At 42.0% G+C, this 288,358-nt stretch overlaps 5 protein-coding genes across 13 annotated transcripts; 2 read left to right on the plus strand and 3 right to left on the minus strand.

Moving 5' to 3' along the window:
- Positions 1 to 1,004: 1,004 nt before the first annotated feature.
- Positions 1,005 to 82,670, minus strand: WDFY2 (WD repeat and FYVE domain containing 2). Its single transcript, XM_080375099.1, has 10 exons — positions 67,987 to 82,670; positions 64,039 to 67,859; positions 30,381 to 30,448; positions 25,049 to 25,122; positions 17,863 to 17,917; positions 10,381 to 10,531; positions 7,801 to 7,913; positions 6,744 to 6,870; positions 4,756 to 4,861; positions 1,005 to 1,320 (listed from the first exon to the last, which is right to left on the minus strand). Exons 2-10 carry the CDS (start codon positions 64,413 to 64,415, stop codon positions 1,192 to 1,194), a joined length of 1,200 nt encoding a protein of 399 aa, XP_080231225.1. The 5' UTR covers positions 64,416 to 67,859; positions 67,987 to 82,670; the 3' UTR covers positions 1,005 to 1,191.
- A 110-nt stretch (positions 82,671 to 82,780) lies between these two features.
- INTS6 (integrator complex subunit 6) lies at positions 82,781 to 128,480 on the plus strand. 5 transcript variants are annotated; one of them, XM_080375036.1, is made up of 19 exons: positions 82,781 to 83,004; positions 83,318 to 83,478; positions 83,722 to 83,799; positions 84,589 to 84,738; positions 103,079 to 103,168; positions 111,106 to 111,289; positions 112,282 to 112,407; positions 113,274 to 113,428; positions 116,181 to 116,333; positions 116,473 to 116,605; positions 117,100 to 117,194; positions 117,610 to 117,720; positions 119,381 to 119,596; positions 119,705 to 119,831; positions 121,119 to 121,261; positions 121,897 to 122,131; positions 122,849 to 123,220; positions 123,691 to 123,784; positions 127,907 to 128,480. In XM_080375036.1, the coding sequence occupies exons 2-19, from the start codon at positions 83,368 to 83,370 to the stop codon at positions 127,998 to 128,000; spliced, it is 2,667 nt and encodes an 888-aa protein (XP_080231162.1). In that variant the 5' UTR covers positions 82,781 to 83,004; positions 83,318 to 83,367; the 3' UTR covers positions 128,001 to 128,480. The 5 variants fall into 5 exon arrangements, with proteins under 5 accessions (XP_080231162.1, XP_080231163.1, XP_080231161.1 ...); XM_080375037.1 differs by lacking the exon at positions 82,781 to 83,004 and having other exon boundaries at positions 83,041 to 83,478; positions 126,607 to 128,480; XM_080375035.1 differs by lacking the exon at positions 82,781 to 83,004 and having other exon boundaries at positions 83,042 to 83,478.
- Positions 128,481 to 128,583: 103 nt separating this feature from the next.
- Positions 128,584 to 154,959, minus strand: SERPINE3 (serpin family E member 3). The gene is made up of 7 exons (XM_080375140.1): positions 150,931 to 154,959; positions 146,419 to 146,652; positions 144,752 to 144,949; positions 139,387 to 139,585; positions 138,217 to 138,317; positions 134,733 to 134,819; positions 128,584 to 132,363 (listed from the first exon to the last, which is right to left on the minus strand). Exons 1-7 carry the CDS (start codon positions 151,295 to 151,297, stop codon positions 132,230 to 132,232), a joined length of 1,320 nt encoding a protein of 439 aa, XP_080231266.1. The 5' UTR covers positions 151,298 to 154,959; the 3' UTR covers positions 128,584 to 132,229.
- Positions 154,960 to 167,432: 12,473 nt separating this feature from the next.
- On the minus strand, positions 167,433 to 231,977 carry FAM124A (family with sequence similarity 124 member A). 3 transcript variants are annotated; one of them, XM_080375074.1, is made up of 4 exons: positions 231,871 to 231,977; positions 211,266 to 211,297; positions 192,088 to 192,827; positions 167,433 to 180,047 (listed from the first exon to the last, which is right to left on the minus strand). In XM_080375074.1, exons 1-4 carry the CDS (start codon positions 231,915 to 231,917, stop codon positions 179,244 to 179,246), a joined length of 1,623 nt encoding a protein of 540 aa, XP_080231200.1. In that variant the 5' UTR covers positions 231,918 to 231,977; the 3' UTR covers positions 167,433 to 179,243. The 3 variants fall into 3 exon arrangements, with proteins under 3 accessions (XP_080231200.1, XP_080231199.1, XP_080231201.1); XM_080375073.1 differs by lacking the exon at positions 231,871 to 231,977 and adding an exon at positions 221,918 to 221,978; XM_080375075.1 differs by lacking the exon at positions 231,871 to 231,977 and adding an exon at positions 212,976 to 221,907.
- Positions 225,948 to 271,624, plus strand: LOC308058773 (uncharacterized protein C13orf42; the record flags this gene model as incomplete). Of its 3 annotated transcripts, none has more annotated exons than XM_080375131.1 (4): positions 225,948 to 226,039; positions 250,190 to 250,573; positions 254,324 to 254,471; positions 255,301 to 271,624. In XM_080375131.1, 3 exons carry the CDS (start codon positions 250,277 to 250,279, stop codon positions 255,540 to 255,542), a joined length of 687 nt encoding a protein of 228 aa, XP_080231257.1. In that variant the 3' UTR covers positions 255,543 to 271,624. The 3 variants fall into 3 exon arrangements, with proteins under 3 accessions (XP_080231257.1, XP_080231256.1, XP_080231255.1); XM_080375130.1 differs by lacking the exon at positions 225,948 to 226,039 and adding an exon at positions 249,742 to 249,857; XM_080375129.1 differs by lacking the exon at positions 225,948 to 226,039 and having other exon boundaries at positions 250,160 to 250,573.
- Between the last annotated feature and the right edge of the window lie 16,734 nt (positions 271,625 to 288,358).

Below are 288,358 nucleotides of genomic sequence, written 5' to 3' on the forward strand. Positions count from 1 at the left end.
CCCTCCCAAGCTCCAGGATGACACCATACCCCACCCAGAAAACGATCACTGCCTCCACCACTTGGCATCTGTGGATGCAGCTGTGAGTCAGGGCTTCTGTGTGTGACCTGTGTTACAAGGGGTTTTCAACAGGGTAGAAGGCAGAAGGAAGTCTAAGCTGTCCGCTTTTCATTAGTGCATCTAGAGATGGGAGAACAGGCCAAAGAGCCCCACCACGCACCCAGGAGACCTGTCCCAGCCAGCTGGGCATTTGCCACAGGGCTGGGAGCTATAATTACCCCTGTCCCTGGGAATCTCACTTTAGGGGTGTAGGGGATGACACCACTACTCAACAGCACGTGATACATTAAAACATCTCCAGGTCAAGCTAGTAGAGGGTCACACTAGCACAGTGTCCTTCTGGAACCCCATCCCAGCCTCTAAGTATAAACATCTACCATCTAATCATCTTGGACAACTCCTTTGTCATTTTCAGCCCCAGACACAAGAGTGTTTCTGCATTTTGACCCGCCTTGTGTTTTCTCATCCACTGGCTGTGTAGGACCACAAGGCTGCCTCACTAGCCACAGGACAGCCAGGCTCTGTGGTGACGAGCATTACCTAAAGAGAAGATGCTGCTGAGCTCTCCCCCAGACACCTGACTTCTCTAAGCTCCACGAGAACATCCCTTTCAGCATTTTTATGCCCTTCTCTCAAAAGTATGCAATTCACAGCCCACTCCTGCTGGGCAAGAAAATGCAGCAGTGTGTTCCAAGCAGCCCAGTAAGCCTTTTCCAACACAGCCTGAGCAGTTACAGATGTTTACTCAACCTCATGGAAAACAGCTTTGGTTCCAGCAGTCTCCAAAAATCAGCTGAAAATTTCTGTCTACATCACATTCAACTAACAATGAGCAAAATCACACATGGGTAAAGCCATGGAAGGCCCAAAAACAATTTAGTCAGCCCAAGACCTATTAAATGCATTTGCTATAAAAAAAAAAAAGGGGGGGGGGGGGGGGGGGGAGAAAAAGAAAAGGAGGGAAGGAAGGAAGAAAATAGAAGTGTGCTCCTTCTGATCACAAAATCAACCCTTATCAGAGGGGAGCCCACTGTCCCACTCAAGTGGAAGAACAAAGTGCAAGTTCTCACATCTTCAGGGGAAAAAAGGTTACCATGATCTATTACGAGAGAAAAACCTAATTGCATCATGTTAACACACTAAAGAATGCATACAAACCTGCCTGAGGCCTATTTTCTTACTGTCCCACATTTGCTTGAAGTTCCAGAAGAACGGCTGGTCACATTTTTGACAGGAGTCACTATCCAGCCATTCAGGGGTCTGCAACACACAAACACAAAGTGGGAGTGAGCAGCAACCAGAACAGCTTCCAGTGGAGACTAGAGACAGGACAACAAAGATGTATTGTGGTGCAGTAATGTGGCCAACTAAACTCGAGTAAAAAAATCCTCATTTTCACAAGATGCTATTTTGACTGTTCCCTGGGATGTCTTTTTTGGCTCAGCTCTGAGCCTTGAAGGATACGGGAGGACCACTCTCACCCAAATCATGAAGCACAGTTTGATTATAAGGCCATAAACGTAACCCAGGAACAAATAAGCCTCCCCCACCTCTCCAAGTCAGGAATTAAGCATATAAAAAATACTCTGTCCTGTCTGGACAGCATTTACAATCTGCTGTTGCCTCTGGTGAGAGCTGGGGGCAATTAGTACTTCCAATAGCCAAGCTTCTAACGAGGAGGGAAGGGGAAGATATCAGAAATGCTGATGTGGTTGGGTTTTTTTTATTATTTCTTTCTTTCTTTAATACTTTAAGGACCATTCCTGCTGTCAGAGGTTATCTGGGCTACAAATCACACATAACAGGGAGAAACATGAGATTCACCTGAACAAGCCTAAAACTCAGAGCAGCCCTCTTCCCTGCTTTTACACAAAGATGATAGAAGGAAGGTCTTCTATTTCCTAACATGGTATGTAGCTTTGTACTCATGCTGTGGATGAAGTGGGCAAGAAGATTTAAAGAAAAACAAAAACAAACAAACACAACCCAAAACTTTCTCCTGCAACCAGGTTTTGCTGTACAGACTAGCATGGACCAGATGTCCTGTAGGGAAGCAAGTCTTGCCACATCCTGAAAGAGCTCAGAAGATGCCTGAAATGGCAGAATGGCACGTGGAGGGGGCAGTCGATCTCCTCACATACATTTGGCTCCCCAACACTTGTCTTGCACTGAGCTGCTGGGGGACACCCAGTGCACCTTCCCACAATGTTTAGGAAACCATCCTGTGGATATGAGGAAGAATCTTGGTTCTTGACCCATCTCCAGCTGGCTGTCAGTCTGTCTAACCTGGCCTAGCAAGAACAACACTTCTTCCCAGCAGAAGACTTCTGCTTCTTTATCCACCCCACCAGGACAAGAGTTCAGCCCAAAGCCAGTGCTGGCAAGCGGGTCCATCCTGTCCCACAGCGGGGCAGCCCCAGTCAGACCATGGCAGCCCTGCCAGCACTATCTTGACACCACAGTGATCTCCCCCTGTTCTTATCTGACCCATGAGCATTTTGCTATATTTTCTCTCCCTTGTCTTCTTGAGAAGGGAAGTTATAGAGCAGTTTTGGTGGGTACCCATCATTCAGCCAGGGTCAAACCACTACACCCACCCAACTCCACCAGGAGATTAAATAAATACTAAATAATGTTTAATATTTTGTGAAGAGGTGCTATTAGCAAACTACAGTTATCTTATCAGAGCCATTGGCTTCTCACATGCTGCAATTTAAAGTGGCAAGAAACACAGTTAAGATTAAGAAATCAAAATAATACAAAAGCCAAAAATACAATGGCAAAGATAAGGTAAGGCTGATGGAAACTCTCAGCTCCCAGGATAGCTTTGACCCCCAGTAATAAAGCAACTGCCTGCTTCAGCTTCTCCTGCCAGTTATTCTGAAGGTAATTAATTCTGCTGGAGAAAATCCTTGTCTTTTCTACCCACAACAATCTTTCTGTTTAATGCCTACAGATTTACATCTGAGTGTCTAAGTTTTTATCTCATAAGCATCTGAACACTATAGATGAAGACGACATTTTGCTTGTGGCAAGTAACTGCTTTGTAGTCAAATAGAAACACAGCTTCTAGCATCTTTCAGATCTTGTTTTCTTACAGCTTTTTAAAAACAGAGATGAAAATAAAGAATCAAGGGCTAAAATGGCATAATTCACTCTAATGCAACCTCAATCTGACAGCATCAAAGTGAGTACTGAGCACACATCACATGGAGAAAACCCTTCAATACAGGCAAAATACTAAAGCCAAAATCCAGAAGAAAATACTCTAGGACTCCAAACCACAGCTTGGTATTAAAATCTCTAAAGGTTCACATTTTGAAGATGGTTTAGCACCACGAACACCCTATTGCATTACTGATAACATGAACAAGCCCACATAGCCATAGTCAGAGAAAGCAGCGCACCCGTTCACACCTGCTGCTAAGCCCTCCTTTAGCTAATTATATTTCTCTTCCACTTTTTAAACCAGCCTTCTCACAGCACTGCTGCCCATTTTGCAACAAGCCAGTCTTAACTCTTACTGTAGCCCTTCAAAGGCAGCAAATAAAGAGTTTCATTCAGGTTATTTGAGTTGCAGCAAAAAGGAAACATCTGTTGGGAAGGAGGAAGCTGCTCTGCTTTCCTTTCAGTTTTGGAGCTGATGACATAATTGACCATTAGATTAGCAATTAAAAGGGAGCCAACTGGAATGCTAATTCCCATTAAAAAGGCAGCTCAGTTCCTGCCTATGCCTATTTCAGTAGTTCTCTTAAATCCACTTTTCCACTTAGCTTTCCCCCTTGCTCAAGGGAGACACACATGACCCAGGGAGGCCAAAACCCGTAAGAACCAGAAAACCTGGTGAAAGCCCACACTGCCAAAAGCCCTTGCTCAGACCTACCCACTGTGGGGCCTCGGATGCTTTCCTACCTCCTGCAGGAACAGGGCAGAGGCTTGCCGTGACTCACGTTACCAGGATTTGCCATGCTGCCGAGCAGGGCTGATGCCTGACTCACTCAGCAAAGTGCTCGCTCCCCCTCTCTGAGTCAGGTCTCAGAAATTGCCGAGCGGAGGCTGCTCCCACAGCGCCAGAGACCTGGGGTGTGCTTTTGAACCCACTTACATTTGTTGGCTGTGCAGCACAAAAGCCATTAGGAGCATGTGGGTGAAATCTTGCTGTCTGGATCAGCAAAGTCATCATTTACACCACTTCTATGTGGTTACACCAGAGGGAAGCAAGACCAAGTAGCAGGTGAGATTGAAGCCCTAGTTAAATGTCTTTTTAGCAAGAACAGGAAAAAAACCAGGGTTGCAGGTTTCCAGAGGTGACAAAGAGCTTTCTTGTTTTGTTTTCTTAAAAACCCTTAATAATTATCCACCCGTCCATTTACCTCTGTACTGATAATATTTCTCATGATGTACAGAAAAACAAAGCAGAGAATTTCACGATAACCTCCTTAGAAGATGTCTTTCAGAGCAGCAATGTGAAGGGTAAGAGCCATTTAGCAGCCTACTTAATACACATTTTCTGCCAATCTCCCCTGTACCATATTATGAAAGGAGCAGCATAATTGCTGTATAACAACTGGACCATGTCCAAAAAACATTTTTAAAGCCTGGAATGATCTTGTTCAGGTTAAAAGTTACACATTTTGGAAAGCTTCTTCTTCCCAAGACTGTTTCAGATCAAACTGACAATAACCGAGGATCTACCTCCTGCCTCTCGACGTCCATGTTCCAAACGACGATTCCCCCATCCGCACCACAGGAGATGAGCTGCCGAGTGTGGTGAGCATAGGAGAGAGACTGGACTTTATCACTGAAAAAGAAACAAAACAGTTACGAATCAACCATCTATAGCTAGTACACAAGTAAGCGTAGAATATACAATAAGGCAGTACAAAGCCATTTGTTTGGCTATATGTTTCCCTCCTCTCCTCACCGTACACGGCATCCATTGGATGCAGATCAGGCTTTGCTATCCAACTTGGACCAGAACCAAAGTGTTGCTCATCTGGGCAGCATCCACAAAGCCAAAGACCTGTTCTGATAACTGTTTTTGCTGTTCCTGAGATGGGAGGTCCCAGCTGCACCGGGAAATCTAAACAGAGCTGCAGCTCTGGATCTCTCTGAAGGCACATCTGGATGCATAAACGCAGGTCTGGTAAGGTACCTTCTTGTCAGAAAGCCAGTAACAACTTTGTTTTCATAAATCTCTGCAACATCTAGGAATGAAGCACTGAGAAACCACTGAAGATTTTGTTAGCACTAACAAGCATAGAGAGTTGAAAAAACTATATAGGAATCACTAAATTGCTGCTAAGCCTTCTCAAGGTAATGTTGAAGATTTAGGTGCTTCTGCTTCTTCTAAGGAAAAAGCAACATGGGGGAAATTATTCAGTTTAAAGCCCCAAAGCTGGGCTCAGTTCCTCATAAAAGAAAATCAGGCCTCATCCCAAGCTATTTACAACCTGGTAAACAAAGACCATGTAACGCTATTATGGAAAAAACGAAGTTACAAAGTGAGAGTAACTGAGCATACAGAGGCTGGAAACAACCCACAACATTTGATTTTCTTTGCTGCCATCACTGGTCTTGTCTACCTAAAGGGCTTCCACACTAACGCATTTGCTTATGCACATGGCTGCTCCTCCAGACGGGAACACATTTATGGGACAGTTTGGTACCACACAGCCTGCCTTCACAGCACCTGCCTGCCAACACCAGTGGCACCATCAGCTGAAACACTTCATAGTCCCTGTTGTCCTTAGGAGCTGCTCCCACAGCTCCTGTACAGTGCCAGCCAACAGCCATGCTACAGATTAGGATCCAGAGGCTAACTTCATATTAGGAGAACTAATTTCCACAGCAATAAATCTAGCAGTGGTGCATTGGCAAGCACCACTGGGTAGGGTACAAGGGTGATCCGGGAATTTCAGCAAAAGCTCTGCAGTGCTCTGAAATCCAAGCAGCATCCAAATCACTCTGCAGAGCACAGCATCACTCAAAATAAACTTACGAGTATGTAAGAAACTGTTAGACCAAAAACACCATGGAATTTTGCCTCTCCAGACCTGACCCTGGTACACAAGGCTGGGAGGTCACTGCAACTAGAGCCATGCTGATCTCTACTCAAAGCCTAGCACGCACTTAATCTTTTTCAAAGACATTTACTACGGTAAGCAAATTTGAGGTCTGTACATGCAAAGATGAAGTCTCTTTGCATTGAGGGGATGGTGAAGGCCCCTATGGGTGAAGCACGTTAACCCGAAGCTGCGGGTAAAGTGGCATGGAAACAAGTTAGCGCGGAGGAAAAAGGGACCAATTGTCCAAGCCTGATGCGCCCTCTAGGGGAAGAAAAGATCTTGACACCTAAAAGCGAGAGAATTTCCCTGCAGCTGTTCCCACTTGAGGACCCTCCTCTTTGCAACAAAGGTGCAGGCTCTGACATAACACATTCGGCACCACAGATACTGTGCTTTCCTTCACCACCCTTTGCAGACTCTCAAACCAGCCTGTGGGCCCAGTGCTGAAAAACTTACTATAAGCAACTTATTCCTGTTGTATAAGGACCACAGGGAGTCACACATACAAGCTTGAGGCTTTATGAAGACTGTAACCTTTGGGCTGTTTGTTTCCGCATGTGGCTTCTGCCTTTAGCTTTTCTCCCATAAAAACAGGGGGAAGGGCTTTGAACCTACTTATGTCCTTGCAGCTCGATGGCTGTTCCTTTTCTTCCTCCAATATCCCACATTATAATGGAATGATCAGAACTGCCCGAGAATAAAACTCGCTGTATCGGGTCCCAACAGAGAGCAGTGACACCACCTGAAACAGGAGAAGCACACAAAAAGTCATTTCATTACAGGAAGTGGAAGGCAGGATTGTAGCTATATATATACATATATATATAAAGATACAACAAAAAATATGGAGATGCAGTGATTAAAACACAGCACTCCATCCAGCAAAGGCCAGGCAGCCACTGTGCTTGCCAGCTGAAAACTAACAGCCTGGAAAGCCTATTGAAGCGCCACCCTGCTCTTCTGCAAGCAGAAGGCTACGCTGCCACTCACATGGATGAATCCACTGAGCAGTAAAGCATAGTAGAAGGATGGTCACTGTGTGACTACACAGCTTTTCCTCTCCATCATTCCCAGGACATCACAAGAGAGAAGCAAGTGTGGAATACTATGGGCATCTTTATAGTATCCTAGTGAGAGGACTGAACTACCTTGTGCTGCCTTGTGATTGAGCTGTCAGTGGTCAGAGAGGAGGGCTATGAAGAGAAAATGCTGAGAAACGACCATCATTTCTTCTGGTAGATGGCAGGATCACATCCCAGGACTGCTGTTTTTAAAGTGTGATGGGGCACGATTCCCAGCAGTGAAACAAGCAGTTAGCACCTCCAAGATGTGCCTACTCCACTTGGGCAAAAATGCCTACCAGTATGGGTCTTTGTGGAATGTCCTGTTCCCCCCAGAATTACCACTACTTGTTCTAGTCTCATGCTGCTTTAAGTAGCAGCTACTGATGGTGGTGTTTTTCTGCCATAGAAGTTTTCTGATCGGAAGTCTATCACTCTGGTTTTTACCAATAAAGAATAAGCTTCCCCGAGCTGCAGTGACAGTTTAAGGTCTATTTCCCTTTCATGCTATGCATTGACAGAAGCCACCCTAGGGTTTCACAGCAGAGTCAAACCACCGCAACACGGAGCACAGATGAAGAACAAAATTCAGTCTCCTCCTGAGGCCTTACCTGTGTGTCCCTTAAATGTCGTAACAAGGCTGCAGGACTCTTGCTCTAGTTTGAGTATGGTCACTTGCCCAGAGTGATCACCAACAAACACATGCCGAGTTTCCACGTCAAATCTGATGGATAAATGCTGAGGAAAATATATTGCTTACACAAGCTCTGCATTCCTTTCATGACTTGTTAATTTAACACGAGTATACTGCAACCTCGTGAATAGTGCTCCAGGTCTCAAGGAAGTATTCAGAGTGTACTTTTAGGCACCAAGTTCATAGGGTGAGGAAGAAAACACAATTTCTTTTTTGTTATGAAACACCTTTCAAGTAGCCCTTTGCCATAAACAGAGGAGTCATTCCCACAGGCTCTCTAACTTAGGTGCTAGAGTTGGACGGTGTCCACTCTCTCTTCCCCTTCACAAAATTGTATAAAATAACTATTACTAGTTTTCTGCTTGTATTGGATTTGCATGGCAAGGTTGGTTTTGTTTAGTTGGTTGCTGGTGGTGGTGGCTTTTTTTTTTTGGGGGGGGGGGGGGGCTACAGGGGTGGCTTCTGTGAGAAGCTGCTAGAAGCTTCTCCCATGTCCCACAGCGCCAGTGCCAGCCGGCTCCCAGAGGGACCCACCGCTGGCCAAGGCCGAGCCCACCAGCGATGGTGGTAGCACCTCTGGGATAGTGTATTTAGGAAAAGGGGGAAAAACCCCAACAACTTCAGCCAGAGAAGAGCGAGAACGCAGGAGAGGCCCATCCCCGCAGCCGCCACGGCAGCGCAGGAGGGGCAGGGGGCTCCAGGCCCGGAGCAGAGGTTCCCCCCAGCCCGCGGTGAAGCCCACGCTGAGGCAGGCTGTCCCCCTCAGCCCGGGGAGGCCCACGGAGGAGCAGATCCCCACCGGCAGCCCCTGGAGGCCCCACGCCGGAGCAGGTGGGTGCCCGAGGGAGGCTGTGACCCGTGGGCAGCCCACGCCGGAGCAGCTCCTGGCAGGGCCTGTGGCCCCGCGGGGAGAGGAGCCCGGGCTGGGGCAGGTTTGCTGGCGGGGCTGGGGACCCCGGGGGGACCCGGGCTGGAGCCGGCTGTGCCTGAAGGACGGCACCCGTGGGGGGACCCGGCTGGGGCAGGGGAGGGCTGTGAGGAGCCGCCCCTGAGGGGAAGGAGCGGCAGAGACAAAGCATGATGAACCGATGGCAGCCCCCATTCCCCATCCCTCTGTGCTGCTGCAGGGGAGGAGGCAGAGAAAATTGGGAGTAAAGTTAAGCTGGGGAAGAAGAGAGGGGTGGGGGGAAGGTGTTTTTTTAAATTTGGTTTTATTTTTCATTATCCTACTCCGATTTGTTTACGAATACAAAAGGGTTTTTATGTCGTATTTGGGGAAGTGTCAGCTACATCAGGTGCATCACACATCATATTCTAAACTGAATAAAATCTTGACCCATTCAACCATGTGCTGGAACCACCTAACTGGACAGGTTCTGGAGCTCTTCAATTTAATTCCAGATTCAGAGTCCATAGTGGATATTTAAGGAGCAATTGCTTAGCACTGATTTTATGCATACAGGACACGGGGGGGGGGGGGGGGGGGGGGGGGGGGGGGGGAGGGGAATAAAAATCCATGTTCCTGGTTCTGCCAAGTTTTTTTTCAATATTTGTCAATGATTCTCCTTCCCCCTGCCCTCCACCAGCATGATCTGATGACCCAAATTAAAGCATCCTCCAAAAGTCTGAATTACTCAAAACAGTCCATTCTCTAGAGAGATTTAGGAAATACAGGACAAATTCCTGATCACACTTTCAAAACTATTTATTATTTAATTAAAAATTAAGTTCAGTCTCTATGCCATTTAGATTGGCTGAATGACCAGATGATATAAAACAAGTCCATACTCAGACAGTCATTTTAAGTCATCTTACTTCCCATGAACTAGAAAAACACACATCATCTATACCACATACCTTACGGGGCACTAAAAAGTCTGTTTATGCTAATCCCTGGTTTCAAACTAAGAGCTCATATTTTTACACTTCCCTTTTAATTTGCAATAAAGCTGAATTAATTTTTATTTTATTGTCAGGCAGCTGGGGCAGCTCTGGGTGAATAAGCCACTTGAGTGCCATTTTTTGAATCATTTACTCTTTAGTTAACCCAAATTCCCAATACGTAGTGGGCAGTTTCAGACTGAAGGACATGTGCTCATTATTTTATATTAAAGCTTTTTAATTTTTACCATGCATGCACACAAGCACACTGACCTGATCACTGACCTACTTTGCTACCATCAATTCTTAGAAGAAAGCATGTGCTGTGTGCTTAAATGAAGGCCCTGTCCATATTTATTACAATAGCAGGCCACAATAGATTGCAGATCGGCCATTGTTTTGCTGGAAATGCTTAGACCTAAATATGTCACCGTGCATTAAGGAGCCAGAGCAAGGAGAACAGACATTTTTTTAAATTGGCTTTAAATAATTTTCTCTCACAAAGCACTGAACCTATACGGGGCACAAAATTTGGAGGACAACTAGAAAAAGAAACTAAAAGGGCTATTTGAGTGCCAGAGATAAGAAATAAAACAGAGAGCTCAGCAAAGGATACTGCAGGCCACAGGCACCTGCGCTGGTGCGGTACCCTCCCAGCCGCTGGCCGCTCTCCGAACAGTGCCACGTGAAGTGTTTGTCTTGTCCGGTGCTTAACACCCACTCCATCTCCAGGACAAACAGAATCATCATGACTCTGCTTTGATGAGCTGAAAATTAAGCAGACATATAATCACATTGTAGAGAAGGACACGGGGGCAGAAGACTACTGCAAGTACCAACTGCACCCAACTCCTCCACTCCCTATTCACCTGCTCCCCTGTCCTTACAGAAGAGGCTGGTGTTTAATAATCCTATCGACACAAGCTACCAAGCAAGCTCGTAAGGTCCCCGTTCAGCATTTGTGCAAGAAAGGGTAGAAATAAAACTTGATTTCTTCTGTGCCTACTGCAGTCATTTATGTTCTACAGTAGCACAAGTCTTCCTTCCATCCCTGTATCATCACCAACAAAGCTGCCATTGTGGAAAGGACTCTGGGCTCTACTTCAACCCCTTCTGAGCTGGTTTTATGACAGCAGTACAGACGCCTACGCTGCCACTCCTCCCACTGTGAGGTCTGGTGGATCTGGGCTGTAGATTGTGGCATGCCAGCAGAACGATGAGTTACAGCACAGGCACAATGCTGCACCAAAGGGAAACTTTAGCATTGCGTGCAAACCAGCTAAAAAGAAAACTGGAATAAACCAAAATAAAATAAAAATAAACCTGAAAAATATCACAGCTGGGCAAGATGAATAAAACAGTAGAAGGAATAAATTTCTACTGCTACCTAAAAGCCATCAAAAGCTTTTCATTAAAACAAGGGAACCCAGGCTTGTACAGATGTTTTTTGTATGAATGACCGGTGGGTTTGGTTGTAATCAAGCCAATTTTTTAATAAAACAAGTGGCTGGAAAGCCACGCAGAATTATTCCCAGCCATAACTTAGTAGCAAATGCCATACTCCTCAATCTACAGGCCTACTGGTTTATTACTGTTCTGAGACATGGCAACATGTGTTGCACAAAGCAGGCTGCTTGTATTTGTTTGTGTAAAAGCTGACACACTGGAAAGATTAAACATCTCTGGAAGCTTAAAAATCAGCCCGAGATCTCTGTTTGAAATGCAGAGATTCCTCAGAACAGCATGGGAGGATTGCTGCCTGCCCTGTACAAGCACACAGCCCAGATGAGAGCTGTATTCAAACCCTATATGGGGGAGCTAGTTGTAGCAAAGAATAGGAGGCTTGCACGAGCCGACATCTGCCCCTGACCCACACTGCTTTTTAGACCCAGATTCCTCAAGGAGAAAAGTCAACAGGTGCTTTGACACAAGTTGCCATAACTGTGACACACAGCTAGACCATTTTATAGTGTCAGATATGAACTGTGTCCAGATGCTTTCACCCTTGCCCATAGAAAAGCTCAGATTTTGGTGCTTTTTTCCACACACTTTTTAACTCCACATTTGTAATGAAGGCAGAAGGATGGGGACCACCCAGGAGTCACTTGAGCTCTTTTAATCAGATCCTCTCTCTCCTTCACCCTTTGGATTTCTCCAGGAAGAAATTCAGTGACCCGGTGGGTGACTAATGCTTGTCTTTACCTACCGCTTGGTCTCATCGGGAGCACCTGCACTAGCTGGAGGAGTGGTGCACTGCAGAAAGGGCCACAACAGGACACCTGCTGCTACAAGCACCTGATGGGCTCGTATACATGTCCCAGGGGCTTGTGTGCACCAGCAGCGCTGTAGAGAGACCCATGCACTTCCACAGGATGTGCAAAGCTGGCTGAGATCAGGCTGTTCAAGGGGCCTGCCCTGGAACGTTTTCTTAGCACGTGGCAACTACTACTGCTAGTGCCAGCTTCCTGTGTTTTGAACTGGCTCTGGGGATAACCGGCACCACCGGACTCTCCTGTCTCCTCCTAAACCTCCCAAAAGGCAGGGCTTGTACCTTTTGCCAGAAGTACTGCCTGTGGATGGTGAAGCAGCTCTCTCTGGCAGGTAAGGAGTAGGCTTTGGAGAAATATGTACGTGCCAAGAGGTGGAAGGAGTGTACGTGATAGCTTTGCTTATCCTCCCTCCCCAAAAAGAACTTTCAATTCAGCACTCTGCTATCCGCCTGCAAGTGCTGCGCATATTAGCTGGTGCCCCCCCCCCACACGCTGATGGCAGAAATATCTGAACAAAGTGAAAGGGCACAGTGGAGGTCATCTAAGTAAGGGAAGAAAGAGAGGACAAATGTAAATAAAAAGTCCTTGTCATTTAAAGGGAATTTGACCCATGTAAGGATTAAAGAAGCAAAATGTCAGAAGATTGGAAGTTGATAGGGGAACAAGGAATAGGTCTGGGCCCTAGGATTGACACAGGTTCAGGGCTGTGAAACAGCAAACAAAAAACCAGCTCCTTCATCCATGGAGGGTTTGATCACCATTTGTGTGCAAAAAAACTACTGGAACAAATGCTTCCAAAGCTGCTCAGTGCAACAGCAGTGACATGGAGAAGGGAGGATGAAGGGTGAATGTGGTCACAGTACAGAAAAAGCCACAACAAGCAAAGCTGTGCAAGCCACCATGAGAAGAAAGCCCATGTGCAGGGGAAGATTATGCTGTACAGAGGGTAGAGAAGCAGCAGACAGGAGAAGTGAGCAGGTCCACCTGCAGCTGGATGGTGGGAGGGAGCAGGGGGGCTGCACTCCTGCTATGAGAAAGCAGCAGCAAGCACTGTGCAAAGAGCAAGTTGGAGAGAGAATAGAAGGGCTGTGCCTAGAGAAAAGAAGCTGCAGCCAGGAGGTGCATGCTGAGATGTCAGCAGCCAGAGCGCAGGGGAAAGGAGGCTAGGTCTGAAAAGCACAGCCAGTGCGTGGCTACGCACAGTGCAGGGCAAGAAGCTGTGATGGGTGAAAGGGAGGGTTACAACAGTGAAAAGCAGCAGCAAACACTAAGAGAGGTAGAAGCTAGCAGTAAGAAAGAAAAACTTAGCATGTGCAAGAAAAGCACAAGAGAAGAGGCTGTGCATATGGGAAAGCAGAAGTAAGGGTACTGTGTGAGCTGACCTGAAAGCAAGGAGGCAGGGGGACACCCTCAAAATGGGCAACCTGCAGAAAGCATAGGGCAGAAGCCGGTCTACAAATCCTGCTTGGTAGAAAAAGCACATGTTAAATAGTTGTTGTTTTTTTTTTTAAATAAAATTAAAAAAGCAGGAAGTGTTACATCATCCAGAGGGGGCGTGGACTGGAAATGTGGCCCCTGGCAAGAAGGTGCAGTTGCAAGGAGCTGGGTGGAAAAGGCTGCGCACAGTGGGAAGCGGCAACAGCTATACGGCAGGACCAGCTTGTGAGCGGCTTGAGGTGGCTGGCAGGGGCTAGAAGCTGAGGCTGCTGAGGGAAGGGGAGGGTTTCTTCAGCACCTGTAGTCTTGCAGGAATGTGAGAGGAGCTGCCCGGGGAAAGAAGTTGCTGTGAGCGGAGGTTGCCCGTGCCTGCAGCTGGTGCTATAGCTGAAGAAGAGGGGATGATGACAGTTATGCAAGACTGACACAGAATGGAGTTTAATCTCCCAGAGCGTCCCAAACAGCACTGTTCAAATGCTTGCACTACTCCTCCTCACGCAAGGGAGGCCAATGCCCCATGACCCACTGACTCCTCACTAACACTGTGTCACATCCCCAATCTTGATGTTTTGACCCCTTTCAAGAAACAGGAGATTTCAGAACTCCAGACACAGTGTCGCAGCAAAACCTGCACGGAGCATGTCCAGCCACATGTGCTGGTGGTACTGGGCCACCGTACAACACTGGATCTGGCCACAGACTCCTGCCAAGACCATGTGCATAGGCTGTGCTTTGCTGTCACTCTCTGTTACTAGCAGATTTCACAGACATATCCATGGCTTTTCAAGACAAAATTAATGTTCTTTAATAGCTACAGCAGCTTCAGCTACTTATAATAATACCTTGTGGGAGATTATCGATAGCCCACCAGTCACTGGGCAAGATGCTACTTTTAACAGCACTCTTGAACATTTGCAAAGCTAGCACACACAAAACCAGCCAGCACAGCTAAGCTAAAGCCCCCTTGTAGGCTAAATAAAATTATTTACTCCCCTAAAATATTTTTTAAAAGAGGCCTTACTTGAAAACTTTAAACAAAACCAACAGGTTTTAGAAGTGAGGTTTTTAACAAATGAACCACTAGAAGGCCACCATACCCAACAAAACTACGTGTTCCTTTTAAATTATGTTTTTCCCTGCCCCAGCACTTTGCCAGGATGCTTATGGCAATCCCTATACCTCAATACAGCTATATGAGAAAGGCGATGGGATTGTCCACAGTAGTCCTCCTGGACCAGGTGAAGAAGGTTCATCTATTTGATCATGACATGCCTACCCAAAGGACTATGTGGCCCTCCAAGCATATTCTCCAAGAGAGTTCGGTGGACATGGGGCTCTCTCCTCCTTGCCCTGTCCCAGCAGCACTGCTGGACTCTGGCCCCAGTAAGCCCAGATCCAGTGTCCTGGATGGAGGCAACTGTAGCAAGAGTAGCATGGAAGTGCCTACCACTGCGTGATCCGATGGATCCACGGGAACTCATGACTGACAACAGCTCCCAGAGATCTGACTTTCACAGCATTTCCCCAGCACCCCAGACCTCCAGTACAGGTCCAGCTGTGCTGTGCTCCCCCACCAACATGTGGTATGAAGAGCAGAGAATCAGAGAGCATGTCTCTAGGGATGGGCTGACAGGAGGCACTGTGCTGCAGAGCAGCAGGCAGCTTCAGGTCATCAGCGTACTGCAAACAGTGGGGAACCTCTGCTTTGTTTTCCTCCCTTGCAGGGTCAAAAACCTGCCAGCTCAACTGCCCCTCGGGACTTTGGGTGACACTTTCCAGTGGAGCTGAGGCAACCCAAGATTGTTCCTGGGTTGCTGTAACTTACTCTGTGCCATGTCATTTCTGGTCCAGACAGAGCAGCGGCCCAGAGGGGTTTCTGTAGTCAGCATGTGTAGCACTGCTGGTAAGCTGGGCAGAGCATGTCTTCATGCAGAAGCTCTCCTCCATCCCTGTGTCCTGCCTAGCTGCATTATGGCAGCTGTTGACCACTGTTCCAGGGAAAGTTTCCTACTGAATTTGTCCCTCCCGTTGCAGTGAATTGAAACCCATCTTTCCCCCTGTCTGGTTGCCATCTCCATTTGCAGCACTAACAGCAGTCTGCTTTCCTAGCCAGCAGCAGGGGGAGAAAAAATAAAAGATAAAACAGCATCTCCAACAACATCGGAGGGCATATTTTTCCAAAACCAAACTTTTGCCCCCATGACTGGCAATGTGTAGAACACCAGCCCTAATGCTTCTTTAACCCTTGCACAGAGGGGATTACTATACAGACACCCACACCTACATGATTTTTTTTTCCACTCCCCAAACTAGGTCACTTGCACACTGCCACTATTTTTTTAAGCTAGGGGAATAGAGTTTTTATCAGCTTAAACAAGGAAAAGACCAAACATCAAACCCCAGAAGCAAGAGAGGAAAATGTGAGGGACACAGCAGCAGCGAGTGTCGCTCACACTGGCTTAAGTGTCTGAAAGCAGACACCGTCTGCTACCAGCGAACACTGTGGTTTGGACTAGAACTGAAATTATGCCTATTCTGGGCACAAGTATTGCTTCTCTTGCCCTAAAATAAGTCCACAGCTTTCAGATAAAATCTTCCAACACGTCTAAGAATCCTGGCACAAAGTGATCCGAACTGATCAAAAACCTTCCCACACTGAGACAGGCAGTCTTAGGAAGGTGACTCCAGCTGGGACTCTGGTCAGTTCTACCACCTCTCTACTGGTGTTAATGGATTCTTATTAGAGTCTTCTATTGTCCAATGTTTGGGGGATGCCACCTGGACTCCTGGGATTCATGCACAAGACAACCTGTGGAGGTTCTCCATGGCATCTTCCTATCCAAGGGCCCCCTCCAAAGCTCTGCAATAGCAGCACATCTGGTAGGCTGCAGCAGACGGCCATGAGAACAGCCTTTATTTTCATTCATTTTTTCTAATTTATGAGGGGTGCTCCCCAAGCCTTGGGTGGGCTGCCACAGTCAACTTCCTATTCTGCCATACTGCCAAGATGTATGTTCCCTCCTTCCAAAATTTTCAGCTTTTTCCCGGAAGAGCTCAGCAAGAAAGATGGTCTCATGCACACATTGTTCTGCATACAAAGAAGAAAAGACTTCAGCTCACCCTTCCTGGGCTGCAAGTAGCCTGCAAGATTGAATCCAAGCATGCAAATGGATGAGCTAATAAGAGAGGGGCTACAGAACAGTCAGTAGGACTTACCAGTGCAACAACCCTTAAAAATGAAACCTAGGTGCGTCAAACTTTAGGGATTGTGGAGCAATCACAAATTCGGATAACAAAGACTTGTACAGTCAGACTGCAGAACTCTTATTTAAGATTCACATACACATTTTATCATCATTGGATATTTTTCTCCAGTTTTTACAAGCTAAGAAAAAATGCAGGCATTCTACCTTGATTTTACAACACACCAGGCATTCATGAAACAGCTGAAGTAAAACGCTCAAAAGCTGATGCATGTTAGCTGCGCTCTGCAAAAATCAAGATTCTTGTCATACCTTAACATTTAAATGTTACAAAGTGATCCCCAGAGCCTCCATTTAGATTTAAATTATCCTCTCAGCATTTCAAGGTATAAAATTAAAAATATATGAGTGAATACATATTTTAAAATGTACGTGGGAAATCTCAAGCCAACATATTAGAGGCTTCTATACAGAAACATAATGCTTCGCATATATTATATGATACCATATAATATCATACTACCTCTTAGAGATATAAGAATAAATTATCTTAGAGATAAGAAATTATTTTATCTTAGAGCTAGAAGAATAAATTGTTGCATGTATTTGTTACTTTTGTAAGAATACTTGTCCCAAGCAGTGTGTCCTTTAGAGGTTTGAGAAGTATAAATAGCTAGGTTTCTTAAAATATTACATTAGTCAACACCAGAATGTATTAGAAGATTAGCGTTTCTTGACCTTTTTACCATGACAGGTATCCACTGATAATCTTGAGATTACTGAAGCTGACAGTTATCAAAATATAACCAGACTAACCCCAAAAGCTACAGTCCTAAACGTTTCACCCTCAAAGATGGGTTAATTTCCTAAGTTGTTTTGTTAAATACCCTGGATGACTAAAGATTAATACTTATTTTCCCCAAACAGTCTGGATTTTGGACAGTTTGCTCAAGAACTATATTCCAAAGGAGCATTTAAAAGGAAAACAGAACATGAACCAGCTTTTTAAAAGTCTTGTAATCTCAGAACAAAGCACATTATTGATCTATTGATAAAACCAGCATTTACATTAGTTAAAAAAAAAGTCAATCACTATAAAGGAGACTTCTCTCCATTCACACTCCTTAAGAGAACATTAACAAAAATTAATGACAACACAATCCAATTAAAATTGATCATGGTTCTTACCCTGGTAACTTTTCACTAATGTCATCTTGTTGTAATCTTCTGATAAAATGAATTCCTGAGGGTAAGGAAAGAAAAAACAAAAGAAACAGTGCTTAGAGGTAGAAAGTGTTTTGGAGTGTTTTCATTTTAATTCATTACCAACGTAAACTCTCCCTTCCTTCTTCTTTGCAACCACAGTCCCATCTAATTTTTGCTAATTTTGAGTACCTTCATCTAAAAAACTAAAGTATTTCATTTTTTAAAGCTTCCTAAGAAACAACATCACTAGTGCTTCTGAACAGAACGGTGGAGATAAAAGAGGAACTATTAAAAAGAGGTCAAAAAAGCCGACAGAAATGACTGGCTATGAGCTGAGGTACCAGAAAATGAGAGACCTCAGGTCTGGCTCATAGCAAACACCTATTGCTTGGGACTGACTGCGCAGACACCTACATGTGTACACAGCTATATGTGCAGAAGCATGCACGTGTGTATACACATGTAGCCATGCATGTTTATACACCACACCCCAACCTGAACACTCAGAAAACTCAATAAAAAGGAGCCCCTTGAAGTTGCTTAGTCCAAACTAGGTACCAATAACCCATGATGGGAACACATTTCAGGTTTCTGTTGAGAAGTCTCAGTGCTTCAGACAAACAGGAGCTCTGACTTTTTCCTCACTTGATTTTATTCCACTATTGGTTAATACTTAATTTCGTGCCTCAGAAGCAGACGTTCTTCCTTTGCTACTGCTTCGTTGTGGCTAACAAGCAGTTGTGCGTGGGATGGAGGGTGGCTTAGCATAGGCTGTGGCTGCCTGGGGAGAGATGTGTGGTGTGACCAACCTGGCTTGCTTCTGCAAGGGAAGAGCACACTTATGGGGGGGGCTGGTGCTGCACTCCTGCTGCTTTGGTGCTACTGTTTAACCACCGATATGGCTTTTGCATGAGGAAATGATGAAAAGAGCAGCTAAAAGTCTGCACCGGAGCCTTAGCTCTTGGAAAAAAATCCCTGTCATTAAATTGGCAGCACCTGGATGTCCCTGCCACTCATTTTGAAAAGAAGAATAGCTCAAAGCTGGGGAATGGCCACAACAAAACTCCTCCAACATCTCTCTCGAGGATACACTCAGGCAAAGGGTAGGCTCTGTGGCACCACCGCATGAATTAGCTTTCAAACTGCTGTCAGGTTTCTACATGTGTACACCACATACTTAGAGCAACACAAAGGAAAACTGAGGAGTGTAAAAACACATCACATTAATAATTTATAGCAAAATACACAGAAATTCCCTGAGCTAATATACCTAGGGGATAGAAGTAGTAAAACTTAACTCATTTGATCGGAAATAGAGTGAAAAAAAAAAAAGAAACACTACAAACACAAGGTAAGTAAAATTGTAAAGCACAGTTGCAAAATGTTCATGTATAAACACTGCCAAACACATTGGGCAACAGTAGAGAAGACTGGACTTGAGCACCCTTACAGCCTACATTTAAGGCAAACCAAATGTTTAATGCAAGAGCATGAGAAGACATTCTCATCAGTGAAAAGCCAGTGTTTACCCCCAGTTTCCAACCTGGAATCTTAAAAAAAGTCACTCTGCATTTTCTGTGTCATCACTGTGGGTAATCTGCATGGCTTTCCAGCACCAGGATTACCCTAACACATCATTGCTACTGCTTGGCACCAAAATGGGGAGGCTACAAGACCCATCTGTGGAACATCCAGAGATCTCAGCTTCCAAGAAAACAACTGTGAGTGATTTGACACAGCTATATATTTTGCTGTTTCTAGGTTTCTGTTCATAACTTAGTTATAACTAAGTTTTCTTGAATTGCTCATCTTCCTTTCCTTAATCTGCTCCACCTCCCATTAGCTTTCCCCAGCAGCTAAGGACTACAGCAGGGAGTGTTATTTAAACAGCAGTAACAAATCAATTAAGTCAGCTGGATTTCTATGCCAGGGTCACCTTAATTCTACATACCACAGAACGTTAAAAAACTGCTATACCTCCCTAGCTACTTACAGGGGAAGTGGCTTTCATCACCCACTGCCTGAAGAATACTAAACCACCACATGCAATGCTTTGCTACAAAGCCTACTTGAAGCAAGACCCTTTGCTATGAATGCTAACTTTCTGCTGTTAAAGAGAAAGGGCCTCAATTGCTGTGACACATGGTGGGAGAATATGTCTGCCTTTCCCACCAGTTTGATTGTCCCCAAGTTTGCCTGTGGTGGCACACAGATGCTGGTGACTTCAGGTGGGACGAAGAGCATGGCTTGTATTCTTATTTTTCTTTGCATTTTATCCTTGATAAATTTGACATGGCCGTTCTGTTCCATGATACAAACAGTCCCACAGTTTCAGTGGAAGTCTGAAAAGGCTTTTGAGTCTCTTCGTTATAATACAGTGAATCAAGCAGAACTGCAGTTCATAAGGTTTACCCAAGTATTGATTAGCTCTGTATGCTTTAGTACAAACTACAGCTATGCACTATAAATACACCACTCCATCCAAGGAGAAAAACAAATACAGGACAAAATAAACACAGCTCCAATTAATGTGAATCCCGGATATAATTTTTTCTTCCCTTACCTCCCCCTCGCCCCCCTCAAGCCTTCTTGCTTCTCATTTTCTTCTTTGAAAGCATATAATCTGTGATGCATTTTCTTGTTTCGCATTTTCTGATCTTTCTCTAGGTCTTTTACTCCCTGCTTACCCTTACACTGTCACGTGTTCTTCCATTGCACTCATCTTCTCAAGGCCAAATGTATTAGTTGCATCAATAGACAGGTATTTTAGCACAGGGCACCTTGCTCAAGAAATTCATGCCCTACTGCACATACATTGTGTCATCTGCACTACAAAACCACCGACTACATCTCCTTAACATTGTACCAGCAGAAACTGTTGTGGTTTTTTTTATTATTATTATTCCATACGTAGATGTTTTGCTCCTCTCAAAGCTGCTGGTGCCCAGTTCTCATTAGGCAGCTTTTTGGCTCTTGTTAATGAGCTAGGAAGTCTGAGGTCACCCACCCAGCTCAGTTGGTGCTTATTAACAGAACACAGAAAGATTTCAGAGTCCTGTATGAGCCCTTTTGCATAGGAGGGGCTGGAATCTAACAGAGTGCTAAGATTGGCAAAACCAAAATCCCTCCTTGCAGGATTAAAACCATTTTTTCTGGCTCTGCTCTTCAGAGGTTCTTTTGGAGCTACTTGCTACCTTTTCTACCATACTGAAAACATTAAGTGATTAGTCCCAGCTGTTTCAGGTAAGCTTATTATTACAACAGTGGCTTGGTACCATGAAAGCCTTCACAAAGCATCTTAAGCATCTGAAAAGACTGTCCAATCTAGTACCCACTATTGTACAAAGACTCAGCTGCACCTTCACAGAGCACATCTCCTTCACTCTGAAGCATACACACACCCCCACAAACTTCTCTTGAGCCCAAGACCTCTGTAAACCATCCTGGAAATACTATCAGCATCTTGTTTCAAGTTGCTCTTGTTAGGGCAAAGAAAACCCATACTCAAGTGTGTGCCATTTCAGAGCCCTTGGCCATGGGGATAGCTGAGGTGGCTCAAGGTCTAAGGAAGACACACGCCTTTCCAGAGCTGCAGGTGGATGCCAAATGATGTATTCCAAAATAGCACGAGAGACCTCTGCTTTGGCAACTGAATCAATTTCTGAGAGTTAATCATCTTTATATATTAGTTACGTGTTACCCATTCACAACCTAGTTCCCACCCAGGGAATTTGCACTCTGTACTCTGACAGATGATGCCACTTTGACAGCATGCTGCAGGTCTCCTTAAAGACTTGACTTCATCCTGTTAACACAAGTGACCAACAGCACTCTCAGGCCTTCCAGAGGACAAACTCACTTCAGAAATGCAAGAGAATGAAGACTTTTAAATCTACTGTTAGACCCTACATCCGTGTCTGTTGCAAAGAAAGCTCTAGAAAATTATTACAGTGTTTTCACTTTATAAAGTAAAAAAAATGAGAGATGACCGACACCATCGTGTAATTTTCTTGAAGGAAAAAATAATAAGTTTCCCACAGTGGTAGAGGCATACATCAGCAGGTAGAGCCTGACTCAGACTCAGGTATTCAAAGTATTGTTTATGGTCAAACCTGTAGACACCTGCAATATCAGATGATGTGGAAGATAAATTCCTCTTAATAAGTACCATCCCTAAGGAAGAATTCTGAAGGGATTATTCTGGTGCCCTGTTGTTCTTCTGGCCCTGCCTGAAGCATGTAACAGCTTCTAGACACAAGCACGGTCAGCGAAAAAGGTCAATTTAATTCAGCTTCAGCTACCTAAAAATTAAATTCTTCATTTAAATGACCCCAGAAAAGGGGAGAGAGACATCTGCAATTCTAAAAGTTTCTAGGGTAAGTAGCATTGGTGTCTCCAAAGGCGATTAATCTCTCCTCTACTGGCTCCAGAACCTAATGATTAACTTTATCTAGGAAGCTAACATCCAGATGGATGAAATTAGGTGAGGAGTCTTGTCTGTGAAAGTCTCCTATCTTTTGGAAGTAATGGATTTTTCCTCTGTTTCTTCCTGTGGTATCTTGAGAGGCCTGCACCCATTAAAGCATGCTTTTCACCACTTCACAGCAAGGAATTGGTGACCATGATAAAGTCTTTTGGCATCCAAAAGGGACCTCAGGCAGTCTTTTAGACATGAAGTAACAGAAATGCCATTTCTTCTCAAAAAAGTTTCAAAGTGGGAAAAAAAAAATTGAAGCTTTTTTTCCTGCTTTTCAAGCAAAATGCTATACAGTGTTTTGCTTAAGAGAATGGTCTACTGTGCTGCACAAATATTTGTGCAGCCCTCATGTTGATGAGTTACAAAAGGTTGAAAATCTCTTCTTCTCTATAGAAGCAAAAACTGTCAATCTATTTCGCAAGGAAAGGTGGCCATACAAGCTCACCTCATGGTGGTTTTGCAGGAACATCTGTGACAATAGCATTGCTGCCATCCTCAAAATGCACCATACAGGATTTCCAAGGTGCCAGGCTTATAACCAAAATCCATAGAGTTTATAAACATTTCATGTAAAAGAAAAGGCAGTTCTACTTTCTTATCCCCATTTACATCTGCAAGCAAAAGCAGTACTTCCTTGTACTGCAAAAAGATTAGTTTGAGATTATGTGGCACTCCCACAAGTATTGTATCACCTTACAGCTCTTGCCAGGATTCTTTTTCTTCTACACAGTCAAAGTGAAGAGGCAGAATGATTTTCAGCATTTTTTTGGCCCTGCACCCAGTCTACGCAAGGGTGCTGGGCACTACCAGAAGTGCTAACATGGAACAGCTGACTAATTCCCAAATATTTCAAGCTACTCAAGTAAATTGCCTGTACTTTCCCTTTGAGGGCCACACAATTAAAAATCAGGGCACTAAGGTCACCTTGCTGCGGTAAGTTCCCTTATTCTGTAGCCAGCGTGCCCTGCTTGTATATTCCTCTGCTAAACTAATCATCATAGCTGTGCCCAGGAAGGAAAATTTATCCTTTCCTCCAGAGGGTAGTTGTAACCCACTTTGAAGTACCAGGGGATTTTCTCTTAATAGCCCAATATTGTTGAGATTTGAATATGGGGCTACTCTTGCTCTTCTGTTCCCACCTCCACCACTTCTTGTAGTACATGACAATTATGGCTTCTCTTACAAGCCTTAGTTTTGCCACAGAAGGAAACATTTCATCCAACTTCTGGAAGTTTGTGGAGCATATTTTCTGCACCATCCTCTACCACACAACTGTCTGCAGCTACAGGGACTAAATTAAGCAACAGAGACAAGCCCTTCCCCCCTCCCACGTACTTGTATCCAGAAAACTGTGAAAAGCAAAGCCCAGCTTAGCAACAAACAGAATCCACTTTAGACATGCCAATATCTACCTGTAAGTACCCAAAGTCACATGTCGGTTTACCACCTGCATATCTCATTTACCTTCTTTAACTTCAGAATGGAAAATACTTGACTCCATTCAGGCTCAAGTACCCTCTGACTCTTCAAGGCAAAATTCCCTGAAGACAAAGGACACATCCCTTCCGTCCTGCCAGAGCATTTAAATACCTTATTCACAGTCGCCTTCACATGCCTCAAAGGCCTAGTGAAAACAAAAGTGCCTAGTAGGACTGGCAAATTACAGCTATTTCAGAGAGTGGGAAGGAGGGAATTTCAAAGGTGCAGAGAATTCTCTGGCAGCTGTCCCATCTCCTAGATACAAGAGGAGAAATCCCCTACAGGCACAAAAAATATCTCTGCTACTAGCAATTAATAGCTTTATAGGTTAAAACCTTCACATCTTTGATACGGCTTATGGGCAACAACTAAAAGGGTCACACACCCTTTGCTATCTTGGCTTTAGTGCAGGCAGCTGCCCTTGTGTAAAGCTGCAAACATGCATTCGGTTATAAAGCATGTAAGGCAGAGACAACAGCAGTAAAAATCTGAAATGATGGCAATATGATCTTAAACTGGAAGAGGAGTCTATTGATGAAGCATAGATGAAAAATAGCTCTCTTGACCCATGACCCTTCCACAAAGTGATATGGCTCTTTACTCATCGTCCCACAAGGAAAATCCAATGAATAAGGTCAAATGCTACCCTCTGTCCCAGATCTAAGACAGACTCTTGTTTTAATACCCTGCTTCCTTTCCACACACATATCTCTCAGATATTCATGAATCAAATCTTTCAGCAACAGCACTGCCAGTTAGGAGCAACTCCTCAGATGGAGGTGAGAGGAAAACAAAATCTGAACCCTGAAGTTTGGAAAAGCAGCTAGATATAGAGCAGAAATCCACCTTCTGCCTCCCAGAAGATGATTTTTTCCTCTTAGTGACTGCTTTCAGAAAACTTTAGTATGGTATGATTAACAAGGCACTCAAATTTAATAAAACAACAGCTGTTTTTTGGCATTGTTATTTTTAAGAGATACGCAAATTAAGACAGTTTGTTGAGATGCCTAATAAATACTGTAAACCCCATTCCATCCCTTTGTGGCAGTTGGCAGATTATTATGAATTTCATCCCATTGTCTACGCTACAGTTTCAGTTCCACTAGCAGTAAAAAGTCTATCTCCCAAACACTAGAAAAATACCTTCACCACATCACACATATACTTCTCAAAAGGGAAGCATTTCAACTAGAAATCTTTGGATGTACTTACTGAGATTGTACCATTGTCTAGACCTATGGACAGCCTTCTGGTTTCCGGGTTAAAAGACATGCATGAACATGGAGCTGAAAAAAATGAACATGTTGATGAAGTTAACAAAACTGCGATTCTCATTTTCTTGAAGTTCTGGAAAGCCTAAAACTAGTTAACATGCTTTATGATGCTGTTCAGCATTTTGTCCCTTCTAATAGCAAGCATTAAAAGAAAGAAGTGCTCTTGCAATTCATTCAACCTTATCCTATTAGGACATGGAACAACAGCTATTTCTTGCTTCAGCTCCTTCATTTTTTCTTACTAGTTATCTGAAAGCAGACATGTCATACAAGAGCAGTTGTGATGCTTTGATATAAGAGGCACCTGACATTTCAGTATAAATCTGGGAGATTACTTAGCTGAACAATTTAGCTTTTTCATGTGCCTGAACTTTACTGACAATAAAACACTATATTATGTCAGAGGCATATATGCATACGCACCCTACACCCGCAGTAAGAAAGTTAACCTGTAGGAATCAACATATCAGCCAATATTAAGGACTGTAAGTTCCACTGCCCACTACTCCAGTTTCACAGCAGACAACACTATGACAGTATCACATACTATGGCCAGAATAAAATATTTTATCAAAAATTAGCAGCTGTTCTATTATATCAATATTACTCTAATAAACACCAGGACATACTCTTAAATTGCACACACTGTCAGTCATACTATGCTCCTTCGAGGATCTGGCAGTGTTCGTATCAAAGATAAACCCAGAATCTTCTTGCAAGAATTCAAGAGCTATGCTTGGTTTAATTAGGAAATTGTGAAGTTGCATCCAGAAGGCAGGGACTGTTTTTACTGCTCAACACAGCAGCATGCAGCTGGGAGTCCTGCTGTCCCAACAGAAACCTTCAGGAATTATTTTTCAGCAGCAATTGCCAACCACAGCTGGGGACAGGCATTCTTGCTCCTTCGGTAGTCATAAATGGTTTTTAAACCATATTCTTGCGATAAGTATAGAATAAAGTCAGATGTGCTTTTAGATCTGCTTTTTTCCCCCTCTTGATTTTTACTCTCCACTGTGATTACTCACAGTGGTTTTGTTACTAACAAGCTTGGAGTTCTCTCATGTGCAGTACTGTATATCTGGTATATTCTCAATTTGTGTAATGCCTTACCTCAGGTTAAACAGTCCATAGCTCAGCAAATCTTCCTCAATAGTTTAGCTCGCAGCAAGGCTATGTGAAGAAGAGGAAAGTCTATGCTGACTGCTTAACAAAACTTGTTCTACCTTCAGTATGGACTCCCCCTTGAAACACTTCCTAAAGGACAACCAGCTGCCAGCAGAAAGCCTACCAGATCCACATCCAGGCAGGCACCTTGACTTACTTCTTTCCTGGAAGGGTTGACTGAATGAAATCAAAGAAAAGGTTTCGGTTCAAGGAGAGTGCCAGAAAGGAAACACATTACTATTAACAGTGACAAAATTGTTCTTTCCCATACCTCTGCCTCAGAAAAGGTAAACTGGAATCATCCCTTCGGATGGTGGTGTGTTACTATTACATTGAGGCTTCTACTAGGGTTGTAGCAGAATGAGACAGTTGCAGGAAAAACAGACAGAAAAAAAGCAATTCTAAGCAGAATAAACACCAAATCCTTTTAAAGGCACTTAATGCCAGAATGGGCATATTCTATGTATCTGCTTTCAAATGCTAGATACTGTGCATGCATTGAAAGAGCTACGCGTAACTCTGAAGGCAATAAACTCTGAAGGCAATAAACAGATTGCAGAGAAAAAAAAAAAAGAAGTCTCAGGTATGCTTTTCCCAAATAGCATGTAACACTTCAGACACAAAAGGTGCAAGAAACTGCTTGACATGGGCTGATTATAAAAAGTCACTTCTAAATTCCAGACCTGTGTATACACAGTCATAGCAGTGTAAAGACACTGATTTTGCCGTAATCATTTTCCTAATGGAATTCTTCAGTAGCATGTGCTTTTGGAAAAAACATTATGTCAGCACTAAAATTACATCCACACTAGCTACGCTAATGTAGTTAAAGTGATGCCAGTTGTAACAAGACTGTAGCAGCTTACTTTGTAGTGAAAATAAGATGACATTCAGATATTTAAGCACTTCAGCTCATTAAGAAGAGGGGAAGAAAAAAGAAACAAAAACAAAACCCCCAACTCCTAAGCTCCTGAGATGTTTAAGATCCTTTTAAAATAATAGCCAGGAAAAATAACAGCACTCTGAGTGCCCTCTGCTCCAGTACCTAGCTATGATTTGGATTTCAAAATTGGGAAAAAGATTGATCTGAACTACTACAGAGGACAGGCAGGATATTTCTGATACAGAAGTCTGGCTGTAGTCTTCATCTTAAATACAGGGCAAATACACACTGATTTTAGCCTTCGGAAAATGAATTATGAAGAAAAAGCCCAATTACATACTTCATGCTCTTGACAGTGGGTCACCTCTATTTAGAGGCTGACAGAAGTAGAAAAGAAATACAAACTTTTTTATCTGCAGTTTTAGGGACCTCCCTTTGAAGTTCCTAAAAGTGGCATAGTTTAAGACCAAAGGAGCATGTTTTGCTTTGCAGTTTTTTTAGCCTCCTGTTCAAAGCAAAGTGTTAGCTATGAAAACCATCATAAGACAGACAACGTATTATCTGCCTCAGAGACTGGATACTCCACTGTTCCTCACTACAATAAATCCTTTACTCCCACATCTGCAAGGGGGTTTTGTTTGCTTGGGTTTGGGTCTTTCTGGGTGGCTTTTTGTTGTTGTTGTTGTTGTTGGCAAAGCTTACTTCTTTGGCTACAATTCCTTACCTTTTCATAAATTTGAGTCTACTAAGTTGTGGGGTTTTTTTCTCCTGTACAGACATTGCCCAAAAGTCACACATCTAACCATGGTTACTCATCTATAATCTGTGTTACATATGTGTAACCAAGGATACACGTCTAACCATGAGGAGGGTTAACATGCTTGTCAGAGGTCATTGTTAACACAGTTGAGACAATGCTGGTGTGAAGGAGACACAATTAGCCAGGCTTCCAGATTACCTAATTTGCCTTACTGATGATATAGCAATGTGTATAACACCCACAGCTCGCTCTTTCTTATGGGCTAGAGGAAATGGTAAAAAATGTGGCCACCATGCTGTCCAGAATTTTCCAACCACAGAAACACCATAGGCAGGCACAAAACTTTGTAACTGGGGAAAATTCACCTCTAAACAGCAGCAAGTGTCTATGTGGAAGAGATCTACAATCTTTATCTTTTTTCCAGGTATTTAACAGGTTTTGTGCTCAGAACGCACTGATGGCCCCACTTAGGTGCGAAGCTTGACCAAAGCACATAGCTGACTCAGCCCAACTCCTCAACCTCCTCATCTCCCAGAGTACCCAGGATGCAAATTCAGTTATTATGGCTACCTGATATCAAATCATAAAACAGTGTAGGTCACGCACCACTGTAACCAAAGTCAGGTAATGCTAATGGGGTATCTGTAGGTGGGACTGCCGCTCATACAGCTTGCTAAGAAGCACAAAGAAGGCACCACTGTGCCTGCTACATTTTTACATAGAGAACCTCTGGGCAGTCCTTGTTCTCTAAACAACAAAACCCAATACAAATCTGAAGCAGAGTACCATCAAAAAGGTGATCCACACAGAAACAGACAAAACAGTCATTTCCAGTCAGGTATGGACTCGTGCAGAGGCTGACTCTGAGCCTTTCCTGTGATTTCCAAGCTTAAAACCACGGCTGATAACAAGATAACTGGCATTGCTCCAGTCATTATACCCGATCGTTCTTGAAGCTGGTGAATAACACAGCATAATTTTAATATCTCATGGCTCAAAAGCTTACCAGCCTTCCAAGTGAAGGAGCAGCGTCAGGTGTTCAAATTTATAAAGAAGCTTTAAAATAGTCCCCTTTGAGTGGATCTGGATCTACTCCATGATTTCCAGTGAAGCTGTTAGTACTGGCATTAATGCAGCCTTGTTAAGACCAGAGGAGGACCTAACAAGATTTTAAGATGCAAATCTATGCAAAAACACCATATGAAAAAGAAATGCATCAATACCAAACTGCTAAAATAGCCATTTCATAAGAGTTTAACTGGGGAAAGCAAACCTTTTAGGACAAGTCAAGGGAACTCAGACCACTGCTAGTGATCATGACAGAGCTCCACAGACTGCCACATCATCAGCTAGTTTCCAATAACTTTCTCTGCAAAATCTTTAGCAGAAAGTACCTTTGAGGCTTGACATATTCTTATGAGCTAGTCCATCACCAAACAAAGAAGAGAGATCCTCCTCTCTACCAAATGAACGCTTTCTTAAAGCGGGCAAACACCACGGCCATTCTAGGGTCCCAAGCTGGTGGTGTTGTGGTACTAAAACTAATATCTATTAAATTTTACATATAATGGAGACAGATGTCCCTTCCAAATCTAGTTATCTTAGCTTAAAATAATTTTTTTCTCCAGACAGTTATGAATACCTTGATGGGACTTGATAAATGCCCCTCAGTCTGTGGGTTCAAGGTCAGCTTCATAAGTTTTCCAAAGACAAGCTAACCCAGCACATCTGAAACTGATAGAGGAGCATCAGCGTACCCCTGCTGCTGGTGACCTGCACAGTTATACTCCTGCGCTCAATGCAGGTGTTACAACAAACAGCTAGGGCCAGTGATTTCTTCAATTGCCTCTTGAAAAAATGGATCTGCAGTTTCTTTTAAAGCACAATCACTCTTTCTGGGAGAGGAGACATACAGCAGATCATTCTGGAGGGATCCATCAGGGAGATTTGGTTTTCCACATTTAATAGCACAGGTAAAATGATTCTGCTTTTTCACTGGAGGAGCTGCCTTCCCCGTTTAGTGTCCTTTCTATCATATTAGCTGCCGCAGGATATTAGGTTCTCACCAAATAAAAACATTTACCATTGCACTCTAATGGACGGAGCACATGCAGTAAGAAGGGCAGAGTGATTTATACTGGAGACTTACAAAGCTTTATGGACTCCATTAGTGGCAGAATGCAAGACTACATTTTGAGCTCCCACATTTCTTAATCTATGTTTGCATTAAATGCTCATCCCTTACTAGCATATCTGCATCCTTTTGCTGCTGTAATCCCTGATGGCTCTCAGAAGCATTAGCATGCAACTTGGTAAAGCTTTGCACAGACCAAGAGGATTGTTCAAGAATATTTAATATGGAATGGTAAGCTTGAAGCTTCATGTTTATGACCATTTGCATCAAAACCAGAAAAAGCCATACAGCAAATGCAGAGCAGATAGCAAACATCTCCTTATACTTACATGGCATTGCATGGTATATGCTGGGCCAGTACTGACCACTGTCTCTCTTCAGCCAGACACGAACTGTTCTACAAAAGACAAAATACAACACACACGTGAGAAAGAATGAAAAAGTAGCCATGAATGAAAACAAAGCGGTGACGATGAATGCACAAGACCTTCAAAATTAAATTATTTTGCTGAGAGGGAAAATAGAGATGCAAACTCCTACAGCAACCTTATATATCAACCTCAGATTAACCTCTGTAAGGCGATGAGGGTAGCCCATTCCTTGGTTCCATGCAGTACTCAACACCTTGGCTGAACACATCACAACAGTATTTGGAAACTGCTATGGCTTTTTTTTCTTTGCTTTCCCAAGGACTGGAACATGACTGTTCATTCAACACCCCACATGAGGATTTGGGACACTAAGTAACCCAGGAAAGCACTCCTGTACCAGCCCACCCAGTTCCCCTGCTGTCAGGGCAGGCCTTGGTCTATCTGCTGCGTGTTGTTTTCATTGTTCTGCTTCAGGAAAAGCTCTAAGCAAAGGAATGAAGTTCTGAGATGTTCAGCTTCTGTTTACTAAGATTACGTCAATTTGTGCCAACAATGAGCTCTTCAGCTTCAGGACCTTCCCACTCCTCAGTGCTTTCATAGTGGGCTCAGTGCCCATTGAGCAGCAGGCTGAAGAAGTCAAATTCTTATCCTTCTCTGAAGGGCATGATCAAGGCAACAGACAGCCTTTCAGTCCTCTTCTGCCCATCCGTTTAGAGTTCCTCATCCTCAAATAGAAGGCATGTAGAACCACACAGTGCTCCTCACAACCACATCATACTGGCAGCATCCTGTCACTCAGTCCATGCTCTTCACACACTTGAGACGCTTGGTTGCATGTTTCCTGAGCAGAGGCTCCGAGACTGATGTACCATCTGGGTCATTAAATATTTATTATTTCAGTCCTCATTGCCATTCGCTTGTTCTGATCCAATCTCTGAAGCCTCTTTCTAACTGAAGCTCCCTCTTTAGTTCTTTGGGCAATTTCATTAAGGCATGCCTAGTAAGTGTCATCACTTAAAGCAGCGGGCAACCAGTAATCTCCTGCTTGTTCCTGCATAGCCCACTATCATCTCACAGCCAATTTTTACCTGCCTTATTGTTCCTCAAATCCTTACCACCCCCAGTTTTAACTAGTAAACTCTCCATATAATAGCATATCTCATGCTTTACTGATTTGCACCAATTGCATTAACCTTCTCTAGAAAATTTAGTTATCCAAAATAGCATTGTATTAGTGTAGCACAACAGGTTTTAACGCATCACCCACCTGATTTAGTCTTTTCCACCCATGTTAGTATGCAATAGTAGATACAAGAGGGATCCAAAAAAACTATTGTTAAACATAACCCTTATTTTCCTGTAGCAAATCTATATTCTGTACATGAGAATATTAAGGAAAAAAAAAACCAAGCGAGAATGTCTCATTCCAGTTCATGAAACATGTGGAAATATAGCTTGATGAGAAGACTACATGGACATTCCTTCCATTACCTCATTGTCAGGGAAAAGCAGATTTCAGCCAGTAAAAGTTTAGGACAAATTGATAATAAAATGGAATATAAATTGATCTAAGATACTACATACACAAATAGAGTCTGAACAGAGATGCCATGCAATACAATAAAGCAACTCAAATCTGTCCTCAAACTTCAAGCTAAGGGCTGCACTGCTATGTGTTCCTGGATTGCATATATCTAAAATCAGGTTTCTACTCATCCTGCCCTTCATCTGAACTCATTTTTCAACAAATAGTTTGGAGACCTGCATATCTGGGCACTACACAACCTGCATTTTAGCAATGTCTCATGTGTATAATTTGACACAGCAAGTTGCTCTGAGAACTAACATTTCACTAGGTCAACAAGTCCCACAGTTAGAAAGCTCCCACAAATTATTCAAGTGACGAAATTCAGTATTAATTACCTCCTAAGTCTAATGGCCTTTTTGCAACATCAGCAGCTCTTTCGCAGATCTGAAGCAAAATCACTGATAATTTATCAGGGATAATTCATCAGCTGGTAATAACACTACTGTATTTTTCATAGCAAGAAGGCAAAACCTTTCTGTCATTTCTCATTACAGCTAACCATAACTATTGTCAGAGCAGCACTCTGTGTGTGGACCACATCACAAGTCTGGGAAGATGTCCACAGCCACGGGGCTGTACGCCAGGTTTGGAACAGGGTCCAAAGGTTTTGGGTCCACCTTTGCTAAGAAGGTTGTCACTGTAATTCTGGAAGCAGATCAGCCACTCTGTTTCCCAAACAGGCAACTGTTTATCCTTAACAAGTGAAGTTATCATGGGAATGAATGAATGTGCACAAAAAAATAATGGGAGTAATCACAGGGAGCTGAAATAATATGGAACAGCTCTGAGGAGATACACCAATATCCTGTGAGAGACTCTTCTTTCTTGACCACCCCAATCTATACATTCAGCGTTACTGGTTTCAAAACTCCCAGGCTTCGACAAGATTGTCTCTTTTCTCCACTTTAAGGCTCTGCTAAATAATACATCCAGCACAACATCTTACAGATAGTTCAGCTTGTTAAAAAAAGGACTATATACAAAAAAAGATCTTTCTAAAGCTGGAAGAAATAATAATCAATTTATTTGCAAAAATGGCAATAATTTGGATGCCTTGGGTTGTTTCTGTTGCTGTTTTTTTTCACTGTAACCACTGTGAGCTTACTAATGAATTGATAATTAAGTCAATGTTAAGATTGTTAGATGAATGATATTGAAGCAAAAAATATTTTCTGCTTAAGCTTATAAAAAAAAAAAAACCAAACAAACAAACAACCACACACACAAAACCAAAATCCACCAAAAAACTGGTAGAAGTTCCTAGTTAAGAATGAAACTACTTCTACTAGCATAGGCCCCTTCTGTACATACATAGTATGCTCATTTCTTTACATAGTCAAATATATTCCCATTCAATGACTAATTCATGCAAAATGAGAAACAAAGCATTCCAAGAATAAAAAGACTATGAAAAGATGTTATCTAACTCTTAAGATGTGCAAAAGGGAACATAACCAGCAAGTCAGTTCATGTAACTCATTACAAAAACACTTATCTCCCCAGTAAATCATTTTAAATAAAGCAAAACAAAAGATCTTGTAGACAATTTATTTTAAAATTAAGGACAATTATTATGCATATCTTTAAAAGAAGCATTTAAAAGTTACGTTAAGCATTATAATGGAATTCCAGTATCTATGTATAAGCTGATGTAAAAGAGTAAAAATTCTTCCTTGTGTCAGAAAATGATGCCTTGTGATTTTCTTCTTTTAAGATCACTGGATTAGATAAGGCATTTTATTGAAAGAAGAAAAACTGACCTCAGTTCATTAAACTTTTCTGGTTAACTTTTTCTCAAAGTAGGTTCGGGCTAAACAACAAACTGCACCAACTGAACCTGGGAGAAGCCAAACGTTCTTGGAAAAGTGTCTTTTTTTCCAGCTGCAGTTCTGCACATTCTTGTATACTTCTTAACACAATACTACCCACTAGACGTGAAACCCAGAGCTTCTGAAGCTTTTAAAGAATGCAAAGAAAAAAACCAAGCATGAATGAAAATAATCTTTTTAAGGATATATAGCACAATGAGTATTTGCTGGTTGCATGGTTACTGGACTTAAGCACAGCACCCACCCAGGGCAGGATCCATTCTTCAACTGCTCTAGAGTGATTCAGTTGGCATCACCATGGAAATGAGTTGTCCCTTCATTTCGTTACCAGTGAATCGCCTTGGAAAGATTTTTAGAATCTGTCAAATCAATGGATACTCTTCTAGTCTTTTCATAACAGAGATGATTTATTTTTAAATGAGACAGGCTATAGAGAAATAGTTCTGCCATACAACAGGCAGGCTGTATCTTCATATATAATAAAATATATTCATATAAACCCCATATTTTAAAATAAAAATTGGTTCTCTCTGTTATGCTCAAGAGTATATGACAGCTCTGGTTGTACCAGCAGGTCTCAAACGTACTGCTATGCTGTGCATGTATGCAGGATCTGAGCATTACTGCTCACGGAGCTGTAAATGGTAGCACATCCACCCCAGGATGGCAGCTCTGCACTTCATCCTCTATAGAAACGTATTCAATCAGTGGTACATGCCATGGTATTTTCTTTCTGATAAAGCCGTTTTCTCATACAAATCCTAGCTTATGCATTTAGGTTGCAGTGTGCTCCATGAAAGTCTGCACCACGCTGCTGGGCTGGATGCAAGCTTCTCTACTCAAATCCCTAGTCTGGCCTGAGCAGCCACCTCACTGCAGGAAAACTCAGCATCACTTGGAGTTGTGGACTTGAGTCTCTGTGACTGACTCATAGGCAGGGGCTCTTGACTTTTCTCCTTGGTGCCTTGCATGAAATTAAGGTAAAAGGTAAATACTGGTGTTGCATACAGGACAGGCATATTAGACATATCTAAGCACTGTCCCAAGATGCTTGTATGTTGCAATACCATGAACTCTGTTGTAGGGAGATCCAACACCATCATTACCCTGAGAAACAAGTTATCCCTATTCCACTCCACTTCTCCAGAATATCCATAAAACCATCAGTTCTGGTTGTACAGTTTGAGTGAAGAAATCAGCTGTATCAGTTTCCCATAACAGATCCCTCCTCTCCTGTTTGTGAATGTTTTCCTTCCTCACTCCTGCCTTTTTTAACATTTCTCTTTGCTGAGATGCACTTGTGTAACGCACTATCGCCTTCATGCCCCAGGCATACATATCATGCAAGCTGTGTAACAGCAGAGGTAACCCTCAACACATACAGTTGACTACAATATTTTGTCAGTATTCTTGAGCTTCAGAAGATTGTTAAATGGAATTTTAACATACTTGTAATTATTTTTTATACCTTGGACCATATATTGTGGGGGTTTTTGAACTCCTGCCTTGCTGAGGGACCATGAGGGGTAAGCACCAAACCCAGTACAAGGTGCGAAGTTATTTTTTTCCTATTTGTAGTGAGCATCCAATACATAAATTTCCATCTGTCACTTTCTAAAGTCATATAAGGCTCATCCAGACATCAACACCTGCCCTGTGCACATTAATGCTCCTTGCAAAAGGGAGACAGGTTATCAATGCAAATGACATTGGGGGATGTTTTTCTTTTTAACCATTTAACCATGTACTGTCAGCTGTTCTAACCACAGAACTGATTTAACACAGTTACAGAACAGTTTGCAAATCCCAAAAGGAAGAAACTAAACTATTCTGGAAAAGTCTTTAAAATGCTCATCTAGCTATTTAATTGACAGAAGAAAGGAACAGAGATTAGGATACTACTACATCCAGGGTCAGTGCAACTTGTGAGGTTTCAAGCATACCTAATGGAGAATTAGCACATATTCTCACCATGAATATACTGAAGTTGTCTTTAGTGTTGAAACAAAAAATTTAAAAACTCCACGACTTCCTAAATACCCAATAATAGACAACTTAGAAGTATTCAAAAGCCATGTATCTCTGGAAACTAAATATCTGCATTGAAAACAGCAAAAGCTTTATTTTCTGTCATTAATAAACATGACAATAGCAGCATTTTAAGATCAAGTACAGCACTGAGGGTTCCACTGTCTCTAACAGAGAGACATTGTCATTAGAAGTAGGATAAGGAAAACTATTTAACAGCTGCATTAAAGATATTACAGTACTATAAACCCTCCAACTTCTCCAGGGACTTCTGTGGGCAAGAGATGTGAAGAGATTCCAGCTCCCACCAACTAATGACATGAGCTGCTACTGGGATTTTCTGAAAGAATAAAAGATCTTTCATGTTTAGTGTCAGCTCATGAACCACTGCCAGTGTACTGGAATCAGCGACGAGGAGTTTCATTTCTTTGATAAATTTGGAAAGAAAATATATGAAAGCAAAAGTAAAAAAACCAAAAGTGATTTCTGAGCCAGACTGTGTTTCAGGGAAAACAAAAAGAAATTGAATTGCAGAGTGGCAAAAGCTCAGGCACCAAGAAGACTTCATCTAACAGGTTCTCATCCTATATCCTGCTGAAAAACAAAACAAACCAAAAACTAACCCAACCCAACCCCCCGACACTTCTACACCACCTCCCCCCAAACCCAACCCCAAAGACCCAGGGAAGTGCATGATTGTGTCTCTCAGGCTCACCCACACTAGTTCCCACAAGATTCGTCACAAATTCTGACAAGAGGGTTCTGCATAAACCCTACGATTTTGGGGCACATGCCAGGTTCTACCTCATTTTCACTGGTTTTGATGAACGAATGTACTTTTTAAACCAAACTATTCAAAGGCTCACTCACTGGAGTCTTTCCAAGACTATGAGACAGTGTACAGCTATATATCGCTGTAGATCTCGTCTAGGTTCTTTTATATTACAAAAGGGCAGGTTCTATTTCTGAAATGAAGCGCAAAAGCCACTGGTTCAGGAAAGGGGGACAATGCGTGGGGAACAGATTAAGCGGTTTTGAAGAACAGGCTTTTCTTCAGAGCTGTTTTACAGAGATTCTCTCCTAGCATTGGTTACATTTGTAGATGATACAGTATATTCATTGTAACTTCGGTCTGCAACTCAAGCATTGGGCTTCCTATAAAATAAAAGCCTTTTAATCAATAATTGCACTTCATTCTGTGTGCCTCAAGCCCTGTGACAAAGCCATAGAAGCAGTAAGGTCTGACTTCAAGAGGAAGCTGGGCAACCTCCCAACAGCCAACACCTTTGACATTCTACTGCTGTACCCGAAACACTGCTACCATTGCTGTCAGTCCAGCAACCTTCATGCACAAAGCTCAGAAGCACCAGGGAAACATGATCACTGCAAGGGAGATGAACCAAGTAACGGCTGCACGCAGCCCTAGACGTGTACAGCACAGGGAGTGCACCGAAATCTATGTGGAGGCAGCTGGATCTGGCAGCAGTACCTCAGGCACCAACCGTGTAGGGGAAAGGAGTCTGATGAGTCCTTGAACGCTCAAGTGCACTGTCAGTCCCACCCTAGTGGCATTTATATGCACTTGTCAATCCAAGTGATATAAACCACCACTGCTTTGATTTTATACATGTCCGGGCTAGCAGAGAATGTTTTAGGTGAGGTTCACCACTACAGCAATCTCCATGATAATGATCTACACAGCGCTTTTATCAACCCATGTCTGACAGAAGTCCAGGACATCATTTCTACTTCTGCCACACAACAGTGATGCCAGATGCAGAATTTACAATGCAGGCACGCACCTGATGCTGAACAAGGACCTCAGGAGCAACTCTGCAGTCTGGTGTAAAGAGGAGAGTAGGGGAGAAATGCACAAGGGGGTTCACACATGGACTTTTTTGACCATCAGCTGGTGGCAATGAATCTGACTTCTGCTATCTTTAATGTTCTTCCTTATGAAATCTAAAGTCTTATTTGCTCTCTTTAATAATCCTCCCCTGTGAATGTCTCTTGCCCCATCCACTCTCAAGGGTCATTACTATAGTCACTTGCCATGGACCCCAGCAAGACCCTGGATCCTACAAAAATTAAAGTATATATATATATATAATATATTTTGATCATGAATAATCTTATATTTTGACCCAACATCTCCGGAGAAAGAGGGAATGAGCTACTGAAGTGCTGTGCAAACCAAGCTCAGAGGTTAATGATCTCACAGAGCACTTTACTAGTTCCTTTCTGCTTAGGAGGAAGGTGGTGGAAAAGTCTTGGAATGAAGCTAGTGCAAAGGTCCATAAGGAAGAAACTGAAGACTTGAAGTACAGTACACTTGCCACCTATCTTCATAAAAAACATTGCACAAAACAGTATGCCAAGCAGGCAGGCAGACTGAAAGGCAGGAATTTTTTCACACAAAGCTTAGACAACATCCTAACTCAAACCATGCTTTATATTTCCAAATTTAACTCATCCCATTGTAAACTAAATGCAAATGCATATTGCATAACAAGGAAAATGTCAAAGTTTAGTAGGTTATATGCAGCTATAGAATTGCATGGGTTTGTCATTGAAAAACTGTTATAACCATCAATAGCACTTAGACCTAAGAGAAAGAGACACCACTTCATTTAACAGTTTTGGTTTACATAGGAGGCTTTTGGGGTATTTCAGGGGAAGTGACTAGAAAACAAAGATTCACAGGAGACAATCTTGGGAGAAACAGATTTTTATGACTCAAAAAACATTGATAGCAACACGACAGTTTTACTACTCAGCTGTGAAACAGTTTCCACCCATTTTTCAGTTTTCTGGACAATGAGCAATGCAGTTCAGTGATTTTTCCAGTTACCCAAGCACATATGCCTGGAAGCAGTGTACGCTCTGCTGTTGATGCACTGAAACAAAATCAGTTTCTGACCAGTTTCCACTGCAGAAACTTCAGGCAAGTAAAGAAAGATCCAAAAAAACCTGAACGAGAAGTCACAGCCACAGAAAAATATTGTTACCTTGAGGCTACTAGTACAAGGTTCAGAGAGCTGAGCTGCCTCAGGTCTTCAGCAGCTCCACAAAAGCACCATGTGTCATATGAAGTAGTGCAGCGACTACACCATATTCCAACATAAATGCTGTCAGGAAGCTAATATCTACAAATGGAGGCAAACGCAGAGCTGGAGTTCTCAGTGAGCACCAGCCTACAGCTTTAGAAATTATTAAACAACGAGTGTTATATCACACCAGAATTTTTTTCAAGCAGTTTCAAAACTAACTTCCTCATTAAAATCTGTGCATCGATCTTCCTTACAGAGCTTTGGAGTAACAAAAAGATCTTTATCTCTCCCTCTTACCCACAGCCCTTCCCCCATCTGCACCCTACAAAACGACTTCCCTTCCAGAACAGATGCTGTTTCAGTGCTTCTTGTACTGATCGATTCCCATTTGCATTCAGGAAGCATAAACACTCAACCTTTTGAAGGTAATCACATTGGATGATTTAATTATTGCAATCCAATTACTTTCACCTCCTTCCCACATTCAAACGTTTCGGGAATGGAAGTTATTAGAAAGATCCTCATTAGATTAAAGCACAGGCCTGCTATGCAATAAGTGACTCAGTTGAACCACTCTAAAAATGCCTAGCAGATACATGATTTGCAAGAAAGCAACCTTCCTGCTCCCTTCTAAATTGTCCGTGTAGCAAAGGCAAAGAACGAGAAAGCACCAGCTCTCACCAGCCCACTTCCAGCTGCCCAGCAGGAACATCTGTCCAGCAGAACACTTCTTTTTCTTTTTCCCAAGCTGCTATGAGCTATCAATTAAATTAGTGGTCACTGTTAAGTTACACATACTTCACTGCATAAAAATGATTACTCAACAGAAAAACAGTAAGCTTATGCTTTTGAATCAATGAAGTGAATGCTGGACATATGCATTTTCAATACACATACCACCAGCATGACATTTCTAAGAAATTATATTGATATATAGGTTAATTTACAGGAAAAGATTGATACTTGATCCCAAGCACTAAATTAAGCACTTAGCTGGAATTTACAACAAATACAAGTTTTAGTATGCTGGAGTAGAAAGAACTTCCTCACTTTTACTCTTCTTTCTCATTCTGCTCCAAAATGATACCACGGCATCAGTAAGAACACAGCACAGCACTTGGGCAGAGGAATGAATGCAGAAGGAAAAGGTTTGCAAGCAATAAAGGAATATGGAGGAAGACAAGAGATCCTGTCTCAAACAGTAATACCCTTAGGCCTCTATTTTTCATATAAATGTTTTCCTTGGTTAACTATACAGTGCAGTATCTAGTAAATTATGCCTTTACTGTGGGGGAAGGAACCTACATTTCCACATCCATAGGATGATGCTCTCTCTCAGCATTTTAATTTCTGGATGCAAGTCATCTGCATTATCCATCACAAAAGACTAAATTAAATCATTAACTACTTCACTGCTTCTTGGAGGCGATTTGACGTATTAGAGTATAACAATTTATTGCAGATACTTGAGAATCCTACTGTAAGGCAAATAGGGTCCTAGCTGTGAAAAGACAAGAGCACACACAACCTGTAAAAGTGTTATTTTCCCCTGACAGTATATTTTATCACATTCAGTCAGAAAGCACTTAACGTTTAATTCATACTACACAAAGATGTATGGGAAAACTTGTGTTTCTTGGATTTTGAGAAGAGCATCAGTCATGTCCTGATGCAAATGAACGCCTTTCCAAGCAAACAGCTGTTATGTCCTAACATCCATACAGTTCCCATAAAGCTGAGATGTAACAAATTGCACATTTATTTGTGTCACTATATGAGATTTCACTTTATTAATTGTTTCTCTGTCTGGTTTTATTCTTTGAGAAAAAAACCCACAAAACCAAAAAACCCAAACTCAAGCCAAACCCCAGCCCTCATACCTGTATGGTATAGTTAAGTTCCTTAGCCAATAAATACGACAATCAGCTGGCCACATGCAGCTGCAGATGCTGAAGGCTTACTGGAACACTCACTCTAAGAACAGATAGGCTTTTGTTTTTCAAATACTGATGAACACTGTTTTTCCAGAGATGGCAAACACATCTACTTGGAATATATTAGCATGCTCTGCACCACACCAAGATGCCTCTGGAAATGATCTCCTTGAGGCATCAAGCGCCTTCTGCAGAGAAGTCCCATTTCCAGTTACTCCAGTTTACCAGTGAACTTGAACAGTGATTCACGGGTGATAAAACATTCCCTCAGCTTTTCTGCTCATTGTTGTTTTCCTCTCAGGGCAGCCTGACTCAGAAATATTTTCACTGTTCTTGCACAAACCCAACTCCTACCTGTTTCGCTCTGCTAGAGGAGGCAAGGGGCTCTGTTGCTCTGACCCAGAAGGGCAACTTTGGCTGGGGTGTCACAGTACTGTCTCTGGGAAGGAAAGCAGCAAGCCCAGCAGCTTTAGTGCCCGCAAAATGGGATGGAGAAAGCAGGGCAAAGCAATGCAAACCTAACACCATCCTGAAAGGTTTGTTCTTCAGCTGCAAAGGACTGCAGCCCTGAAGGGTCTTGCCAGGGTTTCTCAGATTTCTTCTTATCACACATACTGAGGAGTGCCTAGTGAGGTGCCAGCAAAGCCCAAACCTCTGACTCCGTAATTTAGAGGTGATCTGGCATTTCAAGGGCTTACAAGACAGTTTGTCACCTCTGCATTCCTGTGGGGAATTGCCTAAGGAGATGGAAATCAACACAAGTGAATAGAAACTGTCTTCAAACCTGTATTGCAAGACTGAACATCATATCCTAAACTTTAAATTTTATTATTAAAAAAAATCCACCTCAAACATACAGTGCCTCTTTACATCACCTTGTTACAGCTTTCCCATTCTTCAGCATTCAACTTCATACTGTGCTGATTTTATTTTATCATCTTTAAGGTAGCTAACTGTGAATTTCAATGAACATAGTCTTGCTCTTGTGGTACGAGATTAGAATTTTCTGTTGTCTGTACTTTTCCCACTGATTAGTTGCTATGTATACTCCTAGCATTTCTTCCTTCTTCCTCTTTAAGATAATCAATCTTTCCAATCTCTTGGGAAAGCTGTTCTTGTGCCCTGTTCTCCTTACCTGACTTTCAGTCCCTCTAGTGAGGCAATATCCTGGTTGAACTGGCGTCTTCTGTACTAAACACAGCAATCCAGACACAGACAAACCTGCTGAATTATAAGAGCATTATCACTCTTCTTCTCCCTGTATGTATCCTAGCAGCATTTGCTTATTTGGCAGCAGTTGTACACAATTTTTATTCACACTGGCATGATTTAGAAATTTACAAACGATGGATGGCAGGAAAATGTATATTTATCAATATTAGAGTCTCTCTGCAATACACTGCTATCCATTTATTATGTTCTGAGTTGTTCACATCTCTCTAGACCCAATCAGCTTATCTGCTAATTTGAGGTAGACAACTGGCTCAGACTGCACTGGTAGGGGAGGGAACAGAGGATTCAGGCTCAGCTCCTAGGGGCAGTCCCAGAACCATGTCTACCTGGCAAGAGAGGTGGAAAGAAAATGATAGAGAGCAATGGGCAGAAGCAGTCACATGCCAGGGAAAAACCTTGACAGTATACATCACACTTTCTCCTTGTGAAGATAGGACAGGAAAGCTACATCTATTATATAAGCGTAGGAGGACACAAGACAACTCTTTCCTCAGGTATGGAAAAATACAACATTTAAATATGTGAAACCATGCAGTATATTACAATGCAGCTTTGTAAAGACCACTGCTACCCATCCATCAAACAAATAAAGCTTGCAGCAGCTTCAGTTCATTTACCTAGTCATTGCCTTATAGGTAATTTCTACTTTGCAATAAGGGAAAGCTTCCAGTTCATGGCAAAAGCATCAAACATTATTAAAACCTCTCTGCTGGCACCTTGTTACTAGCTTACTTTGGTGCCTTATTTTTCTCTAGAGGCTTACAAGAAGAGTCCTTTGCAATTCCTGTCCAGATGCTGTCTCAGCTTGCATTCTCCAGATCTTTACTGCTGCCATTCATAGGGGAATTACCAGTATTATTTTGAAAGAAACATAATTCAGGTTGTGAAATAAAATCAGCTCTAAAGATCTGCTCCTCTGCTTTGCAGCCCCTCACATTTAAATCTTATTCCAAGCTAATACAAAAGGCAACATCCTGAAGTTCAAAAATATTAAGTTCTTACTAGGTCATGCTATTGGACATGGTGATCACAGTATTTATATATAAAGGTGTCAGTATTTATATTCACAAAAGTCAGGGATTCGAGACAGAGATCTTTCAAAGCAAGGACTTTCAATGTCATTGCTGATTTAACTACTGATCAGTTGTACACGATCACTGGAAAAAGCTGATCACCTTGCCCCATCCTGAATAAAGATGAGGCTCCTTACTAGGGACCCTCCTTTCAGTAAGCTCCCACACCAGCCTGCCCAAATTCAGACAGGTGAGGATTCTTGAATTCATATAAAAGAACACTGACAGCTGACAGGTATGGAGATTACAACAGATGTGAAGTATTTATAACACTTACCACAGAGCCAGCCTACAACAGCAGCCCAGAACATGTGCAGGTATGAAGAGCACATTACCCACTATGCTACACCATCAGCGTATGCTGCAGGTGCTGTACCATCCATCCCTATCACGGTCAGGATCGTGCTATGCCTGTTAGCACTATAAATAAATCAGGCAATCCTCTTTAAAGAACAGTAAAGATTTGGAGAGTAAAGACGTAGAGAGACTAAGCTAATAACAAGAGGATGATTTCTTTTTAGGAAAGGGTAACTTGGTGTGAACCAAGACAACTACATATCACCAGGCTTTCAGTCAAGTAATTTTCACAGTGGCCTGAAGTTACCTGCAGAGGAGTTACACGCACATGAACACAGCTTATACACCACTTCATGTGGTGTACTTCCACATACTTTGTGTACTTTCATGACGTTGCCTTCCAACAGGATACTATTAATTAGCATAAGCATGGACAGTGCAAACAAAGGTGTCTGAAATAATGACTTTGGGCTGTTTGAGGGCCAATGGAAGCAGAGGATGACAGCAGATTGGAGCAGACTAGATCTATCACTGACCTTGGCAGAGGACACCAGATTTTAAATGGTAATACAAGGTAGAATACAGCTAGAGACCACCCATTGGGCAAGTAAATCCTTGTGCTATTAGTTAAAGCGTAAAATCAGCTCACAGCATCTGCCAGGGAAAAAGATGAGTTAAGATGGGGTAAAAGTAGTAAATAAGGGAAGGGTCCTCTTTAATCCTGCTGCCTTGCAGGCTCAGCACTGTCTGAAAAGTTAAATCAGGTTTGTAATTCTGGCTCAGCTATTCACAGGTCAGACAGGATTGCTTCTTACACAGAGGGCAGGGAGCGGAGGAACAGCTTTCCTTGCAGACAGTTAAGCTACTATGCAAAAAGTATATGCTGAGACGATACATCCAGTTACCTCAAGCCATGAGATATGCTTCCCACAAACTAAACCCCACTTTTTTGGTTTCAAAATCCATGCATGTGTCAAGCAGTTCCTCCTCCCACTCTCCTGTTCTGGTATCTTGAGACATGCCGAAAACATCCAGGTGGCATGACCTGGCAGTCCAGTAAGTCTCTTCTACATGTCAGATTATCTAATACAAGTGAATTGTGTCTTCTTATCAAACACACAGAGTAAGCTTTGGAGGGATATGTGCAATTTGTGAGCAGTTACCAAGAAATGTAAATCATTAACAATCTGCAGCAAGTTAAGCAATTTACTTAAGCAAACATGTCCCAACTACTGAGCATCCTGAGGAAGGCAGTGCACATGGAGGGCAGTATTTTAATAATTTACTCAGAGGCCAGTGGCAGGTAACAATTTTTATAATAGATTTTTATTTCAGTTGGAGGGGAGGATGGAGAAGAGATCAGACAGAGCTGTGCTATCCTGTGAACAGGATCTGGCCCCTAAAACAGATCAGCTGGACAGATTGCCCTAAATAATAAACAGGAACAGCAAATTCACAAGGAAGACCTGACACAGTTACAACCTTGAATACTGCAGTGAACAAATGGGTTGCTTTGAAAACACACACAAATTTTTATCATCTGCACTGCACGGTAGAAATAAATGCAAACTAGCAAGTGTTCTTAGAAATGCAACAATCAGATAATTTCACAAATGCACCTTTTTCCTGCTGACACTGCACCTTTAAAATTCTTGCTTCACTCACACAAGTCTGAAAGATCAAGGTTTATCTTTGCTTTTCCCACTCGCCTTTTTTTTTTTTTTTTTTGGCCAGAGGACCGAATGGTTTTGTTTAATCAGTTTTTGAAAGGAAAGTATTTCTGTAGAAGGAAACAAAAGTTCATGGTGTGGCAGCTACATGCTAATTAGAAGCCACGGAATGCCCAGGATCTACATCCTAGCTTTCCCAGTGATCAAGTAACCCCTACTTAAGACACAGGAACCAAAGACAACAGTTCCAAATCATGCACTTAAAATCTTAAATACACTTTTCTGTACTCTCATCAGTTCTCCCAGTCATCCCACACTGTCTGCTCTGCTGGCACCCTTCATTTTTATGCACATTTCAACCATGCTATTTCTCTCCCCAGAGTTTTGGCTCCAGCAAGAGCTGACAGTGATTTACAAGTCCTGCTAGACTTGGCCTTTTAAAAATACCATCAAGAACATAAGCTTCAGATGTGTATGTATCTGTAAGAAAGGTAAAGGTATTCCCTCCGCATCCCAGTCCTCTTGTATGTGGAGACATCCATTAACCAGTAGGTACCAGACTACCAAGGTCACTTCTCCTTGACAGTAGCAAGCCTTCAGCATTTGTGCACCCCCAAGCAACTGCAGAGGTAGTCCACATACCTGCTCAAGCAGCTGTTGTCCCCTTCCTCACCAAGTCACTTGTGGCTTTGGAGCAATAAGGCAAAGGCAAATATTGCTATTCCATCCACCTCACTGCAAAGGAAAGAATCTCTTCCCATTTCTCTACTGCACGTAGCATCCCAGCCCACTCCCCATTGCCTGAGAGGTATCACACATTCACCATTTCTCTATTATTCAAAACAAGTGAATGCATTTAAATAATACTTAAACAGGTTAAAAAAAATATCCAGTAATAAACTGGGAATTACTATGGACTGCTGCTGGAACACAGAAGGATACAGCAGCTACTTAAGGTTTTCAGAAGGCAACATCTGGCAGACAAAAACAGCTAAACACACCAAACACCTTTCACCTCACCAACACACAAGGTGCTTTTAACCAGATCTCTGGTGCCAGTGTTTTTCCCAATCCAAGCTGTCCCATTTCACTTTCAACTCAGATGACTGCTGGATATTGGTATTTAACTGCATTCAGCATTAACAAGGATGTGCAGCTGCTCTGAGTTCAAGCACGAAGGAGACAGCCTGCCTTTTTTGAATTCCAAATTGATAAGAGGAGGTCACTGAAATAATTAATAAACGGGAAGGTGAGGAAAGGAGAGAGTCAGTTGAGAGGAGCTGTGAGAGATAAAACATGAACGGGAAGAATAAGCAGCAGGGAACAGGTTATAATGTACAACCAACACCAAGCCTGCAGTAAGGATGGCAGCAAGCATCTGGTTCAGTAACAGCCAGACAAGAAAACTGAAACAGCGTTGTGTTTTGGTAATAACAGATCTATCCAACCGGAGGCAACAGGCTGAAGACAAGCCTTTCAAACCTCAAGACCCTTCCTGCACCCCAGTTCCTCTCGTATCAAAGCAGCTTTGTGCATGAGGTTACCAGAAGGAAGGGAGAAGTCCAGCTCCACATTTTGCATTTATGAAGCAGCCTGCTGGTGACAGACACGGTAATGCAAACTCTTCCAGCTGCACTCAACAGCTAAGCATTTCCCTGCATGCAGCCTCCAAATATGTAACGCGGAAAGTATTTCCCACATTAAGGCTTCTGAGACAAATGCAAATGCACTGTCTGGAGTACCTCACAGATACAAAGTTCTTTCTCTGCCACTTAGGACACTAAATCCACTAGGCTGTATCAGTTTTCTCTCTTAAGAGACACCAGATTTTTTTTGGTTTGTTTGTTTTTTGGCATTTAAGACAAACAAATGTTCATTATCTATCATTGCAAGCTAAGCATAGAGGAAAACAATAGTTTGAAAAAGGAAGTCATGACCAACACAGACTATCTGAATTCAATTTCAAGTGGTCTTTTCCCAACTACATAATCCAAAATTCCTACTCTCATTTCTTCCCCTACTTGAGTCAAGTTACTACCGGGTCTCAAGAATAAAACATTTTTTCTGTTCAAAGCAGCTTACCTTTTGACTAAACACACAGAGTCAAACTTGGTCCTGTTCAGGAAATATTTACAAAATATGAGTATTAGTCAAAAATAAAAGCTATGTGTTTGAGATGCTTCTAAATCAATCCTGGACAGGTAGACAAAGCAGCACCATGACCCAGCTCCACAGGAGAACTTAAGGACAGTGACACCAAACACCAGTAGATCTAAGGTAAGCGCAGAGGTCTGGAAGTACTGCTCCCACTAACAAGGCAGGTGCTGAAAAATTGGACTCTCATTAAACATGGCAATTCAAGCCAATCAACACAAAATGCCAAAAAGATGTGCGAAATCCTGTATCTGCCTCAGTCCCTGACAGTCTCCTGCAATCCTGTCGTGGACTATGGAAGCGCCTGCATCCCAAACTCTTGTTTCATGACACCCGTTTTTACCCCGTAACAGTTTAGCTGCAAAAGGACTCAACTAGGAGGACAAGGCAAGCTACATGAACTCCTCAGCATGTGGGGACAGACCCCACCCTCCCCAGAACCTCATCTGAAACATGAGTCTGGTGGGAAGAAGATAGCATCAACTGTTTGTTTAATTAAGTCCCCTGGTAGGATGGACATTAGCCTGGCCATTTTCTCCCCAGGAGATTCAGAAGCCACCTGTACCTGCTAAGTTCTTACAACAGCAACTCACCACTATACAAACTTACCAAAGATGTAACAGTTAAGTTTTTACAGAGCATCAAGCCTGGATACACACCAATTGAACAAGAATTAAAGTTCTCTGCAAGGCAGGATGATAATCACACATTCTTCCCAGTCTCTCCCTCTACAAATGAGCTGTCCGTTTCAACTTTTAGCTTCAGCAGTTGACATATTTCCCCCCAATTGCCTAATTTTTTCAGATAATACATAACCATAACACATTGCCAAATGTGACACTGGCAACACCAGTGTCACTCCAATCTGTGATTTCCAGAAACAATATCAATTCAGTTACGTAGGAGGAAGGAGAGCCAAGTTAGACATCTTGTTCTGTTTATTTTTAATGTTACTTCTGCATAATTGATAGCTATTCGTAATTTAATTTTATTTGATTCCAAATCTGCTTCTTTCTTAGTATCTGGTTAAAATTGTTTTTTTCCACAAGTTTTTATGCAATGGAGGCCAAGAAAAATTTCTGTTGGTTTCCAGAGTAAGAAAATGCAATCTCACGGTACAGCAAAAGCAGCAGATTTTATAGAAAAATACTAAAGACTGCTGTAAAACCCTTATGTTCTGGGTATTCAAGGGTCATACAATTCTAAGGAAATTTTGTTGCTTTCTTGATCCTCTGATCTTGGACTTTAAAAAGGCAATCATAATCTTATAAACATCTGGGCTAAAAGCTGAGCTAAAATAATCTGACACAATTTCCTCAGTATTGGAACTGTACCAGAGAACAATTTCAGACCAACCAACCTGCGAACAGTTAAAGTGGTATTAAAAACTAAACAAGAAGCTTCCATAGTAAAGGGAATAAACAAAAAAAAAGGCTCCTACAACAAGATACTCCACACAAGAAACCCAAACTCGAATAGATCTAAATTCCCTCACAATCCAGGAGGGAACAATAATGTGCCATGAAAGACAAGGAAAGCCCAACACTACTTGCCACTGGAAAGCCTGGCTCCAAGACACGAAACCCAGCTTCGCAGCTTGGGCCAGGCTCAGGAGCAGCAGAAGAATGCAACTGCCACGGGGCAGCACCATGTCAAAGAGTGTCCAAAGAATGATGCTACATCCAGCATGTTATTTTCTGACTCTACTGCTGCCCCATCGCAATTCCTGTGGCAGTGACAGCTAAGGGACACCCGTCATCCTTCTGCCTACCACTGCAGCTGTAGATGCACTCCTCCAGTAATGCAAGTATCAGCTGCAGTTCTGAAGCACTCCTCTGATGCTGCTCACAATGAGGTCATCAGCAAAACTTTGAAAAGACACTAGAGCAAGATGAAACCAACCATGATAATTTTAGTGTTTGTTCATATATTAAAGCGAAAGTGAATTCCTACTTCTTCCCAACGGGAGGCACATCAGCTAGTAAAGAGGAAGGGAAAAGGGGGGGTGGGGGGAGAAGACTGAAATAAATAGTGTGAATCCTCATCCATATACCCAAATGAGAACAGTTTGTACAAAAATAAGCTATGTAAGACTACAGAAGAGAGACTTTCTCTCCACAAGCCTTTGCCCCAATGACATGTGTAACTTCTATTACATTATCAGTGGCAGGCAAACTGGACAAGGCAGAAAGATCTACGCAATAGTTACAGAACAAACATCTCTAATTGTACAGTGCTTTCTATTGCAAATGTGCTTTGAAGATTAATTTTTGTACCTGAAGTTTCCTATGCTTTTCTCAGGTAGAGAAGTTCATAAGCTACTGAAGTAGCACGCTTCCTCTTCTTGGTTCCTTTGTGGCATCACCAACTTTACTAGGAAATGAAAGTTTCTTATCTTCTGTCCACCCTGAAGTTTTAATACAACCTACATATTATGTTAGAGTTTTCTGTAGTTATTTGACAGCAACACCAAAGATCTTATGGAAGCCTTGGTTACAAGAGAAGATGTATGGGTGGAAAACAATGCTTGCAGTAAGGTCTGCGGTAAGTGTGTGCGTAACTTACTTCAAGTATTTTAGGGCCTGAAAGGAGCAGAAATGTCACTTTTACGACCAAAGGTCTTTTCAAAGATTAAAAGCTTAGGTAAAGCCTCTCTGTATAGGGTCTCTGGACTTCCTGATCTTCTCCAAGCTTTGCTCTACATTTGGATCACCCCGATGAAGAATTCTCTCTTCAGCACATAACACCCAATCGTATACATGCTTCAAAGGGGTAGTGTTTAGTAGCTTATATTTCAAAACTGATCATTACTACAACTTAGCACTGTTCTATGACTTCAAAAATACAGGACCAAAGCTTTGACTTGACATGAAAAGTGGAGGTACTGTCATGCTTCTCAGAACCGAAGCCTGGGCTCTTCTACAGGCAGCCCACAGAGCTGTACCAGTGTGGCTGCAATGACACCAAGTCCGCTGTAAGGGGATGCCACCCCAGGATGGTGGCATGTAAAGAAGCATTCAAGTCCTGTCTCCCAAACCTACAGGACATGATGAAGCAATACTCTGCTCAAATCAGTCAAAGATACTTCCCTGGGTGTCAGAAGCAAAGGCTCATGGAGACAAACGATCTTGACGACTGTTGAGGCATGTGAGATGTACTCACACAGGTTACAGGTCCAGTGTTTGGGCCTCTGGTGGTGCAGCAAGTGAACACAGGGGTCTGACTGGAGGACTTGGCCACAGAGGCCATAAGTGCCACCTCAGTGCTCCAGCTGGGTTCCAGCCCTGGCTGCAGCCTGGGTTGCTGGCCAGTGTCGCACACAGGAATTTGGCAGCATGCACACTTCTGCTCAGTGTTGCAGCCCCAGGAGACCCGTCCTCCCCCAGACATCTGGTTGAAGTTAGTCTTAAGAATCTCAAACTATTTTTGGTCTCAAATTCAGGCTTTTAAAACCCATTGTTACAGATCTTAAACCAGTAGAAATGTTTACAGGCAGACCAGTTTTAAGGGATGTGTCTTGTTTAAACCAGCAGCTTAGTTTGTTGTCTATTTGGTGAGGTTTTTCAAAAATCACAGAACCAATTTTCCCGTAGGCAGTCTGCCACCCCACCAGCAGGGACAGCCATATGATCTGGGTGCTCAGGAGATGTGAAACACACCAAGATTAGTAAATGACATGAGCCTGGGGCCAGTATCTGGCAGCAAGGCCACGTCTCATAGGAACCAGCAGCTGCATCCAGGCTGTGTACTGGGAACGGTCCCTGGTCCAAGTGACTCCCAAACTGTGTCTGGGGACTGTTTGATGCTGTGTGAATTGGCTCATGGCAAGAACAATGCCTGGTACAAACACACATACAGTACAGCCAGCCAGGTCTCCGTGCTTGAAAACGTACCCTCATGCTATTTAATTTGTTAGAAATACAGTCATTATAGCAACTGGCCCTGGGCTCAGCTGCCAGTTTCTCTCAGCTGGTTCATGCAGTCATAGAAAAGAGGAAACAATATTGATCCCAGTGAAGTCTCCCTTACATAACACCACCCTCTGCAATACTGAGCTTCTTTAGAAGAAATGGAAAATCAGAACAGCAATGGGTTTGCTGTCTGCTCACAAGAGCTCCCCTTTCTTGCTACATTGTAAACTGCCGTAATATCTCAAGGTAGTCAATATTTTCCCACTTTCTCTCCTTCATCTTTATTAGTCTGAGGCCAGTATGAAGGCATTGGCCAACAACTGACTAAACAGCAATTTCTGGCTTAGAGTCATCACACACAGCAATAAAGGGAAATCAAGCTCAAAACAAAAAGATGACCATTGCCAGGATAATGCTTCAGACTATCACAATGGCTGGTTTGCAAATTAGGAGCCTGCCTGCAAAACACAGGCAATATCCTTTATTTCTGGAAAAATACCATTGGGCCTGGTGTGTCAATACATGCACACACACCACTTTTTGAAACCACCATCTGCACTTTTTAAACCACATGCAAAACGCTCAAACACAGATCACTAAGCAATTACCCATGTCATTTGCTTTTTCCGCAACCAAAATTTTTCAAAATGGTTATCAACTTCTCCCATACCACTTTGTATACAAAACACTTGCCTACATAGTGAACAGTCCAGGTTTTGCGATTAAGAGCCGAATACCAATTAACCTGTTTCTAGAAGAATGTGGCTCCAATCCATGTAAAAATGTCTGTTCGTGTCAAAAAGTGCACATGAACACAAGCTCAGTTTTAGAGCAAAGGAAAAAAGTACAGGAGACACCGACCGAAGCAGACCAAGCTGTTTGTTAGGTTTATCCAGGCTTCCTGGTGGTGACCTCAACATTTTCAGTCCTTGGGCCATTTATTCGGACCTGTTCACACCTTGCAAAAAGCAGACAACAATGTTAATTCCTGATTCCTCAAAAAAGTTTTTAAGTTAGCATGTTTTTAGGAGGATAAATATAAGCTGTGACCAAACAGATGCTATGGATGACACTAGTTGGGGATGGAGACTTCTTCACTTGGTTTCTTGTCAATGAAAATTTATTAAGGAAATCCTCACCAAGCTTATCTCTTTCCTACCAAAGAACGTACTGGGGAGGAGAAAAAGAAGGAGTAAAGGTACCCTAAACCACAGAGAAGCTTTCAGAATTGAGATAAAGTTCATGCATATTCGGGTACTACAGCATGCAAATTTTTTTTAACACAATCAGTACATTCATAACTCCCTTTCCCTGCTACTTCCCTCTAGTATCTAATATGGGTTAGCCACAGTACCTGAGGAAAAGTTAACTGCTAGAAACTTAATGACCATGACCACCAGCATTTATAGCATTTCTTGTTTAACAAAAATCCCTACCTTTGCTTTTAGTCTTCTGTTCCAAAACCACCACTTTGGAACTGAATTAGTGGTACAAGCTGCTGTAGGATTTCCTACCTTCCCGCTGGTCATGTGCTCCCCAACCATACTAGCAGCCATAAAGAGTATACAAAAGGGAAGGTGAGATTTCAAACAACAGAGGTCCCAAACGTCCTCCAGAGCAAAGTCCACAGCTGTGCAGCCCACAGAAACCCTGCCTGCAGCAAGGCTGAGAGCATGTCTCTACAACAGCCTGTCACACTCAATAGGGCTCCTCATCTGCCAGTGCTTTGCAGCCCAGGCTGCCATGGGACTCCAAGCACCACAGCAAGCTTTCCAGAATTTTATGTGCTTTTGCTTTTAGGCTACAAAAAAACCTAGCAACAACAGGAATCAGGATGTGAACCTGGAAATTCAGTGTTTGTATGGCTCCAAGCTGATGTCCCTGCTGGATGTCCAGCAAGATCATTTACCAGTTCATATTTTGAAAGCACAATGATGGATTCCTCTTATTCCCATTCATTTACTGGCAGTTGCAGAGGTTAGCAAGAAGAGTTTTGATTAAGAAGTCTGATTCATTTCCTGAAGGGAGGAGACTGCACTCTTCTTCAGAAATGGAGTAGTGCCTATATGTTGTATGACCAGCCCCAGCTACATTACGCAGTGTCAAGCACAGTGGTCTGCCACCCATTGCAGCCGATACACTTAAGCTAGCTGCTTCCCCTGCCTGAAGAAATCCAGCATACATCCACTCTTAGCCAGCAATGGCAGCTATTGTAGTCTCAGGAACTTCTATTACTCTTGACATCAGATGCAATACAACGTAGAAAACATGAGGTAATATTAGACAGGCTTTTGCTTGTCAAACAGCACTAAAAGCCTCTGCTGCCAAAGCAGCACACAAAACAGTCAAGGTAAGGCTTTGGTAGACCTGACAGGCACTTTTGGAGCTTACAGTTATTCTGACTGAATGGGACATAAAAAAGGGCTCAGCAGAAGACAATAAAATGCATCATTTCACTGCAGCAGGAAGTATCAACTTCTTAATTGCAGTAATTGAATAACTTTAGTCCAGGCCTAGGGTACAAAAAGACCAAAGGTGTTGATTTTGACTTGGCAGGTACGTTATCTTCTCACTTTCCTCCCTCATCACAATTAATGTTGAGCCAGCTTGCATCCTCTCTTCCCCATGTTAGTACTACTGCACTGCCCTACTTTAATCTGTTTTTTATCAGTGTCTGCTCCTGTCTGTGTGTGTAAACTGTTACCATGGCATATTAAAAGCATCGAGATCATTCATGTCTAGAAGGCAAATGCAGGGCTTTTCAGCGAAAGCCCTTTCATCTGCTCTCAAGCTTCTGGCTGGCAGAGAGCAGGCTACACAAAGGCTGCTGCCTCCCGAGTTTGAGGCAATGGGACCAACAGGACAAGAGCAGGCACAAGAGCTGTGTGTCTGACATTGGAGAACAGCACAGGCATGAGCTTCGCTATTGGACTTCCAGTAACTACCCAAGCGCAATCAGACTTTGACAACAGCTTATTGCTGGTGGAGTTGCTGAAATGGCCAGTGACAAAGGCATGATTCATAAGTAGAGGATCTGCCCTGGCACCAGAACACTGCAGCTGCCTTAGGTCATCCCTGCATGCAGTGGGACCTAGGCTGGACCACAGGCTATGTCCTTACCATCAAATCAGAAAGCATCTCCTTGGAAATCTACATTCATTCTATCCCATGCACATGGTGCTGCAAAACAGGAGACCTTCACAATGCCAATTTGAACCACTCCTTGGATGACTCCATAGCCCACAGCTGCTCTAGCAAAACACAGAGCTCAGAGGGGCAACAGAATTTCTCAGGATTGAACAGGAGTAGAGTAGGGGAACGAGAAGATACAGCTTAATAACACTGAGGATCAAGAAGAAAATATGTAAAGGATAAATCAGCACATAAGCCAAATGAGTGCAAGCTAGTTACAAATAAAATGCAAGCCATTGTTTCCAGTTCCACAGCACAGACACCTGAAGTGTCCAACAAACATAAAGGAAGCAAAATAATGAGGACTTGTCTCTTAAAAGTGATTACATTACATGGTTTTCTGAGATAAGGGACAATTGTATTAAATTCAAAGGCAAACCCTTCTGGATCTTTGTGTAATAAACTGGCCTAGAAACATGCATATAAGCAAATACCTTGGAGAATAGGGCTCAACACTTGACCTTGCAGTTGCCAGCTGACATCTGCAAGGAAAGAAACCCCAGTGTAGATGTTCTCAGAGAAGCATCCAAATCTGAGGAGACATCTATAAGATAAGCTTTGCTGTACTTCTTCAGAAAGGCTAAACAGCAACAAGAAGGAAAGCATCAGAACAGACTAATTTTCAGTGCTCTCCTGCTTCATCTTATCTTGCATCACAGTAAACCTACTGAATTTCCTCTTTCAGTCACTGTCTGTTTTTTATTCCAAGCCACAGATAAGCTAAATAGTGTGGAAGTCAGAGACTGTGGGTACCTACATATCTAAATCTTGAAACGATTGTACCAGGAGGATAAGTACCACTGCTCTAAATCAACACTATAACTCTCTCTCATGTCCCTTCTTCTACCATACCTTAGCTTGCATAAACGCAATTTTTTGCTATACCGTATTACTTTTTAAACTAAAGTAAAAGCTTTAGTACCAACTCATTATTAGACTTACTGAAACTTCTAAAAAAAGCAAAACTGTTTACTTTAAGACCCTAAATTACTCCACAAGGTAGATGCAGCACTTGCTTAAGAATACAATTAAGCCTTTATTTGCTATTGTAAGTGAATTTGAATCTGAGGGTAAATTTATCAAATTTGCATTCACTGCTGGAGGTGCAAAATCTCATTATCTGTCATGTTGTAAACACAGTCAAGGATCTTCTCTCCATATCTGTTCAAAACAGGGCACTATATTTGCTCTATCACCTGCATCCAGATAATTCTAATCAAGATAATTCAACCTGGTGGCAAAATAAGCCAATTCACATTAGAACAGCCTTTTCTCAGATTTCTCTCCATGGGACTCAACTCCTAAGGAAACCGTGATTACAGACTTGTAAAGGTCAAAAGCATTGCCTTCTGGGGCTGATCAATCGCTACCATTATTTCAAAAACCTGCTAAGAACATCGATCTTTTACCTCACACTAAGAGGGAATGGTACAGGATGTGAAGAATAAAAGACAACATTAGATCAAACTTCTTGGTAAACTTGGCAGCAGAACAGCAGTGCTTTTCTACCCAGAACTGTGCTTTGGCATCGCCTTTGATTCAGTGCTCAAAACCTTAAGAGTTCCCTGAAAAATCTTAAATTAAGTGGTGAATGCACATGGTACGATAAGCAAAGCCCATATGCTCAAAGTCTGGCCAAGGTTAGTTACACAATGCTTTTTCCTGCAGCCTGGGTAAGAGAAAAATTAAACCACCACTTTTTTTTAACCCAGCCTTCACTACTGTTCTCCCACTCATGAGGATGAAGGCTGCATTTTGTCCATCTAAAATTTCAGCACAGTCTAATTTGCAAAATATATGACCTGCTTTCTGATAGCCAAATATCCATTTTGACCATTATTTATGTGCAGTTTCAAGCCATCAGGCACACAGACTGTGACATATAAAGAACCCCGAGAGATGCATATGGGTTTGTGATTATGTAAAGCTCCTTCCCTGGAGGGCTGCCTGGTAAACTTGTCCTCTCCTGCTTCTCCTTTTATGAAATTGTCCTTTTCCTTCTCCGGGCTTGCTCCAGCCACTCACCCAACCTGCTTGCTGGGGTACTTGCTGTTCCTGTGCGGATGTTTGTTTTAAAGTTTTCCCATTTACTTCATTTCATACTTCACCTCACGAAAGTATAAAGAAGGAAGTTTTTATTTTCTCTTTCCTAACATGACCCATGCAGGACAAGGCTCTGCTGAACAGGATGTGTCCTGCTGTGTGTGGCTATTCTCAGCACCCCATGGCCATGGCTCCCATCCCCTCCCATGGCGCCCTATCGCAGCCTGCCACATCCTGCAGAGCCATGGCTGCATCCATCACTTCCTCACACCATATGCAGAAGGAAAACCACTATGGTTTTTCTTGCTCTTGTCTTTGCAACAGACTATGCTAAAGACTACTGCAATTCCCATCAAATCCCTGGGCAAATACGGGCAGATACTGGCAGAGTTTAACATAAAACCACTTGTATTTGACAGGTGAATGACAGAAGCACCATGGTCAAGGCAATTAAACATGGCTTCTGAGTTGCTTTTATTCAAATGGTCTTCCAACATCCGAGAGGTTATGGGGCACAGAACACAAGTGATGCACAGAAGATACTTGTGCAAAAGCCAGTTGTTCTCCTTAGGGCATTGTGCATCATTTACAAAGCTTTTAGAGCTGAGCACGGGAGCACACACGTGTCTGCATTACAGCCTGCTATTGTCTCCTTCTCCCTTGTTCTTTGAACTGCCAACTGTATTCTGACCTCTTAAGACTGTTACAAACAACATTCTACAAAACTTGTGCTACTTTTGAGCAGTGCTCTTTCCTGTGTTATCACACAGCTGAAAGATCTTACTGGGAAACCTGCGCACAGATCACTGTCAGCAGATGCCATGCAGGAACCAGTGCAGCTGAAGAGAGGGAAAGAAAAAAAGTTTGCCTCAGCAATCAAAATCCTATAAGGTAGGTGGAATCACCATTTCTGGAGGTGTTAAAAAAAAAAAAACATATAGATGCAGTGCTTAGAGACATGGTTTCATGATGGATCTGGCAGTCCTGGGTTAACGTTTGGACCTGATGATCTCAAAAGTCTTTTCCAATCTAAATGATTCTATGATTCTATGCTGTTAGAGACCTTCAGTCCGCTAAGGGACCTTCAGTGAAAGGCCAGCCTTACTGAGCCTGCCTGGTAGCTTCAAAATTGTTGCAAACCCTTTCTTTTAAATGAAATGAAACTGAATCGGTTTTGACATATAAATTAAATAAATAAAATAATTTAGTTACATTAAGTTGTATTGCAGCTTTTTAATGCTGCAGCATTACTGCCGCTTCTAGCCATCTTCAACTTGAGGAGAAAAACCAGCAAGTTTCCCACAACAGCACGTTTTCAGTTATATGCCTGCTTTGCACTGCACATACTCCATAATAGGCATTTGCTTTTCTTCCAGGGGCTGCAGGGCACACACAGAGGTGTCATTGTGCAGTCCCCTCTCAGCAAGGAGCTTGTTCAGCTCCAGAACTGGAGAGACTGCAGAGGAAGGTCACCAAGCCTGACAGACATGAGACATGCTGATGAGAGATCCAGTCTCTGTGTAAACAGATGCCAGTGAAATTAAGACAGGGTCAGGAAAAACAAGAAGAAAAACAAGAACTGGTTAATATGGGAGACAGATGCACCACCCCAAAACTTGCTACAACTCAAGAGCATTGTTCAGCAGCTGGCAGAGAGGCTACCATAAGGCAAATGGAAGGTGTATTACATAGCTCTTCTTATTCCAAATAAAGCTTGTAAGATAAGATACATGCATCTACACCTTTTATATAAAGAATGATCTCTAAAACAGAGAGGTGAGTAAAAACCACTGCATTTCTGACTAAATGCTTAAGTGCCTCATGTTCCACTCTATTTTGATGCCTGCAGCAGTAACTGCACTGCTGAAACTGGGTCTGCACAAGTCACGGTCCAAGCCACGTCATACCACATTATTGCAGCTGCCACATTGCAGTTAAGACATGAACTTAATACAACTGCAAGAGTTGCATCAATCTGTGCACTGACCTACATGAGCTAACAGTTGCAGGGTAGCTCGAATCAGAAAGACAAGACTAAATGCTTGTGCTTTAAATCTTTACCTGACATTAAGTACTCAGGGGAGAGCATCTTAACGGAAGGGATATACAAGCTCTGGCAAACTTCAAGTCACCTCCTGGTGGCAAAGCACCACAGAAGGCTAAAAAAAAAAAAAAAAAAAAAACAACAACAACATTGCAAGGTCTCCCACAAGTTAATCAAACCCAACAAACGCTCAGCAAAATGTTTTTAAGTGCTAGTCCCAGATTTTGGCATCTCAACAGGATACATGTTAGTCAAATCAGGAACAGTTACTTTTCAACATTTGCAACAGTTTCTTATTCCAAGAGCTTTGGACCTCCTGTCTGTCCTTAAACCTCTTGCCAGCATCCACTTCTTTCACTTGAACAGCCAGCACTAACCTCCACCCTGAGCTTTATTCCAAACATAGTCATCCAGTTGCAACATATCCAATTAGTTTAAAAAAATTCAGAGCAAACAAGTTGTATCTACAGCACTATGTCTCTTACGAACCTTTGCGCTGTTAAGAGTTTCTTCATTTCCTTTCAACAATTTTATCAGTGACTGATGTTTTTATCAGAATTTAAAGAACTTCCAGGCAGGAATAAGTCTTTGTACACCTGTGAAGCGCATCCACACCTGACTGCTTAAACTACTGCTCACGCTGCAATAACCTGGGTGTGAAACCTACAGGTTTAGAATGATATATATAAATGGATAGCATCAAAATCGGTTCTCAAACCACCTGCATTTCTGCTGCAAACCAACAGCCACACACAAGGCAGAGTGGCCATCAGCAACATATTCCTGTGCTTAGATGAGAACTGCAGACCTGTATTGCAACCATACTGCTGGGCAAATCAATCACTTTCTACCACCCCACCACAGGAGAAAAGAAACACAGAGAGTTTACCAAGGGTCTGCGGTTCCTCGCACGCTGCCTGGTTGCAACACTGAGTGAAGAATCCTACCTTTCCACTAGAGGTATTTCACAGGGATGAACTATAACGATATATGCTTTATGTTCTGGATCTGGACAAGAAAACCATAAGGAGCAAAAAGATTCCTTTTGATATTTAGGGGTGGAGAGATCATACTTCTCCATGCTAGAAGGCATGTCAGCAGGACGCCAAAGACAACTCTGACATTTCTTGTCACATATGTGGATTCCCACTCCTAGCTCACCATTAGTTTACCGAAGTCAAGATCTCAGCTACACAAGACAGTCATACATTTTTTTGTACGCCCTAAAGAACCTACTACTTAGCATACCCAGAAGACAAGCCTTGGACCACAGCTTAAGTGCACATCTACATTTAAAAACCTCAAACTGTAAACCAAACCTAGCAATACAAGCTCTGCAGTTTTCCCTATGTGAGATGAAGACACTAATATGAATGTACATGACAGTCTGGGCTCACTTTTATATAGTGATCCATACAAAGAAACTGAGACATTTCAGTTCAAGATGAAGTAAGGTGATACAAGGTAGTGGAGAAGCCAAAGGCCTCTGTTCCCCTATTTAAAAAAACACAACAATACAAAACCCCACCCTATGGCATAAATATTTTTCTTCTAGGTTTTGTCACTGCCTGGAGGACTAGAATGCCTGTTTTAAAAAAGAATGGATCTTGAAAATTTTCAGTTGATTATGAAAGCTTTTACCTCTTTCCTGTGAGTACTTTAAGGACAACAGAGTTCTTGACTGCAACACCAACACCTACATTTCCAAGGTCTGTAGCATGGAAGTGAGCACAGAACTCTCACCCAAAAGAGGGCACAGACTGGAATTCATAATTACCAGGACAGCTGCCTACACCAGCACATGTCCAAGATTTCCTCACCTACAACATAGCTAGTGAAAAAAAAGATGGCTAGTGGTGAATTGCAGGTATACCATGATGACACCTAGCCCCCTCCTGCCAGTCTTGCACAGCGATACATGATCAGCACATCAGACACCCAGCTGCATTAGCACTCACATCACTGGCAGACTCCTGGGAAACACAGAAGTGTGCCAACACCAAGCAGAACTGCTTGCACTAAAAGCTGAGTGAGTCAGGGCACTTCTCCCACCGTATCCCCATGCTCAGGTAAGATTAACGACACTAAACCTTCTCTGGAGCATGAAGTTAGATATGTCTGAACTTGACATGCCACTGACCTACTTTTCAGACATGCCCAACACCCACATCTCCCTCTAAAGGCAACAAAAGACAAGGATGCTCAGCAATTTTGAAATGGTAGCACATGCTTTTAGCACACAGGAAGCTGATGACAGCTTAGAGCCAGCTGTGCATGTTAGGAAAATCCCACTTTAGCTTCATGTGTAGCACCTAGGGCATTCAACGCTATAGACCACTCAAGACTCCACATGTTTGGATATATGTGTTTGTTAATTCCACTCATTTGCTGGCAGGTGAAAGAGCATGGATGAAAGCTAATAATTTCTTTCTTGTAGCCCTCCTGTATCAGATTTATACCTTCTTGGATAAAAAAAATGTTGCCACTCCTTTAACTCTCACCTGCCTAGACAGGTGCATCCCTTTTCCTTAGAAGAAAAACACAAAATAAAATTACATTTTATCCCTCCCAATGCACACCAGCTGTACTTGTAAAGAGGTAACAGGCTCAGTCTATTTTGCCCTAATAAGGAATCAGACAAAACAACTAAGATTTGGACAAAATGCACATTGTTCAACTAACATGACTGACTAGGATTCAGAAGAGAAAAATATGTAGATCATACAGGTGATGCACAGTGAAAAGAAATTCTAACCTTGCAGATTATGTAAAGTTTAGATAATCTAGTTTATATACAAAGCCCCCCGAGACTCCTTCTTTCCCCCTCTATGCCATTCTTTATGAGGAATTACCACACTCTCTATCATTACTTAGTTTTCATTTTATTTCTTAAAAACATATGCATGTATATGCTACAAATATAACAATTCAGAGCTATATAATGCATGACTATGTCTGCAAGCTATAGCTGAAACCACTTCCGTGGCTTTTCAAGCCAGATAAAACCACTGGTACCATACAAAATAAAGACTAGACACCGAGCTCCTGCTTTGAAGGGTTGACGGATTTAGAGCCACACCATGCACTAAAGAAAACCTTTAAAGCTGTACCTAGTTCTTGTGCGTGTTAAAACTACTAACAACTTCAACAATGGTATATTCAGCCATGAACCAGCAGTCCAGCCGAGAACTCCCTCCCTTTCATCTCCAGAAGACTCATCCTCCCCAGCATGAAGAGAGTGCTGGAGATGGCAAGTTGGTTCAGCTGAAGCCCTCTGCAAAAGTTTCAGAACATTTCTCTCGTATGAGCAGTACGTATCACAGGCTGAGAAACTTGGCCAAAACTCATTTATTTGTCAAACAAGTAGAGAGACAGATAACATCTCCATAACCATAACTTTAGAGTTTCCAGGAATCACTACAAGCCCTCCACATTCCATTAAGGCCGTTAAACAACCACCTCAACACTAACACTAGAAGGCAGGACCAAACAGGCAAAGGTACCATAAGGAGCTGCACAAGCCTAATCATAAGCCGCACGTATTGAATGTCTGTTAAACTATGCTTCCACCCCAGGTATCCCAAAGACCTCCAAGTTCGACTCCCACCCTGCTGTTCCTGCCAAATGAGTTTTAGACTCTGAACTTTTTAATTACAATAAAAATGCTAATGCAGGTGGAAAATGAAAGAAAGAGCTATCAATCAACATTTTCATGTGTAAAAAAAAGAAATAAGAGGCACTATCATAGCTTATAGCTTTTCAAAGACTGCAAAGCAGCCCCACAAGCAGGCAAACTACCTGGTTAGTACCTTTAAACAGAAAATAGCCTGGGAACCTCCAGACTTACTGTCCATAGAGCTATTCTGCATCACCAGCAAAATTCTGGACATCTATCAGCAAATTTCTTTCCCCAGTTTAATCAGCAAGCAGGACCTAACTGAGCTACACCAGGTGTTTGCTCTGGGATGGGAAGGGAGAGGGTGGCGCTCGCTAACTAGTGAGTTTCCTGATGTGAAACCCCTGGTTCACCACTTGTTTCTTGAACTTGACATATCAATTATTAGCGAAACAAAGTTATCTGATAATTCCCTTTTTCTACATAGAAATATCAACTTGGAGCATCAATATTCTCGACAACTCATATGTGCTAAAACAGCAGAAGCTACTCATTTTTTTTCTGAGGTGGGGGGAGAGGCAGAGATTGAGAGAGACAGCACCTATACCACAGCAAATTAATTTTAGGAATACTTTCTTACAGATAAAAAGAATTGGCTGAGTGAGCCTAACAACCTACAATGAGCAAAAACACACTCAAGCTTTATTCAGCTCCACAACAAACACATAAAAATGTGAAGACAAAATTCTGAGCACATGTCAATATAATATTCTGCTTGAAGTCCCTTTGACACCGTAATTTTAAGTAGCTCAGTTACTCTTGTTGTGAGGCACGAGAGGTCACTTGGAGACCACAGCTTAGATGAAAAATGATCTTAAACTTGCTCATATTTGACAACTGACTGAAAACTAACTCACAGGCAGGACAAAGACAAGATGACAGAAATACCGACACTTTTCTGGAAAGCTAGCAGAGACATAAAAGCAGACACTCAACAGGGTAAGTGGCACCCCAGAGAAGCAGTCTGCCAAAAACCCTTGAGAACCAAAACATCTTCACACACTGGTCAACGTTTGTCTTTCAAGCTGGGGACATGGGTTACACCACGCATCTGAGTTGCAAAGAAACTCTGCTTAAAACAGTTATTTATGGGCTCTGCAAGGAAAAGAAGCTCTTACTTTAAAGGAAGGCACCTTCAGCACAGAGTTTTGAAGCTCCGGCCACAGGGCTGAATGAAGTTTGAGCTCTTTCAGCAGAGACTGAGCTGCCTCTGGGCAGCCTCCGAGCCCGCGCAGCCCCGCTGACGGCCGGAGCGCATCCTGCTCTTCGGCAGCTTTGCAGCACGGGACGCCGCTCCACGACCGTACCGCCGGTACACGGCGTTTTTAAACAATTACCGAGAAACGCTTGGAGAGGGGAAACGGGAACCAAAACTGCTGTTGTAGCCAATGCCACCACCGTCCTCAGGCACGGTCAAAGATCTCCACAGCCTCCCCGGCACCGCCTGCGATGAAGGCCATCTCAGACCCCGTTGTACCCACGCTGAGGGGAGTCACTCCCGTCCCGCCAGCTCCAGCCGCGCCTCGGCCCGCTCCCGGCCCTGACCCACACGGCAGCGGAGGAGGAGATGGACACCAGGCTGGAGACCCCTGCCCCAGGCTCCTTCCCACCCAGGGCCGGACGCGGCTGTCTATAGCAATGTCCCCGTGCGGGGCCGCCGCGACCCTGGCGCCGCCCGAGACTCCAGCCGGGGCGTCCACAGTCACATCGGTGGCGGTCTGTCAGCACTGCCACTCGCCGGTGACCGTGGTGGACCACCACCGCGGGACCTGTCACCTCCCACCATCACCTGTCGGTGACAGCGGTGGTCGACCACCACGGAGGAGCGATGGTGGGAGGTGACGGACAACCGCCACGGCCCCGGCGGGTCCCGTGGAAGCCCGCTCCCCGGTACCTGTCCTCGGAGACGCTGATGACTCCATCCTCCTTGGGCACTATCGCTGCCATGTTCACCACCTCCTGCGAGCCCTCCACCTTGTTGAGCAGGAGGGGCTTGCGGGTCAGCGCCTTGGGCTGCGGCTCCGCCGCCATGGGCGCCGCGGGGCCGCCGGGCTCCACCGCTGCGGCCGGGGGAGGCTGCGGCCGAGGGAGGCGGCCCGCACTGCCGAGGCGGAGGAGGGACTTGCCGGAGCCCGGCGCCGCCGCGGGCTCCCTGGGAAGCAGGAACCAACGCGGCGGCGGCGGCACCGCCCCCGAGCCGGGCTGGGCCGGGCCGGGCGGGGCGGGGCGCGGTGGTCCGAGGCGGGGAAAATGGCGGCCGCCCGCCGCCATCTCGCGGTGTGGGGCTGCTGCGCCGCGCCTTCGTGAGGGGAAACCCGCCGGGCAGGCGGCGTTTTAAACGCACGTCTGCTTCAATAGCCGCCGTCCCGGGGGCGCGGGCTGCCCGGGCCGAGCGCTGGTGCTTCTCAGGGGCAGCCAGGTAATCCTGTCCCTCTCCTGACAAACGCCTGGGGCTGCTCCGTCGGCACGGTTAGGCTGCTTTGCTGCCGCCCCGTCGTCACGCTGCGGTGAACCCTTTTGCGAAAGAAAAGGGAGTAGAGATGAAAGGGGGCGGCTGCTTCCCTGTGTGTACATTCCTTTTTCCTCTCTGCGTTTACCTTGGGGCTGGAGGTCAGCAGGTGAGGTAAAGACGAGATTTCTGCTGCTACATCGGACAGCAGGACCTTGTCGTATTCACATCTCTCTAGTATTTTCTGCATTACACAACGTTTACGTAACGGTTTCTACGTGAATTTCAGTATTCAGTGTGGAAAATGGGTGAAATAAAGCACGGGGGCAGCTGGGCTGGTGGGGACTGGCCGCAGGGATTCACGCCTGGAGAGCTTGTTCCTGAGGGGAAGACAGCAGGCTTCCAGCAGCTCGTTTTCCGCAGGATGCTACTGCTCACCTGCCTTTCCCGATGGATTCATCGAGATCCAAGCAGATCAAATCACTTGGCCAAAGCTCTGTGCTAAAGCCTGTGAAAAGCACCTCCAGGAGGTATACGCCAAACTTTCATAATCTGTCTCAAAAAGATTCTGGAAAATCATACTCGATGTCTGAAACTGTAATCCTGCATCACAGAACTAGTCAGCCGATTGGGAAGCGTTACTTCAGTTGTAACTTTAAATTTACACACGCTAAGCCAATGAGTAGCAGTTCTTCATGAAAAAAATCAGATATGAAAAAATTGGAGATCAGGAGTTTCTTTTTTCCTCTGGGAGTAACATACAACAGCGTCAGCAACAGAACAGGCCCTCCTTGCCCAGTTGGTTGGTGATGTTGCCTATGTACTAATAGGCAACAGAGGAAAAATATAGTAAATTTTTGGGGGCAGAAACTAAATCTTCACAATGTTTAGTAATCTCTGATATACTAAACAAACAGGCAGTATCTGCAGGAGAACAGCACAACATTTAAGCTATACTCTGCTCAATCGTCAGAGCATCCTGTGGAGGGAAAGGTCCAGACAGAAACAGCCAGTGGCTGTAAAATGGCTTATAGGACATGAATCTGCAGTCTCAAAGTATTTCCCAGAGGATATGTGATTGCACTAGATAATATCTCTTTCTTGCAGTTCTTAGACAGGAACTAATACTAAAGAGGCAAAGACCAATCCTTGTACCACTATGGATGAACCTGTGGTCATAGGCTAGACCTACAGATAGAAATGCACAACTTGCAACTTGATGAGACGTGATATTCTTTGAAGATGTGTATATACTTGATAGTTTTCAGAATGGACATGTGTCTAAATGGGTTTTAGAACTGGCAAGGTCCGCTGTCTTTGCAGCTGGTTGCATTCAAGACTGGGCACTGTTCACTGCTGACAGATAAATGGGGGCTGAGAGTATGCTGGAGACAACAGACTGCAGGCTCTTCAGAGACCCAGAATACTTTTTGCCAAACAGGCCTTTAAGGAAGCAGGTAATGGAGAAAATTAGTATCTTAATAAACAGCCATGGTTCACGGGACTGGAAGTAGGTCCTTTGTATCCCCCAGATTAGCTGGATTTTTTTCAATTGCATATGGAGACATATTACATTTCCCTATTTGTCTCTCCTATATCCTTAGTTTCAGGTCCAACACTACCCCTTCAAGGTTTGAGACACTGTTTGGAGGAAAATGCTGAAAGGTGGGCATGCATTTTGAACCAAAGCCAAATAATATGCTGAAATAAAATACGGATTTTTTTATAAAGGTTTGATCTTTGGAAGTAAGTTACCCACTGGGGAAATGAAAAAAAACCAACACACCCAACAACAAAAAAAAAGACAATGCAAGAGAGGCTCCAGCTGCCATGATAAAAATCTTAAGGGCATGTTCTAAAGCTTGTCTGTAATGGTGACTTCCTCTGCAAGACCAGGAAGGTGTGTGAATAATAGAAAGGTATCCTGAAGTCACCAGGTATGCAAACCTGAGGTCAATGCTCTACTCTCCCTTATATGGGAAATATGGGTGGGAAATTATTGCACACCAAAGCAGTTTTGCTATGACTGAGGGAAGAAAAAGTAATGCATGGAAACCTGAGAAAAGGAGGAAGGGAAACAGAGAAGAAAGAAAGATTTCAAAGTGAGATGGGAACCTGGAGCTTCCTCCTGCGTTCCACCCGACAAGCTAAAAGAATATTATCATAATGGTAGGAAAAGGCATTGAAATTAACAACAAAACCTGAGTGTTCTCACAGATCTACTGTCACACACAGTTCAACAAAAACTTTTAAAAAAACAATTTTCCCATAGTGACAAAAACTAATGGACAAAAAGACTTCAAGTTAGAATCACTGTAGACATCAAGTTTAATGAGTACCTATAGAAGCAAAATTAGAGTACTTTAGAAAAGTGTTTCCCCACATAATTGAAAAAAAAAATCAAGAAAATAAATCTTATAAATACTTCCTAGCAGATTGTTTTCCATTTCTTGTCATATCTTTTAGGTTAAATTGTGTGGATTAAAAACATTGCTAGGACCAAAAGCAAGACAATTTAGTAATTGAATTTGATGCCAAAAAAAGCAAGATTATTCTGTTCTTTTTCTACATTTAAAAAAATTGTAGGGTTAAGAATTATATGATGCTCCTCTGGTATGTGTTTTTTGCAGGAAATCACAAAAATTACATGTAAGGAAATTTATATGATGACATCATTTAAAGGTTCTTTTTCTTCTTAACATAAATTCTGAATTTGTGGAAAGTGTGGTTACTCGTATGGATTATTTGAACTTTCTTGGAAGAGTATATCCATCAGAGTGAAAAACAAGCTGAAAAATACAGCTTACTTTATATCAAATTATTATTACCTCATCCTTGTTTCATAGCGTCATTTCTTTTGCTCTGCATTTTGCTATGCCACCATGGTAAATCAAACATCCTTCCCTCTGTTAGTTTTGGTCTTTATTTTCTTGATGCGCGTTGACTTTCACTCTTTTGATATGGCTAGAGCAGAATTAGGCTGTCTGCCTATGAGCAATTAACAGTGGCTCATGCATTCATGTACAGGGTGACAACAGAAGACACTGGGAAGAAGCAGTGCTGGTTTGAACCGATGTGTTTACACACAGTGCAGCCACCTTCCATGCCCTCGTACCACACCGGAGCCTTGGAGGACTTTCTCCAATTCCTCATCTGCAGTCTTGTTTGAAGCTTAGAATTCCCGATCTTCTCTGGCAATTTGCTTTAAACGCTGCTCTCTGGCTCCATCTTCTGTTTTGTTGGTTGATTGGTTTGGGACATTGATTCTAAAAAAAATATTTATTTTGGCATATCAGGATGAGATTCTTCTGAGTCTTACAAACTAAGTTTGTTTAAAAACGTAGGTAATCACGCCTTTTGTGACAGTTCAGACAAGCAGGAGGGAATCCCAACCTGCAGGTGAACAGCGTGATCCAGAGAGGACGGAGCTGGAGGGTCTCCAGCTCTGCTGTCAGCCCTTTGTTTAGATACTGCTGTCTGCAAAGTTGTTACTTCTGTTAAAAGAGGAGGGGAAATCCCTTAGTCAAACAGCACGATACATTCTGTTCTAGCGTCATTGAAACTGTTCTGCAATATTATCATCATTACATGATCTGACAACATAGTGACATACTTGGATACCTTTCAGCTAAAACTGGTAAGCGTTGCGGCCACTGAGTGGGTGTAGGACAATTTAATAAACAGGGTAGCCTCCTTGTGAATACTAAGAAAAACAGGCCTTTTATAAAGTGCCCAACGACATGAAGAGTACTATTAACAATCCCAAGAACAGGCCTTTTACAAAGAAAAAATATTTTATTGCAATTAAACTTTAGGCCCAAACTATACAACACGTGCCTTTCTGAGCCATTAAGTAATCTGATTCCAGTTGTTGTCAGTCTGCAAGAGGCGAACTAGTGTGGGAGCGAAACTGCACTTTGACTGATTCAATGCTTAAATTTAAAACTGCTCCACTGACAGCAAGCCAGATTACGGCTTCTGGGGCCTCTTCCTCCATTGCCTGTGCAAAACCAAAGCACTTATATACACAAAAGATAACCACATAAAAAAGCTAAAATCACTTTGCAACAAGTAGAGCCTCTCAATAGCTGTTGAATGTGCAAGTGTTTTATTCTCTCCCATGCTTTTCTTCTCTGCCTGTTTGCAAACTAAATGTTTTCCAGCTTTACAGTATACAGGATTTACAATTTCTTCAAAACTTGCACTTCTATGCCATGCAAAAACACATACTTAAAATTCTCTCCTTCTTCTGTTTTGTCAGCAGTGATAGCCTTCATAAGATAGTTACCGAAAAAATATTTTTAATTTGAGATGCTACATCATTCCTCGAACCATGTGGGAAAAAAACATAGATGAGCTCTTTATATAGAAAGGCAAACTTCACAGAGCAAAAATGTTCTGTGGAAAATCCGCTTGTCCATCTTGCTTAAAAATACAAAAGCTGTTATAAAAATGCACCCTCAAATTTAGATATTGCTCCTTATTTTCCTCTAGGTATTTATCAGTCACACAATGAACAGTACTGCCTATCACATTTCTATTAATAAGCCCTACATGCTCATTATGACAGTTTTCTTCTATGTTTCATTAGTTTTGTTTTATGCAGGCATTCAGAAAATTATGACCTACCAGAAACATGCTTGAATCTGCTCTAGGTCAAAGTTACGGAGAAAAAAGTTAGCTTTAAAAAATATGCATGGCACTATCACTATGCAGCACCTTATCGAGAAGAAATACACTCATTTTCAGCTGCCATGCAAGTGCTGTTGGCTTTGTAACTGACTGTGAACATGTGAGAACAAAAAAAGTGATGCTGTGTCAGTGTGTGGGCTGCAAATGAGAACTCCTGGCTCATAGATTTTGCCCCATAAGCAGTTCTGGCATTGTATGCAGTCTTATTGCTGTTTCCTTTGTCCTCATTGATCCTGCTATAGTATTACTCACATTTTGGGCTCCCAACTTGCTGCAAAAAAACTCTGTAATTTAATTCACTGTCTTTTTGGTGGAACTTTCTGACCACTAATTCTTCTAAGCTCATTATTCTTTTATTTTTCTAGGTCTCAGAACTTCAAAACTTTCTTTTTTCCTAAATCTTCTTTCCCTCCATGATATTGAAGAATCACGGAGTATCATCAATAAATACATTTTCTATTTGGAAAATGCATTAAAATCACCTATATAACCTGCTTGAAAGATAAATAAATTTCTCTTACATAGTGCACGAACTATATGAAAGCTTTGAAGTATTTCCTCTTCTTTCATCTAAAGTGTGCAGTTAAGAACATGTCCAGGGAATATCAAGGAACATTTTCTTGCAACAACTTTTGTCTTTCAGCTTTTTTTATTATTATTATTTTCTCACCTTTACTACACATGGGCCTACAATAGATGCTGTTAGGCTGACAAAATGCTTTCAATCATCTGAAACCTTGTGAAGTTCAACAAGGGTAGGTGCAAGGTCCTGCACCTGGGTCAGGGCAATCCTCCATATCAGTACAGGCTGGGGAATGAGTGGATGGAGAGCAGCCCTGCAGAGAAGGACTTGGGGGTACTGGTAGGCAAAAAATTGGACATGAGCTGATAATGTGTGCTTGCAGCCCAGAAAGCCAACTGAATCCTGGGCTGCATCAAAAGAAGTGTGGCCAGCAGGTCAAGGGAGGTGATTCTCCCCCTCTGTTTTGGTGAGACCTCACCTGAAGTACTGAGTCCAGCTCCTGGGTGCCTAGCACGGTAAAGACATGGGCCTATTGCTGTGGGTCCAGAGGAGGGCCACAAAAACAGTCAGAGGGCTGGAACATCTTTCCTGTGAAGAAAGCCTGAGAGATCTGGGGTTGTTTAGCTTGGAGAAGATAAAGCTATAAGGGAGACCTTATAGCAGCCTTTCGATATATAAAGGGGACTTATAAGAAAGAGACAGACTTCTTACCAAGGCCTGTAGTGACAGGACAAGTGGAAATGGTTTGAAACTGAAAGACTGTAGGTTGAGACTGGACATAAGAAGGAAATTTTTTTATGAGGAGGGTGGTGAGGCACTGGCACAGGTTGCCCAGAGAAGCTGTGGATGCCCCATCCCTGACAGTGTTCGTGGCCAGGCTGGATGGGGCTTTGAGCAACCTGGTCTGGTGGAAGGTGTCCCTGCCCATGGCAGGGGGTTGGAACTAGTTGATCTTTAAGGTTCCTTCCAACCCAAACCGTTCTGTGACTCCATGATTAAACACTGGGTTTTGCTTACTAACACTGAAAGTACCTTAGAAACAGGAACAAAAGACTATTAAATAATAATTAAAAAAGTCTGATACAACTTATGGCCTAAAAGATCCTACCAGTGCTACTGCTAACAAAGTTCTAGCATCATCATAATATGCATTTTTCAATAGAAAGTTTCTGGAGCTGGGCAGTTTTCTTAGTCAAGCCATTTTGTAGATTAGCCCTTACTTGCAATTACATGGAAATCTCCACATTGTACAAAACAAGTATCTGGATCTTTAAGAAAATAGGTAGGCCCTCACTAAAGCTGCCAATTTTTCTCAATGCAGACCTATAACAAAAGATTGCTTTAAAAGCTTGTGGTTCCTGAAGCAGGGTGACTGAGCTCATCCTTTCTGTGGAAAGTGATTCCTGCAAAGAAGTCCTGAGAAGCAGCTTGAGAGCAAAATAGCAGAAATTTCAGTGTATACATGGACTTATGACTCAGTACAATAGGGGTGTTCAAGGAGTTTAAAAACGAATCCTAGACTGTCTTGATCAAAATTTTTTATGTCTTATTCTATGCAAATGTTATGAGTCACCTTCACTTTAGCAGGTAAGTCAGCATTTCTGGCCATCACTGCAGGAAGGCGTCCCTCAGCCTTTGAGCACATATATACATCCCAGTGATGCCACGCTTAGATGGGCACTTTTGTGGATAGTGTGGAGCGTTTGGTTCCCTGATTACCTCATGGCTATTCCTGATAAGCATCATTTTTATTCTAGATTATAGCCAGAATGTCTGATTGCTTGGAACATCTTGCACAGTAGTAGGCCCATATGTCTATAGTCAGAATCTACAGCGTGCCCTTTGAGTTTGAAGAGAGAACCATAACTGAGTCAGGTTTAGCTGCTTTGGGGAGACATCTTTTAGGACAAGAGTGGGTGTGGAAGCACTGGCCCATTCCAGGACGGCTACCAAATGAGAAAATTCATGCAAGTGGGAGAAATACTCTTTATTTGTAAAACAGTAAGTGCTCTAGAGACAAGAGGCCACATGGGTTTGAGGGTGAAACCCAATTATTCAGCATGTTCTCATGTAACATGGTGACCTCCTTGTGTAAAAATATCATCTGACAAGGTAGTAGAAATACCTCTGTGAAGACTGAGGAACTGGTGAATGTATACCTTGTACCTCTGAAAGTAGATGAGGAAACTCCAACTGGGAAAACAAAGAAAACCCATATGGGTTGACTTTAAAAAAAAAAAAAAGTCTGACATTCTCGGTAGTTTTGATCTACTCCTGTTGTTCAGGCTAACTGGCCCCAGAATAGCCTCTGTATTGTGCACTTAAAATGAACACAGGACAATTTTCACACAGAGGCTCTAAATCAGGTATCAGTGTCAAAAATAAAGGTGCTCAAAAGCCTCCGTATGAGGCCAAGTGATGTTCCTGAAGTCAAAAGAGCTTGTATAATGTGGTAAATCATCTCCCAGTAATAGGTGGGGATTAGGGTAACAGTTATTTTTCACTGAACCACAAGAAACACTGTAAGAATTGGCCATGTTAGTGCTCCCAAAGTATTCAAGTGAGAAGACACTGGAAAAGGAACAGTTAGTAATTAAGAACATGTAAAGACCCTCAAACTGTAATGAATGAGTGTTGGAAATATGTTTCTCCATCTGAAAAGCCACATAGGTAGGTATGCATATACACATATACTTAAACTCATTTAAAAAAACCCCCGAAACCCTACAAAACAAAACGAAAAAATAAATCTTTTCCTAAAGCAGGAGAGCCAAAGCCCAAAAGCGTATGAAGAAACTCTGGTACCTGCTCCAGGATGTGTCCAGCAATATTAGCTTATAAAAAAGGCCAGAGATTGTTCTTTGGGTTCTGAGGCCAGTGTCCCAGCTTGCATCACAGAACTACATTTTCTTTTTCCCCGCAAGGAGTGATGATGTAAAACTGGCATTGGGAAATGGTCCCTGTTCCATGCTGTCCTCCAAGCCAAGTCCAGGTACCATCTGAGAGGCTGCCAAGAGTCATGTGCAAAAACTGCCAGCTAATGTGCTTACAATTCAATTGTAAGAGCTCTGCGTAGCAGTGCCAGAGAACTGGCCTCTGAACCTTACCAGTGTAGATCCAGCTGATTAATCTTTCTCCAGGGTTTTGGTACCTTCCAATCCAGAATTTGTCCACAATGACCCTTCTGCTGTACAAGCAGGTACCAACAAGACACCCAGCAAACTTCCTGGCATTCAGGAGCTACACAGTGCGAGTCCCAGGCAGTTGCCAGGAGCCCAGCTGCTACCGAGGAGCACTTGTGTGCAGACAGTTTCTCTCCTTCACAGTGGCACACAGAGGAGTATGAGCCATCCTCTCAAGCACTTCACTGTGCAGATTTATGTTCTAGGGACTTCAGCATCTGCCTTGCAGAATTCCTCCGTAGGGATGTCTGACCAGACCTGTATCAGCATTCGATTCCTTGACTCCCTCCCCTGCGAGAGGAGTGCCAGACGTTAGTGATTCTGTTACCTCCTCTTTGATACAACTCTTCCCAATAGTTCTGCTCTCCCAAGTGCCAATAACCGAAAAGAGAGAAAAAAACCCCAGAAAAATAGGACAACTTTCCCATGCAGGGATGGGCTCGAGCCTGATCTGAATGGTGAGGAGGAAAGAAGGAATAGTTGTGCAGCTGCAGCATGATTTCATACTGTGAACACATCACTGGCCAGGGGTAATGATCTGGCTCCAGTGCCTCCAAATCCTCTTGTAAGACTACATTTGCCATATGTGTAAAAGTGACAGCTGAAGAGGCTTTGCTACCATGGACTTTTCTGGGCATCTACCCTTGCCTCAAGTTTAAGGCTGGCAAGTGTCAGTTCTGACTTGTATTTCTGGAAGTACTTTTTCTTTGAAATTAGATTCTGATTACTTTCAGGGGGTTTTATTCATTTCCTTTGTTTTTGGCCAGAAAAATATGGAACTATTCGCATTTCTGTATGCACACATTCATGAACATAAAGATGCAAAAGAGAATGAGGGATAAATACCACTTCTGACTAGACATAACAATTGTGAAGGGAAGACTTATACACATTTTATGCTTTTGTTTTTTAATAAGAGGTGACATGCTGCCCTAGTGCTGACTCGTAGCAGAAGAGATTAAAAATTCTTGGACCATCATTAGCAAGAAATCACAGGGCTGTACTTACAGAGGTCATTAACTGTCCAGACATCTGTTGGGTAACAAATTCTGCTAAACATAGATCATGAAACAGTTCTTGAATTATGCAGAGGATAATTTCACAATCCAGAAAACAGAGAATTCAAGCAGAGAAAAAGCCGTGTAAGACCTTCTTACTGCCAGTTGGGGAGGAATTCACTACGATGTCAGAATTACAGGAAAGTTTGGTGCTAGTGGCAGTGGTCTGCTGGATTGTTACCAGTGCCATAAGGAACAGATTTAAATGATGGTCACAATTACAGTTACATACTCCACAAAGTAACCCACATTATAGCAAAATTGGCCATATTTAATTAGAGGGACACTGTGACAAAAGTGTCCAGCTAACTAGACAAAAGTAAAAGCTCCAAATGTCTCAGTGAAAACTACTGTAAACCATGTTAACACATGAGTAATAGATTTCAGTACAAAAAAGGGAGTTAGGAAAAGGGAGTTAGGAAACAATGAGCAGAGGCAGCAATGGAAAAATTGGCTATATGGTGGAAATGGGCTAGGGCACTCCAAAGAATGTATAAATTAAAACATAACAGACCCTAATTCCCCTTGAAAAAGGAATACTGTGCCATTCCCCATAAGTTAGCTGTAGTAGCTGGTTGGTAGGGGATCACAAGTGAGTCCCACCATGCTGCACTGGACTATAATTGGGTTAAAAGGCTGTCACCTCTGAAATGAGAGCTCAAGTGATATCTGTCAACCTTTGGAATCAGGAGTTACTCTGGATTCAGGAGTTACTTATTAGCTGCTGCAGAAGTCAAGCACACAGAACAACCAATCATCGAAAACACAGACACTGAAAACACTTGTCAGGGCAAATGAGTAGTTTTGGCTTTTTTCCCTCAGCCAGCTGAGAGCCACACTGAATACCTAAGTAGAAATGTCAAGGAAAACATATTGTAACTTTTTCTGAAGGAAAAGACAAGATAAAGAGGACGTGAAATGGGAGACATGAAGAAAAATAAGAATTGATCAAAGCAAATAAAATAATAAAAAAACCCTGCAATAACTTGGAAGTAGATGGAATGGATGTAATAGTTAAAAGTCTGATATTTTGTTTTCCTTTGCATTATTAAGTTTCATCTTCCTTCAAGACCCCAGTTATATAAATCAGCTGTGTATTCACAACTCACATAAACCAGCCATGAATGCATATAACAGTGTCGAGGCCCTAGGAAAACAGAAACAACAGAAAATAGAAATGCCTCAAAGGAGGGGAGGAGCAGGAGAATCTCAGAGACTATGTTACATATATCACACAACCAGTGTACACAACACACTCTGCCAAACCTGGAGAATCATACACTTAGTGTCAGCCTGAATTATGGGATGGGCTTTCTTGGACTTTTTTCTTGGACGCATGTTTAGAAAATAACGATAAACCATATATTGCCTTAAAAATGGTTTTCCAACAGGAAAATATTAGAACTGATCCCGAAACGTTCAAGGCTTTCTGATTGCAACATCATGAAATTGAAAGCCATCCCCAACAAAAAAAGAACTCATTTTTGATGAAAACAGCACTGCTTGGTGAAGACTGTTGTTATGAAGAAAGGTTACACTTGTAATTCAAGGTTTGTTATAAGCTGGACTCAAGTCAGTTCTAAAATTTTCCTAATAAGAAATGCTTTTGTATTCTCAGCTTGGTAAGAATTATCCTTTTGTGCTTTTCAAAGCCACGTCTTAAGCATCCTTCCTTCCTATTTGAAATATTTCTAAAACAAGACACTATTTTTCTGCAAGTTGGTGCAAGGCAGATTTGCCCACCGTAGCATCCATTCAAATTTTCTGTAACAAATATGCCTTACATCAGGGCTTCAATGTGTGCATAAAAGTAGAAAAAAATCCCTCTGACTTAATTTTAACTGTATCTTTTGAATAACATGCTCAGCAAACAATCCCAAACACCTTGCCAAAGGTGCTTCAAGTCAGGGAATAAAGATGAACAGATTTCTTCCCTGGATGAAAGAGGCTTTATCAGGTTTGTTTTAGTCTAGAAGACCTATATCTTTGCTTTATAGATGGCTTTTGTGGGAATTTCCAATTAGCTACTAGCTGAGATTTGCTAAGTTTTCATTAACTGCCAAGTGGCAAAAGACAGATCAAGTGGTTGGTCTATGTTCCATTTGACACCAGTCACGCCTGCTGCTTTCCAGAGAGCAACCAAGTGCATCTTTTAGAGTGTGTTTTGATTTTGGGCATAAGATGGCAATGCATAATAATCACACTTAGAGTAAAAGCTGGATAATAAACTTCTACAGTGTGGCAATATTTTAAAGGAAGAGCTCTCAGCTCTCAAATACCACATGCAGGTGTGGTATCTCAGTGGGAAGCAATTTAGGGATGAATGAATAATCCTGTCCTCTTGTTTACCAAGACTATACCCATTACATTGGCCATTAAAAAATGGGGGGGGGGGGGGGGGGAAGAAAACAAGACAAATCCACCTCATTTTTTTGCCTCCCTGGGAAGCGCTCGTAGACTATCTTTTAGCTGTAACCGCTTTATACTCTTAAGTTGACTGTGGCTGGAATTGGTGTCCCTTAGCCACTCGATTAGTTAGATAAATTCTGCACGCCTGCGTCTGGGATCCATGGTAATGGAGTTACGTTGCTATGCTATGAAATGGGCGGGAGGGTTCAGCACTTCAACGAGGGGATGATTTCCAGGGCTACTGAGTCTTGGTAGTGTAGACAAGAAGGAATGCTTGGAGGAACGAACAAAAGCAGTTGCTGGAATGGTGACAGGAGATCACTCAGGTCGGTGGGTACAGGCAGGGTACTGATGTCCCAGGAAAGCTTCCCTGGGAGGGATGTAAGAACCATATGAAGGATGGCTTAAAAGTGGTGTTGTGGTGAAAGAATATCTTGGTTCTGGTCCTATCATCCTGAGGAGAGCCTGCATGGCAACATTGTGTGTTACAGGTATTTGGGTGGAGGACTGCATTAACCCCTTATCACACATGCAGGACCTTCTAATCAGGGCTACAAGAAGAGAAAGCTAAACAAAACCAGGGTGGGCTGCTACAAATGATCTCTAACTATCTGATAGATACAACTATTATCTCTGGCCTTCTTTCTTTTTCCTCCTGGCATAATAAGCTAAGGTCTCCTCATACCTGTTGTTTTAGCAAATGCAGAAGACTTCTCCCGCCTTCATGCCCTGGGGAACTGGAGGGGAGCTGAGAAGTCTGTACCAGTATTTCCCTGGGCCCTCTGGCGTTATCAGGAATCAAGTGGACTGCTGCTGCCTGCTGCCACCTCAAGGATGGAAAACAAGTTCAAGAAGAAATAAATAATAAAAAGAGACAGGTAAAGTATCTTAGCTTTTGTATGCTAGAGGGTGTTTTCTATTCTCTTTGGGTCTTGACGTGCCAGCTGAGATACCCAAGAGACAGAATAAATTTAAAGGCCCAGAGCTGAGACAGGTTTTTGTTCTTGACCAGAATCCAACCTTAAGTGAAAGGAGCAATGTAACACATCAGGAAGGATATGTAAGAACTGTATATCTATTTATCTTATATGCTATCTTATTACAATTGTAATTTTGAAATGTTTGTTTTAAGCAGCTTTCTCCATGTTAGATTTAATATTCCCACCAGTACCAAATAGGTCCTGCTCCGTTAAACATGGTTAAATACATACGAAGACAAATCAAAGCCTAGAAGACCTTTCAACCTAAGGCCAGTAATATCAAAGGAAAAGCACGTATAATGACAAAAGCCTCCTTATCCTCTACCCAGGTGCCTTGCAGCCTCTCCATCATTAACTGACTGACTTCTGCTGTCACAGCACAGATGGTCCTTGAAGAGATTAGGTTTTCCTCTGCAAATAATTTTATTGTGCACTTCTATCATAACTTTCTTTGGAAGAACCCAAGTACCTCACAAATATTCATGAACTTAGTCTCCCAGTACCCACAGTCTGTACAGTTAGAAAACAAACTGTATCAAACTACTATAATACCTATTTCCTTGCATTTCCACATCAACTATTCTTCCCCTGGATGATACACTGCTGCTCGCTGCAGTTCTAACTCCTGAGCCAGGAAACAGCAAGGGATTTGGATGACTGGAAGGGTGGTGGGGAATACAAAAATCCCTAGGAAGCTTCAAAGGCTATCCTCTGGGTTTCCCAATAGACGGACAATGAAGAGGAGGCTGTCTCTGAAGATGGGCCAAAAGAAGCCAGAATGCAACTTCTTTAAGAGGTCATCGTTCTGCAAAGGCATGTAGTTTCACTGTGTTCTGGTGCTGGGGAAGCCAAAGTACAGACTTCTAAAAGGTGCTAGACAGTTTCAAAGGCAGGCAGCTGCCTGTACAAATTTTAGAAAAATAGGCACCCTCAGTCCAAGTCCTAGAATATACATTAAAAACTGAGATGCAGTTACCTTAATGTGACTTTTCTGAAAAGGATTTGGGGTTACATCTTATTTGACCCCAGCATTCTCAGTAATTACTCAGTCTAGGATGAGTTTTATATGCTTACCTAAGCTACCTGAATTATAAGATTTTATCAATTTATCTTTGGTAATAATTTCAGGAAGAGAAAAAAAAGTAGGGTCAAGGCCTACTGAATTGAAATGAGTAAAAACAACCAAAAAAATCAACAATAAAAGCAGTCGTGTATGCAAGACAAGTGAAAAATAAAATTTTATTTATAAAAAAAAGCAAGTAAGTTGAATGCACAGGTCTTGGCTAAAGGAAGACTAAAACGAATAGGACATGAGTATGAAAAGGTAACAAATTGAAACTCAATGGTGTATAAAGATATATATTTAACAATAAGCAGTAACATAAAATTAGCCAATGGAAAATATAAGACTTAAACAGGGGAAAAAAGTTTAACGGTCACAATCTACAAGTCTACAGAATGGTATTCTAAAGGAAGCTCTGAAAATTTTACCTTTGTCATAAAACCCGGGCTGACCAAGATCTTGACATATTCTTTGTGAAACAATTCTTTATTGAGGAGAAAGCCAATTAAAAAAAAAAAGTTATACTGTCAATTTTAGATCTCAGACCTGCTTGAAGGTCTTTAGCATAACATCTTCCATTCAAGCTTGCAGTTTAGGACAAAATAAGGCTAACACTGTGTGATAACACAACAAAAATATCACAAAATTGACAGGGAAAAGAAGCTGTTCAGGGAAAAAAACCACAGTAAAAGCAAATGATCAAAAAAATTGAAGAGCATTTTTGGCATATGATGTTTTTTGAGGTATATTTTCATACTTATATTTGAGTTACGATTTATTGACTTAGCATACAAATTTAAATTGGAACTTGCATTTTTAATATCATCTTATTTGTCCCCAACTGAACAACACTCATTCTAAAGACCAGAAAATCAGTACCTTTAGGCATACACATACATACATGCTTCCTCATGGATGCACAGCAGATAACAAAGAAAAAAATGTATGAAAGTAGCTGGAATCTTTTGCATCATCAGAACAGCAAGAGCATTCCTCCAGACAGAACCATGCTGAAATAATTCATCTACATTTAGGAGAAAAGGTAGAACTAGCTCATTTAGACCTCACATGGGGTATAACTTTGCCCACCATGTAAAAAAGCTGAAACCAAAGATGCATCAAAGTGACAGCCTCAAGCTCTCTCCCTGCTCCTCTGTGTCAGCTCTACCAGTAATGAGCATAAGCACTAGTATCACTGGGTTTTGTTCCTTCTTAGCAAATCTCCTATCCAGATTTATAAATGTGACTCTGATGGCAGTACTAGCCATTAGAACTCTTACATCAAGAGGCTGATACACACTTAAGGCTTGGGTTGATTATCTATCTTTGAAAGAATCTTCCTCAATATTAATAAAATTGGTCCACTCCCAGGAGAAAAGTACTAATGCCTACCACAGACAACACACATCCAGCCTTGATTCTGCCCTATAGGGGATCTAATAGAAGATGCACAGAAGCGGGAAGAACTGAATGTTCCGAATGGCTTCAAAGACAACAGCAAAAAGCAAGTACATACAGAAAAGTACAGTAAAGTGGTTTTGCTTGTATAAATCCCTCTGGAACTGTGTATAAGTTTTGTCTGTGGCATTCTTCTATCAGTGATAATCACAAAGGCTGAGAAGAATAGGGATAGAGTGTGCCAAGCTGCTTCGGTCCCACCTTCCTCTAGGGTTGGTAAGAAAATTCCTGCATGCCTTCAGCTTGCAATTTTCCAAGTTGATTCAGAATTCATGCTGCTTTATGACCGATTCTACCATTAAAAGTGATTTACTGGCAACAAAACTTAAAAACTCCAAATAACCCTCCAGGATTTATGCAAAATCTCCATGGCCCAGGCTGCCTTTCACCATGACACTTTCCTGCTACAGCAATGATTCTAAAATGCTGTTTTTGGAGAAGGAATCATTCCAGAAGCTTCCCATTTTTAGGGTGCTCTCCAAGAAGATGCATGACGCTTGACATGTAAAAGTGATGCTGTTTTTATTAGGACAGTCAATGAAACATCAGCAACATACAAACGAGAAAGAAGATGGCATGCCTGAAGGATGTGCCTATCTCAGAGATTTAAAAGGAAGCCAATTAGAGGCCGACATCATACACTTACTCAACATTATTCCCAAATGAAGTTACTAATCCCAAGACACGACTGGTTAAAGCAGCACTGCAGCCTTTACTTAACAGCTTGAATCCCACCACCTTAGGGAGAAAATTACTACTCTAGCAGCAGCCAGTCTTGCTGACCTTAGGAGCTGCAGAACATACCTGCAGCTTTCTGTGGGGAGCTGAGGGGAAGAAAGGTGTCCCAAAACACCTCTATAGAGAGGAAATGGCTGCAAACCAAGCCTCTCTGATAGTCCATATATTCTACTGCATAACAGGGGCTGGCATGCAGCTGGATTCCAGGGCAACCCAGCAACATGACCTCTGTGGCACCTGCTAGTTTGCTTCCTCTGACAGCAGGGATTCAGATTCACTGGCAGAACCTGGAGCAGAACAGCCTTGCTGCTGCTCTTAAGACACAGCACCACTGCTGGAGCTCGAACACTGAACTACTGGAAAGATACATGCAGCTCAAGAGCCACTGGATGCACATAAGCTTGGCCACGCTTCCCACCACTAGCAGGATCCACACTGAGAAATACTCAAGAGTAAAAGATGTTGCTTCCAAAGAAACCCAGTTACTGTATCTTGGTCTGCACCAATTGCAAAGATTCCTGCCCAGCTCTCACAAAGTCCTTGAGATTGGAGATTCCGTAATGGCCTTGAATGACGAACTGGGCTGAAAAGAAGTGGCTCTGACTTCATCCCAGTGCCTGAGAAGGGATGGCACGGGTCGCAGATGCAGCGCCCACAGGAAAGCCAAAATAAGCTGCTTGCAGGCATAAGAATGCATACCAATCTGTAATGGAAATACAGTTATATCCCTCCCTCTTCCTAGAGACTAAATGCTAATCTTTCATTAGTCTTAAAAAAAAAAAAAAAAGCCCAAACCAGCTCTTGCCTAACAAGACAGAAATCCTGCCTGGAAAAGCAAGATGAATCAAACCAGGACACTGGCAATTTTATCTTGAGAAAAGGAAGGAGCACAGTGGCTTCATACCTTCTAGTGCAGTGGTGGGAGCACATCTGCTGGATCATGGGGAAAAAAAAAAAAAAAAATCAGTCAGATGGGAAACCGAGCAATCTCCTGGACAGATTATATTAAGAAATGGCTCTGGAGTTACTGCTCCACGGTTACAAGAGCAGAAACAGCTGAGACTCAATTTTTTTTTTTTTTTTTTGGGGGGGGAACCCAAAGCACCAAACAACTGAGAACAGAGACCTTTTTCATTAATTGGTTGGAAACACTCCACAATTATATGGTTTATAGGAAACAAATTTGGAGTGCCTTAGTGTGGATCAAAGAAACATTAGTGTTAATCTCTGCCTGGACGTAGGGGAAAAGGTCACAGCTAGGGCTAGTCGGTTTTTTTCTTTTTTTTTTTTTTTTCTCTCTCTCCCTGAAAGCATCGAGTAAAAGGCCAGACCACGTCTCTGAGAATTCACCATCAAAATGGTACCGAACACTTTTCCCCATCCTAAGCCCCGTGGAGATGACAGACGACGCCAAGTACCGCCTGCCAGCGGCCGCTGTAGCCGTGGCCAGCGAGCCCCCCCCCCCCCGCCCCGCACCAGGGCCGGCGCGTTCCGGGCTGCCCTCGGGCTCCCCGGCCGCCCCCCCGCCGAAGGGCTGCGGCGGCCCTCAGCGGCGCACAGCGCCCCCCGAAGGGCTTCCTCCGCCCGGGTGAGGGGGACGGACCCGTGGGGGCAGGAGGGGACGGACCCGCGGCCCGGGGGCCTTCCCGCAGCCTTAAGGCGAGCCGCGGCGCCCGCCCCCTCCCCCCATGACTCACCCGCCGGCCCGCCCGCGGCCAGCGGGGACAAACCGCCAGCGCCGGAGTCGCCGCCCCAGCCACCGCGGGGAAGCCTGCGGCGGCCCGCGCTCCCCCGGGGCCTCCCCCGCTGCCCTCCCCGAGCGGCCGGGCTCCCCCCCACTGCCGCCCCAAGACAGGCGGGCGGGGGCAGGGCGCTACCCCCACAGGACGCCTCACCCCCAGCGCCCTGGAAACAGCCCAGCAAGGGCGGCGGCGGGGCGGCGGGGTCGGCCCGCCTGAGGAGCGGCGCCCCCGCCCTGCCCCGCGCCCCCCGGCCGGCCGCCCGCCGCCACTGCGCCTGCGCAGCTGCCGCGCTCCGCCGCCCGCTCCCCCCACCGCCCATCTCCCTCAGCGGCTCCCGCTGCCCCCCTCCCCCCTCCTCGGAAATTTGAATATGCTAATGAGGCGGTTGCTGGAGCCCTATGGTGGGGCCGGGAGGCGGTCACGTGGGGCGGAGACGTGTCCTTCAGGGGCGGGCCCCGACCTGCCCAGGCTGCCTTAAAAGCGGGCGGCGAGCGAGGAAGCGCCTCAGTCAGAGAGAGAAAGTGCCGGGGTAGTGGGGCTGCGGCTGCTCCGCCTGAAACTTCTGAGTAACATCAACAGGGGGAGGGGAGGGCGGGCGGCGGTGGAGGAAGGTGGTGGTGGGGGGAAGGTTAGCAGCAGCGCAGCCCTATCCGCCTCTCCCTCATAAACCAGCCTGTGTTGGGCTGAGCAGGCCCCTCACACAAAGGAGGGCAGGGCAGGCAGGGCTGCCCCCCCCTTCCCCCCCGCCTCGGCAGTGGGGCAGCGGGGAGGCGCCCTTCCCCGTGCAGAGCACTCACAGCCACTTACTCTCCTGTCCCCCGTCTTCTTCTCTTCTTCTCCCCCCCTTCCTCCCACCCCGCCCCGCGGTGCTCCCCTCAGCCCCCCGCCCGCTGTCCATGTAGCCGCCCGGCCGCCGGCCCCTCCGCACTATGCCCATCTTACTCTTCCTGATAGACACGTCTGCCTCCATGAACCAGCGCACCCATCTGGGCACCACCTATCTGGACATAGCCAAAGGCGCTGTAGAGACTTTCATGAAGGTACCGGCTCTGCCTTGCGAGAGGAGGCGAGAGAGAGCGAGAGTGACTGCGCGGGGAGGGGAGGGGGAGGCAGGGCGCGGGGGGCTGCCTGGGCCGGGGGCGCGGGGCGAGGGCGGGCGGGAGTGCGTGTGTGTGCGGGCAGGGAGGGGTGGGCAGGGCCGGGCTGTGCCGAGCCGAGCCGGGGGGGCTCCGGCGCCGCCGCCGCCTCTCGGCTCACCCTCTGCTTTGTCCCCCGCGCCGCAGCTCCGAGCCCGGGACCCGGCCAGCAGGGGAGACAGGTACATGCTGGTCACTTTCGAGGAGCCTCCCTACGCTATCAAGGTAACCCCCGCTCCCCCCACCCCCGCCGCTCCCCCCCCCGGCCTCCTTCCGGCCCTTCCGCGCCGCCGCGGGCCGCTGCCGGCGGCCGCCCCCCCGCCCGCCTCGCCCGGGCTGCCGGCGGGCCGGGGGAGCTCGGCACACACGGGCTCTGGCGGCGGCGGCGGCGGCGCTGACATCAACATGGCCGACATTTTTTCCCTGTGTGGTGTGTGTGAGCAGCAATGAACTGTGGGGGATATTTATTCAAGTTGGAAGAAGTGACAGCAACTCCAAGGAGAGTTCAGCTTGGAAGGGGCGAGCGGGGGAAGGACCGACTTCAGCCCGGAGAGTCCGGACTCGGAAGGGGACGGCACTTCCCTCAGCCCCGCCGCGCGGGGGGGTGGGGGTGGGGGGACGGGACGTACGGGGTGGGGGGGGGAGGGGGCGGTGGTCCACATGACACAGGACGGTGAACCTGTTGGAGGTCGCTTCGCAGTGCAGTTGGCTTCCATCTGGGAAGGGCTGTGGGAGAGCTACGTAAATAGCTGTAAGGTTTCTGCATCGGTGACTTCACAGAAACTTACCCTGTGGAACAAATCAAAAATCTTCATTTTATACATGAGGAGCTCTGAGGTTTAAGAGAAGGACGTCTTTTCAGGCTTCATGGAACGACACTAAATATCAGTAACTTCAAAGGTGTTTTGTTAGCATTTGTGGTGAGCTGCATGCAGCAAGGAAGGCACTTCGTAGCCTAACAGGAAAGCGGAGCTCATATCTGGAGAATAAGTCTTCTCACATTTTTCTTTTCAGGCTGGCTGGAAGGAAAACCATGCAACGTTTATGAATGAACTGAAAAACCTTCAGGCAGAAGGACTTACGACACTTGGCCAGTCCCTAAGGACAGCTTTTGATTTATTAAACCTAAATAGATTAGTAACTGGCATAGACAACTATGGGCAGGTAGGTTGACTATTAATAGGCAGAAAAATCGTAAACCACAAACTACCTAGAGACACCAATTAGCTAGTTGTCCAAGTGGCATCTTCATGAAATATGCAATATGAGGTCTTCTTCATAAGTAAGCAATGCTCAGATAGTTTGGAGAAATGCAGTTGATGACTGTAGTTTGGTAGCCAACCTTTTTTTTTTGTAATTTTAGTTACTCCTCAGTTTTTATACTGTGAGGTAGCCTTCAAGTTGACCTTCTAATATAAACTGTTTCTTTTTTTGTATCCAGTCTGTTTCAGAACCTTAGCTGGTGAGCCTGGTCAGGTCATGAAATCTTTGCTTTATCTAATACAGTACTATATAATCAAATAAGTACAGTTGGGAGATGAGCCTTTTTACTAACAACACTGCACGTCCAAAAGTAGGAATGGAGCACAACTCTTTCAAAATGCTTTATTTCTAGTGAGCTTACCACAACTTTTTACTACATACCTGTATTTTTATAAACCTGCCTGTTGTATCAGAGCCTTGAGAAGCTGTGCTTTTCTAATGTCTGTTTTGCAGCTGTCACTTTAAAGCAGGACTTTTTCTTGGGTTGGGCTCAGTAGTATGAGTTGCTAAAAGACAGCAACTCTAGGTTAAAAGTGTGCTTTAGGAAGCGTATGCGGTTCTTTCTGGCACTGGATCAAACCCTGGATTTGTTTTGCATAAGGGACCTTATTAGTATTGGGCAAAGTATATAGTGTATTTTTCACGTGGGATGTACCAGCTTGAATCTCCCCTTTTTTGTTTGTTGTTCTCATGTAATGTTCCCTCTACTATCTGAGGATTAGTTACTGCTCTTGGTATTTAACATGGGAATGTGGTTGTGAAAATAAGTCCCCTTTCTCCCCCTCCCTTTTCCAGTCTAGGCAGAGTCTATGTGATAACATGCCGTGTTTGTTTGGAAAGGAAATTTGTCTCTCATATTGCATTTTATGGCTTTGCCACTAGATGACATCAAGCAAGCCTAAACATTTTTAAAATGCCAGTTTAGTGATGAAACTTATTAAAAAAACCCCAACCAAACAACAAACCCAAAACCTGCTAGTTCCACACACAGTTATTTTTTTGTCTATTACCATCTGCTGTCCTCTTATACATCTGTGTGCTAATCTTCCCCATTTTCTGATGTTTTTGTTTAGTTAAATGAGCTATATGAAGTTTTTTGAAACACCATAGTAGGCACACAGATGAAATACTTGCTCTTTCCCATTGCTACTGATAATTATAACATTCTAATTAAACCCACGTCAAATAATTTGTTCTAAGTGAACCAGCAGTGCTCAGCTACTCAAATCAAGTGGGCAGTTGAGTTGTCATGACTGTTTTGACTCACTTGTAGTGTTCATTACTTGCAAATAGCTGTTCTTTTTGTCGGTGGAGCAATGACTTTGATCTGTTTTGGTTACAAATCTGTATCGGGGCTTGAAACCACCCTTGCTTATGCATGTTTTTTGCTCTGTTCCACACGTGGAGCAGGCTGTTGAAGAGGTGTTCACATGTGCAGTCAGGTGACTAAATAGAAATTCTAACTTTTTAGTGTCTGCAAAAATAGAATATATTGCAAGTGACATGTCATTTGTAACTGAAGTCACAGGTTCCCATTTTGGCTCTACTAATTTAGTAGTGGGTTTTCATATATTGGATAAAATTCTGGAGTACTTAACTGGTCCATCAACACTTGTAGGATGAGATCCAGGGCAGTTAACTTTCTTCAAATTCACTTTGGCCTTTGAGCACTATGTCACGTTGTCCTGACAACTTCCTGTTGTTCCTGTCTACTACCTAAAATTTGCTCGATAAATGGGTATTTAAATGTACATGGTATGAGAAACTTACACATTCATCAGGGTAATAAAAGTGATCAGAATGCTCAGTTGCATTTGAAGTAGTTTTCACTCAGAACATGAATTGATGATTCACTTTTTTGAAGCAACTACAAATACTAAGACATAAAATAGTAGTTAACTAAAATATAGCAAATGTGTTTGAAGAGTGATTATCTTAGAGCAGGAGCAGAGAATTTTTTAAAAAATGCAACGTTTAGATTATCTTAGGTGTGGTGTTACATGAAGTAATAAATCCAAACTTTTATTAAGGTTTTCTCTGGGAATTTTCTCTGGCTTAACATTTTTTGACTACCATCCTTGTTTTCTGGTGTATTGACAAGCTTCTGAGATATTTGCTAAGTTGCACTTGTTTCATATGTATGAATTGTAAAAGAGATTTTTACTATACAAATGACAAGACATGATACAAGCTTATGGGATTGTTTGGTTATGTCATCCAACAGCATGGTGTCTTGTCTCCCTGCTGCGTATGAACTGTTTGTTTAAATGGCAGTGACTCACCATACTTGATTTCTTTCAAAGTAGACCAGAGTTCTCCATCAGCTGACTTCCTGAACAAGAGTGATGGCTGAACGGTCATTCAGAAATTGAGGAAAATCTCCTGCTTCATATTTTATTGCAATATTAATGTTTGGATTTTTAATATGAGAATTTATCATATTACTTTTTCAGTAAATACATACTGACTCAGTTGGTCGTGAAGGTTGAGTTACCAAGTATACAGCTGCATTAGCTGATCACAGTATCTCATGTTCAGATCTTAAAGGGACACTGTCAACACATTTAGGTGTCAAGAGCCTGGAAGACTTTTACATAAGCTGTTTCTGATATTAATGTTACGGTATGGCTTTATAAACCCTTAGTCTTGCCTAGGGTTGTTAGATCCATGTTTTTGTGAAGGTTTTTGTCAGCAACAAAAGATTTTGGAAAGTACATGTATTTTAAGGTGACCATTCCTGTAATTTTTACAGCATCTTCAGATTGATAGTGTGTATTATATTGCTTGAATCCAAGAATAGTTACAGGGTTCCCCCCCCCATAGTATGCTTTGTGCTGATTATGATAGCAGAATGAACCTTCGAATACGGTGTCAACTTTTAGCGTTCATTAAAAATAGTGGTCCTCTTCACCTCTGCATTTTTATGGAAAGCTTAGGAAAAAATAGAGGATTTGGATGTCTTCAGGAAGAAAACAATTTAAACACATTAAGTCAAATCGAAAAAACATTGCAGTTCATTAACCCAGTTTGTACTTGGCGAATTGACTTATCTTTATCATGTTTTCCCCAGTTCAGCTTCTCCATTGTTTCAGGTAGTCTGAAATACTGAGCCTTTCACTAGCAGATTTTCTGTCGTCTTGGAATACACTCCTAAATCTTATAGCTATGGCTTGTTCAGCAGCACGTGGTGTAGTCAGCTGAGTAGTTTTGAGTGAGACAAACATGCAGCTGGTTATAGGTGATGGAAGGGTTAAATACTAATAGATGCATTTCTCTGTGGAAACAGAAAACACGAAAAATGTAGCCGCTATTATAATACAGTACACATGTAAACAGATGATTGAATTGAACCATCTATGTACTTCAGTTATTTGCAGTTTGTAGTGAAGTTTCTAAGACTGAGCTCTGAATCTAAGGTAGGTAAAGTATGTATCAATGGTGTTTTGATACTCATGTGCAAAGGACCAACACAGCTCCCTAGCAAAACTTGAATCTGAGGGATGTTTGAAATTGCTAAAGCTTTGATTCTGTGATACTCCTTGTGTTTCTTCTTGCCTATTGTTATTTGCATAACGAACGTCTCTGATGATTTTTTTTCAGCAGTATTGTATAGAATGAGGTTTCAGAGGATAAAATGTACATACCTCAGCGGCTTTCAAAGCAGTTGAGTTGATATATCAAGGTATTTTTCCAAAATTTTTCAGGGTGAAATTTCATGTCAGTATTGTGGCTGGAAACAGCATTTTTTGTAACAGTAAGCTTTTTATGAGCTTTTAATCTCACAGGAGTATCTTGTACATGTTCTTCAGCATCGTAATTATTATTGATACAGCAAAACTGGCTTAGAGATGAGTTTGACTTTTAAACAAATTTGATATAACAAAAGATGCTAACTTAGTTGTTTTGAAACAGAAAAGGCAACTATAATGCTCCTGTAATCCAAGTGGACTTGGGATAGGTATTTTTAATTCAGTGATGAGTAAGTTACTCTCTGGATTTAGACTAATGCAAGAAACACTGTTTTGATGACTTACCAGGACGTGTGCAGTCTTGGTGAAAGCCTTTTTTTTTCTGCAGTGCATTTCACATATGTACAAAAGCATAAGTAAGAAACTTTGAGGCAAACTGAAATCTGAATGAAATTCAGCGGATTAAGAATATTATGGGAACTTAAAAACATGCTAAGAGCTGGAAAGACCTATTTCTGACCTCAAAGTTGGAAGGTGTCCTGTGTATAATGGCATTTATTTTGAATGCCACCTCTTTTTTTTCCCCAAGGGTTTTAGTCGTACCTTGTATCACCATCAAACAATTAAATTTTAGGTTAACTGTTACTTTTGAGTTTTCTCAAATATGTGATTAAACCCATTTGTAGCTACAGTAACATTATGGCTGATGAGTTCACACAATAAAACTTTGTGTTGATCTGTAGAGATCAGCATGTTTTACCCTAATAGCTTAAATAGTATTCCAAATACATGTAAATAGCATATCTAGGAGATCAGGCCTAATTGTGCTTGTAGGCACACAACAGCTTTGATTTTAAATCACACATTGTAGACTGACTCCTTGCTTACATGCTTTTCTGTGTCTAAGATATGCTGAGCTTAAAAAAAGCCCGCTCACACTTACGAAATATTGTCCCCTAACATTGCACGCATTATGCTTTTGCAGTGCTGTGTTATGTTTTCTTTAAATTTTTGAGCACTTTCATTTTCTAGTTGTTTTTTTTCAGGATTGTTACTGGATTTCCTTGCTTCCAGAAGTCAAAAACCTTTGAGTATGACTTCTGTCTTGGCATTCTGAGGTCATAAACACTGCACTGGAATGGCCTGTGTTGAATGTGCATCCAAATTTGGAACCAAAGTTTAGGTTAGCATTTCCTGCTTTGTCATGCTGGCACGGTTGCACAGGCAGTTTGCTTCTCATGTTGGTGGAGGCAGAGGTTTGCACTTCTATACCAGCTTTTCCATTCTCTTGCCACCCCCCCCACCCCCCCCGACCAACCAAATGGGAGAATTTCACACAGTAGAAAACAACATAGCAAGCTTAAACATGGCAATGGCAGAAATGCAAAGAGGAGAGGATTTCTCATAGTCTCCTGTTTTCTGTGGGATAGAAATGGTTTTAATGTAAACCTGTATGCCTGTTAATGTCAAATAGCTATATGTGAAGTGCTGATGAAAGTCAATCTTTCTCACCTCCTACATGACAAAATTAGGCATATTGCTTCCAATTTATGCTTTTTAGGCTGCAGCCTTTCAAGAGTGGACAAGATGGCATGTTTAAATGTTTGTAATTTTTAGTTAGTTTCGTTTTACAGTATCCTTTAATGAGAACTGTGGCAGGCATTGTTGCAAATGTTTTTTCATGTTGTGAGATGCAACTGTATGCCTTTCAGCCTTGCCAGAGCAGCAAAGTTCACTGAAGGTCTCAGTAATAATAATGACATCAGACTTCAGTGTTTGTAAAATCACTTGTCTTGTTATAGTCTAATAGATATTTAAAGAAGAATTTAAAAGTTAAAACAAGCTTACACAGAGTACTTTATTTTTTCCAATAAAAAGGATTTCACAAATCTGTTTCACTAGCAGAAAGAAGTGAGATACTTTGTCATGTTCTGAATAACAGATATGCTTTGTTCTTTTTGAAGATTTAAGTGCTCGCTATTTCAATATATTTTATTTGGAAGGGGCAATGCCATAACATGTTCATTGTAGCTTTGGTTTTTAACAGTCAGGTGAGCAGAGTCACACTGCCAAAGCTTAAGCAGATGATACAGATGATGCTTGAATTCACTAAATGGTCATCAGAGAAAGTCTTGAGGACAGTTAGGAGTAGCAAAATTTTATCTCTTGGCTTGACTTGTGATGTAGAACAGTTTGTGCCTCAGGTCATCATAGACTCCTTAGATGTACTCGCTTTCTTATTTGTTGAAATGTGCTTGAAGGTATGTGTCTCGTAGTTGGAGTATTCTTGTCTTTTTGAAACATATTTGCACTTCAGCACAGCTAATTGTCAGGGAGGCAAAGCAAATACATGTAAAGAGCCAGAAGTTTGGTTATCTTGTAAAGCACAAGTATTTATTTTTTTTCTCAGTGTCACCATCCTTATGTTTATTGTCACTTTTCTTACAGAATAGTTACCTTCAGTCATGGTTTTCTGTTGTAGACAGTCCATATCTCTGAAGCTTGTAGGGAAGAACTGTTATTTGTGCATATGTCTGAATTTTAATTCAAGTCAGACTCAGTTGAATCTGATTGTGTTGCTTGAGAGTCTTACTTGCTGCTGTTTTTTGCTTCTAATACAAACAACACAGTGAGTTTTTTAGTTCATAGACTATACCTATATCTGCATCTCCCACTTGAACATGTTTCCACTTCATGTTGTGATTTTTAGCATTGTATTATCTGGCCCTTTTTTCAAGCTGCTTTCACTGGTTGTTTATGCAACGGATTGGAATTCCATATAATTTGTGAATGAACTCATATCAAACATCCAATTTTCATTGTGTGATTATGGTGCTAATTTGAATTGTCCAAAGTGTAGACTAGTCTTCCATAGAGAAAAAATAATTCTGCACATAGGAGATAATGATTGTATGTATATTTAGGATAAATCCTTCATATGTATTAGAACATACTTGACTTTTTTTAACGTTAAGTTTTCTGATGATCCTGTAGTATATTTGTGATGTCTATGAAGGATATTACATGTTCATTAAGTGTTTTCTATGTATCAGCATATTTTTACTATTTTAATTCTGAATATTGACAGCAAACAGGATTTCAGGTTTTTATTGCCTGTATATTTTATTGAAAAATGAAAGGGATGTATTTAGTCATTCTGGTACTGTAAGGTTGACCCCAAATGGGCTAGATTTTTCAAAAATGTATAGGCAATTTCAGTCTTGCATTAATGAGAAATCAAGTATCTGTTATCTAAGCACCTATTGTTTTTGTTCTAGAGATACTGCTGCTGCCTCAGTTAATTTATTTGCCCTAGCCTACATAAATCTACAGTCACTATAGATTTAAGCCTAAATTTTTCCAGTGGGGAAACTAGGTTAATGCCTACAGCTGAATTAAAACAGGGAAGAAGTTGCTGGCTGCAAGATATGATACTAACCTTAGTAGGAATGTTGAATGACTGTGACTGGGACACTGAATATGTAAGACTTCTGGCTGTATGAGAAGACAGGAGGATTTTTCTGATCCTACTCTAGTTATTCTAATATGGGTGGCAAGTGTGGATCTTGCAGCACTGCAGTAGTAGATAACTAGAATAGCAGATAAATAAGTGCTGATTTTGTCTAACAGTTCCATGGCTTTAACGTTGGAGGTCTTTTAGAAACTTATCTAGCAGTAACTGGTGCAGGTGAAGTCTCCAGTATGTGGTTTTGACAGTGATTCAAGGACAAAGGTATTGAAAGTAATGCTTGATGTAATCTTGTTGACTTGGCCAGGAAACTTTTACCTAATAATCACATTTAGCGTCTGCTCAGTGTAGCCACTCCCATTTCCTGTAATTTATAGGGCTTTTTCTATCTACATGGAACTGCTACTGCTTGTGGAGAGCAGGGTGTTAATCTGATTTCATCCAATAATAACGTTTGAGGCTGAATTACCTGAATACACTGTGTATTTTGTCAGTGTAGTCTTGAGCAAAAAGCTACATTGAACAAATTCAGAATGTTTCTAATTGGAATCGGTTTAGGGCACTGACATTTTTTTTTGATGCTCAGCATACAGAATATGAGTAAAAAGTGGCTTCCTCTCTTCCATCAATATTTGCCCCCGCCCCCTGGCTTTGAATCCCAGAATACTGACTTGATTGTATGTATCTATATGTAAGACATAACCAGCCTAGCTGCCTGCTCTGCTTCTGAACTTACAGCCACTCAAGTGCTCATAGTTGTGCCAAGACTTACTTCAAGTTGTGAGTGTGACTTCATGTAGTAAAATAAATGATTGATTCAGATCCTTAATAAGCTGGACTATGAACTGTAGTGGTTCAGGAACCCGTTGTAAAACAGCTAAGTTGCTCCTGCTGTAGTGGTGACAAACTCTGGGAGGGAGTTGTGGGGGAGTCTTGGGGCAGTTCAGAAGAATTGCTGTCACTGAGCTATTTTCAGTCAGCTTGGTAGTACTCTGGATTGGTAACACCCCAAAAGGTGGGAAGAATTTTGTATACAACTTTTTGGCTTTTCCCCTTTGTTTTTTGGTGGGGTTTTCATGTGTGTTTTCCCTACCCCGTGTGCTGCTAGCTGTGAGATTCATTACCCTTCTCCAATATATGGAGAACAGAGGCCTGGCTTAGCACTGTGAATCGCAGTGACTGAGCTGGGACCTGCTATGTAAAGTCATTGCCGTGAAGCAGAAAAGGCTGCAGTAATTAGGGACTTGACCCAGGGCTTGACAAGGTCAGTTATTTTTGGAATTAAACATTCAGAAATATTTTTAGGAAATGCAATGGAAATAATCTTTAAACTCAGATTCTTTGGGGCTGACTTTAAAATTTTTTGGTATGGATGGTGGTTTTAGCTTTTTTGAAGTTTATGAAAGCTCAAATATAACCTATTTTTAGTAGCTTACATTTACTATATTCAGTTAAATAACTTCAAAAACTACTAGGATTTGTTGGTTGTTTATCCAGTTTCAGATGATTAACAGTAGGGATTCATTTACTAATCTGTAACTGGCTGATAAGGTGCATCTTTAACTGACGGTTTCTGTTACCTTAAAAATAAGGTACAAATGTGATCACCGTTGCTTTGCTGCTTGTATATTTCAATTTAATGTAAGGAAAAGTTAAAGTTCTTCCCTTTTTGGGGTTATGTATCTGTCACATCAGTGCTTATGCGTTTCAAATATCAGTGGCTTTTTGTTCTTAATTTCAACGTTGTTCTTCACCGCTTAATTACTTGCTGGTGTTCACTATATATGAAAGCTATTCTACATTTTTATTTTGAGAACGTCACATAATTGTGAAAGATTCAAGGACTGAATTGTTTTTGAAACTTACCAAGGACCTTATCTAAATTGGAGCACTTAGAAGTTAATCAAGAAGTTATCCCTTATATAATATGTTATTTAGAACTCAATTAAATTTGTTCTTAGATGAAAGAAACGGGGCAAACCTTTATACTAAACCAGCATTTTTGAAACTGTGACTTAGTGATGTTGGAAACTGATTTAGGCACCTGAAGACATCACTGTATCTTGAGATTTTAAATCTGATGTCTTCCTAAATTCTACCATATATTCATTGTTCCTTTATTGTTCAGTATGAACATAGTCTAAAGATGCTTCCTTGGCACACATCCCTTGTGTTTTGACATATGCGCTATTCAATATGGAGATTCTGTATTCCAAAATGATAATTTATTGCATTGAATCTCCTTTTCAGGCTGCTTTGGGTAGCTTTTTTGGTTTTCTTGCTGTTAGTTTTGGTTTTGTTCTTAGCACAAACTTTGAGTAGAATTCCAAAATGACTGAAGTTTTTGCAATTAAATAGTCTTTAAGCAGTACATTGAGTGCCAGACTTGGAAACCCAGAATGTGTAAAGTTATGGGCATCCATAAAAATGATACTAAGCATAGAGAATTTTTGTTGCACGTTTCAAGATGGGTATGTAATGAAATCATTGCCTATAGAACACAAACTTGCAAGCTCAGGCAAAGCAAGCAGCTGATATGCCTAAATATATTTTTATGATTTTTTTTTAGACAAAGGATTTGTCTTTTATGCAGTTCAGATAACTGGTTTTTCCCTGTAGTATTTTTAATTGTAGAAGGGATATCTGACTGGATCATCGATTTTTTTTGCTGTAGGGCTTTCAGACTGGGAAGGACAAGTATAAGATGACAAGTTTGGAGCTTCAACAGTTAATTGAAGCCATAAATGGTTATTTTTAAAATTGTTTAGAGCAAAGTACTGAGGAGCAAATTACTTTTTTCATCCCATTTATTTTCCTTAATACCTTAAAGTTCCTTTTCTTAAATGGAACTTGCATTGCCTGTGTTATAGACATAGTGGTTGTTTCAAAAATGCTCCCTTCATTTTTATATTCTGTAACTGGTGTGCTGAGGAGTTTGATTTCTGGCTTGGCTTTAGGAAAAATCTGCTGTTGCACTTGTGTTCTGCTTTGAAAATCTTTTGGTAACTGTTCCCCCCCCCCCCCCCCCCCGTTTAAACCTGTGATTCATTTGTTCCAGTCAAATACCAAAAGCTTCAGTTGTACCACCAAATCAATGTCCTAACTGCATGTGCAAAAATAATTTTATCTACTGCTAATCTGTAGTGCTGGTAAGGGATGAAGCAAAACCCATGTAACTACCTTGTAATCCTCCATGACATTCTGTGTAAGAAACCATGATTAGTGCCCGTCTTGGGCATTGTAGTAACTGTTAGGTATTTGTAGTATAGTTAACTAAAGAATTGTCTAGGACATGAAAAATTACTTTGCCTATAATAACCTTGCTGTAGCCTATAGGGAAAGACAACTGTACATAGCTGAATTTAGGTTTTGGAATCTTCTCACCTCATGGAGAAAAGTCTTTTTTGGTAGACTCACTGCAAAACTGTTGCCATTGATACCCAGACTTTCCGTGTGAATTGAGTGGAGGAGAAATTGACTGCTTGAAGAGCATTTTCCATTTCCTTGGGGGAAAAGATGGTGAGTTAGTGGAAGCATGAGTTCAGACCTTGATATAAATTCTAGCAGACTCCCTTAAAACTCTTTATTTTTAAGGTCTTCTCCAAAACATAAAATAATTTGAGATAGAATACTATTTTTCAGCTTCAAAAGAAAAGGGAGTGTGTGTTTAATACAGTTGAATGTTTGTGGCTGAGCCTACCAAAAGATGGGCAATCAGCAGCAAAAAAGGTAGAAGTGGAATGATGGTATGTGCTGTCCCTGGTGTCAGGAAACCATGAACTGTTGGATTAAATGCAGAGTTAGATCAAGTGATTAGGGTTCAGTGACTGATTACTACTTATTTGTGCTTATGCAATAATTTAGAGGTTTTTGGTATACACAGTTTTAGAAAAGTATTTACTTGTTTCTATGTGTTTTGAAATAGTATTCAAACAGAGCATGCCTCCTGTTTATCTTCTTGTTACTCATCACCTCATACAAGGATAGATTTTATTAACTTGTGCCCCCTCTGCTGGCTACTTTTCTAACTACAAAGTAAAAATTCAAGTTTACATAGGTGAGGTACTCTGGCGTGTTATTTTGGCTGAACATCAGTGTAGAAAAGTCCCTTTAATGGGTGTAAAACTAAACCGGAAACCGCATGAGTCCTAATCTGTGTGTCAGTGGTGGTGTTGAGAGGTGGTGTTTTCATAATGCATAGTTATTATCAGGGGCTCAGTCAGGACTCCTTCAGCGTTTCTCAAACCTGTTTCTTTCCCTCATCGTTAGCTGAAACAATTTGGTGTTTTTACCCACCCTGTATGTGTATATTTTTTCATATACAAATGAACAGAAGTATCTATGGTTCTTGGGGGCTATGGAGGACTACACTTCAAACTTCTAAAACCTACTATCATCTGCATTTCTGGTAGCAGTCATTTTCTCCTTAAGTTGTAGAGTGCTGTGCTTTTGGGTGCAGTAAGGGGCTCTCTCAAATTACCTTTAACAGGTGATGTCTTCTCTGCTGCCTAGCGTGAAGGGGAGGTAGAGCGTAAGTTCTCCCATCTTGGATACTGCAGGGAGAGCTAAAAGGTTTCAATGTTATTATAGAGGATGTATGTCCATAATGGAGATGTTTGTGGAGGGAATTAGTAATAAGAATCTTCCCACTGACCTGCAGCCCTTTCAGAAAAACACTGGGCGTTTTTCCTCAGTGGTAGTGTAATTCCTGGAACAGTGTTTCATTAGGTTGTTTTATAAGATTCCAATCTGTGACTGATCTGGCATCTGTCTTTGCCATTGATCAGGAATCAAGGGAGATATCTGTTTTATATTAAAATTTCTTTTATGACTTAAACTTCGTAACAGACTTCAAAACACTTGTATAATACTCAAGCTATTTAGTGTTGCTTTCATTAAACTTTCTTCTGAGGCTTCTGAGAGTGATCTTGACTACATCCACTGTGCAGTATCTGGTCATCTACTAGTAAGGCAGAATTGCTAATACTGCAAAACTGCATTATCTGTTGCATAATCAACAGCATCAAGGGAATATATAAAAGTCTTACAGACAGCAAAACAGATGAGTTAACAATTTTCTTTGTGCGTGAAGCCTGGCTTGTCAGAGATCTTAAGCCCATACAGAGTTCCAGTATGTTCCTCAGCTCTTACTTACTCAGGCTGAAATCACAGAAGTGTCTCTCTGACACTTCAGTGGTTCCCATTCGTGGGGTCAGTTTCTATTCTAAAACAGCCATAACAAATAAATATGGTTTCAAAGCTGTTTTTTATCATGCATGTTCTGTCACTTTGATCACGCTATGATGCAGTTCAGAGGTGCTGTACTTTTCAGTCTGGCCACAGAATCATGGACTTCTATGGCATATCCTGTGAGAAGTCGGTTTTATCAAAGCAGATATTCTGGTAGAACCTGACTGCCCTTTGTGCACTTCCTCCCAGCATATTTTTTTTTTGTGTTCCGGTAGATCAATGTTTTATGGTGTGTTTCTGCTAAGTATTAATTAGGTGATATGCAGTGTAGCTTTATCTGGGAAAGCTTCCATTTAAAAATATTTTGCTTCTTACCAAGTAGTAGAAGTACATAAAATACAAATGATTCTATGGGTCTTCACAGCTGTATTGATTGGTTCTGCAGTGATAATAAAAATAGTCAAAGTTGCTGAAAAATGCAAGTGGGACAAGTAAGAAGCTGCACAAGATGCTACAGTTCTTATGCAGCTGACAAACAGAGCATAGATAAAGATCTGTATGTTTGACTGATAGTCATCTGCCGCAAGCAATGAAGGGGAAAGTCTCTAATAAATGTTAAATTAATGTTTTCAACGTTTCATGATGTTGCTAAAGCGTAACTGAAGTTCCTAACATACAAAAAGTGAAAACCACAATGGATCTGGACCATCCGTTTTAGTTTGTTGCAATTCAAGCTCGTTGGTTTGGTAGTTTTTAAAATGTTACCAGTTTTTTAAAAGTACCTTTAAAGCTAATAATTTTGCTATAATTCTGACTTCTTAGATTTAATTTTAAACTATTGTTTTTCAACAGTGGTTGCTCACACTCTTATGAGCATTTATGAGAATCTTCACCTTTTAAATTCTGAAAAAAATGATAGTGCACTTTTGTATTTCCTGGTCAGATAGCTAAATTTACTGGCAGTTAAGGCTGATTAACTTATGAAGATAAAAAGGCTTTGCTGAGGTAATAGGATGTGTGATGGATGTGCAATACAACTTTGGTTAAATTTTGTGATTTACTAAAATGAAAGCATACCTTTTAACATTTGATCATGAACTGAAAATGAGGTTTTCCCAGTGATTACTAATGTGTTCTGTTAAAAATATGCACTTTATTTCAGTTGACACTTATTTGCAACTTCTAGCCTTTCTTGGGCATGAAGCTTTTGTACTACATATTTCTTTTTATAGTAGTTGCTTGTTGAACATGTCATTCTTAGTCTCTGACTTGGCATTTTTTTGGTCATGTTTCTACCTCAGCTATTTCTTCAGATTTTCAACACTTCTGACTCTGAAATTAATATTTAAATGTGTGCATTGAGATAACAGTAGTCTTAAATCAATCTTCTTTTACTGCGTGTATAATATTGTGTACTTGCACATCTAAAGGTCTCAATAGCCCTTGAATTGCTTTACCTGTACACTTTGAAGAATAAAAAATAATCTATGAATGTATTAGTCATGCTGAAACTCATTGCTAAGCTTACTTGTCTATGAAATGGAATTCTTAGTTTTGAGAGTCTTAACCAGATAATAATGTGTCTTGATAATTTGGTATACTTCTGGCTTGATCTGAGACTCCATCTGAGAGCATCACACAAGCTGGGGTGGGCTGGCTGTGCCTCTTACTGTGACCCCATGTGAATGCTGTGGAGCTCAGTGATGCTCACAGCTCGGTATTTGGTTTGTTTTTTTTTGTTTTTAGGTTTTTTTTGTATTATCTGAGCACAGAGCTAGTTCAGCTGGAGACTGATGAAATGGCAACCAGTGTTAACTGAGTTGCTTTGTGTTTTGGATCAAGTAGTTGTGAAGCTGTCATTGTTTAGAAGATGTGTGTTGTGTAACAGGTAGGTTTTAAGGCTTTGATATTCTTCCTTGTTCTTTTTTAGCGTAGCAAGCTTGCCCTGGTATTGATGCTGATTTTTAAGTAACTCTATTCCAAAAAGAGGTCTTTGGTTTTTTTTTGTCGTCTTTGTGCATTATCTGTCCTTGAAAATGCGGATTTTGGGTAAACGAATAAAACCCTCTTGTACCACATAACTTGGTGGTTGAACAGGTTGATCAGTCCTTAAAACCTTAGGTGCTTCTTCCTTAGTACTTCTTTCACCACTGTTAGGAACCTTCAGAGGGAAAAGTGTATTATTGAAAATAATTTGCAGTCAGATTACTCTAGCAGCTATTTAAACTGAAAAGGATACCAGATGAGCCAATTTGCCTACGTGAGGCAATTAGCTGAAATCCCAGTGGAAGCTCGTTGCTACTGAATTTTCAGCTAGAAAAATAAGTAATATTTAGTTTTTCCAAAATACTTGTTTATAAGCAAATCTATTTAAAAAGAAGAGCTTGAAATAAAAGTTGAAAATACTTTTCAGTTTACTGTAGCCTGAGTAGTAAATTGGCATTCAAACTGCCGCAGTTTAAATATAGCAGTTGAGTTTCTAGACTCTAAGATGTTTATCCACTATCAGTGGTTATAAGCTGTCTGAAAACAGATATCACAAGAACAGAAGTAGCTTTGCTTGTGTGCTTGTTAGAATAGACCTGTATAATGCTAGCTTAAATTGTGAGCGATGACCTTATGTTTCCCAGGGTATTGGTGCTGAGGCCACGTTGATCTTTACCCTAGTCACTTTAAGAACTCAGCATTTCACACTTCCTCTGCTTCACTTTCCTGTGTGGGAATGTAAGATGATACTAAAGTTAGCTGCTGTGGATTATTTTTGCTTTTGAAATGAACAAAACCTCTTGGCAATTAGTTAGTTGTCAGAGTAAGTTGTAAACAGGCTTATTATTTACACCTTGGTATGCTGAGCTGATTTTGAATGCATTTCAGCATACCTGTAAGCTGCCAAAGAGCTGGCAACATGCTCTGTCACCCACTGTTTCACTGTGTAACTAAAATAATTGAGCTCTGCTGAATTGATTTCCTATGCATTCAGTCAATGATGTTACAATGTATTTTGAAGAATATGGTATTTCTCAGAATTCAAAGTAAATTCAAAGTGTTTTAATGGTATATTTTAAAGAAAAAGCAATAGAATCTAATTTCATTATCATGGAATTGGATTCATTAGATAGAAATAAAGTTCTAAACCAGCAATTGACAAAACTGTGGTTTTGTTAAAAAACTGGTAACCAAGTCCTCTGGAATTTCATTTCACTAAATCTACTGAAACATCTCTGAGAGCTTATGTAAATGGGGTGTTTTGGTGTTTTTTTAGGAATATCTGACTTAATACTGGTGTTGTATGCCTTCATATAGCTAAGGTGAGAGGTGGGGTCAGAAGAGTCAGTGGTATTCTTTAAGAATTAATGACATGTAAATTTTTAGTCAAAAATAGTGAACCTCAATAACAGGCATTTTATCTGACATTCTTCCTTGAATATATTCTAATGTTGTTTCTGCTCTTTTAGGTGGAATGTGGATACTTAGTTCATGTTTCTAAATTTCACGGAGCTGTGAACCTAAGTGCAGCTAAGTGAACTCAGCTCTGTTCACTTGTCTTTAAATAATTCAGTGGTGAATTGTGTACTCTGACTTGATTTCATAAATTCTTTCTCTAGAAAGGGTAATATTTATAGCTGTATTGATGAGTTGATGAACTTGAGATTACCGTATTTTTCACATCCAGGTAGTGAAGAAAAGATTTCAAGGGGAAACTTTCAATTTTTGCTTAGAGGTATGAAGTACTCTGCGGCAGTGCACTGCTCATATTTCCATAGTTATCCTGTAGGTGATACCTGTGGAGTTGCGAGTTACCTTGTCTTTGGGGTCAGTGATTCTCAGTGTAGCTGTTACCCTGGCTACAAGTGAATGTTGTTTTTGTTCTGGTAAAGAGATTCTTGTTGTTGTAAATATGTTGCTATATGAGTTGATTTTTGACTGTTGGTGATCATCCATCGTACAGGCAAAATGCACGTGAAATTATGAAAGATACTGAGGATGAACTCATTTTTCCTGGGGAAGCTCAAGCTTAGAATTTCTTGTTTCCTTCCTTATGATTTCATAATAACTCTAAGCCTATAGGGTTTAAATTTAAGGCTTAAATTTTACATGGGTAAAATTGAGAAAGATTGTAGTTGAAGTACACCAGTGTTAAGATAATGAGGATGTATGGATAACGTTGTCAGATAAGGTTGTCAGAGACTAAATTTTAATACTTATATTTCAAATTGGACCAGAAAATTGACCTAAAGTGTTGCTTATGACATCCTAAATATAAAGTCTTGTTATTTTTATCAATTGTTGATTTATATTTACAATCATTTATTAGCAGTAGGATTAAAGTATTTTTATGTTCAGTGTTCATGAGAACAATATCCTTTTCCTCTAGTTTGAAACCCTGCTTTCAATATTATTTCAGTGCAATGTAATTAGCTTCCAGCTGATGTTTTGCAGTTGTGGTGAACTATTAGTTGGTAGAATAACATACCATAACTGTTCTTCAGAATTAAATGAGGCTAAATATTCTTAGGAAGTTATTTTAATTAAAATTGAGTGTAGTTTGAGAGTACTTTAAATTCTTCTGAGTAATTGTTTAAATTGAATTATGAACTAGCTTAGCTTTTCTGGGAGAGATTTATCTTTACTTTTTAATATTTTTTGTCTGTAGTAATGGTATGCTATTTTCTAAAAAAAATAGCCTTTTCACTAAGGTTTGAGAAAATGTTGAACAAATCTAATTTTTCTGTTGGTGTATAATAAATTGACCGCTGTAAATGTGGTGTTGCCATTTCAAACTGGACATTCCTCACCAAATACATTTCAGATTGTTAGGTGATGTTTCTGTTCGAAGCATGCAATCAGTAGATGATACTTTGTATTAAATGTGTTCTAAAAAAAAATTAAAAGCTCTTTTTCTAAAACCTATTAGTTTTCTCTCCATATTTTTAGAGTAAATTGTAAGCATTCATGAGATAGTTTGCCTTTATAAGTAGAACTAGGCTGTGGGTCTACATGTATTTTTCTTTGTTTTCTGAAGAAGAAAAATGATGCCTTAAGCTTGGCGGTAGAAGAGTAGGACCCACTAAACAAAAGGTGGTGGTGGCTTTTATCCAGTTCGTCTTTAACCCTAGCTGGAGTAGAATGTGCTGCCTGGGCTTGGAGTTGACATGTGCATGGATTACTTTGGGTTCCTCTTTTTTCAGGGGGCCAGAAGGCTGCTAGCCCAATAGCATTAGGAAAAGAAAGTGCCAATAGCAAACCAAGTTTTTTTTGTTACAGTTAGACTAGTTGAATGTCTTGGTGGGATTACAGAATGTCTTGCCTTGTTTATGTTTCTGCCTTAATTGATTCATATAGAAAGCTTATCTACTTTTCAAGTACTTGTTTCTGAGAAGTCTCATGTTCATGGTTGAACCACTTTGGTCAAAATGTAACTGGTACTATTAATGTCAGTTTTCCTTAATGAGTATTAGTTCTTAACTCAGGGATGGTGATCAGAGTACTACACAAATGCTTTAGATGGTCACAGTAATTAAATCACACATAAAATCAGCCGTGTAATAGGAGGAATTGCAAGTATCTCTGCTTTCAAGAAACAGTTGCTCCTCTAAGCAGCTGCTAGTTTGCCAGAATACTGCAGTACACATTGTTCTTAAAGTCCTATATTAACCATTTTTGCTGTGTTTTTATATGCATTTATTGTATACAGATATATTTAGTGTCTAGCTTTACATGGCCTAACAGCAAAAAGACACAGAAACCCATAGCACTGTACTACATAGTACATGACAATAACTACCTTGAGCCTCATGGTTTTCTTGGTAGGTATCAGTGGCCATTTAATGATTGAACAGAAGATTATGAATTTGTGACACCATTTTATTTAAAATTGCTTTTTTTCCCTTAGGGACGAAACCCCTTTTTTCTGGAGCCAGCAATAATTATAACTGTTACTGATGGAAGTAAATTAACTACTACCAGTGGGATACAGGAAGAGGTAAGATCTGCCCTATGTTTACAATGATGCGTACTAAATGTTGTGTTAGGCTACTGTTTACAGTAGGAGCATAAATGACTTCTCAAAAGTATGCTTATAACAGTTTAAGCTTGTATATTTTTTCCTTTAATTTGAGGTAATTTTATGCAATAGCACTACAAAAATCTGAGTAGCTCTTTTTCCTTATCACATGTGACAAGCATGTAGTACAGCTGTTGGTAGACTTAATTTGCCATTTTTATCCAAGGAGTTCATGGCTTTTCAGATATATTAACAGAAGAAATCAATTTCTGTAAAGCATCTATGTCTGCAGTTGGTCTAGATAGGAGTTCTTTGTGTATAGACCCAGATCAATGTAGGGATTTCTCAAAGGATGTGGCCACTAGGGAGTATGTGAAATATATATTTCTTTCACACTAGTCTCTTAAAGTGATTATAATAATATCAGTAGTGTCCTTATCCAAGATAAAGGCTGAATAAATTTATTTCAGATTAGATCTGTAGAGCAGTTTAAAACACCAGATCTTCATATGCTGAAGTACCTGCTCACATCTGGCAAACTCGGAGCTATAGAAAATGCTGAGGCACTGAACTATTTTGACTTGCTGGCCATTTTGAATTCTTTCCTTAAAAAGATGGGAGATGTCACTGGGGATAGGGTTGGTCTGACCAGCTCAGTGCCCGTTCCATGAGGTAGTAAAAAACCCCAAACAATGACAACAAAAAAATCCCTAAGATCATTCCCTTTGCAGGGAAAAGGTTAATATCTGAAGGTCTGTCCTAAAGCTTGAGGGGAGGATTCAGACTCTTCCATGTGGTACACCACTTCTGACTATAAAAGTTAATTTGTCATACTTACATAGCTGTTCATTAGTTATTTGAATTTATCCTAATACTCTGTTATATTGTGTCCTTACAGCACTTAGAGAAGTTGTTTGTATGGAAAGTGGTATTTGAATGTTTTTATAATTTATCTGACTTAGAGGAAGAAAGTTGAACGACCTCGTAATTTTATGTGGACTACTAACAAATAGCCATAGCCAGTAACTGAAAGGGAGTGCCTGAATTCATGATACCAAATAGGTTGTCTGTCTAAAACCTCATTTTCATCATACTTTTTTGCCCAATACGCTATTTTTAGCTTTGTTCAGACGGAGTAGAATAGCAGCCTCATATTTACAGTGATTGTCACTGAGGAAGTATTAATTAAACAGAGGGTAGTGTGACACTATTTTAGAGCCTTCTACAACATGTAGTGCTATTAACAGCAGAATACTGTTGTTTTTTAAGAGCAAATTAGGTAATCACTTAGCTGTGTAAGTCCTTTCTTGAGGAGAAGCAACCTCTCTGCTCTCAGATAACTAACTTGCAAAATCTGACATTGACATCCTGGAGTGAGGGACACCCAAGATGCTGGGAAGGTGAAGCAAATGACATCTGGGTAGAGGCTGAGAACTGGGTTTGTTCAGCTTTTAGAGGAGAAGGCTATGGGGTGAGGTTTTTTTTTAACCACCATACACAACTTAATTGTGGGGGGAGCCAGTCTTTTCTTGGAGGTGCACAGGGCTGATATGAGAAGGCAACAGCTGCAAACTGCATCTTGGGAAATTCTGATTGGATTATCAGAAATTTTAACTGGGTGATAGAGCACTAGTGTAGATTGTCCAGTGGTTGTGTGATCTTCATTACTGGAGATGCTCAAAACTGAGTTGGACAAGGCCATGAGCCAATCAGAAGGCTCTGGACTGTGTAACCTTCACATGTCCCTTCCAACATACACAGTTCTGTGGTTCTACATTACATTTCTTTTCATCTTGTTCATTTATCCAAAGTGATTTCAGAAAGAAAGCTATTGGCTGTCATGAGGTTTTTTTTTCCTTATGGCAGGAGTCAGGATTTTCTATAGCCAGTGAGGGTTTTTTTCTGTTCCTTTTCCTTCAACTTTTTCACCTTAGTCTTCACACAATGACATTTTCTTATGATCAGGCAACTATTTGGTCACATGTTCACATCTTTAAATTGTTGTAACATGTTGAGAAAATGGGTTTTCTGGAGGCTACTTGAATCTACCAAATTTAGGCTTGGCTTATAAGTGGTGCTGACTGATAAGTGTGTGCCACACCCAGAGTTTGTGTTATGATAGCGACATTGGGTCAGATACACTTACATGATTTAATGATTGCTAAACTACATTCTAGAGATGCAGAATCTGGTCTACTAATGATTTCTTGGTAAATGAGCAAATTTAAACACATTGCCTTCTGGAGGAACTGAAAGGGAGCACTGCTTTTACATCCTGCAAGACAAAATGCAAGTTGCTTGGAGTGCTCTTCCATATGTATTTACAAGGTATATATACCCAGCAATGGATGTGATTTTTTTTTTTTGTGTGTGTGTGCGCCATAGCTGTACTGGTAGGAACATCCTTAACACTGTCAAAGAGCAGAGGAACAAAGCATTCAGGGTTGCTTCTGTCTTTCTGGGATGGTCTTTTGCGTTTGTCAGCATGTGTCCTATTGATCAGAAATTTTTCTTACTGTAGCCTGAGCGACCTTTACAGTTACCTCTAAGCTGGACATGCAGAAATGAAGTAGAATTAATATACCACCCTGGAGATACAGAAGTCTGTTGTTGCTCTTCTGTTTGATAACAAAGCTTTTTGGTCACTTTCAAATGTGCCTTCTGTTCTTTGGGTTTGACTTTGGAGCGGCTTTTCAGAGTTGGTGTTGGAAGTGATCATATCCCACCGGTTATGACAACAGTGTCTTTACTTCTTGTGTAAAGTTCTTATCATGGACTAAGGTAGTATATTTTTAGTTCTTTTAAAACTTATGTACAAGAGAACTGACAGAACATTGTTTTTGGAATGCCTGTGAAGCCAGCATGGAACCTGGAGGCAAGTTTTCTCAAAGCTTTGTCATTCACGTGAACATTTGCATTTTTACCAATGAAATCAGCTTTATCGCTATGGGAACACTGTCATTTGCCCCAGTGTGAAGCAGTCAAGCTTAAACACTGTTTCGGAGCTCTTGCTGAATTCTTCAGATGTCCTATTCCTTTGTGGAATTTAATATGGGTTTTGAAGATGAAGAGCCTTACCCATTCAGTGCTACTTTGTGTCTCGTGGATGTGGTTCATCGGACTGAAGACAGGAATGATGCAGTCTGTGCAATCATCATCTTCACCAGCCCAAGTTAGTAGGATTTTTAGTACTGTCCCTTCTGGCACTGACTTTAATGCGTCAGTGCTGATGAACTGGCACTCATCAGTATTGCATTCAGCATAACACGTTGACCAGATTCTTCCCTGGATTCACTTGTCCCAGTCATACTTGAGAAAGACATAGGCTCATACTGTTGGAATAGCATTATTAATTATTGGTCTCATGCTATGGATTCCTCTTGCAGTGGCTTTCACTGCTGGCCTGATCCCTCACATCTGGTCTTACCCCTTTTCTGATCTTTCCTTTACAATTTTTTAATTGCTTGAGGGGATTTCTCTTTTCTTTGTGATGAAATGTCATACTTCTCCAGTTTTGCAGCTGCTGAGCAATGTTTCCTTCCTTCTACAAGCTCCCTTGTTTTGAGATGAAGCATTAAACTCTTGTTTGCAAGACAAACTGGGTTATTGACCTATTGATACATTCTGATGAATGATTATACAAACCAAAAGCATGAGCAATGCTGCTTGGCTTCTGTATGTTGTCATTCTGATCTACCAGTTATAGGAGACTCTTACAGGAGGAATTAGTGATTTTCTTGACTCCTCATCCCGGAGTGGTTTGGCATTGTCATATTGATCCTTCCCAGGGTTGATCAACTTGTATCCCTGCTGTAGTAACTGTAACAAGTGTGAAAATCCTGCTTGCTTTCAATAGTAATTGGGAACTGTAGACGCTCTGTAATATTTTTAATTCAACTACCTCCAGCTAAAGATCTTGATTTCTAAACAAATTCTGCAAGAAATATGTGGCAGATCTCATTAGATGTGTAGTCCTGTCCTTCCTCACCCATGTTATTCCTGTTCGCAGCAGTTGCCAGGATCACAGCATTTGGCAGTGAGCCCCAGAGCTCTTGACATGTGAATTCTGTGTAACTATCAGCTCAGTGTGTACTTGCTTGTGGCTAACTCTAGCATCAGAATGGCTGAGTATATGATATTGTTGACATGTGTCAGTTGGACCTGGTGCCTCTCTGTGATCTGAAGTTATTTTCTATGGAATAACAATTTGTGGCTTCCTATCTCTGTGTTATAACTAAATGTAATTGGATGGAAAAAGATAGGAAAACGTAATGCTGCAGTTAACTCTTTAAGCAGAGTTTCTCAGTCTGTCAAGGACTTGTTTTCTCAGCTAGGCTTGAATCTTATTGCCCATCTTTAGTCCTTCAGTTCTGTAATAATTAAATGCTGCATTTGCTTGGAATGTTGGATGTCTTTTTATGGGTACCAGAAAAGCCTGCAAGGAAGGTTACTTGCTGATGGATTATTTTTTAAAGACTTTTTAGATACAAAAAGACAAAGTTGACTGTACCTGTATATGGATATTTTTGAGTACCTAGTCATGTAACAATCTTTTATGAGATTTCCCAAGATGGAGCTGCCTGTAATTACCGGGACACTAAAGCTTAAGCAGTGCTAGTGCTGCCCACCATAATGTTTGAGCCTGTACATGCAGTCATTGCCAGAAGAGCATGGCTCTCTTTCACCAGCTGCCTTGGTACTGCAGAGTTCTGTAGTGCTTATCTAGCTTTTATTCAACCTAGGGTCTCTGGGATCCTCAGATTTTATTTTTATTTTTTTAGAATTTCAGATGGTGCTGCTTCTTATGATTGCATAAATGTATACAGAAACAAGGACTCCTAATAAATAAAAGACCTGCTCACCAATAACAGGGTTCTTTAAGATCTCTTCAGTAAAAGTCTGTCCTCCAAGTCCTCTTGGTTATTCAGTGGTTGGTTTAAGTGAGTTTAAAGGCGTGGAAGAGGGGCATAAGGTGCACACCGCTGTATTATTGTAGCATTAAAGCATTTGGGAATGGTAGGGTTTGTGTGTGCTCCTACAAACTAGTGTTGAGACAAAGCAGCTGCTGGGAGGACACTTGTATGTGGTTATATATAGACATGTTGAAGACCACTGCTAGTAAATAACCTCCCTTTAAACGGTTTGGTCTGTCTTTTTCTCAGCAACCAATATGAAGGACAAAGAGGGAAAGATGTGCATACCTTCATGTTGAAATGTGTGTGGGGAAAGAGAAATGAAATGCAAGATGTACATTTCTAGGCTCATCTTATTTTATGCTAGGTATGCAGTTGCTATGGTAATACAATACTAACTTAGAAAAAAATGAAGTTACTGGAGGCGAGAAGACCAAGTTACTAATGGCTGTGGAGAATGAGGCCTGGTTTGAATCTGTAACTCCTCCAGTATCATGGATGTTAAATTTAACTGGAATTACACTGTTGGAAAGTGAGGACATTTGACTTGATGCTGATGGTGTTGCATGTTGTCTTACAGTTTGAGAATATTTCTCATAGTAATATGTATATAACGCAGTGGCCTGCTCCTGAGAACTGTTTGATTTTGGGGTTCTCTCAATATAACTAGCTGAGCCAAATAAAGGTTTTGTAGTTTGAGATAAACTGAACTCAGGATAGTGTTGGTGCAGGGTCCAATGGGATACTTAATATATGTAAATATATTTAAGAATATGTATATATGCTGCCTGGAGAAAAACAGTGCTGTTACATAGGTATGTTTTGCAGATGAAATGTATTCTTCAGAACTAGTAAATCTTCTGTTCAGTCATATCTAAGTAGGAAAGTTTGGTGAATGGTGTTTCTTAAAATAGCCCCAAGTGAGGATGCTGTAGTGCTTGCAGGTGAGTCAAGATTCTAGGCTGTTTACTAAGAATGTGGCTATTCTTTTAACTGAGTTTTCTTTGCCAGGCAGGCATTGCTGTCCCTTTGTGTGAAAAGGGGAAAAGACATGCATGTGAATCAGTAATAAACTAGGGCCATAGCTGAGTGCCATTTGACCAATTTCATGTCAGACATTTGGGGAAAATAGTGTTTTTCTCATATGTGCCCTTTGCTTGCATCAACAAAAGCAGAAATTGAGGAGGGAGCATCAGGTGTGCTGAAAAGCCCAAGGTGTTCTGATTCTTGCTCATTTGTTATGAGTGGGTTTGTTGTGTTTCTTCCTGTCTTTGATATGGCAATAAATTGATTAATTTTCAAACACGAAGACATGTGTTTTTCCTGATATGAGATGCTTGCTATTACGTAAATAGAAATAGCTGAGGTTTCCAGATTGGAGATTAGGTTTAATGCTTTCAAGTTAATCTCTTAAAAATAAGCAAACAAGAAAAAATTTTCAACAGCTTGTTGCAAACTCCTTAACTAACTATTATGAACTAAAAATGAAGGCAACTTTTGCAATAGGTGCTTTTGTGGACTTGCACCAGATTTTGAAACAGACTAGTAGTTTCCTTTGCTAATGTTGATTTGAGATTGAGAATTGGGATTGTTTTGAATGCTACATGAGAAGTGTTTGAGGAAGTGCTGAGTTTGCTTCAGCTCTTGGGCTTAACCTTTGTATTTAGCTAGATAATGGAACTATTTGCACCACTTCAGTTGTTGCAGTCAGGATTATTTTTCTTCTCCTTTATGGCTGCAGTGCTCCAGGTGAAATGAGAATTTTGCTTATACTGCTGACAGTATCATCAGTCAGGGATCTATCACATTTTTCTGAAACTTGTAATTGTTGTAACTCTAGTCTATCTGTTCAGGGCTTCTGTAGTTGGATGTTTTGGTAAGCTTTCTTTTTCCCCACTAATCTCTGTGTGAGGTATCTGGATGCAAAAAGAGAGGTTAGAGTATTCTGAATGCCTTGTGCTGTCCCTTAGAAGCTAATGTATTGATTTTTTTTTTCTTTTTTTGTTAGCTAGTTATAAAACTGCTGCTAACTCTGGGTATTTTAGACGTTCTGTTAGTTTCTCTGGCTGTAGCTGTTAATGGATAGTAAATGATACCCTGACCATTGCTGTATCTTCAGCGCAGCATGTTTGAAGTCTGAAACTTGAATGTTTTAACTGTCTCTTCTGAGAATTAAAGTGAAAAAGAATGTCCCCATGTATTTTATGTCCCTGGATAGTATCTTCAATATTTTCAACTAAAACTTCTGTGTAGTTCTTCCCAGAGGCCACACAATGGCACACAGCAAGTAATTCTTCCTTGTACGGGTAGCTGTGGACTGTTACCTAAAAGTGAGAATTCATTTTGCATTTCAGTGTTGATTTGAATCTTAATCGCTGCTTTTCACTTAAAGCACAGGCATGAAGGCATGAGTTTGGTTGTGGGATATACCCAAGTTATGTAAAATCTCTGCCTTCTGATTCTATAACATAACTACCACATTAGTTCACTTTTTGAAGTTATTTAGAGTAGGTGATCCTGGCAGTTCGATATTTTTGAGCAGCTATACCCAAGTTATATTTCTTCCACAGGAGTCCTAGATTAACATTACCTTTTCATTCAGGTGTGCTTTTTATCTTGAAGGACGGAGGAAAAGAATGAGATGAGAGTGGGCCTGTTCTGCAGAAAATGGTTTGAACAAGAATGCTGCAGTGAAGCAGTTTTTAATGCTGAGATTCTAAAGAAAATATTCTATTGAGTGAAGCTTAGATCAGTTTTAAAAAGTGGCTGTTCCCACTTGGTTTTGTAACTCTCAACTTTGTGCATCATGTTGCCTTGAAGTGTTTGAAGCGTTGATTAAATGATGGGTGTCTTGCTTGTAATGTACAGTACCTGAATCAAATTACAGATATCCTATGGAGAGGTTACAGATATGTTTATATAGAGTGAATTGCCATTGCTGTATAACTGAATTAATTTTTGTTTTAAAAGCAGTTTATTCACAGATTTTAAATTACTTTTCAGCTCCATTTACCTCTCAATTCCCCCCTACCTGGAAGTGAGTTGACTAAGGAACCCTTTCGATGGGATCAGAGGTTATTTGCTTTAGTTCTCCGTTTGCCTGGTATTACTGCACCAGAATCAGAGCAGATGACAGGGGTACCGGTGGATGACTCTGCAATCACACCTATGTGCGAAGTCACAGGAGGCAAGTGACAAGTCAATATTTCTGAAAATGAATTCAATTTAGCTCTATTAATCATGTACATATCATGGAATATGTATTTCTAAGTTCTTACATTACTTGTAAGAACTCAGAACTCTGAAATAGTAAAACTAAAGATCCTTATTGCATTAAAGAACAGACAATTTAATGTAACCTGTCTTGGAAAAGTGTGAATCTACAGCAGTTCTTTAGAAGAGAAGACTTATTTTTTTCCTAATGCACCTTGGTATTGCAATTAGAAATTGTAAGAATTGAATCTGTTCTGCAGTACAGCTTTGTGAAATTCCTGTCATACTCTGGTCTAAAAAAGCCAAAAGTGAAGGAAATACATTGTTTTGTTTTTTTCCCCTCCAGAGCATGCAGATTGCAATGTAGAATTTCTGTAATGCAGAATGCATAGTAATTCTGCAAAACTGATAATTTTCTCTCCATCATAACCCATATTTTTAATCTTTTAGAAATGACATTCCCGTTCAAACTCTGACATTAAATTTGTAATTTGTTTGTAAAAAAATTATCATATATTAAAACATGATGATTCTTCTGATGCATTGGAGGGGATGTGATAGAGAGCAAACAAAGGGATGTAAAAAGCATTCCAAAAGGGTTTGATTCGACTACTTTCTGACTGTCATATGGGCTATACGAACAGTGTTTTGACTGAAATTCTTGACCACTTAAGTGCTGATGTCTGTCACAAGGGGGAGCCCATTTTCCATGAATGCAACCAAGAATTTGCGTTAAAGTCATTAAGGGGCTAAAACGCAAACGTTTCCAATGATGTGCATGTAACACTGTCACTGCTTCGCTAGGCTGCCTTGCTGCTTAAACAAAGAGGGAGTGTTTGGGAGAAGCCTTAAATCAGTGATCCATACATAAATCAATGCCTGTGGTGGGTGAACAGTTTTAAATACTGCAAGTTAAAACAAGGGCAGAAACATTGAGCAACCTTAACCTTGACTGTATTGTTCTAGGTCGATCATATTGTGTGTGTTCTCCAAGAATGCTGAATCAGTGTCTTGAGTCATTGGTGCAAAAAGTGCAAAGTGGAGTTGTTATAAATTTTGAAAAAGCTGGACCTGATCCCTCACCCATTGATGGTACTTGAAACTTTTTATTTTTACGCTGTGATATCAAATGGCAGAGATGACTATCAATGTCATTTAGTGAACTTAACATCATAATAGTTACCAAAACAAAAGGAGAACTGTTGCATTTTAAGACATTACTACAAGAAGGACCTGTTAATGTCTGAAATTCTGTTGTACTTTTCCGAAATACTGGCTATAGCTGCTAGATACTATGTAAAACTACGTTTGGTTAGGTAGCCTTAAATGCAGTTATTCACATCAAGCATGGTTAAATGGGTTCATGAGTTTTAAGCAGCAGTTTTCAGCCAGCTAGAAATGTAAATAGCTTGGTATGGAAATACTGTGGGTTTATACACATTATCTTTTTTTGTTTAATGTAGTAAAGTGGCTGCATTAAGAGTTAAGCTGGCAAATATGACTGTGCAGTCTTAGCTTCTCTTTCTAAATGACTTAGCTAGGACCTTCTTAGGATGTTACTGGAAGCGTTTGTAGGATTTTTTTAATCCTGCTTTGCTGCAATAAAAAGTTAGTTCAGCAGTATTAGTTCTGTGTATCAATTTTTCTTATGCATGGAGATTTGAAGATTATCTGTTAATAACAATGGGAAGAGAAAGAAACTGATTAGTATGAAAGGCTCCAGATAATTGGCTTTCTCCGCTCTGGTCCTGTAAACATTCAATGCTTATTTGGTTTCTCATAGTTTCTGGGTTTTTGCAGAAATGCTTACTGACAACTATCTGCTATTCTTAGAAGTGATATTAACTGCAGGAAAAGTTTCCCTGGGAGTGTAATTCTTAAACTCTTCACAGAAGTTGTTTAATACTCTTTTTGAGTTTTAACACTGTTTTGACTCATAAAACCTTTTTCTTCTGTAGATGGGCAGGCGGATATATCTAGACCCTTTGGACCCCAACCTTGGCACAGCTGTCACAAACTTATTTATGTCAGACCAAACCCTAAAACTGGGGTTCCTATAGGTCATTGGCCTGTTCCTGAATCCTTCTGGCCAGATCAAAATTCTCCAACACTGGTATGTACTGAAGTTAAAGTGAAGGGTTTGTATAGGGGGGAATATTTCAGGATTTCTTCTTTAAACCTTCAGATATGTACTGCATTGGAGAAGCTGTAAAAGCAGTGTGACCCAAGAAGTAATGACACATGTAAACCTGTGTTGCAGTTCTCAGATAAATTACTAATGAGAAAATAATACTATGGTTTTTGGTTTTTAGTAGCTTTGAAGCATTCATTAAGAAACTGCCTGTAACAGATTGGTCGACCTAGTACATGCATGTAGTATTTGTTTGGACTCTGTTAAAATATCAAACCAGAAATAAGGTGGCACTTTGATAATAGCCTATCAAAGTCTGTTGCCTTGCAGATGGTATTAATAGAAGATGGTATGATCTTCCTGGGTTTGAATCTGTGTGATAGTTCTGTCTTCATTCTAGCAGGTAAATGTAATTTCATCTGCTGTTGTGCAGTATAGCCATACCTTCAATTTATCCCAAGTAGAGAAACTCACCCTGGTTTTTTAAAATACTACTCACAAAAGTAATTATATTTTTTTCTTTTCCATAAAAATATATGCCGCTGCCTTTTGTTGGGTCTGAGAACTAATTGTTAGTAAGATAATGTATTTTTGCATTTCTGCTGATCTTTGAAAATCATTAAAGTAGAAATAATTCAGTTGTATAATTGTTCCTATTTCATGATGATTTTTCTTGAAGTTCTGTGGGTTTTTTTGATCTGAAACTAGTGTGCTAACAAACTCATTGGACTTCTCATAAATTCTCCTTTGTTTGAGAAAAATATAAAGTCCTTTGAGATACACGTTGTTGAGTAATATAAGTATGAAATTCTAGTTACATTTACAGGTTTGATATTGCTGGCATCTTGGCCATGGTCATTGAAGGATGTGGGTGCCCTTTTGAACTGTAAACAAGCTAGCATATATGAATAAAAGTAAATCTTCTGTAGTAATTAAAAAAAAAAGTCATTGTGTACTGGATGTTTAAAAGCTGCTCTGTAGGAAAACTGTCCTGTGTACTCCTTGTAATCACTATCAATGACATCTGCCTCCATTGACTGTATAGAGTCAGTATAGTTTGCTACTGCAGGTCTTGGTTGAAATTATTAAAATACGTTTTGCCAAGTGAAGAATTGTTAACTAAATGCTAAAAATGTGAGGCTGCCTTACCCAAGTGGTGAGAAGATGAGAAAAAATTCTTCTCTCAGTTGTAGCATGTATAGCTCTCATAACAGCATAAAGCATTGGATTATTGCATGTACAGCTAAATTCCTGTTTCAGTTTGAATTCCACATTGAACCTTCCCTATGCAGTGTTGGAGAGCTATGTTTGCTGATAGTGCTTCAAGACTTGGATTTCCTTACTGTTCTGGAAGTATAGTGTTAAAACTTAACTTGTAACTCTTGTCTACTTAAAAAGTCCATAGTTAGGTATTTTTCACTTCCTTCCTGTTACCTGATCCACAGTGGAGTTGTCTCAAACAGTCCTACCTGAACAACTGTTATGTGTACTGTAGGTAACGATGCTATCAAGGGTTTCCTAAATGTATGTGAAAGTCTGCTAATATTTATGTTCGCAGATCAACATGTAAATGGCTGCTCTGAGGTAAAAACAGTTCTTCTGTCCAGCCAAGGATTATTTGACTTCTTTTGCAGCCTTTTTACTTGTAGTGTAACTGCTTCATGGCTTGGTCAAAAACTCCACCACAAATATTTATTGAAGGCATCTTCTTTGACGAGAATTGCAGTTCCTTCAGTTGGCTGGGCCTCCTGTTTTGTGTGTACTTGGACAGTACACCTTCTTTGGAGTGGAGACACTTCAGGCAGATGACATTTGGGTGGCTCATCTTAAAAGCAAGAGGCTAAAGCTTATAGATGTAGAAAAATTACTTCCAAGGTGAGGTGGTAGGAAGGTCCAAGAAACCCTGTGTTTCCCTAGTTCATCTTACATAGTTGTTACCTTTTAAAGAGAGTAAATAAAAGGAGGCTTCCCAGTTGAGCTCCTTCCCAGATTCTAGCGGCCTTGGAGGAAGCTCAGGGTGTAAGTGTAAGAGCTTACATTGCTCTCCTGAAAACCTTCCAGTGGAAGGCATACAGCTCCAGTTTTCATCACACACAAAAAATCAGCTTTCCCTTTCAGCAAAAGAGATTTCAAATATGTTGTTAACTTATAATTGAAACTTGAGGCTCGAAGGCCTTTTCCCTGTGACTAATGAAAAGATTAAAATCCAAACACTTACATTGCTTGAAATAATTTTTCAGAGGCCTAGTTAAAATGAGTTCTAAACCTTGTTTTTTTCTGTATTCATGCTCCGCTTGGTTATTATAATTCAGTTAGAATTTTGTAAGTGTTGAATTTGCCAAGAAGGAAAAGTGCTGGAGGAGTCAGCAAATGCAAAAGTACAGTGCCTGCTTCTGTGAGGAATAAAAATAGGCATGCCCCAGAGTAGCATTAAAGATAGTTTTTTTGTCTGCACTGGCATTTATTTCCACTTGGAAAATTTCTGTGTATATGCAAAAAGTTTTACTTGCATGCTGTTCTAGACTTACTGGGCAAGATAATTGGCATTTATTTGGAAAACAAGATTTCTTCAGATTTTAAGACAGTGCTAACATAATCACTTGAGCCTCAATACACAATTTGAGTCTTCTCAAATGTGTCTGTTTCCAAAGAACCTGTATTACTTCAATTGTCATAGCACAATTGCATTTTAATTGTTGTGCAAACTTACTAACAGTGGAATGCTTATGTTTAGCCACCTCGCACATCTCATCCTGTGGTGAAGTTTTCCTGTACTGACTGTGAACCGATGGTCATTGACAAACTGCCTTTTGATAAGTATGAGTTAGAACCTTCACCACTGACCCAGTTTATCCTGGAAAGAAAATCCCCTCAGACCTGCTGGCAGGCAAGTGGAATGCATGCTGTATTGAAGTTGTTTACAGAATGCTGTTTTTCATAGATTTTATTCTCTAATCAAAATAGGATGTAAAACATCAGCACACAATACTTTGGATTTACATACAATATGATGTGTTTTATTGCAGGTATATGTGAGCAATAGTGCAAAATACAGTGAACTTGGTCATCCTTTTGGTTACTTGAAAGCTAGTACAGCGCTGAATTGTGTGAATTTGTTTGTGATGCCTTACAATTATCCAGTCCTCCTTCCACTGCTAGGTAAATACCACTTCATAAAAATTTTCTTAGGTGGTAGGCAATTGAAAAATTGATCTCATCTAAATGATTACTGCAATTAATGCCAGTATTAATCACACACCTGTAGAAAGATAGAATGTTGAACATTGCATTTGTCATGAATAACTTGTTTCAGTTGTCACCAGTTGGCTGACCTTCATGACTCAGACTCCCATGTGTAAGATTTTCTTAATCATCATTCTTTCAGATGTGCTTTGGGCTTGCTTCTTTCATTATTTTGGGAGCCATTTTTCTCAATCTGTTGTCTCAATTATCAATTCAATTTGATAAATAATTTATCAGGCTCCATCTTTTGGCTGCAGCATTGATCTTGTGTGTATATTTAGTTGTGTATATGTTAAAATGCATATATTTAAGCATTGAAGAATTTGCATTTCTTTGAGAGCTGCTTTTATTAGAAGAAAAGCAATGTATCTAGATGTGCCTTTCATTTTGTCTCTTTTATAAACCATCAGATGACTTGTTTAAAGTACACAAGGCAAAACCTACGTTGAAATGGCGACAGTCATTTGAAAGCTATTTGAAGACAATGCCTCCTTATTATCTCGGGGTAAGATGACTTACTGTGCTAAAATTTCTATTTTATTATGTAACTCTAGTTATCTTTCCACTATGTGTGTATTCCCTGTTTAAAGTAGAATAAGTATTAATTTCAGACAATAGCTGAACTTCATGCGTAGTGGTACTTAATGTTTTCACTGGAGTCCTGTGGAAGACTTGCGACCTGAATGTTAGGAAAATTTCATCAACTGTGACTTGTACATAAATGACAGCTCTGTTAATAAATTGTTCTGTATGAATGGAACAATGCTTTAAAACAACAACCAAGTGCTGCCCTGAGAGTCTTTGGTTTTATTTTCAAACTTTGAGGATCTCTGGTTCTATTTGAAATGTATACAGTTAGTTGAAGCATGTATACAACACTTACAAAGTTAAATATGACTATACAACATATTCTGTTTCAGCCTTTGAAGAAAGCTGTGAGAATGATGGGAGCACCAAACCTTATAGCTGACAATGTGGAATATGGACTTAGTTACAGTGTCATTTCATATCTCAAAAAGTTGAGTCAGCAGGTAATGTTGAAGCAGAAGAGCAGTAAAAACTTATTCTAATATCAAGATAATCTTAAAATACTCAAGTTCAATGGCTTTGAGGGAAAAAAGAGCAGAAAGATGAAGTTAATACTTTCCCAAAAGTAATTAGTAAAAAAGCATTTTGTGGTTTTTTTTTTTTTTTTAAATTGAAGGAAAAAAATAGAGGTTTTAGACTGGACTATAAGGATAAATAAGGAGGTACAGATTGAGTTTTTTTTATTTAAGCAGCATTTTTACTTGTACAGACAGTAACATACTTTTGTCCAAAAGAAAACATGTTGTCTTATTTAAATTTTAAAAATGTTTTGGCATTTTTTCAGAAAATAGAGATTTCTACTCTGTGCTTCTGAATCAGAAAGTATCCTTTCTTTGGTTTGTGAAATGAAATGGAAAGAGTTCAGTAAATATAAACTGATATAATCCAGAATTTCAAATAAGGATACAGATGTATAAGTGGCAAGTGAATTTTGAAACTGTTGACTGTTCAGAATAGTGCCCGTATCTTTGAGTAGTCTCCTGCACCAGCTAAAGCATTTCTGCCCTGCTACCTCCGCTTTCATTCTGTTAAACTGTGCATGTTAAGCTTTTTTGTTCAAGGTAATAAAATAATGCACTAAGCTTGAAACTTCAAGAAACAATATTACAAGTACTTGTAACTTAGTTACATACTTGTATGTAAGAACTTGTATGTGACAAACATGTGAACTAATGAGTTCTCACAGCTTTTGCTTAAAATTTTTCTTAAAACATTGTTATAAATGATTAGTTGAGGAAGTAAACCTCTTCAGGTTTACAGTATATCTTATTAAATCATAGTTGTATTGCTCGGTATTCTGTGAACTGATGATTCAACCTAGATATCTGAGACTCCTAAAATGTAGTGGCATGCACTGCAAATTATACTTAAAGCTTTTCTAACTTCTGAAAGGCACTGCCAGTAGAGACTCAGTGTTAACAAGTACATGTTCAAATCTTGAGTAGTATATAAATTTATGTGAAACTGCAAAACCAACATTGGCACGTGTATTACTAAATTACTTTTGGCTCTTCGTTCAACTCTGTTCTGCCAAAAAGATGGCATTTATGAACATGTTTAATTTTGGTACAAATCTAATATGTATTATTGGGGGTTAGGTCTGTCTAGTCAATCAGAATCGGGTATTTTCATGTATTTCATATTAATATTATGACTATTTGTATTGAGCTTTAAAAAGTTGATACCATTGTGTGACTGATCACAACTATAGTTGCGAGAGAATCAGTCTTTTGAAAGTTAGTGTTAAGCTGTTACTGTAGAAAATAGTCTGAATAGATAGTTTTGCAGGGAATTACTAGTCAAATTATGGCATTTTATGAAAATAAAAGCATTGCATGCATATTGGTGCTTAGATACCATAATGGGCAGCAGAGGAGAAATATGCAGAAGACCTAGGCACAAACTGTTCGCTATATTTAAAATTGTAGTAATCATTAAGTGGTTATGTATTAAACACTCCTTAAGCACTCATCCTGGTTATGGTCGTCATAGTGTATTAGCACATTGTTGAATCTTCTAGGTAGGAATTTAAAATGAATAAGTCTGACTAATCCTTTTAAGAGCATATTGTCAATTTTATTTATTTATTTATTTCAAATTAAGGCCAAAATAGAGTCCGATAGAGTCATTGGCTCTGTAGGCAAAAAGGTAGCGCAAGAGACTGGAATTAAGGTCAGAAGCAGATCACACAACCTGTCTATGGCACATAGGAACGATTTTCAACATCTGCTACAGGGGATTACTGGGGAAATTCCTCATAGACCTCTAGACCTCAATATGAAGGAGTATGCTGGGTTCCAAATAGCTTTGCTGAATAAGGTAAGCACCACTGTGTGTAATGTTGTTATTTTCAATATACTTCCATTGAAATGCTAGATATTGTTTCATATATGGTATTAATTGGAACTTTATTTACTGGAACTGTAGGATTTGAAACCTCAGACTTTTAGAAATGCTTATGACATACCCAGAAGAAATCTTTTGGATCAGTTAACGCGAATGAGATCTAATTTACTGAAGAGTACTCGCAAGTTCCTCAAAGGACAAGATGAAGGTTAGATAATATAATATTTTGTCTACCCTGTGATACGATTGGTACTAAAAAAATGAAGACTTTAACAAATAGCATAGTTATTTAAAATTTAATGGATGTCTGGTACTGTCATTAAACTGCATGGTTTTTTAGATATTTTTTCTCCTTAAATAACTTACTGGAAGAAAAATTGGTGAGGATAGAGAAGACTGCAGATTCACTGCTCTGTCCTTTAGTCTGTATGAGGAGACTTGGGCTTTGACATAAGATTCTTTGTTGACTGTTTTTTCCTGACTTTCCTGGTGTTTCTGAGACAAAAATCACAGGGCGGTTCTGAACTTTATGGTATCTCTCCATAGAAGTGGATTGTGAACAGTGGAAAAGTAAGCTTGCTCACTGGCTGCTGCCAGTGTGATTTTTTTTTTAATTTATTTTTTTTTCCCTTTAGGCCAACAGCAAAAAGTTCAGTAGTTGCTAGTTTATTCCTTCATCTTTCTACTGTGTCTTCTGGCACTGCTTTATGGCATCTAACAGAAGATGATGAAATAAATGGAGAAAATGAGAAGGGCAATGCAAGTGAAAGTGTTACATTAGTCCTGCCACTGTGTAGGTCAGATTAATATCTGTGATCAAGTGATAATGTAATATGAAATGTAGAGAAGTTGCTTTTTGGAAAGCAGGTTAAACCACATAAAAACTAATGTTATTTTTTCCAGGATTTTTGCTAGCGTATGTTTTGCTTGATTAAAGGCTTGGGAGCTTTAACTAAATCCATAACAAGTTTAGAATCAGGTCCTATGGATTTTAAGAATTTGTTGATTCCAGTAGTCAAAAATTACTATTGCTTTGGGAAAATGCTAGTCTCAACAAATAAATTTTGAGTGGCTAAAACTGGGTAGAGTTATGTGAAAGCTGTGTGCAGCATGGCATTACTACTTTGCATTAATGAATCTTTTATTTGTAGTAATGTTTTAGTTATAATTTCCCAGTTCCAGTTTTTCACCCATCTACCCCATTGAAAAGTTATGGGACACATTGGAAAGCTAACATCCATGCATGACAACTGTTGCTTATTTCCCTGTCATAATGATAAATACGTGAGATGTGCTGATTCATTTAAGCAAGTTTCCTGCACTCAAAACAAGATATTATAAATACCAGTTAGGAAAGAATAATGGTGAGTTTTGCAAATCTCTTTTGTTGATGCATTTGATTAAAGACTGAAAACTGGAGGTGTGAAGTAGATACAGACTAAATTCTTGTAAGGTGAGCAGTGTCATATATTAATATACCCTTTTGTTGTGACAGACCAAGTTCACAGCGTACCTATAGCACAAATGGGAAACTACCAGGAGTATCTAAAACAAATACCTTCTCCACTCCGAGAGCTTGATCCTGATCAACCACGAAGGCTTCATACATTTGGCAATCCATTCAAATTGGACAAAAAGGTGACTTTTCTGTAAAGCCTTTTTAAAAATGTGCTGTTGTGTGTGCATTGCTGATTAGGCCACTCAAAGAGCAATGTATTGGAGAAACTTTCAAGTATTCAGATAAGTACTGCTTACAAGGAAGTCTCAGATGTTTTTCCATCAGTAGTATCCTATGGAGGGCAGTCTTCATTGGAAAACCAGTATTATTTGATTTATAATACAATTCAGAGGCATATGTTTGTGACTGTACTATAGCCACTACCTAATCATGTTTCCTTTACCAAACTGCTCCCATAAAAAGCTTCCCAAAACTTTGAGAGCATGGGCTGTCCCTTCTGTCCAAATCTGTCTTGGACTTGACCAATTTGCCAATGTAACTTAGAGCTTTTTTTTAAAAATGTTTGAGTCCTTTTGCAATTACTGAAAAGTTTGACAGCCTGCCTGGGCGTCTTACTTGGCAGACTGTTGGATAAGGGCCTTAAGCACATTGATGTAGTCTAGGAAGGATTACGTTGACATGAATTTAGTACATAATGACATGTTGTACATAGGTGCCTTTATATGGTAAACATCATGATGTCAAAGCGTTCATTGTATTTTATATGTGCTTTTGGTGTAAAGTTTAAGAATTCTCCCCATTAAATTAATTGCAGGGAATGATGATAGATGAAGCAGATGAATTTGTATCAGGACCTCAAAATAAACATAAAAGACCTGGAGAACCAAATATGCAAGGGATTCCAAAAAGACGACGCTGTATGTCCCCGCTGCTCAGAGGTCGACCACAAACTCCTCCAGTTGTGAATAACCACATTGGAGGAAAAGGGCCACCAACACCAATCACACAAGCACAGCCTGACCTTGTTAAACCTATTCCTATTCACAAAAGTAAGTGACTCTTCATCATCTTTAGAGGGTTTTCTTTCTAATTTGTGCAAAAATCTTGTTTATGTGAAAATACTACTGGCTGATTTCCCAAATATTTTATCCCTCCTTTTTTGAAAATGAAAGTATTTAAATGTGCATCTGGGGTTAATAAAGTCTGTCAGACAGAAATCTCTTTCTTATGAACTTCCCAGTATAAACATTGTGTTTCCTGTATTAAATGAGGAGACAATGTAAACAGTCAGGAGGGTGTTCTTCCTTTGCCTGGAATTCAGATGCTCCAAAATATCACAACATGAAGTTAATTTGAATTTTGCTGTAGTGTAGTGATTTCACTTCCCTTATTGTGGAGCTGAAGTGCTGTGTGACATCCTTGCTCACTGTTGAACACTAAAGTAAACTTTGTCGGTTCAATTTAATGGGGAAAATGAAGCATGTTATAAAAGCTCATTTTACAGGTGATTTTTCTTTTGTTTGGTAGTCCGTGTAGCAATTTTCCTTATCATATAAATATACATGTGATGTTTTTTTAAGCCATTAATTGCCAGGAGGTAGGGATGTGCTCAGTGTTGCAACCCACAAACACGTTTTCTTGTGTCTGGCATGTACAGTTGATTATACAAGCTGGAGAACAGCTTTACTAAGTTTAATACTGAACTGACTCATTGACATATCAGATGTTAATGTGAAACTGGCAAATGTAATCTTTGTTTTTTTCAGCATTGGAAACAAATAATGAGGCTACAATGGATGATGTGGTTGAGAATCATGTTACAGACCCACTTTCGTCAGATGTTTTCCCAAATACTGTGGATTCAGAGTTTTCAATGTCCTCTTCTCCATTCAATTCATTGGATGGATCAGCATCTCATACAGAGGATGTAGGCCATGAACATTTAGGGAATAACTTGAATGTTGATGGGTTTTTGGAGAATCACGAGGAATTGGATAGTAAAGAACAAAGCACCGAAGAGAACTTGCCAATCTCTTCACCCAGCAAAGGGAAAAAAACAATGCATTGCAGAAGTTCCAGAGAGATTAATATAGAGCTAAAAGCACAAATTATGAAAGAGATCCGAAAACCTGGAAGGAGTAAGTATACCAGATCTCTCTTACAGATGATTGGCATGACAGCTAGACAAAGAATTTACATTGGATCACTATTTTAGGAATGTACTGATCCATGAGACTGAAGCAAAATAAATGTAAAGCTGAAAAGACTTACTTGAAAACCTCTGCTGAAAATTCCCTGAATCAATGATTAAAGCATTGATACACCTATCAATGTTCATGGAAGTCATGATTTTTATATTATCAGTGTTAGAATTAAATTGTTAGGTGTTCTAGTGATATCCTAAACTGCAGTATCATGTGGTTTTTTTAATGTTAGTGTTCATTAAACAGTATGTCATTGCTACAGGCTTGGTTGTTAAAAGATATATCTCAAAAGCTTACAAAAGCTGAATGAAATCTTTAATTTCACTCAGATTTCACTCAGCTCTATTAGAACAAAAATCTGTATAGGCATTTCTTCAGTAACTGTGATTTTGCTCTTCTCTAAGAATATGAAAGAATCTTCTTTTTGCTGAAGCATGTACAAGGAAGCTTACAAACCCGACTGATATTTTTACAAAATGTTATTAAAGAAGCTTCAAGGTAAGTAACTGAATTGTATTAGTCTTAGAAAACTGCACCATATACTGCCATACGTAACTGCTTGACAGCCATGCAGTTGTTTGTTGAAACTTGCCACACAATGCTTTGTACTGCAAGTAAATAATTCCCTAGAAAAGAACAAGCACATAAACTTCCTGATGTGTATTGTTTGCACAAGCTTACCTTTTTGCCTCAGATTTTCTCTTAAAAATGTTAGCAGCTGTAACTGCCAGATCACCATAAATTTGACGAACAATGGTATAGAAGGAGAAGGTAACTTCAGAAAATCATTCAGGTTCCAAAGTTCAGGTGTGAGTATAATCTGAAAAACTGACAGAATGGCATGTTACTGTGAATTAGGCTTTCAGAAAGTTGAAATTCCTTATTCCACATAAATTCAAAATCTTGTCCTAAAAATAGTTTTGAGATTCAGGTATGTTCCATAAAGATATGGTTTTGCCCTTTGGATTTATTTCCTTCAGAGTTACTTCCACAGCCTCAAATATGTCTGAGGCAGTGGAAATGGGAGATAGTTGTTACTGGAGTAGAGATACTTGCTGATGATTTAAATCCAGTGTTGTTAATCCAGGTAGAAACTGTTACAGCACCCTTGGACTGACCATACTTACTTAGGTTTCTGTATGTTTTCTAAGAGGAAAGAAAGGAGAAACATGAAATTACGATTGGAACCAACAGTGTTCTGAAGTGAACTAATAATTCTAGCATCTTGCTTGGATCATAAATGTGACTAACTTTGAGGCTTATTTCAGATGCCTCAGAGTAATTGAATATTTTTCTCTAATCTGTTTTTATAGTAGTTAGCTTTTTTTCCTGTGGCATTATCAAACAAATTTTAGGATTAAAGAAAAATCAAATTCATTTTTTGATAAAACAGTGCTGAGAGTTTAAAGTGATACTGAATGTTGGACATTCATACAACTCCTCTAGCCTTCTACTTCCAGCACAGTGGGGCATGCAGATTTATATAGATCATGCTCGTCGTATAGCAACAATTACTTTATCATGCTTTTGTTTGGTCTACCTTTATATCACCTGTCATAGTTGTTCCTGTAAATTATACATGCTTCCTCACTGTTTCAGCACACCAAAGCGATATTGTTGCTCCTGGTATCTGTGGCAGCCCTTAGTGGGATTGGAATATTTGTACCTCTAAAACAAGGCTTTTCAGATCATCTGTAATTCTCAATTCTGTTGCACAGCCTCTCTATTCTAGTTATCTTGAGTTGACTCTTTCTTTGCAAAATTTGGCAGTTGTTGAGTGTTGTTGGATGCATCAGAATTTAATCCCGTCTCCCACCTTAGCCAACAGGTTTCTGTATCTACTGGTGGAAAAGACTGGCAATTCTGTTTCTCTTGACTGGTAAAATTTAATTTTTACTGGTTTGGGTGGAGAAACAGCTTAATCTCTCCTTCCTCTTCTCTCCTAGGTTAGATTTTTCTAGTGTGGTAATTTTATCCACCTGGATAACACTGTCTACAATCCCTATGCAGTTCTCTGCTTCTTTTCTTGTCCGGGCAAGCTATCACATTTAACCAAGGGTCCCTGCTCCCTGCAGGGAACATCTCTAGGGTCTCTAGAGCTGTCGAGAGAGTCTTGTTTTGTTAACCAATAGCTGACCTTTGCAATGCCATGGAATGCAACTCAAATTTTGGATGCCTGCTCTTTCCCTACTCCAGGGAGCTCTGATTCTGATCACAGACTTCAGAAAGCTTTTGAGCATTTCAGCAGCAAAGTGTGTGTGTTTAAAAACGGTCCCCATTCAATTCCAGAGGTTAATCCACCAGAGCTTGAGTGGAGAGGAAGATTTCTAAAATAATCCACAGTTTTCAGCTTCTTTTGGAAAATGACTGCCCCACAGTTCCTCTTCTGGTAGCAGAAAAGCTATCACTTTTGAGAGGCAGAAATCAAGATGGAGTAGATACTGGATTTCTTTTTTTTTCTTCCAGTCAGTTGTGAAAATACTAAGGATGAAGAGATGCCACATTTCAATTTTAAATCCTTAGCTAATTCTATCCTGACAAAGTCTTTTCTTATATGTAGTGATACACATTTGGCTCAGCCTAGGTAGGTAGTATTAGTGCTTATAAGGAGACCTTACTGAACAGAAGAGACATGACTTCCCAATAGGTGGCTACAACTTTGATGCACAAAATGTAGAGTTACTTAAGCAAATTCCTTTTAGCCCTTTCTTATGTAGTAGAGAGGTCTTCAATATTTCTGGAGTTGGCTTAGCAATCTATTTATGGTCCTAGCACTAAGTTTTTTTTCTTCTCTGCTAAGGAGTTTAGAGCAAAAGCTGACAAAAGACAGATCAACATTCTCCAAATCAACCAACTTCTCAGTATGAGAAATTCAATTCCTTTTTAGTTATTCTCCAAATCAGGAGCTTTAAGCTATTAATACACATAGCAAAGCCCAAAGTGCATGCCTGACAAAATGATGAGTGATACCCAATGCTGGCAAGAATTAATACAACCAATTTCAAAATCCTAATGAAGCTTGAAGCTCAGTAGCTAGAACTACTCAAAGAAGTTTTATTATTAAAGGTACTAATATTCCTAGCAGAGTGAACAGTTTAATTAAGTCAATGCTTATTGCTGTTAATTACAATATTAGCTAATGCGGTAAATTGTTTCTGTTGCCTTGAAAAGAATTGCTTGCTGTAGTGCTTAGCATTTGGAAAAGAACTTTTAGTGAGATGTACTGAAGGGCTTAACACAGTGCACTGTTAACCTGAATTCTTGTGTCAACAGTAATGCGAGATTAGTTAGCAATGTGTTTTTTCTGCCCCTTCTACCAGGTTTCTAGGAAATGTCTGCTGTTCACTTGTACAGCTGTTCAGAGGGGCTTGAAGGTATTCTGGAAAGTAACATTGGCCAGTCACTTGCACAGAACAATAAGCACGTTAAATTTTCACTAGCATTGTATTATAGTAAAGTACTTAGCTATTAACTTAAATAATTAGACTTTTACTAGAGGGAATGAGAAGGAATAATTATTTCTCACATTAATACTTTTAAGCAAGCTGGGAGCAGTTGTGAAAGCAATGAGGAAGAGTGGCGAGGAAGCAGTACTTGAATTGTGGGGTTACTGAGAACTGTGATGAGAAGGATGGGTAAGGGCCCAAAGCATGGGTATTCAAAGAGATAGTGAATGGTTGGGAATGGGAGCTGATTTCCCCGTAGTCAGACTGGGATTGTGGGGCGGTCTGTGGTCCAGGAGTTAGGGCAGATGCCATGTTTCCATGAGCCAAGTACATGGAGTGGGAGGCCTGGCCAGGACTAGAGGCCTTTGCCGGGCTTTAGTAAGGTCAGAGGACTGAACTGGGTGTATAGTTCATCATAGCACTGGGTTGAGAAAGTGTGATCTTTTAATTGCTGCTTACTTTTGAGCAGGTGTGCAGCTGCCAAAGCATTGGTCAGAAGTGACCTTTCAGGTGCAGGAGTGTTGCAAGGGGGGGAGGGCTAGCTGGAAACAGCAAGGAGCTGCGTGCACTGAGGCTGGGGTGTAAGCAAAGGTGACAAAATGGTCTGCTGTTCAAATTTATTTAATCAAAATGGAATAGAACTGCAGAGACTCCAGGTATGGAATACTGCTTGAATTTTCTTGCATTTCTTTCTCAAACTTACATGATTTTTTATTTTCTTGTCAGGAAAACTCTTCTGCACGTGTAATGGCACCAGTACCAACTACACTTAACTTTTGTGAATACATCATGAAGGCATGCAAATAATTCGTAAATGCTGTTGCCAGCTTCAGGAGTATAGTTCTTTTGACATGTATTTTATTTCTGTACTTCAGAACTTTACTTCTGGAAACAGCAACTTTCTTTTTCCTGGCTTTCTGAGGGCTAAGTGATGTTCAGCAGCATGCTAGAATAGACTGTAGTAAGCATAGTTTTGTATTCTTTTCATGAAATGGAAAACCAAGTTAGTTTACCAGAACTTTAGGAGACAGCATATATATATATGAGGTGTATATCACCTCATCATGCACTGGACCTAAAATAACTGAAATGTCCAGGGTTCAGTAAAAGTTTTGTGAACAACGATTGATGTATTACTGTTTACATCCATTATTATGCTTGCTTTTAAATGCAGGTTTAAAAAACGAATGCTGATAGAACAGCTTGAGAGCTTTCTGGAAGAAATCCATCGCAGATCCAATCAGGTCAACCATATCAACAGCAGCTAAGAAACGCTGCACAGAAGAGAAAGCCACAGCAGGGCACTGCTGTCCTTACTTGCATTCATTTTTGACATGCACTCTTATCTCAAGTTCTTGTACCTGAAAGAATGAGAAGCTGCTCTATAAAATGATGAGAAAAATATCCATCATTTTTTTCACTTCTGTTATTTTTGTAATGTGAAAAATATTGCAAAAACATTTTTATTTAACTAAATGGAGAACTTCTTGCTTGTCATGGACTTAAGTGTCACTTTCCCTCAGGTTCTATTTTCTTAATCCAACCTTCAAAACTATCACCTCTTAAGGTTGAACTTTGCCAAAAAGTTGCTTTGTAATTTTCAAAAGAAAAAAGCACATACATTAAACAAGGTAATGTTTTGTATATACAGTTATTTTGGATATATTATTGTAAGTTGTATAAATGTATTTTGAAAAATATTTAAGAAAAGCACTTTTGTTATTCCATCAATAAAAGCTCTATTTTAATCTTTGTGTAGGATTGAGTACAGTTTTTATTGGAATGGTTCACTATGCCTTCCCCTTCCAGAGCTTTATATGTTCTAGTATCAGTGTTACAGAACGAAGAGTGGTTTTGTATCACTGGATATTCTTAGTCAGAAAACAAGTGAAAGGAAACTAATACTGAATCACATCTGTGGTAGAATGATACCTCGTGGCCTTGTGTACTTTGTACTTCATCTGGTGACTAGCATGATAGACTGGTGTCCTATATGCACATCCACTGCAATGGCAAACCCCCTGGTTTTATGAGGATACAGTATAGTAAGAAGCAGAGGTCAGCAGCCTTTGAGGAAAGCTGACCAAAGTGTTTGTGTGCTGTTTTTTACATGTTTACAAATGCGGGAACAGCCAGAAGGTGCTGCTGCATGGACACAAAGTATTACTGAATGCTTTATTAGCCATGTCTTTCATCTGTACTAGATACTTGTAACTTCTGGAAAACTGATTCAGTGGGAGCAGCTCCTTTCCTAGGAGTTGGTGGCTTGCAGTCCTCACCCAAAATCTTTATGGGCCTGAGTTACTGGTGCTTGTGTGATGAGTTGCTGAATCTTGTACTAAAAAACTCGCTGTATCCCAACTTTTGTCAGGGTGCTGAAGGAAAGCGTTTTTCTGGATGCTTTTAGCCTCATTCAGTGTTTTTCAGGAATTGTCCATTCTATATTGTGTTCACTTAAAGTAAAATAAAAGGTAGTAAAGGTTGTGCTACTACCTCTTGGCAATAATGTTTGGTCACTGAGCAGGTATTTCTGCTTCCTATTTGTTCCATCAGTTTTGAAACAGCCTCTCAATTTGATTTCCTTTTAAAAGCATTTTGCTGTTTGCTTGTTATTTTATGTTCTCAGCTGGATTGTATCTGAATCTGGGACCAGACTGAATTTCAGTTGTGTTCTTAAGTTTTTGACTTCAGGACAGGGAAGTAAAGTTGTGCTTGAAAAATAACATGTATCACAAAGCTTTCTTGTGGGATGCTTGGCATCAGTCAAACTGACTTTAGCCTTGATGAAGTTAAGCAGAAGCTGTTGGTCCATATTCTTAAACATTTAGGTGGCAAAATCTGGGTTTTTTCCTCAAATGTTTATATGCTTACTGTCTTTGTGGTGCTCATGATTCCTAGAGAGCTGTAAGTTTCCAACAGTGTATACAATGTAGTAAGAGAGCGGAGGGCTTCCTTACTTGTATTCTTGCAAAAGTGATGTTGTTTAAAACAGTGTTTTAATAAATACACATAATGTAGCCTTTAATTTCATTGAAGGAAAGTTCACCATAGGAGGAATAGAAGACAGTGTATTGCTCTAATGTTTATTATGAAGGGTTTGTAACTCTTCCTATAAAGAGTACTGAACCTGTAAATGAAAACAATATTATTTGAGTCAGGACAACATTTTCAAATAGTACAGTTTAAATACGTTAATTGAGCACAGAACTAGAAGGTTTGTGATCATTCATTGCTTGTATGGAAAAATCGACTGCAATTGCCTGCTTAAACAGAAACATCTAAATTATTATATTAAAAACAAAAAGGCCTTTCCAAATAGTTGGTAGCCCAGACCAAAAATTTGCCAAAACCTAAAACTTATCTACACTATTGGCTAAAGAATCACTCTTGAACTAAGCGAAACAGAGCCTAAATTCATTCCTTTGTGTTGATGATGTAGTTATGGAACAGATTATTACAACCTCTTGAATTAAATCACTGCCTCAGATTCTTTGAATTTGTTTCAGTTGTTTGTATTGCTGTTACCTTGCCTGCCCTTCAAATGGGATGCATTCAAACCTGAAATTCAGATTAAAACAACCCCAAACTTTTTAATTTTAAATTTTAAGTCTTGGTAAATATATTTCTGCTGTTACTAGAGGACTGATGCTATGAAGGCTTTTGTTCTAAATAAAGATTCATTGTGAATTTTATGGGGATACTAATTTTTATGTACCTCTAGTTAGGTGAATAAAATACATTAAAAGCAGATCTTGTTTACCCTTTCCCCTTTGCATACCTAAACAACTTCAGTCACTAAGTCTGAGCAAACAAAATGACTAAGTGTTTTCACTTTTTGCGTTAAAAAGCTTAAGTTACAGAAACGTACTTCTGATTTTGAGTGCATTGGAATGTATGTATTTTGCTATGCTCTATGTTCTGCAATCTGATTTGCTTCCTATATATATACAAACCGTAAGCTAAGCAATTTTATTCACTGAAATCAGTTCTTAATCCTGAAGAGTCTGTGGCTCAGGTTTCACAGATCAGCTTTTAGTGCCTTTTTAATTTTTTTTTAATTCTGTGTTTGCCAAGTAAAAATACTTCTATTTATTGAATGGTAATGGTTGCCAAAGCATATTTAAAATAAAACCCCCACCAGGTTAGAGCTTTTCTCTTTTTAAAGATATGTTTGCATTTTGGTCAAAATGTAAGATACAGGGTTTTAAAGCAAAATGTTACATATGCAGGTATTCACCAGCTAAGAACAGTGTGTGTTGCTTGGAAGCAGATAATGAAAAAGATTTCTCTTCTGTGTTCATGCCAGGCCCCAGTGTTTTACTGAACTCTATACATGGCTGTATGTTCCCTGGAAATTGAACTACACGTGACCCCGGTTACGAGAGAAATTTGGTGTTTTGAAGGATTTTTAGGAAGATGCTTAAGGTGCAAATGTACTGCACTGTGAAGAATGATAAGAGTTGTTGGAGGTGGCCTGATGCTTCTAAGGAGCAAACCTGCTAGATGGTGCATAATGTATTCCTTTATTATTGCTAATGAGCTGTGTGGTGGTTTCCTTTGGCAGAGATTCTGCAGTAACTTCCGTGATTGGATATCTGAAATGAGATGTATAGTCTTAATACTGAAGCCAAAGGAGCCCTGTGGTGCTTCACTCTTTCAGACATGTTCAGCAATTTTGTTCGCTTTTTTGTGGGTTTTGTTTTGAAGGCTTGGGGGGGGGCTAATTTGCAAGAAAAAAAGTTTACTTGCAAAAGAAACATGCATTTCTTGGCAGTTCTTTGCAGAAGCGAAGATACAGGGTCGGGCTTTTTGCAGAGCCGAGTTACCTGATCACATACAGTGAATATCCATGGCTTTTGATAACCTGAATGTCTCCGAGGATACTAAGTGGTGAAGGGTCCAGATGTGTAAAACTGGCTCCTTGAAGGTGTGGATATTCAAGATAAGAGAGAGGAGAGAAACTTGCTTCTGCATATTCCAAGCTGTAGCTGGGCAAAAGATTGTTGGTCTTCAGAATTTCTGAGCTATCCCCCTGGGAACCGCTGAGGTAGGAATTAACACCACAGTTTCAGGCCCTGGAGTCCTGGTGCCTACAGGCAGAGGGCTGTTTGCTGTGTGCCATCTGTGGGGGCATGAGTGAATTTCATTTACAGGGAAAGATTTCTGTCTTAACTTCCTTCCTATTAATCTAGCTGATCCAGCCCATTTGTAATTTGAATTGCCCTGTAGAGGTTGGTTCCTAATCCTGGGACATTTAAGATCTAGAAAATTTTTCTAGTGCCTGTAATTATGGTAGAAATCTATTTGAGCACGTACTGCATATATGTAGGAGAGGCTAATCGGGCTTCCCCGACTTCTATGACTATTACGCATTCTTTTTAAAGAACTGAACTGTATTCTTTATGCTTTAAAAACCCTAAACTCACTGTTTCCGTGGTGGTTGAAATTTTCTGGACTGAAGAATGGCATGCTGATTACAAAGAACTTGTTACTGATTTCAGTGGTGCTTGTGAAGAATTCTGCTACTGAAACATAAAGCATGCGTACCTGTATTAGCTTGTCTCAGGAAAAATGTGAAAGGTCTGTCTGCTTTGAAAATAGGTGTTCGAGATCTTTTTAGTAATACCATTACTGTAATGCAACAAAGAAAACATTAGTAAAATGTGCCCATTTTTTCCCCATCTTCTGTACTGTGCCCTCAATCTTTGATGTTTAGTACCTTGAGTTTTGAGTTGCTCCTCTGCTTTAAGAATAAAACAACAATTTTATCCAACAGTGAAATCAGTCTTGATGAGTGAACAACTGAAGTGTTGTGAGACTACGTGCAGGTGATTTGTGTGTATTTCATTGCTCAAGTGGGTCTGTCTGGATTTCAAAGGTAATGTAATTTTTGTTGTTATCACAGCCCGATCTGCTGAAGTCACACCATGCTATCCCTGTTTGCTATTCCTAGCTATGCTGTTCTGGTAAAAAAGATAAAAAGGCACAATGTAATCGCTTTTCTAAATGGGAGACAAAGAACAGAGAACTACCTACGTTGTCCTGGAATTTCTTTGTCGGAGATCTCATCAAAACCTAAGTATCCTTGATCTCAATTTATGACTGTCTGTCCCCTCTCTGGTTGTGGGTTAATTAGATTAAATAGAGTCCTTAAAAATTATGACAGCTCAGCTATCGCTAAAATACATCTTGTTTAAATAAATTCTGCCTTGAAGCTATATAGTATTAACAACACATTGTCAAAAAACCCCACAACAACTAAACCCTCCAGATTTGGATTATTTTTTAATGAGCAGTTAAAACAATGGAATTCACTTGAAAAGTCAAGTAACTCAGTAAAACTAGTTTGAGTGGCAATATTTCAGTACTCCTTAAAAAAATTGCCACTTTAGCTTTCAAGCCACCATGTGACTAGAGCCAGATCTCTTAAAGCAAACAATAAACATAATGATATCTTTTAAAATCAGCTGCTTAGCTTGATCTGACTGGAGTTAGGGGGAGTTTGGGCATTTGTTTCAATGAGGTAAAGGTCTGATGTCTGATTACTATCACTCTTTAGTTGTTGGTATGTAATTGAAGCCATCTAAAATTTTTATTTTGTATGGGAATTAGCAGAAAAATTCCCAAAAATACTAATACCTCAATAGAGAAGAAAATGGTCCTAAAATTTAAAAACGTACAGCTCTGCAGAAAGATTAACTTAGTTACATCAAATTTTCACTGTACACCCACATATGTACAGCATGTGTCTTATTTAAAGTTGTTGCTGGAGGAGTACTACACCAAATCAGGTGTGCTCAGGTTTCCTTTGGCATTGTGGTGGTGGGATGTCTGGAGTGAGGGGAGGTACACCTGGCAGAGCAGCCCAACATCGTGGGCACCGCAGTGAGATGCACAGAAGTGTTCTCCTTACATGCCCCTTGGATTTCTTCCTGGAAGCAAGGAGGGGAAGGGGGAGATATGAGAGACACCCAGATCTTGACCTGATCTGCAGTCAAGGACCAGCAGCATTTGCAATGTGCATGTGGAGCATGTCTACAGCTGGCACAGCCCAGAGAAGCAGAAAGGCGAGATGTGGGTAATGATCACCCTTCTGTGCTATGTTTGAGCAGCTTGAGGACATGTTCAGCCTCTCAAGAGAAGCAACCAAGTGGCAGTAATGCCTATGAAATCCATGCAGGGTTCTAGGGTTGCTGTTGCCTTTCACACCGATTTGTAGCATCTCTGGAGCATCTGAGGCTTCCAAAAGGGAAATAAAAAAAACAGGGCCCACCTTTGATAAGGTTCAAGTGACAGAAAAATGGGGATTGCGTGACTCAATAATTTTAGTCCCCCTGTTTTATGTAAATTGTGATTGAGGATTTCTATTGGCGTGTCATGCAGTTAGTTTATGAAGGTCATTTATTGACTTTCTAGTCCACAGCTGAGATTTTACTCTGAATCTCCCCACTCAGCCAGCCCCAGCTGCTTGTGGAGAAACGATGTCGGCAGAAGCCCCTGCACACAGAGGTCACGCTTTGAGGTATGTAAGAAACAAGCCTGTCTTCGTCTTCATGAAGACAAAACTTTCCCATAATTACCTTTAATACTATCAAAGAGATCATCTTCAAAAAACAACCACTGTAGCATTTCAGGAGCTATAGATAGGTTAGTAATTCTCTTTTCATTCTTTGCTTTTATGATCTGAGCAACCAGACTTATCCAACAGAAAAATAAGTGGTTTATTTTCTCAAACTGGATTTTCCATGGGCTGGCAGAGCTGGTTTTCACTTGAGCCTTTACATGTTAGTCTGAGATAAAAAGATTCATCAGGTTCTTATAAACAAATAGAAAGGTAAAGTGAAACTCTGTTAAATATAAACATTTAAATTTAGGTTAGGCATGCATTTAAACACTACCATGCTTTTTTTTTTTTTTTTTTTTTTAACTAAAAGGCTGGTGGTAGTTTCTGTAGTGATAAACTCCAGAAGTGAGAAATAAAGTCTGTATATTTGATTTACCTGTAGCTCCTGATGCCTTCGTACCATCTTCTGTTATTTCAATCTCTGCTTTGTGAATAGCTTCTGAAATATAAAGACTGTCTTGCTCTTCAAAAAAACAGAAATTAATATTAATAGTTATTTTCTGAATTTCATTGTGAACGCCTTTTTAATTTTTTTAATCCAGAATGCTTTTACTTTTTTCTGAGAATCTAAGGATCACATAACTGTTAGATGTTTCAGAGGGGCAACTAATTAAATGGCTGAAACTGAACTGCCCTGCAGGTTGGCTAGGCCAAAGAATTCCAGTCCCTTGGCATTTAGCTGGAGCAGCAGTAATTGCATCATCACCTGATGTTGCTAGACAAATAGCGGTGTATGCCTGGCCTCTACTCTACTCCATTTAAAAAAAACTGAATCTAAATTTTCTAAAATATTATTCTTAAGCTAGCACTGCTACAAAATACTTAATTCTTAGAAAGGATATAATTTTAAACTGTGTAGCATTCCAGGAATTTGCTTCAATAATATGGAGTACATGCTTTGCACCTTTCTACATGTGAACTGATGCTGAAAACAATACATGTCACGTTATTAGCTTTTCTTCTGTCAAATTCATTCCATTGGTATCCTCAGCACATCACGTTCAGAAAGACAGCACAGTATAAACCTGCCTTTTAGTTGCTCTTTCTGTATCTGGCTTCCACGTTAGAAGATCCTCAGTTCTAGTTCTGATGCAAATACCGATTTTTTCATACCTGTGCCTGATATGAATGAGCATAGACAGCCTGAACACCTAAGCTGTCTTAATGTTATGGGCTTTTTAGCTCAGCGTGTAGCTGAGATAGTATGACTACTTTGTTCTTGTAACAGCATGTTCTTATATGCAGGGAACTTGGAGAATAAGCTAAAACACTCGTGTGCCTTGAACTTACTTGCCTAAACATTTCCTCTGTCACAGAGCACAGCTTGCTTGGTGGCCCAAATGCCTCTTGACTTTCATGTGAGACTGCTTTCAGGCAAGCAGTGAAATTCTTAAAGGATGACTACCGTGAATGCAAAGTCGAGGTATTTTTCTGCGTAAGGGCATTTCTGCTATTGGCTACTTATTCAGATTTTCTTTCTAGTCTGAGGGAGGGGAAACAACACAATTTTGACTGCAAATGTATCAGTGTAAACCTGGAAGAGCTGTGAGGTGTCTTCATATTTTTGCTAATGGTGCCCACTACAATCTGGCCCATTTCCACTGATGTCCAACGGTGGGATTTGGGGTCAGGCTACAGAAGAGCACCTCTTTGACACAATGCGGGAACATCTTTAGAGTGAGATAATGCATGAGAAAGGGAAAATTGGGTTACTTTAGGGAAGACAGCATGCCGCCTCTCTGTACTGCTGCCAGAGGGAAGCAGGTCCCTGGAGAGTGAGCGTATGAATGCACACATCTGACTGGTCCCGACTACAGAGGGAACCTTAAGTCACCAATTTTAATATCCTATTTGCCCTCAGTTCTACCCACATTTACCTATTTTTTCATTTTTATGACTGTTTTCCCATTATACGAACAACTGAGTGCTGAATGAGAATTGCTACCTGGAGAAGTTTCCAGGCTGTAGTGGAAAGCAAGGCTACATGGTGAGAGTAGAAACTAAGATGGGACAATGTATGAATTGAGGAACCATTGGAAGGGAAATTGTAGAAAAAAATTCTCTTCAGGAAGAAATGATGGGACTGTGACATAAAATGGAGCTTGGAAAGAATTTCAGCAAGACACTAAGAAGTGTTACGAGTCTCCTTCTTCCTGGCTGACTGTGGAGGGCAGAAATCAGCAAGATCGAGAGTTTTTTTTCTTTCTTGTCTGAATCTGGGAATAGAATCTGACATATAGGTGAAAACAAGGAAATACTGAAAGAGCATTTTATCTGTTTCTATCTGAATTTTGTCCAGTCAAAAATCTGGGATGGAAACAAGACACAACTAGGGAGAGGCAGAATTTTATAAATTAGATATATCTAACATACTTTGGAGGGGAAAAAAAATAGAAGCTTTCAGGCATAAGGAAGCTATTCCAGGTTTAAAATGGAGTAACACATTTGTTTGCTAAATGTGATTGGAGAATAAATATTCTGAAGATTATGGCTTCTGCTTCATATGGAGGAGGAACGGAAAACTTGCCTGTTCTTTTTCCAACTGTATCTATTGGTTAAATAGAAGATAAACCTTCCCTATAAACTCTGCTTCATGTAACTTAGACTGTCATAGCTTTAACCCTACTACTATGACACAACGGAGTAGTATAAGAGTAGAACTCGGAAGGGCCTCAACATATCCTTTAATCCATAACTGCCACAGGCAGGGTCAAATACTTCTACAAGCCTTACCCTGTATGACAAAAGCCACAAAGTTGCCTACATAGGAAAGAAGCTGCTAAATGATAATGTTTATGGTAGAGTTCATTTTCTCAGAGTGTTTATCTTGTTTAAAAAGATGTTAAATTTATAAAATACATCCTTATGCACTTTATCAGTATATCAACAATTGTTTGCAACAAAGCAACAGGCTTTAACAAAAGAGTGGGCAGTAACAAATTATTTTAATGTGCATTTCTGCAGTTTGAGATATATATTGCAATAGAACTACGCTGTATTCAATTTTAAAAGCAGAATCAAAAAACCCCTGAGTAATGTGCCTTCTGAGGTTCATTCCAGGAAAGCAACTTTTCTGTAAAAGCAGATTTGTCTGAATTGGAGGAATTTCATTTTATTCAATCACATGCACAAGAATTGCATGTACTCTACATCTCTCTGGGCAACTTCCCCTCTGACTCTTTGCTATGAGTAGAAATTACTTAAGTTTAAATAATTTGTATCGCTGGAAGTAGTCAAAAGAAAATAGATAATTTTGAGGGGGTTTTATTTATTTAATATTAAATAAGAATAAAAATTTTCCAGAGAACAGAATAATTTCAAACTTCCAAAATAGCGACAGGTTACAATCATACCACTAGTATTTTAGTAAAGAAAAAGTATAAATTAGTCCACTGGTTACTGGATTAACAAGACAATGTAGCATGGGCATATGTCAATATTGTTTCTGGTGTCAGGAGCTGGAATTACAGACTTGTTAGGCCAGCATCCCTAACTGTTAAATGACTTTTAAAAACACAAATATGAATGCAAGTTGTACTAAAGCATCCCAGGTTTCTGAATAAATATCCATTTCCCAGGCCTACACTGACTTCATGATTTTAATCTTAAAGAAAGGAGGGTGGAAAAAGCAAGACCAAAACTAACCCTGTCCCTTTCAGATTCCTTTTTCCTATAAAACAGCAGTTCAAAATACAATTGCCAATAATAAATTAGAACAGTTGGGTGTGAATTGTGTTTTAGAGTTTCACGGAGGAAGAAGTGTGATCAATGCAGAAGATCCAGCTCTATCGAATCCTTCACTTGTAAGAGTCTACAACTATTGGGTTAGTGATCGTTTTTCTGTCAGTCAAGCCTCTTACCTGAAATGCCTTTGAAATTAGCAGTGATGGGATCAAATGCATCTCTAATTCCCAAGGCAGAAAAAACTGTCTTAAGGTCAAAAAGGCTTTGAATACTGAACCTGAAATAAGACAGATTTTATTTAAATGCAGGATTTGTAGTCTCACAGAGCTAAAAAGTGGAACAGATGCAATTTATTTCAAGCCTTTGCATTTCAGCCATCTATTTCTGTATGAGCACAATATGTTCCATCTGATTAAGTGTACTTTGCAGAAAAGCAACTTCTCTTCATGTGAAGACCTTAACAGAAGGAATCCCTTGCCTCCATCTATTGCAATCAGACTGCCTCTCAGTCTTCTTGACACATGAACTCTGTGTTTCCCCAGTTGTCCTCTTTTTAACAATCTTTTTGGCTGTAACAAAGGGCCTCTTGAAATATTTGCCAAAGATTAGCTTGGAGAAAAAGATTATGAATGTACAAATTGTTTTTTCAGTGCTTCGTTAACACAAGGAATGTGTTGTAAGAGATGTGTAATGAAGCCCTTCTGTGCTGATCCATACAATAGGTACAGCTGCAAAAGGCCCTTCTGCACCTAATTCCTCCTGCTGTGCAATTTTATTTGAATAGATGATAGAAAACACCTCCAGGACAAGTGCGTTTGCTAGCAATGGCAAATGACTAATGTGGAAAATGGATGACTGAAACTTGCTTTGTGCACAGAAAGATGGGTATGACTGCTGGGGGACCCAAGTTCTTTGTAGAGTACTTTCGTAGTATGCTAGCAAGTTGTAAAAATAAGCTATTGTGTTTTAATTTTTTTAAAGGTTATATTTTTATTCTTTCTTAAGCAAAGAGGAAAAATTGAGTGTGGGAAAAGGCCAGAAACTTTTCTGTTTTAGATCCTTCAAGAATTGTTATACCCCAAATAAATTTTAAGTAAAAGCTGTAGGATCAACAGAAATACTTGTGTTTTTAAAATACTACGGAGCATACCAGAAAGTTTTGGTGTTCTCAGCTCACCTCTTCATGACTTAAGAAAAGGTTAGAGCTTTTCTGATCATGTGATGAATAAAAGAAACAAAAGCATCTCATTTGGATTTTGCCTCACATATTGCTCATGTCAGCACTATCATACAGAATTCTGGCAACTGAAGTAGTGAAGCCATCTTGGAGTTCTAAGATTGCTTACCTAGGCAGAAAAATGTCCATCTTCATTCTCTTTAAGCTGTTGGCCCAGAGGGTTATGGTTTTGGCAGAAAGGTGAGACTCAATCTGGGACAAAGATGTTCTTTTGTGGCTGGGAAGCACTAGGAACATGCTGAGTTTCTCCCCCAGGTAGGGTAACTCAACCACGCTGAAAGCCTCTAGAGCTGCAGTCTGGAACTGGCCTGTGGGTGGGCAGATGCAGATCTGATTTCATCATTCAAGTGGGGAAAAAAGCCCCAAACGCACAACCCAACCCTGGGTCAGCAGGTGGTTCAAAACAGCAGGGATGGGATATAAGGGGTTGTCTCTAACACATGGGCTCTTGCAGCCAGCTCGGGTTATTAACTTGCAGCAGCGGCTCCTCCGAACAGAACTGATTGTGTGATTATAAATTCCTCGTCAGAAAAATCCTAGTAATAGTGCCTGAAGTACTGTCTCAGCAGAGCAGGGATATTTTATTGCTTTCTCATATAGCTGTAGTCCTTGCTCAGAGTTTAAAAACATTATTGAGGTAACGACAGTAGCTTTATGGCAACTGTTCCTCTAATGCGTGTTTTTGGAATAAACTTACAGTTTTCTAATATCTCTCATTAAAAATTTGCTGCTGATAGAAATTACAAAACCAAAATTGAGTGTCCTATTTAATTAACTGAAGTGTACTTTGCCTCATGTTTCCATCTTCACTACCTTTAAAAATCAGTTTAAACTTTGTTTAAAGAAACAAAGTTACATTAAACAATATATTAGTTAGGTTTATGCTTATTTAAGCACCAAATTCCTTATTTTTTAAAATCTAGGCACAAAGACTTAGCAAAATCAGATGAAAGTTAGAAAAACTAGTCCCAAAAGTACAAGCTGGTAGGCTTCCAAACTCATAATTAGGTTTGCAATGGTTTGTAATAGCCATTTAAAAGTACCCTTTTAGTTCCATATTTCAAAGAAAAATTAATCCAGGCATTTCTAATGCACTCTGTTATACAGTAGAACAGATTCAATTTTTATAATTTTACTTTTTTTTTTTTTTTTTTTTTTAACTGTTAATCCAATAAATAGCATTTCAGGAACACTCAGCAATAGCTAGCAGGCCAGGAGTTAAATACAAGTTGCAAGCCAACGACTTGGTGCCTTTGCTGCAGGCCATCCAAACACTGAATCTGCTCCTTCATCCAGCTGTGGTAGTTGTATCTTCAAGGGTAGATACTCTTTTTGAGTCAAGGGTTATAAACAACAGAATATAGGTAGCTCATGTTCATAATATCTAAATATTTGCCAATAAATATATAGTAATAGGGTGTCTCAACTGTGTAGTCCACAACATTCATTAGTTTTGCAGATATGGACTATATAGGATTCATTAAGTGTTGATTATTCTGCTAGATTCAATTTTAGGCTCTTAGATTAGCCCTCCCACCATGCAATGTGGAGAGGGAATTATGCTGTTAAAAACACCTTCCAGCTTGTGGATCATTTGCTGGGATAAGACCTTCTGGTTTATAATGGGCAAGCAGGAAAGATGGACTGGTCGTGAATGGTTTAATTTGGGGGCACGCTGATATTTTGAAGTCAGCACATTCTGCACAAAGGTTATACAGTCCTTATTTGTTAATTAGAAAAAAATAATCAAATTTGAGATTATTGACTCATAACATTTAGTGTTACTTACTTGAACTGAATTTGAGCATCCCATAAGGATTATATATATGCTAAATCAGTACTCAAGTATAGTTAACAAATTGCTTGGAAAAATGAATATGTAAAATAGCTGCAGTGTTTAAAAGGCATGTGTAAACAGCAATGTTGACATTTTCTTAGAGCAGTGTTAATTGTCCCCAGGCTGATTTGTTCTCTGTAGTGATATTAAAAAGATAACAAATGTTGTAAATGTTGCAATTGATAGCAGGCCACAGCTACTCTTTATCACTCTGTGTGTTGTATCCCGATGGGAGACAGCTGCTATCATTTAATAATGAAGGAAAGTTATCTCATGCCTCTGTTTTGTTGTACTGAACCAATCTTTTATATTGATTTATAACTGATTTGTTAGAAGCGTTTCTAGCATTTCTAGTGACAAAAACTGAGTTGGTCCTATCGAATCTGACAATCATCAATCTTTAAATGGTCTTTTTAATTTCAACTTTCTTCATAAGTCTCTAGCTGTGGAGAACTCACACATTTCAGCCTGGATGAGAAGGTAACCCCAGTATTTTGGCTAACTTTATTTTTCTGGGCAAATACTTAATGCTTCAGCTGCCTACTTAAGGATGATAGAGTGGAGTTCTTGTGTTTAGCCAAGTGGTCAGACAAGCACAACTAACTTGATTTCATCAAGTTTGCAAGGGATCAGGAGCAAAAACATATGGTCAGTCAATGCAACTCAGCTGCTAAATTTCTGGTCACTGGTTTTTACCTGAGAACTTCACTTGTAGAAGCACTGGCACCCCCTTTCCTTCCTGCCTTCCATTATGTTAGACCTCTCATTTCTTTATCTCATTCTACTAAAAGAGAAAGTTCAGAGAAAAGTTCTGTTCCTGAACTAACAGGTGTATGTTAGTCCCAAGAAACCTGTTTGTTTGCCTGAATAGCTTGCGAAGCAAGGAAAGGTGAAGCTATCCCAGACACCAGGAGTAGCAAAGCCCCCGCAGTGAGCTGGCGGTACAAAATCACCTAGGGCTGAAAGATCATGGGTTGATGTAGTGATTTATGTTGCTCAACAATGAGGTTGATGAGGTGTTGGGTTTTGGAAAGGGAAACTGCACTCCTTAGTAAAGTCAATTAACTTATAAAAGATTGAAGCGTAAGGAGGATGGGAGGGCTCCAAGTGAGAGGTGTGAATGCACTTAGGAGCTGGCAGTCCCAGCAGGAGGAAGAAGTGTGGCAGACACACCATGGATGTCCTGGAAGAGGAAACATCACAAAGAAAGATGTAAAGACAAACTTGCAAAAAGCAGGAAAATGTAATTCCTTAGCCAGGTGAATTATGGTTCAGATATAAAAAGGCATAGAAATAACAAGCTGCCAACTGCCTGCTTGATGTGACCTGCACAGAAAAGGAAAAAGTTTTAGCCATATAAACAAGAGAAAGACAAAGACTGGTGCTGCTGAACACTGTGAATTAAATTTTTTTTTAGATTCATCCCAATTATTTTCTGGAACTGCTGGGAAAGAAAGAATCTGATGATATAGCAAAGAATAATGGTGAGCTTCCTAATGGAAATGAGGAAAGAACACGAGGTATTACGACACCAGAGACAGAAACAGAGTTTACACTGCTTGAAAGAGACAAATAGTAACATGGGGATCTGGATGATCACCACACCAGAACATGAAAAGAACTTGGATGTGGAATTGCAAATGGGTCAGCAAAGATTTTTAATGGACTGTGGATTCAGTTGTTTCCCATGACTGGAAAACAGTAGTACATTTATAAGAAAGTAATCTGGGAAATTTTAGGTCTTTGCTTGAGAGAACATACTCTGGAGAAAAGAATAATCAAGCCACAGAGAGAAATAGGAAGTGAGATAAACTGCAATATCAGGTAGACCCTAACAAACAAATCTCTAAGCTTTTTTTACTTAATAGCTAATTCGATAAAAAGGGATAGATCCAACAATCTAGTTTTAAGTAAAATGTTAAGCATAGCTTTACTGTGGCATTATTTACAGGTAGAAGCATTGGCAATTAAAGTGAGAAATTGAAGGCAGCAAGCAGCCGCTTGAAGGCAAAACTACAATGAGCCAAGTTAGAAGAGGGGCTCCCAGATTGAAAAGAGGTTTCCAGGGGCTTTCCAAAGCATGGCCAACACTCAAAGCTTCCATCAAAGAAAGTCGAGCAGTGAGGTTACCGTGATGACTGGAGTGGTGGAAACTGACAGTTCAAAAAGTCATGTCCCTGTGGAGATTTCCTTCCCCTTGGTTTACCTGGGACTCATCAGCTGGAAAAAAATGGAGAAAGAAAAAAGGCCCAGGTGGATTCAACCTTGGTCAACTACCCTGAGCTGATTCTGCAGTGCACTACACAAGGTGTTTTTAGCAAGTCATAGAAATGCGAAGAGCATTTTATTGAACAGGTATATGGCCTCATCAGAAGCCTTATGTACGTTCCTGGTCATTTATTTTCAAGAAAGATTAATTTGAATTGGAAAAGTGCAGGAAAGGACTAATAGAGTTTTGGAGTATGTTTTTTAAATAGTTTAGAAGAGCCTGGTGTCTTCAGCTTAGTTAAGAGGAAACTGAGAGGCAGCTTGGTAAATTGCCAGTACCGACTGTATTGTGAGTAAATATCAGAGCTGAAGAGAAACTATTTACTTAAAGGATAAAGCTGGTGTGATGCTAAGAGATATAAATCGGTCTCAAAAAAAATTAGCCTTGGAATTAGGAAGGTTTTTACCCAAGTGCAGTTCTGAAATTTAGGGTAGAAGGGAAAGGAGCTTTTTATATTTTTGAAAGAGCTAGTTGGCAGAATTTGAGGTGGAAAAAAATTAAGCCTGCAGCAGGAGTCCTTCTGTCAGCAGCCCACATACTCCAAGCCTTTGAAAGGAACATACACTGTGTTCATATGTTATACAAATAAAAGTTTAACCTGTATTTATAATTTTAAGCCCATGCTGAGACCATCCACTGATTTGATATAAAGGCCATTAAAAAATTCTCTCTCCTTTGTTTCAGAATTTGGCCCCAAAGATTTGCAGTTTTACCCTAAAGCCTTGGAGACAGGCTGTGACCACAGGCAGGAGGGATGGGTGCGCAGTGCTGGTGCGACCAGTCATACTATCCTCTATCTGGTGTTTATGCACTCAAGAGCCAAAGAGTGATTAGGCTGAGGACCAAGAAATTTCTCACCCATCTCACAAATCAAATCGGTAGGGGCTTGATATAGTTTCTTTTCTTAACTGCCCCTCTGTCATGAGGTCAGATGTGTTTCTTACAGCCCTCCCTTCCTAGGCAGCTTTATTTAACAAGCTCCATGTGATTGCAATGGACTTTGTATGCTGTGGTACCCACAGTCTCTCCTGTTCCCTTCTCCTGGCGTGTTATTTTGGTGCCTTTCGGTTGTTTGCTACAGCTGACAAGTTCATTATGGAGTGCTGGGCAGTGTTGGTCTTTTGGGGATGGGGCATGGACAGTAGACATTTTAGGAACCGTTTTGAACCCAGGTTCTGTTTCGTGATTGCCTGGGATTATATGGAGTCAATTCGGTCACTCAGGTAGTCTCTTCATGTGATGGGATTCCTTCCGAGACTTCTCTAAGCTGGCAAAGCAACATAATCTTAGTGTGGTATCTGTGGAAAGTAAATAAATGAAACTGTTCCATGTTCTACAACAGAGCAAATCTGGATCAAGGACAGTTACCGTAGTTAACTTCAGCTGTGTGATGCATTGTGGGCACTTTCAGGGTTGAGCCCTCTGCTGTGGTGAAAGGCAACATCTGGGTATCCAAAAAGGAAAACTTCTTTTGCCACGTGCTTTTGAAGTACATGGTGCTCACCAAGGCGACCTGGCTAAGCGGTGACCCAACGTTCTCCAACAGCATGCCAAGCACATCCCCATCTGCATGGAAAAAGAGGCAGGGAGGAGGACACACGCCACTCTACTTGCCCAGGCCTAAAGGCCAGGTCTGTGTGAGCAAATAAAGCAAATCACAACCACTCTCCATCCCTAAGGGCAAGAGGCACAAAAGGCACTGTTAAGCTGTCTGCCTTTCCCTCCCCACCTGTACGTGGACCTTGTCGGGGTTGCCTGTTGGTCCATGCTCTCTCCAGAACTGAGCTCGAGTTGGTGAATGTTGAAGGCCCAAGCTGTGCCAGGACTACGCTACTCACTGAACCGCATGGATGACAGCAGCCCAGTTCTTGGCACCATGCCCTGGCTCCAAGTGGTTTTCTAGATTAAATTTGCCTACACATATCTTGGAGTGGTTCATCGTTAGCACCAGAAATCCCACATGAAATGGATTCACTATTACAGACCACTTTATGAAGTAACTAAGTCAACTAGCTCATATCCCAGTTCTCCCCATCTCCTGATTACTTGGCAGTTCAGCTGACCCTGCTTTGGGTACCTCAAAGATTTTTGAAAATGTGACCCATTTTTAATTCATCGATATGCGTGTGAGCCCCGCAATATGAACAAAAGGGAGATAACAAAAAGAGAAGGAGAAATAAAACTCTTGAAAATAACCAGTAAGTGATGCACAATGCAACTGCTGACCACCCGCTGACCCCTGCCCAGCCAGTCCCCGAGCAGTGATCGGCCCCTCCTGGCCAGCTCCCCCAGTTTATATACTGGGCTTGACATCTCCCATTTCAGTATCTGCTTCTAGGACGATATTTTTCTAACATGAAACTGGATCACTTATTGCAGTTCATATGAGAAGGACAGAAATCTTTTTTTTCAGTAGTATCTTTAATGTGTGTCTTTAACATCACCTCACATGTTGATGGCCAATTTAACACTCATGTAACTTAAACTGGTGGAGCAAATCAGGGACTGGTTTGCTCTGCTGCTTCTAAGGACTTGCTGTTTCAATTTTTTTTTTTCATGAACACAGAATTTAATTTTATTACTTTTCTTGCTTGCGTGGAAAGTAAATTCTTTTTACTTCCCATTTTGACTTTTTAAACTCAGAGTCTGACTGCTGAGATTATGGCCCTGTGTATTCCCCACAGCAGCATGAAAGCATTCGATGCAGAAAACTAAGTCCCTGGGGAACTTGGCTGCTCCTCATTAAAACTGAAAATGCTGCAAAAGATTGCTATTTTAAAAATTAGAGGAACAAGGCCAAGCGGTTGCCAGCTTGACACTGCAAACTCACACTCACAGATTCAGACCTATTCCAGCTTGCTCTTCACGTTAGAAATGAGCATCAGCACAAGAACTTGATTTCCTGGCTCTCAACCTTGGTTTGTACAACACAGAGTGGGGCAAAAAAAATTATGTTTGGTGAAATGCAATTTTTCTCATTGCTCTTATTTTACATTCTATTCATGTGCAATCATTCTCATGGGTTGTTACGTTACCTCCAAGGTTACCGGTGATCCATTCCTGTATTTGGGCTGCGGTTCTGTTGGGGTCGGTGAAGTTGGTTTGCTGCAGGCTGCTGTTTGCCCAGCGTGCAGCATGTGCAGTGAAGTGGGGCAAAAGCTGCACGCTGGCGTCGACAAAGAAGGAACATGCCAGCTGAACCACGGTGCCTTGGCTGGAGTCGGACACTCCTTCGTACACTGCATGCAAGAAATCCTGCACACTTTGATCTGCCAGGCAAGAGGGAGAAACTGCAATTACCGTGTGGAGGCTAAGGATAGCACCGGGCTCTGCAGCTCTCAACTCCAGTGCTAACACTGGTGTCCTCTGAAAGTTAAAGTGCTGTAAGAGCTGAAGCACTCTTGACTTTATGGGGTATTACTGTCAAGCACTACTCTCAAGGACCGGTGATGCTCTGGGCATAGGAAAGTACTCTTCATATTGCTGTAGAAATCACTAGCACAGATATGTCAAGAGGCTGGTGTCACATCAGGTTCACACCTCTGTGCAAACACAGCTCTTACAGTTCATGAGGTACATTATTTTTTCTCGGGCACTCTCTGAGTTCCCGGTAGTGAGGTTGGACTTGATCTTAAAGGTCTTTCCAACCAAAATGATTCTATGATTCTATGACTGGCTGAGCTGCATATGCCACAGTACCGCTGTCTCCTTCTCCTGCCATTATCAATGCCACCCATTCCAGGAAAGGCTTCTTCCTGACTGCCCCAGGCCTGTCTCTTCTACCCTTGGCCTTTATGTGGTGTTTTGTTTCTTGAAAGGATGGTGCCCCAAACTGGCCCAATATTGCAGATAAGCTCTGGCAATGCTAAATAGAGCTGATAGTTACTTCATGTGTGTTACAAGCAACTCTTTATACAAGCCACAGCAGTGTCTCCTTTTTTTTGAAGTAGGATTTTATTTCCCATTCAATATTCCTTGTTTTAATTCCTAAGAGCCCTCAGATCCTTTCCTAAAAACACTATTCTTTGGCTCATTGTTCCTCGATTTGAACAGCTGATTATTCCTTCTAAATGTAGAATTACGTACCTGCCCTTATTAAATTGTGTCCTATTCATTTCACGCATTTCTCTGATCTTCCAGGATCCTTTTAAATTCTGTTCTGGTCTTCCAAAATGCTTACACCAATTACAAGCTCAATACCATTCAAAAATTCAGTATTGTATTCTCTAGCTTGTTGTCTACTAATGAAAATTGTTGAATAGTGCCCTGGTCTCTTGCTCCTGGGGAGCTCGTGGTAGGTCAATGGTGGTGGCTTCTGTGACGGATGCAGGGATGAGATGTGGGCCCAACAGAAACAGAAGTACTGCAAACATAGAGGATCTCGTGATTTTAAAATCACAAAGTTTTTAGTAGGCTCCCCTGAGGTGTGATTTAGCAGCCATTTCTGGCTGTCATTATGTCGCACACTATAATGGTTTGTGATGGCGTGGTTCAGGCTGAGGTGACCTCCTGAGGCCCGGGACTTGCACCATGTCTGAACAGTGCTGATGGGCACTGGGTCAAATCTCAAACTTCCTGTGTTCACAGTTCGGCCCCTTTCCCATATCCCTTGTTGTGCTTTGAAGGAGGCTTGCCTATGCCTAGCCATTAAAAGTCTTATTGAGATTGTTACTTGCCTTTGAGACGTTTTCAGCTGGTTCCTCCTTTTATAAGTAAATTTTCAATAAGGACTAAGAAAAGTCTGGAGCACTGCTGTTCTTCAACAAGATATCAGTGTCTCTTGGCTCTGCAGGACCACCAGGACCTTTCTGGTTTCCCTGCCAAGTGTTCCTATTTCTGCGTGAAATCTCAGCAGCTCACTGTTGTATACAAATTGCTGGCCACCATCTCCAAGGGAGGGTTCAATATCGTGCCCTTTCCTTCTCTGGGCTGCTGAATTTGGCACAGGTATTCCTCTGCCTTGGCCTGAAACCCTGGGATGCCCCAGGCAGCTCACAGGTATCTGGCTCCCCATGGCCGTGGCTGGGCTCACCGTTGTGGGCTGGCTAGAAATCTTTGTTTTGACTCAAAGGAAACCTTGGATAAAGGGAAGAACCCCCCAGTTTCTACAGACAGCTGTGGGTGTAGGCAGTGCTGGAGAGAAGAGAGGATGGGCTGCCACCTGGGACATGGGCGATTTGGGGCAGCTAACTGGGGAAGACCATCCTGCCTGCACTGAGCTGTCCCAGGCTGAGTGTCAGGTCAAGGGCAGGATACTGGTGAGCCTCCAGCTGCCAGCCAGGCCATCAGGAGACTTTTACTGCATCAGTTCAGATTCTTGATGGAGTAAAGGGAGAGTTTCACATCTACCGATTTTGACCACCTGAGAATCCAGGGCGTTTTCTGACCTAATAGCGCTCCTTCAATAACCTGCAGTAAGACTAATAACCTATGGCAAGTTTGGTATTAAAATTTAGATCTATTACTTTCTAAGGTATGAAATATTGAACTCCCAGAACAGATGTCAAGAAAACTCATGCGGTCTGAAGTGTAAAGTGCTTTTCTTGTGTGTTTTGCATTAGTGTGGGAGCGTTTGGCAAGCTCTCTGGAGGATGTGAGAAATCAAAGATGTAAATTGGAAGCAGATGTTAATGTAAGGTGTGGTACCCTGAGCCTATAACTTCAGTCATCTCAAAGTGCTTAGCTAACCAAAGTCCTGAATTTGTACTTGGAGAGCAGTTCGAATTTACTTTAAAATACTCTACTGTTGATAAAACAGCAAGGAGAAAGCATTTTAAAGCACGTAATTTTGTTTGTGCTGTCTAGAGAGACATCCCTTTATACATTGTTTTTCTTAGGACTAGAATAAAGGTGAATAAATCTTCCAAACATTAAAAGAAGATTACAAGTGCAGGTTCTCTGTGAATAGTGAATGAACCATCAATGTTTTCATTGTTTTCAGCCTTCTAAGGTTTTAACCACATCCTTTTTTAAGACAGACCAACAGAAATATTAATGCAAACATCTAATGGAAAAAAGGAATTTTATCATATATGCATACATATGTGATTTGGTTTTACTTGTCTAATAGGAAATTTGATCTAAGTATTTGATTTATTTATTTGATTTAAACCATTTGAGGAAGTAGTTTCCTTCTCCACCACTGGAAATGCACTGTTGTAACCTATAGCAGTAGATCCCATCCTACTTTATTTTCACATTCATGCATTAATATTACTGAAAGTCAAAGCTCACCTGGCTTGTGCCACAGACAACTGAAATGCAGATAAAATGTCTGCTTAATATGATGTGCCACGTGAGAAGTAAGGCAGTGCAAAATAGCTACCAGGTCCTTAACAACCTCTGCGCTTGGCTATGTTTTGTGTGGAGATCTGTGCCTGAATGTCACTGTGCAATACTGTTCTTAAGGTTGGTTCTTAATAACTGAGCCCCTAATGACCAGAAGCGTCAAACAAAGTATAATCCTTGTATGAATTAATGTTGTTTAAAATTACCCTACTGGATTTACAGGAACAGGAGCCTTGTAGGCAAGACTTCATTGTATCAGCTGCTTATAATATAGATGCACTGTCCTTGTGCCAGTACCTGCAGCTGTATCTGTATGTATCAGCCAGAGTGAGCCCTTACTGCTGTGATGGTTCTGAATATCAATGCTACAGAGAATGGTAATGGTGACGAAGGCAGGTTACAGCGCAGGATGATTAAATTGCTGTAGTGTTTTATTTTTAGTGTTCATACACTGAAAGTAAATTTTATGCTGAGAAATAGCGGTGTCATCTCTATACAAAAGTCTTGTATGTAAGCTGCAAATTTTGAAGATGAGGCAGGCATCTGCTTTTCATAAACATTGTGCCCATAGTGTAAACTAGTTTTTGACGTGTGATGTGAGATGGTAGGATAATCCAGAGCTAAAATGAAAACAGCATCCTTAGATTCAGCTGACTTAATGCTGGATTTTAAGACATCTGCCTTTTCCATATCCCTTCCAGATTCCCATTGAGTTTTATTTTAGCCTGCTTTCAGGGAAAGATGCAATTGCACCATCCATCTGTCAATGTATATCTCTGCCAGCCTGCTTCTAATAACTTTGCATCTTTTTGGCCAGTTGTAAAAACATTAGAAAAAGGTGCAAAGTCTTAAAGATAATTCTATTTCTATAGGCCTCGTAAAATTTTTCCTCTGCCTGGCACCTCCTTGCAGAGGACACAGGGGAGGCCAGGACACAATGAACCTCTGGGAAACCAGGAGCAATTCTGCTGTTTGTGGAAGTAGCTTTTCTAGATGTAGTTGTATTTCAGTGCAGTAAAAGCATAAGCACTGATCCAGAAAAAAGAGGAACAATAACAATATGTGTATCAACTGCTCCCTTGAGTTTCCTTTGTCCAGCTGATACCTGGCTATCGAAGATGGAGAAAACACTCCTAAACTACATCTTACAAGTGAGACAGAAGTTTAGTATGATGTGTGCAATTGCTGCCTCCTTAGTAAATCTGTGAATTTAGTGCAAAATGTAAGACGAGAAGTATTTTCTTTAAGCAGTACATTACCGTGAATGTTGTATCCTAGGGCATCCTGCAGTTCCATAAAGGTATTTCCTTGAGCTCCAAACTGCAGCAGCTCCAAGGAGACAGCCACGCTTGCTGGAGAGACTACCACATTGGTTCTGTTCTCTGCTTCGGACACATGCCGGTAGAGATTGATGGCAAATTCAGTCTTCAGCTCTTTCAGCTCATCATAGGAAATGCAGTTTCCTTTGGTTAAGCAGCAAGCAAACAGGATCAGTGCAGGGAAGGAAATGGGCAACATGAAGGCACACTGGGAACACTCCACCAGCTGATCACACCTGCGATTAATAATACAGAGATATTTAGAAAAGCAACAGGCTGAGCTGACAGAGGAACTTCCTCTTCCCATCAGTTTAAGATATCACTTGCAATAGTAATGGTCACTGTTAAAATACTTGTCCAGGTCTACCCAGTAGCTATTGTAATTTAAAAAAAAAAAGATGTAGGGACATGCTGATGACTCTGTTGACTAACAAGGGCTGAGTTTTCCAAATGCTGTACCATATAGGATGACTGGCCATTACAATGCATGGAGCCACAAGAGCCCCTTGGTTAAAAAGTTAGCTCCCCGCATGCATGCTGGGACACCTTAGTGCAGTCTCCATGCTGCTGAGCACCCACAGCCCCCTTCTGTCCCCAGCAGAAAGGGGGTCACATCCGTCACTCTCAGAAGGAAGGCCACCCCTCATGAAGTGCAGGTGTCTAACTGGAGGCTCCGGGCTGGGCTTTAGATCCAAATTTGCAAAAGGCTGGCTTCAAATTTCCCCCCAGATATTCCTTCTATGAAATTTATCCCAGCGAAAAAAGGTTGTATTTGCAAAAGGCACCAGTTTCTTGCAGCACAAAATCACTGCTGCGGATTTTTTATGGGAAATCAATCATTGGTCAACGTTATATTAAGAGACACTTAGATTCATATTTAAAGGTATAATGCTAAAATGACATTTCCTTACAGAATTTCGCCTTTTGAACATTGTATGCAAGTATATTTAAAAAAAATACTGCACCTTCTTTCACTGCAGGATTTCCTACAAATCTTTCTCCATGCCCTTTGCTCTAGAGAGCACCTCTAATGCCTCTTATTTACTCACAGTTAGCTCTGTTAAATTGTCTTGCCTTTCTGTGTCCTTCTGGGTGTCTGAATGGAAGCTGCCTATGTACGTCTCGTCTCCTTCTTTAATAGGTAGTGGAGTAAAGACTAAGTCATGAGACTGCGTTTAAAGGGATAGTCAGTGATCAGAGTCTCTGTCGGCGATGTCTGTACCACTCTGTCCAAATTCCTGTAGGCTACAAGCTCTATGGAGAGCCAGGCAAAGCAGCATGCCACTGACCAGCAAATCCAAGGCAAAGAACAAAAAGGTACACATGGAGATACAGTCAGCAACTTCCTTGCAAGCCCTGCTTGAGACTCATGAGACTTGTGACCTGCTGGTACCGAGCAAGGCATCTCCTATCTCTCTTCCCACCCCTCCTCCTTCTGTTATATGAATTCCATTGATTCCTCTGCCACAAAGGGGAAGAGAAAGAGCTCTCTGTGTACCAGGCACACAGCTACTTTTTCCCCCCACTTTGAAACCTTATTCAGAAATCCCATGTAATTAAAATGTCTTTATTTGCCTTTTTTTTTTTTTTTAATGCCATCCCAAATAGCAAGGTTTTCATTCACTCTTTAGTTTCCAGTAGGAAAGAAAAAATAAAGTGGTGCACTTAAAGGAGATCAGATGGGGAAGAGGTCACTTTGAGTGAGCCAGAGGCAGAAGAGCTGTGTTTGTGACTGCTTTAAAAACAGTTGCAGCCGTTCATGGCTTTCTCCGTGTAACGGGATCAAACCCTGCCCATCGTATTCACCTGTTTAAGCCTCGCCAGCTTCACAATGGCAAGCAAGGTTTTGGCTTCAAAGTGAGTGTAAAACTGCAGCTTATTGGTCTTCATAGAGTCTCACATTATAGATAAACTTAGTTATTTTACAGCATACATTCCTGTTGCAACTGGGAAAGAAGACAGAGGGGAAAAAAAGGTCACTATGATCAAGCAGTAGTGTTTAGGTGCTGCTGTTTCCTCCCATGCAGGGAAGGAGCAGCCACACAATGGAATTAGGGCCCAGAAGAGAATGAGGCAACGGGCCTCCCTTCGTCTGCACTTGTGCTGTTCCTCATGTTCTGCTGTTTTGAGAAGACGACAGACACTGATACTGGGTCCCCCTTTCAGGATCCTGGGGTTCCTGCTAGGACAGGTAGATGAAAGGTGAGAGCTTGGTCACCCCCAGTCTAGTACAACAGGCAGGGATGTACCTTTTGCCGTGGATTTTAATGACAGTATCCTCACACTGAAAATTACATTTGGGCTTAAGTGCTTTGCAGAATGAGAACCTCTCTGCTGAAGTTATCATTAACAGTGTCCACTGGACAGAAGACGTATGCAGAGGGAATGAAATGGAGGCCACCAAGGGATTTCTTGAAGGGCTCAGAGCTGTCGATAGAAAAATTAACTCCGGTCACTGGTGAGGACTGTACAGCTGGATTTGATGTGATGTTCCCAGGGCCTCCAGACCTGATAAGACACTTTCTCTGTGCTCTGCTTGATACTTTCCTGTGGTTTTATTAAGATTTGGAAGAAAGATAGGGAACACCTGAAGGTTTTGGGCATTACTGTCAAAAACTGACATTCAATTCCCACCTGGCAAAAAAGTTGCTATTCTGATTCGGGGTAAGTACTTATGGAAGATGTAATTAAAAATTGGACCTAGTATAAATGTGGTGTAGGACAGCATAGCTTCTGTGGGAAAGGGGGGAAAAAACATTCTGGGTCATGTCTTATCACAGAGAGGACTTAGAAATTGGGGTGTCTGTTTCAAACCCTCCCTCTGCCTCTGATTTAGGAAAGGAAAGCTGTAGCAGAATCTTAGCAGCAAAAGCAGTGTTTGCAGACAAGGAGAGAGGACATCAGAAAACTAAAAATGAATCAATGGTGTTAAAAGCAGCCATGGGGAATAAGAAATGTGTGTTACAAATAACGAATAGAAAAGAAAATCCATTAGTGAATGATTAGAAAGATAAAAGCCAGTAGAGTAAGAAAGAAGTAACAGCCAGTGAAACCAGCTGTGGCTAAAAAACAAGCGATAAAATACTGGGGGAGAGGATGAACATTTATCATAGTGAAGGACAGACCCAAAATATTCACACCCCTTCAGTTTAGCAGCTTAACTTTTAAGTTTCTCTTCCCCAAACTGGGATCCAAAGCCAAGAACTGAGTGTCCAAGGAGAAGCTGGTGCCACGTGGGGGTGAGTTGGAAAATGAGCCTGCCCAGTGAGCCCCAGGAGCTGGATTGTCCAAGTGAGGGTAGTTTGGAACACAACCCAGGGGCTGCAAACCAAATAGGTCAATTACAGAAATTCCAGGAACAAAAGAGGTACCCTGGACCTACCAAAGTCTTAGAATTGAGCCGCTGTGGAGAAAGAAAGTTTCTGGCTCTTTTTCTAAGATTTTTTTTTTTTTTTGTAAGAGCCTTTATACTTGCCTGTGTCCTAGTTTAGGCATCACATCCTTCGTTGGGTCTTAATCTGGCTATGCATCACAAGGTAGCGAGGAAAGTACTGATAAATTTGTTGGCAATCATTTTATTTTTCAGACGCATTGGAAATGCATTTTAAAAGGAATGCAACTGATTGGTCCTCAAGATAACTCTTCAAAGACAGAAAGGGGCAGAGGTAGAAGCTGTATTTTGGGAAATGCTCCTTGACATTGGGATAACTTTGCCTGTCTGTGAGGGAAGTGAGGAAAGGCAAAACCCAAGGATGTCTGGAGAAAATACTGTGCAGGGGTGTGTGGGTAGGAGGCTGGAGCGCAGAGTGCTGTGTCTCCATGGAGCTCCTCTAGACATCTACAGAGGCAGCTCTAGAAACTTCAGAAGGAGTCCAACCTCTCTGTCCCCTCACCGAGTAGAGAAAGCCACCACTCTAATGTCACAGCACTCTCCAAACTATCAGGCTGCAACAAGGTATTTTACCATCTCATACCAGCACACTCTTCAACCTAGTTCCTCTGCTGCCTTCTCCTCACCTCATCCAGGGCCTGCTCTCTCTTCTCTTGCTGCTGCTGCTGCTGCTTCCTTGGCTGCTCTCTCTTCACTGGCTTTCAACCACTTAACAGAACCAGCCACAGCTGCACCTTACCCACATCAGCCAACCCACCGCCCCTGAAGCCAGCCCACAGCTCTATATTATCAATGACAATTAACCCAGCTTCATTCCTCTACGCTTTGAGAAGGAAAACAGCAAAGAGCTTCCTGATGTGTGAGCAAACCTTCAAACAGGGAGCAAAACTGGTGGAAAGCGCTGTAGAGAAGCGGTAAGGGGTGGCTGTTTTCACCAAGGGATTAGATCCTGTCTGCGCCTGCAGCGTGCCAAGTGCTGTTGCGGTGTGGGCCCTCGATGTTCTCCTGTGTGACCATTGTGGTGGGCAAGGGGACAGGCTGATGGAGCATCCCCTGCTGCTCAGCACTGACAGATGCCACCATAGGTGGCTCTGCAATGCCAGGTGTGAAAAATATGCAGGAGCAGAAAGGAGAGATGAGGGAAAGAGAAATGGTCAGAGGCAGCTGTTCTCCAGAACTTCATCTTCAAGCTCTTCATGCGCCAGATTCTGCTCTCAGGTACAGAACTGTGAATGCAAACCATCGACATCAGCTTGGGTCCTGGAGCAAATGGGGAGCTGCTGGGGGCATATGGGCCGGGAGGCTGCTCTGGGGGACAGGGTACTCCCTGACTGTGGAAAACAGACTTAGGGTCGAGCCTCCATGGTGGCGGCATTGGGGAGGAAGGTGAGGAGCTTGTCAGTCCTGGAAGCAGCTAGAAGTGACAGAACTGACATCAGAAGCCAGAGGGAAAGGCACAGCCTGTGGAGAGAGGGAGATTTCTTTGGAAACATTTCTTCCCCACAAATATTTCTTTCAGGAGATTGGAGCTTTCTCCCATTTATTTATCTGTGTTTTAATAAAAGTAAGCCCTGGTTTGGTGTGGCTGCTGAGAGGAGAGGGGGAACAGTTTTGCTTTTAGGCTCTGGCCAGTTTGGGCTCCTGCTGCATGAACTTTACAGCAGCAATCTGGAGCAGAATTTGGCCCAGGGAAAGGCTGGAAGAGAAAAAGGTGAGAGGAGAATTATGAAGCAGGTTTTCCTCTTCAGAACCCTCTTGTTTGCTTTCCTGTGTCAGGTTGGTTTCCAGCAATCTTCCTTTTACCCGAGAACAGCCCTGTTGTCAGCAGGATTACTGTACATTTACCCCCTCAAAAATGAGAAGAGAATTTAACCTTCTATTTGCATCTGGGTTTTGTTTGCTTGCTCTCTTTAACATATATAACCCTGGGGAAATTAAACTGAATCCAAACCAGCTTCCTTCCTGCTTACATCTCTCCACCAGGAGAGAACCCGCACTGCAAGATACCGGCACATTTGCTCAGTCAGGAAGGTGGTTCTGCTAAATTTCAGGATAAGAAAAATTGGCATCATCATTTCATACAGAGCTTATTCTGCGGGGGAGGCAGTTGGCTGTGGAGCAGCAAAACACCCAGCTGAGCAAGTTCAAGCGAATTTGCTTACTTGCTATCCACATGCCATGTAAAAATCACCACTGCCTCTGCCTCCTGCTGGGGCGCGAGGACAAAATCTCGTTCTTCAAAGGCTGACCATTTAGAGGATCACCTTCAAAGAACTCCGGTGAAGTGAGTAATTTCTGGTGGGCTTTATTAAAAGAAAAACCAGCCAGCTGACCTTGTGAGGGTGTCTCAGACCAAACTCAATGTGCTGGTGTGGCAACAAACTCCTCCACAGGGCACAGCCTCGCTGAACAGATGGGCTTAGTTGCCAGTGCCTAGCCAGCTGGGACCTCCTGGGGATGACAATGGAGCTCCATCCTGCAGGAGCCCCCAGACCACTTCCCTCACACCCTCCTGCCCAGATCCAGGTGGAAAGAATTGCTGTTAGCAGCGGTAAAGGGGTTTTTGACAGCTGGAGGTAGCCCAGTAGCCCAGGCTGGCTGTGACAAAACTGTGCAGCGCTTGGTCCTCCATCCCCTTCAGCCCCCATGGCTCTAAAACATGACTGTAATGTTTTTGTGTATGTCTAATGCTGCAAGTGGAATAGCAGAGCAGTGCTTTTACAGCATCACACTGGGAATCAGTGTTTCCTGCCCTGTGAGATGCCCAAGGGCCCATGGGCATCCATGGGGATGCAAGGGCTTATGGGCTGGTGTTGGAGGACTGTGTGGGGCACAGGCTTGGGCCAGGATCTGCCATGGGGGCTTTTGGGGTGAGTTCTGGAATAAACAAGCCCTGAACTGCACCCGGGGCAGTTTTGGAGACAGGTAGCAGGAACAATCCCAACCTTAGTGAGGCAGTAAGTTAACAAGCAGTGTGATACCAGTGCTGGGATCATGTATTTTTTCAAGTTGCAGGGTAGATATTTCTAATGTGTTGTGTGTTGTCTTCTGCAGAGGGCAGAACGGTGCCTTTCTTTGGTGGAAAGCAAAGCAAACAGGAATTCCACTTTCACTGGATGAAGTTAACATCATAACACTGATGAAGCAACATGTTTCCACGTGCAGAAGTGTGGGCTGAATAAGAGCCCAAATTACGTCGGTCTTCTAACTGATGGTGACCATTCTCATGGTACAGTTTTCAATAGACAGAATTCAAATGGGCTGAGAAACCAAAAGGACAAGATGACTTCTTTTTTTTAGGTTGATGAAACTTACCTGAATTTAAAAAAAAAAAAAAAGGAAGAAAAGCTTATTGAGGAGAGTGTAGATTTTGTACATCCTCATTGTAATCCAACTAGTTTTCCTATGCATGTCTCGTAGGGGCTTAAAAAACTCCAGGAAAAATGATGCATGAGCTCCAAAGAGATAATCTCAGCTGTGTATCTATTTCCTGCAGTGTTATATGAAGAACTTAACAGTAAAGCCTCTTCCCTGTGAACTCTGAATGTACGATAAGAGCCTTCCTCGGTGCACAGCTGACCTGTGACAGCTGCTGTCACAGATCAGCTACTTTGCTGCCTGCAGTAGCTTAGAGGTGCTGCATCAGCTCGTTCAGAGTTGACTAGCCGATCTGTGAAATGCCACCTCTGCCCCAAAAAATCACCCTTTTGGATTCTGCAGATTTAAAATGCTTCTGGGAGAGAGTCAGTACCCTGCCTGATGGAAATTCACACTCAGGCAAGGCACACCAGTGAGCCAAAAGCATGAGCGGGGAGCAGCTCTGTGGCAACACATTTTCCTCTCAGATGACTACATGAACTGACAATTTAAATACATCTACTGTTGACAGGGAATATAAAGTATGTTAAAAACTGATTTTAATTCAGCTACCCCCCCAAATGCTTACCTAACTATCACAGTCTCCTACAGTACCAGAGAAATGATGCCAAGTAAATGACATTGGAAGAGGTCCTCATATGAGCAAGTTGCCAGCTGCAATTTCTGCTACTGATCTGGCTGTAATGACAGGGAACCAAACAGAAGATGAAAACATGAAGATGTTTATGAAGTGGCAGAGCTGACTTCCTGGAAGAAGCCTGGTTTTCAGAAAGAGGGATCTGGCTGCGTAGGTAAGAGAAGTGAGATCAAATGAGGTGAGATCAAATGGAAACTTACAGAGTGAAAAACATGGAAAAATGTTGTTTACAGAGCAGCTCATCAGCTGCAGTTTTACCTCTCCTGTGGCCTGAACCGACCAGGTGGATCCGCACTGAAAGCCACATTGCCAAACTGGCTTAGTACTGAGCCACAGCTTTTATATCCTGCCTGTCATCCCATAAATACCTTTCCTTCAGCCGGGGGATCGGGTTAGAAAACCAACTGGGCCTGAGTGAGCTACATGTGACTGACCTCTGGGACCACTGGGCCCATGCAGCAGGAACAGCAGATCTGCAATGTGTCCCGTTGTGGTTTTCATGTGTACCTCCCTGTGCTTGCTGCAGTTTTGCAGTAAGCTGTTGTCCTACCCTCTCGTCCCAGCTTGTGATGTACCCCTAGGCTGGGCAGAGAAGCAAGGGTGCATGTATTTGCACGTGTTGTGCATACTTTCTCATGCACCAGCTTTGCTGCACCAAAGGTCACCAAAGCTAACCAAGCCTCCTACCCAGCCAGTCCCAATCTCCCTCCCTGGAGGATTTTGCTCCCTGGTATTCAATGCTTCTTCACCAGAGTGTCCCACACGTTAATAGTTGTGGGAAAGTTCAAATGCAGTTCACAGATGTCCCTACTGTCAGACATTTCCCCTGACAATCTTGGCTGCTTCTTTCCTAAGCAGATTTCTGTATTTGTGCTATCCCAACACTGGCATAGCAGCACCGAAGAGCGGCAGTGTAGGTGGGGGTCCCAGCTCTGGAGGGCCTGGTCTAGCTCCCTCACCAGCCTTGCTTCACCAGAGCTCATGGCAGAACCTTGGAAGGTTTTGGTGGCAGCAGCAAGGGTCATAAAGTCATAGAATGGTTTGGGTTGGAAGGGACCTTAAAGACCATCTACTCCCAACCTACCCCACCCCCTGTGGGCAGGGACACCTTCCACCAGACCAGGTTGCTCAAAGCTGCATCCAGCCTGGCCATGAACACTGCCAGGGATGGGGCATCTACAGCTTCTCTGGGCCACTCCTGCCAGTGTCTCGCCATCAGTGTGTGGAAAAATGGTCCCGCTCCACCATGACAGGTGGAGGAGAAAGAGTGGGTGGGGTGCTTCCTTGTTCCTCTACTAGCAGGGCAAAACAAAACTTTTATTCTTTAGGAGCTGATCTGCTCTTGCAGCTTACTCCCCACTTCAGGTTATAATCTCCATTGGTGACATCACAGGTACTGCTGCGGCCGCCAAGGTGATGTCACAATGAGAAGCATGACTGTAAATGGGGAATAAGTCACAAGAACAGATGACCTCAAAAAGATCCAATATCCTGTTATTACATAAATGTCCCTAATACTTATATAAATGTGCCAATAATGAAAAAAGGCCTGGTGGTCTATCAGCGTATGTGAAGATGTGTGTAAATTTAGCATTTTCTCACAGACCTGTAGGTCCTTTATTAGTCTGTCTTGCCTCTAAAAATCTTTCTACTGTTATCTCCATTTTATAGCTGCTCAGCTTTTCAAATCAACCTCGGGCGCTTTCCCAATTTAAAAATACTATTACATTTAAAATTAAGAGAAAAGCACTATAGTTCTCCATATTTTGATGTGCCCAGTAGCCACTTACATTCTTAGGGATGCTATGCATCTCAACAAAATATAATCTACATTGTAGTGTCAAGAATGCATTGAATAATTTGAACATAGAACAGCAAGGAAATGTGTCTTCTGTGAAGCCCCCTGGGCTCTGTGGGGAATGCCATAGACTGGGAGTAAATCTGAAGCTATCTGATTATTAGCTGTTGTATTTTTATTACAAATAGGAACTAATAAAATGGAAAAATAGGTATAATTGTATCTCAGGAAAAGCTTTATTGCAGCTATAAAAAATATACTTCATATGCTGAACTGAATTCTTGGAAGTTGGAAATAATGTTCAGAATCTTTAAGGCTTTTTTTTTTTGTAGATGTCTTGTCTCCATTGTGCTGCCAGTTTATTATTTTCAATGGCCAAATATTTGTTACATTTCCTTCTGGAAATTTTTAAATGGATTTTCTTGCTTTGATAGGATAAGAAGCATGATTAAATGCCTCTGGGGTAAATAATTTCACATCAACACTTTCAAGCACAAAGTCTGGATCTTCAGCAAGTTTTCACATTATGCAAGTAGACATTTAAGATACTTAATACTTTCTAACCTCTAGTGCCCTTTTTACACAGAGACAGGCAGTCAGCAGGGATTAATCTGATCCTAATTAACCACAAACTCTTCTGATATTTGGTCACTGCACAGTAGCGTGCTGCCAGGTACACAGAGGTAAACTGATCTGGATTATCTGCTGGTGCATGTGCTTCACTGAGGGAGGTCTAGTGCTCTGCGTTGCGGGTGAGTTACAGGCAGATACAGCTTTAAACACCGTGGGGAGACTGCTGGACGAAGCTGGAGTTGTAAGGAGAGGGGAAAACACTAGTTAGAAGGCCTCTTCCTAATGGCTCTCTGTCGAGGTTTCCTTTTTACAGATAGCATATGTCAGTGCAGCACTACAACAGGGCAGAAAGTGAAAAGCATGAAAATCCAAAGAGCAGGGCAGTTTATTCTTTGTCAGCAGCAAAGGAGCTGGTTTTGTGGATGCAAGTTCTCTCTCTCTCTTTCTTTCCTATGTTCAAGCACTGACGTCTGACGGAGCCTCAGCAAGGCGCAAGCAAGCGTGTGTGTCTCCACTTGCACGCTGCCCACTGTGGCTCTTGTCTTCCCTTAGCCAGCAGCTGAGCACTGCCCTCCTCACGCCACACAGCAAGCAAAGCACTGAAGGTCTTCCCCAACTCCTGGTAGCCCATAAAGCACCTGGGGGGAGAGGGATGTGTCTGCTCATGGTGCTTGAGGAGGACATACAACAGAGACACGTGGGAAGCACAGAGACCACAACAAAGCTCTCAGGCTGCCATGGTCCAGGTGTCCTGGTGCAACCCAAAAGCCCAAAACAACCTCCCTGAGATGAGACTCCTGCTCTCCTCTCCCCCCTGATGCGGGATCGAGCATAGCCCTTGGTGTCCTGCACCAGGAAAAGCAAAGCCTTTGGCTTACTATCCCTGTAGAAGAACTATGTCAAGTACTCCTATGTAGCGGTCCAGATGACAGGCTCATCCCCTCCTTGTGACTGCTGTGAGCGACAGCTAAGGAGACCTGAAGGGACAGCCATGCACAGGGATGAAAGATCCTGCTGGAGAATATATGCAAGGTTAGTTTACAGCGGTAGGGATAAGGGCAGGGGGAAAGCAGGAGATCCAAAGATGAATCAATAAATACATTCATAGTAGCATGAGGATATGGTAATTGAAATTAGTCAAAGTCAGTGCAGAAGAGAGCATTAAGGGTTTGATTTACAACAGGGTGGAAGACCTGCATTTGTTGCTGATGCCCAGTTATGTGGCCTGGCTGATTTGGCTCAGAAATGGACGATTTTGTGTGAACATGTTCCCCCCAGTTATGCACCTTTGTTGTCCTGCTGACAGTCTTCTGCAAAAATGTATGCATTTACAGCACGTCTTTTTTTTCTTTTTCCAACAAGAAAAATGCCATAGCATATATCCTTCACAGGCCTGAGCAAGCCTTCCAACTCAGACCTGGACCTGGCATTTGGTTCCTGAAATAGGAGGTACAGCAGCTGAGGCCAGACTGTCCTTTCTTTCCTGATGGAGTACCTGGGGGTACCATTGGTCTTCTGGAAGGAAGTCTCCCATCTCTCTCCACTGTGCTTGAGAGTGAGCTAGCTGCTAAGAATAAGCCAGGGGGGGTTTCCCACTAGGAGGCAAAGCAGATTACTCTTCAGGGAAGAACTCAGGAGATCACCCACCTGGTTCCCCTGCCAGGGGCTGGCCCTGTGTCACCCATTTCCCCTCTCCTGTGATGGCCTGGAGCTGTCTGCTGGCTGTTCCCCGTTCCCCAGACCTGCTCCCTCCCACCCCTACCACAACCTGGAGCCTTGGGCAGGTGTCTCGGGCTCCAGCATCCAGATCTTGCCCACGGCAGCTGCATTTCTCCGCTCCCAGGTGTGAAAGAGGATGCAAGGGTGAATGTGCAATGCAAGGTGAGAGCTGAAGCTGCTTCATGGATCTCAGTCCCACAGGAACAGGAACAAGTGGAAATTTGCAGTTGCCCCCTCCAACCCGCTGGTGTCAGGAGGTGGTGGTGTTCAGTTCTGCCAGGGTTGGTCACTGTCTGCTAAGGCAACAGAGAAAACTGGGTACGCGAGGTGAAAGGAAAAGCTTGCTGCAGAGCCAAACTGAGCCCTACCCAGTTAATGCTGGACGTTAGCAGCTTTGGCTCTTGATCTTTGTTACAGTGGCATGGCCAGATCAGCACTTGAATAAGAAGCCAAGACATTAAAATATTTTTCTCAGAAGGGCACTACAGGGTTTGCTGCCTGCAGGCTCTTCACAGACCCACAGCCCTGCTGAACTTTAATATTGAAAATTTTTTTCTATATTGCTGCAAATGTTTCTACAGATGGAAAAAGGGAGGAAGCACTGGAACAAAGGTCAGGGGAGAAGAATCTCCCAGGAACAGGATCCTGAAAAGTAACTTGCTGATCCTGAAGCGGCTAATGTTAGACAAATTCACCAAGGAGCTACCTGGACCTTCTTCAGACACCATAGTGACCGCGGCACCTCCAATCCTCTGAGCACAGTGTGATCCACTGCGTGGGGTTTGCCTTTGCTCAGACTGCTCCAGATGGGAGAGCCAAAAGCCAGCTCAGGCCATAGACGTAGGTGAGCACGTACTCGCCTGAACAAGCGCTGGTTTCCAGCATAGTTTGTTTGCTTTCTGTACTCATTCTTTTTTCCCCTTAACTCTGAACCATTCCTTTCTGAGCCACAGCAGTTCCTGGAGATCGAGAGAGTTAAATAATCCTCAGAGTGGCAGTAATTTTGGGAAGCTGCCCTCTCTTATATCAGTGTGCAGCCTGCTACGTATCTAGCCATGAGCTCTTTCTGATGCAGTCGGAGCCTGGCAGGAGAAGAGAGCTGGCTCCAAGCTGAGCTTTCAGGGCTCTGATGCAAGACTAGTTCTTACAGAAAACATGCACTACCTTCTCCTCCTTTAAACTGAACTCCTCTTGAATAGCCATCTAACAAAAAAATATTGTTTTGTTTAGGTTTCTGTGTAGTAAGTAGCACAACATTAGGCCTTGGTTTGGTAACACAGTATTATTCTCAATTTTCCTTTGGGAAGACCGGGGCAGCACATGGTTGAGGGTCTTGTGTGAAGCCATACAGAGGCATGAGCCGTTCACTACAGGAGGGCTGCTGGTGTTTCATCAGGAGTTGATCTCTGTGCACTTTTGTCCCGAGATACCTTTCAAGCCAGGACCCTCAGCACTGTTATATTCTCAGCCCTTGAGTTTCTTTGTTTGAAAATGGAAAATCTGTGTTCTGGAAGAAGACAAAATGAAACTGTTAAACTGTCTTGTTTCATCAGAAATGTAACTAGTAATAGAAAAGAAAAAGTGTTAAAAAGCTAATTGCTCTTCCTGAAGGTCAGTTCTTCAAGGACACAAGGATGCGCTGATTCTGCTTGAGATGTGGCATAGCACATATGCTCACTGCGTGACTGTTGTAATTAAATGTAAAACATTTATTTCTCAATGGATTTTTTTCTTCTTGCTTAATGTGTCTCTGTTGATGCTTTGTCTCATAACAACTCTATTAATTAAGAAAAAGTGTCAAAGGAGCAGCTGATGAATGAATGAATCATGAAATTAAGAAATTGCTGGTTTTCGATGTTTTTTTCTTTTAGAAAGAGAACTACATCTGTCTGAAAGTGTTCTTGTCAAATATGGGGACATTTAATATTGCAGTTCCCTGGAAAATAGCTCTTCTTTTACTTTGGTGTTTCAAGAAGAGAAAAAATATTCATAGTTTGTTTAGAGGAAAAAAGAAACAGCTAGCAGTTGTCAGAGTGTCGAAATTATTTTGGATTGATCAATTTGCCTTGATCTTTATGACGCTCAAGAATTCCAAATACTTATCAGTCAATCATTTAAATTCCTCAACTAAACCCTGTACCTTGTTAAATAACGAAATAAGGAGGGTTTTGATATGCTTTTCTTTAGGCTTGTCAGTCCACTCTCTGAAAATACAAATCATGGCATCTTAAAGAATTCTTAGGAGTTTCATTTTTAAATAACAAAAGATCCTTATGTTTCTTCATATGGTTCATCACATTCTCATCAGTGATGCTTTCTTGCTGGTCCCTCTTAGGACTAGCTTCAAGCATCACCTTCAGCAGTGGAAGGAGACCACAGGACATTAAATTTACTGGTGACTGTGCTAATGTCACCAAGCAACAACAGACTGTTGGGTGTTGCAATGGCCTAGTGGAAAGGCAAGGGGAGAGAAAGGGTGTAATTAGCAGACACATATGGAAACATGTAAGATGTGTGAACATTTTTGTGTGTGTACTGACTTCTTAAAGACATTTTGGTCTAATCGGTATATTGCAAAATGGAAAGAGTGAGTCATAATATCAGACTACAGCAGTGTACACCCCAGATTCTGTGCTTTCTTCATTTTGGGTGCAAAGGAAAGAAGAGGTAGGCAATTCTGGAGCGTGGACCCTGCTGAGATACAAACCACGCTGGAGAAAAGCAGAAAATGCCTTTAAGCATCATGGCTGAGACGGGAAATGGCTTGAAGGCTAAAAAAAGTTAAATATTCCCCGCCACCACCACCTTGTTACTGGTGCTCGGTGTGGAACAACCTGTCCGACCCCCCACGTCCCAGCTGCTCTCTCAGTGCTCAGCATGACTCACGTGGTCTCCTCAACACTGACCCCGTGCAATGACAGAACAAGGCTGGGATTCCCCTCACTGCTCTTCAGCTTCTTCCAAGCCAGGTTTCCTGTGATACCTGTGATGGGACACCCTAGCTGGGCTATGAGGGACACACACACACCCCCTCCCCTGTCTGATCTGCTGTGCAGTCGTAAAGCCTGGACCTTCCAGGAGCTCCTCCTCTGCCTCCCACCACTTTCCCTGGGCAGCTTTTTTGTTTTGAAGTCCTCCTGCTGAAAATTCCGATGTGCGAGACCAGTGAAGTCTGTAGGGAGGCAGGGTATTTGTTAATGGATGCAGCCAAGAGGGGCTGCTGGGCACACCAGCCCTTTTCGGACTGCTGTGGCTGTAGCAACGAACAAAAAATTTCTGCTTCAGAAATTTTTAACTGCTTCTTGGAGATCTGCATCCTGGAGCTGCCATATGGAGCGTCTGGTTATACATCACATCACAGAGGGGCGTTTTGCTTTCTCTGCAGCTCAGGGAATATCTGTTGCTGATGGAGAAAGAGCAGTCACTGCCATGCAGGTAAGAAGCCATTGTCAGCTGGAAGGGGGAAGAGATGATCATTACTAACTTTCACGCATCTTTGCTGAGCTAAACAAACACACATTTTACAGGGCTTCCAAAATCACCCAAGTGCTTGCTTGAGAGGTCAGCTAGGACCTATAAGTTGCTTCTGGGTTCCCCTCTATGGGTCATCTTTGCATTTCTTTGGTTCAAGACCCCAGTGTTTTGGTGAGCTGCAGTAACATGCATTGCAGTGTGCAAGGGTAACACCATTTTCCTCTTTCCAAACAACAGTAACTTCACAGCCAAAGTTCTGCTGATGTATCGGATCCAATGTCCAAACTATGCCAATAGATATATTTCACGTACATCCCATCATACATCTCCACTGGTACATGAAAGACAGCTTTTGCCCTGATCTGTGTTTTCTCATGATAGATCATTTCTCCTCTGAGCATTCAGCCTACTTTTGTTCCTGCTTTTTTAGGATGGCACAGCTGGTTGGTTTTCCACTTTCAGTTTTTCACCGTTCACCCGCTTTTCCCATTCTCCTACAGTGTGTTGAGCATTACATACCAGTATGTGGACCTGAACTGCTGCCAAAGGGGAACCTGGAAATCAGAGGCAAATCAGAGCCATTTATAAATCAAACCTGAATAGATTTTTGCTGCAATTTGTCTCTCACGGTATTGTGCACTGTGATAACTTGAAGGGTAAAGGCATCAAACATGCAGGTTGTAAAGAGGCTCAGAGTGTCAGCATTAGTCCCCCAGAGTCCAGACTTCTCAAGTTTCTTTCCTCTTAGCAGGTAAGACCTCACGTGGTGTAGTGGCCCTTTTCCACATCTGATGAGTTGCCCCTGCCAGTAGTCCCCATCTCCCCAAGACAGCAGAGCAGCACTTAACCCCTTTCCTGGTGATGAATGACTTCATATCATGCACCTTCATCTCTCAGGCCCTGTGGCCCATGGAGTTGTCCCTGCCATATGAACATATAGTACATATGAAGATGTGCTACACTGAACGTACAAAATTTAAAAATCTGCTTTCCTGTCATCCTACTTGCCTCTCAGGGGCAATGCCAGCACCTCCCAAGCTCTGGGATGAGTAGTGTCCCCCTAGGGACATCAGGGGAGAAACCTAGCACTGTCATATTAGTTACTGAACTCAGCAGAAGCAGCTGATGCCCTTCAGCAGGACCTGCACTCTTGTACATGTTTTTTTTGCCCTGTGTAAAATCCAGATTGCATGTGGCTTCTTCAGTGAAGCTTCCCAGGAAAACAGGGTTATTTTAATAGATAAGTTGTTGCTCAGCCTCTGAGACTGCAATTCCCCAAAAGGTCTAGTTCTAAGAACCAGCAATAAGAAGTAGGACTGATTGCTATTCCTATCACCTTTGGGACAATTCTTTTATGTAATTATTTAATTTATATATATATATTTATAAAGCATTCTTTCAATGTACCCAGATTCTTAACTCCTGTATCATAGATTGCAGTCCCCTGTCTTTACTTCTCATCTATCCATATCTTGTCTTTTTTTTTTTTTCATGCCAGTCCTTACATGATTGCATATCATTTTCAGAAGATTTCACACTTCTGAAAGTCCATATGGTTGTCAAATTCTTTTCTGATGGCACTTGTTTATGACTTGAAAATAATCAACATGGATTCACATATCCTTGTTTTTTCTCCTTCCCCCCTGCCCCCTCCCAGTCTCTTGTACACAGCTCCAGTAAGATTAATTCACTACTTCTCTAAATGATGCTGCCAAACCTAACACATCAGCGGAGAAGGCCTGGGGCAAAAATCTGTTCCATCTTGCTATGCTCTTCATTCGTGTCAGGCTGCAAGCTAGCTGTCACTCCAGACTGCAGCCAGGTTTTCTTTGGGCCATCTACCAAAAATCACAGCATCAGAAAAGGTTCTGGTGTCCTGGCATGGCTAACGGCCAATGAACCTCCACGCACAGAGAAGAGCAGAGCACACCTGCAACTGCATCCTTGTGGTGTCACTGAACAATTCCCACTTCGGCTGAAAGCAGAGTTTTGTACCCTGCAGTGTGCTAGGGATAAGGTAAGAACTGAATCCCACTGATTTCATCAGGAGACACTGAAGAGAGGAGTGGGCAAGAGGAGAGGAGCCCGGGCGCTGCCCTGCTTTGTTCTGGGCACAGAGCTGCAGGTGCAGCCCCAGACTTGAGCCCTGCCTGAAGAGATGAGACATGGCATGTGCTGGGAAACTGGGAGAGCCGGCAGGGCAGGAGCACCCCAGGCTCGTGTTGGCCAAGCAGGGGTTAGTGCTGCACTGACTGAGTGTGATTTTTATGGGTCTGGGATTTTGTGACAGAGAGGGATGAGCTGCATGGGAAGAGAAAGAAAAGAAAAGGGAAGATTAAGGGAAAGAAGGGAAGGACAGAGAAGAGGCGTGTCTGTGGGAACAGGCAGCACTGAATCCAAGGAAACTCATTTGCAAAGGAAGGGGCTGAAACAGCAAATCAGCCCATTAGTTCAGAGCAAAGGTCGTCCTGGAAACCTGGAAAACACTCTGTGCACTCGGGCCCTGTTGGCAACCTGGCAGCTTCAGCATCCTTAGCCCTCGGGGCTGACAGTGACCCCCCACCATCCCCATATCTCACCCCAATGCCTTGAAGAGCAGGGTCTTGCATGGCCCTGTATGCCTGGAGCTGGTGCACCATCTGGGGCTAGAAAAAGGGAGGAAGATCACAGCTGGATCCCATTTTTCTGCTCCTTTCCTGCCCTTTGACTCATCCCAGCAGTCCCCTGATCTCATTGCCTGTTCTCACTTCCCCATCTCCCGCCCAGGTGGGTGGCAGCAGCAGCAGCCCCAGCAGCGGTTGTTCCTATTGCTGCCATATGCAGGCACAAACCTCCTATCTTCAACATTTCTGCACAGTCTTTACACACGTGGCAGGATGGGAACGAGCATCCTCACCCTTCCTGTGGGAAAGCCACAGAGCAATCAGCTCTTGAAAGAAAGCAAGGCAGCAAAGTGCTGGGGAGAGAAACTTAAAGGCAGAGGCTGCGTTTCTGTGGCTTTATGTGGCACAAGGGAACACTGGCAACTAGTGAAAATCCATGAGCAGAGCCACAGATTAATTAATTAAAGCTTTGATTTCTTGCGACCAAAAAAAACCCAAACAAGAGTAGGAAAAAAGTGGGACTCACATCCATGTCATGGCAAACCATGTGAAATGGTTTTCACACCTAATCACAATCCAGTTAAAAAAAATAAAAATCTTTCCATGCAATAGCACATGTGAATTGCAAAAAGACGCTTGTTAATTTACCAGAGTAGAAGGAATTATAGAATTGGTATTATGCATTGCATTCTTAAACTGTATCTGTTGTGGGAGGCCCTGTCCCCGAGTTCATTACACCTAAGAAGCAGGAGCACCCTGGTGGCACTCCTAACCTCACAAGAAGCATTGTCTTGGCAGGACTTGGGTCATACTTAGCAGATTATCTCCGTACCAGGAGGGCAAAAATTTTCGTCCAAGGAAATAGCGGAATTTGTGACAGCCAGCCAGCTTACTGTGCTGTGCTCCAGGGCTTGTTTGCAGCGGACACTTGGCTCTGTCCCCAGCACAGCCCTGAGCTGCTGCGGTGCAGCAAAAAGAGATGGCAGAACCATTTGGGTCTGGGTTCTTCTGCTCCCCAGCTTTCTGGTGGAAGGGAGGGTGGTAAAGCCCAGCAGTGGGGTGGAAGCCCAGCGCAGGCAGTGCCAGCAGCTAATGCTGAAACGCAGGGCACGGAAGGTGGGAGGGCAGGCACGTCTCGTTGGCAAAGACGGCTGGAGCAACGCTTGCTTTCTGCCGCGCTGTAAAGCGAACACCACGGCCTTCACCCCATTCCCTTCGGGGGTGCCTGCTGCAAAGCGCCCGGTGGCCCACGGGGACGGGGACAGGTCTCTAGCCGTGCCAGGCAGTGCTGCAGGGTACAGAGGGCAGGGTCCCCGGGTCCCCCGCCCGATGCCCTGCAAGGGCTCACCCGCCCGGGCTGGCAGCTCCTTGCGCTGACACTCGTGTGCATGACAACCACGAGATGGCACTAGCAACTTTTGCAGGCTGGTGGCTTCCCAGTGAGCAACACAAAAATATTAGCACACTGCGTTGCTGTGCTCCCGTCAAAATACAGGTGCTCTGCAGTCACAGAGATGCGAGAGGGACATTTCTCTTACTGACTGGTCAGCTTAAGCTAAATCCATTTCATTACGTACTAATGGTCAGCAGTTTTTACTTCTAATGGGCAGATTGGATTAATGGCCTCCACCTACCAAGATATTTTGCATTTTTATGCCTCGTATATTCAGGAGAAGTGATTAAAAATGACAGCTGATTCTAAAGTGAACCATGCTTAATGCAGAAGGCTGAGTCAAAGCAGAGACAGGGTGCGCCTGTTCAGTTGTGAGGCTCTCTAAAACTCCAGATGCCTTTTTTGTGGCCAAATTGAAGCAACACTGTCTATCTGTAAATTGCTAAATAAAAGCAGGCTGGACACTGATCTCCAGCTCCCAGCCCAGGCCAGCCCTGTTTGACTGGTGTCCACACCCTTCACAGCTGTCCCGTCGGTCACAGACATGCCACACAGCAGCTGGCCCGGCTTCCCTTCTGGGATGCTGGGGGATCCTTCCAGCTCTAGGATGCAATTATCCCATTTTGCAAGGGAGGTTGTTATCCAGTATAAAGCGAGGACTGCCTTGGAGCCCAGCTGAGAGGTGTTTTTACAGCATGACCCTGAGGGGCTGAGTTTCAAGCCCTGTGGGAGGACAGGAGGATGCAGTGTCTGGTGGGACAGCGCTGGAGACAGAGGTGCCCAGGCTTGATGTAGACTCTTCCATAGCAGGAACAGCCCTTGGGGTGAAGGGCACCAAGCAGCATCTTGGAGAAATCTTGAAGAGCTCCAAACCAGAGCCAACAAGCAACCACATGACCCAGTGTCTGAACCTTCTCCCTGTCCCTCTTCCGTTTGACACTGTAGACATTTCCCATCACAGGACTTACAAGACCTTGCCAGGCTTTCCACATGGAGCAGTTGGATTGCTCCCACACATGCGCACGTGCAGGACATTTCCTCCCAGTTACTTATTCAACCCATTCCTTCCTGGCTCAGGGTGAAGCAATGTTTGCCGGGTACATTGTCCCGTACTCTGCTGTGACTTCTCCTGGAACAGGAAGCACTCAGTGAAATCAGCTGGGTGAAGGCTGCACGTAAAAGTGACTGTCTTCTGTAGGGCATGAATTCAGTGATGTTCATTGCCATGAACTGCTGTGGAAATGCAAGGAAATAAAAGCAATTCAACGAGGAGTTTGACAAATGGACAGAGGATAAATCCATTGTTAGCACAAGGTAGCAGTTGGTCACACAGTGATCTGAACACAGTTTTTGGCTCAGGAAGTCTGGAATCTGTGAGAATTTAACAATTTACACTACACTGAGTCCTGGAAGCTGGGCAAGGATGCCACAGGGAGGATTGCTCTGTACTAGAATGACATTTAGGTTCAGATGAGAGACAAAACATTATCTGAACAGAAATAATTTTGAGTTATTTTGGAGAAGAGTCAACATGGTTTTATAAAGGGAAATCACACCTTATAAACCTATTAGAGGCTTCAGAAGGCATCAACAAATAGGTGTACAGCTAAGGATGGTTTTCCAAAGCCCTTAATCAAAGCTTCCTAAAGAAGCCACGCTGTGATGGTTTCAGAGGTAAGGTTATGTGAATAAAGGACCGATTAAAAGGCAGGAAACAGAAGGTGGAAATAAATAGCCAGTTCTGACAGTGGAAGGGGGTTGGCAGTGGAGTCATGCAGGGATTTGTACTCAAGCTTATATTGTTCAGCATGACTTAAATCTGGAAAAAGGAGGGCTTTGTAAGATGGGAGTTTGTTGAGGTTATTAAGCTTCCAAGATAGTAAAAATGACAGACGACTGGGGAAGTTACAGAAGAGTCTTACAATACACAGCAACTGGGCAATAAAGAGGTAGATGAAATTCAATGTAGTTAATTCTAAAAATAATTACATCAAAAAATAAATCTAATTTTACATACACACATACTGATAGTAGGCCCTGAACTGACTTGTACTGCCTGGGAATTGGATCTTGGGGCTATTTAAAGATCTATGAAAGGGGTAGGTCAGTGCTTAGCCACAACCAAACCAGCAAGTCACATTACCAGGAAAGGAACAAGAGAATAAAATGGAAAACACCTTCAAGCCATTCTGTAAATTCACAGTGCATCTACATCTCCATGTGTGCTTTTGGACCCCCTAGCTCAGAAAGCACATAGCAGAGTAGAAGAAAATGCAGAAGGGTAACAAGAATGAACAAACCCATGGAATGGTTTTCCTATGAAGAATAACTAGATTACAACTTCTCAGCTTGAAAGAGAAAAACAGAACAGAGGGAAGTTATATAGAAGTCTATAAAACCATGAGTGGTCTGAAAATAGTAAACAAGAAATGGTTATTGACTGTCTCTCCCTAGAGCAAACCTAGGGTGTATGAAATGGAGTTAGTAGGTGGCAGGTTTGGCATATAACCCTTCCTGTACAGCATGTCACAGTTCCACGTGTAGCAATGAAACTCCCTGCCACAGGACACTGCAGATGATAAATGGGCTCAGAAAGCAAATGAACAAATTAAAGAGAGGAAACCCATTTATGGAAGTGCCATCTATAGCACCTCAGGCCTTCTTGAGCCACACAGTCATTTGTGTAGCCTTTTGATATGTTCTTCTGAAGGCAGCTCAGGTGTCCAAGCTAAGCCACTGCAGTGCTTGCTACCTAGGCATGAAACCGCAGGCTTCAAAAAGCTTCTGTACAGGATCACAAAAGCTCATCTTCTTGCTGACACCAGCCACTGAAAACACAGATGTGTTCCAGTGTCACAGCACTCCCCAAACTATCAAGCTGCAACAAGGCCTTTTACCATCTCATACCAACATACTCTTCATGCCAGTCCCTCTGCTGCCTTCTCCTAGTCTCTCCTCATCCGGGTCATGCTCTCTCTTCTCTTCTCTCTGCTTCTTCCTCCTCTCTCTTCCTCAGCTGCTCTCCCTTCATTGGCTGCCCAACCCCTTAGCAGGAACCAGCCACAGCTGCACCTTATCTACATTGGCCAACCCACCGCCCCTGAAGCCAGCCCACAGCTGTATATTATCAGTGATAATTAACTCAGCTTTATTTTTCTACAATTCCCCCCTTTTTTTTTTCTTTTTAATATTTCATACCTCATGTTTTTACCAATCATCACAAACCTTTTACAAATAAACTTTTCATACAATCCTCTATAATTCCTCTACAATTCCCCCTTGTCTTTTTTTTCTTTTTTCTTTTGCAAATAAACTTCATACAGTCCTCTATAATTCTCCCCTTTTTTTCTTTTTCCAGTATTCTGATTTCTTCAATAGTTAACACATCCATGATTTTACTCTGTTTTCAAAGCCCTTTGTGAGATGGGACTGTCTTACCAAGACCAGGGTAGCTCCATTCTGCTGGGCAGATGGGAAGGCCAGTGCCAATGCTCAGGCTGCTGAACCTGAAAATCACTACTGAAAGACCTCAGCACTCAGGATATAAACCCAGGTAATTAGAGATGTGATGGGACGGTTGCATAACTAGAGCTGCTGTGGCTGGATACAGGTTCTTTAGGAAAGGACGACAGATGGTGGTGTGGTTTGAGAGGGTGGTGGAGTTTGTGCTCTAGTCAACTGAGGGGCATGAATTAATGCACATTTGCGAGGGAACAGAGGACGAGACAGTCAAGAGCTGATGGGTCAGGAGAAGCTAACGAAAGGGATATTGTTGTGGGCATCTCTTACAACCCACTCAATCAAGAAGAGAAGATAGACAAAGCCTTTGAACAACTGGAAACCAGTTCGTAACAGGCTACATCAGTTCCTGTCTTCTGTAACTGGAAAAACCTCTGGCTTCACTCACAAGGTGTGCTGTCAGGCCTGCTACATGTCTGTATCTAGCAGAAAAGTTTGGAGGAGAAAATTACTAATAACACTAGAAGACTGAGTCAGGGATGCAATAAGCGGGACATACACAAGTCCATGGGGCTGAATGGGCTGTGTCTGACAGTGCTAAAGGAAATGGCTGATGTCATTGTGAAACTGCTCTCTATCAGTTTTGAAAGGCTGCGGTGACTGGTGAAGTTCCAGATGGCTGGAAAAAAAGAAAATGTCATAACCCACTTCAAGAAGGGCAAGAAGGGTGATCTGGTGAGCTACAGGCTGAGCAGTCTCATCTCAGTCCCGTCCCCTGGAAGATTATTAAGAAACCCACAAATCCATGCTCAAGATGGACAAGAAGGTGATTTGGAAAAGCCAGCAGGTATTTACCAACTGTCAATCATGCCTAACTAACCTGATTGCCACCTTTGATGAGATGCGTTCCTGGTAGATGGAGAAAGAACAGTGAATGCAATTTTCCTTGACTTTAGCAAGGCTTTCAACATAGTCTCCCACAGTATCCTTGTAGTCAAATCAAGGAAACATGGATTAGATGGGTGAACTACAGTGTGGGTGAATAACTAACTGGACTGCCAGGCTCAAAGAGTACTGGACAACAGTTTAAAGTCTAACTGGTAGCCAGCTGCAAGTGGCAATCTTCTGAGGTCAACACTGGGTCCAGTGCTGTTTAACATTTTCATCTATGCCTTGCATAAAGGGATGAAATGTACCCTCAGTGAGTTTGCAGATGACCCCCAACTAGGGGGAAGTGACTGATACACTGAAGGGGAGAGCTACCATTGAGAGACCTTTACTAGCTGGAGGAAGGTGCCAACGAGAACCTCATAAATTTCAGTGAAGACAAACGTAAGTCCTGCACCTGTCACGGACTAATCTGGTATGACAGCACAGGCTAAGCACCTGCTGGCTAAGGAGCAGCTCTGCAGAAAAGGCTCGTGGCGTCCCAGTGAATAGCAAGTTGAGCGTGATTAAGCAGGCCACCCTTGCAGTGGTAAGGCCAGCAGCATACTGGGTGGGTATAAGCCAGGGATTTGCCGTCAGGTTGACGGAAATAATTCTTCCTGCCTGCTAAGCATTCCTCAAACCACATCCAGAGGGGTGCGTACGGTTTGGGGCTCCCCAGTACAAAAGAGATATTGACAAACTGGAGAGAGTTCAGGTGGTCAGGGAGCTAGAGCATACAATGTGCAAGAAGAGTGCAGAAGCAACTGCAGTCTTCCGTCACATAAAGGAGTATTATAGAGAAGACAGAACCAGAGTTTCTCAGAGGTACACTGAGAAAAAAAGATGGAAAGATCACAAGTTTGAATGTGGGAAATTCTGACTGCAGATTAGGAAGTAATTCTTCACCCTGATGGGGGTTAAGCACTGGCACACATTGTCCAGAGACACTGTGAAGTTGTCACATTTGGATATTTTCAAACCTGACTGGACAAGGTCCTGAACAATCTGATTTAACTTGAAAGCTCCGAGGTCTGAGCAGCTTTATGCCTGCTTTCAGCAGACACTTCGGACTAGACAACCTCCAGAGGCCTCTTCCACCTCCTGATGTTTCTATGACTCTATAACTGCCACATAAATATATATAAACCCCACAATGTTAAACCATAAAACCATAAAAACTAAACAAAGCCAAACATACATAGCTTTGCATATACAATGTAATGTTGACATGCAGACACGTCCTATCAAGGGAATAAAGAAATGTTTAATAGGTAACACAACACACTGATGGAAATAAGAGGGAAAGACTACTATGAAGACCAACGTACATGAAACAAACCAAGATGGGATTTTAAGCCTGCAAGATTACCAATATGTGTCACAGTTCCTACTTTATCATTCAGCTTTACTGAAGCAAATGATTTACAACACCACAATGAGAATTAAAAGATCTGGTCTGCAGAGGCAAAGCTGAGTCCAACATAAAAATATTTTTGCTATGTTTATTTTGTCATCATCCCACTGACACACACTGCCAAGAGCGGGAGAGCTTGTGTCACTGCCATCATTTTGAAGCCTAGTTAAACCAGTCAGTGAGTTTGCAATACTTCATAAACGGACACACAGAAGGTTAAGCACAACTGACTTTTCATCTCTATTTTATTTCACAGAAGCAATGAATTCTGGGGTAAGAAGGAGAGAAAGTTCAGGGAAAACCTGCAGTTCTTAAATGACATTTTTCATAATTTAACCAAAACAATAAGTAAATGCCGTGACACTTGTGCATATTCAACTCTCTGAAGAGATCAGCCCCTTCTTAATTAATGAAGCCTACCTCCAGTGAAACAAAATCTGGCTTTCTTTATTACAGACAAAAAGTTTTCTGTACACTACCATCTCTTTTTCCTGACAGTAGGACACTCAGATATTCCAGAATTTGGTTACAAGCACCATCAATGTAAACACTTGAAACTTTCATTTCTAGTTAAGAATCAGTAAACAGAACAGAAATACTTGGAGACAGAACCAGTGGAGACAGCGTAAGTTCAGAATCCACGGAAGGTCATTTGGCTTTGTGCCCATTAAGATTAACATGGTAAAATCTGGTGCTGAGCTGCTCAAGGAACTGCCAGTTAATGCCAGGCATGAGCCTCGCGACTGGCAGCTGAGCTGTCCTGTGCTTGTTTGCAGAGCTCCAGTACCAGTGGCTCCTGCCACATCGGGAGATGGACCCCAGATGCGCTGAACCCCTTTCTTGCAGAGGAACATCCTAACTGGAAAGACATTTCAAAGCCTCCTCTTCGTTAAAAGCCCCAGTCAGCTCTTGTCAGGAATCTGGATGTTGGCATGAATCCAGGATCAGGCAGACACATCAGCTCAAACCAGTTTTTGATTTCACGTTCAGATCAAATGTTATCTATGTTAATAAAATATTGTGAAAAGGCCCCCCCTTTTTTTTCCTGTTTCAAATAATGAATACTAAAATTGTTAACAGATTTGAACCAAATTTATCCTGTTGGTTGTCATATCTGGAAATGGCTAGTGTTGATACAATGGCTGTCCCATAAACATACAACGCTATTTCATCATTTATTTTTGTACTGCAACAAATATGACAGAATATAACGAATCATAAGTTTAAACTTGTGGAGCCTGACTGTCCTAGGCATCACTGCTCGTATGGTAAAATGCAAGCTGATGGAAAAAAACGGTGGTCTGACCTCACAGCGTTTTACATGTATTTTGACAGTGTGCAAACAATAACATAAAGCACAGCTGTGGATAAATCGGGTCCACTGCGTTCAGAGTGGGTTTGCTATAAAGGCCACAGAAGTCAGAGCAAAGACTGTGTGGACTCTGAAGGAGTACAGAGCAGGTAAACACACACACACCATGACAAATCCTTCATGGGCACTATTTCTGGCCCCAGACATTTCTTAAGAGAACAGTTTACCCAAGACTTCTGTAAGCCTAAATAGTTTTGGAGGGCAGGAGAAGTCTGATAATCTCCTGCACTCTCAGAGCTTGGACAGATTTTCCTATTTATACATTGTGTTTAGCACAAAAGAAAAGGTCTACCTCTGGTATGTGCTACGATAGCATCTCACAGAGAGCAGACTTGGACTTCAGCTGGATGCCTCTTTCCCTGTGTGGAGAAAATGACGGCAAGTGGAAAAAGCCTTGAGGAGTAGCATCCTGACTCTTGACTATCCCTCTTGCCTCTTCTGGATTGGGGGTGCAGGTTTAATGGAATCTCCCCCCTCCCCTATAAATCTATACTCAATTTTCCCAGGCTTTCTCCCAGAATTGTTTGTATAAACTGTGTGTTTACTTAAATGGGCCAGGGAAGCTGATCCACTTTTTATAATAACTCTTATTTGGAGTGTGTGTGTACTTTTTCTTTTTTTTTTTTTTTTTTGTGCTTCCTCTCTTCCCCCCCCTCCTCAAAGCAGCAATTCTTCTGATTAACACTACCTGATAATATAGCAAACATTTTTCTCCACAAATGTATTTTTATTCCATCCACCACAATGCCATCATGGTAGGTCTTCAGCATCTGTATCTGTGTATAGATTACATTGAGCATTATACATACACATTTTAACATGGTCATTTTCTCACTGGCTAGATCAGAGCTGCAATCAGTACTACTTCTCTGCCAAAAATGTAACTTTTCAGAACATGCATGATGCAACCTGTTCACATGACTTAAATCTGGTGAAGGTACTTAGCTGTCGTACTATCAGCTTCTTACCTTTTTTTTTTTTTTTAAAAAGTAACAAATTAGTTGGAGCAAAACAGGGTATCAAGTATGCATTTTTTAAAAACATTGCTTGAAAAGCCGGTAAAATTTGACTTGTTCTCCCTTTGGAGAGAGGTATTTGAGAAGAAATGTGTTTTCCCCAGAGAGAAGTATGCTTGCACTGGAAATATGAAGAGTAAGTTTCTGCATTATTTATTTTTAACAGAAAAATAATGACCCCTTAAAAAATAGGGAGCTGCCATGCATTTGGAACTAGTGGTGTAGCAATATATAAAAATGCTGGGTAATCTTCCTTGTTTTGCATTCCAAAAAGGTAAGCCCTGTATTGCCTGAGCTAGAAGTCGCAAACACGGTTTACTTGGGTTACCACTGTCTACACAAGTGGTTTGGACAGCAGCCTGGATGGCTTCTTTCCAATGGGAAAGGATGGGCTTTTTGAGGGAACGGGTTGAAAATGTTCTGTAAGGTTTCCCTTTTGGCACTTTCTGAATCCTGGACTATCAGAGTAAGAGATACAGTGGAGCCTCCTCTTCCCTGGGGAAGGAGTGAAGCTTTTCCCCCACCTCACCACTGCCAGCTCTCGGAGGTTACAAGGAACCACGTGTGTCCTCACAGGAAAATTCTTGGTTGACTTCACTGTAACCATGCTACCCGGACCTGCTGTGCTTAGAGCTGCCTTTGGAACTTGTGAAAGGGAAAGAAGACCCCTTGCTCTTCCCATCTTTCCTGAGTTAAGGGCGTTTCTCAGAAAAGTTAAAGCAGTTTAGTGTCACAAATTACTCTTCATTGTCTGCCAAAGAAAAACAGGTTATTATGTGCCTCTTCCAGAATTTCCTTCACCACCAGTCCAAGGGTCAGTCATAGAAACCATCCACCTTGCACTGCAGTGGAAATGTCTCTGTGCTGGTCACCTTCTCCAGTGCAAAGGTAATGGGTGCAAACCTAGACCGCTTTACTGTACATAATTTGGGGACACCCATTTCTGAGGGATCTGACTGTTTTCTTCAAATATTTAGCATGCTCTGCTGCATCACCTTCTCCCCAGCGAGGAACCTTCTGCACACTCAAAGTGGGCCCACTGCTGCCATTCACAAGGAGAACATGTTTGCCCTGGAAGGTGTAAGACAGAGAAACCTCAGATGTAAAACTCTTCTTCGTTAACTGGTAAAGCTGGGCAAACACTACCATGATCATCCAGAGAACAAGGAGCTGCTCTCGAGGACTGTTTGTGCTGCTTGGAGAGAGATGCTGATGTGAATGAGCTGGAAGACCATTCAGAAAGAGAAGGCAGTGAACCATCAACTGACTCAAAGGTATTGCACGTGGCTGGTACAGGCCTCGCGCCGGTGGCTGCCTGTTTAGCCTTACCAACAGTTTGTTTCTGGGGGGGAAGAGAAGCTTCCAAGTCACTGCAAAATCCATTAAGGGCAGAATACGCAGAGACCACAGACAAGTCTGAGAAGGACAGCTTCATCCCCGTGTCTACATCAGTCTCCTGGGCACCCTCCAAGTCATCAATGTTAAGCCTGGGGCTGCATCTCCATGTTTTTAACCTGGTTGCAGGTGACCCAGTATTCAAAAACTGAGATGGTTCACTGAAATGAGAAGTCTCTGAGGCTGAAGAGCAGTTCACTGTGGGCAAGCAGAACAGAGACTTGCTTCGTTGAAACGACCGTGAAATGCTGGAGGCGCTGCTGGATCTGCGTGTGAAGTCTCCTCGATCATTGTGTCTCAAGTCCTGCTGGGAGAAACCAAGATAATGACCAAGGCCATTTGCCTGATGTACCTTGTTTTGATCCATTTCTTTTGGTTGTTCAGGAACAGATTGGTGGCTCTGAGGAAGAAAGGCTGGCAGAGTGGTGGAGTGGGAATATGTTGACACAGATGGATATGGTTGCTTGTTCTGCTTTGCAGACTTCCTACACCAACTGCGTGCTTGCTGCAGCCGGGAAAGGGAGGAAAGAAGATCACATTAATACAGAATTGGCAGTCTTACAAATGTAAGCCTCTGTTGCTGAGTTGTTACTGCAAATAATTATGAAGCAGACTTCATTCAGTATGCTTGCAGCAAATGTTTCACTTCAATAACAAAGAAAGCATGCCCTGCCAAAATCCCAAATATTTACATAAGGAGCCTTGAAGACAACAAGAATAAATGGTAAAGGAGCCCTGCCTTGTGGGCTAAATTACACTAGCTCAGAATCCTCACTTCCTATTGACTTGTTGAGATTCATTCATATTCTGTCTTCCAGAGTTACTGCCTTAGTGGACAGCCAAAGAATAAAACTGAAAAAAATGGGAGATGTATGCTGCCATCATTATAATTTCTCATTTCTTCCTTACTGTGTTGCAAATATTTTTGGTTTTTTCCTCTGAAACATCAAAATGCCTTTAGCAAGCAACGTCATTCTCTAGTCTTCTTGGTGGGAATTTACTACTTCTTTCAACTCTTTCACATTTTCTTTTTCATCTCTGGTTAGCTGAGAAGTATGCTCTGGAACCCGCTTGCTCTATTAACTTGTTTCAAATGACTTTAAGCACAGACATCTAATTCGCTTGTAGACACCTAGACTGAAGACCTAACCTGATGGTTACGATCTGAATCTGGACCTGAACCTCAGCCCCACGGCAGGATTCAGTTGCCTACCTGCCAGATACTCGAGCATTTGAACAGGAACAGCAGCTGTGACAAATGGGGAGCCAACACCCTTCTCAAAAAGCAGCTGGAGGGCAGGTGGCCTTCCTATGGGATTAGACACTGTTGCGTGGGTAATGGAACCGAGGCCCTAGTGTTTGAGCAATCAAGGATTTTCATCATCCCACTTATCTCAGTAAGGCTTTCAGAGGTTTGCATTTTTAAAAGTTTAATTTAAATCCTTACTGTAGTTTTGTGCATAATACAAAAGGCTAGATTTCTGTCCCAAAAGGGACAGGGACTAACGGGACAAAGTGCAAGATCATAGCCTTCAGAATAAACAATGATCTTAGCTATGGGACTTGCCAGTTGGAAACAACAGAGAAGAAAGGACTAGGTATCTTGGACAGTATGTGCTACTAAAATGGCAAGGCTGTGACAACCATGACCCTGGGCAGTCTCAAGCGAGTTAAAAAAGTATTAATGCATTGCGGACAACACTGCTAAGGCCTCATCCAGCATGCTGCACGTGACTCTAATCATGCCTATGTGAAAAAGAATAAAACCAAACTGAAAATGATGCAGCCACAAGGGAAAAAAAACCACCATAAGATTAACTGTCCATTAAAAACCCTGGACCACAAGCTAATAAAAGGTTTCTAATCACAACAGAAGTAGAAGAGTCTTCTGGGGTGACTAATGGATGGAGATGGAGCTCAATCATTTGACCAAAGAGATTATATGACATGACAGAAAGGGATAAAACCTGGCAGCCAAGGAGGTCCTTTGTATCCCCTGTCTCTGAAAGAACTCCATACATCGCTGCTTCTAACATCTTGCTAGTGCACGTCACATTGTCTTAGTGACCCAGATCTGTCATAACCATCTTCTGGGTTTTATTGCAGTGATTTTATAGGCAAAAAAGGATTTTTACATTTGCAAAAAATGGTTTGTTTATTCGTGACTGCATGGCTAGAGGTGATTTACAGGACAGCTAGATCATAGGGGTTCACTTAGGCATTGTAGATGAATATAGGTACAAATGTATCCGTAATGAGGTATGTTAATTCACAACCTATTTCTGTATAATATAATAAGCTGTTTTCCTTAATGCCATAAAGAATTAAATGAAGTAATGGGGAAATTAACCACAGTAGTGTAGCAGTTTCGTTAACTGGTAAGAAAATGAGTATGAGAGAATCAAATAAAAGGAGTCAAGTTGTCAACAAAACATTAACCAGAAATCAGTTTAGACCTCTACACACAACATTATTTTATTTATGCAACATGTGAGTTAATTTGTTTAAAAAACTACTCAGCAAGATAAAAGGCTTGTGCCTATGAAGAAAATACCATCTGTTTCTTAACTGAAGACCTTTTTGGGAAACCCAGCAATAACAATCTGACATGCTGAAAGTCCACAACCAAATCACTGCACTCTTTTGATGGGTTTGTCCAAGAAAACACTCCTCGTTATATTTTGTTTGCATTAACCAAAGTTACTCTTTTTTTCTCTGCAGTAGCTTCGATATCAGCTACACTACATGGACTCAACCACCACGCCTGGTGAGTCAACAGAAGTCCAGAACACTTTTCCTACTGCTCAGGGGCAAAATCACGAACTGCCTGACCGCAGCTTGGTTTTATGCTGTATTCTTGTGTTTTTGTAGACTTAGCTGATAATTTGGCAGATCAAGCATCCAAAGAAACCAAGGATCCAAGCGAGTGCAGTGGTCTTACTTGTGAAAAGGAAAGTAGGTCTTTGGCCCCACAAGCACTGGTAACAACTAGGACAAAGATGCACCTGGAAACAAGGATTTTTGGAACAGATCTGACACTTGCACCAGGGAGAGTTCTGTGGGCAGTATGAAAGCCTAGCCTTTACCTTGCACAGCCCACACCATCTGTCTATACGCATATAAGACAGAGTCCTCAGACATCACAGGTAGGATTTAATTGCCTAGTTGATACAGCTCATGGAGTATAGAGAGCCATGCGGCTTCCCCTGCAGAAAATTCCTGTGTCTCGTTAGCTGAATTGCTTTCTAGGTCCTTGGGCTGCACTGAGTACATACCCATCGACTACAGTGAGAACACAGGCTGTAGCTCACACAAAAATACTTGCAGTTAGATGTCTGTTTTAGGTACGTACAATCTGGAGCTGAACCTAATCCTGCAGAGATAACTCCCATGTGTTAATTTTTCTTTGGTGTATAGAGGAGCTATTTTGCACACTAGTAGAAGTTTCATGCATTTAGATAACGGTAATAATTTGTTATACTTATTTGTTGACATAACTTTTGACACATGTTCCAAAGAAAAAGTAATTTAATTTGGTCTCTCAGGTCACCATTAGCGAGAGTCACTGTGTCTGTTTCAGTCGTGTAATTGTAGGTATCGGCTGGATCCTGCCTGGCCTGCAAGCACAGGGATTTCAGTGCCTGGGAATGTTCCCAGGCATGTTTAATTTATTGATACAGGTAAAGTCTTAAGCATTTTGGGAATAAAGCACAGGCACAAGAATAGCTGTTTTGAGCTCCTTCCAATATTTACAAACTCTCCAGTTTAAATCAGCTTGTGTTAGTTTTGGATTGTAGATATGTAGACATATGTAGGATGTAGACAATGACTACAGCTACAACCAAATTGCCAGTACTCAAAAGGATGCTTACCCCAGGTATCACCCACAAGGGTATGGGCCAGAGGGCAACACCAGAGTAAGTGGATGGGGTGGGATTAAACATCCCTGCTAGAAACGCTGCGGCTCTCACATAAAAACTTTCTAACTGAAATACAGACAAAAAAGTAGAAACTCAAAGGAAAGGAGACGTGCACTTCTAAGTGGGACCACTTGGAGGGGGCAGCCTGGCCCGTGCAGCTGAACAGCTTTAAGTACCTGGTGTAACTGGAACATGCTTACACTAACAAGAAAAATCTACTTTAGGTAAGGCATTACTTTTAGGGGTTTGTTATTTTAAACATTTTTTCCTAGCTATTTTCATGTTTCTGTGGACAAATAAGAGCATTTCATTTTATACAAGGTATTTGCTGTTATTTCTGCGACTGGGTCACAGCTCCTGGTCAAGCCCAGCTGACCTGGCAGGAGGCAATGGTGGATCAGCAAGGAGAAGGGGACAAGTACAGTCTGCCCTTAGGATGGCTGCCTGCAGGGCATGCCAAGAGACGTCATTAACACAGCTCATTTCTGAACAGCTCTGTTTATAGGAGGAATTGTTGACCTCAATCTTTTTTTCAGATGTGTTATGATTTAGAAGACCTGTTTTCCAATGCTGCTCTTCGTGATATGGGCAAAAGGAGGAAATAATAGGAGGAGATTTTTTTTAATACTTTCATCTTAAAGCAACATATCCAAAGACTTTCTTGACTGTGAGAATACTGGACTGCACAACTGTACTACAGGTAGAGTGTCACAAGCTCCATCTTATGAAACACTAGTGAATAAAGATTACAGACTAATCCTATATTGTAGAGAACTGGATTATGTGGACTAATAAGACTTTTCTATATCTACATTCTGTAACTTGTCAAAGATCACAGAGAGGATTCCATGATTTAGTCAGGATTAAAATTCAGGCAAAACTAGTTCCTAGTCCATTCCAAGGCCATTGACTGTGCTCCCTTGCACCACCCCTGTCATGCCATACGGAGACCTGCATGCAGCCTGTGTGTTCATGTGATTGCACCTCTTTGTTTTAACCTTACAGCGCCTAACAGTTCCACAAAGTTCAAACTGGATTTCCAGGTGTGATTGCTCACAGGAGAAACCATGACAAGCAAGGAGACGCCAGTCTTCCACTGCCCTTCATGCCATGGGATGCTGAAAACAGCAAACCCTATTTTTGTACCTTGAGGACAGTGTGAAGCAGATGCAGCTACTCTTTTCTGCAGAACAGCCTTCCCCCGCCTCCTCAACGCTGCCCTTGGCTTTGGAAGCAGTTGCATCTGCTTTAATTTCTGAATTCTTTTCTTTTTTAAGTCCTTATTTTCAGCCTTCTCACAGCTTGCTTTCTGCATCACCAGTTAGCTTGCTGCAGCCTGGCAGAGCCCTGCCTGGTACGGCCATGCTGCCTGCATCAGGCCCAAGCACAGCAGAGATGCCAGCGAGTGGGTCAACCATCTGAGAGGACAAAGACTTGATCCAAACTGACACGCTGATTATGACTGAAATTCCAAATACAGGGAAAGAGATTTGTCAGACCTCGCCACAAAGATGCACAACAAACCCGGCCTTTGACTGAACAGATTAGCTCTCTAACAGGACAGATTTTTTCATCTGGTGCTAATCTGCTGCTCATATATAATCTCTGCACAGATCTTTGTGAAGCCTGGAGGGATTTAGAGTCTTTGTGTATTACAATGGGCTGCAGAAGAATTTAATGATGAATATCTGGGAATGCCATAAACAACTTGGGGTGAACCTCGCAGAAATGCGCTTTTGAATTCACTTGGGCTGCTTATACCTGACACAAAAAATCCATCAGTGTTCCTGCAGTCTATTTTAAGTAATCTTTTTAAGAAAGCAGATAGTGATCTCATTACGCATTATCTGTATTAAGCACTGCCAGCAAGGCTCCGCTGAGGTCAGAACCCAGCCAGCATGGCAATGACATCACCATCTCGAGCCCAGATTTTGCCTGGCGTGCTCAATAGGAGTGCAATGGTGTTTGTTTAATTGTATTAAAACCAGTGGGATTGGTCCAGGGAAAAAAAAACAACAAAACAAAACATGAAAAAGCGGCAGAGGTTAGTCCTCAGTATTATCATAATAAGTCTTACTTAAAAAGCAAAATGTCTTCAGAAGGGCAGCATATCAAAAGGCAAAATGGACAAATTTGACTTAAAATTGAACATATTTGGAAAGTGGCATGTACTGTGTACACAAAACTAGAACAGGTGGGTGCCTTGTAACACTAAATACATTCACTCTCAAGACTTTTTGCTGTATGGTGTATAGAGTCATCAGGGATCTTACTATGCCATGAAACATAACTGCACTAACAGAAAAGACAAAGTACCTTAGAATGAAGAAGAACAACTACATTATCTCCTCCTATTTGAGTTAGTGACTGATTTGCTGTGTTCCCCCCCAAACCAATTAGAAGCACTAAGAAGAACCAAACAGCTATGGCACTAAAATGAAAGGAAAAATAGAGTAGAATATCTTTAAAAACAGGAGGCTAGTATTAGACTTCCAGATTAATTAAATCAGCTTATGACACCTCCTTGACCGAGTCAATTTTTACTCCAAAAGACTCCCTTTCACCAGTTTCAACAGAAACTAAAAGCAATTTTTGTAAAGGTTCCCTGTCTACATCCTTGCCTGTACTTGATGCTTTTCTTTGCCTTTCTTCCTTTTTGTGTTCAGATCTGCTCTACCTGCATTATTAATTCAAGCAAGCTTGAAGCTCTTTTCTCACCTCCATTTTCCTTCCTGCAGACTAAACTGTTCCCTGCAAAAGTGCCCTCTCTTTGCTTGTTCTGTCTTTCCTTTTTGCCTTCTCTGCTTCCTGGTTTACGTGCTCATCTTTCTTCTATTTGTACTTAACCGTAGTGACTTGACTGTAGCAGTGGGACTGTGCTTTCTTTCCTTTATTTCCCAGAATTTGTAGTTAGTAATGCTTTGAGTACCAGAGACCAGATGATTTAACTACATTTAAGACTACAGGGGTACATTATATCACCCAGTCTGACCTTGTGTTCACCATTTTACAAATCATTAAGCCATTTCTTTACTGAGCCTGCTGACACTTTAGGCAGACAAAAGCATTTCAGTTTTCAGGAGACTAAATTGCCGTATGCTTCAGGCAGGGGCATCAGACAGAGGTCCCACTAAGCCCACGGCCCCTAAAATGGTAGCAGATTAATGCCCCTGGACTATTTACATGTTTCATCAAGATCATATGAACACTGGATGACCAACAAGGTACCCAAACTGGAAACTATGGGAAGGAGAAGGAACACTGCTTTGTGCTGGCGAGAGGAAATGCAGATCCAGATGCATTTGCTGGGTCAGCTGAAGTGACCATGACCACACTGATCTGCGTCCTAAACCTCTCAGCAAAAACAGAAGCAAACCCTGAGCCTCCAGGATTTGTCTCTCCTTGGCCAAGATAAGTTTGAAAGGCAAACCAGTCCTCAGGCTGCAGAGAAAATGTTTCTTTTCATCTGAGTTGGGGCTGGAAGGGGAAAAGGAAAAACTTTGTCCTAACCTCAGATCCTGTAATTATTTTGACTCAGCAGCTTAGTAACACCCATCCTTGCTATCCATATATCTAAGACGGGGTATTTTCTGCATTCCCAGCTCCTTGCTTCAGGTGCAGCTGGTCTCCAGCATCCTGTAAGAAGGCACTGTCTCTGCTCCCCAATAGCCATTGGGTCAGTTATGCATCATAGAAAAATCTCTCTTCCAGATTTCCGCGTTCAGCTATCTTGAGTGTGAAGTCCAACAACAACCATACTTTTTCATGCAGATAACGTACATGTTTTAAATAAGCTGAGGCAAATATAGGCCCTTTTCTCCTCCTCATGGCCTCAGATAAAAGGGCATAAAGAGATGTGTTCACGAGTCCCACAGACACCCGTATTATATAATACACTGAATAAACACAGAGGTTTTAGCTATAAGATATTGATTCTTTTTGCTGTATAACATATTTGCTGTTGTCCATGTATGCATGTAACCCTCATGCTGCTTCCCATCTTCAGGCATTTTGCACTGCAAATGCCCAGCACAGAATGCCTTTATGTATGCAGCTGGCAGACACCTGCACCCCCAGGCTGACTTCTGGCAACTCCAAGGATGTATTCAACAGTAACATACTGACCTTGTACATAAACAACTGCAGCTGACTTCACGAAACCAATAGGGGGGTAACTACTGCCTGACTGCAGATCTCGAGTACTTGTTTTGTACACCCAGTGATGGAGAAATCTCCAAGGCAGCAGAGACCTGAGCTTGCAGGTAGCACAGCAACAGGTTCATAATTTTTAATGGTTGGGTCCACAAGCAATCTTTTCTCAGAACCAAGGCTTCAGGTAATAAACCGTATTTCCTAAATATGATTATACCACTCCTGAACTCAATATCGTGGTTGCCTGGTATAGGTAAGAAGAGCATTGGCTGATTAACTCAGTAAATCAGCTATAAACACCCTCTAACGAAAGCTGTGATCAGTTAACATTTGCACTGTTATTTCAATGGTTTATATAGCAACACTAGACAGCAAATAGCCACCCCATAAACCGTATAGGTTCATTAACACAATAACTGGCATAAAAGCCTTACAACTACTATCTGGCTACCTTGTTTCAGGCAGGATTAGCATAGACTGGTAACAGACCATGCATTTCTCAGGATTTTTATTTGTCTTGGCTTTCCGACAATGTCGTTTGCTTCTTGGTGCTGAAGATGGGGGAGGAGGAGGGCTTTCAGCAAGAAATTGGTTATTACAGGGTGAATCAGGTACCCGAACATAGATGCTTGGTCCATTCTGGTATCTCCTAGGGTGCCCGCCTGGCATTCCAGGAGGACACAGCCCTCCTGTAGGTCCTGAGCCTAATCTGCCAAGACACCCCTTCTGGGCAGCTGAGGCACCCTTTGGCATGTAAAATGGCAGTAGGTCTTACGCTTAAACACCAAGTCACTACCTAGGTGAGATTACTCATTTACTGTCACCTGTCTTCCTCCCAGGTATGTCTGCATGTTGTGTCCCCCCATTCCCCCATGTAGAGTAGCTAGGAAATTCTGCCAAAATGTTATGTTGCCTTTCCTACCCTCTCCAAAGACATTCTCATAACTTAAAGAAGCCATCTGTGCACCTTCTTCTCTCTGCTCACTATCCGTGCTTCCCAAACACACACGGCCAAGCTGGTCTCATAGTTATTAACCTCTCCTGCTTCCCGCATTGCGCTGCCAGGAGTGCAAGTTCATTAGCACTTCAGCTGTCTCTGTGTGGATTATACCCAGAGGCTGCCAGGAATATGGACGTGACCTATAAAACTGGCAGTATATTCGGTATACCGGTATATGGTATATTCTTAGTTACATTATTTACATATTCTTCCCACTGCACTGACAAGAGCTTCCCAGAGGTCCTGCTTCTGGGCTCAGCACTGGTGAAGCAGTCTGGGTGTCTTCCCACAGGATGCAAACGTGCCCTTAAGCCTTGCTCCTGCTAAAGCCAACCGAAGCTTACCCTTTGCCTCAGCTGGTACATAGCTGCACCCTTGGAGCTAACGTGCCAATGTGGAAAAGCTACTGTAACAGAATAATTTTGAAAGGCTTCCTTGCAAATGAAGGAATAGTTTCTGTGGCATTAAACAGATTTATCCTGCCCATGAATAACTTTTTCTCTTGCACTGACTTTATCTAAGCCCCTTGGTAATTGCATTTGTAAAATGGGTTAAGAGCATGGATCAATCTGGCTGGCAAGTATCCAAGTCCTTGTAAGCACACCAAGAAAAATAAAGAGGTCACATCTTATCAGTCTAACCACGGAGGTATATTCAAACTTCAGACATTAAACTGCCTGTAATTTAACAGGGATGTTAATCTACCATTTTGGGTATAATTGATAATTTTAATCTGGAAAAAGCTGCAGTATCCATATGAAGCAAATAGAAATATTGGGATCGTTACTAAGCACTAACTGATGTGCAGGCTGAAAAATACTAGGAGGACATTGTGTGGTTTCATATAACTGGGAAGAAGTGAAAGTTATGACCAATGCTGTGGCAGTGATGATACTGTTAATAGCAGAACTCTGTGAGAAGTGAAAAGGTAGTCCTGTTACTTTAAAAGGTAGCTACTATAATTGTTTTGAACTCAGAACAAGTTAAAAGAATATGAGTCCATGGATCACCAAATCCAGTGTTTCTTACACCTGTGCTCTTCTGTATAATCCCTTTTCCTTAAGTGACCATCCTGTCTTGAATTAGGTATTAACCTGTTTGCATCTGCTGGGAGGCTGTTACGTAGTTGGCCATCAGTATGTACAACTGCCAACTCAGATCTGTTTTTCCACAGCTTTTTGTTCCTGTGCCAGAAGAATCATTTAGTGAAACGACCGTTTTTTCTCATTCCTGTCATTTGCCTTCTGGTATAGTTTCCAAGCACAGTCAGAGCTCCCTGCAGACTTCCTTTGGTTAGGCTCAGATGACCCTATCTTCCAGTTTCCATTTGTAAGACTGTCTCTCCGTTCCTCTGCATGGGGGGAGAGCCTTTCCCTGCACCCACCCCTCTCTGGAGCCCAGGGCTGAAGACAGGTGAGGCCTGTGGGACCTTGTGCAATAGCACAAGCACTTCCCATGCTCCTTAAGGGATACTAACACACCAGAGACTGCACATCTCTTTTCATGGCCATATTGCACCGGTGGCTTGTAGTCATCTGAGTACAAACAGGACATTTTCCCTTTGGTTTAGTTACAGAGCTCTACTTCTGACTGTACAGACTTGTTTAAAACCTGTGTACCAAGACCTAGTCTTCATGACTTACAATAGCATAAGTTAGATCCAAAGTTTCTGGTTTCCCCCCATTTTGCATACATTAAACTTCTTTTGCTCTGCCACACTTCCAGTGTGGTAATTTCCACTTCTGTAACTTCATTCCCATTTGCCATTTTGCCTTCCTGTTCAGCATCAACATCCTCAGCGAAAACAGAAATAAAAATTAATTTCACTTGGAGGTCATGCTTAGCAGGCTTTCACTCTTTTAGTGCATATGGCTAAAATCTTATTCAGATTTTCTTTGAAGGGTTTACTTCAGCCTGCTGTTCAGCAAGTCTTGTTTCACCTCCATACTGTCTGGCACCTGTTATTTCTGAAAATTCCCTGTTTTGAAATGGAAAGCCTTATTTAGAAGCCCTATTTATTTATTTTTTTTACCCTTCCCTTCAATTTACTTGAAGCCAATGCAAGATGCCATAAACCAAAGTTATATAACACAGCAGAAACCTCCTGAAAAAGAACAGGGAAAAAGGCCACAAGTGCATGTGGTTTCTCTGTAAAAGGTTTGTGATGGCTTTTGTAAGCTTGAGTTTACAGGTTATCTCAGGCTAACACAGGTATGCCTACAGTGCGAGCAACAACCGTGACAAACCGGTGACTGTCTTGGCAGATGGGCAGGGAAGCTGAATTGCCTCCCGAGTCCTGGACACATGCTGTTCAGCTCTGGCATGGGGTTCCTCTGCGGGTGGCATCTGCAAAGTGGCACAAAAGTTTTTACCACCACCTGGACGTGACTTACCAGCACACAGAAGCCCCATGTACCTGGATTTTCAGTCCCAGGAGCTACAAACCCAGAGGCACTGTGCTGGGGGTGGGGTGGGGTGGGGTGGTACATACCTCTGTGCACACTGGGAGGTCTGTACAGTGGAAGGATGGCACACAGAAACAAGGTCAGGCAATTTGATAAGCTTCATAAATGCAATTCACTCTAGCAAAACACTCTTCTTTGAAATCTGAACAACAACTTTCCAAAGGTGAGGATCTGTGCAACATGATTCAAATGTTAAGCAGCAGTAAATACCTCTGCAGTGCAGGAATGCACATTAGCCTGGCTCTGGATTGCCACAGATACCCCCTTTGCAGGGCAGGCAGCTATTAAAAGCTTGCTGGTTGTTATCCCCTTTATCTCCCTTGGATATGGCGTAGTGAAGCAGAGCATGCTGATACATTGCCCAGATATCGTGCCTACGGATGTCCTAACAAATAAACTCTCTTTCAGCACTTGGTTACAAGCACTTGAGATTAGTTCAAAAAGAGCGTCTGTGGGAATGTCTCTCTCAGGCTGCTCTTCAGGGTGCATTTCTTTTCCTTCACCACCTGACAATCACTGTGCGAAAGAGAATCAGTTTGTCACCCTGTGATGCTACATATATATGAGTACTATCACATATATAAAATAATGAGTACCATCAGAAATTCTGTTTGTCTTCCATAACAACCTAATAACAGAGAGCTATCTTATAAACCTCTGTTGGTTCTGTGCCTGTATTTCTTATAACACTACACCCACTAGCCATCATTTCTCCACTCAAGCTCATAATTCCTTGCCTCCTCATTGTTTTAAACAGCTACCTCATCTCGCACTGCTCTTTGCATAAGCTGAGGTTGACGGGTATCTGGTGAGTATCACCAACTGCTTTCCTGATCAGTTATACACACAGCAAGGGGTTTCAGGTTCTTTCTTTAGCAGTACTGTCCTGGCTCTTTCATCTAGGATAGAGCAAAAAGAAAAGCCTCCTTTCCTGGCTGCCATTGCAGCTTAAGCTCTCCTGCACAAAACCAGTAAATGTGTTTCTGTTTCTCTGGGTACTGAACTTACCTGCAAAAGTATCCTATTTCCATCGTGGTCTTCCGTCTGCCACCTGCCTTCACTGATGGGGCTGCAAGGGTTGGGCAAGAGAGGCACAAGCTGCCCCACATCTTTCACTCTGAACTCCAGCACCGCTGACTCTGTTGGCATTGGCACCTGGCCCTTCGGAAGTTTTTTTAAAGAAAACTGAATGTCTATTTCCATGTTAGAATAGACAGGAAAAACACAGAAGTCCACTTTTTTCTGACATACTGGTCTTTTCAGTATTAATTCGTACAGTTTCAGAATGTCAACAAAGTTTTCACTCCTGCAGTATATAGTGAAGCGGATAATTTCTTTCCCGTAGTGCACTGGGCGAATGGCCCAGAGAGGAGTCTCTGGAGCCAAGGTGTAAAAGTCCTGGCTGCATGGCATGTAAGGGAGGAACTTCCCATGCACTCGCTCCGTGTGGTGGTAATGCCAAGGTGGCCGCTGAAAGGTTTCGTGGAGCTGCAAGATGGGTTCTTCTCCATATTCTTCCTGCAGAAACAGAATGATGGCAAGGGCTGGCTGAGAAACACCAGCCTTACTTGGCTTCCTGCGCTCCTTGGGCACTCGCCTTTCTGAGACTCGAAACAGCTGGAGGTCTGGATGGATCCAGGCTAGAAGCTTATCAATGGCTTGCTGAAGAGTCTTGGATTCACCCGGATCTGTGATAATATGTACACTAACAAGGAATGGGTCTTGTATGCCTTCCACAGAAAGTTCACCTGAAAGTATAAAAAGAAAAACAACCTTTAAGATTTGTAACCAGGTTGTCAATATTTAGGTGATCCTTAAAGGAGAAACAGTCTACTCAGTCACACTGGGCTCCCCGCCCCCCACATCTCTCTCAAGCTAACCTACAACAAACTAGAACTGATGTACAGAGATATAGCAGCCAAGAAAATAACCAGAAGACAGAGAAGTTCCATCGAGCATACCATAAGGGTTGCTGTTTCTACTGAGGTAGAATCCGAAAGACATTACCCAACATGTGTTTCTGTGTTCGGTAAGACCTGCCCCATACAGCTGAGAGGTAGGAAAGACAAAAGTATGGACATAGAGTAGGGGTGAAAGTGGCACTAATGATGTGCAGAATGATCAGGGTGGAGAGTGTTCATCCCATCTTGTTTTAATTTGTGCCAGTTGGCTCAGGGCATGGAAATCACACCATTGAACTCCACTCCATCACCTTGACGTTGGAGTTTTTCACCCAGTTAAGAGTGTTCTGTGTCCTGGAGGCAACTGTTTTAATAAGTAAAGGCAAAGTTTGTAGGGAGAGGTAATATCTTTTATTAGACCAACTGATATAGTTATGAAAAAAACCAGACAAGCCTTCAGGCACACAAGTCCTTCTTCAGGAAAAGATATTACTTGTCCCTACAAATCCTGCACTGTTTATATCTTCAGACCATCAAGACCATAATACTACTGCTTCAAGGTTTTTATAAGATTAGGGAAGAGTGGTAAGAGAAGGAAGCACAGAAAATTACACTAACTCAGGGGGAAAGAAGAAACCTGTAGTTAGCCTTGGGAATCTTCACAGGGGCTCTATCTGTTGTTATCCCTGAAACCTCCTTGAAAGCTCAGAAACGCAGCAAGGGCTGGTTGGAGGGCTGGGGAGAAACTGTCACTTCTGCTTTGCTGGAGTTGCATGCCAACAAAGATGCATGTGAATGAAGATCCAAGACAATTTAATAAGTTATCCCAGGTAATCTGGATACTTTTGCAGAAATGGTTCCCCCTATGTGGTGTTCTGAAACCACCTCCATGTCTGTGACCCTGAGCCTGGGCACAAAGCCTAAATGTGTGAAGCCTTAGAAAGGCTTCCCAAGCTTTTCATTGTGCAGACTACATTTAATAGGGAGACTGTCTCACAGGCTGCTTCCCCTCCTATTGGTAATCAGTACTAACCTCTCCCTCCTGGCATCAGAATAACATTCCTGTGATACTTCAGCAATTGCTTTAATGGAAAGGCAGTATTACTCAATTAGTGTATTTTAGTGGTCTTTCAATACACAGTAGCTGCAGGACCCTGAGAAAAGCTGGATGCAACTGCATCGTTTTCCAGACATGATTGGTAAATACACCACCAGCCTCAGTTTAGAAGCTGCAGAAAGATATGGTATGCAGAACAAATAGCAAGCATACATTTTGCCTAGGGGAGATACAGAAAAATCAAGTAAAAAAACCAAAAAATACAATTACAGCAGAGTTCTCATACCTCTGCAAGAAATGGGTGATGTGGAGTGACTTTGTCAGATGCTTAATGGAAGAAAAAAATATGAAGCAAAAAAAAGAAAAATATCTGTGTCAGTACATGGCAAGAGGCTTTGCTGTGACAATTGTTACTGGTAGGTAATTTTTTGAGATATCCCCTATGGATAGTCACAGTGTGGGAGAAAGACAAAGGGGGGGTGGGGGGAGGTCCTCTCATGGTCCTTTACATGTGGCAGCAGGACAGGAAGGAAAACAAATTGCAGAGGACAGTGATCTAATAAAACCAGAAAAAAAGTAATCACCATAGCTACGCAGTCATTCATTTTCTAAGACTGGAATAGAAGATGTTCAGCTCTTTTCTCCCTCTGTTTCCTTTGTTACGCAAATGCTAGCAAAGCCTGCAACAAGTGAAAGGCTTGATATTTATGCATATAAATGACTGCAGCTCTGAAAGAAGCCTGGGCACAACAATGTGAAGCAAAGAGCCATCGTTCCTGTCGGCTTCTTGCTCTGCATTGAAAAAAAAAAAATATCTCTGAGCATGGCTTTTCTGCCCTCCTGTTGCTCAGCATGGTGCATGGATGCTGAATGGCTAAAGCATTTTTCAGAAGTGGAGCCTTGTGGGAGCCAGCCCCAGCATTAGTATTCTGAAGCCATCACTGCCTGTGCCCATCAGCACCAGATGCTCGCAGCGCCTGCCTCAGAAGACCACCAAAGCACGGCACAAAGCCATCATTAGGAGCTAGGGTTATACATACAGCAGAGCATATCACCTTTTTTTGAGCTAGATGCAACTAGGCTGAAGAGGGGAAAACCTAACAAATCAGTACTGAAAGAGCTTCAGTATCTGTTTTATGCCAGCAACGATGCTTTTACTGCAACACCTTTACACCTTCCATTATGAGGCTTCTGTGTTTATGAAGTGGCAGCCATTTCTGTTTTGGTAAGTGAAAGAGAAACATAAGAAAAGCAGAAATACGAGGCAAGGAGCTAGGAGAAACTTCCCCTGAACTGATGATAAGTTGCAAATTGTTTCTATGTTACTAACAAGATTTTTTTGCTTCAACTGGCAAGGAAGGGAAGGAAACGACAGCATTTCTCATGACACAGTTCAATTTGCCCCCGGCAAATTGTCACAGAAGCAAATGAAAGCTCTGCATATGTATTACCCTTCCTGTGTTACTAGTTAATCCCACAGAAAATATCAAAATGCTGAGGCATCTATTTGGAAATAAGCTCCACACTTCTCACAGCTATTACATTTTTTTTCTTTCCTGTGACAGAAAGGGATTAGTTCTCTTCGAGTTGGCAAAGCTCTAATATTGCTAAGAGGTAATTACTACCAGGATTGAAAGAGTATTTTACAATTCTAAACTTTTTACTCCTCTGTTAGGTAGCATTAACTGTCCACGAGAGGTTAAAGCAAACACCCAGCCCAAATGCTGCGGGACTGTCACACTTGATGTCCTAAAACTAGGAGCTAAAGGTCGCCTGATATTTTATGATTGAGCTTTGGATGGGTCCTTCTCTACGTATTATTTTTTATTTTGTTGCTGATGCAGTGTTGCTGAATGGAGAAAAAAAGAAAGCCCTGCAAAGCAGAATGGCAGTCTTGCCCTGTGGTTCTTCCTCCCCTCCTTTCCCTGCCCAGAAACCAGTATTTTTTCATCAGAAAGACAATCTGACAGAAAGCAGTGGGTGCTGTCAAGTCCGTCTGTGCCAGCTGCCTCATTTCAGTACAACTTCACTTAAGTTCAAGCTGCCTTGTCTTGGGGACAGATGGGACAGGTACCTGTCTGTCTAGCCTGGTCGCCTGTGTCCCCTGCTGAGTGCATGGAGAGAAGGGCTGCTGGCTCTGAAAAACCTGCAGAGGATGATCTTGCCTTCCTAATTCCTTTCATAGAATCATTCAGGTTGGAAAAGACCTTTAAGATCATAAAGTCCAGCCGTTAATACAGAACTGCCAAGGTCACCACTAAACTAGTCCCCAAGCACCGCATCCATGATGGTGATTCCACCACCTCCCTGGGTTTCCTCCCTCCTCACTCTGCAGGGAACAGTGGTACCTGCAGAGGACAATCCTCTTGGCCCCAGAGCTGCCTAACTGGACACCTGTGACAACAGTGGCCACCTAGTGACACGAAGACCCACGGCTGATGTGGGAGGCAATGGTGCTCTGCCTCCTTGGGGTGGAGGGTTGGGGGGCTAGCCACCACCCCTGAGAGGTGCCATAAAGACTGGGGTATCTGGTAACACCACCCTTGTTGCAGCTGGCCAGGAGGGCAGGGCTCCTGGCCCAAAGCAGGCACAAGCAGGTGTGACTTCAGCTCAGCAACCCTAGCAGCTGGGAAGAAGCTAGCCTCACCTGGAGGTACCGGGAACTGGAGCTACAGCTCCTTCTCCCTGGAGTATGTATACATTTCTCATCAAACCACACAGGAGGCAAAACATCCCTAGAAAAACTGAGCAAGAGTTTTCTCCCATGGCACCTGAATAACCTTAGGTTAGAATAGTCTCCCTCTTGCATTTGCTTTTTGGCCCAGGACTCTTGCACCCCTGGCTCCAGCAGGGTGGTTACTGGGTTCTCTGGCCATGACCTGGCAGTCTGGTCCCTCCTTCATGCTGTGAGAGGCCCAGGTTGCATCCCACCCACAGCTGCCCTGCACAAAGACCTGTCCCTGTTCAGGGCAGTGTTCCAACCACGTTTTTATCTCAGGAGAAGTCACCACCTTCAGCAGTCTTGATAACATCTAATTTTCCAGGCTTCTCCAGGGGACTTGGCTGGAAATCCACCGACTGCCTAAAACCAACCTGTAGCAGAACTTAGGAAGGAGATAAGTACCCGCTTCCCTGAAATGTCTCTCCCAACCCTGTGCTGGTGAATCAAGATATGGACATAAAGACCTCTCAAACTCACCAGGAGATATTTAATGAAGAGTTGCCTATGGGGTTAGGCAAACCTGGTAAGCATGCGAGCTCGGATGGAGTCTGTGGCAAAGAGAGATTTTAGGCAGACTGGACCCTGGCCCCAATTTGTGCATGGGAAAGTGCATTTCCAAACTGTGGCAGATATTTTCAATTTTCCAGCCACCTACATTTTCAATCTTCTATCCAGGAAACTCAGAGGAAGTATTCAACCCATAAATACTTGACATAAATCACTTTTTTAGCTGACCCATAATATTGCATTGAGAAACTGAACACTGGAACGTGAACTTCCATTTTCCTGCTGCGGTACGCTGCTCCATGGGAACCAGCGCCTGAACCTGTCTTACACTGTACAGACTAGATTCCTTTATCACTACATCAGGCAGTAAGATTTCACATTTCAGCCTGACCAAACTGCACAATGCCCTGCAGGAGATGTAAATCAGGCAATGGGAGAGGGTCAGAGTGAGCGCACCAAGCTTCTGAACTGCAGCTCCCATCGAGTTCATTATCAGGAAATACTTGCTATCAGGGACTAATGAAATAATTCAAACCCAAACATTACAGATCAGCATATTTTGTTCACTGTTCATAAGTCAAAATACTTCAACTGTGGGAACGTAAAAAAAATAAATATCTATATAAAAAAATCACTGTATAAATAACGTCAGAAAAAAAGCACTATAAGATTTCCTAGTTGAAACTTCCTGGGATTTCTGTTGCGCAGAAAATGTCAATATTTCCCTATTTCAGTCCCATTACAAAACACAAAGAAATGTCAAAATGGTAGCATTTCTCACTGAACAGGACCTTCACATTTCATCCGAGTCCAAGGCAAGACCAACCATTTTAGGTGTATTAACTGAATGGCTCATGTGCAGACACAAAGACAAAGCTATTTTCATAAACAAGGAGCATCAACTTATGGGCAGCTGCAACAGAAGCCGTAACTGGACACCTCTGACAGCAGAACCCACTGCCAGGTCATGCTTTGATGAATTATGCAGCATCAATAAACTTTTGAACAAGCAGGATGTGACAGATTCACCAGCTCCTCCAGTCTCTTTCCCTGCTGTTTAATAGCATCTGACAAATGCAGGGCTGCAGGATAATGTGCTTCTCAGCATGCCCTGCTTTGCGCACCACCTCAAACTTATGAAGGGTGTTCAGAAGCAATAAGAAAGGGGATATTCTGCACAGCACAGCGACAAGAGAAACCTCTTTCACACTCCCATCAGAGCAGCATTTTCCTGTGGTGCTGCAGCTGAATGGAGATAATGGTGCCAGGATGCCCACTCCTCCATCCGTACTAAGATAGTATAGACACAGCAGACCAGCATACTGACAAGTGTGGCAAAACGGTCAACCTGCTCTTCCAGACAGGCACATGATACAGGCTCTCTGTGCTGTTATTCAGTTGCTAAAGAACAAAAAAAAAAAAAAAAAAAAAAAAAAGTATTGAGTGAAAATAAAGCTGGAAAATGAAGCCCATTATCTGCCTGACAGAGATAAAAAGCTTTCTTTGGTATATTCATATGAACAGTCTAACGAGGTGTCATTGCCCTTAGTATACAGCACGCAGCCAACCCTGCGAGAATGAATCTTATCAAAAAGTGATACTTAATGCCCACAGAGGCCCTGCATGATCAAGCAAAGGCAATGGCAGATCTCATCATGTGGTACCTTTGCTGTTAGATGGTGCAGCGATTGCTGAAACTCCCCACTGTGCTACAGCCCAAAGTGAACTCTCATCCCTCCCCCACTAGCTACATTCCCATGACCTGCCCAAGGGTAGCCTTTCATGATCAGCTTAAGCTGCTGTTGAAAGGGGCCATCTCACTCCATTTCACATCCTTTACCTCTCCATGCACTCCTGGCCACTCCCTTACGCTGGCCTGGGTACTCGTGTAGCTACATATCTTAAGCTGATCATGCCATTGCACCCTGACCCTCGCTCTCCCATTTGCCGTCATATAGTCTATGGTGCCAAGATTGCCATCTTGGCTTGCTTTCAGAAACATATGACGGACCCACATGTTCTTCATAGGAAACACAAAAGCTATTGCGGCCCAGATCCATCCCACGGAAAGTTAGGTACCTGACAGATGTCCCTCCTGTCTGTCCTGGAGGCTGGCTGTCCTGGGCTCCTTTTGTAGTCCATGGTGAGAGGCAGAATCAAACCTCAGATAAGGCACATCACTCTCCACTGTCCACGAGTGTAGTGGGAACCAAGCAACTCCACTTCTATCTTGGGCACTTCAGCTATGCAACTAAAACTGGAGGTAAAGTTTGTGGGCCTACGTGCTTATCATGAAGATTATTCTTGTTCTAGTATCTTACTGTACCACCTTGTCAACAAATGAGGCGTGCTTTTGTGATGTGCATTACGGAAGAAAGTTGCCATGTTTTCCATTACACCCTAGAAAACCAACTTCTTTGAATCTTTTAGTCAGGCTGCTGGCTGCCCATAGCAAGGCAAAGAGTCACGGACTCCTTAGGTCATAGATAAACTCTCCATCCCTATTTCCCTCATCTCCTCATTAGCAGTACTGCAGCTTTCTCACTTATCCCCTAACTGCATGGCTGACAAGAAGTAGTTCACACTTGGTGTAAAGGTCTGTGTGCGTTGCCTGTGGGCTGACTGTCCAGCTGTAGGTCAGGAGAAGAGGTAACTTGAACTCACATTACAGCCTTTTTTCTCCACGGAGACAACAGTTTGTCCTGCTGCCTTTCACCCAGCTCTGATGAAACCTGTGTGAAGTTAGTGTCTCTGTAAAGAAAGACGGGACACATTCACTTCATGTTTCCCTTAAAAAAAAAAAAAAAAATGCTAAAAAGAAAGGGATGGGAGCACCACATTGTGTTTCTGGCTGTGTAATTCCATGTCCCTGACAGCAGAGCCTTCTTGCTGTGTCTGTGTGTTCTATCTTGGCTTTATGAAGCCTGTAGACATGCCAAAGCAGGGGCTGTGCTTTACTGTATATTAAGCACCCAGAAAAAAAAAAAAAAGACCCCCATCTCTGAGAAGGTATATGGAATCTTCATGCAGACAAACTGTAGGAACCCATGGTGGGTGCTTTTACACCACGGTTACAAGCAAGCAAACTGTTTGGCAATCCTCACAAACACCCCCGATGATATGGATTTTTCCATCAGTGCTGTGGTCTTCTCCATGAGCTCTTTAGTCTTGTTGCATGGTGCTCTTGAAGTGTTAAAAACAATCAGAATTTCAAATTAAAAAAAAAAATAATTCCTTATAATCTACTTACCCTCCAGAGAGTGCTGAAGTCTTACTTCAATACTCTCCTCACCACAGATTTAGCTACTGATTTGCTGAAAAGCAAGAAACCCCAAATGCTGGCGTGATCCTACACCCTTCAGGGATACTCTTCTGGATGTCAGCTGTTCTCATGTCCTCTCTTCCCTCCCACACAGTTCACCACAATTCAAGAGCTGTCTTGATTCTCAGTCTGCACGTGTCCCTAAATGAAACAGACCCACATGATTTGGTATCTTCAAACTGCCTTCGCTGTCCCACCTGCTTTCACTCAAAAGCCACAATCTACCTCTATTTGCCATCTAGAGGCCCAAATGGCTTCTTCGCATGGAGATAAATTTTCACGGGAAACCCAATACCCATAAGAGAAAGAGTAAGGACTTTTTTTTTTTTTTTTATGCCATCAAAAATATTCCTGGTCTGTGGAAAACAGCTGGCAACTGTCATTCTGTGTCTTTCGGAAGACAGAGTAATCACAGCCCCCTGAGCAGGGAACTGAAGCACAATGGTGAGCTGCTGCTTGCAGGATTTGCCTTGGTGAGTTTAGCGAAGCTACTGGCATGAATTAGCCTGGGCCATCAGGGTAAGGCACAGGACTTTGTATAACAGCCTATATTGCAGCTAAATTCAGTCCAGCAGAGAAAAACAGGGAAGGTGCATTAATTATTAATGCTCAACTACTACATTAATTTGTTTTATTGTTCTTTTGTATTGTATGTAGAATTAAAAAAAAAAAAAAGTTGCCTCACCTTTTAGGGGGGGTAGGGAAGACAAGAGGACCTGAAACTGAAACACTGACAGAGCAGTATTCCAAATGGCTGCAGATTTCCACTTTAGAAGAGTTAAGCTTTGTCAAGTTGCATGCCCTTCCCAATCATAAAATTTTCCTAAAGACAGACGTGGATCATTGTACTTGGCAAGAACCTAGATACCATTCTTTGCTATTAACATCATATTGTACAGTTGCAATGTGTAGTGATTCAGTAAAACTGCTATCAGCAATCACCAGTAAATCAAAAGCTGTACAACGTGTGTCAGCATTCAAACTGCATCCACCACCATACTGTTCAAAGACCTTTGAACCTTGTCCTTGTAAAACTGAGATTCTAAAAAATATGTTTTTTATAAAAGGGCAGAAAGAACATTGCCTTAAAAGAAACCAAGAAACATTGTACACTTGAGCAGCTGACAAATTTGGTCCAGCAATGGTCCATACCTCACACAATATACTCAACCGAGAGTGTGATTTTATGATGGGCTTAAGACAATTCAAGGCTTCACTGCTGGCACTCTTCCCCCCTAGTATTCCCAGCTAAGTGTTTCCAGTGCTTCCCATGTGTCAGGTCTAGGGGCAAGTTGAAACCGCTTGCTGAACAGGCTGAAAAGAAGCCCTCAGAGAATGAGTAATCAGGATTGTGACTTCTGGTGGCAGTCAGAGAACTGATCTGGCTAAAAACGTTAATTTTCAGGTAGACTTCTTTTAATCAGTTTGCGCTTTTGCACAAACCTTCCTGGTATCACGAAGAGGTGGCAGGGAAACCCAGCCAGAGGGAACACTGAAGCCACAACAAAGCATCCATACTCGACACATCTGAAGAAAAAATGGGATCAAACCATGAGGGATGGTCAAGCATTGCCCATGGTTGTTTCTCTGTAGACAATTAACAACGCACAGCAAAGGACCCACTTGGACTTGACCGTAGTGGAACACTATTTTGTATCTCATAATCCTTTCAGCTGACAGAAGTGTGTGGTTCAAAAGACCCACCTCACCCCACCTGATGGAAAAGGGAAGTGGTAATAGAAAGCATGCTTTGTCTTTGGTGCTTCATCCTGATCCCGTAAGGTGGCAGACAGAAGCTGCCTGGTAAACATTTCCTGAACCTTTTAGAAATTACAGATGCAAGATTTTTTTCCTAAACTACTGATCAAAAAATATGTGGTACCAACAAAAATGAAGTAGGCAGCGGACATCTATTGCTCTAGAATGCGGCACACACCAACTATTAAATGTCCCAGTTCCCCACTGAGCTTGCATAAATAAATTCTATTTATTTATTTTTAAAAGTTGAAATTAAAGAAAATGCACCACCATAATGTACTGCAGCCATAAAGTGAGGAAACTAATTGTCGGCACTGTCAAGACAGCATGCATTTAGTATAAACTGCCTTAACAGCTTCAGCCTTCACAAGTGTTTTGTCATTTGACTCTGAGTCAGATGGCTTTTCCCATTCTACCACAACTACTGCCTCCGAGTCAGGAGTTGCCATGGGACAGGTTTTTTTTTAGCTTTGCTGTTTGGCCTTTAACAATTCAGACAGACGTCTCAACACTTTCCACATCATTCTCGTCACTGTACCAGCTGAACTTGGAATGCCAAGATCTTTCCTGCAATCTACTGCCTAAAGTAGAAGACCCACTAAATGACTGCCTAGCTCCTTGTGGTTTTCTGGGACAGCAGCAATAATACTTCCACAGAGGGAAATTCAATCCACATCACCTAATAATCCAATTTAACTTTCTCTAAAATCTTTCCTGTAAATTTTTACTACAATTCTGTGGGACTCGATAGCTCAGTGTCTACCAAAGATTTCCTGTTTCTGAATCTGTTTGGTAATGAGAGAGATGAAGTATTTGCCTCTGTGGTTTTGATTATGACTATGTGTGCTTTAAAAAGGAGCTAGAAAAACATTCAGATTGTCATTCATACACAATTATTTTTTTTTAATTACTAGTCCAGTTTTTACCTGCTTTGTCTACATAACAGGAAAAAACCCTGACCGCATGTGGTCAGAAAACAATATACAAAACAACAAGCCCAGATTTTTGATAGTTCTGATCCCGTAATCGTTTAGAGTACAGTTACACCCCTTTGATACAGAAATGCCAAGCTAGCACTAAGCCAGTAGGAAGTAATTTAACCATAGGGGACACAGTTTGGTGCATGCTAAATGATCCTGAAGAGTGAAACTCTGATTTTAACAAAGAACAGAAACGTGGGCTACTCCAAGCTAAATACATTTAAACAAGAACTTCAGCCTTCACAAGGGGAAGGGCATGTTTGTGGTTAATGCCACACACTTGACATGCAAAAATCAAACCTAAATTTGATTTCAAGCACAGTTACACATTCATTTGTGCATGTCCTTACACATGTCTGTGCTTCATTTCTTTTTTATCTTCTCTTTCTGGCCACTGGCCATCTTTAGTCATGTCTTTAGGGAGATATTTCCTCTCTGCATTTATGCTCCTAGACAACCATATGCAGTAAGACCAACCTCAACACACTGTCTCCCTACTAGAACAGCATCCTAACCTCAACTTCTTGAAAGGTAAAAGTGCAAATAACAATGTCAACTCAATATCAAGCTCTCTAGCATAGTTTCCAGGCAATGGTGCTTGGCAGCAGTGATAACTCCGTGCTGTTCCTGTCATAGGCAAGGGTCCATTTGCAGCTCCTGAAAATCAGGATGCATCATCTGTGGATGCTTGTGGATAGGACTGGGATGCTGATGGGGCTGGGAGTGGGAATGGTGCTGTGTGATCAAATACCATAGTGAAACAGGAGGAAGTTGAATAAAAATTCTGCAACCTAGACAGAAATTAGGGACTGGAAAGCAGCAGGGCCTGCTGATGTTGCTCTCGGCTGATGATTCAAACTGAAATACAGGAAATTCTTTTTAAACAAGAAGATGCCTTTTTTACCATGAGGCTGGTCACTTACTGGAAGAGGTTGCCCAGACAGGCGGTGGGGATATTCAGAACAGAATGGGATATTGCCCTGAGCAACCCACTCTCACTGCCCCTGCTTTCAGCAGAGCTTTTGGGACTAGACAGTCTCCAAAGGTGCCTTCCAACCTCAACTTTCTGTGGTTTGGTACTATACTTTTCTATCCTGTATGCAAGCTTTGCTCCTTCATCACGGTGGAGCGTGATCACAAGCAGCTCCATAAACATGTTTTGCACAGCCAAAGACTGCTGGGCGGTATGTATCAATAACATTTTCCTTCTTCACACAGCCACAGTAGGAAACAGCACTGCTCTTTACCTCTAGCAGCATAACACAGGCCAGGCAAGATATAGAGAAGATGCTTACTGTATTTTCCACAGGAGCTGACACTTTAGATTTCACTGCTATATAAAATACCTGAATTTGCAACATTGACAGATGCTGCAGGCTAAGAGCTCCACATGATTTGGGTCCAATTTCCTCTTCCATTTTTCCTCATACTTTAATTAGTCTCCCTTTTATAATAACACCTTCTGGAAATATAGCATGATGCTGGCAAGCCCACTGTAAATTGTTTTTACAATTGTATTTAATACAGCTTGTTGCCAGCCATTGTAAAAGCATCTCAGTTCTCTGTGGAAATAAGAAACTATAAACTACACTATACCTTTGTATTGCAGTAAAAGAATATAAATATATCCTTGCACTTATTAAATTACATTGTTTGGAGAAATATGGAGAAATGGAGATGACACCCAGTCCAGCAGTGCCTGGGTCAGAACCAGTTTTAACTAAACTAACTTAAAGTAGGTGATTGTATTACAAAATTTTAGCTTTTTGACAGATTTTTAAAAGCCCAAATCAAACCCAGCCCCCTTCCTGCTCCTGGTTAGTTTCCATCACCTTTAACAGTAAAGGGAAGGCAGCCAGATTTTGAAATGATACACAAGTAACAGGAAGCAATTTTTCCATATGCTATTGTTACAAGGCACCTATAAGTCTGCTTAATACTATAGATCCTTACACTCCAGTAGCTCCCATTACCTCTGCAACCAGGAAGGCTTCATCTTCTGTTTTTTGTCAAAAGCTCCGTTAGTGCCCATTCTGAGACACGATCCCTCAATCTCTGAGTGTTTGGTAACAAAAATTCTTACAAGTTAGAAATGGGAGAACTTCTAGAGACACTGACTTTGCTCCCCTCTGTAAAGGGCCTAGTGCTCAGGCTGGATCTGACTCTCTCTTTTATTCACGGATACATTTTCCTTTTCACATTTCCCTCCAACAACACTTACAATCTAACAAGAGAGGGAAGAGGAAGATTCTTGGCAGGTAACATCAAGAAGCAGATGCCATGGTGAGAGGGGAAAAAAAAAAGAGAAAAAAAAAAGAGAAAAAACAGAGCAAAAGAGAGCAGCAGCACATTGTCACACGCACACAGCATGGAAGTGGTGTGAAAACTGTCATGTAACTGTGCCTTGGCAAGCTCTGAGCATCAATGGGCAAGGTGGCCTAATGCTGACCCCTCCCAACCTACCTGATGGACTGCATTGGTACTCAAGTAGCTTTTGATGGGTCCTCAAAATGACAGTGCATACAAAAACATAATCTCTACTTCTAATGAGGCCCTAACTTCACAGCTGGCTTCAAAGTAAACACAGTTACTCAAAATGAGAGCAAGTAAACACAGCACTGAATCAGCAAAGAAAGGTAATGCAGCTCCAAGAAAACAAAGATTTACCTCAAGTTCAGGACAGCACTAGGTTTTGGGCAACGGTTTTTTTCTTATTTGAATATTGTCACTTGGCTACATGCCATTAACTTACCCTAACTGTCTTTAATGAGGATTGCTAGGCGTCTAAAAAAAGACTGGGAATAACTCTGAAAGAAAAAGGACATAGATTAGGGTACGTCATCTTGGACTAGTTCAGGGTGCATACACAAACACCAGGTTTCAAGGGGCTTTTCATAAGCAGCAAGTACTGTAGTGCTGGTGATTTCCCATTCCCCATGGCCAGATCCATCACAAAGAGCAAACACCACTCAGGATATAAAATCTACCATCCAAAGAGCCATTAGGGCAGCCTATTTCAACACACAGCTAGTGCATGGAGGTAAGATGCAGCCTTAGTACCTCACCCTGCTTCTGGAATCAAGAATAAGAGAAGCTTTGCCCTTACTAGCCCTCCATAAAGACTGCAAGTTTTGCACATGAGGGCTCTTAACGCTGGCAGAGAAAACAGAGTCCAAAACCAGCCCAGGGAGCTGATGCAGATAACACTGACAAAACACTGACCAAATCCCAAAACAAAGATCCGAGTTTATACTAGCACAGGAACGGAATGCCAAACTGAAAAAAATGTATTAAAAAGAAACATGCTCGGTAACTCACATATTTTTAAATCTGCCAAAAGAAACTGTCTTGCGCTTCATTTTTAGAACCAGAAAGTGGGTAAAATTCCATGGGTTAGGAAGCATGCACAAAAATCTCAATATCCCAGCTCTCAGGTTTACCATGGAAGAATACAAACAACTGAAAAGCACCCTAGCAGGACTCGACCGTTTCCCAGCTGCTAAATGAAAGGCAGGGGAGCAGGGGAAGGCTAATTACCAGCTTTCCGACTGCAAAGCAGGTGAGTGACAAGCCCTTTACTTCATTGAGAAGCACAACATGAACCACTACATGCTACACACTTTTACTGTCTCAAATGCTCTAAAATCTGCCACAAACTTGTATCTTATCCCATAATGCCACTTTTATGTTTCATTTACCAATGTAGCTGGAATGGTACGAACATGTATCTAGACAGCTCCCTACTGATTGCCTAGCTGAAAAGTGTCGGGGGGGTGGGGGTGGCAGAATAATCACCTCCACAATCATTTCTAAGACAACCTGGTTCAACTGGCTCCAGAGGTATGGAGCCTAACAAAGTACGGAATATTTCAAATGTTACAAATCACAAAAGTCTTGCTTCACAATGCCCACTCCTGGTTTGAGCCTTTCTGAAGAGCCATTATCGTAAATGCAAAGATTATGCAGAGGCGGAAATAAGCAGTCCCCATTAAAACTCCTCCTCCCTGGTCGAAAATCATCCTTGAAATACATAGCTCAAAGCAATTTGAAGATAATTAAAATGTTGATATGCAGAGACTGTTGCTTATTGTGCTGACCAACACCAATTAATTATTTCTTTGTGATTCTAACTGCCTGTATCCATATGCCACCTATGGTCTTTATATTTTGGGATTATGTACTTTGGGTAAAGGTCTCTTCTGTGTGTGTAAAGTGCCTAGCACAATTCCCTCTCATGTATGAACAGGGATCCCTAATAGTAATTGAAAACTGTAATTGAAAATGTAATTGAGAACATGAGCAAAAAGAAGCTTAACACATTTCCTAGATTAATGAGGAGCACACCAACGGGCAAAACATCCTAGTAAGACAAAGCACACCTCCTGCTAAAGAACAAAGGGAAAAGTGGCTATACGCAGCAGAATTCAGGGGAGGCGGGGCAGGGAAGTCAAAATAAATTTAGAGTTTCTCTTCCTTGGAATCACACTGCTAAACCTTTCAAAATGTACCACCTCAGACCCCAGCATCCAGCAGACAGGTTTGCACGGCCTGCTTACTCTGCCCAATATGAAAAGGCAAAATGGCACACAGTCACCCTGACAATAGCCAGAGCCCTCACAGCAGATACCCACTGCATTTTCTTGCAGAAATAAACACACTCAGCAAACTTTGGTACTCTCTCTCAAAGTACTTGCTGTATAAAGCCACAAACATTAGATGAACGCTGCCAGGAAAAAACATTTTTGGATTACCCACAGCCAGGACACAAGATCAAAGAAGAAAAGAATTGAGATGCGGCATAAGACCCAAGGTCCAATCAACCCACCAGGCAGGGCTTTGAACTGCTGAAGCATACACTGCCCATGATAACTGCTGCCACATGCTTAGGGAAAATAAGTACTAGAAATAACGCATGTACAAAATGATCCTTCCATTGGCATTGTCCTGGTTTTGGCTGGCAGAGGGTTAAATTTCTTCCTAGTAGCTGGTATAGTGATTTAGTAGCACAGTCATGTTGCTAACACACTGATGTTTTTAGTTGTTGCTAGAAAGTGTTATTTTATAAATCAAAGACTTTTCAGTTTGTCATGCCCTGCCAGTGAGCATGCTGGGGGGCACAAGAAGCTGGGAGGGGACACAGCCAGGACAGCTGACCCCAGCTGACCCCAGGGCTATTCCGTACCATACGGTGCCATGCTCAGCATATAAACCAGGGGCAAAGCTGTCCGGGCATCGGTCAGTGGGTGGTGGGCAACCGCATTGTGCATCACTTGTCTCTATATTCTAAATCTTTGATCATAGCTATTGTTTTCTTCCTTTTCTGTCCCATTAAACTGTCATTATCTCAACCCACGTGTTCGCTCAGTTTTACTTTTTTGATTGTGTCCCCCACCCTGCTGCAGGGAGGGGGGTGGGGAGCAAGCAAGGGGCTGTGTGGTGCTTAATTGTCATCTGGGGTTAACACATGACAGCCATAAAGCACCCAATAAGATTTTACTTCTGACTGGGGGGGGGTCTAGAATTCCTGTCTACTTTTGCAGTGGTGTAAATTCCTGCAGTTTGTTCAGCTGTTGGCATCGCAGCAAGTGATATAGGCAGCTGTATTTAATTCACCTGCTAAATCTCTCTTATCCTTTTCTTGGCATGTCTGTGGAAAACCATCGTCCGGTGGAGTTCATCCAGAAATTTAGAAGGTTGTTCTTTTATTAAAAGCTGAAATTGAAGCCTCATCGATACCACTGAATAAGACCCCTATAAAACCAAATTAGCCCATGATCCCCCTGGTTTAGATAAACTCCACTTCATTAGAACAGGAGCTTCAGATGAAGCAGCTGTAGGAAACAGAGATTCTTTGCTTTGTAATTTGCAACAGCTTACTTTGTATTATGTTAGGGACTAACAGCATCATTGATTAGACTGCTTTCTGTATTATGGATGATACCACTTGCTGAATCTTTCCCTCAGAGAAATTAAAATGGCCAAATCACCTTTTTTTCCCCTAGCATCTCTTCCCCAACAATATTTTCTTCAAATGCATTATGCACCCCCTGACTGTCAGCCTCCAACACGAAAGCATTTCTATTTTGCTGAAATTCTTTTATGTAGCTGTTTCTGTTATCTTGCACTGTCTAACCAAACCAACCACGCAAACCCCACAAAATGCAAAGTTAAATGCTGCCACTTGTGAAGCTGTATCAATATAACTTGCCTTGGAAGCAGAAAAGAGAAAGATGATGACTGTCCTGCCCTCTGAACTTCTGTGTCTTTGCTGGAATGATAATACCTCCTTGTACTGACAAATTACTGGTGCTGAAATACCCCTGTAATCCCCACATATTCTGGACAGCCCTGGCCAGCAAGACACTGAGGTGACCACAGTTAATGTGACACAGTGTAGCTGCCACACAACCCAAATTTATGCTTACAAACAGTTCATGTAATAAAAACAAAGACTTACAAATGTAATTTGTTACCTTTATTTGTAAAAGGTGCAGGCAGTAGTCATGCAAAGTTGGTAAGGGACCAAAACCAGATTTTTAGATGAGAAATACTCTACTTACACCTTGTCTTCTGAACTTCTCTGCCAAATAAGCATTTCTACTAGGAAAATAACTACGAGTCCCCACCCAAAAAACACAGGAAGCTGGCAGCGTACTCCACAAGCCATCACCCAAAATTGCGAGCTGGGGGTGTGGTGGGGCACACATCTGGTGTAACCAGTGAAATCCAATATGCTTTTACTATCCCAGAAAAGTTGATTGCCTGGATTTTGCCTCCCAATCATTTAAAAAATTATGTCTGACAGTGGGAATCCAGAAATCTATTTAAACAACAGAATTCAGAGAGAATTTAGTTCAGCATTTTCCTTTCTCAGACACACACACACTCTGAGCAGATGGAGGAAAGACAGCGAGCTCCCTGCTAGTCACATCAGCTCAGGAGCCAGACATTACGAACACTGTCTGATTCAGCTCTTGTTGAAATCAATAAAAGCCCACCGCTGAAGACCATGGGAGATGGAAAATAACCCTCTCCACGCTTCAGCCAGAATGTGTGAATGAGAAAAAAAACTGACAGCTTTCTTCCCCTCTGATTTTCATGGCGCTTAAAGATCCAGATTATAAAACACAATTTGTCATCTGTGAATTTTTGATCTGCCTGCTTGGCATAAATAAAGCTCACGTCTACATGTGAATCAGGGAGACAGGCATCACCTTGCACTTTGACAAGACAGAGATACTAGTAGCTGTGCATGAATAAGCACTATTGCATTTCCAAGTGCATTGGATACAGTGTGTCCTACAACTGAGAAGATGGTTGGAGTGGGTAGATAAAGGACTGAAAAAGCACTCCTTGTTCCTTAAAAAAACTGCCATTTTGCATTGCTGAAAAAAAGAAAAAAAATAATCCAGACACCAGGATTCACATTTTATCAGTTGGATAACCTGAAATTCAACTGGCTATAGTAAACATCTAGAAATATTCTGACATTTACTAGAGCATCTATCATATCTGAAATCAAAGAAATGCTTCACAGAATTTGCACTCAAGTGCTTCCTTGGCATCAGCTTACAATAAGTGTTCAAGTATTCCTGCATCCCCCAGCTCTAATGACATTCATCACTGCAAACTCATTTGGCTGGAGGACCCATTTACATTGGCCACGTGTTTACAGATTTTGTTCTCATTTTGCCTTGCATTCTTGTGAGCTCCAATATTTTGTGACTTTACACGTGGCTTGTATTTTGGTCATAAACATCCAACCAGTTTAATTTTCCATACTGTTCCTAGACATAGATCCAAGAAAAGAATGAACAGGGGCTTTACTGTGTCAGAGTGAACTCCATCATAACACTAGGTTGATGTTAATAAATATTAGCAGCTAGAAAAAAGAAAATATGAAAATCCATTTAAAAAAAATTCTCAAAGTTATACTCACTGCTGGTAGAGGACATACGGCTGTACTCAGACCTGCAAGACAAAGATTTCAGTTAGACCATATTAAATCTAAAAGAGATAATGAAAAACATACCAAATCTAACTCACATTGCATATTAAAACAGTTTAACAACCATTTAGCATTATTTTTGTGCTAAGATAATAACTGGAACAGGTTTTGAAGAGAAAACCCGGCATCTCATGGATTTTGAAAACACCTACATGGAGTGAGTAAAGCAATTAGGGTTTTATTTAAGGGATATTCAGGCTACCTAACTTTAGGTGTAAAAATTAAACCTCAGAATGCTCTCTACAAGAACAAAACAGGCTGCTTCAGACATAGGTTAGGAGCAGAAATCTACTACATTTTGACTCTGCTCCTCATCTTCCCCACTTCATGTCCTCTAAATGCTGTTTTACAGACTTTAAAAAAAAAAAAAAAAAAAAAAAAAAAAAAAAAGAGAACTGTACTCAAAGAGCAGAGCTTTTATTGTTCTTTGGTCACATCTAGCAGTGAAGACACAAAATGACTACCAAATATAAACATCTAGATGACAAAGCTTTTTGCTTTAGGAAAGACTTCTCCTCTTCAAGACAACTCTCAGTAAAACTGGTTCTACTACAGAGCATTCTGGATAACCCATGAGAAATACAGAGCAGTTTTTTCAGCAACAGTGCAATTAACTTTGCAGTTGCATATAATCCCAAACTCCTGAAAACCTGATTCTGGGCTGATTAAGACATGGCCCGTTTACATCCTAAAGGTTCAGAAATACTAAGGTAAAACAAATATGCCATCACTGAATATTAAAAAAAAATAATAATTTCCACTTCTGAGGCCCTATGTCTGACTTCTGAGTGTTTGGTTTTGGAGCTCACAGTCACGCAGCCTCCACCCCTCCACGTGCTGGCTCCCCAGAACAGACCCCACTCACCAGAGCTCTCTGCCACAATTAATGCCTCACATGTAAGCCCTGCAGTGCCCTGAATATAACAGGCAAACCATTCAGGGAGCCGTAACAGTTCTTGGATCCAAACCTAAATGCTTGTTTTATATAAATAATTGCAACAAGTTTGCAATATTGCTTTAAATAAAAAACAAACAAACATGTGAGCCTTGACTCCCAAGATATTGGTCTGGAAATAGATACCATCCTAAGCATGTTCTCAGGATACTTCATACTCTAGGCTCTCAGGCATCCAAGGGAATAAAGGACATCAACTCCGTATAACTGTAGCGGCCACTTTTGATTTTAATATGGATATCTCTCTGCAGAAGAAGCTTAAGCAGTTACAGTCATCCCCGTATTTCACAACCCCGTGCTTAGCACTCAGTGTTCTGCAGATCATATGCTAAGACTGCTACTTTAGGTGAAACAGACCATGAGAAACTACCCTCAACTCTTCTTGCCCATCCTGCTGGACTAGTGAAAGATGACACAAACTGAATTTTTCACAGTACTATGGAAATATTGCCACAAATACTGTCAAGTACTATGAGGTTATTGTAGTTTTGGAAAAAGGTCTGTGCAGTTCCGGGGAGAGAGTTGCGGATGGGGGCTTGCATCTCTCTCTTGCTCTCTCCTTTGCTAAAACCTGCACCCCCAACCACTTCAATAACAACAAGGAGCAAGGACATATCTTTATCACACATGGCAGAGACCACAGGATCAGGCCATTAGTAACCCCCCCTCAGTCACCTCATATGTACCTGCTACATTGTCACAGCACTCTCAAAACCATCAAGCTGCAACAAGGGCTTTACCATCTCATACCAACATACTCTTCATGCCAGTCCCTCTGCTGCCTTCTCCTTGTCTCACCTCTTCCAGGGCACATCTTCTCTCTGCTTCTTCCTCAGCTACTCTCTCTTCCTTGGCTCTCAACTACTTCACCAGCCACAGCTGCACCTTATCTACATTGGCCAACCCACAGTTGTATATTATCAATGGTAATTAACACAGCTTCATTCCACTGCACTTCTCCGCCCCCACTTTTTTTCTTACGTTTTTAACAAACATTACAACCTTTTACAAATAAATTTTTCATACAGTCCTCTAGAATTCCTCTACACTGCATAGCACTTCCTCCATGAATAAATTGCTGTCCCTCAACCAACCTCCCCCAGGACCCTTGTGTAGCTGGGAATGGTAAAGGCAGTGATGACATGAGCTGAGAAGGACACCTCCTCCTTCCTACTGCTGAGCCACGTACGCACCGCTGGCCCACCTCTGGGCAGGGACCAAGGGGAAGCGACGCCAGGGGCTGGCTGAGTAGTGCTGTGTGGGCCATAAAGCTGCATGGCATTTTCACCAGTAGATCATGCCGCTATCATTTGGCACCATGTATGTTTGGAAGGGTGTGAAAACCGTGTATCATGTCACTCTTCACAAGCCCAGAGGCAAGCAATATACATCCAGCTGCCTCCAAGCATCCCAGGCAAGGACTCATTTAGGCTGCACTTCTGTTTGAAAACAGCCCGGGGCTGTCCTTCAATGTATCTGTCTTCGGCAGCTGGTGGCTAATTCAATATGAATCTGCACTGCTTGTGTTTCGGATGGAAGCGAGACAACATTTTGCCTTTTGCTTACTGCAAGTAGAGGCAGCTTTCTATTACTTCACACTGTTATTTTATTATCCCAAAGTGCTGCAGGCACATTATAGGACATGGAGAATTAATGAGTCCTGAACTGAGGAAGTGGCAGTCTATGTACAGGCAGGACATGAAAAATGAGACAAGAGGAAAAATAAAAAGATAGGGAGTGAGAAAGGAGGAGACGACAGAGTGCTTGGAGACTAATTGCACAGACACATTTTAATAGGCTTTAGAATTGTATTGGGTTTTTTTTTGTAATTCTAATATGGTTCAAGCTAATATTTAATTCATGTTTGTTGCACAACTGGCATACACAGAATTAAAAAAAGGATAATTAAACTCAAAGGCTTATGTCAACCTCAGATGCCGAAATGAGGACTGTACCCTCCCTAAGCTCCCTCTGTAATGAAAAAAAACCCTGAGGTCTGAAGTGGGCCTCTCTCTAGCTGTTGTCTAGAGATGCAGCCTACAGAAGCCACATTCCTAATGCAGGACTCTCGGCTACATGCCTCAAACTAAATGGGATGAATATGAGTCTCTCTACGTGCTCTGAGGGCCAACCTAAAACACCTTTTGTCCTCCCTCTGACTACTTTCTTTCTTAGAATTTCTTTGTCTTGAATCTAGTCCTTAAGAACAAAACCAACAGTGTTAGGAAAATCCTTAATATTTTCAAAACATTAGCACAAAAGATTCAGATTCATAACACGCTCTGGTAAGTGGTTTATAAAATATATTTTTTTTTCCTTGTAGTCAGCTGTTTAGGATACTAAATTCTGAAGTTTCTGTAAGTCTTCTAAGCTTTTTAGACTAGTATATACAACGAACATTCCCTTTGACAAGATCATGCATTAGAAAAAATAAGTACCGAAATAAACATCTCCCGTAGATTCTCTGGACATCAAGCAACTTTATTCCTTCCCATGCTTTCCATTCCTGTTTTCAACATCCCCGAGTATCAGCTGTTATCAGTTCCCTTGGAAGAGGTTTTCCCCATTAGGATAACTCAAGAGTAAAGCACTCATGGGCTTTAATGGTGACAGACTGAGGCCATACTGGGGCTTAGAGTTTCCAGACCAATTACATGGTCTTGCAGCAAGCTATTTCCTCTGATAGATATTATATTATAGATAAAAGGAAAGAGACATTCAGGACAGAAACTGAACAAATGGAGGACTGTTCCCTTTATAGGCACATAATGAAGAAAAAAATGATCAAAAAGGGTACTGAAGCAGTTGGAGGTACTGAAAAGGAAGGCTCATTGCTCAGTCAAAAGGCACACCAGTCTGCAAAGAATTTGTGCTCAACGGTCAGCCCACCAGCAAAGAGAAGCTGTGAAGATGTCAAGAGACATTAAAATAGGAATGTAGAAGCTTGAGATAAATGTGGGACCTTGATTCCCATTAGCACTGTTGAAGAATCAAGACGGTGTGTTACCAGAGATCATAAGACCATCAGAAGCACAAAAGATCCTGAGCAATCCTCTGAGATCAGCATGCGCTATACTCATTGCTGATGGGTAATGCAGAGCCTCAAAATACCCAGGACAGGGAAATAGCCCACGGAATACCAGTAAGTAGCTGCTAGTGCGACTTGCAGTTAGTGAATACAGTACGTAAGGACACTAAACCTGTTTCTTTGGGTAAGCTACGTTACATCTCTGAATCACACAACCAATGTAGCTACACCAGCGTCACACTGTGCTTGGGTTACTTTGGCACGCTGATCAGCCATGGCACAGCATCACGATAACATAACTACAGCAGTGATTTCTACAGTAATAAACAAATACGCTAAAGAGAACTGTCTGGGAGCAAGGCCAACTGCCATGAAACAGTCTGCACCTGTACCATTAAAACATCTTGCATTCCAAAACACGCTGGCAAGTGGTCTACTGGGAACGGTCCCTGGGCCACAGTAATGTGGTAAAACAAGTCCCCTGGCCCACGGTAAAACACACCCAAGAACCACATGGCAGAGAGCTAGATGGCCCCACCCAAACTGATGCCATCAGCCATTTAAGTATTCAACACTATGGACAACAGTGCTCAGGGACACCCCCATATGCTGTTTAATGCACTGGCATGGCTGGAACTAGGGCTTCTGAGCCAGACGGCACCTCCACAAGGCAGTCTGCTGTGTAAAATGAACACACATCTCTCAAGTTAGTCTAACACAATACTACACCACGATATGCCCAAGGTCTCCATTGCCAGGACCCTAGCCCCCACCCCAAAAAATGAAATCGTGTAAAGTTTACTAGCTCTTCTGCTGTCTGCATCCTTCTGTTGTGTAAGACTGCCGGAATGGCACCTGCTGGATTCACTTTTCCCCTGCCTTCTCTACCCAGTGCTGTTTCAGATTTCATTGTTCTGTATTAAGAACTGTATTTAACAGCTTCTTTGCCTTCTCTCCCCTAGAAAGCACTCCACAGGGCACACAGAAGGATTTTATAGCAGCGTAAGCACAATGGGCGAGTCAGAAGATTTAGCTTTGTAGCTCTTTCCTGGGTATCTTCTCACCAGACCCCGTGAGTCAGGTTACAGTCTGTTTCACTAATATCAGTCCAATGCAAACCCATTACCTTCACGGTACTTCTGTTTGTGTAGTCAAGATGACTGCAGCGGAATAACTCAGAGCCACTTGTCTCAAAATGCCTTGCTCTGGATTTCTAGTGGAGCAATGGAGTCAGATGATGGATTCCCATCACGCACCTCGATAACTACTACACTCAGGACCTTATTGCCAACAGTAGTGTTTGAGGCCCCATGGGAGAGGTATCACCATCATCATTATTGTATAAGGCTGAAAGGTTGTTTGTAATCTTCCAAAAAGCACCTGTTGAAGCAGGACCACAGGGCTGTAGTGAGCACACCTGCCTGCACAGCCCGCTCACTACTCACTCTCAAAGCACTCCCCGGAGGGATGCATCAGGACTCAGGTGGCACGTACCTACCCATCCAAAGCCAGCGAGTTAATCACCCTCCTGAGGGCATGGTGCTCTCAACTAACAACAGGAGAAGCTAATTTATACCAAACGTCTAACCTTCACACAGTTAGCTGAGGTGACCCTCACTGCCTGCTGGGACCTAGTTGTCACAGGTGTCAGCACAGACCTCCTGGCCACTGGAATGTGATTTAAAGTCTGTTTCAATCTTGCTTTCTGTGCCTAGTCCCCGTGCCATGTGCCGGCAGGCCTGCCTACCCTGAAGTTCCACCAAACCCTGAAGTTCAACAACAAACACCAAGTAAATCTGGTTACAAATGGTGCCTCAACCCCAGTTGGTGACAAATAGCTCAACTTTATGTTATTTGAATGTCAAATCAGAGACAAGCTCTCTACCTTGACACATCTGGAATGATGGATATATAGGAAGTGAAAGTCCCAGAAAAAAAAAAAAAAAAGAACCCCCAAGGTAAAAATAGGCCCTAAAATAGGTTTCAGCAGCAGTGAGTGATATGTATTCCTGAGAGTTTCTCATAGATCGATGAAATATGTGACAAGAGGCTGACATGTCATATTGAAGAACAACCATACAAATGACACAGTCATAAGCGTTGAATCCCTTTAAGCCAGGAACGTGTGACATGAAAGCAACTTCTCACCACAACAAACCATTTAGCTATTCATTCGATAATTTAGGCAACCCATCTGACCGAGGACACACATGAATTATGATATTCCTAAAACTTTTACCTTTAAGTGGGGTACACCGTCTTTTTTATGGGCTGCCTTGTCTCTTGTTAACAACTGTATTTTCTGCTTAGGAATCTCACACATTTTACAGAACTGCAGCAAGTAGAGAAAGGGGGGGTTTATCTGCTTAACAGATTACTTAACAGAGGCTCAAATAATTTGTGTTTTGGCCAGGATCACACATGCAGCTAGTGAGAGCCACAAGGAAAACCAACAAACAAGTATAGCACAGTCAAAAAATTAACATAACTTCTGAAAAATTAATTTGAGGGACAGCATCACCAGAGAAAATGTAAAAGGGGGAAACAACCCCCCTGAATAATAACAAACAAGACAGTAATGGATTTTTCTAAAAGTACGGTAAAAATAGCTGCTGTATGGTACAGTGTCCTAAGCTTCAAATATCTTTTCTTTTTCTGTTTCACAATGGATTTCTCTATATATCGTTGAACTGTTCCTTCACAGTTGCCTGCTACCAAAGAAACACTATGATTTTGCTTCTACCTAAAATTCATCAAACACTCAGCAATTAACTACTAATTAATTCAGTTTACATCATCAATATTTAGATTTTAAACTTATATGGAAAAAAAAACCCTTGTAGTTTGATAATGTCTCCCCACTTTCTCTTAAAATACTTAATAAATTATTTGAAATATGTAAGTGGAAAATTTGCAAATTCAAATAATTCAAGTTAAAAGTTATAACTCTTCAAAACTTTACATGACTTTTAAGTGAGAAAGGAGAAAACTAAGGGTTTAGGCAAACTTTGGTGCTATTAGTAAGCTAACGATGAAGGTGTGAACCCTTGGAGACGTGGGCTCTTACAGCTGTCTAAGGGAACAAGTGAAGTTCTGCTGGGAGTTGTCACATACATTGAAATATTCACTAATGCCAGCTGTCTCACTGAAGTGTTATGCTCAGTTAAGGCATATATGCTTGATAGATAGGAGACAGCATAGCAGTAATCCTTGAACACAGCTACAATGATCAAAAAAAAGTTTAGGAATAAAAAATTCAAGACTTTAGGTCTGAGAAACTATCTGTTTTCCACATTTGTCATGCATCACTTGGGATGTCAGTCCTGAATACAATGAATTCAGCTGATGCTTTGCCCTTAACATCAGTGGCAGCAATAATCTGTCTCATTGCTTAAAAATCAAATGCCTAAAAACTTCTAAAATTGTCTTAGTTTGTGTTTTTGGGTGTTTTAGCCCCAAAAATCTTTGCTTTGCTATTCAGAGTAAGGATAGTGAAATAGCAAGCATTTGCATGGCTTGTAAAACCAATAAAACTTGAAAATGAACATTTATACAACTCATTTTAAGTAACTTAGTATTAAATTCTGTATTTTTTTGCTTTCTTTACAATTTGTCTACAGTTCTTTAAACATACCTATTTGTCCTCCCTTCAATTTCTTTCCACCTCTTGTTTTTCCCTCTGTTTGCTTTCTAATCAAAGACCTAAGAAAGATCATTTTCTTCTTCCTAAAATCTCAGGTTTTATAGCACAAATCCACTACTAAAATTATTACCAGAGAAAGCTCTCTGTCTCCCATACTTCTGGGCTAAAAGGTTTCAGTAGCAGATGAAATAAGTTTTTTATTTACTGATAAGCCCAAAAATACATTTCCTGAGAAGATACAATTTGTACAGGGAAAGTCTCTCAGACCAAGGATGGTCAAACTATTTCAAATCTCATTAATAAATAGTATAAATTAATTGGCTTATATGTTCTGCTCCCTTTATTTAGGAACTTGACAACACCGGCTCAATCCATTCTGATTGTATTCAGGAGCTTGAAATACACAGTTTTGTTTAGCAGCCTCTTTGCCAACCCTATTTACTGAGGCAAATACAGAGAGAGTAACACATTTTCCAACAGATTAGGAAAATTAAGTCTTCAAACTGTAACTGATCTTGCCTGTAGCACAGAATTTTGCCTGCTTTTGTAGCTGGAAGCTGCAGCAAAACCTTAAGGAACATATGCCCCATCGAGTACTGTATGTATTTGATTAGTTAGCTGCTATAAGCAGCTTCAGCGGTACAGGCTCCATATAAGAGCTCACACATCATTACATACGATCATCAAGATGTCAAAGGCTTGCAGCGCTTGGATTTACCACAGTCACTATCCACTATTGCTCCCCCTGTAACAAAAAAGGGACCACTTGGTGTAAAACTGTAACTGAATTACTCTTACAGTTGTCTCTATGCTTTCAGAGGATGACAGTTGAACTTCAAAACAGTTACTTTTTTTTTCTTATTTATTTACTGTTGAGTAATCGGAGAATCGAGAAAACAGCTCAGTTTAGCTATGATGAGACTACAAGACAAAGCAAAAAGCAGATCTTCTTGTAAGAGGGAAAAGCAAGTGCTGTGAACAGTTGGTTTGGTGAGAAAGCTGAAATATAAACATTGTGAAAGAGACATACGCAACGTGTTTATCAGACTAAAATAGCTGCTAAACAGAACTAAAAATAATAATTGAAATGCAGAGACCCATTGCTTTTCAAAATAAACTTCAGTGCAAAGCACTTTAGTTATTAATTGCCATATGTCATTGTTCAGATTCCTCAGACAGACTCTCCCACTAACCTACACTCTCCAGTGTCAAGTCTGGGACAGGGATGCTTCATAAAATCATCAGCTTTGGCACCTCATTGACACTGGACACAGGCAGCTGTCATGCTGGTCACTGAGGTCTAAAGGCTAATGTCACCAGTTGGGGTCAAATCCTTCCAAGTGTCCCTCCCAAGGAAACCCCTTTTTCTATTCTAGATAAACACAGCAAATTAAGAGTGACTTGACAAGGACTTTTTGAGCTTTGAACCGGTCGTGAATCCACTGGTTATTTTGTTTTCCTTTTATCTACGTTCCCCAAAGATGACTAAACCCCTGTTATCCCAATATCTGGAAAGGAGGCCTGGATTTTTTTCCTTCAAGCTCATGTCACATCAAATATTTTCAAACTTTAATCGTTAGGTGTGCCCACAATACAAAGTGATGGAAAACGTCCTTAACTTCTCAGACCACAGAAGAGATAAAAAAAGTAATTTTAATTAATAGCTGGATGCATGAAAAAGACTACCATATTCCATTTCCCTCTCTTTTAAAATTTCCAATAATGCTACTTCAGTTTTGGTGCTGTGGCCCTGATACCACTTTGCAAAGAAGAATTAGCATTACAATTTTGCCACAGTCAGACTAGAGACCAAAGGAGATACACCAGACAAGGAGCTGGGAGGAAAACAATTGGGAAAGCAGGAGGGAGGAGAAAGAAGACCTAGGAGAGAAGAGTGTTTACAGGAGTGGGCAACCTCCTTTTGCCCTTCTGGAGCCAGAGGAGGAGCAAAGGCTCCCTGTCATTCCCAACAAGATGCCACAGCAGCAACGTGTAGGCTGGGCTGAAAAGCACTTCCCTCTCTTTCCCGCAGAGAGGGGCTGAAGGTGGGAGCTGAATGGGGGATCCCATGGATCATCCCTGCAGCTCCATGATCTGAAGAGAAGTCATCCATTCAACTAATGAACACAGTCCATGCCTGGCAGTGGGGTTATGAAGTCAGAAAATAAAGTCATTCTCCTTGACTTTGGTATGACACAAGCTGGACAACTACTAGCAAACTTTATGGCACTTCCCAGGTCAGCCCGGCCAGCACCGTGCCAACAGCGACCCATTTCAGGGTGCCTAAAAATCTAACCTGCTTTTGCGGGTGGCTCTCTGACAGTCCAAGGAGCCAGCTCCACCTGCCTGATGCTGTCCACGGGTGTCACTGCCACAGGGACAGTACAGGTAGCTGGGCATGCTTCCAGACTATCCTGGACACAAGTTATCCTGGGATACAGGGATGATGCGGCACCAAGCCCTGACTAATGTTGTCTACAGCCCGTCCAGCCCCGCGCTGGGCCCCACCGCTGAGGCAGCACAACGTGCTTCGGAGCTTAAACTTACAGCCCCCGGCCAGGGTCTCTTAGCATCTTCCTCCCCGCACGGCGGAGGAGGATGATGGGGAGCCTTCCCCCGCTCAGCCCGGAGGAGCAGGTAAAGGCGGCGGGGCGCTCCGAGCGCGGTGCCGCCGCTCGCGCCCGCCCGGGCCGCCCGGGACCCCAGCCCGGCGGGAGGGGGAAGGGGCACCCGGCGCTGAGCGGGGTGCCGAGCGGGGGGCTCCCCGGGGTGCAGGGCCGGCAGCCGCAGGCAGGCTCTGCCCAGGGCACGGAGCCGCCCCAGCCCCAGCCCCGCCGCTGCCGGGACGCGCTCGGCGGCGGCCGCCGGCAACAAGTGCAGCCCCGGGGGCCCGGGGGCAGCTTCGCCCCCAGCGCCGGCGCGGCCCGGGGGGGCGGTAAGGGCCCCCCGCCACTCACCCGCCCGTCTCGGCTCCCGAGTCCACGCAGTCGTCCTCGCCGCCGGGCGGCTTCTCCATGGCGGCGGCGGGGCTCCACGGCCGCCCTCCCGCGGGGGAGCGGCGGCTGCCGCGACCTGCCTCTGCCGCTGCCGCTCCGCCGTGTGCGACAGGCAGCGGCTGCCGCCCGGCCCGCCCCGGCCCGCCTGCCCGGGGCTCGGAGCCGCTCCCCCGCCCGGCCTCCCCCCCCACCGTGGCGGGCGCCGGGCCCCCCTTCCCCTCTCCCGCCGCCCCGCGCCGGGGCAGCCCGCTGGGAGGGGCAGGGGCCGCCGGCCCCCTCCGGCTACCCCCGGCCCGCAGGGGACACCTTTCCTCCGCGCTCGCCGGCGGGCCGCCGTGGTGGGGGGCTCCTGTCTTAGAAACTACTTCAGCACCTTCAGTGTATCACTTTTGGGTTTCCAGCAGGAAGAAGGGCTGAAAGGTGCGGTGCCCCATATCCAGTGAACGTCAGGAGAGCCTGCTGGAGGGACAGCCTCACTCTCCACCTGGCTTTGGAGTATCCGCTATTACAGCCCTGTGGTCTCCCTTAGCGCTGCTTGGCACTTGCTTGTTACACCGAACACGATTATTTTGAAACCGCACACAGAAGCGGGTAGGGTATGGTTTCCCAGCCCCCTGAGAACTTCTGTAACGATGACAAAAACCGATGTGATGCAAAAAGAGCATTTTGAATGCTGCCTGTGAAGAAATGCTGATGTAGGGAAACCTACTGGTAGCGGGGCAGTCGTGTTCAATAAGATGAGAGTGCGGGGAAAAGTTGCGGGCGAGCTCCTGTACGCTGCACGTGTCAGGTGTGTCTGACTGGTTTGGATTTGGAGGTGAACACCTCTCCATCGCCTACATAAATACAGATATTCGCTCGCATAAGTCTGAACCGAGATCTCACTTTGCTAAAAAATAAAAGATAAAACTCAGTCTTTCCTTTATCCACTTGGTCATTCAGGCTAGTGGTGGGTTACAAGAGGAGAGGGCAGCACTGGTTTGTTGTTAGTTTGTGCCTCTGAGCTGGCAGACCAGCTCTCTGTCTCTTCTGGATCTGGTTCAGGCACAAAACTGCAATGTGTTCCCTGTTCCCTACAATCTAGGTACTGTGGGACAACTAAAAAAATAAATCTACCACAGAACTGGGGAACCTCTTCCATTAATATTTTATGGCAAATGTGATCTTTGATGAATTGGAATTTTCTCTTCAAAAATCTCTACCAACTACCAAGTTTCTATCAGCTGCAGGAGATGGCCACTTGTAGAAAGTGATCAGAAGTGAAAAAAAAAGGTTGTGGTTTGTTTGGGTTTTTTTAATATTTTCTTTCATTATCTGTGCCTTACAAGAAAGAAGAAAAATAGAGAAAATCTCAACATTTGAGACATAAAATAGAGAAAACCATAAAAATATACTGCACAAGACAATCTTACACTGGCATAAAAACTGCTAAACTGGTTTAGCTTGCCACCAACACTTTTTTAGGTAGTCTACATCGCATGGCATTGACGTCCTTCATTTCAGGATACCCATGCTTGCCAGACAGTAGTACAGCTCTGTATAGCAGCACGAATTCATAGTAACATCTAACGCTGTTTAACAGGCTTATGCTGGGTGTAGCTCATGCCACTGTTGTCTCCAATAGTATATGGCTCTGGTTCTCTAAAATAAGCTGGATGTAGGCAGGACTGCTGTGAAATCAAAAGAAAGGAGAGAACACCTTGGGAGGAGCTGTCAGGGTGGCGTTAGCATACTGTAGGAACATCGAGCAGGCACCAAACACAGAAATGCTTATTGTGAAACCAGTGAATTCCTGCTGCTCTACCATGGAAAGACACCGGGCTTGCATGCGGTCCTGCAGCTGCTCAGCATCACAGGTCAGTCCACTGTGTGTCTCCAATGATCTTCAGAAGAAACTTGCAGCCTTTACTATTCATCAAGAATTGGGGAAAAAAAATCATTGGATAGGAAAGCTGGTATTTAATCTGTTTTGAATATCTAGCTAGGTTTGCATGCGTGTCATTTTGAAAGCAGATTTTTCAGTTTATGTTGAAGATTTCACATAGACATTCTCACAAATCTAAGGCTTTAGGTATCAAATAAACCCCTTTAATACCAATCCTTCTTCCATCTTTCCCCCAGCAAATTACTAAAAGCTAGTTTAGATGAAATGCTATAAAAAGTACTCTATAGAACGGAGCAGTCCTATACAGACACCTACACAGCAGTTCAGAACGTACAGAAGCAAACTCTTCTATCCTTTGTAACTGGTAAACTGCCATCCAAACCATTTACTCACAAAATGAAATGCGTACCATTTCTTTTAGGACTGGAACCAAAATGCTGAGCCTGGCTGTGAAAGGAACCGTGGCATGAGCTGGTTCTCTGCTGCTAATATTTGAATCGTCTTCCTCAGGTAAGAGGCATTAATGTGCTTTCAGACATGGTGTGTCATTAAGAGATTTGTCCAAGGCTAGAGAGAGGCAAATCTGAGACAATGATTCAGTATGTCCTTATTCCCAGCTTGGGCCTCTGTTTTGGGTAAATATTTATTGTCCATTGACAGCCACAGCCATGGAGGACCCTGAGCCCCCCAGAGGAGATATCAGCAGTCTGTGTTACCAGACCTCGCTGTCTCTCTGATTCTTAGTCTACACACATGCATTTATTTAGTTACTGCAGTTGTGCTTAAACGCAGGTCACTTCTATTTGCTTTTAAGTGTGATTTCAAAGTGAAATAAATTGACTCTAGCCACTGTTGAGCTGATTTAAGATGTAACCAAACCTCCTTAACTATTTAGAAATAGGTTTAGTTAAATTGATACATTTCTGTACGTACAGTTTTAGGTGGTCAGCTAATAGATCTTTTCCATCTCTGACTTTTATTATTCTAGTTAGTTATGTTTAAGCACTGGCATATGAGAGGATCTGGAATAGATTTTATGCCGCATTTAAGATTAATTTATTCCATCTGTCTGAGGGAGGGAAAAAAGAAACATTTGAAGGAAATATATAATTAAGATAGTAAGTAAAGCTACCACAAACTCTAGGCTCTTATTTATATATTTGCCTCATTTAACTCTGTTTTAATATGGTCTTTCACATAATTATGGTGGAAAGGAGACTCCTCTTTATTAAATTCCAAGCATTTCAGAGATCTTAATGAATGAGGTGTTAAGTCCTGGCCTTTACTTAGGTTTTCTCTGTAACCCGTGCTTCACATTGGCTCCTCTGTAGGTTTCATTGAAAAGAGAAGTTAAGTTTCAATTATTTTCTTGTACTTATGAGGCTGTGATATCAGTTTAAAGATGAGGATAAGAGTGAAAATATTCCTAGGTTAAGTTTCCTCAAATTTCAATCCTTTCATTACAGAACATTTAATAGGAGTGGTCACAAAAACTCAGATACAAAAGTATCAGGAGACATCTTCAAAGATGCTAAAAAGGTAAAGCACTCTTGTCAAAACCAAACACCAAAGACATGAAATTAATGCTAGTTCTGCAGAATTTTCTCTTGCCTCTAGTTGCCTAGGGCCAGATCTAAATTAGAACTTAAGGTACTTAAAAGAGTATGTAAAGCCAATTTTTATGGCTGTGTTCAAATCTGTTATCATGATAAATCCTACACAATGACTAAAGAGAATGTGTCTACCTTCCAAAGGAAACTTTCAATGTACCTGGTGCTGTATGTCCAGCTTGTTCTAGCTTGTATCAGCAAAGTGAGGCATCACCTAACTACAGCCTCCAGCTGCTACAACCTCTGCCCTCACAGAAGCAAATGCAGGCAGCAGAACCTCCTCCTCATCCCTCACATAATGGTCCTAGTAACTGAGAACACGGTGCAGGAGAGTGGTAGCTGCAGCCTTGAGCTGAAGAAAGGCAGAGTAGAAAGCTGAAAGATAAACTACATCAGATCATACGTGTACTAAAACAGAAGAGGAAGCAAAAGCATCGATTTCCCTAATGAATCCACACCTGGATTCAAATTTCAATCTCTTTTCTGCCCCCAGAGTTCTGCCTGCTGGGATATCATCTTTCCTGCACCAGCCGGGAGGATGGAGTGCAAGCGGAAGAGCGTGCGTCTGGATTTGCAGCCCAAAGAGAAGTGAGTGAAAAGAAGTGGCTCTTTTGTTCATTGCTCCATGTGACTGTCCTACCGATTCTGGTATCACTTATGGGATATTTCTAGCTTCTCCCCTATCTTTCTTTCTATACAGTGGCAGAACTTCACTGTCAGGTAGAGAGAGAGGAGAAAAATGTGTCCCTTTTCATGTAACTGAAATTCTGGTGATAAGGGTGCTCTGCTGGGGAAAAAAAGCACTTGATTCTGTTCTTTCCATGCAGCATTTTGGATCTCTCCCTTTTTCTGTGCAATTCCCAAAGAAAAGGGGACAGATGCCACTGCAGTTCCTTCTGGCATTATACTGTAAATTAGAGTCCTCCTAGTTTTTGAGAGACAGACCAAGAACCTAGCTTAGCAGAGGGTTCAGTAGTGTAGATGAAGAAGTGACAAAGATGCTTAAGGATGGGATTTGTCGTTCCCAATGAAAACTTTTCAAAATGGACTATAACTGTGCTGTCTCCATTCTCTGCTACCTGACTTTAAAGGCAGAATCTTGCCCCTAATAAGGGGTTCTGGATCCTATTCCTGGCACTTTCCATCCCAGTCTAGGTGTTGCAGTGATGAACTTCTCAGTTTACAGGATCTGGCATTTATAGAAAAGGTTTTCTCCTTTAGTGGTCCCGGTGGAAATTAGCACTCTGCAGGTCAAGACTATTAACATTCACTACTGGACTTAAGACACTGGATTGCGGATTTAAAAACAATGGAGGCAATTGCAGTTTTGGAAGGAGGTGGAAAGTTACGGCTTGGCATGTGGTTCAGTCTTCATGCTAGGTCAGCCCTAAAAGGCTGACTTTCAGACTGGTAAAAGTTGCCAAAATATTTGTGGCAGTTTCTCACATAGACTGTCGGGTTGTTGGGATTTTTAAGGGTTACAATGAGGTCAGTTTCATTTGTGGTAGGTCTCCAGCCAGACACCCAACCTTCTAAAATTCTATAATTTTGAGGTAAAATACAACTATGCAATAAAAAGCTGTTTCTTCAAAGCATTGAGGCCAGGGTTTTCAGTGGAGTTTAAGGGATTTTGGTTCCCAGGTCCCACTCTTTTAAGTTTCATTTGAAAACCCTAGCACGCACACCCCTACAAAAGTTCATGGTACAACGCAGCAAATATGTATTTTATAAGCAAATTGCTCTTTTTTTTACTTGAATTCTAGTATATTAAAATTTTTATTGAAAACTTCTAGCACTCAGTAACAACTGCTATAAAAAGCTGAGTATTTGGAGTCCCTTTCTGTATCATCCTGAAGCCCAGAGCTCAATGGGAGTACAAGGGGGAGCAGAGCTGCACCCCACCTCTGTGCAAGCATCTGGTTGGAGGACTGACTAAGCTGGGCAGTGGAAAGTCTCTTTCAGGGGAAGCCGAGATGACTATCATGGACTTTAAGGAATTAATCTTGCCCTCACATTGCAAATGATCCTGTTCAGCCAGACCTTTTCAGTGGATGTAATCAGTGGCTTTGCTGCCTGTAGGTGCCAGGATCAGCAATCCAGGCTTGGACCTTGGGGCAGTGGCTCTGTGCCAAGCAATAATGCGTCAGCCTCCAGGCTCTGAGTGGACTGATAAGTACTGACATCCTAGGTAAAGTATAAGAGATGAGCCTTTGCTCCAAACCTTGACCCAGCCCTCACTGGTGTGAGGAAACCTAGAAGAGCTTAGCACCAGTTTGGACAGCCCTGAATGTAGAAAGCCTGGTGTACAAGGGCTACGTGCCACAGATGTTTGAAGAGATGTAGAGGTCATGCAGGTGAATTCCCCTTTTTCTGGTCACCAGCGACTGGTATTACACTGCACATCTCCTTTGGTGTCCTGTAAGAGAGAGTGCATGAGCACAAGCCAAACAAGGCCACCTGGGCCTGCATCTGGGACTGGAGAGGTGCTTTCAAGATCTCAGTGGCTGAATATAGACCTACAAATGTGCACGTATTTCCAGGTACTCTTGGCCTGCTTGGCCAGAGGCTACTCTGATCTCTGCTGGCTGATGGATGGAGAATGTAATCTTCTTCTGTGGACTTGCTGAGTTGGGGAGGCAAGGCTTGAGACAGAATGTGTGTTAGGTGATGCTCAAGTGTTTGCTTGATTTCTCCCTTGATGGAAATGTTAAGAGTATATTGGAACACATCCATTAAAGCACAGGGGAAATGTTTCAGCTGTCACGTTTAAAAGAGTGCCAGCAAGTGTCATGTGGTGCCACGTGTGTGAAAAGTTTACCAGGAAAGCGGGCAATGGACTTGGTGTCACTTTTACGAGGTCAGTGAGACAGTTCTGGCTTCTGGTGAGCATCCTAAGCCATTCACATATACTCAGTGAGCGATCATCGCATTCACAAAAGCACTCCTATGCTGGTAACCATGGCAACTCCTATTAAATAAAGTTTTTCATAAAATAGTGTGCTTTACAAGGCAGAGGAAACGTTATTTTCAAGGACCAGTCCTGTACCCACTGGCGTTCAAAGAGGAAGGATTAAATCCCTGTGGCAGCAGCAGTAAATATTATAGCAGCTTTCACATGTAGACTCTTCTGAAGGGGAAAATGGTCTTCAGGGTTTTTTTTCTCCTTTGCAGCTGGTTGTGACAGTAAAACATTTTACTCTGGAAAGCAGCTACATTTAAAGCACTGTTGGATCTCCAAGGGAGATTCTATTTCTTAATTGTTCTACCACATTTTAAAAAATCCAGTTTTGAATTACCTGTGATATAAATTTTTAATCGTAAGATTGACAGTCAGGTAGTCCTATTAGGTTTAAATGGTTTTACTAAACCTCTTCATCCAGTAGTTGTGAATTTTAGCAACTGTTTTATCAAGCGAACAGCAGGAATGCCTGTTCTATGCATAATCTAAGCCATGGTAAACATAGTGAAGTAGATCACAGAAATAAAAATTAAATAATTTTTGCTAGAAGATATTTGATTCTGTTTCCACTTCTGAGATCTGTAAACAAGAGTAGATTTACTGGTGTAGAGGGAGTTGTTAAAGTCCCATTTACGCTGGCCGCTGTAGGGGCTCCTGTGTCCGGTGGCTTTGTACAGCCTTCCTTCACCCTCCCTCGTTAGATTGAGGCTACAACTACTCCTTTTACTGATATGGTGAGACAAATGTTAAAATACCCCTTCTGTCACGTTGGGAGCAACCTTGTATGCACGATGTCTCTACCTGTGCTGAGAATGCTAGGAGGGAATGACTGCCAGTGAATTGTGAGTCAAGAGTGTTTTGCTTCAGAGGCATCAGTGCTGGTATCAGCATGGGGAGGGGCAGGTGCGAGAGAAATCGTACTTGATATAAATGCGCACTTCTATTAAAAACTGGCAAGGAATGAAAGCGGAGTCTTATACAGGAACCACAGGAAGAACATCACTGGGACTTCAAAGGAGGAGAAACACTGTACCCCAACGTATGGGCCGGGCAGTTCTTTAATGTCCTCTCACAGCAGGCAAATCACTGAAAGAATGTAAAGCATGTCAGTTTTCTGGTTGATCCATCTGTACCAGGGTGGCCCTTTCTGAGAGCTTATGGATCAAATTAAAGGTCTCAACTAAACCTGCAAACTGCATCATCCGATGACCTGCAGAACCAGGGTGTCTCACTCTTTTGCTAGCAGCAGAGCTCCTTAGCAGCAAACACTCGGCTAAAGTGAGGCTGCAAACCCTGACCTCCTCTCCTGTCCCTGACCGTGCATGTCCATGTCCTCATCTCCACACTGCCTGGAGAATTTGAAAGAGCTGGTCTGACTGAAAACCAGCCCAGCAAAAGAAAGAAGTGGTTTGTCTCCAACCAAATTATTTTCCTGGAGAGACTCACCTTCTGCTTGCACAAATGGTAGCAGCAAGACAACAGAGTGGGACGGAACAGCATGGCTGGAGCGCATGGCTTCTCCAGGGCAGGGGACAGTGCTGCAGCAGCCCAGATGCAATTTAACTTCAGCTGCTGTTCTCATACTGCACTGAAAAAGTTGCAGAACTATCGCTGGGCTACATAAAAGTATGAAGGGCAGAAACTTGGCCCGAAAATCCATTAGCCAGGAAGGATTGTTAGGAAAAAAATTTGGATGCTGTTTCTGTGGTCTGCAAGTTTTAACTGAAAATTACATAACCTCTTTTGGCTTGTATAAATCAACTTTAAAAAAATAGCTTTGATGTTTAAGAAGCTCAGACATGTAATAGCCGGCTCTGGCATTTTGCAAGAAGTTCATAAAATAGCTTAAGACCATTAGTACTTGTTGTTGTAAACTCATTCTGTAACTTGGGAGCCATCTGCTTATCTCCGGAGTTTATTACCACCCATCTACCTTAGCATTTTGGATGGCTGCCCATCACTGGAGCGTGTGAGTGCCTTCCCTTCGAACAGCAGTGCCTTCTGGGTTCCCTGGCTGCTCTGCAGTCTTCTTTTATTGGAGACAACTATTTATAAGAATAGTTGTACTAGGTTGTATCCAAGATCCATCTAGCCCTGTATCTGTCTCATCCAGTAGCCAAAAGCAGATGTTTCAGAAAAGCCTAAGGACAGGGCAAACTTCTAATGGTACTTCCCTGATTTATCTCATGATGCAAATTTGATAATTAAGGCGGCCAGGGATCCTAAGAGTATTTGAAGTGGATCAGAGCATAGGTATGCTTAGACCAGCTCTGGTTGCGGTAACAGTTTGGCTAGGAGAATATGTGCCTGATTTTGTGAATACTACACATTTTAGTGGCATTCCAGTATCATCACCTAGCTAGTGATGGGGAAAAAACCTTAACGAAACAGGAGAGCTGTCTTGGCAGCAGTTACACTCTGATTTCATTCCCCCTGGAAAGCTGCACTGTGCAGGTGACAGAGCATCTAATGATTGTTGTCTTCAGCTCTGATATGCCTCACTCAGAGTTTTGTGATGTTGCGAAACTTCTTGGTCAATCTGCCAAGACCTCCACGCTGTGGCTGGCAGTGCTACTGGCTGGAGGTGGCCTCTAGTGATTTATAGTTATCATCCTGTACACAGATGGGTGGTTGTAGCCTTTCTGAATATGTCGGTTTGATTTGTGGGGGAAAAGGACTGTCTGGAAGAATAGAGGTAACAATATCAATCACTATGGAAGACACGTCAGGAGAGAATGTCCATCAAATTTGCTCATTGCACCTCTTAGCTCCAGTGTATTTGATGCACGAACCAGAGCCCAGCTGCTTACAGGTGCAGGGAAGCCCAGCTGAATTTAAATATTCTGCCTGAAGGAAGAAGAAGGTCCTGTTTATGACAATAAGGCTGAAATGTATTTTATCTCCATCCTGCTACAGGACTTGACCTGGCCCCGCACAGCCCTGCCCAGTCCCACTGGCCCTCTGCCTTGTTTCCCTTGGGCCACAGCTGGAATAATGGTACCAGTTTGGCTTCTCTGTTGTGGCAGAGGGGAGGAGGAGAAGGTCTAAATGCTCATTTCCTTCTTCCCCATTAATTTTACTCCTTCCATAAAATTCCACATGGCCAATCTGGTGAGCATACAGAGGCTGCATGACTCTGGGTGGCAGCGGTGCACTGCAGCAGGAAGTCCTGCACCCCAGAAGGATGCAGGAGCAAGCGAGCTGTATACAAACTGTAAAAACCCACCCCCACCAAGTCTCGAAGATGAAAGGAAAAGGCCTAACTGTTACTGTACCTGCTGTTATACCCACTATAACAGACCTCTCGGGAAAACAGTCACTGCCATAGTATAACAGGTAAAATCTTTAAAGGGTGAACCTCAAAATAATTATGCAAATAAAAGCATTTACTCTAGGAGTGAAGATCAGGTTTTGCAATGCAGATGGAAATGAAATAGAAAAAAAATCTTTCTAAACTTACTCTTTTTCTCTGCTGGTTGCTGGATTTCCCCCCAGACTTGGGCCCATGCAGCTCACTGGCAGATAGATCCTTTCAGAGCCCAGATGGGCAGTAAAAGGATGACTTGAGAAAAAGGTTTCCAAAAGCTATTCTCAAGGCACCTAACGTGTAGCAGCTAAAGGAAAGACAGTAACATGTGCGAGGCACTCTTAATCCAAATCCCAGTAATGGAGTTATACGATAGGCTGCAGCTTCTTGCCTCTTAATTTATAAAGGATCAAGTGGTATTAGAGCCAGTCAGCAATGCATCATAAAGTGCTCATCACAGCATGTCAGTGCGTAAAAAAATGCCACTCCACAGAGAATAGGGAATAAATTCATCATCTCCCCTTTAAGTAGCTATTCAAGGAAGCTGATCAGCATGTTCTTGTCTGCGAGTGAGGAATGCTGTTTATGCTCAAAGAAATAGTGTGTGACTTTCCTGCAACGGTTTAGATACGGATTCTGGGCAAAATCGAAATGCATGAAACCAGTGAAACAGTTATGTTCATTGTCTGAAAATGCACTGTTAATCTTAAATCTAAGGCAACGCTTTTCATTATTCTTATCTGTTCAGCAAATGGCACTACTGTGTAAAAAGGTTAAATTTCATTTTGAATATATGCATCCTTTATGCCCTTATGTGTGTGTGCATGTTGACATTTCTGGGACTATTTACTTCAGCCTGTTACTACAGGCTATGTTATGGATCTACATAGTATTTTCGGAATATGCATTATGGACAGTATTCTGTGTTTGCAGGACTGATCTCATAAATAGTTCCTTTTCAGCTATTTCCATGATAATGTTATAGGAATAAGCACCACAAAAACCCTTAAGAAAAACTTAAGAGGAAAAAAAGTCTAAAAACTTGTAAAAATTTTATTCCACGGCTGTCAAAGGAAGAAGAAAAATACATGATTTTAAGCACTTGCCTTTGCTCAAACAATGTGAAAAGAAGTTTTACAAGTTACTTCTTGCCCAGAAGTTGCTCCCATAACTGCTCTTCAGAAGTTCTGTTCATGAAGTCATGATAAAGATGCCAAGTTTATTCACCTGGGATTTATCAACTAAAATCTCATCCTACATTTAGACAATCATTTTCAAGCCTATCCATTTAAAGTTAGGTATCTACATTTGTGTTTAGGTTCCCACATAATACTCACAAGATTCTCAGCACTTAGTATCCATTGGCAATGCAGATGCGGAGCACTCTTCAAAATCTACATTTCTTTTATTGATCTCAATATGAGCCATCAGCTCAAATTTTGGTTGCAGAGGATAAGGAATCTGTCAAGCACGTAAGATAGGGATGTAGTGATTAATAGAAAAGCGGAGGAGCCTCTTATCCCACCCAAGGTTACACCATCCCTCTGTTTGGCTCCAATTTTCATATAAATTGCCATCTTCTGCCCTTTCTTTGTGGCTCGTTTCCCTAAGGGGATAACCTTTTTACAAGTACCTTTGTTTTAACTGCTACAGCTTGACCTCCTTTAGCTCATCTTCAGGATCCCTACCTTATTTGTTCATCTTCCTCAAAAATCCACTTTTTTCCTGTTGCTCTCAGGAAACCACAGCAAAAATGTATTTTTACTATGAGTTCCAGCATCTGCCTATTGTCCTCAGTCAGCTGAAGTTTGGACAATATTTAGTATAAGGCAGTGCAGGAGTACAGGAAAATCTCTACTGCTATAACCAAGGTCTATGCCATCTTCTTCTATTCTCACCACATGAGTCTGTGCTGAAGATATGAGAGAAACAGATTTTTGCCCAGAGAACTTAGTAATGTTAACTTGTAGGTAAAAAAAGCCAGAGGCATTAGTCACCAGCTCAGAGTACAAGCATGGGATAGAGGAAAAGTCTCCACTTGGGGAAAAGTTGAAAGGAATTTTTTTGTCTGAAAGAAGATTTGAAAGAGAAGAACGGAGATTGCGTGCAAACAGGGAGCAGTTCATTGAGTGAAGAGGTGTGTGTGCAGCTCCATTTTGTGTTCCAGGAGAGCAGTGACCGTACAAAACAAGTGTCGGACAGAATGAATTTTGCTTAATATTAGGCACTCTTCTGAGCACTGCTAGGTGAGGAGCTTAGCTGACCAAGTCATCTGCCTGCCTTAGTCAGTGGAGAAAGACAGGCACCCTCAGAGTGATTCACACCGCAGAGTGTCTCTCTTCGTTGTTAAAGCAGCAGCCTGTACGTGGGTGGTAGGGAAACTGTCCAGGGATATGATAGGATCCTCCTATATAGACAGATGCCTCCAAATTTCCCATTCTTGAAGGAGCTTTATAATACTAACCGATAAACTGCAGTTACTGTAACTGTCTTAGCGTACTGCCTGTTTCTGCTAGACAAACATTTCTTGTGGGATAAAATAATTTATCTGGGGTAGAAAAGTTTCTTTTAGTAACTATTATAGTTACTGTGGTTGCTGTATCGTGAGATCACCCACAAGAAGAAAATGTTTATTGGATTGTTTGAGTGATTGCTTCCTTTCTTGCATTTTTGGCAAAGCTTTTGGGCACAGGAAGAAGTAAATGGACCAAAAAAAAGTCTTGTTCACCTCCCCACCCACACTGTCAGCCATGATTATATCAGCCATGATATAATAACACATGTTTAAACATTTTGTAAGTAAGGAAGAATTTTAATGGGTGATAATGGCAGAAGCTTATGGTATAGCTAGTGACTAATTTTGCAATGGCTGTGGAAATGGTATTAGATGACTTAGGGAACTGAGTGTGGGCTCTGGATCATTTCACCAGCCAACGAAAAACAGCAGTGGTTTACAGTCCAATAACTATATAGTGATTTGTCTGCTGTAGGTTTCTCTTCTAGGGTGAGTGACAGAAGACCACAGCTGTATCTAGCCACCTTGTAGGGGAACCAAAAGGCTGGACACATAGGGAAGTGATCCTTCCCACAGAGCAGGTGTCTGGTTAAAGCCTGGTCTTGCTGAGGCATTGAGAAGGTATAGGGGTTTGTTGAGGTATATGGCTAGGTAATGTTTACACAGTGCTGTAAGAGTGTTGTCTTTGTTGTTTTGCATATGTTAATAAATCTAAAAGGCTATGAAACCTGCTGCTAATCTGATCTCTTTATTTTCCAAGTGCAAGCTCAACTTTCAACAGTATCCTCAGTAGCAGAATATTTATTCAGTCTGTAACAGCGACACAATAGTATTTGCTTTTCTCACTATCTGTACAGATCTGGTTATAAGAGGAAGCCTTTTGGTGATATTCATCCCATTGTTTTTTGAACTAATTTTAGAGCTGCTCTTCAGTTACAACTTGGCTGTCTTTTCTTTTTCCATGCAGTGAAGAAATGCATAACCCTCACTCCTCTTCATTGCAGGTTAGCAAAAAGCCCTTGCACAGAAAGGAACTTCCCTGATTTTGAGTGCTCTGCCTAGGGGACAGGGGATGGGATATTGCTACGGCTGTGACAGCAAGGCCCTTGGCCATGAGCTGCTTGTCTGCTGCCCAGGACTGGGGCCATGGTGCTTGAGGACCGTGGCTGTGCTCTGGGAGACCTCCCTCACTCCCATGTAGCAGAGGTTCTTGGAGAAGATTCATGGGCACATGGTGCAGCTGCTGAAGTTTAGACACCCAGTCTGGGAAACTTATCTTTCTGGACTCCCTTCAAAGTCAGGGAAGAGAAATAGGTCCTCTGAGTCACCTCCAGAGGACTTTGTTCCCTCCCAAGTACTAGGCAGCACACTTTTTGCAAGTAGGTGGTATCCTAAACACTTGATTTCCCTGCTTAGAGTTAGTGAAATCAATAGCCTGTGTACCTATCTGCAAGGTGGATTTCGTGCTCTGAACCAGAAAATTCACATCATTAAGACCTAGATGACAATGACTTAAGTGAGAAGTTTGTTGGGATGCTGAGTTGTATGTATACTGTTAAGACATGATCTTTTATTGATCTTGATGGGTCACCGATCAGTTCCAGCAAGGTGACCAGGGCAGACAGAAAGCAGCCACAAAGAAGGCAGATGTTGAGTGATGAGGTGCTACTGGTGTTTATCCGAATTCCATTTTACAATAAAATCTCTAGAAGTTGTATGCCTCAGAACTCCTGGAGGCACTCAAGTTACAGTAAAGATCTCCAGCAGCTCAAGAGCTCTTTTGTAAGAATATCTCTCTTTAAATAGTGGATGCCTTCTTCCACTGCTTTGAAGTTACACACGGACAAGAGAAGAAAGGGACTGCTTGTAGAGCATTAGAAATCCACTCTAGTTTTTGTAACTTAGTGAAAGTCTAGACCTATGTGCTAAAAAAATGTCAAGTGCTTCTTTTCCCACTCCACAAGTAAATGTCCTTAATGTGACCTCCACTCCTGTGGTACTGGCAGAGGTCCTTGTCTGACATTCCATCTCTGTGGAGGGAAGATGTCAGAAAGGATGTCCGTACCTGGGAATGGAGCACAGTACTGAGATTCCCCAGCCGGTGGGGACACTCCCAAGCCATACGGATTTATCAGCTCAAATCCCAAATCACACTGACTGAATTAACATAGCAGTGCACCTGAAGCAAGGGCTGTGAAACTGGGTGCAGTGCCATATGGACACAGACCGCTTTGGGACCTGAGCGGCGTTATATCCAGATACCTTCCTTCCACCTCCACAGCACTTCTGGTTCATTAAGGGGTTCTCTCCAGGCATCTCTAGCTCCTTTAAGGCTCTGACTGAGATTTTGTCCTGCTTATTCAGACCTAACAGACTGGATAATCTGGCCCTCAGGGACAGGGAGAAATCAGAGTCTGACCCTTGCACAAGTGGTCGCACAGCGATCATCCTTCTCACTAATGAGAATGTTCCACCTGACCTGTTCTGTGTTTTCTACTCCCTCCTAGTCACCTGCTTGTCCACATTAAACCAGGATTATGACTGAAAGCATTTTTTTTTTCCTGTGGAGAAAAGAAAAAGCTAGAACCAGTCTATAAATAGCTGAAATCTGACTGCCCTAATGAAAGTAGGCTTCATGTCTATATAAATTAGGTTCTTTCTTAGTAATGCTTGGTAATAATTTCCATACAATTCACGTGCAAGTACACATGCCAGAGAGTATTGTTCAAGGTGGAAATTGCCTTTATCTACACGTCTGTAGAAGAGAAACAGTTGTGGGAGGAGTGCACAGATATGACACCAACCTTGACGTCTTTCATCTTGATCACAGACTTGAAGGGTGAGTGAGGTAAACCATCATTTGGCCAGAACGATGGTCAAGGAGGACAGTGTGCCACTCATCCCAGTATTGACTTGATTATAGCCGAATTAAAACACAACTTGGAAGCAGGCTGATAGAAACAGAAAAAAATCCACAAAAATAGAGGTGAGGAGCAGGAAGGAAATAGGGTGAAAACTCCTAGGCTTAGGAAGATGCTTCAAGAAGTTTATCAAGTCAGAGACTTTTCCAGGGGTGCGCAAGTCATTTTAGATGAGTTCTCACTTGCAAAGAGACCTCATTCTGATCTCTCCTTGCATTCTCACGCTATTGCCTACAGAAGGAAGGAATTAGAGCTAAGGAGCACAGAAGTTAGTGTCTTTCATTAGACCAAGGTGTTCAGGTTTTATTGTGAAAAATTCTCTGTCCATACCCAGAAAAACTACTGAAATTTCTAGGAAGTGGGAGTCCTTTGTAGGACAGCTGCCTACAGGCATGAGAATGCAAGGAGAGCCTGACAGTTTTTATTTCCAGAAAGATCATTCTAGCCACTGTTGTCACTGCCGTACTTCTCTCTTTGACAGCAAGGGCAAATATGACCATGGCTCTGACTCCTGGGCACAGAGCAGTCTGCCTGCATCCCCACACTCCAGTGGCTTCATGCCATTAACCTGATTGTATCAGACATTGCAGCCATGACTTACTTATATCTCTGACTGATAAAACCCCACTAAACTTCATAAAATTAAGCAATCCAAAAAGGTTTTCTGTGGTCACCTTTATTAGTAATTAGATTAAGGAACAGATTGTGAATCTACTGAATTTGGTGCATATTTAGGTAGCAGCTGGCTTATTAATAAAGGAAAAGATTTAAGCAGTTTGTCCATAACTGAATGTTCACATGACTGTGCTATAACTATAGATTAAAATAAAACTAAAATCCACTATGAATTAAAATTTTAGTCATCAGACTGGTGTTCTCACCTCTTCCCATACAGCAGGGTCCACTCTGTGTATAAGCATTTTCCACTTGCAAAATCTGAGGCATCTGCAAATCACGTAAGACCGAAAATGATTAGTATAACAAATACAAATATAAGCTATTTATAGAAGCTTATCCCATATTTATTATTTACAGTTTTCCATTCAATAAACACAAGCCCTACCACAGAAGGCAGGGATGAAATACAGTGACATAGTCCTTCATTCCGTGCTGGTACTGAAACCTGGAATGCTGAAGACTTTTGCTTCTTTTCTTCAAATGGCTTTCACAGTAAAAGGTGCTTCTTATAGGGACGCTGGCAACCTGAAGTGCATTTGGTTTCAGAAATCAATTCAAGGTATTTTCAGATAGTGCAGCCACTTGTGATTCCTGCCACTTGGTGCTTTGGGTTCTGTTTTTTTTTGTTTTTTTTTTTTTTTTTTCCATTCAGCTATATCTTCTCTCCCTTGTTACCGTATGTAAGATGTATACAAGTTGAATATTATTAGTTCAGGCTATCGTCTTGTGATGCTGAAGTTGAGGCAAACTTAGCCAGAAACTCCAGCTGGTGTAGGACCATGCCCTAATCCATGCTGTATGCTCCACAAAGAAAGAATGGGAACGTGCACACAAACCATGCCCAAGCCCAAGATTTTGTATCCTTTTCAGTTATAATAATTCGCAGTGTTAATTGCGATTACACCAAAAAAGCCCCCAAAACAATTTTCCAGGTAAAGTTATTTTTTTTTACAGTATCTTTTTGAAGTTCAGACATACCTCATTTAGACTTTAAGTAGTTTGTCCTGCTGAGATAACATGTATATGGTGTGGACTAGCTCATACATGTAAGGCATTCTCCTTTTTGTGACAAGCAACAGTATTGCTTGTTAAAATGCAATTGCTTCATGGAGATGACACATCTTTCCCTTCCTTCCCCAATCCACAAAAAAGACGCCCAATAAACCCAAACAGGACTATGAAACAGATTGGCTCAAATGAACGGAAGGGATTAATGACATCTACAGTAATGGCAGCACAATCCTAAACTCCAAGCAGAGCCCAAGACCAAAGAGTTGCCTGTGAAGCCCATGGGAGTGTTGGTTTTCCCGTCTGTGCTGCACACATTTGCGAATGGCAATGTGAAATTCCCAGGTATGTTATGATGAAAACAAATCTATAGAAATTTTATTTTTTCTAACCTGTACTGCTCTGTGCTAGTGTATACCAAATCCTTGACAGTCCCTGCCCATGGCAGGGGAGGTGGAACCAGATGATCTTTAAGGTCCCTTGCAACCCAAACCATTCTATGATTCTGTGACTAGAGTGTGTGTGTAAATCCTTTGAATGAGTTAATCTATACCAGCTCAGGTATAAAAAAGACTTTAAAACCTATGCCTATACTGGTAGATGAAAAAGGTCCATGGCACCATGCAGTCATAACTCACCTGCGATTGTCCACACACTTTTCAGCAATTTTAACTTGTGTCAACTAGCACCCCATTAAACAGTGCCCATCATAATTTGGGCAACAGCACAATCTTTCCAGCTGGCATTAAAGACAAAGCCAGATATTATGGGGGAAAGAGAATTTATTTAGTTAGATGTAACCCATGCTATATCCGTTGCCCTCAGAGCCAGAAGTCTGACCTTTCACTATCTGATGTGCATGCACAGAGGTAACCTCACATGCCACTGGTTGACATGGACACCATCTAATCTAAATTGTTCTGCAGTTCAGTAGCACTCCAGAAATAACAGTTGTGGTACTGTATGTGATAACAATCACAGTAATAAACAGCAAGATTACATCAGATGTTTGCAGTTTTATTAAAAAAATAATTGAAGAGCAAGAAATAAGGAACTTGGCCCCTTTGTACCTGGAGGTTTTTTCAGGCTTATAAAAATAAGGACTAACGACGCATAAGCATCATGAATTCTTTTCAGAAATAACCTTCTGAGTATAAATAAATATCTATAAACTGCGTTTCCTGCTTGTTTTATCTAGGTGTTGAAATTAATTTACTGTCTGCTAAAGCAGTAGAGATCTCAGCATCTGACTTGGCACACGGGAGCAGAAATATCTCCCATTGATCTGATTGATGTTGGCCAACAGCCAACATGAGTTTTCTTCAAAAGCAAATTCTGAGTTCATAACCATGAGTATTCAGCAGTTTTTATCCCATTACTGAGAGCTACTTCCTCGGTCAGAGAATGATCCCATGAAAGCTGTACATCCTAAACATCTTGAATTCTAAACATAAAAATTCACATTGAGCTGCTCAGAAATAAGATATTAAAAATATTCTTTCATAGGAAGTATTCGGTAAGTAATTTCTTATAGTAACGATTCAAAACTCACTCTTCGTTCCTGTGATGCTTGCAACCAGGAATGTTGTAGGAAACCCAGCGTATACAGCCACTATTTATATTATCCCCTGGGACCTCAGTACTGTGCTGGGCAGCTCGGTGCTGCTGGAGGGAACGGCCTTCAACAGACTTTGCGACCCCAACTATGTGCTGGTGGGAGGCAGTGATCCTGTGCTTTTCCCTTTTTACTCATCCATGGCCGTTCCAGTCTAGCTCCATATCATTATTAACGGTTTACATAGCCCTAGCAATCTCTGGATTACTAGAACTCTACAGTTTTATCTGAGAATGCCACCACACCTGGGAGGTGTATGCGGTTTTATATCCTCCAGGTGTGAATCAGTGAAGTACAGAAATGCCCGCGCCCAGCGAATTGTTGCTGAAATGTCTGACTCGGTGCAGATAAGCGGCTCGCCAAGGAGCTGGGATGCGCGAGTGAGCGGCCGGGAGTCCAACCGAGTAACTCTGGAGGTCAAGGCTTCCATCTAGCGGTAGAACGAAAAGGTGCAAAAGGAGCCGGCGGTGGGAACGAGGGCGGCTGAGGCCCTGGTGAGCATCCCTCTTGTTCCAAACCGTAGCAGACCGAGAAGACCAAGAAACTGAAAGGAGAATAAAAGCCAGGCAAAGCACAACATCTCCGAGGTTTGGGACAATCCGTGTAGTTCAGGCAAAAAAGGAATACAGTTCACTGGGGTGGGTGGTGTTTTTTACTTAAACCAGGCAGGACATTCTGCAGATGTGCTGGCAGCAGCCGGGTGCACTGCATGAGCTGTGTGGATGACCCACGGCCTCAGCCATGGCAGAAAGCAAAGCCTGATCTCTGCACGGTAATCTATATTGTCAGGTTTCATTTTTCAGGAAAAAAAATTGTCTGTCATGGAGGGTGAGTAGAACAACTTTTTTCCAGGTTATGATCATCCTGTCAAGAGTTCTGGATAATCTTTTTTCTCTCACATGCTTTAGAATTGTAATCTGGCTCATGATCACTTCTGCAAAGACATGCCAAAAAGATGGTACAAATAGAGTACTTCCTGGAAACTATAGAGGCTCTGTGACAGCAGTGAATTCTGTAAAGAAAGAGCTCCATGACCTTGTGGAGGTTGCTTTTGCAACATCAGCCTACCTCTTTCCCCCCGACTCCTCCCCAGCCCAGCCACCACAGAACAATTCTTGATATCCATAGGCACAAATCCAGACACACTGTGAAGGAATCAAAGTGCCTATTTCATAAGCACATCAATAACCATAACCATATTCACTATGCAAAAAATGAAGAACAGTGACACTTGAGTGATAAAAGATAGTGTTATGCATACTGTTGAAGTCAATAAGGTGAACTGAAGTGAATTAAATTGAAATATCAACTCAGTTTCTGCTGCCTCATGTTTTCAGACAATTGGATTTCTCTTTATGCAGGAGGAATTATGGATGACAGATTGCAGTTCATTTCCACTGCAGCAAATTCTTCTGGATATTCCTGTTATATCTGCTTAGCTCCAGTGGATGTGTTACAGATCCTCCACCAAGTCCTTGCTAAATGTGTTTTGACTCAGAAATGTAATGACCTTTGCTTGCTGCTAGCTCTGGCCACAAATTGATCTGTTATTTTGGCCTCTGCACTTCTGTAACTACCACAGTTTCCTGGAAATGCCTTTGCTTAATAATGGTTTTAGGAAAAAAAAACCACCACCACCCCCCCAAAAAAAAAAACCCACATCAGAAAAAGAATGCTGACTACCTCAACCCTTTCCATTCTGATGGTCCCTTTCAGTTTGCGCTGTTGCTCAGATTACAGGCCTGTGAGACTCAGCTGTTTCAGTTCACCAGGGTTCACATAAATATTTCCTTCCATTTCAGTTAACCTAGCTTCACTTCCCTTCTGCCTGACCTGGAGATCTCAGAGAAAAACCTAGTTAGCATCTCCATATTTCACCCACCTTGGTCAAAGGCACATGTTCTGCCTGATTTCAGGGTGCAGCTGTAAATCACCATGTTCCTTTGAGCACAGACTAAGCTGGCTTGCAAACTTTGTGAATTTAATGAGTAGCCTTTTAATTTAATGAGATGCAAACATCTTGTTAAGCTGCAGACCAAGTTCAGCATGCATGCCCACTTGCATCTATGTCTCAGTGGTTTTTCTGACCTGCCTGAAACCTTACCCAGGTACCTTCCCTGAGACTTTTCAGGTTGCTTTAAGGACATGAAGAGACAAAGGTTTAGTTACGTTTGTCTTACTTCCTTTAGTATTACTTGTGAACCATCTCAAAGTTTCTCAAAACTTGTGAACCCACAGCAAGTAGTGTCTACTCCAGGGACACCTCAGGTGTCCACTTTGGCAAGTTGCCAAAGGGCTTCATGAAGCCTTTTTGCATCCAGATATTCCATCAGCAGCTACCCCATGCCCAACAGGGTGCTGACAGATCTCTTTACAATTTCTGTGCAGCCACTGCTTTAGCACAGTATTTTCTCCCTCATATATAGATCCCACATAGTAGGTCAGCTACTATGGAGGATGACGTTAATTGATTGAAATTTACTGGAAGGATATAAATGAACTCTCTTCACCCCTGAAAACAGCCACAGCTCTAAGGAGTGTATGACTTGCCTGTTCACAGTGGGTGTAGGGGAAATGATTTTGAAGTTCAGCTTGAAAGTGATGGGTGAGGCTGGACAGCCACTGCTTCCTCTCTTTCCCCCACCCTTTAAATGTGTCATGTTGAATATGGACTTTCAGGGCTGTGTTACAAGGGCAGTGGAAGGGTAGGTAGGAAGTGAAGAGAGGCAGAAGATCAAACTAGCTGGGGGGGAAGAATTCATGTTTACCAGCAATGGTATTTCCTGTTAAAACTGGCAAATGAGCAAGGACAACATGGATTCTGAATCCACCTGATTCTTTACTGACCGCTCTGAGAGAGGCTCCTGCCAACTCGGGTTAATAATCATCCTGCATATTTTGGTTGCTCCCCTTCAGTGAGCTACTCGTTATCAGTAAAACACTTTCCCATTCCAGCAGTGCATGAAGTGATAACAGCAGCTGGAGCAGACAGCTGGTGGTGTGCATTCATAGCAGTGATGGCTTTACAGGACTCAGTCCTTATAGGGTGTCACTGCAGGTGTAGCTGGTGTATGCTGAAAGGTCCTGACTGGCTCCTGGTATTCCTCAGTGTGACCAGAACTGCTCCAATTGAAAACTGCTTTTGTAGGCGGTGAAGGAGATGGACTAAGAAATATGTTCAAGAAACATATAGGAAGGAGAATAATTCCTTTTATTAATTATGTCATGGCAGCAGGGTCAGAGGCAGGGCAGGACCATTGTGTGCTAAGCTGTATACAGATATATTTTTCCCCAGGGTCATTGTGATCTGAGCAGAAAAAGTAGGTAATATGCTCAAAAAACCAATTGGGAAGTGCTCAAGATATATTTCCTCTCTTTCTTTCCATCCTCCCTAGTGCTCATATGATATCTCACTTGTACTGAGTCTCTTTCTCAGATATCCCAGCCAAACTGTTGCTTCTTTGCTTCTCCACTTATGCTAGTCTGCCCTGTTTCATTAGGTTAGCAGAGTAGGAAGGAGCTAGAAATAGTATGTAGGGATCTAAGGGTGCCTATGGAAATGTCTTTAGCTGTAGTGAGTGGGCCTTGCCTGGAGATGACTGATACGGTCTGGCAACTTTGTGACTTACCAAAAGATCCAAACTGTCCCCTCTAGTAAATCCTCTTATGGACTTCCTTTGAGGGAATGATAAATAGTGTATTAGAATTTAATTGGAATAAGAAAGAGATGATCCAGTTAAAGATCAAGACAGACAGGTCATTTAAATGTTTGTCTTCTCTAAACTAATTTGAAGAACTGCTGCTTACAACACTCATTCCTCATTGAGCCATCATGAAGGAATCTTAGCTATTTATCACATTCTCCTGGCAAAGACTTTATCAATGGGTGATGGATGTGACAGGCAACAAGCTAGACATCACAATAATTCTTCAGCCATCTTTGGAACAAAAGACTCAAGAGGCGAGACAATAACTAATTCAACAAAGACTAACAAAGCTTTGAAAGGTCCTAACAGTGTTTCTACCAAAAGGACATGAATTCTTCCAATGAAACAAGCAGGCCAACTGTTTGTCCCTTGACCTTCCATGACAGAAGACAAGACAAAGTTCCCCTGTCAAGCTTGTCACAGAGATGGAGTTTTTAATGACAGCAGGGTTATTGGAGGAAACAAAGGGAAAGAGGAGGCTAGATACAGCAGGGGATAAGTGTGGTAACCTCTCACCCTCTGAAAATGCTGCCAGGCAACAGCTACAGACACAGCTGAAAGGCAGGGGGTGTTTCACTGGACCACATTTTATTGCTTTGTCACAGGATGCACACAAAACTTTGCCCAACCGTGATGTCAGGATAACAAAATGAAAAATAAATAAATAAAATTACTAGTATCTCATTTGTGTAATCATTTCCTAAGCATTTCTCTGTCCATGAATGGCATTTCTTTATTTTCTCACGCCTGAAAGGAATGCAGTCGCTGCTTTTGTTGATTGCACTCAGTACTTACGCTGCAACAAAACCTATTCAATGAATGCAAGTTTGCATGCGGTGAAAATTTATGAAGAATATGCAGGGTCTAAGTCAAATGGAAATACTTATATTGAAATTTAGATTAGATGGAAAGATGATACTCCAGATCTACAAAAAAATTATATTCATCCTCTGACAGGAGCCTTGATTTTCTGACTCAGCTGGTCTTGCAGGTCAGTGTTGCCCAAGTGACAGCAAGGCTCAAGCATGTACCCTTAAAAAAAAACACCGTTAAATCTGGCATGGGCAATACATCTAGATTTCACTGCATTTCCATCTATATCAGCTCCAATGAAAATCTTTGTCTTCATTCTCAGGAAACTGATTCCTCCAGTTTCATGTTTCAGAGAAGTAGTTGTAGATATTTCCAATGCATAGTATCAGAATTGCTCTCCTTTCCCATACTTTGAGAATTTTCTGAAAGAGGGACAATGGCAAGCAGTTGCTGACAGCAGTTCTGGGGAGGCAGAACTCCTCCAGGCTGTTACCTTCGTGGACTGAAAGAGAAGAAACAAACGTTCCTGAGGATTCTTCTTTGCTTGATAACAAAGTCCATTCTTCTATCGTCCCTTTCAGTCAGTGAAAGGTAGGAATCCTGTAGTATTGTACCTCTAATAGTGGATTTTTCTTGCCACTCACCAAAAGCACTGACATTCAACACATGATCTATGATATGAGAATGCCCCACCATCCAGTCTTTTCAAGTATGTGTGGTCCTTGGAACAGTAAGTGTCATAACAACCACCATAGGCAGGTATCAAGCCTTGGGATGTTATTTTTCTTTAATATTGAGCTGTGGTCTCAGCATTCCTGCATTTGTTGATTTTCTCTTAAATCTCTAGGAGATTGTGTTTTTTTGTTTTGTGTGGGTTTTTTTGGTTTTGGTTGTTGTTGTTTGTTTGAGGTTTTTTTCCGTTTTTTCTTTTGTGTGTGTCTGTGAAACTTTAAGGGAACATACAAAGTGGTAAATAGTAAGGGACTAGGCAGGAAAGTGCAGATACCTGTTGTGCTGACTTTTTTCTCTGTTTTTCTCTCTTTTCCTCTGTTTTTGGACTGTTTCAGTTAGCTCCAAAAATCTAACCATTTATGTATCTATACAGACATAGCAGAGTTCAACAGAGATTAAAAGTCTTCTTTAGTTTCTGAATTATCTAAAATAATACAAAGCTCAATAACTTCACTATCCATTCACACATCTGGTAAATGTAGATTTTTTCTCTAAAAGCTAAAAAAGTGTTTTCACTTTAATTTTTAAAATATAATAAAATACATTATCCTGAACGAGGTACAACAACTTGATACAACTTTATGATAGAGAAAGAACACCTTGTCATCCAGTTTGTCAAAGGTTTTCTTTTCTTGGCACCAGAGCTTTGCTTTGTTTCAAGGATGATTTGATGTTCCCTTGTATCAGTCACTTGGGTGAAATGTAACTATCAAGTAGATAGATTTGTATGTATGAGATCATGTTTTTCTGGAGATAACAATGCATTTTGACAAATAATTGTGAAGTACTTAAAAGATGTGTGGTATTCTTTTAATTCTATTTATGTATAAATTTGATTTTATGGGGTTTTGTTTAACTGTGTGGTTAATTTAGTTAAACAGAATGCATATATTGCATTTGTTAACTTGATTTTCCTACCCAGTCATGATGGCTCAGGAACTGCCAGAACACCAGGGCTAGATAACAAAAGCAATTTTGGGAGTGATCAGGTGTTGCTCTGCGGAACTTAGACCACTCTGCTAGCTACAAAGAAAACAGAAACAATGAAAGCAATAAAATAATAATAAAAAAAGTCACTTAAAAGAAAAAATATTGAGTAAGCAAAGTCAGATTAAAGTGGCCAAATGAACAAACAAGGTATGAGCTTTGCCTTGTCAAAGTTAGTAATCTTAGATGCCATTAAATATTTAGTGTGGTCTATTTGATTAGTATGGTCTATTTGATCTGCTTCTCACAAGCTCCTTCTTTGAGAGGTCTTTATTTATGATTAAATAGCTGCCTGTGAATTTGGTACATTGAATTAACAGACTAAATATTCTTCTTCATCTGTATTTGCCATTTGATGAGTGTCTTTGTGTGGAAGGAAATAATTCTCAAATAAGACCCTGATTTTTAATTACCAGCCATCTCAGATAATGGTAGCATATTCAAGTCGCCAGCAATAAAACTGGGGAAGAGACCTGTGATCTGTGGTGGCTGTATTATAATTGCCCTGCTATTCACTTAAGAAGGGACACTTACAGGTACATGGGGATGAGGGTCTGACTATATATAAATAAAGCACTACTCAGGAAATATGTTTCAACACAAATGACTTACAGGAGAATATCTTAAAAAAACATAGAACATTTCTCTTCTCACAAAACACACTAGAGACATTTGTGACCTTTAAATATAGTCATTATTTTGCCCTTTAACTTTTTAAATCCATGAAGCTATTTAAATTACAGTAGGTACTCTGAAGAAAAGAAATTCATATTCATTTTTACAACAGAAAAGGAAGATTGTGTATTTCCACTGCCCATAACCAATGCATAGAATAAAATATTCATGTCTGAAGTAATTGTAAATGACCCTTTATTACTCCAAATAAAATACTAGTATATAATGCAGCTGCTGTATTGTCTCATGCATTTATTAATCCTTCCACTATGAGCAATGGGAACCACATATATGTTGGCACAGAATGTACGTGGACCAATAAGCTTTTTTAAAAATTGAGAATTAACATGCTTGAAATTCAAAACCCTCTTAAGAGTCTGAAAGCTTTTTTTAATTAGTGAGATGTCAGCATCTGGTTTAAGTACTTAGTTGAAGCAGAATAGGAAAATCTTTGGCCCGTATGAAAGCTTTTCCAAATCAGAGTGTGCATCACCAGGTTTACTCTTCACAGATATATCTTCTTCTGTGGTTTCATGAACAGAATCTTTGGTTTGTTTTTTTTGGCTTTTTTTTGTTTGTTTTTATTTTTGTTCTGTTGTTGTTTGGTTCAACCAATAGCTCTGTAGCTCTTTGTAAGTCCAGATGAGCTTAGAAATCAATCTACTATTGAAAGGCAATGTCTGATCCTATAAGCAGTTGCTCAGTGGAGTTCCCATTGACTTAACTGACTCAACTCTGTCAATAATTCCTTGAGCTCCCATTGATTTTCTTGAATCACAGGTTTTGTGATTATGAGGTCACTTAGACTGCCTCTCTGAGGATCACTGGTATTGTAACATAGCATTATTATAGCTATGTAATATCATAGCATAGTATTGTGCATAGCAAATGTAAGTAATTTGAAATAGGGTTATTCTGGAACAATCTCATGTTTGTAACTTAATAAACACATTGTCTAGAATGGCTATGACAGATATTTACCTCACTCAGGACAATAAATTAAAATCCCCTTGTAGCCTTTTGCTCTGAAAATAAAATCAATCTGTAGATGGAATTATTATCATTCTATGCTAGTGCTGATGACCAGAAAGTTTCTCCATTTCAGGCATGTAATTTGGGGGAGACATCTCATAGGTTTTTTTCACAGTTCTAAGGGTCTATGTTAGCAAACAGTCAACTTAATCTACTATCTAGCTGTTGGATTAAGTAGGACTTTGGAGATAATCAATAATGGAATACCTCTATAAAAATACTAGATCTTAAGCAGCTGAATTTATTGCAGAACAGTCTCTAGGTTGCTCTCAGCTGCAGTGGGAATTGTGTCTATGCCAGTATTAGAAAGCTGAAAAAGTGGCAAAAAGTTAGTTTGCCTCAATTTTTAGTTATAAGGACATTTCAACTTTAGCTATAAGTAAAAGGAAAAAAGTGCATGTTTTAAGATGGTTGTGGTGTATGTTTAGTATCCAGTAAATTCCTGAGGGAATGGATAAAAATTTGTATTAGAACCTATCTTTCTTGTTGAGATCCTACAGCTCTTAGGATGCTTAAGCCTTCAGCTGGCACTTCCAGTGACATTAGCAGAAATTTGGTCAGAAGAGTCTGCAGGGTCATATCCATTGGTTTTCAAAATAATTCTTTTCTGAAGCACTCAATGCTTGAACAGGCTGAATTATGAAAACTCTTCTGAACATGGTAAATCTGGACATTCCTGCTTGCTTTTAAAAAGCAGTTGATTGTCTTTGATTGTCTTAGTCATGAGAACTAACCAAATTCACTATCCATTTATCTCTAAAGCATCCATCATGTTGTCATCCAGACACAAAAACTAGCTTGAACACGCCAATACTGGCTCGAATATGCCAATAATAGTCAATGTTGTCAGTAGCTTTCAGCCAAAACCCAATCATCAAAACCACTATATTAAATGTTCTTGCATTAATCTAGGAGAGGAACTAATGTGGAATGATACAAATTCATTGGTTTCTGTCTGCAATATTTTGCCAGATGAGTACTTTGGGACAGTGTTTTATTTTACAGCATCCCTTACACAGGGCATCTTTGTATTGAGTGTAATAGAGCCTGACACCCGAATCCACTTTGTTCCTAGTAGTGCTGTGGTATCAGGTAGCTGCAGCCATCTCCTGGTTACCGTCGGGTGAAACCCAGAGCGACTTCTTTCAGCAGCTGAACTCCACCCGACAGCAACCCTTCTCCCCGGCCCAGACTTTTGTCCCTGTCGAGGCTGATTTCAACAAGCTCTTCCAACACAGCATCCCGCGGAGGTGGCCGGGCCGCCGGGCCGCGCCCGCGGGGGCGGAGGGATGCTCGGCAGAGCGCGGCGGCGGTTCAGCACCACGGTCAGCGCCGGGCGTCCCCCGGCCGCCGGCGCCGGGCGGTGACGGGGACGCGGGAGCGCGGAGCAGACGCGGAAGGGGGAACTTCTGCCTCGACGCTGATGTTTTTTATGGGAAGCAGCAGTCAAATAACAGGTCAAAGCATGATATTTGACCTCCTGTACTGTATTTTAAGCCGAGGAAAGGACAAAGCGGTTTCACTGACACAAATGGAACAGAAAACACACTTCTGCCTTACCATTACGCTGTTCGCAATGTGTTAGGCTGAAAGCAATTTGGGCAGCAAAAGGGTGTTTTGTTTTGTTTTGTTTTTTCCTCCTCATTACAGTAAGTGGCAAAATTGTCTGTCTGCTGAGGGCAAGACAGCTGCTGATTACCAGATCTAGGGTTAAATTAAGGAGCTGAAAGAGAAAAAGTATATAGGGAAGTGACACATTATGTTCAAAAAGATCCATTCTATATTTCAGCCCAACTCCCACCGAAGAAATGTGACAGATGACATCCCTTACTGTGATGGCACAGGTTCTGCAGTGAGATTGATTCGCAGCACTTCTATGTACGTCCTTGGAGGTGAGCAGGAAAAAATTAGTGAACCACTGAAAAAATGCAGAAGTACAACCAGCATTGACTCTTGCTCCCAACCAAAAGAGGAAGACAGAGACTGGATGTACTCTAAGACTCAAGACTGCTTGAAGTACTTACAGGATCTGTTAGCCTTGAGGAAAAAATATCTTGACAATATCAATAACTTGAAATCCATGCATATGGCTGCAGATTCCCCAACATCCACAAAATCATCCACAACTGGAAAGAAGACATTTCTTCCACTCCCTTCCAAAGAGTCTTCTAAGGTAATTCATAAGAACCTTTGCCATGTGCTTGGTCCTAAGCCATGAAGCAATTAGCTGTATGACCTATGTTGATTTTCTGCTTTATTGGTCTCAGCCAGTTATCTTACTGTTACATCATTTGAAATGTTGCTAAATAACTTAAAATTCTTTCTGAGTAGTATGAAATTAAGTATGAATGACTAGTCACGGGAAGAAATGTATATGCCTATGTTTGTGTGGGGATAGAGAAAATAGAAGGAAAGAGGTATGATAGTATGGGAAGTATCTGAAAACATGTTCTGAAAAAGTGAGCTGTTCTCTCAATACAGGCTACTTAACTGCCTCAGAGTTCCCCACTGTGGTTATTTATAGCTGCTAATGACTGACAAGCACAGTAATATCTAGGTTTACTTACTTACAAAAGGCAGTCCTTTTGTTGGCATAAAATTACTTATTCAAAATAATTGCAAATTCATTGAAACAAATAGGATTTTTTTCTACTGGTCAGGTAGCTTGTCAGGGCTACATTTAGCGTCAGTGCAAGCTCTACTGATATGCTGTAAGGCATGAGGGATCCTTAAAGGTTCCTTTCTCTGTGCGTTAATAAGTTAGCAGGTCATTTTGAGACAGCATTAATTCTTCACCCTTTGCTATAACGATACCACAAAAATAAAACTGGAATACCATCTTTAGTGCAGACTGTTTCCATGTATCCTAGAGAGAAAAGCATTGCAAAGCTTCCTTCTTGTTGCAGTTTATGGATTGTGTATCACTAGACAGTTCAGTGGTTAATTTGACTCTGGACTTGATTCAGTGAGGACAAAGGGAAAGATTGCAGCAGGTGGGGTGATCTGTTTAGGTAACAGGACCACAAACATGACTTTGACAGCAGACTCACAGGTTACCCAGTGCAGTCTTTAAACTGGATAATAATGGGGAAGAAGTTAAGAAGGAATGTATGGCTGGCTTACCGACTACTTCACCAAAGAGTTACTGCCACATGTATATGTTCTGTCACAGCAGAATGTCAGAATGGATGAAGCTGAGCATTGTTGCAGGCATTGCTTAACCAAAGAACAAGGCTCACGTATTTACAACTAGATAGCACGGGTTTTAATTTTATGTTTTGATCTAATACTCATTCAGTCAGTAGGCTTTTAAATTTGGGTTTATTAGGCTTTACGTCATCTTTTTAATGCTTTGAACAGTGACTCTCAGAAGCTGGGAATAATAGTATGAAACAATACTCAGCTCAGTTGGCTGGATAAGATAGATTTTACAAAGCCATTACCGTTTAAGGCCAGGGAAACATCCAAAGAGAATGACTGAGCTATAGGTGAGCGGCCTGGTGGTGCCAGGTGCCAGGAGAAAAATCTCAGCACAATAGATACAGTCTGTGAACTGACTTTGTGCACCATTACACAAAGATTGGCTTGAAGCAGGGGAGACCTACAGCATGCCCATTCCCTGATGAGCTGAGCAGTGATCTAGGGGAGCAGTACATGACCAACCATCAGCCATGCAGGAAAAAATGAGTGCAAAAGGGTACTAAAACCATGGACCAGGAGGCTGGGAGATACATTCTGCATAACTAGGCTTCATACAGGTTTGTGAATTTTTGAGATTTCCCACTGAAAATGTCACCAAAGAAAAATGCCAAAAGCTTAACTTGGGTTTGGCAAACAAGTGAATCCTCTACAGACTGAGACGACTAAGTGCTGTCACCTGACTGTGGCCAGCCAGCTCTTATGTATGAACATGTAGAGGAATGAAGCTGGGTTAATTAACATTGATAATATACAGCTGTGGGCTGGCTTCAGGGGCGGTGGGTTGGCTGATGTGGATAAGGTGCAGCTGTCGCTGGTTCCTGCTAAGTAGTTAAATAGCTCTAAGGGGTATGGAAGAATAGCAGTCAGTGAAGGGAGGCCTGGAAGAAGCAGAGGGAGGAGAGATAGTGTCCTGGATGTAGGAGAGGCAAGAAGCAGGGTGGGCTGGCCTGAAGAGGATGAAGAAACAGCCCAGACAGTAGATGACCTGTTGAAACCTTGTGGGGGATTGGTGGCTGTGCCAGGGCGAGGTGTGGGCAATACTTATTGAAGTTAACCTGGTACATGGTGGTAAAAGCCTTGTTGCAGCTGGCTAGTTTTGAGAGGGCTGTGATATGGACAGCTGTGGTACTGGCTGGCATGCTAATTCCATAAGCCATCCCCTAAGGATCAGACCGAGACATCAGCAGGATATGCCACCCATATGAGTCATTCCTGCCACCACACATGGCAGTGTCACAGCTGCACAGCTATGGCTTTGCAAAAACAGGCAGAGGTCAAGAAGATTTCTAGAATAGCCAGAATACTCTAGTTCCTAATAACAAATTTCATGTTCGCAGGTTGCAAGGTTTATCTTGCCATCAGGATGGAATGGTTTTGTCCCTAACTACCTGTTTGTGTTAAATTACCTGTCAGTGGAAATACACTTTTCTCCTCCCTGCTGCATGATTAATGGCAAGGTGCTTTGTCTAGACAGCTCTGTTCTCATGGGAGTTTTAATCCAAAGATCCCTAGGACCTGGACCGCAGACTGCCTGTGGATTCAAAATTTGCCTCCTGGGTGCAGTGAGAGAAAAGAATAGAGGTGGGTCAGATGCTGGAAGTATGTAGGTAATTCTTTAAAATGCCTTTTAACCAGTAAGGGCTTAATCATAATAGCAGTCACTATTTTCATAGATGTGTGGTAGCAGCTATCTTTTAGCACTTCTGAGGATGTCAATCAACCATGTCAGGAGGGGAATAAACTCGCCTATCTCCCTGCCCCCACAGAATAGGGAACAAGCTGGTCCTTCAGAGATGCGATACAGCATGTATCCTTTGCTTGCATGTTTGAAGCCCATGGTAGCAAGTTTCTGACTTGGTATTGCTGCCTGGCAATATACCTGTCTTGGAGTGGCAGGGAAATGATATGGTCTTTCATTAGATAGAGCCTGGCAGGAAGTATTCATTCCGTATGGACCTACCAGAATTGCTAACTGAGGCTTTATGACTGCTTCAGCATTTATAGACAAGCATTTGCTTTTTTATCAAGACAGGTTCCTAATTTTAAACCCTATGGCTTTCCTGTGGGAATTATCACGGTATCGAATGACTCATATTTTAGCACACATGGTCCTTTTCCATTTCAAAAAGACTGTAGCAATTTAGATCTGGATTCATTTCACCTAACCTAGGCATTTTAATAAGTTCCTTAAATTAGTAACCAAGTTACCCCACAATCCCTTTGCAGCTAAGAGAAAGAGCTGCCTGCAGAGGGGGATTCAGCCTGCCTAAGGCCTGACTCATCTTCTGAAGTGCTGGAGACCTGCATTAAATACAGAAGACACCCTGCATGGCTACATTTCTAATGTGCATCTCATTAGGTGCCTACTGCTAGGTAGAATAAATTTGACCACAAAGCCCAGCTGTCATTTAGCCACCTAATTAAATGGCTTGACACAGGGATTCTGAAGGATTTCATAACACCTGGCTAGCAGCACCTAAGTGCAAGATGTTTGACGTTGAGCGTGTAACAAGGTGGACGTTTGTTAGACTGCTTTCCCATTTTCTTTGATGACTAAAAACTGTGGAGTAGTCTGGACCTGTGCCCTTTTCTGACAGCTTGAAGTATGGAATCAAATATAATTTTTGCAGCTTTCTTATATGGTTTGCTCATTAAGAAGTCATTGTTCCCAACCCTTAGCTAACTTTTTTTTTTCCTCCCCCCCCCCCCCCATGATCAACAGGCATCCATGGAGAGAAAAGGCCCACAGTCCGGTTCAGATGTAAGAGAAGCAATAGCTTTCTTTGACTCAGTTATTGCAGACCTGGATTCAGAGAGATGGTGGAGAGTTCCTGACGTGGATCTGCCAAACGTGGATGTTGATTTTGATGGTGCAGTATAAACTAGCAAAAATATGATTATTTTTGGTGTGCAGAGGGTAGAAGGAGGACTGGTATTGTAAGACCACGCTTGTTTACTTAATGGACAGAGTTTTCCTCCAAGCTTTGCTTCCCAAATTTAGGACCATTACATGCAGGATGTGAAACTACAGTAATATATTGCTTGTTCCTTGCTGAAAGGTGAAACTATTTTGTGTGTGGCCATTACATAAATGTAGCATGTGTAGTGCTGGAATAGTGCTTGCCTTCTGCTCAGGGCTGAATTCTACCCTCACTTCTCTACTCCAAGCTGTCTTTGGGGAAGAGCTATTAAAAATATAAAGATATTTTTTCTTCATCTGATTTTCATTTTTCTCATTGAGAAAAGGCCAGATGTTTTCTTTCTAACCAGCAAAAAAGAAGTCACTTAGATATTAGGGTAGTTAATAGTATGTTTCCATCTGAAAGGATTGGATTGTCCAACTAAATGAAGATGTACCCATCTGAGCTCATCATCTATCAAATATAATCAGTGGAGAGAAACAGACATTTCTTTCCTTTGTCTTAGGCTAAGGTGGACATCTCAAACAGGTCAGATTAGCTGTGCCCTAGAAATGTGTATAAAGGGATAAAAGGACTAGCTGTGACATATGTATTTACACTGCAGGCATTGAAATACTAGATAAGATGAATCCCAGCCCAAGTGACATCCTGCAGTGAAAGAAGGTTGGTTTCTCCACATTACCTCCAGGAAGGACCCAGCAGGCACCCTGTTCTCTTGCTGTGCATGTAAAAATATCACTGGCAAGCTGTTAATGCCAGATTATCTTCTGTCTTTCAGTTGCTACAAGCACAAGTGAACACAGTTTACATTCAAACTGGATCCTTCGTGCTCCCCGGAGATACTCACAGGATACTGCCCAAACAGCAAAGGCTACAAACCAATCGCAAAGGAACAGCCAGCGGAGAACCACTGGCTCTAGGAAGAGGTTGGAAAGACATCCTATGTACTTGCCCAAAGCTGTGGAAGGGGCATATAACACTTTAAAATTTAAGCCCAAAACACGTAAGAAAGAATATTGAAATAATATTACCTCTTCAGCTGAAGACAGAATATATTAAATAGGGCATGTAAGACCTGCTTTTTTTTTTTAACCTCTGACCCATCTCTTACACTTTAGAAGTGACGTGTGTAGTCACTGAAGGTTCTTTGTTTGGGACATATTTTAAGCCATGGCTATTCCAACACTGAACTCATGTGAGTGTTTAACTCATCGAGTTCGTTGTGCCTAACAATACTGCTTTGTCGTTCAGCTTGGGGACAACTCCAGCTTGACAAGCCTTTTTTCTAGTGCTGGTATTGAAACAATGATTCAGAGATTGCCTGGTGCAGTAATTTTTCTTCTGATTCCAGTACTGCAAAGCAATTCAGCAAATATGTTGGAGCTTTTGCACCAGTATTTCCAGCTCCAGACCAGGGAAGCAGAATTTTCTCCTTTTTTTTTGCATGTGAAAATTTGTATGTGCCATCATTGACTCTGTGATCTGAGAGTACATATCAGCACCGAGGTGCAAGCAGGCTGTGGTACAAGCAGAAAAAGCCACAGTGAAGGAATCAGCATTAGAAATCTGTGTTTGGAGGAATTGCTCCAGTGTGTTTTGAAGCAACAAGCTATCTTGTACTCTGCTTGCTATTGGAAATGGTTCTGTCCTTGGATATAACATCAAAGGATTCACTGCATGCAAAGATGTATATATACAACTTTTTTCATATGGTTACACCACCTGCTAGTTTTCATCTATTTTAACACCCAGTTGCCGAACCTAGACATCACAGTATACACTAGAAAAGCTTAATGTCTTGCAGAAGAACACTTTGTGAATAAATTGGAGAAAAGTTTTTTTTCTCAAGGGCAGAAGGCAATTCACAGACAAATCCACTGTATCAGCTTTAGGTTATACCAAATATTTTGAATTCTGCTACTTCATCGTTAAAGACTATGTATTAGGAAGAATGCAGTCTAGAATTGTTCTTCAGACTCTTTCATCTTAAAGGTGATATGTCTTCCATGTGATACCTGGAATTGTTAAGATCCATACTCTGCCTGTTTTACTGATGTAGAGCAATGTAAAAATGTATAGAAAGTAACAAGGAGACAGCACCCTGTAGAAATGCTGGCCTGTGGCCCTTCAGATAGAGCAATACCATTTATATCACAGACATCAGTCTGAGCCACAGCCCTCGGCTAATGCTTTGTCTTAAGAATTTGCTAATGTGTTTGGGATCAAGCCTTCAGTTACTCAATTTTTTTCACCTGGTGTTCAATCAGTGGTTCACTATGACAGATGGATCATGGCAGCAGTGGTATGTCCAGCTGATGATTCACTGGTGATTTCTTGTTTCTATGTTCAGTACTTTTTGTGTCCACAGGCTTGGATGAATTTCCTAAGGCAATGACCATCAATATATCATAACCTTCATAAATCTTGTGCTCACCACACAGAACATCTGGCAAGTGGCAACTCTTGCTGATTTGTGTTCCTAGTCTTTGGGACTGAGTTATTCAAACAGCATTTCTGCTATGAGGTGGAAGAACCTCTCTCAGATCTTGCTGATCTAGGACACTTTCTGTCATGACACAGGAGAGTGCCAAAGAAACTTACGCTCCTCCATTCAGAGCTGGCATCTCCTGTTTGATTAAAGCATTTTGTTTCTTTTCCTAGTCGTGTTCATGAAGGGGAGGGAGGACTTGTTTCTCTAGCACTTTAATTCTGGAGGTGCTTTTGCTGCTTTTCGTCTAGTTTGTATCCTCTTGAAGATGACCAGTTTAACCAACATCATTGATACATATTCATGAACAGTTTAAATTAAGGTCTAGGTTTTGTTTCCCTATTGTTGGTGCTTCTCACAATTAGCCTGCATTCTCTATAGTGTTGCTGCCTCTGTACCTCCCCAGTCCTGTCCTGGCTGTCCTGAACTGGACATCATAACTGTCTTTAAAACTGTTCTGCCTTTGACATGATGGTTGAAGGCCTCTCAGCCAGGTCAGATAGCCAGAGCACAGTGTGCCTCAAACACACCCCTAACTGCTGGCATGCCTCAAGGCTGCAGCTCTGTGTATGTATGAGAGAAGGAGGACAGTGGTCCAAACTGCATGGTTTTGGCAGCTGTGTCACCCTGAAACCCCTCTCCAAGCAGAATCTCATACTGAAGCTGCTGAGGAACATTTTTACTGTGTGGTCACATTTTTGCTATGAGTACCTGCAGCATGGGTGGATGCTGACAGAAAACCTCACCGTCTTTTTCAGTTACTGTAACTGAATTAGGCATGTGCATAGTTAAAATACTGCTGGAAGAAGAAGAAGAAAAGGATTCCAACCACGTTCTGCCCTGGGTTGTGCTTCATGTTTGTAGTGCCAAGGTTTTACGCATTGGAGTAGATGATCTTTTTGCTATAGTTTTAAGGATGCACTGTGATGTGCACAATCAGACTGCTTCAGGAGGTTTGACCTTCTCTGTGGCTTCATGTCTGTCCTTGTAAAACAGAGGTATCTCTGGTCATCTGGCCGTGACAGAGGATAAGGGTCCCCTTACTGTCTAGCACAGAAACTCCAGTGTGAAACACATGTTTGCTTTTATGTATAAGAGAGAGAGAGAGAGAGGGAAAATAAGATTTATAAATTTGGTTTGGGTTCTGTGATTTTTGTTTTCCTTTTCTACTCACTTCAAGCCTGTTATCGTCTTAGGAAATTTTAATTGAGTAAAATAAAGCAGTTTTTCTCTGAGAATGTTTTCTATCTCCTATCCCATAAACGCAGGCATCTTCTCCTTCTAGCATATTAGCCCTTGTATGCTCCTCACTGGACATGATTCAGCTCCAACAGAGCTATGGAGAGTGGCCCTTGCATCTTAGCACACTCTCTGGGGAGGTGGGAGCTGAAGGTGCAAGCCCAGAAGCTGGGTTTTGTGCTACCTGTGCTGGAACAGGGCCGTTGAGCAGAATAGGAACAGGAGGGAGGAAAGGGAAGCATTTCCATCCCCTGTGTTATCTGTCTCCTCAGAGAAGGGTTTGCTGTGGATGGCAGCACCCTCTGTGTTGGCCCAAGACAGAACTGTGCTCCTGCCTCACTGACTCGCCTCGGGCAGATTTCCATGCAGTTTCCAGGAGCTGCTGGTTGCCCTGCAAAGGTGCTCCTTGGCTACTCTGAATTGTTCTCCCAAGGGCTTTGCAGGCAGAACTCTGCACAGACACCAAAGGAACTCTCTCTGCCTTGGCTAGGCCCTCTAAATGAATTTGCTGCAACATGTAGTTATTCTCAGACATTGCAAGCTTGAAATTAAGCACCTACTGTAGGAGCTCTGACAATGCAAATTGTACAGGAGAATTATTCATGACCGGCAGAGTGCTGTATGACCTAGATCCCTTGCAGAGATTATTAGTGAGCTGTTTCAGTCATACCCCTAGGCCCTAAGAATGAAACGCATCAACTAGAAGCTCTATCGATCAAGGCCGCTGTGTGCGAGTGTTTCCTGCAGCATGAATCCCCAAAAGCTCTTTTCCAGAGTGCATTGGAGTAATAGGCAAAATCTTTAGGAAAGTTTCTTTTATTCTGTTGTTTTAAATCCAGGTCAGCTGAAGTACTGGAGCGTTTCAGGTTCTGCTAGCTAGTGTCATTGCTGAGCACTAGCACTTGAGGGGCTCTGGCTATGAATTTCTGTGACACCACATCCACAGCTGTCTGTGAGAAACTAAAGACATTGTGTGCAAGAATCCAGTAACTGAAGAGAGATGAAGTCTGCTGAAGAAATCATGTCCTAGGTGATTCAAAATAATTTTGTCCTTTTGTATTGAGCAACTCAGCGTAACCATGATGCATGTAAGCGAGCTGAAATTGTAAGTGTCTTTGGCAGAAACAGAAGAAATATAGGCAGCTAATGGAAAGTTGGCAGCTGGACAAGATGTGTGCTCTGGTTTGAATCTTTCAGTGCTGTAAAGTTACAACGAAGGCAGAAGGTGTCAGCACCGCGTTAAGTAATGCAGGAAGTCCTCCAAGGTAGTGCACAGCAAAGATATATAGTTATCTGCTGCTCCAGATTGACTGGGGTGTATAAAAAATGTTAGGTTAGCACCTAGTGGATGTCTTCAAAATTTTCACAGCTGTAGGGCCAGTCTGTAGTTCTGCTTGGGCAAATTCAGGAGAATGCCTGTTATGTTTCTGTGGTGGAGCAGGTCCACAAGGAGATGAAAGCAGCATGAAGCTGGGTAGTTACATCAGGCTGTGTTTAGGTGGCTTTTGCCACCTTTTGAGCCTGTAGCTCTGAGTTATGGCTGTGGTAAAGTGGAATCAAGCTGCATCAAGTCAGTGGAATGGCTCTTGACTTATCTTGAGTTTAATGGCTAGAAAATAAGTTGTTTGAAAGAATTGTGAGGGCAAATCACAACATATGAGCTCAGCTGCTTCGGACCAGGCTGACAAGCAGAGGGTAGAGTCTGTAACTTGATTGGCAGTAATTTAGTGCATGATGGAGTTTTCTACTAACAGGCTTGTCGTATTAAAAAATTATCCATCTTGTTTAAGGCATCATCACCTGAGTGGCTCAGTGATTATGACACCCCAACCCTTGTCAGAGGATGAGGTGACCTATTAGAGAAAATATAAAAAGATTTTATGGAATTAAAAGCGATGTGATCCACCCTGTATTAAAGTGAGACTGAGAAGGGAGCAAGACCTCACCCTTCAAGAAGACTATGGCCACTGCTGGGGCAGCACTGCAGGTGCTGCCGAAGTGAAAGGTGTGATCAAGCAGGAAGTTTTCAGTAGTAAGTGCTGGGGACTGTCACTTATCTCAGGGCAACAGCTCTTGAAGGAGATTTCTAGAAAGGTAGCTAAAACTGTCCCTTGGCCACACGGTGGCAGTTCATTCCTAGCTATTCTACAGCCCTCCTATTTCTCTGATCAGCAAGAGAACTGGGGATGAGAGGGAAAGGGAAGTGTTTTGTTCTGCTTCATCAACAGACGGTCAGTGTGTGTATCTGTTACTCACTTCTAGGCTCCTTAATTTATAAGCGTTCCTTTGGCAGTTTCTAATTAACATGAGTTCTTTAAATGAGTTTGTTCTTCCAAGGAAATTATTTCCTTAGGAAATAAATAACCATGACATCATAGGAGACACTGAGACCTCAGTAAATCACATCTGAGATGCTGACCACTTGCCTCTGGCTGCATCTGGAAACAAATGGACAAAATAATGTCATTGCCAGAAACAATGCACTCTTAGGCACAGAAAACACAAAGATGGATTAAAAATAATAAGCAGAGGATCTGAAGATTCAGAAGTTCAATCTTAAGTAGGCCTGAGCTAAGTGTTTCTGACCTGATTCTGAAGTTCCTTCCAAGGCCCAGGAGAATTAATATATGAGGTTTTCAGCTTCTTGGGGTCCTGTAATGCTGCTATTCCAAAATTTTCTAATCCAAGCAGTTCAGTTAGTCAAAAGCTAACATGCTCCTGCATCAGCTGCTGCTGTGTCTTCCAGAGGTGTGTTTATATTTAGTGCATGCATGCTAAACTTATTGAGGTTTTTTTTTTTTTTTTTGCTTTTTTTATGCCAAAATACTCATTTACAGAAAAAAAAAAAAGAATATGTCTTTGCACTGGTTATGACTACACATCAGTAACAGGAGCTTTCATTAATTCAGACGGCTCCATGGTCCCAACGTGTTCAGATTAATGAGGTTCCCTGCATTAATAAGGCCCAGGTATAACATCAGCGCTGGGACTGCTCACAGGCAGGCTCCTAGTCTAGGCTTGCTTGTGGTTTGATGTACGACACTGTGTCCTTTCTAACTGACAAACACAGTACCGTCATCTCCAGATAATTGTATGGGGAACAGCAAAGGGAGAAGGGGATTAATCAACAATAGAACACACTGTGCTGTTCCTAATTCAGAGCTAGCTTTAGTATCACTTCACTATAGAGAACTGATTCATCACATTCTTCCCCTTCAATAGCTTCACTTTTCAGTTTCCAATACGCAGAATTAATTTTTGCCCCCCTCCTCACCCCAACGATACAGGTCTTTGCTGTGCCAGGAAAGTGAGCAGTTCAGTGGAAGAACTCCAGTGTGAGCAGAGCTGACCTGTAATTACAGCTGAATAAACTGAAGCAAGTATACTCGGGGCCAGATTTGCAGTTGCCCTTAGTGGGATTTTCAAAAGGCACGTAACTAGCATCAGTGGGAGTTAAGTGACTCTGACAATTGCACTGGTGCCTGACTGCTTTCAGAAAAGCTGGTCTGGAGCCAAGCTTGAGCAGACACAGCTCCACTTCTGGGAATTAAATCAGGCTCACAAGACGTCCAGAATTAGCCCAGTCGGTCTGCCTCTAAGCCCACTAACTTCAAGCCCTCGAGTGGCATAATTCTGAAAGATAGAATTGTCCCACACCTCTGTCAGGTTCCTGCAGCCCTTGCCACTCTCTTCCTGCAGGGCTGTTGGTTGTTACTGATGCTTCCATGCAACTTGGGCTCTAAGGATTTGTTGATAATGTTTCTGGAAGTCACAAACCCAGATTTTCTATGAATGCTGTGTGAATTTGAGAAATGCTGCTGCTGTTATATTCACACAAATATGTCCGAGGGCTCTTGAGAAAGTACCCCTCTGCCAGGGGACACTTGCCCATGACAATGTGGCATTTTCTGCAGACAAGCTGTTATGGCAACATTCCACCACACGTCCCGTTCCTTAGAAGATTTCAGACTTGTTCTACCCTGAAGTGAGATATGAGAGATCAGAGTCTAATCTCCTTCACTATGGTAGATCTGGAGCTTGTCTGTTGACTTTAGGGGGCTGAAGGGAAAGAGAAGACAGGAGGAAATGAAATAACCTAGCAGAGGTCTCAGGATGAAGATTCAGTGCAAGTCTTGCCATTCTAAACACAGTGTTTGGTCTTTCTACTTCTCAGACAGTACAATGCTTTATGGTGACAAAGGTCATCAGGACTTGCCAGATGCAGTTGGTATGCAACTCCTGGAGGGTACCTGGCCAGCTGAGGGGTGGGCAGGCAATGGACTGCACTTGGCTGGTTGGACATGCCCTGAGCCACATACAGGTGGATAGCGGCTGAGCTGGTTTGACAGCAGCACTCAGAGAAGTGAGCAGCCTACTTGCAGAATCTATAGATTTCAAAACTGAGGCTGCTTTATTAGAAATAACCACGCCACCCCTGCCACCCCCCCCCCACCCCCCCACCCCCCATGTGAGCAACTTCACATTTTCACCTTGAACCACTCAGTTCAGACTCAGCCCAACAAAAGTACTTTCCTCTTTGTTTTTTTCAGAGCAGTATGCCCTGCTGTCTTAGGAAAGGATAGGTAGAAGGGCAGATACTGGGGTTTATATTTCTCTGTGGATCTCTCAGTCCTATGTACCATGGGCTCTAGACATTCAAAACTGATATACTATAAAAAAAGAAATTAAGAAGAAAAACTCACAGTTGGTGTGCCAGAGCAGCAACAAGCAGGAGCAACTTGGTTGCTACAAGGAGTGGAGAGCACCTGCCTGGCAGAAGCTGCAAGCAGACAGGCAAACCATGGCAAGGGGCTTTCAGTATCACTGTTTGAGAGGAAAATAATGTGATGAGAGAACATTTAAAAAAAATGGAACAGCAAGCTTTCTGAGCTAGATTCAAACGCCAATTGCTATGTGGTTTTCCCAAACAAAAGTTACCTTTCACTCAAGCCCAATCTAAGATCCATTAATTTCCCCTCTTTATTCTGTCAATAGTTCAGCCATATTGGTTCTAAAAGGATTAAAATTACTCAGAGATGATTTTCTTGTAACTGTCTTTAATTACATACTTGCTTCAAAATTTACTATGTTTTCTTTATGGAAACTTGAATTACTGATGTGAAGAATTTAGGACTGGGGGTCAAAATGAGCAGAGCTATTAAAAAAACCAAATATACACAAAAATGAGGGCCATTGTTGTTTTCTTTAGAGGCTTGCCATTGCATTTTAACTAGCTTTTCAAGAGCTCTGTTTTTCTCCTTTTATTCCACGAGGTATAATATGTTAATGTTTTCCCTCCCTTTAGTATGGATTTATCAATTCCTGTCTGAAATGTCTTATTATAAAGAACTTCAGTTAAAAGAGCTGGGAAAAAACTCAAGTGAGTAGTTTATCCTCCAGAAGAGAAGTACTGGTCCTGGATGGGGACTTTTGTAATGTGGCCAAAGGGGGTTAAAATCTGATTACGTGGTGAGGAGGATTATCAACAGAATTGGGGCCCCCACAGCTCTGCACTTCGCAATTAATTCTGAGCAGCTGGTGCCAAAATTCAGCGCTGAGTCATATCCCCATAGAAGTTGAGTGGCTTGTGCTCAGTGTAAGTCGGGAAACAATTCAGAAGAGGCAAAGACATCCCACATCGGTGGTAACAGATGCGTTTCTCCATGGGATGAATAATGCTTTTTCCTATTGCCAGGTTCACCCTGCCCCTCTGGGATTCCATGTGTTGCATATAGTAAAAGAGCCTTGTTCATTTGGACAACCTGTGTTAGAAAGGGGCAAATGGCTGACAGAGACCCACTTGGCTCGGTGGTGACCCACCACCCTTCTCTTGGGTAGCCAAGGCCACGCTAAATGCCGATGATCCTTTCAAGGGAGGTGGTCTTGACGGGAAGGATTTCCTGAGCCAGTGAAGGGGCCTCTGTGCAAATAACCCTGCACTGTGGCGTGGGCTGGGAAAGACTCCATCAGGGGAAACGCATGCAGCTTGCCTCTCTGTGGCCCCGCTTCATTGACAGGAAGGATGATTTCATTAACAGACCGCAGAAAGTACATTTATAGCTCAAAAAACCCTCACAAATTTCATAGCATGTTATTAACCAAGCCCGTTACTTTTGGGGCATGCTCTTGTTCAGCAGAAATGTTAAATAACAGCCCTATGGCAATGGACATCCTAGAAATGCCGATACTTAAGGAAAAATGGGTAGTGAGCTTTCTCTCTGGTAATTTTTGAAACAACAGCTTCAGCTGCTGCTAGGTGGTTTGTGTGGCACACAGCTCTCTTCCTCAGAAAGAATTTCCATCCCAATAAGCATTGCTTGCCTTAATTATTAATATGAAGACTAAACACAGACAGATGGCAAAATAAACTTTGTTAGGTCGGTGTGAATCTGAAGTTCCTTCCACCAACATAACTGGGAGCAGATATTGAGCCAAAACATATAGAAACCTCTTGATGTGAGCCTGAGATGTCACAGTTTGCACAAAAAAGATCCGAGAGTCAAGTTCTTGGCCTCTGGGGCCTGTATATCAAACCAGAGTGGATGGTGACATTTGTAGAGATTTTCTGGCTCTTTTCAGCATGCACACACATGCTTAGGTTGGGCCTCACACTCATTTTTTTCTGGATCTGGCAGCTTGCTTTCTACGCTGAGCCGATGGTAGTTTTGTCTTTCAGATGTTTACTTGTGTTGTGCCTGCTGCAAGCTCGCCAGAAACACTCAGCCTGTTCTGCCTGTGCTCTGATTTTCTGCTCTCAGCCTCTGAAATAGATTTGCACACAATACACTTTATTCGTCCTTACCGCCCCCCCGCCCCCCCCCCCCCTATATCTATATTTCTCCCATAGCACCTTACTGCATTCATGGCACGAGAGCAGGAAAAAAAGTTCAGTGATAGATGTAGTCAAAATACAGGAGGATGCCGAGAAGGAGGGCTGGCTGATGTAAGCATTTTCTATTAGATATAAAGAAATGCATAGGTGTGAACTCTTCTGGACAGGGTACATGGGCTCATAGTCAACCTGTATAACTCTGACTGGGATGACTCTTACCTTATACATCTAGTATAAGCTATGCCTTAGCTCCCTGTGCAGTCACCAGAGGCTGACAGCCATTCACGCAGACTATTCATCTCAGGGGTAGGATGGGTAGGATGAATCACCTTCTGAAAATACCTTTCTCTCACAGCCTTTAAAAGGACGCCAGGCAATTAGCTCTGACTACATGCATAACTACTAGCGATCCGCACGTGGGTGAAATGAATTGTGAAACTTTTCTTTGCAACGTGTATGGTATCTTAGAGCAATGTGCCATTCAGCCTGCCTGCTACCCACAGCTGCTCAAACCCAGGGCTCTTGATGGTAAATGGAAAGGAGTCATATACTTAAACACGCTGTAGGTATCCTGGACATACATACCTCTGTCCCTTCTTCTGCAGTTTTTATGCTGCTTTGATGATGCTTACAGGGCCATCAGAAAACACTGCAAATTAGATCAACCTCAGTAGCCACACTGGGAAGATACTTGAATTTACTAGTAGCTGCTTTATGCCATTGGTATCTCAGATCTAGAAAGCAATCGTGACAGGACTTGCCTCTATCAGGAGTTTCACTAGGTAGGTAAGAGTGACATTTAGTGTAGGGAAGGGCACTAGAGAGATGATCATTCAATCCGGAATGTTTCTTGTGTAGAGGGAAATATTGTTTATCAGAACACAGTGGTACAGGTCAAGGTTTTCCAAAACTTCTAGTGATTTTAGGTGTTCAGCTTAAAATACTTGGTGATCAGGTACTTTGAATTATTTCAAACAGGGTATCCAAAACTTGCTTTTGAAACCTTGGGGTTAACCAATCCTCTAAACTCATGCCATCTTTCTTTCCTTCTCAGACTTTCCCTGCTCCCACTGGGTCAGAGACTCTTCCTTACACAGGATTTTGTAGCATTTGACACACCAGGACCACGGTCCTGTCTGGATTCTCTGGAAGTTGCTCAAGTGCAAAAGATGCAGAGGGACCTAGGCTATGCACATGTTCTGAGGAACAATTTTTTGTGGCTGCCTGCCTAGTTTTCTTATCTGGAGCATCTATGGATCTTCTTTATCAGCAGGGGAGGAGAAGAGCCCTCTGCACTGAGTTGAAAATGCTTGGGAGAAACCAACATAAAGAGATAAGGCAAAAGGACTAAATTTTATTTTCTCACATAGTTTCTTTTTCTCACTTGCATTTCTGTTTGAGGAACCGTTCCTCCTGGAGAAAGCACAGAGGATCCCCTACATGCCCCCTGGGCTCCCCTCAGCCCACCGCTCCAGAGACCTCTTGACAGCGATTGATTCAATTTCTTTACTGTTCCTTGGAAATTGCTTTTATAACAACAAGAAGTTTAAAGGGTGTTGGGCCCTGCTTTCTGGTTCTCCTGTGTTCAGTCCTGTCACTGGTAGGATCATTTGCAGAGGGGACTAGATTGGATGATTTTCCCTGTGTGTTACCTGAAGTCATTATCCTCTATTTTTCAGAACCCAGGGAGGAGTCAGAAACACCTGTGTATGATGATGTTACTGATTCAAAAGCCTGTGGCACGCTGAGTAAAGAGAGTTTGCTGCTTCTCTGTGGCTTAGAGAGCTCTGACATCTATCCCAGTGCCTTCTGGCAGACCTTGCTGTCACACCAAGATGTCAGATGGTGGCAGGTCTGCCTGTAGCCTCTCTCTGAGGGCAAGAAGGAATCATTTCCCATTCCACGGTAAGCCCTGTGAGGATTTGTCCTGCAGATGACAGGGTCTTTCACCTGGGCTTGGTGAAAGGGCATGGGAAGGGCATGTCTACTTCCAGCTGGCTACATCTAGTCAACCTTCTTACAGATAGGCTTCGCTGGGCACCGGTGTTAGCATGCCCATGCCAAACTAAGCAATGACACGCAACCCCCATTCAGATCCAGACTGTAGACACTCGAGTTCAGATGTCTGTATGTTGGTGTCCACATGTAAGTTAGATGTCTAAGCTCCCGTGAGAGACAATGGAGATCTAGTCGATGGACTGAATGCAGTCTGTGGTTATTCAGCTGACCAAATGTATATGTCTGCCTCTAGGGACTGAGTAATTCACTGTTCACTCATTCAAGAGGAGCTCAGTTCAGGTGCCTTCAAGCCTATTCTAGTGATGGGGAAATGGACACCACTGCCCAGGCTAATGGAGAGCTTAGCATCTCTGTGTGAAGAGGCAGTGCCCTGTTCTCTGAATGCACACTTGCACAAGACCAACAGCCCTCTCTGTCTCTCCCTGTGAACAGACAAAACTCATGAGAGACAAGGAGCACTTCTGTGCGGCTTGCCTCAGGCTAGCCCCGATTTTCATTAGTAATATCTCAAAATATAAATACAAACCTCCACAAAGAAAACAAAAGGGGATGCCTTATTCCAGTTAGGTTAGTTTATTTTCTTGGAGTTTGCACAAGATATATCTTTTAGGTCAAGCAGGTAGTATGCTGATTTCACCAGTAGCTGACGTGTCCAAGAGTAGTGCCTGTAGGTCTTCGGGAATGCTGTGAAGTTCTGCTCTGAAATGAATGCTCCATCTTTTCCTGTGGAAAGGAGGACAGATAGAGCAATGCTGCTTCGCTGTTGTTTCGCCCTGTCATGCCAGGTAAGACAGAAGTGCTACCTCACGTGTATGGCACCCGGCCAAGCACGCCCTGACAGTCTTGTTTTGAGGAAACCTGTGAATAGAGGACACCTGCTGAGGAAGTGTAGTCACATGCAAGGATCCATAATATAAAACACCTCAATTTTTTAACTCCCTATTTTTTTTTCTGAAATGGCAGTGTGTTTCTACATGCTAGGCTTTGAATGAAATAGATGGGGGCCAGTTTCATGAGCAGCACAGCTGGCAGATCTGACCAGTAGGTAGGGCAGTGACACGCTTCTTGGGCAGGCTGGGAATGGTATTCCCTTTACCGGGGCAACTGAAGCTAGAAGAGGCTGTATGAACAAACCCTAAGCTACTGTGAGCCATACCTGTGCTTGTCTAGAAATGCTCTGTGCTGGATTCAACACATTACTTGTATTGCCTGTGCCTAAAAGTGCCTGAGATCTGGGATCTTGGTGTTTAAGACCTATCCACTTGCAAAAAGACAGCACTGGTTGTTCTTTTGAAGATCAGGATTTATTTTCTGTAGGTGTGTGGGTATTACTGTGAGCATCACATTGTTGTGGGCAGTGGGAATGATCATCGCAATTAATGGTTGCTATACTTAGTCCTATGGGTTTAACTTGATCATATCCAAATAGCGGTGGTTATGCAGCTGGTGCCTGTATGCAGTGACAGACACTCTATAAATACCATAGACAGAAAATAACTGAGATAGCATTTAAAGGGTCAGATGAACATCATATTTTTGGGTTTATAATTTTGTGTTGGGTGTGGGAGCCACAACTTGCTTTCCCAGCTTTTAATAATATAATTATAAGATTGCCCGGTGTTTCCATTTCAGAAAGACACCATTTTCTTGCACTTTCCACACTCCACTAACACGTGCACACAGAAGCTTCACTTTGAACCAGTATTACTCTGGATGGAATTCTGAGCTATATGTTGAATTTGGTTCTTCTGGTGTAAATCTGGAATCATTATGCCTTGACTAAAATTATTTGAGATTTACAAAGTTGCAGTAATATAAATCGTTATTAAATCTGGTTATAGTTGTTCCTTATATGGCATATTTTATATCCAATAGTCCTATTGATGAGCTAGGTTACAGCAAAAATGCAGGTTGAGTCAGAGGGAGAAGGCAAAAGATGTTTCATCAACAAACTTTAAAAAATGGCAGGTTTTGATGTAGAATAGTTTACTTAAACCACTAGGCCACAATATGAAGCTATGTCTGCTTTTAAATCAGGTAACCTAAAGTCTGTTGCCAGAGTTCTTCAACAGTGAAGTGACAATGGAAATTTTTAATCAAGAAGAAGAGCGCAAAGGGGGAGAGAAGCATATAGTATTCCTTGTGCTGCTGAAGTTTAACAGCCCAAAGAGGAAAACAAGAATGGACACAAATTCAGAAAACGGAGCCTTTCATAACAATGATGAGATGCATTCAATGATTTACAGAAATAAGGAAAATAGCTTACAATTTTATCTGCCAGTTTGGAGGGTTTTTTTCATGTACCAGAAATATTTTAGAGATAACACACATTACAGCCTTGAAGTTTAAAGAGGGAAGGAAATGGATGAGTTGGATTGTCCTTTATCTTGCCATTGATGCAGGGAAATTGTCTGTGAGCAAAATCAAGGCAAGTCACTGTATTTTTTACAGGTGTAAATGACCGAAGGGTACTTCTGAAGTGTGATTCAGCTGTCATATTTTAGATGTCTATTTTCAGGTGAGATGAATTGCACCATAGACATGTCTGTTTCTTTTTATTGGTTATAAAAGGAACTTGGGGTGATCAGCTCAGATAATGGGAAAACAACAAAAATGTGTAAGAGAGTATTTGAGAAAGAGTATGTAATGAAAGACTGCATCATCACTCTTTCACAGACTGAAGCAAAATGAATATTGCATGCACCACTGCTATCTCATGTTTAGTAAATGCTTATCTGTCAGCCTTCGTGTTATCTGAGTGTATCATGTTAAAACAGTCTACCAAGATTATTCATGTCATACACAGGAACACAAGCACACTCACATACGTTCTTCCCTATGCTGTTGCCTAGACAGCACAAGATGAAGCTTCTCAGGAGACAAAGAAATGTCCAACACTGTTACGCAATTAAGAAAAGAAATCTTACTGGGATATGGTGCAAAGTGTATGAAATTAATGCAAGGTGAGAGAACTTCCTCTTTACCTCCTGTACAAGGATCAGAATGAGTTATGGGTCTCAGCAGTACAGACACTTTCCCACGAGGAAGACAGCCTGCTGAATATAAATATTGTAGGCAGTGAGTCACAGAAGATGATGTCATTGATTTATGCAAGGATTGCGGAGTTTGGACTTGGTGGGAGAGGTTTTCTTGTCTAAATGCAGCCAGACCATGATACGCAGTGACTTTATTTTCTTCAGATTGAAGCAGAGCTTTTGCTTAACTTTCGTTTGTATGGTGCTTTGGGTTATCTGCTTGGGAAAAATAATGTATTCTGGATCTCCTTTTGTTTCTTTCAATTATTTTGTGTATATTTCGTCCTGAAAGGAGGTTGGGTTTTCAGCGGTTATATAATTGCTGCGGTTGCTTATACAACCAAACGAAGAGGCAAGAATTGCTTTCAGCTAGCTTTTTAGAGAACTGTCTGAAGTGAAAAAAGTGCAACACATTTTTGATAGATGGTGTCAGATGGGACACTGATGTTTGGAAGGATGATGAAGAGGAAGAAACAGTTCATTCATTGTCAGAATGATAACTCAGATTTTAGATATGAATGGTTGATGGCTGTCTACTACCACCACTAGTGTTTATACATACACATATATATTTATATGCGCATATAAGGCTGAAGACAACATCTCAGTTTTAAGGATCATGGATCCAGAACATGACAGAATTCATATACAGTATGTATTCATATACATTCCCAGATGTGCTACAGTTCAGCATTTTTGGGGGGAATGTCTTTGGCTTCTTTTTGAACTCATTCACTGGCAATTAGAGAAAAACTGCACTTTGGGAAGCCACAGAATTTCAATGGGTTGAGGCAGCCGAATTACTGCCATTTCTACCAAACCACATGCACAGCAGCTATGGCTTCTCTGTGTTCATAAGAACATCATGATGAAAGCGTCATCTCACAGCTTACTGAGGTAGCTTTCAGTGCTATACAAAGAAGTTTTGTATAGCAGTAAAAAACACGTTTGCATTATTATGTGCAGGATCTTTTTCTGGCAGCATTTTCATGAAACCTGTTTTCTAGACTTACTACAGCCTTCATAAAACCATGCTGTGGGCAGAAATTTGGCATTTGAGGGCAGTCTCAATATGAGAACTAAGGTTTTCTTATGTTTCGCTTTTATATTTACTTTGGGAAATTAAAATTAATTCAATCATTGCAAGATTGCATGTGACAGTACCTGGCTTCAGGCAGGCGGATTTCATCTTCCTTGTGATGTTGTACGGCTCTTCCTTGGCACACCAGTATGAACCTGTTGCTTTCACTTTGGTAAGGCTGCATTCACCAAGAATTAGACAATGTATGTGCACGTTGTTACAAGAAATGAAAAAAATCACTTTAAGCCTGGTTCATAGAAATATTTCAAAGTACTGCATTAGCTTATGTTTCTTTCCTTACTGGAATAAAATAGCTAGCTGCATTTTCAATTCATTCTTTTGATGAAAGGTGCAACAAAAACATTTCTGCAGGCAGAGTGAAATGAAGGTTCACTGAAATAGTTCAGATCTCCTCCCATAAAAATCACCTTATGGTAAAATTTGACAAATTTCTACAAATCAGTTCAATATTTTGTTCTGTGGAAAATAAAAATAATTTGTTGCTAATTGACTGATGCTCTGAGGCCAGATTATTATAGATAAAGATTTCTGAAAGTACAAAGACCAGGAAGGCATTCAATACCTTCAGCAAGACTTATTTATTTCAGCACCACTTAGGCCTCTGAAAATCGTCTTCCTGATCTTAGTGTCTCTGTTTTGCCTTGTTATGTTTGGGGTTTTTTTTCAGAGAACTTGTAACTTATTTTTGATCCTGTTTATCCAGAGAAGCTTTGAGCTGAAGACAGAGTATTCTTCTGTGCCTTTCCTTCCCACACTGTGTTTGATGAAGCAGTAGGGCAGTACACTTTAGTTAAACATGGAAGTAAACTTTTATTTCAGAGAAATAAGTCTATGGGCTGACTCCTTACCTGGCACAAATTGCTCCAGCCTGCTGTGAAATGGATGCAAATAGAAAGACTGATTTTTTTTTTTTTCCCCAGACTTTTTCTTACCTAATGCTGGAAATCAAGGAACACCACACTGTTCACTTGATGCTTGCATTAATATAGCTGGGAAATGAAAACCAGCTTAGCTGGCATTGCTGAAGTGAGATGTACTTTAAGACTGAGAAACTGGGGCTTCATGGTCTTCGTCTTCAGTGTTTCCCAAGGGAAGAGGCTGAAACTGAAGCAGAAGTCTGTCATCTGCAGAGTCACAAAGCTGTCAGAAATTGCAGCACAGAAGTTAAGAGTTGGTCAGCTGAGGACCCCTCTATAGTCAGTGGGGAGAGGTAGATCTCCAGAACACCCTCTTCAGAGGTTCAGAGTTCAGGGCACACGTCAGGCTCCTAGAATGCCTGTCTTTATCACTTGACTACAGAGGGAACTTTGAGTGATATTGTCCTTACATGAAGTGTGATGATGTCCCTACATTAAGTGGCTTAATCTAGAGTTAATGGTGCTTGCATAAACATTGTCCCCCTGAATCTTTCCTCAAGAAAATAGTAGCAGCAGGCTTTTCTCCCAAAGTGGGGATGAGAAACAAGGCTGCACATCATCCAGTGTGTCTTTTTATTTCTTTTGCTCTCTCATCACAATATCAGTCTTTCCTTGTCTCCTCCATCCACACAGATCTGCAGACACACATTGTGACATCATCTTACATTTCTTATGAAAGAGGGGGTTTTTTAATCTTTATTCATAACTTTCCTTCCTTTTTTCAGCTGTGGATCAAGCAAGCAGATCTGAATATTCAGAAGTTCACATCAGGAATATATCAGGAATATGGAACCCAGGGACCTGTTCAGAGAAATATTTTGCCATCATCCATCTACCAATTATCTTCCCCATATTCGGAAAGAGGAAATTTATCATCAAATTTTGTTCTCAAAGCAAAAGGAGAAAATTCATCTAAGCCATTGAGAAACCAGTCCATGATGAAGCTCAGAAGTATTTTTTTACTTGTCTCTTTGTAGAATGAAAGCAGAGATAGGAGAAGATAAAAAAATCCCAGCAATCCACAAACACAAAACTAACAAAAAACTGAGCAACTTAGGATTTTGTGAATATGTTTTATAGAAAAAGAAGTGTGATACAGAATATTAGCTCTTCTACAGAGTTTTTTCCCCTGTTAGTGCCCTCCATTCCCATGCACCCAAGATCCTAAATGTCATTTTCTGTTAAGATCAGATTCTCTTTGCATTGCCATAACTGCTCCCAGTGAGAGCTTCAGTGCTGACTTAATTGGGAACAAAGATGGGTTGCCAATGAACATATTCAAAAATCTTTTCATTAATGCATCATTACAATGATGTTAGCTCCATCTTTGTTCCTAACAGTTTCTTTTGAAACAACCTGGTCCATCTCTCCGTGAAGATGACTGTTAAAATGCCTGGAAAACCTTCCAAGTGTCTTTGATTCTGCCCCATGAAAGTAGTCCTGCATTTGTTGTGTTACAGGGCAGAGACTGGAGATGATGACTTGCAGCAAGTGTGGGATATGTTTCCTAGCAAGACTTTTGGGTGTGCGGAGCTCTTCCTAGATGGCTAGTCTTCTATTCTGTGGCCAGGTGCAACAACCAGATTTATAGGGGAGCTGACTGTTTACATCTAGGGCATGGAAACAAAAAGAGACCACAGTGTTGCCAATGAATGAGGTATAGCTCTCTCAGGGAGGGAGTGTGATGACAAGAAGCCATGGTTGTACCCCAGCCTATGCAGGGGGCTTTACTCAGTTGTTTGTACTAACCTAGTATTGCAGGTTTCCTTCCCAAGTGCCTCCATATGTTGGGACAACCACTACTAGATGTGTCTACAAAATATTAAGTGTTGCTAGATTGTGTTGTTTCTATCACAGACTAATCCGTGGGTTAGGAAGGTGTAAAGGAGAAAAATGTGTGCATTGGTAGTGTCATTGGCCCATACTTTTATTTAAAGGGTGTATGATCTGGATGGAGTCCATGCAATGCATGATGTACTTGTGCTCCCCCAAGCTTTGCAGCTTGGCGTAACTACAGGAGCTGAAGACGTTAACTCTCTGACGTTGCACCTCATGGTGTGACAAGCAACCTTATCCTGATGAACCAGCGGCACCTGGCAGAGACAGAGCTTTCAAACCAGCTGGAGAGGAAAAAGAAAGTGCTCAGGATCTTTTCCAAGAATCTGGAGGCAGAAAAGACAGAGAACTTGCTGTATGCCATGCTGTTGAAACACATCAGCTTAAGGATGCTTAAGGAAGGGAAAAAGATGGATGCAAGTACTGCAGGTTCCTTTCTTTTCCTTTGCTTATGGTTCTCTTAGTATGTCTGGTCTTAAACTTTGCAGGTCCCTTTGTAACAGTGTATTTAGAGGAGTCCCAAGGTATTCTTTTTCTCTATGTGATGAATTACAACACCCAGAGCATACAAGCATCATCAGAGACCCTTTCAGCTATGATCATGGGGAACAGATGGCTGCACATGAAGAACAGGCCTTGCCTGGGAACAACAGCTATGACAGTTGCATCATAAATTCATGCCTGAGTGCCACTGATATGAAGCTTTTTAAAAGAGAACGCTGTTATGAAGAAGCAGTTCATAGCAGGAAAGGAGGGCATTTATGGCATGTGTGTTGCATGGACTTCAATCTTCAATATACCAGCTCAGCAAAGTCCCGTCCAACACTTGCTAAGCAAGTGCTTTTTCGCCAGTCCAGCCAGAGGTGTCTGACTACTCACCTAGCAGACATGATTTGCTGCCACTTGCTTGCATTAGAATTCCGAGCTTCAAAGCGTGACTGCACAAAGTGGTGACCATGAATTTAGAGTTACTTCTGCAAATTTACACCTTTAATTCTTCACCAAAAATAAGGTTCAGAGAGGTTGTCTGATTACAGCTAAACTGGGAGGCACAAAAGTGCTTCTAAACTCCTGGGTGCAGATCTATATCCTCACCCTTCCCAACTCCACAGTGCACCATCTGCCTTGTGTCCCCATCCCACCTCAGCTCACTGCTTTCCGTGGGCAGGAAAAATCACTGAGTGGTAAAGGAGCTGAGGCATCTTGTTAGCAGTCCCCCAACTTGTCAGTCCCTGACTCCACAGCACACCTCCACAACACAGTATGGAAGTTTTCTTTGGGCCCATCCTGCTGTTTAGCATGAGGTCTGCTCTGTGGCTCTGGGCACTCACACTTCTTCAGAAAAATCCTGTTCATAAACAGATGCAAAGCAGAAACAGCTCAAATTCTGTCCACCATGGATGAGGGTATTAGAATACTGAGGCTGGAGAGTCAAAAGGAAGTTAGAAGTGAGATGTCCATGCCACAAGTCAGTGTAATTCAGCTACTGAACAAGGAGAGATGGGAATTTTCCCTATACTTACAGGGAGCTTTTCTTCAACCATTAAACCAATTAATAGAATTTTGGCAAGTTACAGACATCTGTTGTCAAACTGTATTACTGACTTAGTCAAATAAGAATAGAAGCCTTTATAAAGAAATGTACCTCTAAGAGCTGACGTCTTGCTTGGGAGAATTTGCTTTCTGCACAGTACTCTGCAGTGAAGTTACAACATTCACAAATATCTGCTCTGTCTGTTAACCCATCCAAACAATGAACATGCTGAATTCAGTGTATTCTAAGTTTGATTGGTTAGGTAATGTCCATAGAGTTTATAAATTAAGTGTTTTTATTACTGTTTTCTTTGGTGTTTTGGGGTTGGGTTTTTTTGGTGGGTTTTGCTTGGTTGGTTTGGTTTTGTTTTGTGATGATCTTTCTTCTATCTAACCAAACAGAACCTGCAGTGATCACAGCAAGTAAAACTGGCTGAAAATTTGGGGAGGACAGAGTTCCTTCAGGACTTCAACATCCGTTCTTATAAAGTGACTCTCTTTTCAATGCTTTGAGATAAGAATTTAAAGGTCTTCTCGGTTTCCCTTTCACCTGCCTGTAGAGGAATGAAGGCAGTGGGTTGATTGACATGGATGATGTGCAGCTGTAGCTCGTTCCTGCTAAGTAGTTAAATAGCACTGAGGAGGAGCAGTGTGGTCTGGCCTCTGGAGGAAGGAGATACAGCATGGACAGTAGAATCTGACCGATGGTAAAGCCTTGTTGTAGCCTACTAGTTTGTTTGTGCTGCAACAATTGGCACCCTGTGTGAGGGTAACTGAGTTGGACTCCAACTACAACAATTGGTGCCCAATGTAGCAGAGGCAAGCGGGAGATCCTGTGGCCTGTAATAGACACTGTGAGAGGTGAGTCATTGACAACTATTTGATATGGGTGTGTTGCCATATTTGCTGTCCATATTAACTCAAATTGTAAGTCTTGCCCTTGTAAAAGAAAAATCTATAAATTTGTTGGTGGGAAGTATTTGAAATTACTTTTATATATAAATATATAAAAAAATTCTTATCCATGATAAGGGTCACTATTTATCCTTGTAATGGTTGAACATCCATGTCTTTAATGGAAATAGACTCAGTTAATGGCCCAGTCTTGCAAGGTACTAAATGCTTCCATCTCACATCTATGGGAGCTTTTCCATTGGCTTCAGTGAGTCAGAGGGATTAGGCATTTTGTGACTGTAGCATTTCCCACTGCCAGGATGAAACAAGAGGCGATGAATACCTGGAGGCTGGAGGTGTCACAGTCCCCATCATTAGCCATGCACTACAAGTAGCCAGTCTTGCATTTGGTGTGACAGTTGCCTCTGAAAAGGTCATAAACCTGATGGCTGAAGAGCCCTTTCACATAGGGATGACTGAATTCTTGCTTTGAAATAAATGTTAAATATCAGTAGATATTTAGGCAAGACCTCAGGTTCTGGTGAATGTCAACACACTTCAGGTTAATAATCATGTTAATGCTATGCTGAATTTGGGCTGTGGGACTTCAATTTTGCAGTCCAAAATCCAGTAAAACATGCATCTAACAGTAGCTAAATAGTCAGTTCACTGACAATTTAGAGAGAGAAACTCTATCTCTATTGGTGTTTGTGTTTAGGGATATCTAGAAAGTCATCTAGTAACTTGTGCACAAATTAAAAATAATTGACATGATGATTTAACTTGCACTTGCTCCTTGCTTGTAAGAGCTACTTATATAAGGGTATATGTTAAATTGTTCACAGAAAATATGGAATTTTACAAGTCCTTATTGGCCAGCTACAAAAGCGTAAATACATTAATTGTATGCACATGGAACACTGACTTTAGCATGCTGGGTAATGAGGAGGAGGGGATGGTCCAGTGGAAGGGTGCCCAAAGTGATGTTTGCCATAGGTACCATGGGGCTGTAATCCATTGTTCTCTTCTACCAATTATTGTCACCGGTGTGACAGTCACAAGACAGTAAAGTAGTTAAGCTGCTACATACCACCACCTTCCTCTTCTCCTTACAAACAATGCGCTCCCTATCACCAGACCAAGGCTGCACCCTTGTTTCTGCCAGCAAGTGCCTGGGTTCCTGTGGAGTAAGCTGTTATTTAGTTCCTAGAATGGGAGGTGGGGAACAGCCTGTTCAAGGTTGTGCATAGCATGGCTTTTCAAGAAGGAATGCTAAACATTCTGGGTAGTGACAATGAGAAGCTGATATGACCCATCATATCTCCTTTTTCATTTGTACTGACTGATTAGAGTTGGGATTGGCTCTGGACCAGTGCTGGCTGGCGCTATTGATAAAATGCCGAAGTACCTCTTGTTTGGAGGCACTGTCAACACAGCTTCACAGATGGAGAGTCGCAGTCTTCCCACAAGCATCCACCTCAGGTCAGCAGCCTTTAAGTAGAGATGGAACAAATGGAACACATCAGCCTGAGTATTTTCTTCCCCATTACTTCTGGCTAGAGCAATCATACAACAAGGGATGTTTTGGTGTTACCTACAACAGGCTACTTTGGAGATTTCATTTGGGGGTGTCCCAAACTTGTCAACATGTGAGTCAGTGGAAAAAAAAAGTAGGTGCTTCAGGGGGACAACGTAGCATGCCTAAGAGATAACAAGGGAAGCTGTAAATGGAGGTGTGAACAGTGCCACCCACAGACATACACCATGTGAACAGAATTATTTTCACATTACTGAATATTTCCACCCACCACCTAAAATCCAGGTGCTTAAATGGAGGAGCAAGATTCTCCTAACCTTCACCTTGTAAAAATCCTAGCAAATGCTTTACTGAAACAAAAGTCAATTGTTGGCAGAGAGATCCGGACCTCTCGGCAGTAGTGCGCCTCACTGCCTGGACAGGTTTCCATGGACTCCAGGCCTCTCGGAGCAACAGGGTGTACAGAGTGAAGTAATAACTTGGAAAAGGTATAACATCCACAGCCTTCCATGTTTGGACTTTTGTACTGGCAGACTCTCCCTCTCTTTCTGTTCAGGCTTTTACCTGGACAAAGTTGAGCTGCAGAGGATCTAAAGAGTCCTTGAGCATCTCAGCCTTGTCCCCTCTGACACTGCTTGGAAGGAGCTCTGCCAGACTGTTGCATTACAGCAGTGCTAAATGTGGGACAATTAAGCTGGAACCAGGCTTTCTATGGACATGCAATAAAGTGCGAGCACAGAACAGAGGAGAGAAGAAAGCAAAATATATAGAAAATGCAGAGAAGTTCCTTGGGCACATAAACATGAGGTTTTGCAGGTACCTATAGATTTTATGGAAGAATTGAGGCAACCTCTTTGAAAACTTGGGCTTAGGATTTGCACTTGCCCATACCTGCAGAAGAAAAGGGAACCTATTTCATAGTAGTCCTGATTTTGGCTTCCTATTTTATTCTTGGGTTCTCCAGCAGGGATGTGTTGGCTCTGATTTACGGGTCACACATTTTTATTGGTTATGGTCTTTCAGAATAATTCACAGCTAAAGCAATTTTTGGGGCATCCAAAAGAGCAATGCTTAAAAATAAAATTTCCATGACCTGTAGTGATTTAGTACCTGGCACAAATCCTAACCAACCCCAAACTCGGCAATAAATAACTTACAAGAACAGCTTTCTTCTTGTGGCATTACTTCCTCCCTTAGTGAACAAATAGTCTTACTCTGCATTCCATACTCAGGCAAAACTTCTACTGATGCTAGTGGGACTGTTGCCTCAGCAGTCTATAATCTGCTCTGCTATAGTGACACAGAGTATTGAAGCTAGTCTGCTCTGCTCCCTGTGTAAACCCAAGGTTCCCAGCTGGCTGTCTTACCTCCTAGTCACTTTGGGCATCACTTCACATCATGCAGCCCAGAGTCGTTCTGGTTTTATCTGCAGAAAAACAATGCCCAGTTTATGAGATCAAGTAATTTACATGTGTTATAAAGCAGGAAAAATGCTCTTGTAATATACTTGAAGAGTTGAGTACCATAGAGTCTTTGACTTGCATTGTACATTACTGACACATGCTCCCATGAGGACAGAAATACTCAGTAAATATAGTCACGAAATGCCGTTTGATGTACTCTACATATAACACCTTCACATATTTCACACCATCAATAACTACTGTAAAGTGCAATAACACACAGCAAAATAAGTGTGCAAATGAAGTCTTAAATGCCTAGAACATATCCTTTCCTGAGAAGCCTTGCAAAGCTCTTTTCTGCTCAAAGGAATTGCTAGCAACAAATAATTTTTATTAGCACTGCAGAGCTAATGGAGCTGTAGGAGAAAACTCTGGATTCCTTTCTGATTCATGCTTCACAGTGGAATTGTTAAGTTTCAGTTGTAGGATTTTTTTATTTCTGGTGATGATGCATGAGCCAGAAAAGAGCAGAGGCCAAATGGTTCCAGAGCTGGCATTCATGAAAAAGATTTCCTGGTAAAACCTGAACAAATCAGACCAGAAGCTGCAAATATGGACCCTCACACTATTTTTTTCAGACTGATTTTTCCTGTTTTCTTGTTTTATGTGTGAAGTTTGGATGCTTAAATGAAATATGCCATTACAGAAGGCTTCGCTGAGCCCCAATCTGGCAACATGACGTGCCTGGGCAGAGTGCTACCCCATGTACAGGGAGGGAGGCAGGAGAGCTCCATGTGGTTTAGCTGTCTATCCATGTGCTGTACACTATGAACTAGTTTTCTGAGGGGGTTTCTGTTTGAATTCATTTGTACAGCTGTGTAATATCTAGAGAACCCATCCTCCATCCAGCTTTTTGGTCTCCTTTTTCAGAACAAATGAGCTTTTGATATCCCTTCTAGCCTAGGTAGATCCTTATCAGACATAGCCATCTATGGTATATTGACTACTTGGAGGATTGGGGTTGACGCTATTAGATGTTTTTGTGTCATACTGTATGAAAGGACAGTACTCAGGGAGCTGTTTGCACCCAGAACAAATTGCAGCACAGACTCACTTAGAACAATAAGCTACTGCTTTGAGTACCATTGCTCTGGCCATCAAAATGTGTCCACACAAATGAAGCTGCACTGTCATTTCAGTTTTTAATTTCCCTTTGCTAGTTCTTGGTCCCCATGTCGCCATAGGCTTCCTTGTCCTAACTTCCACATTCAGTCTTGTGCAGAGCTCTACTAAATCAAAACTTCAAAATAGATGAGAGAAACTGAAGAGGAAGTAAAAGGGAAAAGGGCCACATGCTTTTTGAGGAAGAATCTGCATGCAACCAAGGATGAAATCACAGCCTTACTGCAGCTAGGCTGAGCAGAGTGGCATGTACAGGGGGCCTGCTGGCCAATATAAAGCAGATAAAACAATATTTCGCAGAATTTTGGGAAAACATAGCAAGCTCAATTTATTTTGAAGTAATTCAGCCATTCATTTATAGCCCAAATAAAACTTCTCAAGAAATTCAATTTATATCACAGTGCCCAGTTATACCTTCTTCTCCTTCTCTGCGTTGGCTGTCAGTGAGCATGCTGCATGATACGAAAATGAGATAATGGGATGTCTTTTGGAAGTAGGTGGAGATGAAAATTTAAAGAGTAGACATAGAATTAGATCTATGCCTCCCCATGCCTGGGAAACACTGTCCTGGCCCAAACCAGACAGTGAACAAGTACTTGCAGCTGGAGGATGCAACACAAAACCTGCCTGAATAGGATATTCATGACATAATGCCATAAGAGCTAAGGTTTTCTTTGTCTCGGTCACTTTGATATTTTTGGAAAGTGTCAGTAGAAGGTGGAAAGGAGAGCCACCAAGCACCCAGAGGCAGGAATAAAGGAACATGTCTTGAAAAGTTTTGGGCAGACCAAGAGACAGGCACACAGAAGGACAAGGGAGCAGGGGAAGAGCATTGCAATGGGTCAGAAGCGCAAACAGAAACTTTCCCTGGTGTGTAGGCCGTGTAGGAGAGGGAAGTTTGAGGGATCATTTAAGTTTAGAAACATGACTAGAATGGCTGGTTTTGAGCCCCATTTCCAAACATAATTGGCCCAGTACGTGGAATATTGGCTGCTCCCCCACCTTCACATGTGGCAGTCTATGCTTGTGCAGACAGGTGTGTCTCCTTGGGCCGTATACCACCCTGCATTCTGCCAGCGGGAGCCAGCCAAAATCTGTGACCAAAGCACCTCTGCTGCTGAGAGGAGGGGATTTCACTGCAACATGCGCTTAGCAGCTTGTCTTTGAAATGCCCATGGGTGAGGTGTTTGCACCTACCCTGCAGTAAACAAAGAAACCAAATGTCAGCAATGTAACATGAAGTGGCCCGTGAACCTCAGTCCAGATGCAAACGCTTTGCCTGTTTGTTGGCTCATATATCACTCCATGCAGGGATGGGACCTAACCATAGAGAAAGAATGAAATACTGACAGAGCAGGAGCATCTGTGGCAGAAAGCAAGTCAGCAGGATCCCACTTCCCATTTAGCGAGATGAAAAGGCTATTGTTTCTGGCAAAGGCAACATTTTGAACCTCGGGAGTGTGAAAACAGTAACAGATTTATGAATTCCTCCTCGATGCATGTAGCCGCCAGCTTTTAGCCAACACACGCAAGAAGTGTAGATCCTACATGCACTGGGGGTAGTGCTGGGATCAAGGAGGACAGCTAAGCTCATTTCCCACTTTTGCGCCCAAATTACATGTGGGAATAAAAAACTTGAAGGTGGAGGAACACGGTCAGATCAAAGGTCTGTCTAGCTCAGCATCCTAGCAGGGGCCAGTAGAAAATCCTTAGGGAAGATCCTTAAGAATGGGAAATGCAGAGACTGAGGCTCTGCTTGGCATAGTCTCCTGGCTTCCAGCAACTTAAAGGCTTTCTAGGCCTGGGGTTGTGTCCAGACCACCAAGTTTAACAGTCACCACGGACTTACCTCTCTGAATTTGTCTAATCCCTTTTTGGACCCATTACTCAATAGCTCTGTGATAGCTGCACACACAAACAGCTTGGCAACTACACACATGCCCTTGTGTGGATGTGAGGATCCAAGCAAGCCTGTGCTCGTTAAAGGAAAATAAAACATAAGAAAGCCTGGCTCTTGAGTCTTCCTTCCCTCCCACTCCTCTTTCGAGGTCTTGTTTTCCAGGCTCCTCAGGGCACTAGGTATTGTCACCACTGCTTTCTTCCTCCTCTAACTCCTGGAGGTGGATGCTGCAGGAAGCCTGGGCAGCCAGGTGGTCACAGTTAACGGAGTACACTGGTGATGAGCAGCTGCTCACCACAAATGGCACTGCTAGCAGTGAGCACGTCAAAGGCTCATTTTAAAATGGTCCTGATACTTTACTTCACACAAGGGGAGGTGGGCTGAGGATGATCCAGACGAGCCTAGGAAAGCCAGGTCATACCTCATCTCGTTGCTATGGCAAATAGCGCCTTGAGGGATGGGGTTTTTTTTCCCACAGCATTTATGTGCTCTGCTCCTTCTGACTGTCTGGGAAGCAAAGGAATCAAGTCCCTTTAAAATTTGGTCTTTTGGCTTTGCTCCTGGAGTTCCCACATCCCAAACAATTTACCTGTGCTTATTGCTGGTGGCTTTGTTTGCAGACCTGGGCTTGCACCTGATCCCTGGCTGTTTCTAAGGCAAAGACTCATGGTTGCCAATGCCAGTGGAAAACTATGCTCCAGGCTGGTGGACCTACGCAGCAGCAACAGGATTTGGCAGCAGGGGTTTATGTTAGTGCTAAAGGGCACCACTACTACATTCCCACAACAGCAAGCCATGCTAAAAGCCAGATTTCAAATTTTGCTCTATGTGGGAACCTTAACACAAGTTGAAGCAGTTTCATAACCTGATTTGGCCTTATTCATGCTGAACAGTGCTGCCATTAAATACAGTACTAATCTGGTTTGGTCACAGCAGAGTTCACACTTTTATGGGTGATGATGAGTTACTTTGAGGGTCATTTACTTTGTGCTGAACAAGCCATCACCTGCTGATGCCAAATCACCTGCGTCTCCAATAGCCATTTGCCCTGCAGCAGCCTCACTTCAAAGTCACAAGTCACCTTCGTCACTGAGTTTTCAAAAGTGGTTTGGGGGGCTTTGGAATCTCCTAGGGACATCATAAAATTGCTGTTAGCTTAATGGGGAAATGAAGGTAGATGAGTCAGTACAGCTCCAAGAAAAAAAAAAAAAAAAGGATATGAAAAAGTAGACACCTTGTGCTTCTAGTATCGCTCCCTCAGCCCATCATCCTCGCCTCTGATCTGCTGAGTAACAGTCACAAAGCAGAAGGAGATTGCTCCCAGGACTTTGTTCTTCACTCCTTTGGTCTAATACGTTTCTTGAAGCCGCTACACATGCATTTGCTGTGCCTGGTCGTGCTCCACCCTGCCTGTCTTCCTCTGTACTCCATCAGCAAATTTCTAGCACGCTTTTGCTCTGAGGTTTTTGGGTTTGCTGCTTTTGCTGTGTGACCTGTAGAACTTGTGATACAGCAGATGATGACAAAAGAAATCAGAAGTGAAGTATCAACTTTTCAGACCGAGCTGGATGCAATGCACCAGCTCTGCCCAGGAGAACAAGCAGGACAGCACAGGCATCTACAAAAGGGGCTTGTCAGCTTCACCAGAATTTTCTCCTGGGGTGGCTAACAAGCTAGATCTGTTCACACTGAGGACTGCTTGGAGATTTTCCTGGCATTTTTTTTAACACCTCTTTTTGTTCTCACTTGCTATCTGCCAGCAGCTGAAGCCAGTTGGCTTAATGGAGAGTGTACAAAGGGGAACAATGAAGAGTGGCTTTCCAATCAGACAAGGATGCAGAGCTTTAGCAATGGCAATGGACATCCTAGGCTTAGCGTTTTGTCATAATACATGGAAAATAAGGAACAATAAATTTCAGAAAGCCTGATATTGAGCACTTTAATGAAAAAAGATGATGAGTTTTCAGTCCAGACTTTAAGTATGCCAATATTGTGTAATAAAAAAGGTAAACAGGAGTGTTCAGTGCTTTTGCTATTGAGTCCCACAATGAAAAAAGATGAAGTTTTATTGCTTATTTTTAAAAAATCAAACACAGTCTAGAGCCTTTCTCTTTGGCTGCTAATATAAAGATGATGATGAGCTATAATGTCATGATACAGTGACTGCCCTTTAAAAGAGGAAAGAGTCCCCAAACTTTAGTTTGCTGATATGATATTCACTGAGAGACAACTTTAATGAAAAGCATACAGGAGGAGGGCAGGTGTCTACAAGCTGGATCTGGATCCATAATTCAAGTCCCCTGTGCTATACAGAAGATTCAGAGGTAACATTGACCAAGGACTTTGGCTCCCTATGCTTGATTTCATTCACAAGTGAAGCGCAGCACAAAGTTAAGCACGGGGAGCCAGAAATCCGGCAGCAGGCAGCCCATGCAATACTTTGGCTAAGAAACTGAGATTGTGTCGTCCTCTAAGGTCTGGAACAGCAAGTACCTAAGAGTTATTACTTACAGCTATAGCAGATATTTTCAGCCTGGGGACTCTGACCTATGGAGACCAGGAATGCCTCTTGTTAGCAGACTTAAATTCACTAAACAGCGATGTGTCCTTCCCTTGGAAAAACTTCCAAGGATCTGCAGACAGGGAAGAAAAAAGTTGGAAGCCATGAATTTACAGGATGGAGGAGGGCTGTGATTTCTGGCCCTGACACCTGCTTGATTTTCATGGTAATGGGCTCTGTCACTACTTGAAGTCTATATAGATCCACCTGAATGTTTTGCCTGCGATTTCTTCCTTTTCTGCTGCTGGCATTCCCAAGGTCAGACCCCGTAAAAAGCTTATGGTAGCTTCGTTTATTCCATGACACAATTTAGCCCCCTTATTGTATGAGCACCAGATGCCTTGCTGAGTTGCATAGGCACTGTTTGATTTTGCTCAAGGGGAAGCAGACAGAGAAAGCAAAATGACTTGGCAAAGGTCAGGGCGTGAACAAGAGAAATCTGGGGCTCTCATCCTCTGCAATCCCTTCTTTTCTGTTAGGTCATCCATAGAAAAGGTCCCACAAGCACCCCCAGGCCCGTCCCTGGGAGATACAAGAGCACAAATGTGCTCATGGCTCCTGCAGAGCTGGCAAGCATTCACTCATGTTGCCCTGCCTCCACGACTGCGCTTCTACCCTGCCTGCATGGAAGCCAAGTGAAGGCAGTGCCGAGCTGTAGGTGTTATGGCTTCTTTTAGTTGGCTGTGTTAATCACATTCACACAAACTCCAGAGCTGCGTGCCCAGCAGTGGTGTGCAGAGCCTGGTGCCCCAGCCCACAACGGGTCATGCAGAGGTACCTTCACAGATGCCATGGCCTACACTAGGCTGGGCATTCAGCGGCAGGGCATTTACCCGGCCCAGGTGAAGGATACAGACAAAAGGGGACATAGGAAAAGTCCCAATGTCATCTCATCTCTTTGTGCTTCTGGGAGATGCAGAGATGAGCTAAGAGAGGAATACAGTAATTGGGGGTGGGGGGGTGGGGGGGTGGGGGCTTATGGGCTAGAGAAACAAGAGATTTATTAATAGCATTATAGTGGATCATAGCAATTCCCGTGTTATGGACAAACTCAATGAAACAGAGGGGGAAGGAAGCTTTCTGAGATGCACCAGCTGGCCCAGTGTAGACAGTTTGCTCATTTGTTTGGATTCTTCATGGCTACTCTGTCTTATCACACCTCACAGTCTCCCTCTGGAAAGGAACAGCAAATGGGAGCAGGTGTGGTTGGATGGCCACAGCTGTATAGTGAGTAAGCAACAAGCACCAAGATAGAAGAAATGGACTCAGAGCTTTAGAAGGGAGACGTGCAGCTCTAGCAGCCCAGAACTTCTAGCTCTTTGTTAGGTTTTATGCCTGGTTGTGCCATTTCACATATGTGTTAAATGAAGCAGAAGCATTTGTGTCTTCTGGCATCTGGTGTTCAGACTACTATACCTTTGAAGGATATTCCAAGGAAGTTCTTCAAGCTCTTCTGTGATCTATGAGAAAAAAGCTTGGCCTCCTGTCCTTGGAGGAATGTTGTCTGTGTCCAAATGACACAAGGGGAGAAGACGAGGATTTCATAGTCACCAAATCATCCACTTCTTCCTAAAGGGAAAAACTTTCAGTGCCAGGGTTGAAAAGGGATGCCAGTTTTGAACCTTAGGAGTATTTCACATTCTTGGACACCACATTTCTATTTCTGCTCACTGTCCTACCAGAAGGTGCCACTATGAAAAGAGAACAGTGATTAAATGTTGGGATTATTTCTGCTAACTATGAGTGGGCAGCTAAGCTGCATTTCCTTGCACTTATAAATCACCTGCGACCATGAGCATGAAACCTCTCCCACAGAACACCCAAGTACCTTCTCCAGTGATCAAAGACAGCATGTCAGATGGTCAGGTGATAGAACAAATGCTGTAGCCTTAGACTGCAGGAGGACTCCTTTGGGAGCAGGGAACCCACTAACAGGACACCCCTCAGCTGTTTTGCAGCCCCAGGGGTGATGAGTAAGATGCTGACAGAGGAGGCCAGCTAGCTGCCCTTTGAAAGAGAGGTCAGAGAGTACTACAGAGTGGAACTGCAGATGAATGACTGTGGAATGACAAGGCCTCGAGGGGGAAGCCAGATGTAGGATTTCCCTGCTCAGTAAATGAGACACAGTATGTGTGCACCCAGCAAATATACTGTTGGCCCTTCTGTAATGGTCCTAATCAACCAGGTCCCCCTGTATGGAAGTAACAAAACTTCTGGGCAGAAAGGGGTTGCTCGAGTGCCTTGAGATGTTCTCTCCTCAGGAGTGCAGGACGGCTTCCTTCCAGCTGCCTCCCTCCTCCATCTTATGGACCACGTCTGATCTTAAAAGGCCTGGTAACGAGCGTGCTTTGATTAAGGCCACTGAGAATTATTGATTTTCCATTTGGGGAGGAGACTATGCATTGGACCGAAACAGAAATAAAAAAATTCCCAATACTCAGCAGAATGAAACAATTAATTCTGGCTGACTGAAGCATTTGAAGTGACCCCAAACAAATGCTTTCTTTCCATTGCCTTGGGGCTTTAGAAAAGTCAAAGAGGCAAAGAAAGAGACTCAGAGGGGGAGGCAAGGTGTCCTAGCCAAAGCCATTGGAAGAAATGCTGCCTTCCTCCTCACTTTGTGGCTGAAGGTCTTAAGCAACACTGAGTGGGGTCTCTTGCCCAGTATGTGAACAAATGGGATTAAAACCTTTGGTCTGCTCAGTTCAAACTAATGTACTTCCATTGACATCCTATGAAAAGGTGAGAGGGTGGACACACGCCCTAGGTGTTGATGTTCCCCTTTCCTAGAAATGGTAACTGTGTGGGCAAGACGGAGTAAATGTGTGATGAGGAGGGCTTGAGACTGGAGCTGAAGGAAGCCAGATCCTGCTGCAGGCAGTGAGTACCCATCTTCTTGCGCCTGACATCGAGAATGACTGAAACCCACAAATGAGTCAGGACAGTTTCAACCTGGATGCTGGGGAGAACATCCTGATGGTGGGGAGACTGAGTTGGGCAACCCTTTGGCTGGGCCATGAATGAAGAAGCAGGGCTATCTGAACTGATGTTAAAAGTATCTGAACCTATTGCCTGTGTACTAGGTAGTCAGGGGAAGCCCAAAAAACCCCCGTCTTTGCAAAAGGGACCCAAGTCCCCCTGAGAAACCAGCCCCTCCAGGTAGAAATCGTTTGTGTCAGAAATGTCAGCACAGGACATAAATAATGCTTGTGGCTACCCACTGCTGGCTTTTGGCAATTTAAAGGAGTGCCCAGCCACTCACCTCTGAATGCATTCCTTTTATCAGCATTGCCACAGGTACAAAATGAAGGACAAGCATGACATGGGACTACTGAGCCTTTGAATACACAGTATGATGG

Source organism: Falco punctatus (genome assembly GCF_963210335.1).
Source record: "Falco punctatus genome assembly, chromosome: 2".
NCBI lineage: Eukaryota > Metazoa > Chordata > Aves > Falconiformes > Falconidae > Falco > Falco punctatus.

What these genes read in the sequence shown, in the direction of transcription:
- WDFY2 (XM_080375099.1), bottom strand. Translation starts at nt 64,415, where the DNA reads ATGGCGGCGGGCGGCCGCCATTTTCCCCGCCTCGGACCACCGCGCCCC. An exon ending in GACATTTAAGGGACACACAG is followed by an intron (nt 6,871 to 7,800) that starts GTAAGGCCTCAG and finishes CTCCTGTTTCAG; the next exon opens with GTGGTGTCACTGCTCTCTGT. An exon ending in ATCGAGCTGCAAGGACATAA is followed by an intron (nt 4,862 to 6,743) that starts GTAGGTTCAAAG and finishes TTTCTTTTTCAG; the next exon opens with TGATAAAGTCCAGTCTCTCT.
- INTS6 (XM_080375036.1), top strand. Translation starts at nt 83,368, where the DNA reads ATGCCCATCTTACTCTTCCTGATAGACACGTCTGCCTCCATGAACCAG. An exon ending in CCAGTGGGATACAGGAAGAG is followed by an intron (nt 103,169 to 111,105) that starts GTAAGATCTGCC and finishes ATTACTTTTCAG; the next exon opens with CTCCATTTACCTCTCAATTC. An exon ending in CCCCTCAGACCTGCTGGCAG is followed by an intron (nt 116,334 to 116,472) that starts GCAAGTGGAATG and finishes GTTTTATTGCAG; the next exon opens with GTATATGTGAGCAATAGTGC.
- SERPINE3 (XM_080375140.1), bottom strand. Translation starts at nt 151,297, where the DNA reads ATGGGAAGAGGAAGTTCCTCTGTCAGCTCAGCCTGTTGCTTTTCTAAA. An exon ending in CCTAGGATACAACATTCACG is followed by an intron (nt 146,653 to 150,930) that starts GTAATGTACTGC and finishes CTTGCCTGGCAG; the next exon opens with ATCAAAGTGTGCAGGATTTC. An exon ending in GATCACCGGTAACCTTGGAG is followed by an intron (nt 144,950 to 146,418) that starts GTAACGTAACAA and finishes TTTTCCATGCAG; the next exon opens with ATGGGGATGTGCTTGGCATG.
- FAM124A (XM_080375073.1), bottom strand. Translation starts at nt 221,976, where the DNA reads ATGGAGAAGCCGCCCGGCGGCGAGGACGACTGCGTGGACTCGGGAGCC. An exon ending in CCGTATGTCCTCTACCAGCA is followed by an intron (nt 192,828 to 211,265) that starts GTGAGTATAACT and finishes TTATACTTTCAG; the next exon opens with GTGAACTTTCTGTGGAAGGC. An exon ending in GAAATAGGATACTTTTGCAG is followed by an intron (nt 180,048 to 192,087) that starts GTAAGTTCAGTA and finishes TCCCGGCTGCAG; the next exon opens with CAAGCACGCAGTTGGTGTAG.